Source organism: Rhinolophus sinicus, chromosome 14 (assembly GCF_057876585.1).
Source record: "Rhinolophus sinicus isolate RSI-liver-muscle chromosome 14, RSI-T2T, whole genome shotgun sequence".
Lineage (NCBI taxonomy): Eukaryota > Metazoa > Chordata > Mammalia > Chiroptera > Rhinolophidae > Rhinolophus > Rhinolophus sinicus.
In genome coordinates, this window is record NC_142514.1 from 69,616,013 (window position 1) to 69,904,370 (window position 288,358).

Below are 288,358 nucleotides of genomic sequence, written 5' to 3' on the forward strand. Positions count from 1 at the left end.
GTACTAAGAGTACTAGATATCTACCAACAATTGTCAACATTTTGCCATGTTTGCTTGTCTTTATAGGTTTTTTTTCCCCCAACGCCATTTAAACGTACTTTACAGATGTGACTATTCAACACCAATGTTTTTGAGAATACATTTAAACATTTTTCCTACACAATCACCATATTCTCACACCTAACAAAAAGAACAATTCCCTAATCCCAAAAACATATTTAGTAGCCTATCGCTAAGATTTGATATAGAATAAGTTGAGTTTGGTTATTATGTCTTAATTTAGAGCAGTTTCTCCTTAGATGAGCATTAACACACAATCTGTGACAACAATTTCACTTCTGAGTTTGTTTATAACCAACATAATGCATGTACACTATAACCATGTTCATAACAGCATTATTTGTCATGGTCAAAAGCTGAAAACAACACAAAAGTCCTAGTTGGAATGGATAAATTATGGTATAATTCTACAGTAGAATACTATACAGCAATGAAAATGAACGAACAACATAGGCAATAACATGGCTAAATCTCACAAACAATGTTGATGAAAGATAGATACAACATAATACATAGTAAAACTACCATATGTAAAGTTCAAAAGTAGTCACTAAACTTAATCTATGATGATAGAAGTCATTGCAGGGGTTAGCTTGATGGAGGAGGGAGGGTGTATTGATTGGAACACTCAAAAAGTAGGCTAGCTTTAAATAGAAAACCACAATAAGAGCCAATTTCAGTTGAAACACTCTAGAATATCCCCTTTGTTCTCAATGATTGTGCAAGTTCCAGTTCATATGTGTATAACATGAAAAGAAAAGTGAAATGAGATGGAGTAAATTATAAGATTGGTAATCACCTCCAAGTTAGTTCATTTTAATGCGGGAGTTCCTAATTCTGGCTACCGATCAGCAGCACCAAGGAACCTGAAAAAAGCAAACGAAACTCATTCCCAAGCCCTAACTCTAGAAGTTGGGGCCTGGGCATTGATTGCTGTTTTAAAAATGATCCACACCTCACACCAATTAGGACTGTTACTTTTAAACAAACATAATAAATACCAAGTGTTGTGCAGATCTGGAGAAACGAGCACTATAGACTGTTGGTGGTAATATAAAACAGTGCCGCCACTATGGAAAACAGTATGGGATTCCTCAAAAAATTAAAACTAGAACTACCATGTGATCCAACAATTATGCACTTATGGGGATATAGCCATAAGAATTGAAAGAAAGATCTTAAATATTTATACGTTCATGTTCACAACATTCACAATAGCCAAGAGAAGGACCAAAGTATCCACTGATGAATGTATAAACAAAATATGGCATATATATAGATATATATATGTATATATATCTATATATAAAGTTTTATAAATGAAGGAAGTTTTGACATGTGCTACAATACAGATGAACCTTGAGTGTTATGCTAAGGTAAGTACGGCAGTCACAAAAAGACAAATACTGTATAGTTCCACTTACATGAGACAGCTGAAGTAGTCAAATTTATAGAGACAGCAAATAGAATGTTGGTTGCCAGGGGCTGGGGAGGAGGGAGAATGAGGAGTTTTTTAATAGGTATATAGTTTCAGTTTTGCAAGATGAAAAAGTTCTGGAGATTAGTTTCTCAAAAATATGTGTACTTAACACCACTTAACAATGTTCAGATGGTAAATTTTATGCTATATGTATTTTACCACAATTAAAAGAAGATCTACCATTTGCGACAACATGAATGGATCTTGAGATTATCATGCTAAGCGAAATAAGACAGAAAAAGTCAAGAACCATATGATTTCACCCATGTGGCATATAAAACAAAGTAGCAAACAAAGAAGACAAACAAAAACAAGAGATAAGTAATCACCAGAAGTTAAGGGGGGGGAAGGAAAGGTAGAAGATAATGAAGGGGGTCACATATATGGTAACTGAAGGAGGTTTAAAACTTTGGTGAACACAAGGCAATATATTGGTATATTATAGAAGTGTACACTTGAAACCTATATAATTTTATTAACTAGTGTCACTCAAAAAATTTAATTAATTTTAAAAAAGATCCACAAGTGATTAATACACAGAAAGAGTTGAGAACTAACACTGCTTTAATGCAAACAGATATATTGGTTAAATGTAACACTGACCTCTAAAAATGGATAATTTATTTGATAATCATACTTTTCATTTTACTGACAAACTTGGTAGTACCTTTCCTCTTTTATCCTTAAAACAATAATGCTGTCTAGTTATGTTAGATGCGGTCTTTTTAAAATAACTCATGAAGTTTTAAAGTATTTTATTTTAAGTGTAGTAATATGCACTCAAGAGTAGTATTTTAACACTTGTCATTTTTCTTATAATTGTTTTAAAATCGTTTTATTCAAATTAGCCAGAAAAAGCCTTTGTTTTACCTTTCTCCCTTCATTGAATTAATGATTGTACACTATATACTGATATTACCTTTAACATTCCCTGTTATTTTTTCTAACCAGGAATGTACAGACTTTTCCTAGTAAGACCTATTTGTTTTAGAAAGGCAGAAATACTGTAAAAGATTGAAATAACTTAAATAATCCAAAACTAAGGCGTATAGAATGAAACAACTTTTATTACTCATATAGAAAAGGTTTGTATTTGTTTAAAAATGAATTCACTTATTTGGCTTTTTAAAAATTATTATATACTTTAAAAATATGCTGTCTGTTACTGTTGAATAACACTTTTCAGTTTCTATAGAAACCATTTAAAAAGTACTTTGACGGTAACTCAGTTTGTGTGTGTGTATGTGTTTTTTTTTAGGACATATACTTGTAGAAAACATTAGAATATCCGGATTTGAAGCAGTTAAGAATGTCTCTGCCAAGTAGACAAACAGCTATTGTTAACCCTCCACCACCAGAGTATGTGAACACTAAGAAAAATGGACGATTGACAAATAAACTACAGTATCTACAAAAAGTTGTCCTGAAGGCTTTATGGAAGCATAGCTTTTCCTGGCCTTTTCAGCAGCCTGTGGATGCTGTGAAACTCAAGTTGCCTGTAAGTATGTCTTAAAATTATGTTAGTTAAAAACAGAGAAACAAAACCTTGTAAAATTCTGAAAGAAATAAACTGGTCCTGAATATTATAAAATATATTTAATAAAATATATTTAATAATATTATCAAATATATTTAATATATTTTTTCAATGCCACTGAAGAATGTCCCAATGAGTATTTTTACCTAACCAAAACTCCTTTTTCTGAGCACTGAAATTCTTTTTTTTTTTTTAAGTTTTATAGTTTTACATTTATGTCCATGATCCATTTTGACTTAACTTTTTGTATAAAGTGTCAGGCCTAGGTCATGTTTCATTTGTTTGTTTCTATGGACACCCAATTGCACTACCTTTTTTTTTTTTAATTGGGGAAGGGGAAAAGGACTTTATTGGGGAACTGTGTACTTCCAGGACTTTTTTCCAAGTCAAGTTGTTGTCCTTTCAATCTTAGTTGTGGACAGTACCATTCAGCTTCAAGTTGTTGTCCTTTCAGTCTTAGTTGTGGAGGGCGCAGCTCAGCTCCAGGTCCAGTTGCTGTTGCTAGTTGCAGGGGGCACAGCCCACCATCCCTTGCGGGAGTCGAACCGGCAACCTTGTGGTTGAGAGCCCACTGGCCCATGCGGGAATCGAACCAGCAGTCTTCAGAGTTAAAAGCTCTAAGCCTGAGCCACCGGGCCGGCCCCTGAGCACTGAAATTCTTATTTTAACAGTTTGTAGTAAATTATAGTACATACTGTTCTTGTTAAAGCAGGGTTGTCATGAATATTACCTTCTCCATGAAGTCACTCTTGACACTTCCTGGCAGGCTTAGTTGCATCATGCACAGAATTCAACTTTAGGTCTTAGTTAGGTTAGGCATTTGCAGCCATCTGCTAACAGAATCGCTAAGTAATCTGTAATACAGCTAGCACCCATGGTGCTGGGATTGTACTCTGGATCTGTCAGATTCCACAAATACTAGTTTATTTTTCTTCATGCCCTTCATATTTTAATTTTCCAGAATGGTTTCCATTCTTACATTCTTGTGTTATTCTTTGTTTATTGGCTCTTTTTTCCTCTGAAAAATAATGTCATGGCAATCAACTTTGTTTCTCATTACTAATGGTTTTGGTGTCCAGATTACAGCTTTTTAAAGGTAGTCAATTGTTCTCTCTAGTTACAGGTGTGTAGTTTCTTAAATTTCTCTGTATGCCAATAGTTGTAGTGCATTCATTCTTAATACATTTATAATGTCTTCTTTGAAACCACAGGATTATTATACCATTATAAAAAACCCAATGGATTTAAGTACAATTAAGAAGCGCTTGGAACATAAATATTATGTGCAAGCTTCAGAATGTATAGAAGACTTCAACAAAATGTTCTCAAATTGTTATTTATATAACAAGGTATGTAAGCCTTATGCTATATTTGCTAATTCTTTACTGTTACATATAGGAGATGTGTTTAGACAAGCATGCTGATTTCAGATTTCAAGTCTTAATTTGAAGTATTTTACGTACTTTTAAGGATAATGTTTTTTCATCAGATTTCATAATTTTCATGTCTATTTATTCAATCTATTAGCTATATTTCTACTTGAATAGCTGTAATAACATATTTTAGAAAATGAAATACCAATGATAGTTGTTTGCTGTGAGTAAAGTATTAGTTCAGTGTTCTCTACTGCACTTCTGCCATTTTACTTGTAAGATTATACACTAATCTTGCTTAGATTTTCATGGTATGGATCTCAGCCATAACCTAAGAAACCAAACAAATTATATACTTCTAAACTTCATAATAAGTTGATTTAAAGATCAGACATATTCTCTGTAATATCCCAGTAGTAGTATTTGCACTTGTGTTAATGTATTAGCGTGTATGATAATGTATGTGGACATTTTGAATATAATCTTCACGTTTGCTTTCATCTATAAAATTGGATTTTTGTATTCAATTTTTCCTCCATATAGTATTCCTGTTCCCAGGAATACTACATCCTTTTCAAGCTCTTCTATGATATCTAAACATTTTAAAACATACCGTATTTATTCAAAATCACTTGTGACACTGAACTATAATATAATAGATTTTGATTTGCTCCCAAGATAATTATCAGTGTTACTGTGTGTGTGTGTGTGTGTGTGTGTGTACACTCAGGATGCCAAGTGGACACTTTAGTCAATGTTGCTCAAGCAGTAGTTTGCCATAATCAGAAGTGTCTGGACGCTGATGGTAACCACTTTGAGCTCCTCTTGTAATTGCAGAAGTCAAACGTGACTTGTATTCATCTTTTGTTATTGGTATATATTGAGTTTTACAATTTTAATACAATTTTCCTTTCTTAAATTGTGTGTGCATTTTTTTGGCACCCTTGGTATGTACATATACCGGACATGCCAAAAAAAATGTATACACGTTTTTTTTTAATCTTTTCTTTTCTTTTTTTTTTTTTAATTGGGGAATATTGGGGAACAGTGTGTTTCTCCAGGGTCCATTAGCTCCAAGTCATCGTCCTTCATTCTAGTTGTGGAGGACGGACTTCAGCTACAAGTCCAGTTGCCGTTTGTGGTAATTGAACCAGTAACCTGGTGAGAGCTCATGCTCTAACCAACTGAGCCATCCAGCTGCCCCTCCGGAATCTCATTGTCTTCAGTCTAGTTGTGGAGGGCGCAGCTCACTGGCCCATGTGGGAATCGAACCAGCAGCCCTGTTGTTCAGAGCTTACACTTTAACCAACTGAGCCATCCGGCTGCCCCTGTATACACATTTTAAGAGATGTTATCTTAAAAATTGTATACATTTTTTTTTGGCACCTTCTGTGTGTGTGTGTGTGTGTGTGTGTGTATGTGTGTGTGTGTGTGTGTGTAAATTTAATTTAGAAGTGATAAATATTGTTTAATACATACTATCTAACAGTACTTTGTTATTGCCTTCTACAAGAGCCTGAATTATAGAAACTTGGTATAGCAACCATACTGTATAGACTTACGGTATATTTTACATTTTTTCTAGCCTGGAGATGACATTGTTCTTATGGCACAAGCTCTAGAGAAGTTGTTTAAGCAGAAATTATTTCACATGCCACAAGAAGAGCAAGTTGTGGGTGGTAAGGAAAGAATAAAGAAAGGTAAGCCAGTAAAAGATTTATGTTCTCTTTCTTTCTCTTTCATATATATATATATGAGTGTGTGTGTGTGTGTGTGTGTGTGTGTGTGTGTGTGTGTGTGTATAAATATAATGGCTAGAACTTAATAATAAATCTTCAAGGAGACATCCAGAAGTCTTTCTACATCCTATTCTATTGGTATAAAATGTTGGTTTAAACAGTCTGCTAAAGCTTGAGCACAAGGATAGCTATCATATGAGATAAGGGAAGATTGCATTGATTATGACCTGGGAGCCAGGTTTCTGATAGCGTAGTGCCATTCACATAGTAAGCATCCAAACCCAATAAATCATCACCACTATTACTATTTTTAGTGGATCTTATGTCTGCTATACTAATAAGAGGGTCAAAATTGCCAATGTTCTCTGTAACAAAAGATCCCATATGAATGAAATGTTACCGTCTGACATCTCTTTTTATTAACTCAAAAAAACTTTAGAGGGAAACAGTTTACAGCTAATAATCATAATATTTAAATATGAAATTACAAAATTATTCTGAATTAGTCAAATGGATTTATTGTAGAGGTTAACCAGATTGTCATAGATCAAATGTTGGTTTATCTTTGCTTCACTCAAGCTGTATAACTTTTAAGTTCCTTTATCATTCCATGTTAATTTTCTCACCTATAATGTCAGGGAAAGACTTAGCTTTTGTGGTTGTAAGTATAAAGTATACATTTAAGTGTCTGAGATACAGACTTTTAGTGTGGGGTGATGCAGAGCTTGGTTTTGGGTTTTTTTCCTTTTAAATTTTTCATTCAGTTTATTTAAATTAAAACAAAAAAGCTCACCCATTTGCAATCAGCACTCTGTTTTCTTATCTACGAGCTTCATTTGTTTGTTTGTTTGGTTTTAGATTCCATATATAAGAGAGATCATACAGTATTTGTCTTTCTCTGTCTGATTTATTTCACTTTACATAATGCCCTTAAGGTCCATCCATGTTGTCACATGGCAAGATTTTTTGTGGCTGAATAATATTCCGTTGTATCTATGTGGCACAGTTTCTTTATCCATTCATCTATCACTGGAGACCTAGGTTGTTTCCATATCTTGGCTATTGTAAGTAATGATGCAGTGAATGTGGGGGTGCAGATATCTTTTCAAATTAGTGTTTTCTTTTTCTTTGGATAAATACCCAGAAGTGGAATTGCTGGATCATATGGTAGTTCTATTTTTAATTTTTTGAGAAACCTCCATACTGTTTTCCCTAGTGGTTATACCAATTTACATTCCCACCAACAGTGTACTGTTCCCTTTCCTTCACATTTTCACCAAAACTTGTCTTTTTGATGATAGCCATTGTGACTGGTGTGAGGTGATATCTCATTGTGGTTTTTGATTTGTATTTCTCTGATGATTAGTAATGAGCATCTTTTTATGTACCTGTTGGCCATCTGTATATCTTCTTTGAAAAAATGTCTATTAGATCTCCTGGCCATTTTTTAATCGGATTGTTGATTTTTTGCTATTAAGTTCTGTGAGTTCTTTATATATACCGGGGGTGCCAAAAAATGTATACAAGTGGACACTTTGGTCAACGTTGCTCAAGCAGTAGTTTGCTGTACTCAGAAGTGTCTGGACGCTGATGGTAACCACATTGAGCACCTCTTGTAATTGCAGAAGTCAAATGTGACTTGTATTCATTTTTTGTTATTGGTATATATTGAGTATTAAAATTTTAATACAGTTTTTCTTTCTTAAAATGTGTATGCATTTTTTTTTGGTACCCACTGTATTTCAGATATTAGCCCTTTATCAGATAATATGATTTGCAATTATTTTCTCCCATTCAGTGGCTTGCCTTTAGTCCCCTTCCCCTCAGAAGAGCTTTTTGTTCTAGTTGAGGAAATAGATAAGATTAAGTAATTGTAAGTATTCCTTTTTACACATGTCTGATTTCAAAGAACAACGGTTGGGAGAATATCAAAGCATATAAGGATGTCTGAATCTTTTTGATTCCTAAAATTTAGTTAATGACTAGTAAGAACTCAGTGATTGAGTAATACCAACCCTATCTTAAAATACATCAAATCTATTTGGTTCCTGAGTTTGTTTAGCAAGAATATGGAGAGTCAGGGATACCTATATATTGTATGTCAAATGTGATAAGGGCATCGTAAAAATAAGAATAAGAGAACAAACTAGAGAGTGGTGGGTAGAAAGGGGTTTTTTATATAGGCTGGCTTGAGAAGGTGACATTTGAGTAAAGGCCTGAAGGGAACGATATAGCTATAGTGAACCATGAGGATATGTGCTCCAGGCAGAGCAAATAGTCTGCTTATGCTTAACCAAATTTGAAGACAGCAAGACCAGTAAGTTGGAGTGAAATAAGTGAGGGGGAAGAGTGATAGGAAGTGAGGTTGGAATGAGGGCAGATGTAGTGGGAAGAAGGCTGAGAGATCATGCAGGTGGTTACAAGCCATTGTGAGGACTTTGGCTTTTACTTGGAGAGAAGATTAGTAGTCACTGTGCATTGAGCACAAGTATAATATTTGAATTTTAAAAGTTCACTGTGATTGCTATCTTGAGAATAGATTACAGGATGTAAAAGCCTCTTAGGATGCTCTTGCAATAATCCTGTTGAGAACAGATGATGCCCCGGATCAGGGTAATTACCACTTGTGAGAAGTATGTAGCTGGATTTTGGATAGGAACGTAGAGCCAAAGAGTTTGTTGATAGATTGGATATTACTGAGTTTGAGAGAAAGTGGAATCAAAGATGACTCCAAGGTTTTTGCACTGAGCAGTTAGAAGAATGCAGTTGCCTTGATGGTAGATAGATTTGTGAAATAAACTTCAGAATGATGTGATCCAAATGTCATAGCATTCTCTGGGCACATACAGGGCAGAACATGCACAATTGTTCCTTTGACAGAATCGTCTAAAGGCTATATTGGTGCAGTGATAGACTGTCTGTAACAATATTGAAATCCTTGGATATTTATGCCAAGCATTCTGAAGACCTCACGTAGTACTATATAGTTTGTCTCCAAGAATTTGAAAACAAATTTTGACGTTTTATGAGTTTATTTGAGCCAAACTGACATATGCCAGGGAGCAGGATCTCAAATACCCCTGGGATGTCTGAAATTTTTGCTTATGTTTACAGCTACCTGTCTTTTAGTCTGAATTTAAGTCGGACATCTTTTTGAGTAAAATTGATCAGCCTACCATTACATTAGTAACAGGTTTTGAAGTCTCCCATATACCTAAATTGGTCTAACACTATCAGCAAGTGTGTGGGGAAAGTTTTCAAAGGAGAATGGGAGTCTACCATGTTTATATTGCTCAAAAGCTGAACTAAGTGAATTTAAAATAGACTACTAAGAGAAAAATGTGTTAGTTTTATGTTTTACTCAAATATTGACTCTGATTCACACTTTCTAGGCACCCAACAGAATGTAGCAGTTTCTTCTGTTAAAGAAAAACAGTCCCCTAAAGCATCGGAAAAAGTATTTAAGAGGCAAGTGACTCCCCCTGTATTTCCTGAAACATCTGTTTCTCCTTTAGATATGGCACAAGGTGCTCCACCCAACTCTACCTCACAAACAGTTACCCAGGTAAGTTTACTGTAGCTTTAAAAGATTTCAGTGTAAGTTTGGTTGTTGTGATAGCTGTACCTTTTTAAAGTTGATAATTGGTCTTCAGCATGCAGCAATCAATCCCTTTGTCTGTATACGTTTTGTGAACAGGGACCGAGGATGTGAACCAAATTCTGTAGATTTCTTAGGTAGAATTTGAAGAGGTTTAGTATTTTTGTAGTATTTTTCTTTCTTTTCTTTTTTTTTTTTTTTTTTTTTTTGGTGATGTAACTTCTATTAACTCACAGTTTGGTGGGTTGATAACTGTCTTTAAATTTGTATACCCTAGCTGATTTCAGATATTCGGAAATCGTTTTGGTATAATCATGACTTTTTTTCTGTATTTCATTGGTCTCAAAGGTTTACACAAGATAGTTCTTTGGGGTGTGGGAAGAAAATATTTGAACTATTTATTTTGCCTATGAAAGAGAAATGAACTTATACTAATATTTAGTATATGGAAGACTTGGTGTTAGTAATCCTTTCCTTTCTTTGTTTTTTCCTTTGTTTGTTTTTTTAACCGATAAGGGTAATGATCAAAAAAAGTTTGAAAATCGTTCTGAATGTCACCTTGGTTATAGTTTTTTTGTTGTTGTTGAATTGTTTTGTTTTAGGTTACAAGGGGTGTGAAGAGGAAAGCAGATACAACAACTCCTACAACTTCAGTAGTTAAAGCAAGTGATGAATATTCCCCAGCACTTACAGAAAAAAAATCAGCGAAAATGCCACCTATAAAAGAAACTGTGCTAAAGAATGGTTTGCCAGAGTCTCAGCAAGAAAATAACATTGTACAGAGTATTAACGTAACAGAACAATTAAGGCACTGTAGTGAGATTCTTAAAGAAATGCTTGCAAAGAAACACTTTTCCTATGCCTGGCCCTTTTATAATCCTGTTGATGTTAATGCATTGGGACTCCATAACTACTATGATATTGTGAAAAATCCAATGGATCTTGGAACTATCAAGGTAAATATTGTCTTAATAGGAAAGACTGCTTTTCCTGATTATAAAAGTAATTTGTCCTTGTAAAAAATTTAAAATTCAGAAAATGATAAAGAAGAAAATAAAATCACCAGTAGTCTTACCACCTAGAGTGAATCATGGGTACATTTAAAAATGTATCCTTTTATTTTCTATTCAAACACATCCACGGTTCTTTACCACAATATTGAGTTACAGTATATCTCTCTGTACCCTGAATTTTCACTTACTATATTGTGGACATTTTCTCATTATATTCAGGAATATTTATAATAAATGCATATTTCTAATTCAAAAAATTTTTTGAGGTAAGGCATTTATGTAGCTTCTAACCCTCTCTCCATTTTTTTGTTTTTTTTGCTGGATTGGTAAGTTTTCTTTATTGTTGATTTGGAAGCTTTAAATTATTGGCAACATTTATATTAATTTTAAAGGAAGCTACTAAAAACACAGAACTGTACCATTTACAAAATTATTATCAACCTTCCTCATGAATGACTACTCATTGTACTCTATTATCTAGAAGTTTGGTTCTTTTAAACGGTTTCATTTTTTCGTCATCAATATTTAAGTTTATTAACAGGTTACTAATTATTGTGTTCAACCTTGTTTCTTTCATCTTATTCTTTCCCTCTTGGTTTGTTTTTCCTTTTGCTAAAGTGCAAACTTTTTGTGGCTCATCCCCAAGTACTTATGTGTCTATATTTTGTCTTTATTCTTGAATGATTCTTTGATTATGAAATTCTAGAATGACAGTTATTTTCCCTCAGCATTAGAAAAATATTTCTGGCATCCATTATTGCTGATATGAAATCTGCTGTCAGTCTACTTGTGCCTTTGTAGATAATATGTCTTTATTCTCTCTAGTTGTGCATTTAATTTTATTAATCTTGATTGGAAATTAGCACTTTCAATCTGAAGCTCATGTTTTAAGTTTTGAAAAAACACTTAACCATTTTTCTCTTCAAAACATGCTTTTATACTTTTCCCTGTATATCAACAGATTAAGAGGTCATGAAACATTACCTGCACTAGGTAAACCTGAACTGATTCTTAAAGGATAAATAGGACTTAAGTATAGGACATTCCAGGCAGGGGGAGCAACTTGGAAGACCTTGAGGTGAGGAAAGCATATCCAGAATCATCTATTTAGTCTAACGTGGAACATGGAGAATATGAAGCAGTGATTAGGGGAGGATGAGACTGGAAGGAAACAGGCCTGAATATGAAACACCCTCATTGTAAAGAGGCCAAGAGCTGCCATTAAACATGAGAATTATGTCCTCATATTTGACTCTTAGAATGATATCTCAAGCAGCAATGTGGAGACTGGTTAGGAGGCTATTATAGGATTCCAAGGGTAAGAAGACGGTGACTTTTAATTTAGTGCTCTGAAATCATTCCGAATCACCAGTGATCTGATTGGTAGAACATCATTTCATGTTTTAGTTTTGCATTTCTTTAATTACAAATGAGTGGTCTGGTGTGTTATATTTATTTGTTGGCTTTTTGTATTTGTTTGTGAATTACCCATTAATATACACATATTTTGCCCAGTAGTCTGTAGGATTTTGTTATATGTTTGCTTGTTTTTCTTTTTAGTGTGTCTGCCTAACTGGCTCTTCCACGTCCCCATTCTTCTATCTACTTTATATGCAGCTACCTAAAAATGTAACCTGTGCTGATACTTCTCTTCTGTTCAATTTTTAATGTTTTTTAATTCCCAGGATAATTTTAATATAAATCTTACATTTAGAATGTTAAAGGTTGGTTTAAGTTATCTTTTCACTGTTTTTCTGCAATCAGACTTGTCTATCCAAGATTATCTGGAAATATCCTGTTTTCCTGCTTTTGTGATTTTATTACTGTTCTTTTCCTTACTTTGAATGACTTCTTATCTCTACTTGTCAGAATTTATTGGATTTTTCAAAGTCTAAAAATATGAAACAAATAGAACAGAATTTTAACATTTGTCAGATCTAGACGATGGGTATCTGTTTTGGCATTATCTGTATGTTTGAATTCATAATGTGAACACTTAATATGTGTGCCGAAATAATTATTGAGCTATGTTGTTTATGAGCTCTGTAATTTTTCCTTAATTTAGAGAAAAATGGATAAGCAAGAATATAAGGATGCGTATGACTTTGCTGCAGATGTTAGATTAATGTTCATGAATTGCTACAAATACAATGCTCCAGATCACGAAGTAGTGGCAATGGCCAGAATGCTCCAGGTGACTTGTTACATGTGCTCTGAACCTGCATTTCCTCTGAACACAGTTTAGAAATTTTAGAACTATAACTCAAGAGATAAAGAATAGCCACACTCCCACTTCTCCCCCGTCAAGTAGTAAAACACAATTTATAAATTATACTCTTAAAAATTGGGAAGGGTGTGTCTTTTTTTTTTTTTTTTTTTGAGGTATAGCATCCTTTAGTAGCAAATCTTTTAATAAAGCTGCTTGCATATAGAGGATATTGGAGGAAATATTAGTGAAAAGGGGACAAGTAGATATCCGACATAGGGTTGACTGGATTCCATGACCCACTAAAGGGAAGGCCCGGGTTTTTGAGGCTGAGCCATTGGGAGGTAGTGGAATCATGCACCAACCACAGGGCAGCAAATCCTTGAGAAGGTCCCCTATATAACTTGAGAGGGCTATCTTACGTGGAAAAGGGGAGAAAAGTTGCTAAGATTGGCAGGCAGGGAAGCATGAGTCTTATATGTCTTCTGGTAAATCTTATTTGTAGTTTTATAGAGATATAATTGATATATAACATTGTATAAGTTTAAGATGTACAACAATGATTTGATATATATGTATATTACAAAAGGATTACCATAAGTAAAAATAGAATTGTCAAAATATGACACTAAAATTTACCTTTTGTTAAAGGTGATATTGCTGAGTTAAATAAAGAATGCAGAAAACTGAAACAGTCTTAATTTTCCATTTTAGGGTGTTTTTGTCAAGGAGAGTGCTAACCTATTCTCTTTTCATACGCCACCATTATAGGATGTTTTTGAAATGCATTTTGCAAAGATCCCAGATGAACCTGTTGAGACTATGCCTGTATGTTGCACAGATACCACTAAAACAGTTGGTAGAGAAAGCAGTAGTGAGTCTTCCTCTGAAGGTAATTCTGGTGATTCTGAAGATGAACGAGTCCAGCGCCTTGCAAAGCTTCAGGAGCAGGTAGCTGATTGTATTGATATAAGTTTTTATATTCTTTCTATGAGCTGTTGCTGCTGATCTTTTATAAAATCCTTTTTATAGATTAAAAGCTCTTATATTTAGATCACTTAGCAACTGTAGCTCTATGTATTGGTATATTTGTACTGCTTAATAGTCTTTCCTATCAAAAAAAATCTATTTTAAAATTCTGTTATTTATATTCCTAACCACAATGAGTTGATTAGCATTGAAACGATTTATATGACATAGTTGGAGATAAATATGGATGAGATCTTTGTTTAACATTTGCTACCTTTTGTGATAAAATGTAAACCTGCTCTAAGCTTAGGCCTGAAATATCAAAGATTAAAAACTTAAAACTACCTGAAAATGTTAATTATTCTTGGTCTAGTTTTAGATGAATATTTAAGTTTATGGTTTGAGCACATGATAGTGTTTGTAATTTAATGTATGCCCTTCAAGATAATGAATTTGTGAAATGAAATAAGAACCTGAAGGCAATGTAATATGAAATGAACTTCATGAAGGACACTCTCGACTTTTGAGTGCATCATATTTTTCTAGTGTCTTTAGTTATTTAGAGCCATGATGTTCTTTTCCTTTATCAGCTTAAAGCTGTTCATCAACAACTACAGGTTCTGTCCCAAGTACCTTTTCATAAGCTAAAGAAAAAGAATGAGAAATCTAAAAAGGAAAATAAGAAAGAAAAGTTTAACAGGGATGAAAATCCAAGAATTAAGCAAATGCAATTAAAGTCCAAGAGCAAGTAAGTATCTTTTATGGTGCTTATTAAAACAATAATATTATCTAAAACAGATTTGACTAAATTTAATTTTTGTTATAGTCAGCCAAAGAAGAGGAAACAGGTCGTTGCTGTGAAATCGGAGGATGAAGATAATGTTAAACCTATGAACTATGATGAGAAAAGGCAGTTAAGTTTGGATATAAACAAACTCCCTGGAGATAAACTTGGGAAAGTTGTACATATAATACAATCAAGAGAACCTTCACTGAGAAATTCCAACCCTGATGAAATAGAGATAGACTTTGAAACACTGAAAACAACAACACTGAGAGAACTAGAAAAATATGTTGCTTCGTGTCTAAGAAAAAGACCACTAAAACCTCGTGGTATGTTTTTCTGTATATTAGTAGAAATTAGTCTGGTATTCATTAGTTGTGAGTTATTATACTCACTCTTTTTTGTCCTAAATCACACAGGTAAGAAAATAATGAAGTCCAAAGAAGAACTTCAGTTACAGAAAAAACAGGAGTTGGAAAAACGGTTACTGGATGTCAACAATCAGTTAAATTCCAGAAAACGTCAAGCAAAACGTAGGTGGCAGTTTTCAAATGTTTCTGTGACTTTATTTCTACTGGCATTTTAATGTGGTTCCATATTTTGTAGCTGAGAAAACTCAACCAGCCAAGTCTCTTGGAAGTGGTTCCCGATTGAGTGAAACCAGCAGCAGCAGCAGCTCATCAGAGTCTGAAAGTAGTAGCAGTGATTCAAGTTCTTCAGACAGCAGTGATTCCGAATCAGGTTAGCTGTCCCCTTAGGGGTACCTCTGTTTGTGGGGAAATATTTTCTTGTAATATTGAGACTTACATTTTGAAGAAATGTTTGTTATTTACCCAGAATCTATGGCTTGGACGCCACACTTATTATTTAATTCAATGTTGATGATCTCACTATTTTCCTTAAAAGAGATACTGTGTAAAATAAAACTTCATATTATATGTATGTGACTTGTTGGCTTGTAACGTTAAAAATAATTTTACTAAAGATGGGATAGTCTCTTAATATAATACCAGATCTTAATGCCAGAAAATATCAAATAATACAACGCTGATCTGCTTTTTATAAAATATAAGATTATTTGAGAACATCTTTCACTTCACTCTTCCTGATATAGCAGATCATGCTAATGTTGCAAAGCACCTCCTCTTGTGACAATACATTCTGAATTGAATAATCGTTTTGAATTAAGAGACCAGTCATCCTGGAAGTTGTGTAAAACAGATTTTTTTTCACCTCTGTTTTCTTCACTGTCGAATATTATCTTCCATTTATAGAAAAATGTATTTGAATTCAGATTCTCAGTTATGCTGACATAACATACACCTTGTATAGTTTCTTGTCATCTGTATCAAACTCATTCCTGTTTCTTCGTGCTCTTTCATTGATGGTTATGTAGTTGACAGGTAATCACTGCCCCAAGGACACTGACTTGGTGTGGCATTCCACCAATTTGCCAAAAGGCAAATTCAGAATTTAGAGCACTTTTGTGCCTAAAATTTTACTTTATTTTTAATGAGATGTTTCTTGTTTGTCATGAAATTCAATTGTTGTTTTTTTTAAAAAAAACAACAACACATATCCCGTAGAGAATATTGTTACATCAAGAATTCTTACAGTTTGTAAGACTATCTTTCTTATTTCGGTCTGGTAGTAAGGGTCTGCTGGCTCGTACATTCTGTTTTCACTTTTGGTTCTGTTTAGTTTGCATTTATGTGGTGCTGACTGCTGCATTTTGTTTTTACACTTCTAAAGTATATGGTGGTAAACATTTTTGTTAGAATAAACAGAACTTTTAACTTTATTGGAATTTCTCATTAGAAAAAAATTTTAATTTAGGGCAATTATTATACATTATTTCCCTACATTTGACTTTTAAGCATAAAACAATGCTGGAAAAACTCTAAGTTGCATTTAGTATTTTAAATTGTAATTAGCAGTTGTAATTTCATCTAATAAAGCATTTGTGGCTTAATAAGTTAGAGCACCTTTGTCTTTTATTTGTAGGATAAAACTTATTGAAACTTAATTTGAATTATCTAATTTGTATGACTACTGATCAATAAATGCTTTGAGTATTAGAAGAATAGTACTATATACAAACTGCTTCAATAAAGTACCTTAATTTTAATTAGAATGATCAGTTTCTGATAGAATCTTCCAGTATACTACTTAAAGGAAAGAATGTTTATCATTCACTATGTTTTCTTAAAATGATGTGATATTTATTATATGTTTTCCTAACTTTCAGTCTTGGAATTCTAATTTTAAAATACTGTGTTGAATTTTTATTTTATGACTGACATTCTTGTTTAATGTCATTTTTTTTCAAGTAACGGGCTAATTTCAAAAACATTATTGTTAAAATCCAAGTAGCAAATTTTTGTATTTCAGCCTGCATTACGAAAGTCAGTTTATCTTTATTTTTAATGAGATGTTTCTTGTTTGTCATGAAACATGATATAGTCTGAGTTATCATTTATCTTTGAAATTTTCAGTTTTTTATGAACATTCAAACTGTACTTCATTGGAAAAAACACTATATACATAAGTTATAAATTGTAAACATAATGCCTAACTTAATGAGGAAAAACAATTATATTTTTGCTTAATAAATTAGTAAATGAAGCACTAGGACGTTTGTCCTAAATATTAGCTTCACTTGTACCCATTAAAATACTGTAAGGCTTCATTTCTAGTGTAAGCTAAGAACATTTTTTACTTTCCTGAGAACAACAAAAACCACAAATAAAGGAATTGTAGGTTATGAAAAATAATTGTCAGGCCATATCAATAATAACTGTTGTAAAAATAAGTAAAACATCTACCAATCTACCATTCTTAATTATGCACATGACATTCTCAAGGAGATGACCAATCCCCAAGTCTCAGTTTCAAGGTGTGGGAAAACAAGACTATTTACTGAGAAAATAGAATTTTTGAAAATTAGATACATTAGCAAAAAACTATGTTGCATAAGTAAAAATTAACTGAAAATACAAGATTTTATAGCTTTAAAATTTATTATAATTTTGGTTATCAGGAACAGGGCTCTAAATTAACTTCCCTAAATTTCTTAACATTACTGACTCTTAAGGTTCTTCTTACAGTTATCTTGTATTATAGTTGGTCTCTCTCTGCTGCAATATCGTTCTGTTTAGGTGTACCAAAATGTTTTAAGGGTAACATCTGTGAAAAACACTTAATAGTTATACACAGTGTTAGAGCTGTTTATTCCACATTAATTAAATAATTATCTTCTAGGTATTCTCAGACCTTATTTTTAAAACATGGACTTAATTCTTCTTTGTTAAATAGGATAAATTAGTGGCGGAGCAGTGATTTCCATAGAAAGTTTTATTTACAAAATTAATTATCATTTCAAACAAGATATTAAGTCAGTTCCAAGATAGAGTAGTAAAGAAATCCCGTATCTTTGAAAACTATAAATGAGAAGTTTGTGGGCTAAAAGCAGTACTTAATTGCAAACTTCAGGGTGATCTGATCTTATTTAAATTATATTCCTGACTGACATCAGCATATGCAATTTGTCATGTACAGATAGACAAGTCAAGAAAATTTATTAAACATTGGTATAAATATAAAACTTTTCTAAACTATTTTTCATAACCATCAAAATCTCATTAAATGTCAGATCAAAGATGTAAATGAGGCTTAACAAAATGAATTCCAGATGTGTACATCCTATGTAAGCGAGGCTGTGCTATTATGTACGCATAAGCTATTAAGAGTTTTCTAATGCTCAACAATAGCTATCTTGAGTGATGTAATAGGAATGTAATTATTAGATTTAATCCTGTGACTAATAATATTACTGAGAACAATCAAACAAAGCAGCTCGTTGGTAGTAGTGCTTTTGATTGAAATCTTATAGGAGATAACTTCAGGAACTGTCTAAATGTAAGCTCAGCTACTTGGTTAGTGTGGAATAGAATATTTTTCAGGAATGTTTGTAATTTCATTTGCTAAACAGTAACACACAAAGCAACTCAATGGTTGTGGCATCAATTCTTTATCTGGTAAAGACAAAGTGAATTTGTCACCTCATACTTTATATTTTTTGCTTTTTTTGGTTTTGGTGTAATATTCAGAGAATGGAATTTAAGAATTTCTTTAACAATAGTTTATTAAAATGATTTTTTAGTTATGGGTGAGAGAATAAAAGAAAGAAAACAATTTTTTTTCTTTTTAGTACCACAACCTAGATCTCCTGTAGAAGTGACAAGGATGTGATTTTTTTTTTTTTTTCATACAAGGGGAAATGGCCTAACAGAGTTTGAGTCTAAATGTTTTACCTTTTTAGGGAGAGGATGGTTTACTAATGTAGGAAATACAAAATGACAGTTTTGGAGTAATCTTTGCCTTTCAAGCTAGAAAGTTTAAGAGAAATGATGGAGTTCATCATTTAAATTTTTAAAACTTTTATTAGGTTCTCATCAAAGTGTTTTCAAAGCACCAAAAGGATAAATTCAAGGACTCAGCCTTGATTAAAAATTTGCATATATTGAGGTCCATACTTGAGCCTTGAGGCTTATAAATAGTGATAAATTTTGTCTTGTGTATTGAAAAATTTTCTGTTCAAACTGGATCTTCTTGAATAAACAGGCTGTGTAGAACAGTGTTTGTCGACCTTAGCAGTGTATTAGAAACACTTGTAAAACTTTTAAGTGACCAGATCTGAATCGATTGGAGAAGACGGCAGGAGAGATGTTAACAGTATCTCAAGTGACTCTAATGTGCTGCCATGTTTACGAACCATCAATCTAAGTTTTTTCCTTTTGTTTCCACTTTCTAATTCTAGTTAAAATTACCTTGGTAAAAGGAACAGGCAGTTTATAATCAGTTTGTTCTATATTAAAATAAGCACCAAACAGTTCAATGAAAGTTGTAGAAACATTCTTTAAAGAGACCAATTTTTTTCAGCTCAAAAACAAATTGTTTGATTTTTATCAGAACATGGCTTAGGTAATAAGCTTGTTTGGGCAAATCTTTTCACGTCTCTGGACATGCTTTCTTTTCTATAAAATAAGGTAGCAGAAGGTAGTGACTTCCAATCACTTTTCTATACCCTGCCCTACATAACGGAAGTATGATTTGTTTTTCTTATTTAAAAAGCTTCTGTAATTTTTTTCCTGCTACATATGGCATTACATTCTGGTGTTGAATTTTAGTGTTATATTTGTATTCAACTTGTCTAGTTTTTAAGTCCATATTGGCTTGCTGATAATATTTGGTATCTGGGAGCATTTATCTCAATGCTTTGATAGGTGATGGGTATTAAACAATCCCTTTCATCAAATATATGATTTCAGCTCTCTCTTTTTTATTCTGTGATTTTTGCCTTAGTTTAGATTGAAAACTTTCCAATTAAACTTTTATATTGGGGTTTTGGGGAGATGTGAAAATAAAACACATTACATAATGTGTACAGTATGCATTTATTTAGTAGGTTGTGTATATTATGCAATTTGATCCTCATAAGGTAGGTATGCATGCTATCACAGTTCCCTAGAGAAATTAGTTGACAGTGTATATGTTGTCACTATAGCACTCAATTTCATTTATGTTTGCAAGACTTGGTAGGGCTTCTTTGCTAATTGAAATGTGACCTTAAGCTGGATAGTGAAAAATGTATTTGTTTGCCTTTTAATTCCAAAGACCAGGAACTCATAAACAGAAATATGGAGTTTACTTACTATGTTCCTGTAAAGTCAGTGATGTAAGAGTAGCATGAGAAGCACAGTGCTATGTTTTAGGCTATCTTTACTCAGCTATCTGTAGTCTGCAAGACTTTTATGAGACATACTATATTAGGTGGCTTTGATTTTTTTTTTTTATGATTAAAATTCTTTGATGTCTTTTGCTAGTGTCTTCAGATTTTGAGGCGCTAATTTTTATAATATTTTGGAGCTTTAGTTTTATATGTCAGAAACCCAAGATAATGAATGCCCTTTGGATTTTTTTAGCAGAACACTGATGGTATGTCATATTTTTATTATACTTTAGAGTTTAAATCATAGAATAATGTAGTTTAGGCACATATTTGAATAATTAAGTTAGATGTGAAGATATGTATATATTATGTGATTATATTAATGAAGTCTGTTTTTGTTTAAAGATGAAACCATAATTTTTTCCCCTCTATGTGGAAACTACCTCAATCTTTGCAGTCTGTCCTTTCCCCTTCTCCTTTTACTAACCCTCCAACACTTAAATATACTTAGTGGAGTGACATTAATATGGTTCATGTCATTTTAAATACTTGAATTCTTTAAAGCACGTTATTGAGTGGCATTTAGCTATTTTAACAATGTCCAGCATCAAACATTTTAGGAGAGGAAAGAACAGTAACACATCCAGTGGAAACTGATGGCATATCAGGAAGCAGAAGGTAATTATTAAAATTAGAATGTTTTAAGTTTGAATAAGATTTCGTGTTGACCAGCCTTGATGCCTTGGAGCCTGAAGCAAATAATGCTTAGGGTACTCACGAAAGGTGGCCTGGGGAGATGGGTCAAGGCATCAACTACCAGTTTGGTGCTTTACCACATTGACGTAAGCTTGCGACTGGGGAGGATAGAACAATAATCAATTTTAGGATAAAGAACCTATGAGCACCATGTCTGAGAGATCTTTTGATATGCCTACTCTACTGCCAGTGTCAGCTTTAAAGGTATTTGTAAAGATAAAGGAGTTCACTATAAAACCCATTTGTTGCGATATAGTTGAGGCTCCCAAATAGCTGAGAAGCAACTAGAGTATTAATTAGATGGGATCTTTATTATAATGCTTAGCAAGCAGAGCATTGAAATCAAATAGCTTCACTTGTAATAAAAGACTGTATCCTCTTAGATAAATAACACACCCTTCTCTTATAGCAAATTCTTATTTTAATCAAACACCTTATGATTATATATTTCTGACTACTTCGTAAAGATGATTTTAGTATAATTGGTACTGTTTGTTTAAAATCTCTCTGTTGTGACTTGTTCTCTTTAAAGCATTGCATTTCAAGCTCTTTACTGTGAAGTAACACTTTTTTTTCCTAAATCAAATTGAAATATGTGAGTGGATAGTTATTCCATTATGTAAAGAAAATATCCCTTTTAAAAGCAAGTATCCCTTTGGAAATTCTGACTGATTCAAAGAGGGCAAAAACCTTGTAGCTATAAGATCCTCTTGATTTAAGAGTTTGGTGTTAAAGGCATTTTCTTAATCATCATTTTATTTCTAATGTGAAAAAAATAATTTAGATGTAATTTTAAGCTGGCAAACATTGAAATACTTATTTATATACATTTGCAGAAATGTTATCTAAATTTACTGGAGTAAAACAGAATGATTCTCCTTCTAAAGAGAAAGAGAAGGTAAGTTAATTCTTTATTTTTACCTTAGAATTTAAAAATGATGTAGTATGTTGTAACTCACTGCTATAGCAGTTTTATGTACAGTAGGGTAGAATTTCTCAAAAAAAAGATGGGAGGCAGATGGTAGTTAGGATTTCTAAAGATACAGCTTGTAATTACCAGCTATTTTAGCACATCTATGTTTGATTGATTAGTGTTTGATGTGCTTTGAAAAGGATAGAAATGATTTTATTTTATCTTTTACTAATTCAGGTTGTTATCCTCATAAAACTTTTAATTCTTTGTATCCATCCCAAATAACAAAATTACAGGCATATATTTTTGTTAAATTACAAATTTATTTAACAACATCTAACTAGGTTAGGGGAATACAACATAAATAACATTGTCTTGAAGGAGCTCCAATTTGCAAGAAGAGATAAATGGTTAAGAGATTGTATGATTAGTGCTATAATAATCTATCTTCATAATTTGTTGAAAATGAAAAAGAAATACACACATACTACCTGAAGCAGGGAATGCTTAAAATCATTTTTATATTACAGGGAAAGAGAAGAAGTGGTTACTATATTGACATACAGATGAGGGACTTAATTTTATTTATTTATTTATTTATTTATTTATTTTTATTTTAAACACTTTTTTTTTTTTTTTAATTTGGGGAATATTGCGGAACAGTGTGTTTCTCCAGGGCCCATCAGCTCCAAGTTGTTGTCCTTCAATCTAGTGGTGGAGGGCACAGCTCAGCTCCAAGTCCAGTTGCCATTTCAATCTTTAGTTGTAGCGGGGGCAGCCCACCATCCCATGCGGGAATTGAACCGCCAACCATGTTGTTAAGAGCAAGAGCTCAAGCCTGTCTTGCCATGGTACTAGTAGAATCAGAAAATTATATCAAGTTATGAACGAACTTTGGAAGCATTCTCAATACATAGCATGTAGAATGCTACTTTTGTGATCTGTTCGTGGCCAAAAATTTTTCAGTGTCGCTCACTGAGGAACAGAATGCCCATTTATGATAAAAGAGGGAATATATTTATGGGATCATGAATCAATACAGATGTGTGTGTGTGTGTATGTGTGTGTGTGTGTGTGTGTGTGTATATATATATATATATATATATATATACATACATATATATATATATACATACATATGTATGTTTATATGTATATGTTATGTATACATATATATGTATATATATTTCTTATGTATATATGTATAATATATATGTATACATAAGAAATATATATGTATACATAAGAAATATATATTTCTGTGTTTCAGAAAGTGATTTTTTTGCTGATTTAAACCTCAGCATTTGACTTTAAGCTTTGGGCTTGGATCTACATTATTGTTAGGGTAAACATTCCTACGGCATTAATTTTATTCAAGTTAGCATAAGTATTCAAACACTTCCCTTATCTACTCAGTACTCTAACCCCTTTATTAAACAGAAGAGAAAGACTGTCTTATTCACCTCTACCATCTACAACTCAAAGCTTAGTGTAGTATAAGGTACCTGGGCTTTGGTACCATAACTTTGCTTGCCCCTGAATAGATGTGAGATTTTGATTAAGTTGCTTTCATTATATCTTAAGTCCTATTATAAACTGTAAGTGAGGATAATAATTACACTGAACTCAAAGGATTGTTGTGAAAATTTAAAAAACCGTATAAAGGGCTTAGCCTGGTGCCTTGCACATCATAAGCATTAAATAAATGTTAGCTGTTATAATACAGCTTTTACTTAATAGTTAACTGAGTGCTGAATCAGAATTTTTTGACATTCGTATGGGTTGACCATCATGTGATTTTGACTCCTTCCCCCACTTATGCCTAATTCAGTAAGGAAAAAGGAGTAAAAGTGGATGTGTCTCTAGATTTGGTATAAAAGCTAAGTTTTTATTTTCAGTAGATCACAGGAAAGCATTTGAAAATAAGCAGCACTGTTTAATAATGTGTACGTTTATGTTTACTAATAATAACTAAGATAATAGGCTTTGACTAACTCTACTTATAAGCAATATGATGGCCAAGATATTTAATCTTTCTAAACCTTAGTTTTCTCATCTGTAACATAGAAATACTTATACCGTTTAAGTTTGTGTGACTTAAATAATATATTCAAGGATAGTATTAAATTCCTTTCTCTTGTGTTTCTGTTTTCTTAGTTATATTGTGTAGTTAAAGCTCTGAAAGATAATTTTATTCAACTTTGTCTTAACAGATACAATCTTCTATGCAAGATACAATCTCTTGTTCTACTACCCTTGTTCATCAAACTGTACATTCAAATGGTACTCTACCAAATCACTACCAGTTAGCATTTATTCATCAAGAATTAGAACATTTACAGAGTGTGAAAAACATTTCACCCATACAAATCTTGCCGCGCTCAGGTAAGAAATTAACAAGTAAATGACCGCAATTGGGAAACTGACTTCTAAATCTGTATATGAAAATGCTAAGGTTATCTTCATTGTTATGTATCTAGGATACTGAAAATCATAACTAGTAAATTCATGGTTAAAATAATCACTGAAGCACACTGTTAGAAATTTATACCCAAAGGTACTCTTTATATTTGAATGAAAAATTATATGTACAGTTCTCATGCAACTTTCATGTATGTTATATACATTGACATGTGGGCCATACATTAAAACCTGTCACTGCCAGAGGCCATACTACCAAGTTCTGAGCAGACTTGGGAAATGTTGCTCTAATTTCTATGACACCTATGTCTATATGGGTTGGAAAGGTGGGATGGAATAAGGAAAAGATATTTAGAGATTCCATAGATAGAGGAATAAAGTTATATGCATTAAAAATAGTGTACAGTTAAGGAAACTTGGGCCAGAAATGCTTGTCTAATGGTTCCTATTTACCAAAAATATCTTCCAAATCTGGCTAACTTTTTATATTGTTAAATTCATTTGACTTTATAAATATCTTCTGTTAGTCTTGTCAGAAGTGAAGTTACTGTCTGTCTCAGCATGGTGCTCCTGGGGACACATGGCACAAAGGAGACTTCTGGTAGTGATGAGCCCGCCCTAGGGAGTGCTTGAGACTCTAATACATGGGTGTCCAAACTTTTTTCAACGTTTTTTACCAAGGGCCATATGCGGTAAAATACACAAACAGCCGGGCCACTCACTCGAGGTGAAGTACGTATTGCCTCACCTGGTTTATTTAAGTAAACTAAGTATGTTTTTGGAATTTGCTGCGAGCCAATAAAAAATGGATTGCGGGCTGCAGTTGGCCCGCGGGCCACAGTTTGGGCACCCCTGGTCTAGTGCATTCAGGCCTAACTAGAGGACATGCGGATACTCCTTATCCATGTTTCCTTCCCTCTAGGCTGCTCTCTGGTTTCCAGTTGGCCTTCCAAGGGCAAGGGTTTCTTCAAAGCAGAAGAAATTTCTAAGTTGTTTTACTGAAGCATAGAGTAGGAGGAACAGAGCGGTTTTGATCCTCCTTTTGTTGCTTCCAGTAAAAGCTCCCTACTATTCTGTGTTTGAGTATTCCATTTTGTATTTAACTTGAGTTATAGCTCTTCATTGTGGAGAAGGGAGTGGAGATCAAGAGAGAAAATATCGAAGGCAACACTGGAGGGCATCCCAGGAAGAAGAATAAACAAAGATCCAAAGTGTAAAATATTTATATCCTTTTTTGGAAAAAGATTTTCAAGATACTCAGGAAAATAACTGAAGATGTACTGATTCAAATGGAAATTGCCAGTGCTAAATGTGGGTCTTTTGTGCACAACAAGTACCTTCAAGAGCATAACAAAATCGGATTTTATATTTAGGAAGAGATTGCTGCTTACTATATGGGCGGTGGATTAAGATAAAGATGTTCTGATATAGTTGGGTCAAGCAGGGAAGCTGAGTTCCATAGCCTAAGAAAGAAATTATGAGGACCAAAACTAAAATAGTAGTATAGAAAAGATGTGGATAAATTAGAAAGATATTTTTGTGGCAGAATTGATGGGCTTTGTTAGAATGAATGTCTTAGCAGGGTATTTATTATACAATAGTTGGATTGAAAAAAAGAGGCAGTGCTTATTTTGGACATGTGAGATGCTGCAGAATATATAATTGGAAATATACAACTAGTAATAGGTTAGAACTAACAGGGTATAAAAAGAACTATAATTTAGGAATTACCAGTATGTAGGAGCTACTTCAAGCCATGAGGAGTGAGTGAATGAATGAATGAAAACACCCAGGAGAATGTATAGAGCAGGAAAAGAAAGGTCAAGGACAAAATTCTAGGAAACAAAAACTTCCTCAGTAAAAGTAGAAAAAAAATTAATGAGTTAAAAGATGTAATCAAAGGTAAAAGAAGAAGGAAAATTGGTACAATGGAAATCTAGGAATAGGGGTTTTTAGGAGAAAATCATCAAGAGTATCACATACTACAAAGTATTAAAGTAGGATGAGAAATGAGGAGAGAGGGTTAAAGTTGGGAATGTGAGATTCTTTTTTGCTTTTGCAAAAAGCATTTTTAGTAGCCATTGTAATTGGGGCAGAAGCTATATTGTTGTAAATTGAGAAGTAATGGAATCTGAATATAAACCAGTCTTTCAAAAAGTTTGTTGGTGATTTTTTTTTTTTTTTTTAATTAGACTGGGAGCATTTGTTTTGATTTTGAACCGGAGAGATTTGAACATGTTTGAAGATTGATTAGAAGAACAAGGATAGGGAAAAGTTTCTCTTTTCATTATAGAGAGTTCATAGAAGGATGGTAGGGATAGCCTTGAAGAATAAAGATAATGAAAAACAATAGAAAGAATGCAGTCAAGATAGTCTTGTTTAAGAAAACGTCCTATGAAAAGTCAGGCTTTAAATATCTAAGTCTTCAGTCAGGATCAGTTTATTGTATTACTTCCATTTCTGTTTACATGTGATTGTGAGTAACATAATGTGTAAAGGGAAGGTTTGTATGATCTTGCTAGAGTGGCTGGCTGTTCTGCACTTAGCAAATTTTCCAGAAGCAAAGTAGTTTGCATTTGCCAACTGCAGGTGGCACTATCCCCAAGGGAAACTCAAGTGCATGTAAGCTATAAAATATATATAGAGATTTTTCTTTTCTGGAGTTTAGTCTTGATGGAAATACATTTATTTTGGTTAAACCTTTAAATAATGAAAGTAAGAAAATTTTTGCTAAAGTTTTTAAACAAAAAAATAACTTGACAAAATATTAAAGATTTTAAAAATTGAATTTTTAAGTGTTACCAGTTTTCTTCAAAACCTGTGCCTTTGTCTCTACATGAACTGAAAGATATCTGATTTTCTTCCTTAAAATAACTTAATGTTTTTAGTCACAAAGGATTACTACCTCATCCTTACAACTTAACCTTTCCCAGCTCATAAAAATCTTCTCTTAATCGTATCAAGATTTTGTAAAAAACAAATACTTACACTGTCATATCAATGTGAAGTAGAATGGCAAATGAAAAGGTAAATCAAGGAGTTTGCCATCTAGTAGGAGAAATAAACAACTGGAGTATAAACTAAAAGTAATATGTCCTAAAAAAAAGCAAAAGTGAAATTTTAGGAGGTGAGGAAGGCAGTTACTGATCTCTTTAGCAGACGTGTCTTTTACAGAATAAGTATCATTTGTGCAGATACTGAAGAAAAGTAAGACTTATCTATGTATATCTAGGATTGGAAGGCATTTTGTATGGTGAAAGTAACATGAATAAAGGTATTTAGGCAACCAATCGTTCGATGTGATTAAAGCTTTGGTTGGATAAACAGGAATACAAGGAAATTAATTTGGAAAAGTATACTAGGTTCAGATCATGAAGAACCTTGATATCCAGAGACTTTGGACATAATGGTAATAGTATAGTCAGTAGGGAGCCAATTAAGGTTTTTTTGAGCAAAAGGTGTGCCTCAAGGTAAGTAATCGGCTATTATTATGTAGGTCACTTAGAGGAATGGGGCATAAAGAACAGAAAAGGAGGAGACCAATTAGGCTGTTGCAAAGGTGGGGGGGGGGATGAAGTAAAGTGATGAAAGAAAAAGGGAAAGTTGAAAGAATTACAAGGGTAGAATGAGCAGGTCTACAATAGATGAATATATGTTAAGTTTTAATAACAAAAGGAATATGGCTTTGGTGGCTCAGGATACTAGCCTGATACTGGTCCAGGTTGCTAGACCTGGAACACAGATGTCTGAGGAAAGATGAGTACTGTAGTGTTTTGAGTGCCAGAGGGTCATCATCCACATGAAAATGTTTTTCAGAGTTGGACCCTTGACATACCTCCTCAACTTCTGTGACACTATTCTCTCGACCATCCCATTTCTGGATGTTCCTTACAGATATTTCTTATCTACCTCCCTTTAAAAGTTATAATACATCCTTAAGCACCTTATCTTTTTTACTTTACTCCAGGGCTTTCCAGCCTAGTTCCAAAGCATAGGTTTACTAAGCTAGTGATCCTCTCAGCTCTCAGAGCAATAGGCTTGGAGCCAACTTCCCATTTACTCAGGTGTCCCATACTTTGATCATTTCCTGCTTAACATGACATGTAAAAAGATTGGAAGGCAGTGATCCATACACTCCTCCTGCTTGATCTTGGTGTCTATGACTTCTAGTCTCATTTTTACAACTGAAGCATCCATGCTCCAGGCATGTTTATACAACTCTACTAAACATCTGTTTTTAAACGTCACACAAGCATGTCAAACATAGCACGTCAAAACTGAATTTTCCCCCCTTTAATCCCCATGTTTAAAGCTTTCCTCTTTAATTCTTGATAATAGCACTTGCCCGCACCGACCAAATTAGAGTCAGCAAGCTGAGAGTCATTTAGAGTTTATTTCTCTGGACATATATACTTTCTACTTCATAAATAATAGTTGGCCCCAAACAGAGAAGGAATGTAGTTCTGTACTTATAGCTTTCCGCCCTGTTTTTCCATTCCTTGTTGAACTGAGGAAACAGATACATTGGGCCACGTAGGGACATGTAAATTTAAACTTTATTCTTTCATTCATACATCCTTTGGCAGGGTGTTGTCTCACCCTCCATGCTCACTCCTATCCCTTAATGTCCCCCTCTTCAAGCCTCAACTTCAACTAGTGTAATTTACCCAGAGTATCACTCAAAGGATTGATGGGTGGTAGAAGTTTAAATACAGTATGTAAGTGGCCAGGATTTGTGAGCTTGAGTCAATTAACAAAATTAGCAATTCAGTTTTCATTTATTGCCTGTCTTTTTGCCACTAGTTAGGACTTATAGTCAAAAACTAGAGAAAACTGAAACAAAAATGACCAAATTAAGTTTTATGTATCAGGATGATCTTGGTCAGAAATGACAGAAAACTCAGTCCAAACTGGCTTAGACAATAAGGAATTTTGTTAGCATACATAACTAGTAGTCCCAGGGTAGGTCGGTTGTTGAGGCATGGTTTAACCAAGGTGTAAGCTCTTTTTCTGTAGTTATCTTCACCCATAATAAATGAAATATATGAAACTTAGTTAACAGGATTGCATCTTTCATTCTCTTCACCTGAGAACTAAACCAACCTTTGCATTTCTTACTCCTATCCCCTCAGTAGCTATTATAGGTGTCTGGTGTCTTCTTTTATTCTTTGTATTTTCTATTTTCTATTTGGTCACCAGGATGCATCTTTCCCTGGAGGCCCTACATTGGCTTAGGCCTTCTTTTTCCTAAATGACTGACTGACTGGTAGGAGGGTAGGGTTACAATAATTGGCTTGACCTAATAAAGACCCATCTCTGGAGCTGAGGTTAGTCTGCACACTGGAAGACTGCTATACCATGGGCACAAATAAAACAGATTTTGGTGGGTGAGACACAATCTGGCCGACCAAAAAAAATGGGGGTGGGGGAGGACAAATAAAAGAAAAAGAAATAGAAGAGGTAAATTTCAAGTGAAAAGTATTTATTTTACAGTAGAATGGTTTCTAACTGAAAAATACTGCAAAGTTAAGAAGCATCAAAAAATTAGTCATTCTGTTTCCATAGTTTCTGACCTAGAGGGGGGGAAAAGGCATTCTGGACAAGCAAGATGAAATATCTTTATACTATTCTAAAAATGTGCATTTAGGTGATTCTGAACAACGCTTGAATGACCTAACTGTGATGCATCCGTCTGGTGATGATACAGTGGTGTTAGATTCTGAATGCCAAGTTCCCGTGCAGAAGGTAAGAGTAATATTTTTTTTGTTTTTTCCCACAGCTTTTGAAGGGATTTAAAATATGGAAGTGGCATGCACAAGAGGTATTTTAAGCCCTAACTTGAATGAGATTTTTGGATCTCAAAACCTAATTTTTGCCTATTTATTTTTTTAAAAAATAAAATTTCCCCCCCTCTACCATCTTTTTCCATTATTGTATTTAACTATACATTCTATAATGCTGGTATTTGCCAGCTATTCCCAATGCTTAGCACGTAGTAGGAACTAAAATGTTGAAATGAAAGCTGAAGGTGGAATAGGATTGTGTGGCTTGTTCTCTTCACAACAAACTGTTTCCATTCTTGACATTATTTCCCATCCTTGCTCCCTCACTATCACAGCACATTCACTTTTTGAAAAGAGAGGATCCAGAATTTTGGTGCCAGCAGAGATCTTTGAGAATTAGTCTTTATGAATAAATTGGCTGAGACAGTTCAAGCATCTTGCCCAAATAAGAGCTGGGATTAAAACCAAACATTTCATCAAACTCTCAACCTCTTATCTTTTTACTCAGAAGTCCTAGCTTTGCCGTTCTCTTATTTACTTCCGCCTCAAGAAAAGGCATCCCTTTTTGCTGAGACCAACTCATCTATCTCTGTTCTCAGTTTTTCTTTCATTCAACAGTTTGTGGAGCTCACCTGTCATGTCTATAGTCTCTAGCTATTCCTTTTGTCTTATTTTCCCACTGCCTGTTTATATCTTAAACCAGGGTAGCAATTGTAGCATTATTGACATTTTGGGCTGGATAAGTCTTTGTTGGGGGTAGGCCTGTGCATTGTAGGATGCTTAACAGGAACCCTAACCTCTACCTATTAGATGCTAGTAATACCCTTTCCCCCACCCCATATGACAACCAAAAATGGGTGTTGACACTGTCAGATGTCTTCCCTGTGCAGAGGGGAATCACACCCAGTTGAGAACCAATGCCTTAATTTTACTTATCTTCTATCCACTCTCCTATCCTTGTAAGTTCCCCTATCAGAGGAACCAATGATCTCTAAAATTGCTTACTCTCTCCCCAAAATTTCAAAGGGTGAGAGAGAAACGAGGGTCTTTACTACTTCTCTCTGAACATCCACTATGGAGATTTCAGTTATAGTCTCATGTACACCTCCAGACCTCACCTCCTGTAAGTTTCCATCATTTTTGATGACTCTCAGTCCCCTACAGCCAAGGAGCTGCTAAATTCTTTGGGTTTTACTTTCAAGATGTCTCCTTTTCCACTCCCACTTCATAAAGCAGGCCTTATTGCCTTCCATCTGAGCTCTTTTTCACATTCATACCTGTTCCGACTAACTTGAAACCCTCCTAGGTGTTCTAATTCATACCGCTTTTAACATTATCACATTGTTGCTCTTCATGGATCACTGTGATCAAATTAGTCATCTGTATGAAATCTTCAGTGGGTTCTAACTTCTCTCCAGAATGAAGATTAAACACTGTTACATTATGAACCCAATCTAGCGTTTCAGTCTTAACTATATGCCTTGTAATTCACCGAAACTGAACTACTCATTTCTTCTTAGCTACATCTAGTAATACATTTAATTACGTTCTTTCTTCAATGAGGAATGTTTCCCATCCTCATCTCTGCCTTCCAAAAGTCTTCTTACTTTCTGATACCTGAAAAACTGCCCTGTACTCCAAACCTAACTTAAGAGCTTTTCTGTTTTAGGGTTTGCCAAAATTTGATTCCAATTAAACAAATTTTGGGCACAAAGCCAGAAATCCTCCGTTTATTTCCTATTAAATAGGAAGGATTCTACAGAACAGGTATTACTTATTCTGTTTCAAATCTCTATCTGAAGGTGAGGTTCTTTAACTGACCTGAGTAGTCAAGTGAACTCCGGAATTGGTATTTTAGCCTATTCTGTGGGTAAGAACAAAATAAGTTTTATTGACAACATAATGTAAATAAATACCAATTTGGAAGACTTATTTTGAAAAAAATCATCTTTAGTCTTTCATATTGATTGCATATCAATAATAATGCTTTGGGTATTTTGTTAACTAAAATATACCATTAAGATTTTACTTTACAAAAAACTTTTTAATGTGGTACTGGAAAATTTTAAACTACGTATTTTCTATTGGGCAGCACTCATCTAGACCATGGCATATCTCATTTAAGAACAGTGGTCACAATCAGTTAATTTATTCTAGATAACAAAGAAAGAAAAATAGCTATGTTATTGAGAGCTCAAAAAAATACGGTCATTCTTATGGCATCATCTTACTTTGCCTCTTATTTAATCATTGTACGTTTGCTTTTTTATTTCCCTATAAGATCATACATATCTTCATTACAGTGACAGGTTTATTTATTTTTATATTGTTTGCAGGTTGTCATACCCTTAAAACATGTTTTACATTGAATTGAAATAATTGTCAATCATGTTGTTTTAATTTGGTCTTAGGTGAATAATTGAATTTGGCTTACCTGTTTTTATATTTTCATATTTTTTCTAACTCCAGTAAACTTTAACTTTATAAGCTTAGTAAAATTACATGAAGCCTTTGGAGTTTAATTTGATCTATTACTGTATCAAAAACATTGTTTTCCTTCAAAAATTTGGTTGACATCTGTAGACACAGATTGAATCAAATATTTGTTTTAGGATATAAAGATCAAGAATGCAGACTCTTGGAAAAGTTTAGGCAAACCAGTCAAAACTTCAAGTGTACTTAAATCCTCAGATGAGCTCTTCAACCAATTTAGAAAAGCAGCAATAGAAAAAGAAGTAAAAGCTCGAACACAGGAACTAATACGGAAACATCTGGAACAGAATACCAAGGAACCAAAAGTATTTCAAGAAAATCAGAGGTCTGTAATTTACTGGGTTTAGGAGGCCGTGGGAGAGATCTAGACACATATTTAAAATATATTAAATTTCTGTTTTGTCAAGTAACTATGATTCAGCTATTTAGTAGAACACAGCAAATTATAACTAATAAGAATACATTTTTATTGATAATTTTATTGATAAGTAGTAGTCTGCTTTGGAAAGGACAGAAATAAGTTATTGATTAAGCTATTAAAGATACTAATAAGTTATAAACATCATAATTTTCCAGAAAATGTCTTAATATTGTTTCCATTGTACATATAAGAAGACAGTGGTATACCTTGGTCACAGTTTACCAAAACCTTCTCTTTGTATCAATTGCCCTATGTAAAATTTGACATCAAATACAAAGTTTAAAAATGATATCAAGGCTGGTCCGGTGGCTCAGGCGGTTAAAGCTCCATGCTCCTAACTCCGAAGGCTGCCGGTTCGATTCCCACATGGGCCAGTGGGCTCTAACCACAAGGTTGCCAGTTCAATTCCTCAAGTCCTGCAAGGGATGGTGGGCAGCGCCCCCTGCAACTAAGATTGCACACGGCACCTTGAGCTGAGCTCCCGCATGGCTCAGTTGGTTGGAGCGCATCCTCTCAACCACAAGGTTGCCAGTTCGATTCCTCTACTCCCACAAGGGATGGTGGGCAGTGTCCCCTGCAACTAAAATTGAACACGGCACCTTGAGCTAAGCTGCCGCTGAGCTTCCGGATGGCTCAGTTGGTTGGAGCGTGTCCTCTCAACCACAAGGTTGCTGGTTCGACTCCCACAAGAGATGGTGGGCTGCGCCCCCTGCAACTAGCAAGAGCAACTGGACCTGGAGCTGAGCTGTGCCCTCCACAATTAATACTGAAAGGACAACAACTTGAAGCTGAACAGCACCCTCCACAACTAAGATTGAAAGGACAACGACTTGACTTGGAAAAAAGTCCTGGAAGTACACACTGTTCCCCAATAAAATCTTTTTTAAAAAAAAGATATCATAATATATGAAAAGGGGTATCTAGAACATTGCTTTATATTTGTCATTTAATAACATATCTTTGTAATAACTTTTAAGGAACTTGAAACCTACTGAGCTCTACTGTTTATTTCAGAGACCCTGGCTTCACTCTAGAATCTTTTTCAAATAAGATGCAAAACAAGTGCCTTGGAGAGGAGCAGAAAGAACATCAACAATCATTGGAAGCTCAAGATAAATGTAACCTCTGGCTTCTCAAAGACCGTAATTTAGCAAGGGAGAAAGAGCAAGAGCGGAGGAGGAGAGAAGCAGTAAGTGAATTTTAGTTTACTAAACCTGACAAAGCAAAGATTGTCTTCACATGTTCAAAGATGTATTCAAGGTAGTTTTTCAGTGACAGTGGAATTACCTCTTTAGTGAAGATCAAGTTCTAAAGTCAGGGCCTAAAATAAACTTTTCGTAGTCAAAAGATACATAGTCAAATGACACAAACAGACAAAAGACATCCTGGAGCTACTAGACTACCTGGGTTCAAATCCTGGTTCTGTCATTTACTAGACTTAACTTCTCTGTGCCTGAATTTCTTTATAAAGGGGGAATAATAATGCCTATTGTGAAGATGAAATGAATTCCTATGTATTAATTAAACACATAGGAAAATGCCTGGCACATAGGTAAAGTGATTTATCACTTACTGTTAATTACTCTTGAAAAATTTATAAACCACCTATGAATTGTGGTTAAAAAGATCTGCCATCTGTCCCAGGTCAGTATTTCTTTAGTTGAACACTCGATGAATAAGTTGACATGTATTATGTCAATTATATTTTAATAAGTCTGGAAAGAAAAAAATAAATTGACTTATGTTTAGGAGTCCTAACATACAGAAAATGATGTTTCAAAAACTAGAATTGATTCCTTCTCTTATCCATGGATTATTTAGAAGTGTGTTATTTAAATAGTTACCAAAAATTGGGAAATTTTCTGGCTAGCGAGTGATTTCTAATTGAATTCCATTGTGGTCAGACAACATACAATATCTGTCTTGAATTCTTTTACATTCATTGAGACTTGTTTTATGGCCCAGAGTGTGGTCTATCTTGGTAAATACTCTGAGTGCACTTGAGAAGAATGTGTAGAGTATTAAACAGGCCAAGTTGGTTGATAGTGTTCAAGTTTACTATATTCTTGCTGGTTTTCTGCCTACTTGTTCTATCAAATATTGGCAGAAGGGCATTGGCATCTATGATTATATAATTGTAGACGTCTTTTTATCATTGTAATTCTTTCAGTTTTATTTCATGTATTTTGAAGTTCTGTTATTAAGTGCCTAAACGTTTGGATTGTCATGTCCTCTTGATTAATTGACCCCTTTTCATTAAAAAATGATCTTTATTCCTGGTAATATTTAACCAGAAATATAAACACTTCACTCTTTTTTATCACCACTGTTGGCATGGTGTAAAAATTATTTCCATCCTTTTACTTTAAAATCTGTGTTTGAAAATTGAGCTTCTTGCAGGCAATGTGTAATGAGGTCTTGCCTTTTTAAAAAAATAAAAAATCCAATATCTGCCTTTTATAGGAGTATTTAGACAATTACATTCAAAATGATTATGAAAATGGTTGAGTTTGAATCCATCATCTTGCTATTTCTTTTGTCTCGTTTGTTCTTGTTATCTTTTTTCTTCTTTTCTGCATTCTTTTAGATTAAGTAGTTTTTATGATTCCATTTTATTTTCTTCATTGGTTTATTATCAGTAACTTTGTTATTTTAGTGATTGCGTTAGGGTTTTAGTATATACTTTAGCTTATCACAGTCTTCTTTGAGTTGTTATACCACTTCATGTGTAGTATAATAGCTTTCTAATAATGTACTTCCATTTTTTTCCTTCCCAGCCTTTATGCTATTGTTTAAGCTGTCAAAGTATCTCTAAAAACTTTAATGATAAGAAATTTACCTATGTAGTTACCATTTCCAGTGCTTTTCATTCATTTGTTTAGATCCAGATTTCCAAATGGTATAATTTTCCTTTTCCCCAAAGGACTTCCTTTTAACATTTCTTATAGTGTGAGTCAGCTGGTGGTGGATTCTTTCAGCTTTTGTATATCTGAGAATATCTTTATTTGGCCTTTTAAAAAAATTAATAGACTTTATTTTAGAACATTTTATATTCACGGTAAAACTGAACCAAAAGTACAAAGAGTTCTCACATATTAGTCTCCTCCCCCCATCAACATACAACCTCCCCTGCCATCAATATCCCACATGAGTTAACGAAATCCATGAGCCAACGTTGACACATTATTGCTAACCTTAGTTTATGAAACAAAGTCCATAGTTTACATTAGGGTTCATTCTTTGTGTTGATACATTTTATGGATTTTGACAAATGTATAAAGATACAGTGGCATACACCAACGATTATACTACCATCAGAATAATTTCCCTTTCCTAAAAGCCCCCTGTGTGCCTCCTATTTCTCCAGAACTCCTGCCGACAACTACAAATCTTTTTCACTATCTCCATAGTTATGCCTTTTCTAGAAGGTTGGACACTTGGGATCGTACAACATATAGCCTTTTCAGATTGACTTCTTTCACTTAGTAATTTGTATTTAAGGTTCCTCTATGTCTTTTTGTAGCATGATAGTTCATTTCCTTTCAGTGATGAAAATCCATTGCATGGAGCTACCACAGTTAATCCATTCACCTATTAACAGACATCTTGATTGCTTCCAAGACGCTATAAACTTGCTTGCTTATAACAATTATAATAAAGTTGCTTTGAAGATTGGTATGCAGGTTTTTTGTGGACATGTTTTTAATTTGCCTTCATTTTTTTTTAATTTTTTAAATATTTTGCTGGATATAGGATTGTTAGTTTTTTTCCCCAGTACTTTAAAGGTGTTCTTTCACTGTATTGCTTGCTTTGTTTCCAATGAGAAATTTGATATCTTTATTTCTTTGTATAAATCATGTCTGTCCTCTGGACATGTTTAACAGTTTTATTTATCACTGTTTTTAGCAATTATTTTCTTCATGTTTCTTGTCCTGTGTTGATCATATTGGAGATATACCGTGTTTCCCCAAAAATAAGACCTAGCCAGACAATCAGCTCTAATGCATCTTTTGGAGCAAAAATTAATATAAGACCTGGTCTTATTTTACTATAATGTAAGACCCAGTCTTATATAACATAAGACCGGGCCTTACGTTAATTTTTGCTCCAAAAGACGCATTAGAGCTGATTGTCCAGCTAGATCTTGTTTTCGGGCAAACATGGTAAGCTTGGAAAACTTGCGGGGATTATTTCTTTTATTTTTTTGTGCCCTCTTTTTCTCCTTTCAGTGACTCCAGTTACTCATGGATTAGGCCACTTGAGTTGTCCCACAGCTCAGTGATGCTCTTTTAATTTTTAAATTATTTTTTTCCCTCTGCCTTTCATTTTGGATATGTTCATTAATCTTTTCTTCAATGCCCAATCTGCTGTAGATTCCATCCAGTGTATTTTTTGTCTCAGAAATTATAGTTGTCATCTCCAGAAGCTTGATTTGGACCTTTTTTTATATATTTGTATCTCTATTAAACATTTGAACAAATGGAATACAGTCAAAAAAATTGTTTTAATGGGCTTCTCTACTAATTCTGACACCTGTGTCAGTTCCAAGTTAGTTTCAGTTGATTGATTAGTCTCCTCTTTGTGGATGTTTTTCTGCTTCCTTGCTTATCTAGTAATCATTGATGCCAGATGTTGTGACTTTTACCTTGTTGGGTGCTGGATATTTTTATAATCTTGAGAAAAGACATGTGAATTCCTAGGACATATAGGAGCATTAGTTTGAGAAGAAAAAAGCCATTGGCTTTGGCTGTAGTATTGATTATAATACAAATGAATTTCCTAGGAAAAAGTTTTGTCAGCTTCTTATTTTATAATACTAAGGTAGAAACAAATTTAGCAGTATTATAACATATGGTGGAGCTTACTTTAAAGCAGTGTGGTCTTACAGAACTTTCTACAAAGATAGAAATGTTCTTTATGCAATCAAAAATAACGACTTGTCACATATGGCGATTGAGCGCTCGAAATGAGTCTAATAAATTTTACTTAAGTCTTTCTCTAATGATCTAGGAATTTTCCTGTTGGTACTCAAAAGGGCCTGATTTCAGTCACACGTGATTTCTCAGCAACCTACTTGCCACCTAACAACCCTCCTATGTAACCTGATACAATTTCTAATACCCCAAGCACTTTTCTGGAACTTGACTAGACCCAGAATCCACTGAAACTTGACTAATAATGCCACATCTAGAAGCTTGATAACTATCATTCTTGACAACCTGAACTGTTATGTTGCTACTTACTACTTGACAGATCCATACCCTAAAAATCTGCAGAAACTTAGCAGAGCTCCCAAGAGTTCACTTCATGCCAGTTCCTTTTACCAAGTTGAAGTGTATTGGGTTGGTGCAAAAGTAATTGCAGTTTAAAAAGTTAAAAATAATTGCAAAAACCGCAATTACTTTTGCACCAACTTAATATATTAGGACCACTGAGAAAGGATTATCCAGGTTATGGTGTCAGAGCAGAGAATATTAGTATATAAATCGTGGTATCTGAGGTTAATTGGTGTAGAGAATAACCAGTTACATATCAATAATTATTCCACAAGTGCAGATTTTAATCAGGATAGAAGAGAATTTAAAATAAATTACCTTTAAATAAAAACAAATTTCATTACTTATTCTTGGAATTTTGCAGTATGTTTAGATACTTACAGGAGTATCACATGCTATTTCGAGTAGGACAACACATCCTCTCATATTGGAGGGTCAAAGTAGAATTTTTAGGGAACTATCTGGGCAAGACATTTAGCATCCTAAGAGCTGGCATTAGGAAAGTAGTTTGGGTTAAGACTAAGAATTTATTCTTTTTGTCTCTTAAAGCATATTTAAGAAAATTTTTAAAAATATATTTTTATTTTTCAGTTAACAGTTGACATACAATATTATATTAGTTTCAGGTGTATAACACAGTGATTACACGTTTATATAATTTACGAAGTAATCACCCCAATAAATCCAGTACCCATCTGACAACATACATAATTACAATACTACTGACTATATTCCCCATGATATACTCTAGATCAGTGATTATTTTCTAACTACCAATTTGTACCTCTTTATCCCGTCTCCCACTTCACTCATCCTCACTACCCCACCCTCCAATCCAGCAAAATGCTCTGTGTATCTACGAGTTTGCTTCTGTTTTGCTTGTTTGTTTATTTGGCTTTTTTGGATTCCACATATAAGTAAAATCATATGGTATTTATCTTTGTCTGACTTATTTCTTATAATACCCTTTAGGTTCATCCACGTGTCACAAATGGTAAGATTTCATTTTTTTATGGCTGAATAGTATTCCATTGTATATGTGTACCACATCTTCTTTATCCAGTTGTCTATCGATGGACACTTAGGTCGCCTCCATAGCTTGGCTATTGTAAATTATGCTGCAATGAATATATGGATGCACATGTCCCTTCGAAGTAGTGTTTGGTTTGTTTTTTTTCAGACAAATACCCAGAAGTGGAATTACTGGGTCCTTCTTTGTCTCTTGTTTTAGCCTTTGTTTTAAAGTCTATTTTGGCTGGTATAAGGCTTGCTACCCCAGCTTTTTATTTCGTTTCTATTTTCATGAAATACCTTTTTCCATCCCTTTACTTTCAGTCTGTGTGTGACTGAATTGAATCTGTTGTAGGCAGCATATGTAAGAGTCTTGTTTTCTTATCCATTCACCTATCTTATTTTTTGACTGGAGAATTTAATCCATATACATTGAAAGTAATTGTTGACGGATATGTATTTGTTTTGTTGCCATTTTATTCATATTTTTTATCTTTTTTTTTTCTTCTTAATGAAGTCCCTTTAACATTTCTTGTAATACTGGTTTGGTGGTAATGAACTCCTTTAGCTTTTATTGCTTGGGAAGCTTTTTATCCTGTCCTTCAATTCCAAATGATAGCTTTGCTGAGTAGAGTAATTCAATTCTCTGTTTCATCTAATCTACTATTGATTCCCTCAATGTATTCTTTATTTCAGTTATTGTATTCTTCATTTCTGACTGGTTCTTTTTTATGTTTTCTATCTCCCTTTTTATGTTTTCAATTTTGTTGAAGTTCTTACTAAGATCATTGAGCATCCTTATAACTAGTGTTTTGAATGTGGTTTGAATTCTTCATCTGGTAGATTGCTTGTCTCCATTTTGTTTAGTTCTTTTTCTGGAGCTTTGCTATGTTCTTTTATTTGGGACGGTTCTTTGTGTCTCCATTTTGGCTGCCTCCGTGTTTGTTTCTATGTATTAGGTAGAGCTGTTATGTCTCCTGGTCTTAGTAGAGTGGACTTATGTAGTAGGTGTCCTTTAGGGCCCAATGGTGCAGGCTCCATGGTCACCTGAGTTGGGTGCTCCAGGTGTGTCCCTCGTGTGGGTTGTGTGTGCCCTCCTATTGCAGTTGAGCCTTGGTTGCTGTTTGCACATCAATGAGAGGGATTGAACATCAGGCTGATTGGTTGTGTGGACTGGCTATGACTACAGTAGAGGAGCTGTCGTGCAGGTCTTCACTCTACAGAGCAGGATTTACTTTAGTCAGGTTCTGGCGCCTGCCCAGTCTGCCCTTTGGGTGTATCTTTTGTGGAGGTGATTAGTTGGTGTTCTGGTGTGGTCTAAAGATGGCCACCAGGTGTGTTGGTTCTGCGGCCTCTTGGGGGAGGGGCTCTGCAGGTCAAGATCAACCGCTGCCTGTGCCCTGCCCAGGGCCACTTGGAATGAGCTACAGATTGATCTGCAGATGGTTGCCACTTATGCTGGCCCTGGAGGTGCCGAGGAGAGGCTAAACTGTGAACTGAGGCCAGATACTGCTTGTTTGGGGTCCGCAAACCTTTGAGAGATTTTTGGAAAGATCCACAGCATGAGACAAGAAAGGCCGTTTGCATGGAAAATGCACTGAAAGCAGTGGGCCGACAAGTTGGTGGGCCAGGGTCTCAGGGAGTCACCAGAGTGGGGCAAACAATGTTAGCCAGGTTGATGGAGACTCAGTCTGCACCCTGGGTGAGGGGAGGGTTTAACAAAAGAACAATGGAGCCTGCCAGCACTCCTGCCTGGGAGAAAGCTGGTCCTCTAGCCCTCACCCTGAGGCCAGACAATTCACTTCCTTCCTGTATGTCCCTGGCACCTTTCAAACTGCTTCCCCAGTGCTGGAGCTCAGAGCGAGTAGTGAGTCTGTCAGCGAGTACGTCCATGCTTGGGCCCTTTAAGAGGAGAGCCTGGGACTCCAGCTGCCCTCTGTCTCACTCAGCAACAGTCTCTGCTGATTTTCATGTCCAGAAGTTGTGGGGACTTCTCTTTTGGCCCTGGAGTCCTGGGCTGGGTAGCCTGGTGTGGGGCTGTGACCTATGGCTCCTCAAGAGGGACCTCCACAGCTGAGAAAAACCTCCCAATTTTTAACCACTATGCAGGCGTGGGACCATCCAGTTCTGCATCCCTGATTCTCTTACCAGTGTAAACATGACCTCTTTAGCATATCCTCAGTTGTAGACTTCTGTTCAGCTAGACTTCAGGCGATTCTCAAGGATCGTTGTTTTGTAGTTTAGTTGTAATTTTGATGTGGTCATGAGAGGAAGTAAGCACAGAATTTACCTATTCCACCATCTTAACCGGAACTCTATTTTAAGGACATTTTTGTAGTTTATAAGAGTCACACATAACTTTAATATCCTTTTGGTAGATAAGTTATAATTACAAATCTTTTCCCAGATAGTCAATGAGAACACTGATTCCCATCTGGGCAGTCAACAAACTGGTTGCAAATTGGTGCTTTTAACCTACCACTGGGCTGTTACAGCTCACTGATAAAACAATTTTTTGAACTTTCATAGTTGTTGTCACTTCAGATGCCAGAGAATATCTAACCTATATCACAAGGGCATTTCGAGGAGGTTTCAAAATACAGTAAACATTTATTTCTTTTGTCTTAATTTCTTTACTTTTCTTTAGTTTATTTTTAAATAATTTTTTTTATTTTTCAATGATAGTTGACATAGATTATTACATTAATTTCAGGTGTACAACATAATAGTAATCAGACATTTATACAACTGACAAAGTGATCACCCCAATAAATCTAGTACCCACCTAACACCATCCATAGTTATTACAATATTATTGACTATATTCCCAATGCTATACTTTATATTCCCATGACTGTTTTGTAACTACCAATCTGTACTTAATTTCTTCCCCATTTTCACCTATTCCTCCCAACCCCTCTCCCATCTGGCAACCATCAAAATGTTCTCTGTATCTATATGAGTTTGTTTCTGTTTTGTTTGTTCATATATTTTTGTTTTTTAGATTCCACATATAAGTGAAATTACATGACATTTGTCTTTCTTGGTCTGACTTATTTCACTTAGCACAATATACTTTAGCTTATTTTTAATGATTTCTTAGCATTTAGTAAACAGTATTGTGCTGAGTGTTATACAGGCAGTGTGGTTTGATCTTCATAAATATCTGCATATAAGTAAATTTGGTTAAATAATTTGCCTTAGGCTATACAGTTAGTAAGTGGCAGAATCAAGGAAAGCCCATAGCTTTAACATTACATGTAGTTCTCTCACATAGGTAAGATATTGGTTCATGCAGAAAATAATTTTATGTCTAGCGCTATGTTGGTTACAGAGATACATGAAACAATGTAATCTCAGTTCACCTTCTTATTAATAGCCACTCGGTCAACACACTGAGAGTTTTCTCTTCATTTGGAGAGAAAGGTTAAACTTGTTCTTAGTGGTCTTATAATCTTTAATTTTTATTTATCACATAATACTTTAACAAACATCAGATTAGTATATTAACAGAAATAAAAAAAATTATGTATAAACTCATTATGTTAAATAAGTTGCATTCATATTGTATGTGATCTGTTCCAAATGTTGCATAATCATGTTTATATAGATGTAACGCAGGCATACATTTTTTAAGTAACATTTAAATTTTCTATTCTTTCCTACAGATGGCCGGTACCATTGATATGACTCTGCAAAGTGATATTATGACAATGTTTGAAAACAACTTTGATTAAAACTCAGTTTTTAAATTAACCATCAACTTAAAATGAATGATATAAAAGATAAAATGCATATGGCAAAATTACTGCTTTCAGATACCAAGATACCATCTTATGCTGTATTTTGACTGCTCTAAAACGATTAAACAATTTTCACTTACATTTCTTAACAGGTATATGTTCATTTTTTAAATGGCATAATTTGCAGGAAATTTTATAATATTGGTTCTCTAGAAATTGAATTAATTTCCCAGATGTTATTCATTTTATAAATAATTGTCTGCTATGTATATAGGCCCTGTCTTAGCAATGAAAATCCAAGCGATAGTCCCTTCTTGTTTAAAAATTAATAATATATAAAGGTGTATCAAAAACATAGTTCCTGTTGTGTTTTTAATTTTTAAAACATACTTGTTTGCCTTAAAAAATATTTAGAATCTCTAACAAAATACTTTCGTTTCTTGAGTGTCAGGTTACATATGATTTTCTGCTGGTTTGATATCCGAAATTTATATTGAAGTTTAAAGAAAATATTACCCATGGCTTGCACGATGTTGAATTTGAGGCAAAACAGTAACTAACAATAAATATTAATTAAGTATGTAAGTTTCTATAGGAACTTATACAGCATTTCTTAACATACATATGTGATAGCAATGAATGTTTAAATATTTAGTTAATTATAGTCAGTCTTTTTAAAATTTAAATCTTTAAAATATTTTTGTTTCATTATTCTCAAGTTGTTATTATGTATAAATCACATGTATCAGCTTCATACATTTAAAATTTTTGGACTCTTGAAGTGTAACATAATTCAAGCACTATTCTGATATCAGCTAAGGTAAAAATTCAAAGTGTGTATATATTGAGAGAAAGGAAAAAAGTTTTCTTGACTTCATTTATTTTTATGATAAACATTATTTTTGAAACATCTTTAAACTATCCACCATTTAAAAAACATGATTAACTAGTGGCTAAAATGATGGTGATACCTTTATGAAACATAGCCAGAATTAAAGTGATAGTCATACCTATTCAACTATACCTATTTTTAACGAAGAAATTCATATGTAAATACTAAACAGTATGCATTTTAGAAAGATATATCCGAAATACACAGTGGTTACCTCTAGGCGATGGGATTACAGGTATTGTTTTTTTCATTTTCTTTCCACTTTCAGTATTCTTTTTGATATTGATTATGTAATACTTTTAAGGTCTGTGGGAAATTTTCCACTTTGAAGACAAAGAGTGATAACAGTAAATAAGAATTTACTTCTGTCAAATATACATATTCAATCTTTGAATTGTTTTTAATAAAACTGATCAATCAATGATTTTTATATCTAAAAAAAGAAAGTTCAGCTTTATTAACATCTTTTATATTAAAGAGTAATGGCATTCTTGAGGTTTTTCCTATAAACATTTGGAGCCACCCTTCGAGAGCTATGATTCAGCTATCAGTGTTTAGTTTTAGTTTCACCAACTTAAACTTTAACCTTTGCTCAGTCTATAAGGGGCTCAGCACATTGTAGATGCTCAACAAACTTTTGGTACGTTGGTTGAAGTCAGTTTAGCAGAGAAAAATCAGTTTACAACTGATACTTCCTATATTATGCATTATTGTTATTTTTTTAGTAAAAGATTTGCTTCTCTTAACTTGCGTGGAGTTTATTTCTGTTGACTTCATGCATGAGACATTACTACGTAACTTATTAGCCTCGAACTAAAACCTGGCTTCATGAGGACCCTTTTTCTGTCCTGTCTCTCCTCTCCAACTTCTAAGACTTTTTCATTGTGTTTTCTGGGAGTCATGATCAGTTATCAACAACATTCCCTGTACAACCAATCCTGTTTGCTTGTTTCTTTTTTTGTTCGTTAGTTCTGTAAGTATAGTCATTGGACCACCCACATCAGCATTGCGGGAATGTTTTAGAAACGCAAATTCTCAGATTTCAGACTTACTAACTCAGAAACTCTGGGTATGAGGTCCAACAGTCTATAGTTGAACAAGCCCTCCAAGTGATTTGAATACATGCTACAGTTTGAGAGCCACTGCTCTAACTAAACTCTGGATCTCTCCTGCAGGCTCTCATTTAATGCATGTTTTTTTAAATAATGTTACTAATGTTTTCTTACCTTTGGAGTGCCACTTGCAGACCATTCTTCCTCCTCCCTAAATACCCCAGCTTTATGTTTTTCATGATCATCAGACTATACTACCCATAGTCATTTACCATCCCTAGTTCACTTGTTGTTCCCAGGATTTTAGTCTGTCTCACTGTCACTCTCTAATTGATACTTCTCAGTCTCTTGACCTCTCTGCTAATGATCTTACTGTCTAATCAACCTTAGCTACTGCTGTATCATTACCAATAATTAAAACCCTTCCTTGGTCTCAATTTTAAGGACCCCTGAGTCTTTCACTAGTACCACCTATCTTTTTCTAGAATACTCCCTTGACTTCAGCAATCACTAGACCTCACCAGGACCTATAATACATTAATTCTAATGCCTTTTTACAATTCCTCTCCCTTCATGCCCTCACGTTTCCTTATCTAAAGTGTATAGTACATTAATATTTATCATCATTCCTTTGCACACACTCTCAACTCCATTGTTCCTTTCTTTGTTGCAGTCACTTGGCAAAACTCAAATCCTTAAAATATCTGACTGCCTACTCTGTACCCATGAATCTAATCGGTTAGAGAAAGACATGCAACCATGATAACTTTAAATTCATGAGCATAAACTCAAGTTAGTCTTAATGCTGCGCAGAAATCTTATCACATTTCCATGGTCCATTCACTCTCCCTAGGCAGTCAGTTCTTTTACATCTCTCTTGTGCTCAGACTTGCAACTAATACCACATCCCCCATCATCAATAAATCTATTTCTTTTTCACTAAGATAATAAGCCATCCGAGGAGAACTTCCCCCATCTTCCACTACCGTATCTACAAGCATCACTATTTATATGCTCTGCTCTCTGCTCTATTACTACAGATGAATTATCCATGCTTTCAGTTAAGGCAAATGTCTTACTACTCTTTCTTCCCCAAGGACATTGTTTTAGCAATTCTGGTTTCTGCCATTAATGATCCCTCCACTAGACAGTTATCAGCATAAAAACTCGTTTTTCTAGAGAACGAAACTTGGTTTTCTTCTTTAAATTAGCTCCAGAAATCTTTAGCCCATTAAAAAAATGTTTTCTTTATAAGAATTTAAGATTCATTAAGATACAACTTATCCTCCAAAGTACAATTCAATGGTTTTTAACATAGTCACTCTATGGGAATTCATGATGGTGAAAGATTCAATGCTTTCCCCCTGCATTTGGAAACAAGGCAAGGATGGCCACTCTTATTCAACATAATACTAGAAATTCTAGCCAATGTAATAAAGCAAGAAAAACAAAAATCATACAGATTGGAAATGAATAAAACTGTCTATATTTTTGTTTTGGGTGATTTTTATTTCATTATCCACAATTTCCCAAAATAATGTTAAATAATGGAAGCACTAGACGCCGTTCTTATTTCTAATTCCAAAGTAAATGGCTACAACATTTCACCACAGGCTATGGTTTTTGGGTAACTAATGTTTAAGCAATTTCTGAATTAATTTAGCTTTAAGGAATAAATGCTGAATTTCTCATCAAAATCAAAACTTGCTCTGTGAAAACATAAGATACAGGTTAGGACAAAATATTTACAAACCAAATATCTGACAAATAGCATATACAATACATAAAGAATTCTCAAAACGTTGTCAACATAAAAACTCAAACAATTTAACTAGAAAATAGGCAAAAGACATGAACAACATTTCACCAAAGTAGATATGAAAGCATGTTCACTATCATTAGCTATCAGTGACATGTAAATTTAAACCATGATGAGCGATCACTGCGCACCTATTAGAAAGGTTAAAAAATAGTGACAACACAAAAATGCTGACAAGGATGCAGAGAAATGATCACTCATTGCTGGTTGTAATATAAAATGGTACAACCATTCTAGAAACCAGTTGGCAGTTCTTTATAAACAAAACATTCAAAGCCATATGACCCAGCAATTGTACTCTTGGGCATTTATCCCAGAAAAATGAAAACTTATTTTCACACAAAAACCTGTACACAAATATTCATAGCAACTTTACAAATAAATAGCCCCAAACTGGAAAAAACCCAGATGTCATTCAATAGGTGAATGGTTAAACAAATTGTAGAATATACATACTACGTAATACTAAACAATAAAAAGGAATGGACTATTGATATATGAAATAACTTGAATTTATAGGAAATTATGCTGAGTGAAAGATAATCCCAAAGGTTATATACTATATAATTTCATTTATATAACATTTTTGAAATAACAAAATGATTGGAAACAGAACAGATCAGTGGCTGCCAGGAGTTAGGGACAAAGTGTGGATGTGGTTATAAAAGGGCAACAAGAGCCCGGTGGCTCAGGCAGTTGGAGCGCCGTGCACCTAACCCCAAAGGCCACCAGTTCGATTACCACATGGGCCAAGGATCTGTGCCCTACAACTAGACTGAGAAACAATGGCTGAAAAACGGGGGTGGGGGCAAAAAAAAAAAAAAAAGGCAACAGGAGGGATCCTTGTGGTTATAGAACTGTTCTGTATTCTTGACTTTGTTGATGGGTACACAAAGCCACATATATGACAGTTATAAAGTATAAAGTACACTGGATAAAGTGTACACAGGTTCTCTATTCTCTTATGACTGCATATAAATTTACAATTATCACAGTAAAATTTTCAATACAAAGGTAATACTCAAAACTAAAAAAAAGTTCTGAACTTACTGTGGTTATCATTTTACAATATATACACATATCAAACCATATGCCTAAAACTAATACAATATGTCAATTATATCTCAATTTTTAAAAGTCAGGGAATTCAGGCTTCCATTTGGGATCTAGAAAGCCGGAAAAAGCATTTCTCCCACCATTACAAGTTAAGCTAGTAAATCTTTTTTTAAATTAATCTGAGGGCTGAGATTGCAGGGTAACCAAATAACCTGAAATCTAAAAAAAGACAGGACATAAGCACTGGCTTACCTGAGGCAGATACCACCAAATGCTATGTAATCTGGTAACAACAAATCATGTGAAAGTTGTAACAAATTGCTAAAGGGTGCTAATGGGCTAGCTTGATAATATAGAACCCTTAGGAGCACAAGAGAAATCTGTAACCACTTGCTCTTCTCCACAGACTTCATTAGTACTTACAAGAAAGATTTGGGGGACAGGATGAGGGTTCTGAGAAAGCCATACTCCTGCTACAGCCCTGGAAGAGAACAGCAGCAGACATAGGAAAGGCACAAAGCACCCCCTACCCCCCACCGCCTCCCCTCCTCCATCGTTCTCCCCTATCTTTCCTAAGGAATACAAACCTCAAGCTTCCGGAGCAAGAACAGCAAACCCTATCACCTTTAAACCACTGATGAAGAGCCACTTCAGCTGGGGGAAGGAAACAGAAACAAACCTCCTACTCCTGAGATGGGGGCAGGAAATACATCATGGGTCCAGACCATGAGAGGTACCCTGTCACTGGGGGCAGGGAAAGATCATTGAGAAGGTCCCACCCTGATATCGAAGGACGTAGTCGCCTGCCTGTGAGGCTGAATTAGGACAACAGAAAATGCCCTCTCCCACTGCACTTCCTACCACCAGGGTAATAAGCATTCAGCAACAAGTAAAAGCTGTCAAGAATAGATCCCAGTGGCACACAAGTACATAAAGATGCTCAGCATTAGTCATTAGGGAAATGCAAATTAAAATTTCAATGACACCACTCCACACCTCTTAGAATAGCTACAACTAAAAAGATTTTTTTTTTTGACAATACCAAGTGCTTGCAAGAATATGACCCATCTATAAGTCTCACACATTGCTGATGTGAATTCAAAATTGTACAGCCACTTTGGAAACCAGTTTGGCAGTTTCTCATAAAGTTAAATGCACACTTGCCACGTAACCCAGCAATCCTACTTCTAAGTATTTACCCAAGGGATATGAAAACTGAAGTCACACGAAAAACTTTACATGAATGTTTATAGTGACTTTATTCTTCACCACCCAAACTGAAAAAACCTCAACTGTCCCTTAACTTGAAGAAGGGATAAACAATATGGTACATCCTTTCAGTAGAACACTAATAAGCCCTAAAAATTAGTACATGAATCTCAGATGCATTATGCTAAGTGAAAGAAACCAAAAAATAAAAGGTTACATACTATATGGTTCAATTTAAACAATATTCTTGCAAAGGTAAAGGGCAGGGATAGAGAACAAACTAGGGGTTTCCAGAGGCTCGACTTCAGGACCCGAGAGGCCTACCTGGGCTGGTAACAGCTCTGCACCTAGTTGGAGAATAGCAACTCCTTCAGAAGAGTGTTAGGAAGGAATAAAGTAATAATGTCTGTCGCGTAGTATGAAAATCAATCACTGCCTCCCCTCCCCGCGCCCATGATTCTATGATCCAGAAAAGGGCCCAACAGTTAATTGGGGAAAGAGAGGATTTAAACACTAGTCAAAACAAGAGAAGCGCTTCCTTCCGCGGTGCCTGAGATGGTTTGGGAGTCTCACCTTCATTTCTCTACAGTTAAGCAATTTGGAAAAGGGATTTCACCTTGTGGAGGAAGACCGGGTCTCCACCCTAGTCCTGGGCGGACCTCGCAGAGCTGGGGGTCCGCCCTGCGGCGCTCGGAGCCTGAGCGCAGCGGCTTCGGGGAGCGCAACGTGAGTGCGGGAGCCCGCGGCTGTGACAAGGGACACCTGCCGGGCGCGGCTGCCGGGGGTCCCGCGGGGAGACGCGCGCGGAGCCAGCGACCGCGGACCGGCGGGCGGGCCTGACGCGTCGTGGCGCTCGCTGTCTCGCTCCGGAGCTAGAGTGAGCTCCGCTGCTTGGGTGCCTCCGAAAGGCAGTCGGCCCCGCCACCGCCGCCGCCCGATGGCGCGGCTGCGGGATTGCCTGCCCCGCCTGATGGTCACGATCCGGTCCCTGCTCTTCTGGTCCCTGGTCTACTGCTACTGCGGGCTCTGCGCCTCCATCTACCTGCTCAAACTTTTGTGGAGCATCGGCAAGGGACCCACGCAGACCTTCCGGCGGGTGGCCCGGGAACACCCTCCCGCGTGCTTGAACGACCCCTCTCTGGGTACCCACTGCTACGTGCGGATCAAGGTGAAGGCCGGCGCGGGCCCGGCGATATCGGGAGGGAACGTGACGGCCGTGAGAGCAACGGGCGCGGGGCTGCTCCTTCCCTGACGCCTGGCCCAGCGTCCCCTAGTGTCTCGGGGCTCGCAGGGCGCGCGGCGGGGAAAAGGAAGAGGCCAAGGGGAGGCAAGAGGGGAGAAGAGTGGCGGGAGAGGGGTCGGGACTGTGTGTGTTTATGGTGTGTGTGTGTGGGGGGGAGAGACAGACAGACAGACAGACAGACAGACAGAGACAGAGAGAGACAGAGACAGAGAATATGAATAGGGGAGGTGGGTTATGTGGAGTTTCCGTAATCAGGGTCCTGTTATATTAGTGTCCACTCCTCCACCACAACCCATAATAATTCTGTTCCCTTGCCTACAGTAAAGGGAAGCTGTCTCCTGTCACCTTTTTGCCCTTTAGATAGAGCTCAGGTCGGCTGTAGGGAATTGTTCCTGGTGGAGCACTACTGTCTCAGGACGCTGCCCTTGCCTAAATTTTAGAGATCGAAAGAGTAAATAGAATAAATCATTGGAAATCAAGAGTTCATTCAGATCTGCAGAATGGAGCATTCACAGATGACCTAAGCAGCATGAAACCATAAATGGTGTATGTTTGTGAAGGAAGAGGACTCATGAAGTCAGAGACCAAAGGAATGGAATAAAAACTAAATGTCAACCATGCATGCAAATTCTTTAATTGTCCATGCTTGTCCCAAGCATCCTCACAGCCCATGGATATTCTATTTCCTGAGGCTCCAGGTAGTGAAAGGAATAGCCCGTGGTGATGCACCCTACAGTCTGACTAACAGGCCTTTCAAAACTAGCCTCACATGAGGGGATATCACCAAATGGGGGATTCCTATTAGGAGCTAGATTATCCAGCAACTGGAGTTCAGAAGACCAAGGGGCACGTCTTTCTTACCTTTATTCAGCCTGGAATTGATATGAGAATTAAATAAGTTAATATTTGTAAAAAAAAAAAAAAAAAGCAAAAAACTTAGTGCCTGGCACATAGTAAGTGGAATAAAGTATTTGTTCACTAAATCAAATCAAGTCCCCACAGTATTTCATCTTCCCAGACTCATCACCAATAAAAGAAGTTATTGACTAGGAAGGCATTCTGCAATAGAGTGCAGATTTATTATCTTTATCCAACAAGTGTAAAAATCACCTGGAATTCCTTATAATGCCTTTCTTCTGACTGGCCACCTAAAGAGTTTCTTCAGAGACACAGAACCAAAAAGTGGAGAGAACATTATCCTGGGAGGTCGGACATGATGGGGTTCTAGTCACACCCCTGCTTCCCAACCACCTTTCTGAGCTGTGTTAATGTCTTTGGGCCTCAGTTTCTAAATCTACAAAAACGAGTGGGGGTTGGATCACATGACATTTAAAATTTTTTCACATCTGAACACCCAGTTGCTTGGGTAACTTGATATAAAACCCAGTTTCTGTGCTCAGCTTTTGGTTCTTGGTTTCTTTCCTCACATCTTTCTGAGTTTTTGTTTTTCTTTCTTGCTTTTTTCCTCCACTTTCATCTCTTCAGTTTGCGTTGTATTTGCTGTACACCTGTCTCATTCCCATGCTTTTTATTTCCCTTGAGCAGTCTTGCTTCCACATGTAGAGTGAAGTCCTAAGCAGTTACAGCATTCTGCTGATAGAAATAACTGACATGACATGAGGAGCAGGCGGTGAAGGGAACTGTATATGCAACTCTCAACTTAATAATGTGGGAAGGAGAGAACTAAAAATAAGGAAAGGAGGAGTGAATTATATAACTGATGGCATAACGCTTGATGGACATGCTGAGTAAAGTACATGACTAGGAGGTAAACATGACAGCAATATAAATTCAGATCACTATTATTTACACATCCTGTAGAATTTGAATGAAATGAAATGTGACACTGCAGTAAGATGATAATGACAAATTGTGACATTATTTCAAAAGCTTATAATATATAAATTGACCTTATGAGTGGAAGAGGAGGGGAATGTACTATAAACGGAATGTTGATGAAAGTAAATCCATCAATTTACCCCATTCATAAATCATGGGTTTTTCTTTTTGAAAATTAATAATATGAGTATTTATTTTATTTATTGATATTAAAAATAATGCAAGTGAACTTTTTTAATGAAATGGAAATACTAAATGTATTACTTTCACAATTAGCACAAATCATCACTAAAATTTCATGCCTTCTATTTTCTACTGCAGGATTCAGGGTTAAGATTTCATTATGTTGCTGCTGGAGAAAGAGGCAAACCACTTATGCTGCTGCTTCATGGATTTCCAGAATTCTGGTAAACTTACCAAAAACTTACCAACTTTTTCTTTTGCATTAAAGACTTGGCTTATCAGAGTGTCATACATACAGGGACTTTATTAATAAATGCTTTGAGGATGCTAGTACACTAGGAAGTATCAGACATTGAAGAAAAGAATGGAGGGTAGCAAAACCCATCTGCCTCATCATTTTTCCAGAGCAAAAAGTCTACGGACGCCTCTTCCTGAGAAGATTTTCCCCACATGAAGATTTTTATGCAGTCTGGATTTACCTGCATAAATCAACATCAGTCATTTTCATGTTAAACTTTTATTTTCTTCCATCTGGAGACAATTTAATTAGGTAGTAAACAACCCAGTGCCATTCAAGCATATGTATGTAGGCTCGTTCAGTGGAGTGCTTGACATCATTGGCTCAAAGTAAAATTTAAGTCTGAAGCAGTTGTCAAATCTGCATAAAATAACATGGGCAGTGAATTCTGGCTCAGCCACTTACTTGCTGCTGACCCTGCACCATCATCTACAATAGTCTTGCAAAGTTGTTGTGAGGATAAGAGTCAAAATATGTGAAAGGCCTTTCACATAGACCCTGTGAATGCTCAATCAATGTTCATTTTCTTCCTTCGTTCCCATTCACTCAGTGTGGAGATTAGTGTACCAACACTCATCAGTGCATTTATTAATAAAGCCCCTTTATTCTTAAAATATTAACTGAAGTGTATTAAGGTAATACCTCTTTCAGAGGTAGGTGCATTTTTAAATCAGGACATTGGATGACACAAAACCTTTAAAACTCTAAAGCAGATGAATATGTAACAGTGGGGTTCTAGGTGTTAAGAGCAATAATAAGCGAGAAATTTGGGGAGAGGGCATTGTCCCAGACCTTTAAAAAATAATTTCCTGATTCTGGCCAATGATGGTGATGATAATGATGATGATGACAGTTGACATTTACTATGTGCCAGGTACTCTTCTAAATGTTTTACACATATCATCTCATATAAGCCTCATAGCTACCCTTCAGAAGTTGGCAGTGTCAGAAAGTAAGGCATACTTTGTTCTTGAACTTCAGAGCTGATCGCTGCTGCTTGTCCTCAGTATATAGGAATGATAATGATCTGATAACTAACATGGTCAAATTTTATACCTTATACAAACATTCAAGAGTGTGTTAAAAGTTAGCCAACAATATAAGAATACCTTACCTTAGCATTTTATTTCATTTTTCTAAATAAAATTCATTATCTGAATGAGGGGGTTTGATATTTAACTTTTTAGGAAGAAAATATTTAAAAGTTATTCTTTCTACCACATGCCAACCCCAATATTTGTCTGTGTTCTTTTTCCTTCTGGGACTTCACTTTACATGTGGAGCAATTTACGTGAAGATAAAAATCAACCTGCAACCACTTCAACCACTTGGTAATTGTTTCAAGGAGTCCCAGAAAATAGCGGTGATACCCATTTAATACAGGGCAGCTCTCTGTCACATTTTAAGAAATTACACTTTTGCACATTTGTCACAGCATTGTCCCATTATTTACCTTCATGACAGACCTTTTGCAAAATAGAAATGCCTGGTGATTCTTGCACATGTCCTAGAATCTTCAGTGGATGGAACAGCTTCTGAGGGGTTCAGCCCTGGTCATTGAATGTCAGTCCCATTTGCTTCAGCAAAGTCAAGTTTTGGATTGTCCAAAAGGGATCTGGTCATTCTAAGGAATAGTTTAGTTTTGAAAAAACTCGTAGAGATATTTTCACTCTGAAGATTAGAAAATATATGCAGATCACAGGAACGAGTCCCTTCTATTCACTAAATCTACCATTTGTTACTCCAGCAAGAGACTTACTATAATTTAAAACAAATTATAGCTCAGTTACTCAAGTAGACCATATTGAATTCACTGAACTTTGCTGGTCATTAAGCTACCTGACTGATTGTTCACGGAGATTCCAAAAACAACTTCATGGAGATTGTTAGTAATCAAAAAACCTCTGACTATGTCATACCCAAACGTATGTTGAGGCTTACTTACTTGTCTTTCCTGCCAATCAAATTTTCACTATTATCCATTATGGAATCTAGTCAATTCCATTCAGGTGCTCCATTCAGGAAACAGTCAATTCAAAGCAGAGTCTAGGATAAAGTTGTTTTAATTAAGCCACCTCAAGTCTCTCTCAGGCTTTCTTTTCTCTTTTTTTCCAAAAGCCCCTTCTCTTGCATTTCTCTCTTCTTTAAAAGAAAAAAAAAAAAAAAAAAGAAAAAAAAAAAAACAAACTGCCTGGCCTTTCAGACTAATTTCAATTTACATTATAAATGTAAATATTACTGTTCTATTAATCAAGTTTTGCCTAAATACACATGAAATTATAAGCTTATTTGTAGATCAAGTAGCTCAGAATATTTGACACAATGAAAGCAAAATAATTATAAATTAGCACTGTGTTTAAAAGTGCTTTTTAAATAGAAAATACAAATGTCATGTATTATCTGCATTTATTATCATTACCTGAGAATTGCTGACATTTAATATATACTATTAGATGTTACCCAGAAACAATAAAATCCTGGGCCTTTTTAAAAAACATCCAAATAATATACAAATCTATGAGAACTTTAGCTAAATTAGCCCCAAATAAAGCTGTTTATCAAAGATGATTTTTCTCCCACTCTCTCTCCACTCAATTTGCATCGCTTTTAAAAATATTCTGAGCTGATGCAGGCAATTTCTTTGAGTCGTCCTCACCACCAGCTGTACAGAATGCATTTGTCATTATTCAAGTGCTGAGGCAAGTGACAGCTCTTCATACATACAGCTGTGCAAGAGGCTGATGACTATGGCTTTTTCTCTGTTGTGAAGGGGAGAATGATGTTTTACATGGGAAAATGGCTAGCCCGGGAAACCAGGAGCTGTCCTTACACTAAGAGAAATAACCAGGAAAGAGGTTGGGTTTTCTTTTTTTAAGAAAGAGTTCTCTGCTATTACCAAAAGCTACCAGAAAAAAAAGAATGTGGATGAAAAATAGCTAGTTTTGTTTATAATATTTTCAGGAGTTACTGATTTTGCAGTGTTTCATTCCTGTTTTGGTTTTATTCATGTGAATGACATGCCCATCAGTCTATCGTTGGTGTGATTTCTTTTTCGGCTTAGAATTAAAGTATAAATCAAATATGCTTTATTTATGAACTCCAGAAAGATTGCATTTAAAATTATTCTTTTGCAATTTATCAAGATAACAGTTGCTCTATTTCTTAGAAATGTTTAAGATATTATTTGGTTCCACTCATTGATAACAGCAATAGTTAAATTTATTTGTAAGGCAATTTAAGTTATTAATAAGATAATGAAATATGCAGGTATAATGTTTGTATAGTCTCTAATACAATTTTGAATGTAAAATGTTGCTGGATTGTACACATTATTTTGAAGCAAATTTCTACCTTGAAATCTCTAATTAAATGAATTCTAAATGAAGACACAGACACTTAAGATACTAAAACAATGCACATTTTAATAGAAATTAAATATAAATTCCCCAGCAGGAATTTGGGAACTTTAGTTGCCATTGTCCCAAGATTTGAACTGGGATAGAGTTTTATTGAACAACTGGTACTTCTAGCACTACCATGATTCAGTGCTGTCATTTGTTTGTTTCACTTATTCAACAAATCTCTACTGAGCACCTACATGGTCTAGATATTGTATCAGACAACTCAGGAAGTTCACAATCAAATTGGAATTACCAGACACCAACAAATCATTTTAAAGCACATGCCCAATACACTGAAGAGTGTACGTACAAGTGGGAGAGTATAAAAGCGGGCCCACCCAACCCACCCTCCAGAAGGGAGCCTGGAAGTCTCCTGGAGGAGGATATGCGTAGGGTAAGGAAGAGTTCAGTCGGGCGGCCGGTTGACTGAGTTGGTTAGAGCGCAGTGCTTATAACACCAAGGTCGCTGGTTCGATTCCTACATGGGCCAGTGAACTGGGCCCTCCACAACTAGATTGAAAATAACGACTTGACTTGGAGCTGATGAGTCCTGGAAAAACACACTGTTCCCCAATATCCCCCAATTAAAAATTAAAAAAAAAAAAGAATTTGAATTTATATAAAAAAAGAGTTCAGAGAAAAAAAGTTCAATGAGGGATAAAGATCAGAGATTGTGGGGAGTAGGAGAATGGTTGGGAATGATGTTTCAGACAAAGGGAATCATATGAACAAAGTTATAAAAGCCAAAAACAACACCATGTTTATTCACTACAAGCAGTTTGGCGCCCCAGACAGTGTACCATCGACTTGGGCCTGACTACCTGGGCTTGAGTCCTGGCTCTGCTATTTGCTAATTCTGTGCCCTTTGACACATCGGTTAACCTCTCTGTGCCTCTGTTTCTTCAGCTCTCAAATAAGGATAATAATAATAATACCTAGTTCATAGTATTGCTTTGACAATCAACATTATTATATGTGAAGCACTTAGAATTGCGCCTGGCAGGTAGTAAGAATGAGATCCATGCTAGCTCTTTCTATTATATGGCAAATGACAGAATGTAAAGTAATCAGGTTGCAAGATTGGGCAATAGTCAAATGTTGGAGGTTTTGTCTGCCAGAACAACAAGCGTGGGCTGTTGTTCTGAGTAATAGGAGTCAAGAAAAGATTTTAAGTAGGAAAATTAGATGAGAGAGTTTGTGTTTTTGCTACATCACTATGCTTTTGTAGAAGGTAGAACTGAAAGGAATGAAATGGCACAGACCAATCAATAGGCTGCTGCATTAATGGAGGCCTGGATTAGGTAATGATAGCAGGGATGCACAGACAGGAAAAGTGATTAAATAAATATTTAAGAGGTTAAATCTGCAGAATTTTATTGATTAGGCAAAAGGAATTATGAAGAGGGAAAAGTTGGGCTTTGGTTACAAAGACAAAAAAAAATCAATTCAAAATTTTAAGTAAGGCTAATGAGAAAATAATATCCTATGTGTTGACAGATGGGTGAGTATCTTTAATGAAACAAACTGTGTCACTTGTTTATTACAACCAAGAGACTAGATTAATAAGATTGCTATGGCCTTGTTTAAAAAGACACTTTTTATTATCATTTTCAAATCCATCTTAATTGGTAATGCTTTTGCAGATTTTCACAAATCGTAGATATCCTAGTAATAGAACAAAGATTCTGTATCCATTTATAATTCCAAATATGTGTCTTACATCCTTCCTAATGATGTCTGTTGATGTTAAGTGGTTGATTTGTTTCATTGATCTTATTGCTTTGTGTCATTTCACATTCCAATCCCCCTCTCGCTACTGGTTTATAATCTCAAATCACTGTGTTCACTTGCCTATTGAACTCCAAACATCTTTTCAGACAATGATTTCCCATGTGGCTTGTGTCAGATAATTTTACACTACGTTTCCATGAACAGATGTGCATGCAGATGTGTTTATGCATATTTTGAGTTCTATAATATAGTGAGTCAATTTGAAAAACCTATGTCTTTTTTTGTTTGTCATCCAAAATGATTTTGCTTATTTGAAGAAGAAAATTTCCCAAATCTCTGTATTTCAATTAATTCAGCAATTCCATGATCAAGCACAGGGAGTATACCTGACACAGCAGAGGCCTCTGGGACTTGGCTGTAGCAATATGGCCATTTTAATTGGTCGGTGCCAATACCCTTTTGGTTGTTAAATGTTTAATATCATGCTAGCTTGTACTCATGGTGCAGGATCTTCTCCACAGAAGAATTTTGTTTTGGCAAGCAGAGATTTATTTTAAGAAGCATTAATGGATTACGTCAGTAATAATCTTTTTTTAACCTTTGGACTTGTTCATTTATAAGTAAACTGTTGTTATTTACTAAAAACACTGAGCCCTATTTGACAGTGGAATAAGGTGAATGAAGTCTACTTTTTAAGGAAATAAATTTTCATCTTAGAAATTTTTTCAAGGCATCAAATTGTTCCTCAACACAGAAGCATTTGTAGGTATAGATTCCCTGATAGTTGCAAGCATTATGTAAAAAGCTTAGAAATTGATTTATTAAGTACATATATTGTATATTGGTTATAGTATCTAATATTTTGTAGTTTCTGTAAGTAACTACAGAAATGGCCCTTTGTTACACCCCACTGAAGCTGGTAAAATAATTTTAATGAAGAATGTCAATGCTCCCTTCTCAAATAGGTCTTTAAGTTCCTGCTCATACTCAGCTGTATAACCTTTCTCAAAATAAGGAGTTTCTTACAGTTTTTCACTTAGAAAATCTGTAATGTTACTATTTGTATTAGTTGCTGTGATATTTTTGATGTTTCTTATATGCTGCAGGTATTCCTGGCGTCACCAACTAAGGGAATTTAAATGTGAATATCGAGTTGTAGCACTGGATTTGAGAGGCTATGGAGAAACAGATGCTCCCATTCAGCGAGAGAATTATAAATTGGACTGTCTAATTACAGATATAAAGGACATTTTAGACTCTTTAGGTGGGTTACTTAAAAAAAACACTATTAATTCTTTTTAAGGGACTAATAGTCAACACATTGTGAATTGATAACCTCATTTCTTGGGAGAATGCATTTTCCACCTACCTGAGCTGTCATCTGGATCCTGTCACCATAGTTTCGGGTATGTAGCACGAAATGTTTATACAGGGAATTTAAAATAGTGCATCCAAAATAACTATTCAGTCACCAGCCAAGAATGACTTTCAAAATTTGTTTTTAAAAATAGACCTGATGTTACTATTTATTACTTGCAGAACCAATTATTGGAAATTTGAGTCTTATACTCAGAAAATTGATGTCTTCAGAACCCACACTTAAATATTCATTTAAAAAGGTTATAAGATGCAGAAGTATTTGCATTATCTTTCTTGTATTGACCAGCTAGTGCCACTATAATATTTTGTAACAAACTGCACCAAATCCGATGGCATATAGCCATTGGCATTTATTCCTATACTCGTGGATCTGCAGATCAACTGTAGGTGGGACTCCTCCAGGTTTTTTCCTCAGACTACAAGCCCAGTTGGGACTGGCTTCTCACGGTGAGTTGCGCTGGAGCCCAAGCTAAAGGGGAGTAGCTCCCTGGGTGAAGCTCTTTTCCTGGCAGTGGCAGAAATGGCAAGACGGTAAGCCCAGCTGCACAAACATTTTCAGGTCTTTACTATCATCAGCCCATTAGCGAAATCAAGTCATACGACTGAGCCCAATGTCAAGTTCTGCACGCATCACAAGATCAAAACAATCACACAGCCAAGTCTCACATCAAAGGGACAGCAAAGTATGCTCCTTCTGTGGTAGAGGGGAAGGAAAGAGGGGAGTAAATATTTTTAAACAACAGTCTAATGCACTGCTTCCCTTTTGACTGAAACCCGCTGTTACCATCGATATGTAGCGAGCCAATATAGTGAGAAATTCATGAAACCAAATTAAAGGCCCTTTCTACAATAATCTAAATGATCTAAATAATCTAAATAATGGATTAGGCCATTATTCTTAGAAGAGAAAAAAATGGATGAAGTCTGGGAGTGTCAATGCAGTGTTGTCATTTAGTCTAATTACAATAAAATAGACTCAGAGACACTGATTTCCAATAGCCATATTTCATTCATATTTTGTGGTAATTCAGTCAGACCTAGCCTAAATTTGTCATCATGCAATTTTCTAGGCAAATGAATAATATAAACAAGATCTCTCTGTCTCTGTCTCTGTCTCTGTCTCTGTCTCTGTCTCTCTCTCTCTCTCTCTCTCTCTCTCTCTCTCTCTCTCTCTCTCTCTCTCTGTGTGTGTGTGTGTTTTAGTGTAGTGGTGGGTGATGGTGAAAAATACTTACTTGAAAAAATTAATTTTAAATACTCTAGGAATAAATTACAAATTAATCTTGTCCATCCATACAAAGGAATCCTGTAGGAATCAGTATTTTAACCTAATTTAAATTATCATAATGGTTACATGAAATGAAATGTGTATTAATTGGTGCTATAATTAAAACTTCCCACTAATCCAGTTTGACTTCACAGTTCCAGATTAGTAATGTTTTACCGTGTTGCGTTGTAACATTGACCTTGTAAAGTTAGGGGGCAAATAGATGCTTCTTTGAAATAAAGATTTACCAGTTGCACATAGGACATTGATGATTTTACTGGATCTAGAAATTTCTCAGCATTCAAAAATAACTAAAATAACCTAATTATGTGAAGTCTTCATCATGGTTTCCAGACTCAGGTCCACAGGAAACCAGAGCTGAGCTGAGCTGGCTATATATATATATATATATATATATACATTCATTTGTTCCTGGGAGAGATTCTGAATTTGTAGGTGTAGAGTGGGTCCTGGGCATCTAAATTTTAAAAAAACTACCTAGGTGATTCAGACATATGGATTTTGGGAACACCAAACTCAATATCTGCACAAAATGCATAATAAGGGTAGAATAGTGGAAAGATTGGTTTCAGAAACATGCCTGTTTCATGAGCTAATGATGTACCCACCTGTTCATTTTCAATGATGTCAACATTTATTTCTTGATTACAGGGTATAGCAAATGTGTTCTTATTGGCCATGACTGGGGGGGCATGATTGCTTGGCTAATTGCCATCTGTTATCCCGAAATGGTGATGAAGCTTATTGTTATTAACTTCCCTCATCCAAATGTATTTACAGGTGAGTTTACATTTTCATTAAAGCAGCTTTGCCAATATGACAAGTCACTATTATCACTGACACTTTGGATTAAAAACAGCAAAATTTAATTAACATAACATTTTTAAAATTAAATGACTAAAATATGAAATTAACATGACGATGTCAGATACCTTCGTGTTTAATATTTAGAGTCTAAGAAACTGTAGTTTCATATTTGCTTTCATAATTTTATTTCTTTTTAGAAAACATTTTACTGCTAACTTGGGGATGGATAAAGGGGAAAATGCAGTAACATTACTTTGATGGTAATGAATCTTGAGAGCCTAGAAACAAATTCTCCTCTTGCTGACAGCTTTGGCTATCAGGAATGGCAGCATTTTTTAAAGCAGCAATTCTCAAATTTTTGGTATCAGGACTCCTTTATATCTTAAAAATTATTAAAGACCTGTTGAGTTCTTGTTTATATGGGTTATATCTATAAATATTCACTGTATTAGAAATTAAACATGAGAAAATTTCTTAAAATTTATTTTAAAAATTGTAACTCCAGTAGATGTTAACATAAATAACATTTTAATGAAAACTATATCTTCCACAGCAAAATTTTAGTGAGAATAGTGTCCTTGTTTTACATATTTGCAAATCTCTTTAATTTTTGGCTTAAAAGAAGACAGCTGGAGTCCCAGATCTGCGTCTGCATTCTATCTGTTGCAGTATGTTGCTTGAATTGAAGTATATGAAGAAATGTGGTCTCACACAGATTTGTAATTTGTCGCATCCAGCGCAACACGGGCAGTGAGGGAGTGAGAAGGGGCGGCGTTAAGTTAAGTTTTAAGAAAGAAAGAGACAGAGACTTAATGCAGTTAAATCTCAGAGGGCCAAGGGTCTCATAGTCATTTAAGAACTGGAGCCCCGAATCAGATCGACTGGTGGCTTTTATTGATAATCATACAAGGAAGTAGTATTGTTTTTTACACGGTCTGTGAGACTCATCCATCATATCACAAAAGTGAATCAAACCAATTATCCCTGTCCCCTAGCAGCCAGAGCAGAAAGTCCTATGATGACTTAATTAAGGTATGTACCTTCCTGGGGACAAGTCCCTCATGTTGAAACTGTTCCGTTGAGCTAAGCAGAGAGAGCTGATCTTTATGGCTCTCATGATTTCTCTCACAATCAGGTGAGAGAGGAAAGCCAGAGTCAGCAGTGGCTTTTCCCATGCATGGGGAAGGGAAGGGACGGCAAGGTTCCTTCCCAGATTTTCCAAGACAGCTCATTGGGGGTCCCCACACGGTTTCGCCTGTCTAGGTTGTTCCTCACGTGAGAAATCTTACCCGTCCTTGGCTGCAAACCATCTTTTGGGGACCAGACAGAGAGACATGAGGTGTAAACATCATGGATAAAACAAAGTCCCAGAAAGGCACAGTCTCACAGACTCTTCTTTCAAGAAAAGACACAGTGAACAGTCAGCTAGGCTGCTGTGTGACAACAGTAATTGGAAAAGGGAGGAGTATTTTAATAGCCTTTTCAGATAACTGGATTTTCTTCGTTAATACTATACAAACTCAAAAACTGGTAGTTCCTTAAAGGCTAGTAACAATGTGGAATCTGGTGTCATATTCATGAACCTTTTGTACTCTGTTACGTTAAAATCCATTGGTCTGTCTAACACTGTGAATGGATCTTTTACCCATGTATGATTTTGCATCATCATGCATTAGAAGATATTGGTTGAGTTATGCAGATCTTCCACAATTTGACACATTTCATTATATGATATCAAAGAATCACGTTCATTAATATCACCCTGATTTCAGTTTTAAAAAGCCTTTAAGTATTACAAAGCTGTCAAGCTCACAGTAGCAGATACAAGTTTCCAAAATTCAAATTTTCACTTGAAACCTTCAATTTTATCATTGGCAACAAATACTGTTGATTGTTTTCCCTCAAGTGAAAGGCTCACTTTGTTCATTTTCAAGAGTCTGTCTGCCAAATACTCAGGCCTGACTGATGCTAGTTTGTCAGTCACCTTTCCAAGTTAAAATACTAGTCCATAAAAAAATGCAGCTAATTCAACTTATCAACTCAGTTGCAGAAGGGCTTTTCTTCAAGACAACCATTGCATTTGGGTGTGCAATAGAACTGCTTTACGTGTATTTTCTATTTCATCACAATGTTAAAAAGACATGTACTCAAGGTTGAAATATAATAAAAGTAATAATTTTTGCTATTTCATGAAGGACATTCTTAAGTGAAACTCGCATTTAGTTTTACGAATTTGTTTCTGTCAAGTGTGTGGCAGTGAAGCATTTGACTGCTAGTATTGTTTAGTGTACTGCCTTGATTTGTGCTCATGCAGCAATGGTTTTATCTATCATGGCTTTTGTACCATCAGTGCAAATGTCAACCAAATGAGAAAAGTTAGTAATGTCTTAGTATTGTTATGAAATAGTTTTGACCATCCGGATTCCTTAAAGGGTCTTTGGGATCCCTAGAGGCCCACGTACACTATATTTTGAGAACCTGTGCTATAAAGGGAACTCGTAAAATCTTGAGCCTGATTCAAGATCTCTGAACAATGGCTGGGAACATTTTTATTTGGTTTTTGCCAAAATTATAATTTTGTCCTCTTCAACTACCCTTGCCAAGTTTTCTGAGGTTCAGGTACTGCTACAACTCACAGCAGCCTCTGAGGAACAAAAAATTCAGAACAATGTATTTCTGTGTCTTCCTCAAAATTGAGCGGGTGAGAAAAAAAGGAACAATGACTACTTAAATACTGTATATTATAAGTGTCAGAGTTGAATTTTAGATGCATTTCCAATTGACCTAGCTCTGTTGAGGTAATAGGATGGTAATAGGATTCAGATATCAAAGATACATCATATTTCTCTCAGTTTCATTAGTCAGCAGCAGAAGTCATGCTACATGCTTTTTCAATTGATCAGGACCCTCGAGTAAATGTTGTTTTGGTGGTGCTGCTATATGGACAAACTGTAATTGGTCATTTCAGCAAGAAGATACTTATAATAGTTCTGGAACTATTATCAATAATGGTTTCAACCCTAGTCAGGTCAATATGAGGTCTTCATAGTTTCCCTATAATTGTATTGATATTTTTTAATGCAGGGCTGAAAAAAATCTTGTTCAATGATGACTACAAAAATTATAGCATAACAATGCTCCACTTACCTGAGAATTATAGTTCTAAAAAATGTAGCCATGTTAAATAAATTTACAAAATTAGAAATGAGAAAAAGTATCTCTATAAAGAAAATTTAAAAAGTATTAGGTTGGTGCAAAAGTAGTTGCGGTTTTTGCAATTATTTTTTATCTTTTAAACCGCACTTACTTTTGAATCAACATAATATAACGCACAGTATACAGCAAATATGCACATTTAATATGTATGATTTTATTACTTTCCAGTGTAAAGCTTCAGTGTCTTCCCAAAGCACTTAAAATCCTTATCATTCTGGCCCTACCTGACTAAGGTTCTGTTTTTCTGACTCATTTCATGCCATCTCCCCTTCCTCATTCAGGACACACCAGCCACACTAGCCTTGTTTCTGCTTCTTGTTTTTGTTTTTTTTTTACTTAATCCCACACTGGGCATGTGCATGTACACACACACACACACACACACACACACACACTACCCAGTCTTTTTTTTTTTTTTTTTTTAAGATTTTATTGGGGAAGGGGAACAGGACTTTATTGGGGAACAGTGTGTACTTCCAGGCCTTTTTTCCAAGTCAAGTTGTTGTCCTTTCAATCTTAGTTGTGGAGGATACCGTTCAGCTTCAAGTTGTTGTCCTTTCAGTCTTAGTTGTGGAAGGCGCAGCTCAGCTCCAGGTCCAGTTGCCGTTGCTAGTTGCAGGGGGCACAGCCCCCCATCCCTTGCGGGAGTTGAACCGGCAACCTTGTGGTTGAGAGGACGTGCTTCAGCCGACTGAGCCATCTGGAAGCTCAGCGGCAACTCACCTCAAGGTGCCGTGTTCAATCTTAGTTGCAGGGGGCGCTGCCCACCATCCCTTGCGGGACTCGAGGAATTGAACTGGCAACCTTGTGGTTGAGAGCCCACTGGCCCATGTAGGAATCGATCTGGCAGCCTTCGGAATTAGGAGCATGGAGCTCTAACCACCTGAGCCACCGGGCCGACCCTTGTTTCCGCTTCTTGAATGTGCCAGGCCCAGGATCTACGTTCTGTTCCTGGCTGCTCTTCCTAGATCTTTGCATGGCTAATTTCTTCTTTCCATTCATGACTCAGCCCACACATCGTATCCCCAGAGAAGCCTATTCTGACCACCCCCACTAAATAATAGTCTCTCCACACCACACAACCCTCGCTCTTAATCACATTACCTTGTTTTGTTTTCTTTATAGTATTATTGCTATCAAAATGATCTTTTAAGTATTTGTTACTTATTTATTGTGTACGTTCCTTCTTAATGGGAATCTCTTCTGTCTTGTTCACTGCTAAATCCTCTCACACACAGTAGATATTCAAATATTCATCAAATGAATGAATTTTCTAGATACATACATGAGTGAACTTATAGGAAACACTTTACTTTCTGTTGAGGCCAAATGAATAAGATATTCAAATCAGCCTATAAGGAAAATCTTTTTCATCAGAAAGTTACCTCCCCATATATCCCCAGGAAAAGTGTTAGGTCACTGATAATGACCTTGGAAGAAAGGCAGTGTTGTTTGGGTTTCCTGTTCCTTTCTGAGTCAAGACTTGATAAAGTGGAACTTTCTTTTTATTTAAAGTGCTATGATTTTTCTAAATACCAGAAATATCCATACTAATATGTGAGAACATAGAGATTTTTCCAAAGAGAAACATGCAGAAATCTTTGTTTGTGGGATCATCTCAAAGGTGAAATTGCCTTAAAAAGAAGTTCTTTCAATAGTAAGTAATTTATCCTGCTTGGATAAGATCTAACATGCCATTTTAATTTCAGAATATATTTTGCGACACCCTGCCCAGCTGTTCAAATCCAGCTATTATTACTTCTTCCAAATACCATGGTTCCCAGAATTTATGTTCTCAATAAATGATTTCAAGGTAAGTCAAACATAGTGATGAATGTTAACTAGTACTTACTGTGGTGATCATTTTGCAATGTATACAATATCAAATCATTATGCTGGACACCTGAAACTCATACTAGTGTTATCAGTCAATTTAAAAAAAGACTAGTGCCCAAGAGGATAACAAAATTAGAAACTTAAAAATAAAATAAAGGTAGGCTGAAGCACTAAAAAAAGAAAAGAACAGTCCTGCTTATGTTGTTTTGATTTAAATAATCATTTCTTGTACATCTGTTATGTGCTGTGCACTGACATTTTTCCTATGCAAAAAGAGGAAGTGTTTTCAATTAAAGCCCATTCGTAAGAAAGAAAAATAGACAAATGCTATAAGTCCTCATCTATAGGTTTACTTATTTTTAAAGTCTCTGTATATTTGAGTGTCTGGCTGTTGTTCAATTTTTTTGAGAGCCTGTACCCTATAGGCATACCTCCTTTTAGACAATATCCCATGGGGAGACGAGGGACTATGAATGCCAGGTGAGAGTTTGACAGCAGCAGAAGTGGAAGCCCTTGGAGGTAAACAAAATTCTAAAACAAAGTAAGCATGCAGGTATTGGTGTACCACACACACTGTCACCAGGAGTTATATGTAGTATCTACTTCTTGGAAGTTGATTGAATGCTTCTTGTATGTCCAATATGCTATTAGATATTTAGGAAGGTTAGAAAAAAAAGAAATAATATTATTTTACCTGGAAATATTTCTGCACATATCTCTGACATATAAGGACTTTTTTTTAACCTAACCCCAATGCCATTATGAAACCTACCAAAATGAACAACTCTGTAATATCATTTAATACTCATTTAAATTTCCTTACTGTCTCAACTGTTTTTATGCACTTCATTTGTTTGAATCAGGAACTAAAAAAGGTCCATACATCATATGCAGTTGTTATGGCTTTTTAAATTATAACACTTCCATCTTTTTGTTTTTTAATTTTGAAAAAAAAAACAAAACCCCAGAAAATTAGACTCTATTTAAGATCTTACTTAAATTTTAAATTTTAGTATACTAGATGTTTCCTGCATGGCTTCTCTCCTCAGCCATTGTCCATAGGACTCTGAAAAGCAATAGGAATATGCAGACATAGACTCAAGGGACAGGCTTAACCTCCGATGTTGTGGAAAAGGATTGTGCCTCATGGGGCAGAGTCTTATGCTCCCCTATTCCACCTGGACAGAGCCTGGAAGAATAACCTGCCAGGGGTATCCACAGTGGATTTCTTTCTTTTTTTTTTTTTTTGAAACACCATTTCTTATTGAAGAAATCTGGTCATTTGTCCCAAAGAATGATCTGCACTTTGAGTTTGGCAGACTGCTTCATCGTGGTGTTACTTAACTTGTTCAGCTAACCCTTGTTTTTCCTACTTCATAGAGGCTACTGATCTAGAGGCTTGATCAGGTGTAGTTTTAATTTGACAAGAATGCTTTGTAGGTGGTACTGTTTATTTTCTAATGTATCACATCAGAGAAGCACATAATGTCTGTTTGTCTCAGTTTTAGTAATGCTAACACTGACCAGTGGGCTTACAAATTGTCGGCCTATCCAAAATTTCCTAGCAACCTTTCACCATATCATTTTAGCATACTTTTGATCACTATTGCCTAGGTCCATTAGGGTGTGAAAAATAGTGGTTTTGTAATTCTAGCTTTCTTTCTGCTTTTATTAACTGGAATTCTTTTATAAAGAAGAATTTTCCACATGTACTATTTGGTTATTCTGAAATACAGTTCATACAACAATGGCAAGATAAATGCTTCTTCATTTCTTTTATCAAATAACTTGCCAGAGTGATGAGTTGGTACCTTAGAAACCTCTAAGGATAACAAATGGATGACCAATGAGGGGTTTTTTCCCCCCCATATAATTATGAGCTCATGAAGTTTTTGTTTTAATTTGATGTGTATCAATCAATTACAGTCGTTATTCTTTTTGGTGCCCAAATTATCCCATATTAGGAAAGTGGAAACCACTTCAGTTTGGCTCCTGTGTCCTTTTCACATTAGCCTTTTAGTCAGTGATAGCTTGCTTGCTTAATACCTTAGGTTTATCTTTCATGTCCTGCCCCAGATCTGGAATTTGTCATTTATCAAAGGAACTCTAGCTCCTATTAGTAGGAAATGGTATTTAGAGATCACAGTCTGGGTGTCAACATAATTATTGTTACTGGGTTTTCGTTGCTTCTAGATCTTTCCATTAGACTAGACTTGCAAATATATATATTTTAGTTAGAAAAACAGTCATGAGTTCTTTCTCATATTTTCAAAGCAAATTTAAGACTACAGGGTTTTTACTTAACTTCTATGATTTTATATAAAACATTTATATGGTTTTAAGTCAAAAGTCTAAAACAAAGTACATTCAGAGAGTTGTTGCTTACTTCTGTGTTTCCTCTGTTTCTCTGTCTCCACCTTCTTTCCTACTTACCCAATAGAAAACCATTTGGATTAGTTTTTGTTTCATCTTTTTATTCTTTCTTTTTAAAAATATAAGCAAATGTGTATATATTTGTCTCCCTCTTCTTACATAAAAGATAATATACTATAAATACTGTTTCTCATCTTTGCTTTTTTCATTTAATATATCCTGGAAATCACTTCATTTTAGCATATAGATTATCTTTTCTTGAAGTACCAAGAATACATAATACACCATTGTGTGGCCACACCATAGTTTATTCAACCAATCTCCCACTGAGGGACATTTGATTTGTTTCCAGTCTTTTTTTATTACAAATAATGTTGCAGTTAATCACTTCATGTATATGTCATTTCATATTGTTGCAAGTATGTTTTTGGGTTTGAGGGATCTGCATTTAAAAACAAGAATCTGAATGATTCTGAGGCAGGTGGTTTCGATCCATACTTTGATAAATGCTGGTGTAGAGCATTGTTTTTCAAGTTGTGGGTGAGGACCCATTAATGAATCATGAAATCAATTTACTGGCTTGCAGTTTGAATTTTTAAAAATAAAGTAGAACAGAATTGAATTGAAAATATCAGTACAGACTATAATAACAGTAAGGAATATTTCTTTAAATTTTTGTTGCAGATATATATGTGTGTGTGTGTGTGTGTGTATATATATATATATATATATATATATATATATATATATATATATATATATATATGGTGCCAAAAAATGTAACAAAAACATATACACATTTTAAGAAAGGAAAACTGTATTAAAATTATAATACTCAACATATACCAATAACAAAAGATGAATACAAGTCACATTTGACTTCTGCAATTACAAGAGATGCTCAAAGTGGTTACCATCAGCATCCAGACACTTTTGATTATGGTGAGCTACTGCTTGAGCAACTTGACCAAAGTGTCCACATGTATACAATTTTTTGGCACCCCTGGTGTGTGTGTGTGTGTGTGTGTGTGTGTGTGTACACACCTGCCCATCCCATATATACTGGATCATGATGTAAAGTGTGTTTGTTACTCTGGGTTGTGGTCAAAAAAAGTTCAAAAAACTTTGTGGGGGTGGGCTGGTTATCGGTAAACATATAAACTACTGTTTGCTGGAATATTGGGGAAGGCTTTAGGATAGGGTAGTAGTTGAGCTTGGCCTTGTAGAATGCAAATAGGCACCAAGAAGACAGATGCTTTTCATAAAGTTGAAGTGTGTATGGGGGATTAGAAGGGAATATCATAAGTAAAGAAAGGAAAGCAGAGAAGTATAAAATGTGTTTGTAAACAATGAGGTCTCCAAACTCTAGATTAGAAATAATGAATTGTCAATGCATATTGACCATCTTTCTCTTTCAAAAGCCAAAGATTTAGTTTATTACTAGGTAACTAAAAGTTTTAATTATTCTCTTTTCACTTAAATTAGGCTTTGAAACATCTGTTTACCAGTCACAGTACTGGCATTGGAAGAAAAGGATGTCAATTAACAACAGAAGATCTTGAAGCTTATATTTATGTATTTTCCCAGCCTGGAGCATTAAGTGGTCCAATTAACCATTACCGAAATATCTTCAGGTTAGTATAATTTCTTTTTAGTTAAATAAAATATTCATTCCCTAAAGAGCCAACACTCAATTTTTAATATTAAGTTTATCACTTACTCAACTCAACTAAAATATTTTGATTTAGTAAGTTAAATAATCTTGTTTTATGGAAAATTTCAAACATATGGAAAAGTAAAGAGAATAGTATAATGGATCCCATTATAGTTGTCACTAGTTTTATCCATAACTCTATTCGCTTCATCTCTCCCTTTAGATTATTTGAACACATGTATTTTTTAGTTATATTTTTAACAATCATTTATTCATTCAAGAAATATTTATTAAGCACTTATTGTGTTCTAGGCTATGCCAGCCCTCAGAGTATAATAATGAGCAGAACTAGATAAGGTCCCTGAGCTCACAGAAATTATAGCCAAGTGGGGAAAATAGACATCAAGCAGATATTCACAGTGATCAATATGTGGTTATAAACTAACATAAAGGCTTTGAAGGAAAGAGAGGAGAACTGAAGAAATGATGTTTGAACAAAGAAATAAAAATGAGTTAGGTATTGACAAAGTTGGGGATAGGAGAATTGGCATTCCAGAAAAAAAGCAGCATGTACCATATACCAAAGCTGTGTGGGAAGATGGAGCTGTGTGGGAAGATGTGTGTGGCTTTAAGTAACACAATGAGGGCCAATGTAGCTGGGTAATAGAACATGACAGTGGGAAGAAGAGAATAGAGTGCGAATGGGTCTAAGAACATTGGTCATACAAAGCCAAGTAGACCATATAAGGACTTAAGAGCTATGAATGTGAAGCCAGTGAATGAGAGTTTCAAGCAGAAAAGAGAAATGATCCAATTTATATTTGGATAAATTCACTCATTGTAGAGAATCTACTAGAGAAATGAATGTGGGAAACCAGCAGGTTTAAGATGATGATAGCTTAAACTAATCTGAAAGCAGTGGAGATCGGGAGAGTGGGTTGATTTAAGAGATGTTTAAGAGGTAAAATTGACAGGGGTTGGTGATGGTTGGTTGTGTAGGGGGTTGATAAGAAAGATGTCAAAGATCAAAGATGGCTCCTGGATTCGTGGCATGAACAACTATATGAATAGTCGCACCATTCACTGAAATAGAAAACACTAGAAGAGAACTACTTTTGAGGAGAAGGTCATGAGTTTTATTGATTCTAAACTAGCTGAGTTTGAGGTGGTGCCTTAGATATACAAATAGGTACTTGGATACCAGGGCCTGGAACTCAGAGGAGAGAATCTGGGATGAAGATATATAAACTCTTGGAGTCACTGAAAGACAACTGAGGTTTTCATTTCAGAAGATATTATTGAGGGATAACGTGTAGAGTGAAAGATAAGACATGGAGGTTTGTTTGTTTGGGTTTGGACTCTAGATAGGAAAAAAATAATTTCCCTTGAGACCGCAGCCTGATTGAAAAGGTTTAAGGGCTTTAATTTATGCTACCTCCATAATATTGGAATTCTTGGGGAAAAATACATTTTAACATAACCTTAGGCTGGTAACTATGAAGCCAGGCAGAAACAAAGAAAAAACCTGTCTGGAGGATACATCTCAACTCACACTCACACTGTTCCCACAGATAAAGTCCCCTGAAGATGAGTTCATAATCCAAATTACCCAAAATACCAATCCACCATTAATGAGTCAGAATGTAATTGCAGCAGAACTCGTTATTATTTCAAATAACAGAACTAACAGAGATTATAAAGCATGTTTAAATCATTAAATATATATAAAAAATAAAAAATATGAGAAAAGAATAATATCAAGACAGACTAAAACAAGTGAAAAAGAACCAAAAAAACTTCTAGAAATGAAAAATACAGTTATTGAAATCTAAAATTCATAAGTGAGATAAGTAGTAGATCAAACAAGCTAAGGAGAAACTATGAGTTGGAAGATAGATCTGAAAACAATTACCCAGAAAGTAACTTTGAGAGATAAAGAAGTGAAAATATAAATGACCAGTTATATTTGACATGGAGGATAGAATGATGGATAGATAGATAGATAATTAGAAATCATTCATATAAATACTATTTATGTGCTAAGAATTTTTTCTAGTAAAATAAAATAATAGAAATAGAATGTATTATTTTCAAACTAGTATAGGCGGACAAGAAAACTATCAATTCTAAAAAAGGCAGTAATGAAGAAAAAGGAAGCAAAGCAGACTAAATAGATAGCACAAAATAAGATGACAAAAACAATTTCAATATATCAATATGCACAATAAATATTAATGTATTAAACTTGCCAGTTAAAAAACAGAAACTATCACTTTGGATTTAGTCACAATTAAGGCATAAGGACATAAAAAGGTTGAAAGTGTATGGAAAAAAGTTACAGTGGGTGTTATTTTAAATAAAACAAAATCTCTCAAACTCTTTGAATATAGAATCCACGGGGAGTCATGAGATGATGTGAATAAAGGGAGAAGAGGTAAACCCAAGACTTATATATCTATATCTATCTAGATATATAGATATATCTTTGGTTGATAGATATGTTAATTTAAAAGGTATTTATAGGTAATAATTTATTAAGCAAGGCAATGATTAGAAAGGCAAGCAGACATTGCAGAGGCTACAAGTTACATCTTATAGGCTATAACAACATTGTCTGAAGTCCATATTCTGTTGTTTGTCTTTTACAAATAACACTTGTAAAGACAATTAATATAAGAGAAAATAGAGAGAATGACACATTTTTTATACAAGTCTAAATTTTGGACAGGAGACAAGGAATGGTAATTTCAAAATGTTCTCGGTTTATCCTTTTATCAGAGCTAGCTTTGTGATGCAAAACAGTATGTTTTAAGTAGCTATCAGGAAAGAGGGAAATTATTCTCATCTTGCTGAGGTTCTTCTACTAACACTTTGTTCATTAGAAGGACCTGCATTCCCAAGAGTAATCTCTAGAATCCTGTTAATGAGTATGGAGAGGAAAAAAATAACAAATAAAAAAATAACAGGTCTGTGAAGGTCAAGACTCACAATTTTATATAAAAGCAAAGACAGTTTTTGGCTAGATTGTTGTAAGTTAATTCTAGCTGACTGAAGGTCACATCAGACCTTCTGAAAGCTCAACTGACCTCCCCTCTGACCATTCTTTATGTAGGGTAATCAAGACCAAGTACATCATTAAAAACAGAGTTCTATAATATATAATGACTATAAATAAAGTATAGTACGTTATACTCAGGCATGAAAAATCACCCTCATTTATCACCCAAAGTCTCCCAGGACCATAGCCTCGTCAAAATGTGTAACATGGTTAAAACAATATTTAGGAAGAAATATATGTAGTTTTCCATACTTATATTAGAAAGAAGATTAAAAATTAGTGAGCTAACAGTCCAATTCAAGAAGTTAGAAAAACTATGTAAATAAAAATAAATTAGAAGGAATATAATTTAAGTTAGATAAAAAGCAGAAATTAATACAATTAAAAACAAAGATACAATAGAGAGAATAAAAAAACAAAAGCAGATTCTTTGAAGACTATTAATAGAGATACATTTTTGGCAAGATTGGGCAAAAAGAAAAGGATGCACAAATAAACAATATTAGGAAGCCAAAGATAGACATAACTAGAAACATAACAGACATTAAAATGTAAAATTAAGGTTGACAAATTTGAGAACTTTGACAAAATGGGTAGCTTTTAAGAAAAACATAACAAACATCCAAAATTGACTCAAGAATAATTGGAAAATCTGAATAGACATAGCCATTAAAGAAATTTGTTTATTTCAAGCATAGAGTAGACCTCAGAGAAGCCAGATAAGCCTGAATCTTCTGAAGGGACATTTCTGGGAAATAGACTGTTTCGTTTTACTTAATTGTCCAAGGGGGAAAAAAAGGTATTAAAGGTATTTTACACTGCTTATTTGTACCTGGAGATCTGGCAGGCGCATAAAAAGATATTCTAGGAGTCAGGTCCAAGAGGACAAAAAAACCTTCCAGTAAAAGGGCAAAATACTTACTTTATGGTTCAGTCCATAGCTGTACTTCCATGGGAAACTTTGGGGGATCTGGGAAGTCCTAATTTTGAGAGAATAATGTTATCTCCTGCTTTATAAAATCATCTTTGTAAGTTTCCTTTTCCTTTGCCATTAAACTTGACACCCTCTGTGTTGTTAGTCTTTTTCTGTTAATCATATTATGGTTCCATTATGACAACAATGCAGAAGGGAACTTCTGTGTACCAGAAACCTACAGTAACCTCATACTTTGTGATGAAACACTAAAAGCATTCTCTCTAAAAATAAAGACTAAAGATAAACTTTGCTGCTACAACTGCTTCTGTTCACCACTGTATTGAATGTCTTAGCAGCACATAAATAAGATCAAAAACTGAAAAAATGTATCTACTGGAAAGGGAGTAAACAAAACCATGATAAATCATAGATAATGTGGTTATATGTCTAGAAGGACAGAGGGAATCTGGAGGAAAATTATTAGAAAAAAATAGTTCAACAAAGTTGATGCACATAGGTTCAACATACAAAAATTATGATGTTATAAACCAACAACAGTAAGAAAATATATTTTTAAACCGGATACCCTTACATAGCAACAAAAAATATTAGGTATGTAGTAATGACTCTAACAAAAGATGATCTTTATGGATATCAAAATTTATTGGAAGCAGTAAAGAATACAGGCTTAGGGCAATGGCTATTTATTTACTCAACAGTAGAGAAATATTTTAATTACTACATTTAATATTTAATTACTACAGATTTGCTGGTGTAAACTACTGAAAATCAGCCCTGGCTTATCATATTCATGAATGGAAACTTCAGTATCATAAAGTTCTTGATTTGTCCCAAGTTAATCTATAAATTTAATTTATTTTCAATCAAAACCATAAGAAAGTTTTTCATGAAACTTGACAAGCTGGTTCTAAAATTTGTATGGGAGAGCATAAGGCTGAGAATTCCCAAGGTAGTTTTAAAGAAAAGAATAGGAGAGTAACTAACTCTATTAGATGTTAAGACTTATAATGAAGCTATAAAATAAATAGAATACGGTGTTGAATCTTGGATAGAGAAATTGACTAATGAAACAGAGAAGAAAGCCCAAAAATGGAACCACATGTACGGGAGCTTGGTATGACAAAGAACATTTTAAACCAACAAATACATTTTGTTGGAGCAATTGGATATCCATATAGAATAAAATGAAATTAGATCCCTATCTTTTACCAAACAAAAAGTAAACCTTGGGGAAATAAAAAACCTAAATGTGATGAGCAAAGGTTAAAAATGTCTAGAAGATAATATAAAAGAAAACGTTTATGACCTCAGGTAGGAAAGATTAATAAAACACAACAGCTCAAATTATAAAAAAGACATGAACATGACTACATTAAAATTTAAAAACATCTATATATGAAAAGATATTATAAAATGATGAGGCAACCTCGGGTAGGAAGAAGTTATTCGCAAATCACAACCATGAATTAATAATATTTAGAGTATATAAAGGATGCCTCCAAATCAATAAGAAAAAGGTAGTCCAATCTAAAAATGGGTAAAGGATAATAAAAGGCAATTCACAGAAGAGGATTCTAATGGTCTACAACATGCAAGATGCCCAACCTTACTAGTATTCAGTAGTCAGATATAAAACATATGTTTTACTGCTTATGATAGAAACCTAACATAACAGTGATGTGAAAAAAGATAGTTTACTTCTCTCACAAGTAAAAGTCTAGACTGCTGGGTGGCTGTGCTCCATGAAATCATCAAAGTTGTTATGTGACTCTGGTCAAAGACCAAGGCACTTTCTGTCATGTTATTCTGCCATCCCGAGGATATTGCCCTTGTGTATGTGGTCCAGGATGGTTTACTACCACGTCTGCATTTCAGACAGTGGAAAGTGGGGAAAGGGAAGGTGGAGGGGAGTGGCATACTGGACACTACTGAGAAGTTGCACACATTATTTCTCTTAAGCCAAGTATCCTCACTTTGCTGCAAGAAGCCTGGGAAATAGAGTCAGTCTTTATTCTGGGTGGCCCTTTGTCCATCTAAAAATTGGATTTTCTATCACAATAGTGGAAGGCAGGAAGTGTTGGGAAGCAGTCTCTACCACATGAGGTAAATGAAGCGTATTTCATACTCATTTGATTGGTAAAAAATTAAACTTTTGATAACAAGTTTTGGCAATGATGTGGAGCAAAATGAATTCTTATATCCTGTTTGTGGAGCATACAATTGGTTTGGAAAACAACTTGACAATAGGCTGAAGATGTGCATATTCTCTGAGGAAGCAATTCTGTTTCTGGGAATAGAAACTCTTAAGGAAACTCTTTCGCATGAGCACAAGCGGACATGTACAAGAATGAGTTCAATATTATTTGAATTATCACAAAAATTGGAAAATTTAAAATGTCCATTAACAGGAGAATGGATTAATTATGGTATATTCATATGATGGAATTCTACACAAGAGTGAAAATGAGTGAAGTAGAACTACATATATCATCAATGGATAAATCTTAAAAATATAATGGTAAGGCATGAAAGCAAGTTGTGGAAAGCTATGTGCAATAAAGTTTCAAAAATGCAAAACACCTCTATATATTGTCTACAGAAATATATGTACTGTATTTGCAGAAATCTGACAAATAGCTCCTCTTTTTTCCTGCCCAATTTCTGAACCAGTTGAGAAACCAAACAAGAGTTAACAGATGAAAACCAAAATATCACCTTCATTACTGATAAGGGATAGGTTAAAGGCTATGGCTGAATCTGAGAACTGTAATGGTTCTGCTAACCCCCTACTGCCAGTGCAGAATTTAGAGTAGTTCACCTGTAGGAAAGTTTGCAGAGCAAATTCGACCTCCCCCGCCCCTCTGGTCACTACCCCCCACCAACTAGGTAGAGGAGAGGACGAAGAGTTTACATCTCATACCCTCAGGACATATTATTTGGTATACCCACCTAGCCCAGAACTATGAATAATTGTCACACACCAGGCCAGGGTGGGACACAGACCCAGGAGGGTTTAAAGAAAATCCCTTCTTAAAGAAACCAGAGGAATGGGTAGAGGTATCCTAACACATAGATGTATAGTGAAGGACTAGATTCAACCTAGTCATTACTCCTAAGGCAGTGGTTCTTCCCTCTAGCTTGTGTATGAATCAGCTGGAGGGCTTGTTAAAACACAGAATGCTAGACTGCACCCCTAGATTTTCTGATTCAGTCTGACAGGGATGGAGCCCAAGAACTGGCATTTCTGACAAGTTCACAGTTGGTGCTGATGCTGGTAGTCTGGTGACCACTGACAACCACTGCCTTAGGGTGAGGCGAGGAAAAGAAATTCTATTAAGGAAAGGGAAGCACAAAGATGTAATTATATTTTCAGTGTTTTATTTTCTGAGCTGAGTGGTGGGTACGTGGCTGCTAATATTTTCTATATTATCTTTTTAATCAAAGTAATGAAATAGTTCCACATACAAAAGCAATGTTGGAGTATATAACACTCTGGAAATTGCTGCTTTAATACTTACAAATTAGCCGATTACTCAGAATTTAGAAGAGTAACATGTTAAATTCTGACTAATTTGAAATAGGTATACTAAAATGCATTTTGATAGCTTAAATGATTACCCGTATAAAGCAATGATTGTTACTACTTGTTTCAATTTTGTAGATCTTTCAAATTGTTCCTATACTTTCTAAGATTAATGGTTTTTCATCAGAAATATTTGATCAAGTGTTTCCCAATAAGTTCTTCAGCTTAACATACAAAACCCACTCTCTTAAAATGTTTAGTTTTACTTCATTATTTATTTATTTTTATTGATGTATAATGGAAATATAACATTATATTAGTTTCTGGTGTACAATATAAAGACTCGATATTTTTATATACTGCAAAATGATCACCAAAATACCCCACCTTCCTGAAAAACAATGTAGCAGATGGTGTCAAAAGCTTTAAAAATATTTATACTCTTTACCTCAGGGATTCCCCTTTCAGGTCTCTACCCAAAGAAATTATCTGAAATGCCAACAAAGATTTGGGCACAAAATGCTCATTATAGCATTACTTACAACAAGGACATGTTTTAAGTGATGCTGTGATCTAAATATTTAATTATAAGAGAATAGTCATTTGTGGGTTATTAGTCCACAAAATAGTATCTTTTAGAATTATTTTTGAAAAACTTTATGAAATGAGAACATTCTTAAGTTATAATCTAATATGAAATTTGCATATGTATACTGTGCATATTTACTGTATTATATAGTTTCAAATATGTGCATAGAAAATGACCAAATGATTATCTTTTAATGATGGAGTTATGCATGATTTTATTTTTTATACTTGTCTGTATTTAAGAGAATATACAATAAAATCTTGTTTTAAAAATAATCTTCTTGCAAAAAAAATATACTATCACATAATATTAAAGCTCAGTCCATATATATTTTCTGACTTTCCAGTTTTAATTTTCACATAAAATGCATGAGGTTATCTCACAAATAATTTAAAATATATTTAAACAGTAACACTGTTTAAACTCTCTCTTCATCACAACATTCAGAAATTCTGGTATCCTTTTAAAGCAAATTATTCCTCATAGTGATGAATTTCATATTTAATTTATAGCCTTCATTATAAATTTTGCTAACCTCATCCAATTAAAATATTTATTGGGTTCTTTCTTAAATAGCCTTTTAAATTTTTTATTGTATAGATTGATTGCCTAAAGTAGTATTTCTTAACCATTTTTTCATCATCACCTCCCTAAGGAGCCTTTGTAAACATTTTTTTCCCCTAATTGCCCCTCACCCCATGAAATTTTAATATCTGCTTATGTACTGTATGTATATCCAGGTTTATATATATAAAGAGTAAGATTTTTTTCATTCTCCCAAGAACCAATTTTTACCCCTATGGTGGTGATACTGCCCCCTTTGAGAATGTGTGGCCTAAAGGAACATTATGGAAAAATGTTATTTTCATCTTTCAAAATGAGTCTGAAGCCCACGTGTTTTGTTTTTATAGCTGCCTGCCTCTCAAACATCACCTGGTGGCCACGCCAACACTACTACTGTGGGGAGAGAAAGACGCATTCATGGAGGCTGAGATGGCTGAAGTCACAAAGATCTATGTTAAAAACTATTTCAGGCTAACTATTTTGTCAGAAGCCAGTCATTGGCTTCAGCAAGAACAACCTGACATAGTGAACAAAGTGATATGGACATTTCTAAAAGAAGAAACAAAAAAAAAAGATTGACTTTTCTATATCTTCTGTGAGGGGGTCTGTAGTAAAATGTCTAAATAATATTTTTAAATTGTTCATCAACTTCTTTAAGCTTCATTAGGAAAAATTTGTTTTAACATTCTTTGTCACAAATATCCTCACAAATGGTATTGAAAAATGTCTGAGAATGTGTGAACTTATAATATGATGTTCATTTTCTTATGTTGTGTTTTACACTGCCTTAAAAAGTATACACTTGTACAAAAAAGAAGTGGCTCAGTTTTGATTTCTTCTGTTCTTTACCCTGTTAACATATGGTGCCTTTTACATATGTATATTAAAGATTAGCCATATTAAAAGGCAAGCCTGCAGTGGTATAAATTTTCATTTTATTGTTCAAAAGTTCTTTTTACTATTTTTAACCATTAAAAATTCTATTATCAAATCTCTTGGGTTTATAGTATATTTATTATTTTGAAGGCAAATTTGACTGGATGAATATGCATTCTTAAAACAGGCCATAAATATTACTTAAATGGGAAGGTTAACAAGAGATGATGTGAAGATTCTCATATATATATTTATTAAACATCGCAAAGTAGAGAAGCACATCTATTAAAGCCAGTTACTTAACTGGCTAAATTGGTGAGAGATTTAGAAAAAGGATCAAGATGTCCTTTTGCCCCATTCAATGCAACAATAATTGAATATTGTACTTCCTATGAACACTAGAATCTAAACTCCATAGGGCAGAGGTATTTTTTTTATTGCTTTATTAACTGACATATATCCAGCATCCAGAATTAGAGGCTGGCTCATTATAGGAACTCTAGTATTTGCTTAATGAACAAATAACGTATCTCCCACACTGCTAGACACTATGGGGGAAATAGAAAAGAAAGATGACATGGTAATATGGAACTTTCCCTTAAGAAGCATACACAGAATGCAGTTAAATTAAACATGGGTTCAAGAAGACTAATGAAGATACAAATAAGAGAGGGGAGAGTTACAGAATAGAGAATGATACCAGCACAAGGGACTACTCATTCTCTTGGGTTGCTTTCCTTGGCCAGGGAAACAACCAGTAACGTTGCTAAATCATGGCTCCTTAGAGATTACAACTGTGCTCCCAAGTAAGACAAAGTTACTTGTCTTTGAAACATGTCTAAGAAAAGAATGTTTCCCTCACTAGTTCTGACAGTGACAGAAGAAAGTAGAATGTCCCTGAGAGTTCTCGTCATTGTATCCTAGTAACTTGTATTTACTAATAAAAGCCCCATTTTTTATACACATTATACTTGTGCCTCATAACAGCATTGCAAAGTAGGGAGCACCACCAATTTACAGATGTGAAATGAGGTTGGCCAATGACCAAAGTGTAAGTGTTGGAACCAGGATCTGACCTAGATCCATCTGGTTGGAAAGCCCATAATCTCTGCACTTAGATCACATCCTATTTAACAGGCTCTGGCATCCACACTGACCTCCCTGTTTATTGGTAACCTGGTGTGCTCCAATAACTAGAAAAATCTCTCAGAAACCTTCAATTTGATGTTTAACCCTGAGAAAAGGATTTTAAATTAGCAATCAGCAAACACAGGAATATTCTATATGGCATTTTCAGAGTTGCAAATGCTACAAGGTATAGAGGAGAGCCTGGTTCATGCCAACTTTGATTATGCTTCCCTCTTGATCTGTTCCAAAGGGCAGCAATAAAGGGAAGAGACAGGACTTCACTGACTCTGTGTGTTGATGCAATAAAGTAAGCTTGGATTATTTTAATGAAAACTTGTTACTGACAAAAGTGATTTTAGAGTTTGTGGTTGTTAGTTACGTCAGTTTGGAATGCTGACTGGCTCATGTGGACTATTGTTAAGAATATGAATCAAATATGCCATGGTTAATTCTGGCCTATGATAATGGATGTATTCTAACTTTCAATGGATGTGGAAGAGTGTAACAAATATAAAGGCCCTAGGGTGCCATCAGTTAAACCTCTTAGCATAGAGAGATATTATTATCTCTGTAGAAATCAATTTGTAGGGAGAAAAAATGAATTTGACTTACCAGCTGCCAAAGCATCTCACAGTAAGTAGACTATACTATTAATACTAATGACATTTAAATTAAGAAGTTCTAATTAATATTCATCTACTTAAATTAATATATCCCTTGTAGGTATATAATACATGCTTAATGTAAACGTCAGAAATTGTTATGTGAAGATAATTTATTAAGCATATACGTCAAAAGGAAAAAAGATTGTACTGTTGATATGGCTCTCATTCTCCTGTTACATCATTTACCATTTTTAATTTTTTGGATTTTAAAGGTAATGCATCATTTCCTATTAACCCACAATCGACTGTAAGAATTCTAATTATGTGCGAACAGAAAGAGCACTTGAACATGGGGAAAGGATGCGCTCTGGGGGCCGCCCCCTGATCCAACCCATCCGCAGCATCCTGAGACTTCAACAGTCGACCTCATGTCTCAGCGATCCTCGGACTGGGAGCTGGAGGCGTGTGAGTCGGCCCTCAGCCTGAGAACGAGCAAGTCCTTGTATTCGCCAGCGGTGGCCAACCCCTTCGTGCAGCAGACGCACATCAGCGCGTGGCGCTGGGCCTACATCATCCTCATGGGGACTGTGCTGGTGCCGGTACGGGCGACCTGCATCGCCTTCCTCTTCATCTTCCTCTGGCCGGTGGCTGTGCTTTGCACCATAGGCCGTTCTGCTCACCCAACCAAGCCCGCCAAGAGTTGGAGAAGAAAACTGGCGCAACCAGCTCTCAAATTCTTGTTTCAGGCGACGTTCTTTTCAGCAGGGTTTCTAGTTAAAGTGAAAGGGAAAAAGGCAACCCGCGACGAGGCCCCCATTTTCGTTACGGCACCACACTCCACTTTCTTTGACGCAATCGCCTGTGTTGTGGCTGGGTTACCCTCGGTGGTCTCTGCAAGTCAAAACGCACAGATCCCAGTGGCTGGGAAATTCCTACTGTCAACGCAGCCCGTGCTCGTGACCCGAGAGGACCCTGATTCCAGGAAGACTACTCGGAATGAAATCCTGAAGCGAGTGACATCCAAAAGGAAGTGGCCACAGATCCTGATTTTCCCAGAAGGAGTGTGTACCAATCGCACGTGTCTGGTCACTTTTAAACTAGGGGCCTTCTCTCCCGGTGTTCCTGTGCAGCCAGTGCTGCTCAGGTACCCAAACACCCTGGACACAGTGACCTGGACCTGGCAGGGGTTTACAGGCTTCCAGGCCTGCATGTTGACCCTGAGTCAACTCTTCACCAGGGTAGAAATTGAGTTTATGCCTGTTTACATCCCAAACGATCAAGAAAAAAAAGACCCCATCCTTTTTGCCAATACAGTGAGGATCAACATGGCAAATGCTCTGGGGGTGCCTGTGACAGACCACACTTACGCAGATGGCAGATTGATGATTACTGCAGGTAACCTTCAACTACCCATGGAAACTGGGTTGGTGGAATTTACAAAAATTAGCCAGAAATTGAAGTTAGATTGGGATAACCTTCACCAGCATTTGGATGAGTACGCTGCAATTGCAGTTGCTTCAAAAGGAGGGAAGATAGGAATTGAAGAATTTGCAAATTATTTAAAACTCCCAATTTCAGAGACCCTGAGACAACTTTTTGCCCTTTTTGACAGGAAGAATGACGGCAGCATAGACTTCAGAGAGTATGTGATAGTTCTGACTGTTTTATGTAATCCTGCCAACACTGAAAAGATTCTGCAAATGTCGTTTAAGCTTTTTGATCTTGATGAGGATGGTTTCATAACAGAACAAGAGTTGGCTGCTATACTTCAGGCAGCTTTCGGAGTCCCAGATCTTGATGTTTCCAGACTCTTTCAGGAAATAGCTGGACAGAACTCAGAGATCATTTCATACGAGAACTTTAAGAAATTTGCCTTGAAGCATCCAGAATATGCCAAGTTATTTAATTCATACTTAGATCTCCAGGCAGCCTATATATATGCATTACCACAAGAATAGGTTTAATCTCTGTATTCAGATGTTAAAGTCAGCCCTGAAAATGGTGAAAGCACCTTCCAGGTAGAAACTATGATTGAAATAAAATTTATTCTTTGAGGAAAAACACCATAGTTTTTACTCTAAGTGGCCTGGGCACTTAATTACGATATTTAAAATGTGCTTGAAGAACATATATTTCAATTAGATTTTATACTACCTACTTTTTTCTTTCTTAAGATATTTGTTTGAATATAACCTAACAGTAGAAGAATAAGAGATCTAGTCATAAACCTTGTTCATCCAGCATGGTTCTAGTTAGTCTTCATTTTGCTAAAGTAAAGCCAGAAAAACATTATAGCCCATCACCTCTCCCTCATTTTTGTAGAGAAAATATCTCATTAAGAGCTCCACTGTCAATAAATAATCATTTTTATTCTCTCTCAAAAGGATTTGCTGGATAAATGCCTCTCTAAAAATAGCTCAAATGTTCTTATTTTACAAGACAAAATAAAAATAGCAAGAGGAAGATATAGTGTTGGGAATAGCATTGAAACAGTAATAAATGCTATGGTTGGCCTTTATTATTATTATTTTTAGGTATGAGAGTGATTATTTAGAATGAGAAATCACAATAGACTACAATTTCTGGAAAGCTAATATCACAAACACAGGTTATAAATACAGGAATTTTGGCAAATTCTATTTTGTATGGTTCTCAAAAAGGGAAAATTTATGTTCATAATTGCATGTTCTGCATTACTGAGAATGTTCTTTTCGTTCTGACTAGGCACCAACTGAAGCCTCTACTTACTGTTGTGTACCTCTCTCACTACCCATATACTTCCAGCACCCTTTGCTGTAGGACATCTTCACATAGTGCTGTGTCCTTGGGCTCTATCCCTTCATGACACCATGTGGGATGAATCAGTGAAATATTCCTAGAAGCCATTTCTACACCAGGACATGGAGCAACAACTTATCAAAATGTGGAAGTGATTGTGAACCAATAAAATATACCTTGCTAACCCAAATTAGTGTATCACCAACTTAGTTTCATTGTGGCTAAATCCCAAAAATGCCTGCAGCCCCTCAGTGTCACCAGCTATGAGCAGACATTTGACTCAGAGGATAGAAAGTCTTGATCATTTATGGTCAAAATCTCTTACTTTTGCAAACTTTACAAAAACGTAACCAAAACGTAGACACATTTCTAGGAACCCTAGCAGGGACTTTTAATGGACTTATGCAAGCGGGGCCCCTAAAGCTTAAACTTCATTAGTTTCCTGGTATTTTGAGTAGAAAGAAGATATGAATGGGAGAAAGGTGAACAGATGGGGAAAGCTTAACGAAAGGGAAAGAAAAAGAAATCAAATATTGTTTTGAGATCATTTGCATGCAGTCCTCACTTGAGAAAAGGAGATGGATAAGTGATATTTCATAATCCCCACTATCTTAGTCTGTCCGGGCTGCTACAACAAAAATACCATGACTGGGTGGTCTAAACAAGCAAAATTTATTTCTCACTGTTCTGAAGGCTGGGAAGTTCAAGATCAATGCACTGGCAGATTTGGTATCTGGTGAGAGCCTGCTTCCTGGTGCATAGGTGGCTCTTTTCTGTGTCTTCACCTGGTAAAAGGGGCAAGGGAGCCCTCTCCAGTCACTCATAAGGGCACTAATCCAATTCATGAGGGCCCCACCCTCATGACCTGATCACCTCCCAAAGGCCCCACATCCAAATACTATGACATGGGGGATTAGGTTTCCACATAAGAATTTTGGGGAGACACAAATATTTAGTCTATAGCACCCACCCAGCTTGATATTCCCATGATAATAATGCCTACACATGTAATTAAAATACAGTGATTTTTTAAGATGTACTGGAATGTAGTCATGTAAATAGAGATTTTTCACTTAAAAGTAGCGATCAAGGTATATCTTTATTCAAACAATGGTTCTATTACTCAAACATGTGCTTAACTTTAAAATTGTTTCTAATTAGATAATGAGCTATACAAAATATCAGGGTCATTATTTTACCCTACCTTTTAACTTCCTGTGTGTAATGTAGTTTTATTTAAACCCTTTAATACATAACACTTAAAAAATCTTTTTATTGTAAAACAAATACAGATAAAATCACATGAAACAAATCTGTAGCTAACAACTATTATATAAATAAATAATATATATTAAATAAATATATATATTTTTAAGATGAACACTCTTGTAACTAACAGATCAAGACATAAGATTTGGGGCCAGCCCAGTGGCTCAGGTGGTTGCAGCGGCTGGATTCCCACCTGGGCCAGAGAGCTGCGCCCTCTACAGCTAAGACTGTGAACAACAGCTCTCCCTGGAGCTAGGATGCAGTGCACTGCCAGCTCCTATCAGGAGCAGCCCGGGGAGCACAAGGCTCACAATACCAGCATGGGCCAGGGAGCTGTGTCCTGCACAACTAGACTGAGAAACAATGGCTTGAACTGGAGTGGGGGTGGGGCCAGAAGAAAAGGGTGAAAATAAATAAATAAATCTTTTCCAGTCACCCCACAAGCCCCGCTATACCTTAGTCATAATTACAATCTCCTCCTTCCTCCTAAAGTTACTTTCCTGATTTTTTATATTTTCACTTCCTGTGTTTTTTTACATTTTTATCATTTAAATGTACATACTGATCTGTAAATTGGGCTCATACATAGCAGTACCTGCTTAAATGGTAGTTGTGAGAATTGAGTTCATATAAAGCAGGTAGAGCAGTTTTCTCGCCTAACACCCAATAAATATTAACTATTATATTATCTCTGATACCCTTCTTTTCTACAGGAATAATTAAGAATCAATTATCTAGTTACATTTTTCAGAATTAAGGTGTCTGAATAACTGAGAAGGGCATTATTTGGAGAAATGACTACTTCTTGGCCAATCTTATGATACAATGTCCATATATTTTCCAAGCAATTAGTATTTGTTCGTTACCTGAATGAAGCAGTATGATTGCGCCTTCTTCCTTTGGAGGAAGTATTAAACAAACAAAAAAATCGAAACAAAAAAAAGCCCTAAAAGACTTTTTAAATGAGTCCACTCCAGATATTTTCTTCAGGCCAAAATATTCAAAATTCTGTAACTCATCAATCCACCCACTTCCCTGCTCAAAGGCTCTGCCCCTACAATTTTGTCTCCTCTCTCTCTTCCTCGTCATAAATTTTGTCTTTATATGTAAAGTGTGGTAACATAACCTGGCATCTCTCAACTGAAGTCCAAGAGCAGTTACATGCGCAACTCTAAAGGCTGCGTACATGCTTTGCAGGGGACTCAGGAGTTCTGACTCTGAACGGTTTTATGAAGTTCTCCCCCACTCCTTCACACTCCCAAGTTTTCGTTTTCCTTTTTTTAAAGTAGATTTGATAACTTTTTTTTGTTTAATATTATTTTTTAAATTTTTTTATTGGGGAACATTGTGTTTCTCCAGGACCCATCAGCTCCAAGTTGTCCTTCAATCTAGTTGTGGAGGGCGCAGTTCACTGGACCATGTGGGAACGGAACCCGCAACCCTATTGTTCAGAGCTCCTGCTCTAACCAACTGAGCCATCCGGCCCCCCAAGTGTTCTTGCCCAAAGCAGTTGAGTCAGGGAGTGCGACTCACTGCAGGAAAGGTCTTATGAACCTGTCTTTTCCAGGGGTAAAAAAAAAAAGCACTGACATCCCTGGAAGACAGTGTAGAAAGGCTGCACAGGTTGATTTAAACTGTGCTCTCTAAAACACCTATAAGACGAATGGTTAGCACCAACCAGAAGGTTAACAGGTATACCGAGCAGGAGGAATTGCTTGACCCGGGGGACGGTTGAACCCTGCGCAAGGCGGGGCGGAGTAGGGCCGGCAGAGATAAACAGAACTACGACGCCTGCGCACAGCCTCCTTGGATCACGTGCCAGCGCGGCCTCGGCCTCCGGGGTTTCCCGGGACTGCGGTCCAGCTGCACGTAAGGGACCGTTTAGAAACTGACTGGAGGCGTCAACCTTTTCCCTTAGGGGGAGGACTCGGATAGGGGCCGAGTGCTCGGTCGGGAACGCCCCTTTCTTCCAGGGGCGGGGAGTGGGACAGTGTACTGGGCCTGCGGGGCGCCGCCGTACCTTCGTGGGACATGGCCCGTTGTGGGGAGGGTAGCACGGCCCACGTGGTACTTCTGGGATCCCCCGGAATTTGCAGTAAGGGGTTGCAAAGGAAGGGGCTGTGTGAGCGGCGCCGGCTGAAGGCGATGGTGTCGGAGCAGCTCAGCCAGGATCTGCTCAGGTAGGAGGAGGCGGGAACTCTGGCTGCTTCAGTTCTTCAGGCGCCCACAGCTGCAGAAGCTGTGGCTCCTTCTGGGTGTCTCGATTCCTCCCCAACCTGTTCTCCTCGCCTCAGGCTACTACTGAGGGACGTTCACCGGTCTCCTCACGACAGGGGTTCCCAATCCCTAAATAACCAGTCACGAGCACCTTGGAGACCACGTACCAGGTTCAAAAAGAAAACCAAAATTAATAGTTATGTTCAGCACAGTTTATGCCAGAATACTCTAACACGGGCAAGTTTAGTTCTTTGAAGACGTGTATCTGAGGTTGGGGTGCTTCCAGGTTTCATGGTCCTGAAACGTACACAATTTTTTATAAGCTTAAACAATTTTAAGAAAAAGGATACAATTAGGCAGGGGGAAAATGAATATTTATTTGGAATGAGGAAAAGAGAACAAACTGCTGGAGCCGTGGAGGTCTCTTTCTTCTGAGTTCCCTTTAAACAGTTTAGCAAAAAATGCTTACATAGGAATACTTGTTGATTGCAACCTGGCTTCCCCTCTCCACCTAGAACACACTACAGCTCCCAGTAACTCCCAGCTCCCACAAAGACCCAAACAAATGGAGGGTTGTGAAGCTTAACCCAGGATATAGAGAATCCAGCTAATATTTCCTCTGTGTATAAAGAAAATTAAGCTTACAAATATTCCCTAGCTGATTTCCATTTCCACCAAAACATTGATTCTTGAACTTTAGTGTGCAGCAGAATCACCTGGCGGGCTTGTCAAAACTTAGATTTACTGGATCCCAGCCAGAGTTCTGATTCAGTTGATCTGGGATGGGACCTGAGATTTTCGCATTTCTAGCAAGGTCTGAAGTGATGCTGACACTGCTGGCCTGGGTCCTACTTGAAGAACTGCTAGATTAGAGTATATATAGTTACTACTAATAACTAACAGTGCTGCAGTTTTCTACATTTAAAAGGGTTTTTCTGTCGCTCACACTGACAAGGCAGCAGCTATGAACTGCACTTTATAAAGTAAAAATATTTCCTTTTAATTTGGGCTGTCTACTAGAGATGCTCCTTTGTCTCCACCAATGGGGGATTGCTGTAAAAGATGGAAAAAAGACTGAAGTTGTCCTGTTTCTAGGGTGAATATCTAGGGATGAGGTGAGGTACTCCTCTTCGGTGGCTTTATTCTTCTGGCTGTATTGTGAGCATTAAAGTGTCATGAATTTCAGGAAGATAACACATCTATTTTCTTATATAGAGAAAATGAGGTTCAAAATATAGCAGGTGAACAATTTAATTAATTTATAATTGCATCCTAGCAGCAATTAAGGATAGGACCCTGAACTCCCAAGTTCTTATTACAAGTAAAGAAAAATAGGGGTAGTGTTTTTTAAACTACAAAAAGACTTCACTCAACCACTTTAAATGCTATGCTAAATTAATGTTCTTCAAGCACAGCAATATCATTGATTTATTATAGAAGTATTAATGAAGTAGCCGGCACCTACCATGTACGTAACTCTGTACCAGGTCCTGAAGAATCAAAGATTACTAAGACATGGCTTTGGTGTTTGTGCTTATGCTATAGTGAGAGATAATAGCCAAACAAAAGTAATGGGGACCCAGATAAGTTGGAGAAGGCTTTATAGAGTGACATTTGAGTTACCTCTTAGGGGGTTGATTAAAAATTGATTAGATAGAGATTAGGAAGAGAGAAGTCAGGGTATCTAAACCAGGGGAATGGCTTTTATAAAGGCACAGAGATTTAAAAGAGCTTGATATTCGTTTGGGAAAGCAAGTTGTTTTAGATTCTTCCAAACAGCAAGGAACAGAGACACCTCTGGGTTACTTGAGGTAGTAGGATATATGGGGAAGAGAACAAAAACAGGAAACAGTTTCAGCAGTCAAAATGCCAGATCTGATATACAATTAGAAACTTGCTGGGGATATGACAGCAATTGTACACTAAGACCTTATTGAGAAATGGACAATTGTAGTAAAAATACCTAATACTTATTGCCATCCTACTATTAGCTAGACACTGGGGTGACATGTAATGGTTTGTGTACTCCCCTGTGAGTAACCCATTTAACAGATAAGGAAACTGAGCATTAGCGAAAGGGTGGAATCAGAATAAGAACCTTGGCAGTCTGGCTCCAGAAACATTAAAGTGAGTTGCCCAAGGTCACACGACCAGACTATGACTCCAGTCAGTCTGCCTTCTCTACAGTAGCTATGCAAACTGATTTTCCAGAAACTTTGTTCCTTCATCTCTGATTCTCTCATTACACATTTGTCTTTTGTTACTCTACCTTGGATTTCCTTTGCAATTCTCTAAATTTGCCTATGTTTTAAACCATTTGGAGAGTGTGATCAGTTGGTCCCTGTTTACTATAGGACATCTGTGCTAGAGTTCACTTGTTTAACTACCACATTGGCTGATAAGGTAAACTTGGCTCAGTCTATTGTCCATTCCGATGCAGTTAAGGGCATAGGGTCATGTGATACAAAGCAGGGCCATATATAAATAAATGAATTTTTGGTAACTTTAGTTGGGAGGGGATTGTGGGTATGGCAGGCAATCAAAGTGACAGTAGATGAGGATGAGTAGGTAAAGTAAGACTAGATCACGAAGGCCATCTTTTCTCAGTGAAGAGTTTGGAATATATTCTGGAGGCAGTGGAGAACCATTGGTGTTTTTTAAATAGAGGATTAACATATTTAGATCTTGAATTGAGGAAAGAGGAATTGGAAACAAGGAAACCAGCTAGGAGGTTGGAAAATGTGAAAAGGATTCATGGGTGCAGTTGATGGGCTTGGCGACCAATTACATGTGGAGCAACAGGGAAAGGGAAACATGGAAGGTGGCGCCAAATCTTAGGACATTTGAAAGGGAGGAGTATGGTGAATGTTCAGGAAGCCATATCAAGGAAACAACTGGAAATATGTCTGGAGTTTAGGAGGGAAATTTGAATAGCAGATAGAGATAAAAGGTTGGTGACATCACCAGCACCGAGTTGTCCAAACCACAGATGAGAGAGATCCTAGGTTATTTCTTTCCCTTCACCTTCTACATCCAGTCACCAAGTACTGCCAGTTTTATTACCTAATATATTTTAATTCCGTCCCTATTCTCTGTCACCATTGAGCCTCTCCTGGCCTAAGCCCCTTACATCATTCATCTGTGCTGTGCAGTAGTTTTCTCATCTTCATTCTCATTTTCCCTTAATTCTTCTTCTATACAACTAACAGGTAGTATTTTGAAAAACTAAATTTGCCTATGTTTTAAACCATTTGGTGATTCCCCTTGAACTATAGGGTAAGAGTTAAGCTCTTTGCCTCTTATTTGTCTTTATTCCTACAGCTTCATCTGCCACTTCTCATCTCAGAACTCTCTGCTGGCCTATTTGTAGCTCCACACTCAACGCATATCTTTATAATGAACCTAGAGCCAGGAACTCTTTTCTACCTTGTTTTGCTTCCCTGACCAACTCTTATTCAATCTTTAAAACACCATTTGGTTTCTATGTCCTCTGTAAGGCTTTCTCTTATGTTGGTCTCTGCAAAAATTTACTTATTTGTGCTATTGATCTATCACACTCTAATTTTCAGGCCTAGCCTCCCTGCTATTCTATACACTCCTCGAGGGCAGATACTATGATTTAGTCATCTTTATGTCCGCAGTGCTTAGTACATAGTACATGTTCAGTACGTTTTTAGTGATAACTGGGTTTAATCAGCAGTCAAAAATGCTTTAGGTAGGTTAATACAGTGGTTGGCAGGGAAAGAAGGTGGGCCTTTACATGGCTGAGCCTTTGCTCCAACCTTTCCTTCCTCTAGACCTTACTATTAGATGAGCTAATAACCCCCCATTAATGTTTAAGAGGTCGGAGTCAGATATTTTGTTACTTGTAATGGATACAAGTGGTTTTATAAAATAAAAAGCACTATATTTTCACATTAACGGTTTTTAAACACATTAACTTTTTTTTCATTTAACAAATACTCGTGAGCATCTATTAACAAGGCAGATTCCCTAGTGAAGGTATATGGCTACCAGCTGCAATGCTTCCTTCCTTACTTGGGAAGGAGTGGGGTATGGGGAGAAGGTAGGTGGGAGGGAGGCACAAATTTGTACAATTCGAGTTTTTATTAATGTTTGAGAGATCAATACATAGTTACATAACTTTAAAAATCGCTTAATGAAAGTAACTTATTGATGAAAATATTGACTAAAATGCGTCTGTTTGGTTATTGTTTCCAAGGTTCTCAAAGCTCTGTGCTCTAAAGCATTGATTTTGTTTAGGATAAAATACAATAAAATTTAACAAGCAGATCTTGAGTTCTTTTATATACTGAAGATACACAGTTTTTGCCTTTGGGGAGTTCATTGTCTAGTAGGGAGAAAGACACATAAAAATAATGGTGCCATGACAGGAAGGCTGCAACAGAGGTATGTATACTGAGTGTGAAGGGATCAGAGGAAGGAGCCATTAACTTAGTCTTAGGGGAGTGTGAGTGTCGATGGCAACGCTCTAAGCTTTCACTGTAATGGATATCTTTATCCATTGCTTGTACCTCCTGTAGTGAACTGGTGTGATTGCCAATTATATCCTGCAATACAGAAGACCTCTGAGAATACATACCTTGCTGATGATAATGTTTTAGTAATATGAAGTGTTATGTAGTATTTAGAGAGTAAAAATATACAGTTACCACAGAGATAAAAGTTTATATTATACGGTTTCTGTTATGATGCTGATTTTTGTTCTTCCATCACTTTATGTACGGTACATGTAATCAGTGGGCTTATATACTATGTCTGTACATTAGTAAAGGGATTTGAGTGGGTTTCTCCCATGAGTCCATCATTTTAATAATAGATTAGAACATGGTTAGTTCTATTTGTGGGGGGGGGAATGAAAAGGGCTTAAATGTCACATTCTTGACAGCCAAGGCTGCATTTCAGAGTTGGTATTTAACAATAGTCAGAACAAAGTGCACCAGTTTCTAATCTGTATTGTCTATTGTTATATCTGGTTTGCTGCTGTTGTTAACTGTGTACTTTTTTTGCTTCAGTTTTAGTAAGATTTAAAAAAATCGATTCTTCGTAATAGTCAGCAACCATATTTCTTTTTTTTTTTTCAAAATAAGTCTAAAATAGGAAATCAACAAATAGCAGAAGATAAATTTTATTATTATTATTAGAAGGAATTGAAAAAAGGTATTTTTTCGAAAAAGTAGTCTTAATCTTCTAGTGAAATTACTTTTGTTTTCTCTGTAACTTTTAGATTCTAAGCCAATATTAAACAGTGTTCTTTAGGATGAACTGAGAACAAACTCATTTTTATATTAACTTTTATTTATTTTATGTTATCTCTGTATTTTTTTTAGTTAATGTGTTATTTTTAAAACTTATTTTATAAAAATGGGTGTATTGTATATTTCTGAGCATCACTAAACTATGATTCCTTTTTATTCCTGACAGGCTTCTAAGGGAAGAAATCCATACAGATGTTACTTTCTCTGTAGGTCGTACTTTATTCAAAGCACACAGAGTGGTCCTTTTAGCAAGGGTTCCTGGCTTCTATTTTCATACTGTTGGACAGACATCAAATAATTTAATAAACCATGAGCCTGTTGCTGTGGAGAACTTTGAAGCTTCAGAATTTAGAACATTTTTACAGTAAGTGCTTTTTAAAATCTCTTATAGTTAAATCTAATTATAATTATTTTTAAACGTGTGTATGTTTTTTATTTCATTTATTTTCATATCTGATTTATAACCTACTAAGAAAAATCCATTCATTTAGATTCCAAATTATCTTAGTAATTAGATAGTAGAGGCTAAGTATTAGTATTGGAGTATTAGAGGCCTAGTATTGGAGAAGCCAAGTGCTAACTTGAGACTGATCCTGAGAGAGAAGAAATGAAGGGTGCTCTCTGGTAATTTGAATGAATTATTATTCTATGCTAGAGTTTCTCAGCAGTGGCACTGTTGACATTTCGGGTTAGATAAGTAATTCTTTGTTGTGGGGGCTGTGCTGTGCATTTTAGAATGTTTAGCAGCATCTCTGGCCTCTAGCCTCTACCTGCCAATAGCACTTCCCCTCCCACCCTTCTTAAAGCCTCCTCCCACCCCCAAGGTGTAACAACCAAAATGCCTCCAGACATTGTCAAAAGTCCTCTGGGGGGTAAAATTGCATCCTGTCGAGAACATTGCTGTATATACTGACTTCCATATTGATATGCAAAGCTTTAAATAAGTTATGTATGTTTATAAAAATATGAGATCATAACTTTTTATTTTCATGGCTTGTGTGTGGTCAAAATTTTTGAAAATAGAACTTTCATTGAACTTGTTAGTAGTTTGGGAGACCCATGTATTTGGTAAACTTAGAGAATTGTCATTGGCTAAATAATAGGAGAAACTAGTTTAAATTAGTCTTCATTCTAATTGAATAGAATTCTGTTGTAATGCTTTGCTGTTATCTGCACATACGTGTAATTATTTGACACTCATTTTTGATAAATGTATTCAGGAGGCAAGTATTTTCTAATGTAGTTCCTCAAAAACATATTTCTTTTTTGAATACCTATTTAAATGACTTTAGAGAGGTCTTAAATACTTTAGTTTTTAAGAGCATGGACTCTAGGGCAAGCATGTCTGCTCTAGAGTCCATTTGGGGAGAGCTGTGTGTCTCAAACTTAACCCCTGTATGCCTGGAATTTCCTCAGATATAAAATGCCAGGCATACAATAAGCACCATAAAAATTAACTAAGTTTTTTATGTTTGTGAATTTTGAAGTGTTTATTTGTAATTCATTTCAGTGATTTACTGCCCTCCCATAATTTCTTCCCTTTGTCTAACATATGGAAGTTAGTATTGTTCTAATAATATTTTGGTGGTTTCTGTCCTACCATCCCTCACATACACTTAACTTATTCAGCAGATATTTATTGTGCCCTATTTTGAGTAAGGCCCTGTATGGATGGCTAGGTATACACTGGCTGGTGATTCTTGATTTCAGTGCTTAATGATGGTAAGTGTGGGGAAAGGGAAAAATTCCCCTTTTCCTCTTCTGGTTCTTTCTGCTGGCCAATAATCAAATCAACATGAGGTAGAATGACAAGGGAAGATCAAATTTAATCTCATGCACACGGGAACGCCACACCTGAGAGGATCAGAGATAGAAAGGGGGCTTGAGGTATATAAGACATTCTGAGCTGGGGATGAGGTAATGCACCTTGGGGGCTTCAAAGTATCATTGCAAGATGGTAAGAAGAGCAGACGCTTAGAAAATAGAAGTTTGCCCTGCCCTATAGGTGGGTCAAAAAGATTATAATTTCTTATAATGGCCAAGGCTCCCTAATTCAAGATTTTCTAGGTAGTTAAAGGGAGGGGCAGAGGTTTCACTTGAGCCTGAAGCTAAAATTGTCTTTAGCTAAAATAATCTGCATACCATTGAGGCACATCTTGGGGTGGCTTGGTCTGAACCACCTTGTAAGTAAATGTGGAACTAAGTTATGAAGCCAATACTCGCAATTATGTCATTGTCTAATACTATAAATTTGTCAACTACCAGTTTTTAAAACATCTTTTTATTTTTTTGAAGACCTAACTGGCTTTATTAAGCCATTCGTGAATCAGGAAGTTTCCTATCTAGCAACTAGAAGGGCACTTCAAAAACATCTTTACTGAGATATAATTCACGTATCATAGATATAATTCAGTGTACAATTCAGTGGTTTTGGTATTTCCACAGTTGTGCAACCGCAATTTAATTTTAGAACATTTTCAGCACCCCAAAAAGAAACTGCATACTCATTATCTGACACTCTTCATTTCCTCACCCCGCTGCCCTAGGCAATATTAATCTACTTTCTGTGTTTATGGATTTGCCTTTTCTGGACTTTTCACATAAATGGAATCATACAACTTGTGGTCTTTTATGACTGACTATTTTATTAAGCATAATGTTTTCCAAGTTCATCCATGCTATTCTATGCATCATCTCTTCATTTCTTTTTACTGCCAAATAATATTTCATTGTATGGCTATACCACATTTTGTTTATTCATTAGTTAATGGATATTTGTGTTGTTTCCACTGTTGGGCTGTATGACTAATGCTGCTATGGACATTTCATATGCAAATTTTATGTGAACCTGTGTTTTCATTTCTCTTTGGTATATATATATGGAGGAGTGGAAATGTTGGGTCATATGGTAACTCTGTTTAACTTTTTGAAGAACTGCCAGACTTTTTTTCTGAAGAGGCAATACATTTTACATTTCTACCAGCAGTGTATGAGGGTTTTAGTTTCACCACATCTGCATAACACTCATTATTATCTTCTTTTTTATTATAGCCATCCTAGTGAACAGGAAGTTGTATCTCATTGCGATTTTCATTTGTATTTCCCTCATGGCTGATTTTTATTTGCCTATTTGCTACATCCTTTGTCCATTTTTCTTTTTTTTTTTAATTTTTAAATAATTAAAAAATTTTCAACTACAGTTGACATACAGCGTTATATTAGTTTCAGGTGTACAACATAGTAATTACACATTTATGTAACTTATAAAGTGATCATCCTGATAAATCTAATACCTATCTGACATTTTTTGTTCATTTTTCAATTGGGTTATTTGTCTTTATGTTATCAAGTTATAAGAGTTCTTTATATATTCTGAATATTAGATTCTTATCAGACATATGATTTGCAAACATTACTCCCATTCTAGGAGTTGTCTTTTTGCTTTCTTGATGGTGTCATTTGCAAAACAAAAGTTTCAGATTTTAAAGTAGCCTAGTTTAATCTAATTTGCTCTTGTCACTTATGCTTTTGGTGTATACCATAGATAGATAAGAAACCGTTGTCTAATCCAGGATCACAAAGATTTATTCTTATATTTTCTTCTAAGAATTTTATGGTTCTATGCTTGCTTGCTCCTTCCTTCCCTTCCTTCCTTCCTTCCTTCCTTCCTTCCTTCCTTCCTTCCTTCCTTCCTTCCTTCCTTCCTTCCTTCCTTTCCTTCCCTCCTCCTCCTCCTTCTCCTCTTTCTCCTTCTCCTACTTCTCCTTCCCTTCTCCTTCTTCTTCTTCAGGGTTCATTGAGCCACATGCTAACCAGAAAAGGCCCAGGTTCTGTGGTATAAAGTCTAAATCACCAGCAGCAGCACTAGGTGGAAAAGTCAATATGTCCCTGGTTTTATTCTGTTGGCTCTTACATTTAGGTCTATAATTTGTGTTGAGTTAATTTTTTTTGTATAGTATAAAGAAGAGATCCAATTTCATTCTTTTGTGTGTGGATATCTAGGTATCCCAGTACCATTTTGGGAGACTGTTCTTTCCCCCATTGGATTGCCTGTACGTATTTATTGCAAATCAGTTACCCATTGTTATGGACTCAATTGTTTCACTCCAAAATTCGTATGTTGAAGTCCTAACCCCCAATGTGATTATATTTGGTGGTTGTACCTTTGGGAGATAATTAGATTTAGATAAGGTCATGAGGGTTGGATCCTCACAAGAGGAATAGTGCCCTTATAAAAAAAAAAAAAAAAGAAGAAGAAGAAGCGATACCAGAGAGCTCGCTCGCTCTCTCTCTTCAATGTGAGGACACAGCGGGAAGGGCACAAGCCACGAAGAGAGTTCTCACCAGAACCTGACCATGGTAGCACCCTGATCTTGGACTTCCAGTCTTTAGAACTGTGAGAAATAAATTTACGTTGCTTAAGCCACCAGTCTGTGATATTTTGTTACGGCAGCTTCAGCTAACTAATACACATAAACGTTAGGGTTTATTTCTGGTCTCTTAGTTCTATTCCATTTGTCTCTATGTCTGTCCTTAATGCCAGTGCCAGTTTTCAGTTTGACTTTTATGATACATCAGTTGGATTTTTGTGTTTTTATGTCCTGGAGCCTAGGTGTTTTTTTAGATGCTAGTCCTGTAGCTATTTGCTGACATACTTTTTTGTCTATAATCAAAATCATGTTGACTTTATTATGGAAAATTCTTCTTGGGTGATTAAATTTTAAGTATACTTGTGTGATTTGGCTTATTTTTCTTTATTTTGTGCTCTAACTTGAATGATCTATTTTTCTTTATTTCAGAGTTTCTTATATAAAGCTCCTCTAAGCATAAATGGAAAATTGCCTAACCTGAACTTCCCCTGTGTGTAAGAACAGCATGACATATATAATTTAAATAGATACTTTAAGAGCAATGTAGAAAATCATTATTATTTTCCAGTATAGATCATAGGTTCATCATTGAGTTCCAACTATGAACTTTAAATGTATACTTGTGTTTTTTCTAGTAGATGGTATAGTGGCTTTGTTGTAAGAGCAGGCTCTGTCATCAAGCGAGGTTCACCACTTCTAACTGTATAAACTTGAACTAATACCATTAATTTCCTCACCTGAAAAATGGACATAATAACAATACTTACCTCAAAGTGTTGTTGTGAGGGTTAAATGAGATACTTATAAAGCACTTAGCACAGTGACTTGGCAAGTGTTAAGCACTGAATATATTTTAATAAATGTTATTCATAGTAGTATGACCTATGAAATGGTACATTTCTTCTGCTATTGAGTGTACCTTCATGTGTTCACCAGCCTGGAGGCTCTCTGCACCCCATCCTTTAGAGTTTGTATGGAGGCTTCATTACATAGGCACGATTGATTAAATCATTGACCATTGGTGATTAATTCACCCTTTCCCCTCCCCAGAGGTGGGGGGGGCACTGAAAGTGACAACTCTCTAATCACGTGGTTGGTTCTCCTGGAAACTATCCCCTCCTTAAGGGCTGTCCAAAAATCACCTCATTTAATGTAAACTCCGGTGTGGTTAAAAGGAGCTTGTTATGAATAACAAAATACATCTATTTCATGTTTATCCATCGGGAGCTATTTCAGGAACTGGGAACAAAATTAAGTATTATAACAAAGGCATCCCTATAGTTCTTACATAGGAAATTACAAGGGTTTTAGGAGCTATGTGCTAGGAACAGTGGACAAAGACCAAATACATATTTCTTATCGTAAATCACAATATCACAACACCCTTGTTGAAAATCAGTTGCCTGTAAATGTATGTTCTGGACACTCAATTCTATTCCACTGATGTGTATGTTCACCCTTATGCGAGTACCACACAGTGGTGGTGATTATGGCTTTGTAGGAAACTTAGAATTTGGGAATCCTCCAGCTTTGTTCTTTGTGAGGATTGTTTTGGCTATCTGGGTCCCTTGTATTTCTATTTGAATTTGAGGATTGAACTGTCAATTTCTGCAAAAAAGGCAGCTAGAATTTTAATAGGTATTGCATTGAATCTGTAGATCAGTTCAGAGTATTGCCATCTTAACAATATTAAATCTTCCAATCCATGAACATAGGATGTTTCCATTTAATTGCTTTCCGCATTGTTTTGTAGTTTTCAGCATACAAGCCTTACGTTTTTTTATTAAATATATTCCTAAGTGTTTTATTTTTTTGATCTATATATTATAGATGGAATTACTTTCTAATTTAATTTTGGTTTGTTCATTGCTAGTGTATACAAATACAGTTAATTTTTGCGTATTGACCTTGTATCCTATAACCTTGTAGAACTTAACAGATTTTTTTTTTTTGGTGGATTTTTCTGTATACAGGTTTTGCATCTGTAAATAGAGCTAGCTTTATTTATTCCTTTCCAGTCCAGATGCATTTTATTTTGTTTTCTTGCCTAATTACTCTGGCTAGAACTACTCCAGTTAAATGTTGATTAGACGTGAGAGCAGACATCCTTTCCTTGCTGATCCTAGAAGAAAAGCTTTCAGTCTTTTACTGTTAAGTATGATGTTAGCTATGGTGTTTTAAGATGTCCTTTGTTAGGTTAAGCAATTCCCTTCTATTCCTAGTTTGTTTAGTGTTTTATCATACAGGGTGTTAGATTTTTTTCAAATGCACTTTTTGTGTTTATCAAGATGATCAAGTAGGTTTTGTCCTGTTGATATGGTATCTTAGTCCATTCAGCCTGCTATAATAAAATACCACAGACTAGGTGGCTTATAAACAATAGAAATTTATTTCTCACAATTCAGGAGGCTGGAGGTCTAAGATCAAAGTGGTAGGATTCTGGTGAAGGTCCTCTTCTGGGTTGCAGACTGCTGACTTCTCAGTTTGCCCTCACATGGTGGAAAGAGGCAGGGGATCTATTATTTGGAGCTTCTTTTATAAGGGTACTAAGTCCATTCATGAGGGCTCAACATTTGAATTTTGGAAGGACACAAACATTCAGACCATAGAACATGGTGTATAACATTGATTTTCATATGTTTAACTTCCCTTGAATTCCTGAGATAAACCCCAGTTGGTCATGGTGCATAATACTTTTTATATATTGCTGGATCCAGTTTGCTATTATTTTGTAAAGGATATTTTCATCATTATTAATAAGGAATATTGGTCTATGGTTTATTTTTCCTGTGATTTCTGCATCTGCTTTTGTATCAGGCTAATACTGACCTCACAGAATGAGTTGGAAAGTGCTTTCTTCTATTCTTTGGAAAAGTTTGTGAAGGATTGGTGTTAATTCTTCTTTAAATACTTGGTAGAATTCACCAGTGAAGCCACCTTGTCCTAGGTTTTCCTTCGTGGGACGTTTTTGATTACTAGTTCAATCTCTACTTATTATAGGTCTATGCAGATATTCTGTTTCGTCTTAAGTCAGATTTGGCAGTGCATGTCTTTCTGGGAATTTTTCATTTTATTAGGTTATCTGATTTGTTGGCATTATATATTTTTAACATTAAAAATTTTTACGAGTACTTTTAAAACTTGCTGCTATTTTAGATGGACTTTTATACAGTTATTCCAGATTTAAAAGGTTTTGAAATTATGTAATTATGCTAGATGAAAGATGCCCATTTGGGAAACTAGGTTTTAAGAATCACCATTATTTTTATTAATATTTTATATTTTGTCTTTTAGGATTGTATACTCATCAAACAAAAACATAAAAAACTATGAAGAGGAAATTCTTAGGAAAAAGAGTGGGATACCACAAACAAAACATGACTTCAGTTTTGGAAAGTATACTGACAATGATGGAAGACCATCTATAGAGTTCTTAGGTGAAAAATCACCTGACTGTTCTCTTCTGAAGAATGAAATTCCAGATGTTATCAGCAATCCGGAGGACAGTTTAATTTCTGCTGGTGAGGCATTTTATTTGTGGATTTATATAAATTTTTATAATCATGAAAGTAATTATATTCTGATACAGTTAGAGAAAAACATACTTCAAAAATCAGCTCTGCTGCTCTTTTTATAATAAGTAAATGAAAGTAAATTTTTTATGGATAAATGAAAATAATAGTATGGTCAACTCCCAGTTTTCCCAAATATTTGGAGATGGAGTTATTATGAATAAATACACACGTAATTCACAGTTCTCCTCATAAGCTTCCACATGTCATCATCCTTATTTTGATGTATGCCAATAAAAGCTTTAGTAGACGGTAGTCAGTTGTGTTATAATACAATACATGTATTCCTTAAAAAGCACCATTCAATGAAAATCACCATTACTTGTCATGACACAAAAAAATTACTGAAATTTTGTCATGACACATTTTAAAAAGATAGGCACCCAATAAAAATGGTAGCATAGTTTTACACATGTTAAATGGTTAAGAAATACATAAATACTATAATAAAAACGGCATTTGACCTTGACAGAGACCTTTAGTTTGGTTGTGGAAGTTGGTGTCACAGGGGTTTCAGCTTGTGAATTATTGTGAATTGGTGGAAGGAGGATTTTAAGGATATAAATGTATAGATATAGTAAATACTCTAACAGGAAACTCAAGATCTCTGTATCAGAGAACAAACTGTTTATTACTCACAGAGCATCTTAGCGTCAGTTCCCTGCCCCAATTCCCATGAAGCTATGTGGTGAGGGCCTAATGTTACCCTTCACATGCGGTGGGATTGTACCGTAGGAGACGAACACCTAAGTTGGATTTTATAGGATTCTGGCAGATCTGCCCATCCGCCTAAGCAAAGAGAGAGAGAGACAGAGACAGACAGACAGACGGACCTTTACTTTGGAAGGTAAATAAATCTCTCGTGAGGGGAGGGCAAGGTAGCTTCACTACCCTGGAGTGTAGGGAATGGTTTGGTGGGGGTGGGAAAGAAAGTCTCTAAATGTTCTGGAGCATCACATTATCTCTAGTTACCAAAGCATGTTTGCTGTTTAATCATCCTTTATGCAGATTTTCCAGTGCTCTGCTTAGAAAGGCCAGATCATACAGAAATATAAATGTAGTCTGAGAAAATTGTCTCTCCACAGTTGGTTGAAACCCGTCTAAAATCAGATGGGAATTTGTAACACCGTATATGGATGGGTGTGGGTCATAACATATACAGTGAATTGAGGTTTCTGGTAGATATTTTAGACATTTATGTGTGTTTTGTATAGTCTTACATGGCTCAGTTTAGCTAGTGCAGTTTTCTCCATTGACCTAGTGTTTCTCATGGATGAACTTGCACCTAAGCAAATGAAAATTTCACGTTATGCTCAGATCGTTCCCTAATATATCAATTGTGTTGGATCAAACTTACGTTTTCAAAACAAGTACTATAGCAGAATTGAATGTGTATAAAAGTATCAGTTAACAAAAGGATTTTATTATTGATGGTTAGTGCAACAACAATAACGAAGTGATTTAAGCTCAGTTAGATTCCTCTTACATACATTCACCATACCTAACTATGGTAAATGAATGAATGTCTATTCTAGGCTTGAGATAGATCCATTCATATATTTTATCTCCTTTAGTTTCAGATAACCCTAAGATATAAGTGGTTACAGACTGATTTTATAGATAGGATTCTAAGACTCAGAGAGTATAAGGGGCTTTCCCAAGGTCATACAGATCGAGCAGTTGGCAGAGCTGGTATTTGATACCCATTTTTCCTGCCTCTAGTCTAAAGCTCAGCCGTGGCCCCACTGGAACCCATTTAAGTGGCCAAACAAGTCGAAAGTATAAGTAAAAAGAGCCCTTTTACCCCAGAATCCCCTGCCTCTTAACTTACTTTTTCCATTATTAGTGGAAAATCACCATATTTACCAGTTTAACAGGCACTTGATGTCCACATCTTATTCACGTCTTTGCAGGCTTTCATACTGTCTGTGCCGCACTCCTTGAAACTCCATCTGTCTTCTATGACCCTGTACTCTAGATTTTCCTCTTTGGCCATTCCTCTGTCTCCTTCACTGGCACATCATCTTTCTGCTCTTTAAATAATTGGTATTCTCCAACTTTTTTGAGCTTCATATCCAACCACTGAGTACATGTATCTGTCTAAATGTACCTTAAATCTCAAAATTTAACTTGTTCCACATTGTCCCAATCACCCATCTCTCCCAACCAGCTCTTTTCTTAAGTACTCTATCATTGTGAATGATATCACTGTCTTTCTACTCAGTTATTCTCTTACCCTGTATTCGATTCATGACCATGTCTATTGATTTATATCCCAAATATTCTTAAATACTTTTCTTTTTTATTCTGCCATTTCTTTCTTTCTTTCTTTTTTTTTTAAAGATTTTATTGGGGAAGGGGAACAGGACTTTATTGGGGAACAGTGTGTACTTCCAGGACTTTTTTCCAAGTCAAGTTGTTGTCCTTTCAGTCTTAGTTGTGGAGGGCGCAGCTCAGCTCCAGGTCCAGTTGCAGTTGCTAGTTGCAGGGGGCACAGACCACCATCCCTTGCGGGACTCAAGGAGTTGAACTGGCAACCTTGTGGTTGAGAGCCCACTGGCCCATGTGGGAATTGAACCAGCAGCCTTTGGAGTTAGGAGCATGGAGCTCTAACCGCCTGAGCCACCGGGCCAGCCCCCTCCTGCCATTTCTTTATTTCAGGACTTTGGTATCTTCCTTGAGAATTTGCATCCCAGTTAGTTGCCAAGCCTCTCGTTGTGCCACCTTCCATTTATATAATATAGAACAATGTTTGTTAATTGCAAGTATGATCGTGGCACTCCCTTTATTGAAATTCTTCAGTCATGTCCCATACCCTTGATATAAATCTCAAATTCTTTCCTGTGGTATAAAGGGAGTTTTTGAACTGCCTCCTGCCTAGAACTTTGCTGTCTTCTGTCTTCACAATCTCCTCATACCCCTTGAGCTCTTATCTTAATGAATTGGCATCTCCCCCCAAAGAACTATATTTTGTCACCTCTGTGTTTTTGCACTTTCTGTTTGTTCCTAGAATGCCACTCTAATCATCACATTATTTGAGTATCACCTTTGTGCTAGGTTTGGAGGATTTAAGATGCATAAAACACAGGGTGGCCGGTTAGCTCAGTTGGTTAGAACGTGGTGCTGATAACACCAAGGTTGCTGGTTCGATCCCCGCATGGGCTACTGTGAGCTGCGTCCTTCTTAAAAAAAAAGATTGAATAAAACAGATAGTGTTCCTGTCCTGCAGTCTCATAGGAGATGGGTGGGTTATGTACAAAGTGTGATGAGGGCACAAATAGGATACATGTAGCCTGGATTTAGGCTTCTAGAGAAAGCTATGTGGAGGGAGTGATATTTGAATTGAATCCCCAAAGAAAAAGTAGGAGTTAACCAGGCTAAAGGAACATAAGGGAGTGTTCCAGGCAAAAGAAACAACTTTCCTGGAGACAGAGAGAGCCAGGTACAGAGCAGATTTGGAAAACTGGAAGTGGTTTGTTGTGAGAGTGGGTTGGAGTAGGAGACAGGAACAGTCACAATAAGAGACAAGCAGAAGCCAGAAAATGAAGAGCCTTATATAAAGGATGACCCTATATTTTATTATACAAACTGGGACCCTGTTGAGAGAGTGAAAGGCAAAAAATTATTATTGCTGTTGATAATTAGTTTATGGCAACAGACATCAACTGGGACTGTCCCAAACAAACCAAGACATGTGGTCACCTTACTCATAAATCGCTTTAAGGATTTTGAGTGATACTATTTGTCAGACTTAAAAAATATAAACAGACCAAGTTTAGGGTAGAGTGGAATAGTGACTTAAGGTTGAGGAACATCTTGGGTTTCTGTGATTGTGTTTTTTTCTTCTGGTACCACTCCTGACACCAAATGTGTGTATTTTTTCCCCACATACCAACCAATTCTCCGACACCAACTGAGTATCCAAAAATTCAATTCTGACACTAACTATCCAGAGTTAGCACAGGCCCCACAGATTAAAGACATAGTCCTACAAGACTGTCCCTATGTCAGATGCTAGCCACAAATGGGGTGCCTAGGCTACTGTAGGAGAAGGAAGAGTTCCTTCTACCCTCTTATATTCTGTGGCTAGCCTAAGAATTAAACTGAAATGAGACAGGTAAATGGGAGGAGGAAAGGTTATGATTACGTACTTACTTTTGCATCAGGAGTTTTACAAATAAATGAGCAGATGGCCAGATGATTGAGGCTTATATATCATTTTAGGCTAAACAAAAGAAAAGAGTTTTGAGGTACTGAGTAGTGGAGGCAAATTATGGGATGGTGAGGGGAGAAAATGTATGGTAAATAAGGGTTGTTCTTGTTATGTAGATGAGTCAACTGATGAAAGTAGTTTCTTCCTGGTAAGGAGACATTTTTACAAAGGGAAATTTCCTTTATAAATGTAAATTTTCTTTACAAAATGGAAAATTTATACTTTATTTTGGCAGTTAAGGGGAGGTAAAGAGCTTTTCCTACATTTGCTGGTTCTCGATTGTCTTTAGCTCAAACTACTTATGCCGAAGGGATATGCTTTGGGGTGACATTATGGTCCCTTTACTACTCACACTTGTGCCCGGCAACTACATATTTGAGATTTCCCCTTTAAGGTTTAATAATTTGCTGGAATTGCAGAACTCAGGAAAATGTTTTATTTACATTTATAATATTTGGCTTATTATAAAAGATACAACTCAGGAACAACCAAATGGAAGAGATGCATAGAGTGAGGTATGGGGGTGGGGGAAGGGACAGTATACAGAACAAATGTCCGTTCTCTCTCAGGGTACACCGCCCTGCCAACATGTCAATGTATTGACCGACCCAGTAGCTCTCTGATTCTCATTGTTCAAGAATTTTTGTAACTTAATCTCCAGTCCCCTTTCACTTCCTGCGTGTGTTAGGGATGGAGGGGCCAGTGGGGCTGAAAGTTCTTACTTTCTAATCACATGTTTGGTCTTTCTGGTCGACCAGTCCCCATCATGAGGCTGTCTAGGAGCCCCATCCTGAATCACCTCCTTAGCATAAACTCAGGTGTGGTTGAAAGGGGTTTGTTACTATATTTCACTTCTGGTTTATAAAGACACTCCTATAAAGAAATTCCAAGAGTTTTAGGAGCACTGTGCCAGGAAATAAGGACAAAGACCAAATATATAGCTTTATTATACCACACTGTGATATATTCAAGCTCAGTAGGTTATTTGAATACATAAATGGGACTCATTTATCAAATTTATTTGGTTTTCTTTTGAAAAGTATATTTTCCCACCGTGTCAAAAATCAGACTCTGATCTTTGAATCATCAAAATGGAGACCATTTCTCCTTGGTATCTCCCATTAATTTATGTGCTTTAAGTCTTCTATATGAATATCTAGCAATAGTAGGATCTCTCTTCTTCCCTACCTAATTCTGGTTGCAGTTTTATGTTTTTCCTTCAAAAATCTTTATTATGTAGTATTTGACACATTCATTTACTCAACAAATACTTATTGAGGATCTGCTCTGTCTCAGGCACTGTTCTAGGTTTAAGGGATACTTCAATGACTACAGTGGACTTCCAGCCCTTTTGGAACTTACATTCTAGTTAGAAAAGGTAAGGTGGGATGGAGACAGATAATAAATATAGCAAAGAAGTTAGAAAGTGATATTCTATAATAAAAATAGATCAGAGAAGGGAGGGTTGGGAGTTGAAGGGATTCAGAACAGGCCTCCCCAAGATGTGCCACTTTGGCATGTGCTTTATTTTGAGCTGAAGGCAGTTGAGACCCTACGGGCTCCAGAGAACTTTGAACCTCTCTCTTAAATAATTTAAATAATAATAATAATAATAATAATAATAATAATAATAATAATAATTTAAATTGTGGGCCTTTTCCATAAGAGTTTTTATCAGGAATAACTTTATGACCTATCCCTATGGCAGGGCAAACATCTAAGTACTACATGTCTGTTTTTCTTACCTTCCCATGAATTACTGTTCTCTCTTCTGAAGCTCCAGATACTTTACCTTATTCCTTAGCTCAGGATGTTATTTTAACCTCATTTTACCTTTCTGTCTCAGAACCTCTCATGTGTATGGGGTCTCTGACTCTCATGTATATGGGGTTCCCATACATATGTATGTAATTAAATTTGGTTATTTTCTCTTGTTAATCTGTCTCATGTCGATTTAATTATTAGACCAGCCAAAAGAACCTAGAAGGGTAGAGTAAAATTTTTTCTCCCCAACATAGTGCTAGCAATGGGAGTAGCAATTATAGATGGATGGATGTTCAGGATCAGCCTCATTGAAAAAGTGACATTTAGACAAAATTTGAAAGTAGGAAGAAAATTAGTCAAGTGGATATCTGGGATAAGAACGTTCAAGGCAGAAGAAATGGCAGTGCAAATATCCTAACATGGAAACATAACCTGCCATTTGAAGGAATGAGAAAGACTTTCATGTGGAAATAAGCAAAAGAGTAGGCAGTGAGGTCAGAGAGGTAATGAATGAGGAGCTCGATGTTGTGGGGCCTGATAAGCCTCTGTAAGTCTTTGGCTTTTAATTTAAAAGAAATGGAGAGAGTCATGTGGTTTTGAACTGGGATGGGCCGTGATCTGAATTACATTTTAAAAACACGCTTCTGAATGCTTTGTTAAAAATAGATTGTGGGGGTCAGGAGTGGGAGACCTGTTAGGAAATCCCTGCAGAAGTCCAAATGAGAGGTGATGATGGCTGGGGCTGGGTGGTAGCCGTGGAGATACTCAGTAGTTGTTGGATTCTGGATCTCTTTTGATAGTCGAGCCGGTATTGGCGTTCTGGTTTACAAACAAATACGTGTGTAAGTTGGATTAGTGGGAATCTCTCCATGGCGACCCATCTACTTCAGAGGTTCTGATGAGATTTCCAGGACTGCCTGCGCTGTGGTACTGGATGCTGTTTCTCTTTCCGTACACGTTTTATATTCACTTCCCACAACCTACATTGTGAATCTTTTGAAGCTGAGAGTTTTTTAAGTATTTATTTTCCGTATCTCTCCATACTGTGTATAGTACTAAACTCGTACTATAAGTGCTCTATAAATCCCATTGATTTCAGTTGAATTTCTGTTGGTTCACAGATTGTTCTGGCCATAAATTTAGGAACAGGAAGGAATAAAGTAGTGAAAATACCAAAATGGGAAAATTGTCTAACTTTCTAAGTCAGTTGTTCATGCTGTGGCTTCAATTTTGTTGTATAATTTTGTGATAATATTACCTATATTTAAATGTATATCTGTATTTAAAGGTATAGCTATATTTAAATGTAAGTGGAAATATATATTTCAAAGCAGAAAGTATAGATGATTTTAAAACGTCTTATTTTTAATTTACCACTTAAATATTCCAGTCACAGTTGCTCTCTTTCAGTAGCTAATCAAGGTAACTATGTGGAAAAACCTTTTGTTAATGTTAGAGTATGTATATTTTAAATATTTATAATATTAAAGAAACTATTTTTTAGTCTTGTTTTTCTCTTTTAAAGATATTTATGACTTCGAACCTGCATCTGAATTAGGAGAAGATTTATTGCAACTTTACGTGAAACATTGTTGCCCAGATATTGATATTTATGTTGATGGAAAGAGTTTTAAAACTCACAGGTAAATAGGCATGTGATTGATTTGGTGTCTTGTTTGTGACAGTAAAGTGTAAAAGTGTGGCTGTCTTTTTCTGGCACAGTGGCTTTCAATCTCTGATTCACACAGGCCCCAGGGGTTCCATGATAATGCCTCAGGGGTGTCGGACAGGGGACCGGGTGGCCAGGCAGGCGCACACATGCATACATCTCTACCCAGGCACGTGCTCGTGTTTCAGCCAGAGCAGATCTATGCTTTGCATTGGGCATGAACCTACGATTCCATTAGAAGAAAATATTCTGTTGCCTAAAATAGGTTTGAAAGCCACTGGCACAGAAAATGTAATTAAATGCAGTTTTTAATTTCACAAGCATTATAGTATTGAAAATGATTATTTCTACATGAATAGCATGTATTTTCTCTGAATGCATTTTGGCTCAAAGTCTTTGATTCAAAAATGGGTGATGCTCATGAATAGCATTGATTAGGAGGAGGTTTAATATTTCAATGTACTTTTTAAAAATCATTATTCTGCTTTACAATTGGGTTGCTTAGACATTCCAGGCTTTTAGATTTCAAATTAAAGCCTGCTGCCTATTTTGGTCAGGATCTTTTTTGCAAGTAACTAAAATCAACTTAAAAGAAGAAAAAAGTTTAATAAGAAATACAGATTTTCTGTTGGAATTCAAGGGAAAGAAGTACAGCTGGGCCTCACAATGGACTAGAATTGGATCCAGAAAACTGAGGAACCCAGACAGTTCTCTTCCTTCCCTCTCTGTGTTTCAAATGGAATGTTGATAAGTTAGTCTGGTGCTCCTGAAAAGGAAAACCCAGATATTTGCAATGGCAAGAAGGAGTCTGCAGGGTACAAGGGGCACAGCCTTAAAAATATTAGCAGTTGGTTTAGATTCCAGGAATCCACCAAGCCAAACTGTAGTGGTGTTTGTGCTTTCAGAAATCATACTGGTTTTGCCAGATAATTCACAGCAGTATATTGCTAAACTCTAGGATTGCCAGTTTCAGCCAGACTATTTACCATTCAAAATTTGAACTTTTCACTCTGGGGATATATATTTTAAATTATATGTATACACACATACACATTTTCCTAATTTTTATAAAATCTGCATTATGTATAAGAAAATGCAGAGTGTAATACAGATTTATCAAAGTGTTTTCCATATCATGGTTATATATTTCCCAATTTATTCTGTGTGTGTGTGTGTGTGTGTGTGTGTGTGTGTGTGTGTGTGTATTTCTTTTTAGGGGGTCGAAGGCAGTACAACTTTATTTTTTAAATAATTTTATTTTGTGTCCAGGTTTTTCTGGAAACCATATGGGCATCCTACCAAAGTTCTACATGTAGAGCCCTAAGGCTACTATTGTCACACAGGGAAACAAGACCCTATGACCATTTGCAATATGTCCTCAAATAGTGTCTGTGTTTGGCCTCCCTCTGTGTGCTGCCTGACAATGGACTGTGTTTTAGGAGCTGGATTTAGAATGTTAGGTTGGTATTCTGGGACATCTCTTGCTCCCATTTCTGGTTTATTTTGTCTATCTAGCAACAAAAAAATAAGCTTATAATAACTAGAAAGACAATTTGCTGAGGGTGTGTTTCAAGAAGATCTGGCTTAAGTTTTCCTACTTTGTTGTTAGTGCGCTGATGTGAATCACAATGGCAAATTCTAAATCCCAAGATTACCCTCCTAGTAAACTCGAACATCTCCCTGTTTAGTACATATTAACTTTATTATTCAGTTCAAGGAATATTATGTCAGTAGTTCCAAAAACACATATTCATGTAATGTAGTCTAAAGCCCAACATCAGAAATTGCTGAATTACGTCTTGTTCTAGATAATCAATGTCAGCATTTATCCTAATAGTGCGGCTAAAAATCCATTTGTAATATGGCTGCTTCAATTTTTAAATTATATGTACTCATATGTTGAAAGATGAATGCAAATACTCATAATGACCAGGATTTATGATTAGCATTACCTTCAGTTTAGGTCTCAAATTTTAGAACAGTTTAGTTTGCTAGTTTAGTATGTCCAAATTGGTACGGTAATGAGGTAGTTTCTTCTTTGACTGTCTCGCTTGCATGCTCAAGTTTCTTCCTCAGAAACATCCCTGTTCTTCCAAGATGATCTCTCCAGGTTCCAGTTGCTCTGTCCAATCTTTATCTTGATCCCCAGCCAATGCCTGGAGCCCCTTATACGCTGCAAGACAGTTTTATACCGATCACTTGCTTGTGATGGCAAAATTAAGCCAAAAAAGTTATTTATAACAGAGCAGTTAAGAGTGTGTATGGACCTTGTCTGCCTGGGTTGGAATTCTAGTTTCACCATCTTTGAGCTGTGTGAATTTGGGCAAGACATTTAACCATTCTGCATCAGTGTTCTTATGAAACATCGGGATTATAAAAGTCCCCATCTCACAGGGTGATTGTGAGGACTAAATTACTTATTACATTTAAGCATTTTGAACTGTACCTGGAACATAGTAAGTACTACATAAGTGTTTGCTATCATCATCCAGGTGACAGGCCTTTGATACAAGCTTTTGTGAGATGGTACAACAGCCTGTATGCCCTTTCCTTGTGAGGGGCAAGCAGAGAAATGTGGTTTGAATCACTTGCATTTCTCTTCAACCCAAAGGAGAATGGCATAGCATTATACCTCCAGGGAAAATCACATTTATTATTATTTTTTAATCTACACAGACTTTTCCCTCTCTGAAGCACACTTCACCCCTTCCCATGTTTTTGTTCATGTTTATTCCAGTACTTCTGCTCAAAGGAGAAATAAATAGAACTCTTTATTTGGAGAGAAGGAGGTCATAATAAAAAGAGGACCAATTAGAGTTCGTTGATCCCCTTTGTTATGTTACTGCTTTTCTGAGTATTGCTTCCTGGGACACTACTATACATTATCCTTGTTGTGGACTCTGTAACGTTACTTATCTACCTGAATCTGCTCAATCACCAGGTGAAAATCATCTGGATATTGTACATTTTCTCCCTGCCTGTATTTCCTCCTGTCGTCTGCAGCCTGCCCCTTAGTATCCGCCTGACCCACTCTATTACTGATCTCCCATTTTATAATGTTATTTATCATTTTAGTGTTTTCTGAGAGAAATGGAATGTGACATTTTAAAGATGATTTATTTGTTGCACTTCTGTGTTCCATAGTTAAGATTTCTCTTGTGCTGCTTTGTTGAAAAAGCAGAGCAGTGATTTCTCATTTTAGCTTTGCACATTCCTGATCTGATATCCCTTCCAAATACCTTTCTTTTCAGTGCCTGATATTATACCATTAGACATTCATTCGCTGGGGTAAAACATTGTCAAATCTATCTTAAAATGTAGATTTCTTTGAATATTTAGTAAATCAGCACTGACTCAGAAGGTCAATGTTCTAGTCTTGGCTCTGCCACTAATTAGCTATATATTTTGGGGGTAATCAGCTGAAAGCTTTTTCAGAAGCATGTAGTTTAATAATTTTGAAAATTAATTTGGGGAACGTACAGAGGGATAGTGGATGTGGGGAGGGAGGTTCACACAGTGTAAGGGATATAAATGATAAACGTCTAAGTTTTGCTTTGTCTTGTGCACCTGAAACTAATTAAAAAAAAAAAAAAAGAAGTCAGCCTTTCTGGGTTTAGATTCTGATTCTATCATTTGTGGAATGGTTGGGAAGTTACTTACTCTCTCCAAGTCTGAATTTCTTTATCTATAAAAGGAATAACAATAGTAATTAGACCATAGAATGGCTGTGAGGATTGAATCAGATAATGCACACAAAACACTTAGCACAATACCTGACACATTGTAAGCTTTCAGTAAATGTTAGTTGCTATAAATATGTATTAGATATCTGGAAGGGAGGCACATTGTTGCCTATTCTACCATATTTTATAGTGGGGGTTGGCAAACTATGGCCCAGTGCTAATCAGTGGCCTCTTTTTATATAAAACATGAAAAAACAGGATATACAATAGGAACCTGTATTTTTGTCTGATATTTACTATCTGTCCCTTTACAGGAAAAGTTTGCTGTGGTGTCTTACTATTTTTGCCAGGAAACTTTAATGAAATAATTATAATAAAATTCCAAATTACCATACAATAAAGTGAGTTACTAACATCTTAATACTAATTACTTTATTAGTGATAAGTGGTCAACCCTGTCCACTTGAGAGGTTTAAAGTAATGGTAAATTAGACATAGGTACAATAGAGGGAAAAGAGATGATATTCCTTCGTACCACAGGTTTTTGAGGGAGGTTGCAATGGAGAATCAAAGCAAAAGGCACTGGGTGCATGAAGGGAAACAAACCACCTATAGTAGAAGCTCCTTAGCTGAACTTGACTAAACCTACTCTTTAGATATTCTCTGCAGAATATGCTAACATGTTAGGCAGAATTCTCAAGGCTTAAGAGGCCATTCTCTAGTATACCTACACGTTTCCATTCCTGTTTTTGAGTTTGTGTCTTTCAAGAGTCACTTGAGTTTGTTGCCAAACCTTTTTAATGTCATTTGAATTTATTATTTTGATGGTATAACTTAATGAAATATAAACCGATGATATATGAAGTATGGAAAGAAAGAGTTACTATTCCAGTGAAAACTAAAGTGAATGTTTTGGAAAGATTTAATAAAGGAGAATCACTTTAAAAATTGCTATTGAATTCAGTATAGACGAAACAATATAAAAGTTTGAGGGGAAGTTGTAAAAATCTAAAATGATTTTATATTTCAGATTGCTTCCCAAAAGTTTTAAATTTTTCTTCACTTTAGAGTAGCTTGAACTAGAAATCATAGGCAGCATATATGGATATAGTTTTTGCAAAAAATATGAGTCTCCAATCAACGAACCCATGTTTAAAAAAAGAAAGATTGACCTTGTGATGAAAGATTTGTGAATGATTCCATATTTATTTTAAGTTAGAATAAAATGATTATGATATATACAAATTATTTTAAAAATTCTCTCCTGATTTTTTTTGATCAACCAAGCAACTAATTGTGTTAGATAATAGGGCATCCACTATACTTTACAAATCATTTTTTAACTTAGAAAAGGCTAATCCTATGAAAGCTGTAGTGAATGGATGTCAAAATGGATGTCTCAACAGAAAGCTAATTTTCCTTTTTTAAAGTTTATTTTCTCTAAAATATTTGTGAAGAGGTGGAGTGGGTAATAGTGACAGCTCCAAGAAGTTTGGAGTCACTACTCTGGATTTATCCCTTATTAAATTATGTGGACTAAAAGGGAAAAAATCTTTTTGGAGCAAGAGTATTTTAAAAATTGGTCCTAGTAAAACATTCCTTCTTTAGAGCTTCTCTAATTCAGGCCATTATTCTGCCTGGAGTAGTGAATCTGGTTCAGCTAACATCAGGAAGTACTGAATAGCAATGTACTAAAGCAAGAGCAAGGGGGAAATTAGGGCATCGCAACAGAGCCTTTAGAGCAGCCTTGTCAGTTGAGATTAAATTTAATCAACAGGAGAAAATGGTTTTTGGACTATTGGAAAATGGAAAATCTGGCAAAGATTTTTAATCCACCATGCCATCTACAACATTATTTTTTAAACTGAGGCTTGTATCCTAATTAAATAGGAATGTTTCCTAAGTTTCTGCCTTAAGTTCAGGGTAGTTGTTTAAGCCTCAGATGCTTTTATTCTTACTTGGATGGAAATAGCTTGCATGCTAGTTCAAGTCTTCTGAGAAGTAGACACAAAGATGGGATTATACTTGCAAGAAATGTATTAGGGTAAATGCATGTCGCGTCCAGCACGACGAGGGTTGTGGGGAGCAAGGAGGGCAGCACAGGGTTAAGAAAAGATAGTAGCCTTGAATAGAGTTTAAGTGAGGGGGCCCAGGGAAGGCAGCCTCAAGGTCTGGGCTGTGGGTGCCTAATCGGGCCTACCATTAGTTTTTATTAGTTAGGTGGGGAAGTTAAGGAGATAAAGCTTGTCAATCTCAAGATCTGTGAATCCTATACATCATAATAGGAAACTGATTCAAGCCAATCACCCTTGCCTGCAGGCAGCTGCACTATAAATCTCAACTTCCCCAAGGGACAAAACCTATATGCATATGAATAGATGGAGAGCACACCATTGAATCTCTTCCCCTGCAGGTTGTGGGAAGGAATGCAGCCACAGAGGTTGAGGCTTTCCTTAGCCTGGGGAAGGTGGGGGTCTGTGCCCACCTCTTTGAACATCATGGGTTCTCCTGTTGGTCCCCATTCGACTGTGCCTGTCTTAGGTTGCTTTCCAAGTGGAAAGTCGTACCCATCATTAACTGTCCAGTCATTTTTGAGGCCAAACAGGGAGACATAAGGTGCAAACACAAAGGTGAAGCCAAGTCCCTGAAAGGATCCATCTTACAGACTCTCGTTTCTTTGGGGGCAGGTACAAGGAGACAGGCGGTTAGGCAGCTGCATGGCGACAAGTGCATATAAAAGAACTTGGGAAGGAATCCAGAGATGACTGAGAGAGCAGTTAAACTGCAGTGTTCATTTGACCCTGAGTGAAGGAGAAAGGAAAGGAAGGAAGCTTGGTTAGAAGCATCTTAGACTGCAGTGCAGTTCTGAGGAAAGTTTGACAGGCTGCTGGAAAGTTCCCAAGCCACAGTCATCCATCAGAAAAGGCCCTCTCTCCCAGGAATAGGCCTGCTTTAGTATCCCTGATGTGCTCAGTCACTAGCAGGGAACAGCCAGTGAGAAGGTGGCCTTGGGACCAATGCAGTATAGATTTAAGAGTGATGTAGCTAGGGCCATAGATCAGTTATACAGTTAAAGATCAGAGAGATGCATTCTTGTGACTTGCCACACATGTAAATCATGATATGCTATATATTTATATATCTTTACCATTAGGCATAGTAAATAGATGGAAGGATAGAATTCTAATAGTATTCTTAATTAAGAATTGTGTAATGAGCACTTACTATATGCCAGGTACTATGTTTTGTGCTGAGATTGCGATAAGAAATAAAGAATAAAGTACAGAGGAGCAAATCGATTGTGTATTTTAAAATTCAGCATGATCAGTGTATTAGAAAAGTCAACCATAGACAAAGTTCTGCTAAGAAAGCCAATAAACTATTAACAGTGGTTATGTAGACTGGAATTGAAGTAAACAAGGAGAGGACTTAAAATGTTAACTTTTAAGATTCTGTATTGGAGTTTATTACACGTATAAATTCTTATAATTTAAAAATGTATTTTAAAATTTTAGCTTTCCATGCTTGAGGAAAGAATTGTAGACTGCTTAATATTTTTATCTGTTTATATAGGCTTAATCATACTTTAAGGTGACTATCTTTATCCTCTTTTATAGAAAAATAAAAATTCTATAGCAAATTTACTGAATTAAGTATTTCACTGATATTAGATTGTATTACTTTTTCTCTTCTGTTTACTTTAGCTGTGATTTATGCTTTTTATAATCTCTTAAGGTGGAATCTTAGGTCATTGATTTGAAACCTTTTCCTTTTCTAAGATAAGCATTTAAAAGCTAAAATTTTACCCCTAGGTACTGCTTTAACTGCATTTCATAAATTTTGGTATATTGTATTTTTATTTTCATTGGAGTAAATGTATTTTCTAATTTTCCTTTTGATTTCTTCTTTGACCCATGGATTATTTAGATGTGTGCTAAACTTCCAAATTTTTGAGAATTTTCCAGGGATTTTTCCATAATTGATTTCTGGTGTAATTCCATTGTGGTTAGAGAACATATTCTTTATTAGTTCATTTCAATTTATTGAGACTTGTTTTATGGCTCAGAATATGATCTGTCTTAGTGACTGTTCCACATGTACTTGAAAAGGCTGTGTTTTGGTATACTGGGGTGGAGTGTTCTGTAAATGCCACATTGGTTGATAGTGTTGTTCAAGTCTTCCGTATCTTTAACTGGTTTTTTGTCGACTTGTTCTGTTAATTACTGAGGAGAAGAATTACTTGAAGTCTCTAAGTATAATTGTGAATTTGTCTGTTTCTCCCTTCAGTTCTATCAGTTTTCACTTCATGTGTTTTGAAGGTTTCTTACTTGGTTCACACACATTTAGGATTGTTATTTCCTCTTGATGAATTTACCCCTTTTATATTATGAAATATCACTCTTTACCTCAAGTAATGTTCCTTGTTGTGAAGTCTGCTGTCTGATGTTAATAGAATTACTCCAGCTTTCCTGTTTCACTTTTTTTTAAATTAAGGTGTAAAATTGACATATTAGTTTCAGGTGTACAACACAATGATTTGATATTTGTATATATTGCAAAATAATCACCACAATAAGTCTAGTAATCATCCCACTCCAGCTTTTTTATGGTTAGTGTTTATATGTTATATCTTTTTCCATCGTTTTATTTTTAACTTCTCTATGTCTTTATATTTGAAATGGGTTTAAAATTAATTTATTGTTGACAGGATATAATTGTGCCTTGCTTTTATTATCTGGTCTTACAATCCTTTTAATTGAAGAATTATAGCATTTCTGATAATGTAATTACTGGTATGTTGGGGTTCAAGTCTATCATTTACTGTTAGTTCTTTTTTCTTCTCTTTTTTCTCTTTTCCTTCCTTTCTTTTGTATTAACTGAGTTAATTTTTTTTTTAATTTTAGTTTGTTTTCACTACTGGCATAATAGCTATATTGTGTGAGTGTGTGTGTGTGTGTGTGTGTGTGTGTGTGTTGTGCACGCATATGTGTTAGTTTTGTTTTTTCTAGTGGTTACTCTAGGATTTACAATGTACGTTGTTTCTGATTTTATGTATTTGGGTCCTCTATTTTTCTTGATGAGTCTGGTTAAAGGTTTATCAATCTTGTTTATCTTTCAAAGAAACAGCTCTGAGTTTCATTGATCTTTTGTATTTTTTTTTTAGACTATTTCATTTATTTCCACTCTGATCTTTATTACTTCCTTCCTTCTACTCACTTCGGGCTTTGTTCTTCTTTTTCTAGTTATTTAAGGTATAAAGTTAGATTGTTTATTTGAAGCTTTTCTTGTTTCTTGAGGTAGGCCTGTATTGAATTTCCCTCTTAGAATTGTTTTGGCTGTGTCCCATAGATTTGGGGTCATGTGTTTTCATTAGCATTTGTCTCAGGTATTTTTAATTTCTTCCTTAATCTCATTGTTAACCCATTCCTTGTTTAGTAGCATGTTGTTTAGCCTCCATGTATTTGTATGTTTTTCAGTTTTCTTCTTGTAACTGATTTGTAATTTAATACCATTGTGATTGGAGAAGATGCTTGATATAATTTTAATCTTAAATTTATTGATACATACTTGTTTTGTGGCCTAACATGTAGTCTATCCTAGAAAATGTTTTATGTGCACTTAAAAAGTACATATTCTGCTGCTTTGGAGTAAAACGTTCAAAAAATATTGATTAAATCCATCTGGTCTAATGTGTCATTTAAAGCCACTGTTTTCTTGCTGGCTTTCTGTCTGGATGATCTGTCCATTGGTGTCAATGGAGTGTTAAAGTCACCTACTATGAAGTACTACTGTCAATCTCTCCCTTTATGTTCATCAATATTTGTTTTATATATTTAGGAGCTCCTGTGTTTGGTGTGTAAATGTTTACAAAGTTTATATCCTCTTGTCAGATTGATCCCTTTATCATTATGCAATGTCCTTCTTTGTCTTATTATAGCCTGTTTTAAAGTCTATTTTGTCTGATATAAGTATTGCTACGCCATGCCAGCTTTTTTTCATTTCCATTTGCATGAAATGTCTTTTTCTATCCCTTTACTTTCAGCCTTTGTGTCTTTCAATCTGAAGTGAGTCTCTTGCAGGCAAATATTATGGGTCTTGTTTTCTTATCCATTCAGCCACCCTGTGTCTTTTAATTGAAGCATTTAATCCGTTTACATTAAAAGTAATTATTGGTAAGTATGTAGTGATTACCATTTTATTCATATTTTTTTAATCTTTTTTTTTTCTCAATTGGGGAACACTGGGGAGCAGTGTGCCTTTCCAGGGCCCATCAGCACCAAGTCGTTGTCCTTCAATCTAGTTGTGGAGGGCGCAGCCCAGCTCCAAGTCCAATCGCCGTTCTGAATCTTAGTTGCAGGGGGTGCAGCCCACCATCCCATGCAGGACTCAAACCGGCAACCTTGTTGCCAAGAGTTTGCCCTCTAACCAACTGCGCCATCTGGCCGCCCCAAATCCTCTTCTTAATGAAGTCTCTTATCACTTCTTGTAATAAGGTATGGTGGTGATAAACTCCTTTAGCTTTTTCTTCTCTGGGAAACTCTTTATTTGTTCTTCAATTCTAAATCATAGCTTTGATGGATAGAGTAATCTTGGTTTTCATCACTTTGAATATGCCAGGTTCTCTGTCTTTAACCTTTTGCATTTTAATTATGATGTGTCTTCATGTGGTCCTTTCTGGGTTCATCTTGTTTGAGACTCTTTGCACTTCCTCGACTTGTATGTCTGTTTGCCAGGTTATGGAAGTTTTCAGTCATTATTTCTTCAAATAGGTTTTCAATCTCTTGCTTCTTTCTTCTTCTGGTACCCCTATGATGCAAGTGTTGTTATGCTTAATGTTCTTCCAGAGGTCCCTTAAACTATCTTCATTTTGTAATTCTTTTTGCTTTTCCAATTGGGTGTTTTCCATTACCTTCTCTTCAAAATCTCTTATTTGACCTTCTGCTTCACCTAATCTGCTATTCATTCCATCTAATGTATTCTTCATCTCTGATTGGTTCTTTTTTATAGTTTCTATCTCTTTGTGTAAGTTCTCACCGAGTTCATCTACTCTTCCCTTGTTTTTTCAGAATTCCTTAGTTTTTGCCTAATGTCCTTTTTCTATTCTAAGATTCCCATTCAGGGTACCATATTGCATTTAGTGGTTATGTCGTTTTAAGCTTCTCTTGGCTGTGACAGTTTCTTACACTTACCTTGTTTTTGATGACCTTGACAGTTTGAGGAGTTCTGGGCTAATATTTTGTAAAATGTCCCCCAAATGGAGTTTATCTTATGTTTTTTTCATTTCAATTGATTCTTGTGTCCCTTTGACACCCACACCAAAGAGTGTGTGTGTGTGTGTGTGTGTGTATGTGTAGCATTTTCTTACTTTCTGACACTAAAAAATGCTCTAGTCTCATCTGTCCTTGAACCCTGGTTCCTTTTATTCTAGTGGTATTAGAAACTAATATCTGGACACTGGATGTGCTTGTTGCTATTCTTTTAGTTGACAGAGAAAGGAAATATATGTGTGTAAATTAACCTGCATATATTAACATATCTACAAATATTTCTGTATGAATCCATCTTTCTGTTAAGCTAAACATGATTTCATACTGATGTCTCCAACACTAATTTGTTACAGCATGAATCATCCTAGTCTTACCCCCTTGCTTCTCTATAGTCTTCTACTATAGCAGTGAGAAACCTGGCTTTTGTTAACCAACATCTAGTACTTAATTGTTCAATTCCAGTATTCATGTACAGCAGTTTCAGAATTGTCACTCTGTACTTCCATGGGAAATCATCAACTAGAGTACAGTGGCTTGTGTATAGTTCCTTTGCTTTTATTCTTACAGTTTCTGTTCATTTCCAAAGTTATTTAGGCCAGCACCTTTCTCTCCCCCTCCCTTGAGTGAGGTTATTCTATACATTCACAATGCAGTTAGATTCTTTTTTCACAGTCTGCATTTCATCATGAGATCCCTTGACCTCCTCCTAAGGGTTTTTGTTTTAATTTGTATATAGTAAGTTTCACTTATGCTATAAAGTTCGGTGGATTTTTATAAATGCATATTGTCCTGCATTTACTATTACAGAATTATACAGAATAATTTTAACTAAAAATCTCCTGTAATTGACCTATTCAACTTTTCCCCTTCCCCAGAACTCTGGCAATTTTTTTACTGTCTCCATAGTTTTGCCTATTTCAGAATGTCATATAAATAGAATAATGCAATATGTAGCCTTTGCAGACTGGAGATTTTCACTTAGCAACATACATTTATGATTCATCCATGTTTTTATGTGGCTAATTCCTTTTTAAATGATAGTTCATTCCTTTTTTATCACCGAGTAGTATTTCATTGTAATGAACGTACCATGATTTGTTTATCCTTAGTTTTGGTGATTATGAATAAAGCTGTTATAAACATTTTTTATTATTATTAGTTTCAGCTGTACAAAACAATGTAATAGTTAGACATTTATACCCCTGACTGTTATAAACATTTGAGTGCAAGTTTTTGTGTGGACAAAAGTTTTCAGATCTGTTGGGAGTGTAATTGCTGGATCATATGGTAAGACTATGTTTAGCTTTGTAAGAAACTGCCAAAATGTCTTTCAAAGTTGCTGTATAACTTGCATTTCCACCAGCAACGAATAAGAGTTCCTTTTGGTCCTCATAAGCAATTGATATTGTCAGTTTTGGGATTTTAGTCTTCTATTAATAAGGTGTATACTGGTATTTCATTGTTGTTTTACATTTTATTTCCCTAATGACAAATGATGTTAAGGTTTTTTTCTTTTTTTTTTTTTTAAGGGAAACAGGACTTTATTGGGGAACAGTGTGTACTTACAGGCCTTTTTTCCAAGTCAAGTTGTTGTCCTTTCAGTCTTAGTTGTGGAGGGTGCAGCTCAGCTCCAGGTCCAGTTGCCATTTCTAGTTGCAGGGGGCAGAGCCCACCATCCCTTGTGGGACTCGAGGAATCGAACTGGCAACCTTGTGGTTGAGAGCCCACTGGCCTATGTGGGGATCGAACTGGCAGCCTTCGGAGTTAGGAGCATGGAGCTCTAACCGCTTGAGCCACCAGGCTGGCCCTTTTTTCATATTCTTATTTGCCATTTATAGATGCTTGGGAGTTTTTTGTTCAGATCTTTTGCTCATATAATAATTGGGTTGTTTGTTGTCTTATTGTTGAGCTTTAAGAATTCTTTGCACATTTGGAATGGAAGTTCTTTTTCTAACATGATTTGCAAATACTTTCTCCTAGTTGGTGCCTTGTCTTTTCATTCTCTTAATGGTATCTTTTATAGAGCAAAAATTTTTAATTTTAGTGGAGTCCATCTTACCTTTTTTTTTTCTTTTATGGATTATACTTTTGATGTTGTGTCTAAACTTATCACCAAATCCAAGAACTTAAGTTTCCTTCTAGAAGTTTATGGTTTTGTGTTTTATATTTAGGTCTATGACCCATTTTGAGTTAATTTTATGTGAGGTCTGTAGGTTTATTTTTTTTACATGTGGATGTCCAGTTTTTCCAGCACCATTTATTGAAAAGACTATCCTTTTTCCATTGAAATGCCACTGTGCTTTTGTTAAAACTCAGTTGACTATATTTATGTAGGCCTATTTCTGGCCTTTCTATTCTATTCCATTGATCTCTGTGTCTCCTCTTTCACCAATACATGCTGTCTTGAGTACTGTAACTGTATAGAAACTCTTGGAATCAGTTTGTGTGAATCCTCCAGCTTTGTTCTTCTTTTTCAGTATTTTGCTGGCTATTTTAGGTTTTTTGCCTTCCCATATAAATTTTAAAATCACTTTGTCAGTATCTACAAAATAGCTTTCTAGGACTTTTATTAGAATTGCCTAAATTTTTTTCTTTTTGTTTTGCTGGAATTGCCTAAATTTTAAAATCCTAAATATGCGTTCAATTTTGTCAAATGCTTTACTATATTTTGATGGTCACATGATTTTTTTCCTTTTATTTTGTTGATGTCTAAGTTGCTGGATTTTGAAATGTAAACCTTGGCATTTATGCAATAATTTCAAATTCGTTGTGATGTTTTATTCATTGTATTTATTGCTGGATTCAGTTTGCTAATATTTTATTTAAGATTTTTCCATCTATATTCATGAGAGAGACTGGCTTATAATTTTTTTTTGTAATAGGTCTCAAGGTCATACTGACTTCATAAAATGAGTTGGGAAGTGTTTCTTTTTTTTCTATTTTTTAAATTTATTTATTTAAGTAAGATTGATTTTATCTCTTCCTTAAATGTTACTTTGAAGTCACTGGAAAGTCGTCTTGGCCTGTTCTTTATTGTGTAGGTTTTATTTTCATCCTTTTTTTTATAGTTTAATTTATTGAGTTGGGATTCATATACAATCAAATGTACACAATTAAAAGTCCAATTTGATGAGTTTTGACTAATGTATAAACCTGTATAATACCACCACAATCAAGATATAGAATATCTTGGGAACCTAAAGGGAACCTGAAAAGTTCCCTTGTGCTCATTTGCCATCAGCCCCTCCCCTCTCCATAGCCCCAGGCAAAACCTGAGTTTCATATGCTTATTTGCCATCTGTATATCTTTGGTGAGTTTCCTGTTCATGTATTTTGCCTATTTTTTAATTGGGTTATTTGTTTTCTTATTGTTGTGTGTTTTCTAAATTATAGGTTATTTATAGGTTATTTTAACTGTTCTAAAATTTCATGTAAACGAACTCTTGACATATTGTCTTTGGCTTCTTTTGCTTAGCGTAATGTTTTTGAGCTTTATCTTTGGATATTATATATGTATCAGTATTCCATTCAATTTTTGTTGCTGAGTAGAATTGCATTATATGTATGTACCAGAATTTGTTTATCCATTCTCTTGTTGGTAGACATGGTTGTTTCCAGTATTTAGCTATTATTAATAAAACTAACATGCACATTTGTGTGCAAGTCTTTGCGTGAATATATATTTTCATTTCTTTTGGGTAAATACATAGGAGTGGAATTGCTGGGTTATGTGATAAGTGAATGTTAATTTTTTATGAAATTGACAAACATTTCTCCAAATAGGCTCTGCCATTTTTCACTTCCACCTACATGCTATGAAGAGTTCCAGTTGTTTCTCATCTTTACCACCATTTGATTTTTTGATTTTTTTTTTATATTTATTTTTTAAATTTATTGGGGTGACAATTGTTAGTAAAATTACATAGATTTCAGGTGTACAATTCTGTATTACACCATCTATAAATCCCATTGTGTGTTCACCACCCACAGTCAGTTCTCCTTCCATCACCATATATTTGATCCCCCTTACCCTCATCTCCCACACCACCACTTAATATTATCAGTCTTTTCAATTTTTGCCTAGTAGGTGTGTAGTGGTATCACACTGTGGTATTTATTTACATTCTCTTATCATTAGTAATGTTGAGTATCATCTCATGTGCTTATTGGCCATTTGCAGATCTTATGATGTTTCTATTCAAATCTTTTTTAATAGATTTTAATATGCTTTAAGAGTTTTTTTAAAGCACTCTTACTATCACTTTAGAGTAAGTTTTAAAATCATGTCTTCCAACTTTTTTCTTCTGTTTGATGGTTATTGGGCTATTGTGGGTCCTTTGCAACAGCAAAGGAATGAAGTTATAAATTGCCACTAAAAATACTTGATCAAGATTGTGTGGAATCTAGAAATTAATTTAGGCAGAATGGATGTATTAACAGTTTTGGGTCTTTAAATCCATGAGCACAATTTAGCTCTTTCTTAGGTCTTTTAAAATTTATCTCAACAATGTTTTACAGCTTTTAATATAGAGGTGTTGCACTTTTATTTGTTCCCATGTATTTCACTTTTTTGATACTAGTGTAGAAGAAATTCCTTCATTTTCTAGTTGTTGATTATTATGCTTGATTATCTTTGGGTGATTGCTGGACATTTTACTGAAAATTTATAGAAATAAGTTGACACTCTGGGTGAAGTTATTTTAATGAAGACAGGAATTCCTTTTGCTTCCAGCTAGCTGTTAGACTAAATGCAGATCTCTTTAATCTAGTCAGGGATTGAGCTGATTCAAAGCTGGATTTAATTCTAATAAGGGCTTGTCTATTTCCCATTCATTCTTCTTCCTAGTGTGTAGTCCTTCAGACTCCAACTGTAATCCTGTGGTATCCACGAAAGCCTCCCCTCTTTGATGGACCCCAAATTCCAATTTGTGTGCCTCTAAGCCTGTGAAGATTGCTAAAAGCTATGTTCAGCTTCTTGGCCTCTCAGCTATTGCTTTTGTTTTCAAATTTGGCAATTGCCTCAATGGAAAAAGTTACCTCAAATACCTGATCACCTCTTTTGTCTTCTCTCTTATAGTTTGTCTCAAAAGCTACCACCACAATTGCTTTATGATGCCTTCAAATCATGCTTACAGTGGTACCTTGGGTTTCGAACGTTATCTGTTCCGGAAGACCATTCGAGTTCTGAAACATTCGAAAACCGAGGCACTGTTTCCCCATAGACAGTAAAGCAAAATGGATTAATCCTTTCTAGACCTTTAAAATCAACCCCTAAAACTGCAAATTTAGCATGAATTTTACTATCTAATGATACTATAAATCTATGAAATTTATGGTGTTCGTAAACCGAAAGTTCATCAATGGAGATGTTTGAAAACCGAGGTACCACTGTATTTATTTTTTTAAAGATATGTATATATATATGTACATGTGTATATATATGTGTGTGTGTGTGTGTATATGTGTGTGTGTATGTGTGTATATATATATATATATATATATATATATATATATATATATATATATAAACATAACATAACATGCCCATTTTTTCTAGCTGTTTTTAGTAAGAGGGTTGGTCTTAGACAACCTAGTCAGCCATTGCCAGAAGTGGCTTTCTCTTCTCCCTCTTGCCCTCCATTCTTCCATCCTATCCTCAACTAGAACATAACATTGTTTTCTGTAGTATCTCATTTACTGCTGTATTCCCAGCACATAAATAATGCCTAGCACAGAATAGAAGTCAATAGATATTTGAAGGAACATCTTTTGGTCTTTATTTTTACATTTGTAAGTGATTTATTACTTTCTTACTTAATGGAAATAGTTTCAATTATTATTAGAATTAAAGAGATTTTTTTTTAAGAGAAAAAACTGAAAAGATAAGGACATTAGAATTAATGTTATAATCAAGCGATCAAATTACTTAGGTAAAAATATAGGTTTATAATTTTTATTATAATCTATCAGTGAATACAAACAAGACAAATAGATTATCATGTTTTAAAAGATAAAGATGAAGAGTTTCATGAAAAATTACATTTTGCATAGTATGTAAATCTTTACCTGTGTTTTTTCCCCCCTCTTCCCTTTAGAGCCATTTTAAGTGCCAGATCGAGTTATTTTGCTGCAATGCTGTGTGGCTGTTGGGCTGAAAGCTCTCAAGAGTACATTACTCTTCAAGGGTAAGCATAATTTTTACAAGGCAGCTTGACTGCAAATGATTGCCAATAATACAAAGCACTTTTTATGAATCAGATCTCCCTGTGTGTTCAAGGAAATATTTCTCATGTGGTAAAATTCAACCAAGTGCATTTTCTGAAAATGAGGTAGCAGGGGACATTTAGTAGTAGAGATAGTATATTAGCCATCTTAGACTGCTATAACAAAGTACCACAAAAATTTAAACAACAGAAATTTTATGTTCTCACAGTTCTGCAAGATCAGTATGCCAGCAAGGTTGGTATCTAGTGAGAGGTCTTACCTTGGGTCCCTGGGTTGCAGACAGCTGCTTCTCGCTGTGTGCTCAAATGGCCTTTCTTCAATACATGAGGGTGGGGTGGGGGAGGTGTAAAGAAGGTAAAGAGAGAGAGAGCGCTGGTGTTTCTTCTTATAGGGACACTAATCCTATCACATCTGTGCAGGTCCCCACCTTTATTACCTCATTTAACCTTCATTACTTCCTTAGAAACCCCATCTCCAAATGTAGCCACACTGGGGGTTTAGGGTTCAATACATACTGGGGGTGCCAAAAAATGCATACACATGACTTGTATTCATCTTTTGTTATCAGTATATATTATTACAATTTTGATACAGTTTTTTCCTTTCTTAAAATGTGTACACATTTTGGCACTCTTTGTATATGTGACTTTGGGTGGGTGGGGGAACACAAATACTCAGTCTATAACAGGTAGTTTCTTTTCTCTTTTTTGTCTTTTAAAGAATAAATTGAATAGGTATAGATTTCAACAACCTATGATAATGTAATGGTGAATGTGCACAATTGGTGGCGATTTATACAAACTACCGATACAGTTATTAAGAGTGAACTACTTCCTTAAATGGTGACATGGAACATTTTTTGGTCATAGATGTTCACTGTGAGAATCTGTACAATGTGGGGGGAGGGCTGTCTCTGTAGGAAAATTGCCTGGGAGATCTGACAGAGCCTCTCAACTCTGCGTCATTCTCACCATTGATGTTTCCTTAATTGGGTCAGTCTTGGCCAGAGACTTATGTAGATATGAAACGGTGATGGTGGAAATTCCATAACAGTGGATGCATGGAAAGTACTGATAAATTCTTACCATTTATTTGTCACACAGGCTTATAATCTTGAGCCTTCTAGGTTACAATGATCTGGTTCTCTTTCTAACTAAAACAGATTCCCAAATCCCTCTCATTTTGTAATTTCTCTTTATAAAACAGAATTTTGAAACATTATTTGTAAGAATATATAATGTGTTTTATTTTTTGATATTTTATGCTTTTAATAGAAATGCAACACATATGCAAAATGACCTAACCCCTTTTCTTTCATACCAGGGCCTTTAGAAGGTTACATTTTAATTATACTACCACAGTTTGAATACAGATCACAACATATTTTGCAGTCTGTTTTTTGGGTATAGTGTCAACTACTGCCACTGTTAATGATTTCAGTTATGCATCCATGGAAATCACGTGGATTCCCTTATTTCAGTGTATTTTTTTTAAGAAAAAAGACTAGACTAATGAAAGAATGATAAAGAAAAAATAATGGAGCATATAAAATTGCATATATAAGTATCAAGTTTTTACTTGATATGGCTACTAAAGTAAACTTCCTCTCCAACTGATGTGTCCCCCCCCACATGCATAAAATATTATACATGGAAGGTTTTTCTTTTTTTTTTCAGTCTCCCACTAATATAATATCAAAACGTAACATCAATTGCTTTGGTGATGTTAAAAAAAAAGTAACGTTTGTGTCTAAGTAACTCTGTTGTCTTTTCTTCTGAGTTTCTCTTATTTAAAAATTATTTTTATTGAGATATAATTGACATATATTATTGTGTTAGTTTTAGGTGTGTAATATGACCATATATATGTATATATATATATATATATATATATATATATATATAAATGATTACTACAATAAGTGTAGTTAACATCCATCACCACATATAGTTACAATTTTTTTTCTTGTGATGAGAGCCTTTAAGATCTACTCCTCAGCAACTTTCAAGTATACCATACAATGTTATTAACTATAGTCACCATGCTGTATGTTACATCCCTAGGATTTATTTATTTTAGAACTGGAAGCTTGTACTTTTTGACCACCTTCACCCCTTTAACCCACCCTCTACCCACTGCCTCTGGTGACCAGTGGTTTCTGATTATGGAAGATTTTATATGCCAAGCTAAAAAGTTTGTTATCCTGTGGGTAAAAGGAATGTGTAGATGGATCAGTTGGTGACATTTTATCATCACTGTTGAAAAACAACCTGAAAGTTATATGTATCCTACTGATAAGATCTCCTTTTATGATGAATTTAAAATGATCCCTTGAGTACAGGAAGAAGGATAGTGCCAGCAGAGGCCAGTCTCTCTAAGTATGCCAATGCTAGGGATCATCACTGTGGTGTGATTTTGGAAATTTGTCCAGGGACTAGTTTGACTCAGAATGCAACTTTTTTTGGAATTCCTTGAAAATCATGTGATTTTTTTTGCAGTGAGATAAAGGTCAAAAGAAGTATATGATCATGGGATCTTATGCTACAGCATGGGAAAGTAATTTACAGAGAGTACATGTCTAATTATTTCCTGGAAGAAATTTTATTTCCTTGTATATTTAGTGACAGTTTTTACTACCTGATGCCTATTATTGTATACCTTTGTTACTCTCTCCAAATAGAGTCTATCCTCAGCAGTAATAATAGCTTACAATAATACCGTGTATTTTCTAGACTTCTTCCACATTTACTATGTCCTTTGATTTTTTAAAATCAGTCTTTGAGAGAGCAGGTCTATTCACAATTATAGGTGAATAAAAACAAGATCAGGTAAGTTAAATATCTTCCTGAGGTCACCTGGTTAATATAATAAGTGCTTCTGCTAGTATAAATCATGTTTGATGATTCCTAATTCAGAGTCCAGTCCACCACAGTCACTGAAGACATTAAAAGCTTCCTATTGACATGTGTTCTTGAGTAAGCTAAACAGCCCTCCACTATTTAAATCAGTGACTTTCAACAACAAAAAATAAAACAAAAAATTTTTAACTAAAAAAAATAAACAAAAACAAACAGACAAATAAATAAATCTGTGACTTTTAAACTTAATCCCATAGGACCCTAAAAATCCTGGGAACACATGGTGTGGGATTGGGATCTGAGGGGAAGGCCCTTTGGGAAGAGGCCCCTCTTCAAACAGAGCTGCACTACCTTTATCTGTTTATATTGTTCAAGATGACCTCTGAGTTTAGCTGTAGGAATGAAGGCAATCTGTAATCAGCCATCATGAGCCATCAGATTAAACATTCAAAACACACAGGCTTTTAAAGATGAAGTCTATTTATTAAGAGATCAATAGACAAGAAACGAGTGACGTCAACTACTGGTCTCTACTTTCTTACCTGTAATTTTCCATCTTTGATCATGATGAAGGTAATGGATAAGTAGCTCCTCTTATAATATGGCTTGACTACTGCTGACCAACTTTAATAGCTGTTCAAGGACAAATCAAATAGAAATAACCAAATTTGCCATCACAACAGAAGTGAAGGGAAAATACTGTAAGATGAGTGAGCCATCAATGAGCAGGCTGTCATCTTACACAGTATTTTCCCTTCACTTCTGTTGTGATAAGCAAGGCTCTGCTCCTTACTGGTCTATCTTATCCAAAGCTGCTGTATTAGCAGTGGAGGCTCACTTCTAATTGGCTTATTCACTTTTAATTCTACCACATTGGAGATGAGTTACATATCTTTTTTCTTGCCTGATAAAGCAAGGTTTTCTAACACTAACATGAAAGAAGAAAGTACCTCCTGACAGCTGGGTTTTATCTACATCCTTTATTATTATTATCCACAATATGTTTTTCTTTTTTCTCTTGTATTACATATCAAATTGACTGCCTCAAATTACCACCTAAAATGTAATTAGTATCATGGTATATAAAGCTATATAGAAAGACTAACGGAGATTTAGGAATTTTACTTTAAAAAAATCACATCTTACATGCAAAAAAATGAAATTAGACCACTTTCTTACACCACATATAAGAATAAGCTCAAAATAGATTAAAGACTTAAATGTAAGACCCGAAAGCATAAAACTCCTAAAAGAAAACACTGGCAGTAAACTCTTTAACATTGCTCTTAGTAGTATTTTTTTGGATATGTCTCCTCAGGCAAGGGAAACAAAAGAAAAAAATAAACAAATGGGACTACATCAAACTAAAAAAGTTTTTGCAAAGAAAAGGAAACCATCAACAAAACAAAAAGAGAACCTATTAAATGGGAAAAGATATTCAACAATAATACATCCAATAGGAGGTTAATATCCATAGTATATAAAAAGTCTTATAACTTACCACCAAACCTCCCCCAAACAATCTGATTTAAAAATGAGCAGAGGACCTGATAGACATTTCTCCAAAGAGGACATACAGATGACCAACAGACATGTGGGAAAAAAAGATGCTCAATGTCATTAATCATCAGAGAAATGCAAATTAAAACCACAATGGGATATCACCTCAGACCTGTCAGAATGACAACAATCAATAAATAAACAAACAACAAGTGCTAGCGAGGATGTGGAGAAAAGGGAACCCTCGTACACTGTTGGTGGGATTGCAAACAAGTGCAGCCACTACGGAAAACAGTATGGAGGTTCCTGAAAAAATTAAAAATAGAACTACCATATGACCCAGCAATCCTAAGAATACTTCTTGGGTATTTATCTGAAGAAATCCACAACATTAATTCAAAAAGATATATACATCCCTATGTTCATTACAGCATGATTTACAATAGCCAGGATATGGAAGCAACCGAAGTGTCTATCACTATACGCTGGATAAAGAGGTGGTACATATATACCATGGACTATCACTTGGCCATAAAAAAGAATGGAATCCCACTCCTTGCAATAACATGGATGGACCTACAGGGTATTACGCTGAGTGAAATAAGTCAGACAGAGAAAGACAAATATCATATGATTTTACTTACATGTGAAATCTAAAAATCAAAATAAATGAACAAACAAACAGACTCATAGATACAGAGAACAAACTGATGGTTGCCAGATGGGAGGGGGTTTGGGAGAGCTGGATGAAAAAGGTGAAGGGATCAAGAAATACAAATTGGCAATTACAAACTAATCATGGGGATGTAAAGTACAGCATAGGAAATACAATCAGTAATATAAAATTATGTATGGTGCCAGGTGGATACTAGACTTATTGGGGGGAACACTTTATAAGTTATATAAATGTCTAACCACTATGCTGTACATCTGAAACTAAAATAATGTTGAATGTCAGCTGTAATTGAAAAAAATTTTTTAATTTTTAAAAATTACATATCTTAGGAATTTTTATATTGTAGCAAAGTAATCTACAAAACAAACTCTGTTTTCATATTATATTGTAATCCTGGATAGATGTTTCCATGGGTAGTGTGGAATAGTAGAAGGTTAATGGACTTTGATGTCCTTATAGGCAGTCTTACATCCAGTCCTATCTTGTTATATGACTTTAGGGACATTGCTTACAGTCCCTGAGCTTCCTGAGGTTGTTGAAAAGATCAAATGAGATAAACAAGGAAGGAAGCTGGCATCGTGCTTGGTACATGTTATGTGTTGCTTGATAATATTTGTCTTTTTTTTCTTTCCCTAAATTAGATTATTTTCATTTTCTAGAGAGAAATGGGTTCAAATGAGGGTCATTATCAATACTAGGATAGCGATGCCTACTTTGCTTGATCAGCAGCCTCTTTTGGAACTATGCCACAGTTACATGTCTACAGGATGTTTTCTGCAATAAATTAGAATGAAATCCTGTCTGTCCTTACAGAAAATTATCACAGTGCTTTTAATGAATTGGTAACTAAATGACGTAATGCATGTGATATTTTTTAAGTGGGACGGACTTCAGTAAGTTGAGGTAGGAATAGTAAAGCCTGACAACCCTGGTTCTACCCATACCCCAGAGTTGGGAGTGGAAGGCAATGGTTAGAAGTTCTCCTGTTCTGGTGGAGAAAAGGGAGAATATTTTACATCCTATACTGGAAATTGAACCATAGCCAATATTTCTGTAAAGAAGTTCCACATGTTTCTATTTTATGTAAGTAGGAGTCTTCCAGTGGTGGCTTGGGGCTTTGAAGCATAAAATTGGATTTTCTTATCTCCTTTGGGAGATTCCTGGGACTGCTCTGAACCTTCAGTATGATCTTTTGGAATATAAATCAGATTATATTTCTCTTCTGACTAAAATTCTTCAGTGCCTTCTCATTGCAACTAGAATTAAACCCAACTCTTGACGCTATATGATCTGGCCCCTGGGCTTTTCCCAGAACACCCCACCTAAAGTATTAATACCTACAGCCCAACTCTTGAGTTGCTCTCTTTTATGTTATCCTGTTGTATTGTGTTCATGGCACTTTTCACTATTAAAATTATCTTCTTCATACATTTGTTTACATATTTATTGCCCATGTCCTCCCTCTAGAACGCAAACTTCCTGTATCCTCAAGGTGTAGAATAGAGCCTGTCATTCAATAAATATTGAATGTGAAGGAGTGAACAGATGAACAAATGAATGAATGAGTTACTTTAGCCTACACACATAGGAATTTGAAACTTTAGGAAGCATACGTAAAGAACAGATTTTAGTAGACTAGGCACGTGTTCAATCTCAGATCTTAGAGTTCTGTCCTCTCATACATTTTTCTTTTTTCTAACTCTGAGTATATGTATGTAATTTTCATCTGCAAGCTTTTATTCTAATTCCATTTAAGTGGGAATAGTGCTTTAAATCTTTCCATTTAAGCTATGAACTATTGGAGTAATTTGTTGTTTATCTAGGTCAGTTGATCATGTCTTTATAAACACTTTTAGTAAAAATGCAAATGACTTACAGTAATGAGAGTGCAGTTTAGTAGAACATCTGTCAAGGCAGCAGGAAAACGGTTTCTTGCTGTTTTTGTAGCTCTCATATTAGCTATCATATATACTGGTGTATAGGCTCAAATGTCTAGATTTTGCTATTTATTTTAGTAAAAATACTTTTGTTTTTATTTGGTCATTGTTATCTTTTGCTTAAATATGTCAAGTCTTAAAAGAAACTATTCTTTCAACATTAATGAATAATTTTCATTAACATTGATAAGAATGGCTCTTGATAGAAGATAAGTGTATGGGATAGTATACATCCTAGTAATTTAGAGTTTTGAATCAGCAGAAACCAGTACTTAGCCATAGTAGGGTTCAGTAAATATTTATAAAATTAATTGAAAAGTGTTTATATGTTTTCAACTGAGTGTTCCTCTGAAGGTTAGGGAAGATGCTATAAGTGCCCTAATAAGCCATTCATTAAACATTCATCAAACATTTATTGAGCGTATATTATTTAAGGCCATAAAAATCAAAGCAAACACCTTTCTGAGTTCTACCCTATGGGACTTCATTTCTTTTCTTCTTGCCTTCCTCCTTTTGTTTCATTAGCAGATATTAAATACTATGCTTAACAAACTGGGGGTGGGGTGGGGGGTCTTATCAGCACTGTCCCGACCCTTATTCCATTGCATTGCTCTAGTATTATGTGGGAAACAGAAACTCTTCTCATCCTGGGAGTATTGAATCAATGCTCACACTCTGTTGCTACTACAGATGAAAGGATAGCTAAGATACAAACCCTGCCCTCACAGAACTAAGTCTAAAAGGAGAAACAAATACGTAAACAAAGATATCATAAGTCAATTTGATAAATGTGGTAATGAAAGTATATGTAGCATACTTCTTAAGAGCCCAAGCTTTGGACTCAGTCTGTCTGGATTTAAATTCTAGTGCATCACTAGCCATTTGACCTTGGGCAAGTTACATCAGTTTTTTATCTATAAAATGAAAACTAATAATATCTACTGTTGAGTTGTTATGATTAAATGAGCCAATGGTATTCAAAATGCTTATTAGCTCAGTGACTGGTTCATAATAAGTGCTCAATGGATGCTAGTTACTACTATGTTAACATTCAGTGATTTCTTTTTTTCTTTTTTTTTTTTTTTTTTTTGGCCTAGTGGCATTAAGGAAACAATCAAAGATAATGTGTCTGAAAGATGAAATAAGTAGAGAGGGAGAGCATTTTAAGCCAAGTGAACAGTATGTGCTAAGGTTTGGATGTATAAGGAACTACAAGTAGGTCAGGTATAGGAAATGAGTAGTTCATTACCTTGGAACAGCTGCTAGTGAGGGAGAACCGAGGTCAAATGATAAAGAACATTGTACACCAAGCTAAGGAATTTGGACTTTTTTTCTATGGACTATGGAGAATTGTTGACGGGTTTTCAAAGTGGAGGACTGTATCAGATTTACATTTTAGCAAAGTCACTCTAATAGCAATGTGGGAAATGGAATGCAAGGAGATTATTTCAGGCAGGAAACACGTATGAGAGGATACTGTTATAATACAGATGAGAGAAAATGAGGCTAAACCAGTAAGAGGGGAAATAACAGCCGAGGATGAATTGTAGAAATTTTTGAAGGTATAAATGATGGGATATAATGAAGGAGAGGATTAAGATGAACCTCAGGCTCTGATTTAGGTATCTAGATGATAATCTAGATGCTGTTAGAGTTTTGAGGGGGCCCAATAAGTAATGTACTTTCTTCTTGTTCAGAATAAGACAGAAGAATCAGCAGATGAAGAAAACATTGCCTTTGTTATTGATAAAAAAACTGTTAAAGGAATAAAATGTGCTTTAATGCAAGAGCTGAAATCAACTTGCCTGACTATGTCTCCTCTAAGACAACCCACCTGAAAGTCTGAATTTGGATCGCAGTTGCACTTTTTCTCCATCTCCTATTCCCACTGGTTCAGAGAAGAAAGGAGAAAAGAAATCAAATTACCTCTCGTCTTAAGTTCCTCCTGACCAACGACCAGTGGTGGTGTCCATGAACCAGATAATTCACTCCCCTTAGCATAGAAATAGAGGGTAGGACAGATAAAAGTGAGATTAAAACTTTATCGTGGCTAAAAGTTTATGGGAAAATGGAATGTATCACTGATATCAGTTAAACCTTAATTATTTCTGGATTTGAGTTTAGTTTTCTTTTATATTTCAGTATAAACCATGTAGAAATGAATGTTATGATGCATTTTATATATGGAGGAACTTTGGACTTTCCAGATAAAGCTAACATTGGGTATGTATTACTTTTTAATAATTTTAAATATAAAAGTATTAATGTTTTTTGGCTTCTGCTTTGTTGACATAATGTTTCAAAGTGTCAGTAAAGTGGAAGCTTCACTTTTATTACCCCTTTTGCCATATTTTGTGTGTGTTTGGGAATATCTAAAAACAATAAGTCACTGTATTTAGAAGAAAAGCAATTCACAGTAATAAGATTTTTAAAAGTCTTTATTAGACTTAAATTATGCTAGAAAAACCTATACTTGTGGAAAATAAATGGCAGGTTTTTATAAAATAAGATTGATTGATTGAAACTTTATCAAATTTTGAATAATTATTTTACTACTTTCTTTTTTAACTTTAGGATGTCTCTTTTAAACAGCAAAAGAAAAACATTAAAATTAATTTAAGAACGTAGACATCCTAAAGACCAACCATGATGTGATTCTTAAGTTCTCCATAGTGAAGTGTCATTTAAGCTGCTGAAATCCTATTGGAGAGTGAAATCTACCTTACTCTTCTAATTTTCTGCATGCCCTCTCCTTTTATTGCTATCCTAAAATCAGACAAATGAAAACTGCTCTTTTAATTTTAAATATTTATTGGTTCCTTTAATTACAAACTGAATAAATATGATTTTGGGGATAAAGTATCACGAGTCACAAGGATTAAATACTGAAGATTTCCTCCTGAAAACCTATTTGAATTTCATCATGCCCTCAAGGCTTGTTGGTTTCCTAAGTACCTAACGTGTGTGTGGGTGCTCAGAAGTACTTGTCAAATGAAAGAAGCAGTGGAACCCTTCAGAGTCATTGGATGCTGACTCCAATCTTAGCGTCATTTGTAAGCATTTTCAATATGATAAGCATCAATTAATTGCCTGGACCAAATTTTTATCATACAAATTTGTTGAAGAGTTTTGTAACTTGAACAGCTTTCAAAGCAGTTTCCTGGACTTCAGTGTATGTCTCTGAGAATCTGAGGGGAATTTGATTGAAACGTCTCCAAATTTACTTCTTGTTATTTTCCATTATTCAAATCATGTGACAGTGCTTTCAACTGCTGCCTTATGTCCAGTTTATAATCCATGAAGAGTATCTATTATGTAGGGCAGAAAGTTAGAATTAAAATAATTCAGATTTTTCTTTTTTCTAAAAAGATTGTATATTATCAGGAAATTGTTGTGTATTATGCCTTGGTTTTTAATTTTAATTAATTTATTTGTTTTCAGTTACAGTTGACATTCAATATTATTTTATATTTGTTTCAGGTGTACACCATAGGAGTTAGACATTGATATAATTTATGCAGTGATCCCTGTATGCTGGAGAATTAACACTGTATCTATTTTTATTTTAGTCAGATACTCAATATAGCTGATATGTATGGACTACAAGGATTAAAAGAAGTAGCCATCTATATTTTAAGAAGAGATTATTGTAATTTCTTTCAGAAGGTAATTATTGAGTCTCAGAAATCATTTACCCAGATCTTAAAGTCACCCATTATGACCTACTAGATTTTTAACTCTGATAGTAAATAGTGCTTTGAATCTTAAAAATATTAAGTCATTTTAACTAATGGAAACTTTAGTTGAAAAATAACTCATATGGTGTACTTGTAAAAAACAGAAATTAATTAAGATAATTTTAAGTAAAATACAATTGAAGTGGGGGGTTAATGTATTTATATAGAAGTATCCTCCATAATTCCAAGGTGGAGTATACAGCTGGGATTCAGGGTTTGGAACTAAGAGAAAGGAAATCAGGAACCAAGGTTACCTTCTCTTGTCAAAGTGCATTTATCACAGTGCTTCATTGGTTCTTTTCTTTGAAGTTCTACTCCTTCTTCTACTTCTCTTTATACCGTGTTGCCCCGAAAATAAGACCTAACTGGAAAATAAGAAGCCCTAGCATGATTTTTCAGGATGATATCCCCTGAACATAAGCCTTAATGCGTCTTTTGGAGAAAAAATTAATATAAGACCCGGTCTTATTTTCGGGAAAACACGGTAGCATGTGCTTGGGGTCGTATATATTTCTCTTCTACCTGTCTCCCGAGGTGGAGTATAAATACTAACTTTTAAATTTTAGTTTATGTAAACATTAATTTATGGTCTAAAGAAAGATCCCACGCTATCTATGCATTTGTACAGATGCAATTTAGTATATTGTTCTTAGATTATTTTCCTTATTTATGCTTTTCTACTTTTTCTAAATTTTCTGCAATGATCATGTATTACTTTTATAATCAACAAAAAAGCACAAATCTTAGAAGAATTGTTTACATCAATATTCCCCTCTTATTGGGTACTTGAGGCAACAACATGCATTGTACAAAATGTAATTAGGTAATTTTAATAATTTCAATAACATTTAAATTTATATTTTTGTATTGGGTAGGACTTTTCCTACCTCTCCATAAGCTGTAGCTAAGAAAGCACCCCGTGTACTAAAACAGAACCACTGACAGCTGGGTCCAGCACCACCACCACTACCACCCCCTCAAGGGTTACTGAAAAACAAACTCCTCAGCTACCTTTAATCAACCATTAATTCCAGCCTCTATAAGTAAGGGAGCTAGGAGAAGGAGGGCAGTCTGTGGTGTCCTCAGATTTGTGGAAAGTGAAGAATTCTGGTGAAAGATATTCCTTCTCTCATCTGCTTCCCCCATCTTCTCAGCCAAGTGAAGGGAGAGAAATCCAAGCATATCCCAAATAAAGATTATAGATAGAGGGTATCTGCATTGAGGAGATAATATCTTCTCATCCCCAGAGGGTCATCTACTATATCTGTAAAACCTGGAGCTTCCATTAAAGAAAAAAAGAAAGTGGTGAGAGATTTCTTGGGAGAGCCTGGAATATGCCTCAGAAACCAGTCAGAGTATCCTTGAATGTGCGGATTACTAAAGGAAGGAGGTTTGCTGAGGAAGCCAGTACTAGCCTGGTGATTAGGGACAATACTTACTGTCATAAATAGAAAACATGTGGGGAGTTCACTGCACAGCTGTTACATACGGTACACAGGAAAGGAGGAGGACCTCAGTGGTTCCACGAAGATGAGAGGAGACTGACACGGCCGGATACCACTGTGTCCCACCTAGGGAGTCCCTGTGCATTACGAACCACTAGAAGAGTCTTTATCCATTGAGAGGCTGGGGTGAATCCAGTCTGCCCCTGAAAGAGCCACCACATCAGCAAAGGCCTCCAACATCTGAATTAGAGCAAAGTCAAGGACGTCCGCCTACTACCATGTTAGTCTCTGGTTAGTTACATAAGGTGGCCCTAGCCTCTCCACAGGAGTTAGAACCAGAAAATGGAGAACAGAAACCAGACTATGCTCTAGTCCCTGCTCCATATCTCCCAACTATAAATGTAGTCAGTGATGGGGGAGGGAAAGATTTAAGTCAGATATGAGATAGCTGTTTAAACAGTACTATACTGAATTTCAGTACCAAAAGTAACCAGAAAGAACTGAAATTTGCCTATCATGGCATTAAGGGATGGTCAAAGGGGGAATTTGACACAACATGGTTGATAACACTAGTTGGGAAAAAGAAGTATTATGTTAGTATCTCCTGTGAACTGAGACTTCTCAATAAACCAATTATACCTAATATTTTTAAAATAATCTCTTTTATGGATAGTCTGCACCACTGCCTGTTTTTTAGTATGTTCATGACTATACATGGGTTATATCCAGCTTCTTATATTTCACTTTCAATAATCCACTTAATTTTTAAAACACAAAGGTATACTTGTTGCCTTTAAAACAACAGAATTTCTTTTGTTTTGTTTTGTTTAACAGGACTTTATTGGGGAACAGTGTGTACTTCCAGGGCTTTTTTTTTTTTTTTTCCAAGTCAAGTTGTTTTGTCCTTTCAATCTTAGTTGTGGAGGGTGCCGTTCAGCTTCAAGTTGTTGTCCTTTCAGTCTTAGTTGTGGAGGGCGCAGCTCAGCTCCAGGTCCAGTTGCCGTTTTTCTAGTTGCAGGGGGCAGAGCCCACCATCCCTTGCGGGAGTTGAATCGGCAACCTTGTGGTTGAGAGGACGCGCTCCAACAAACTGAGCCATCTGGGAGCTCAGCGGCAGCTCAGCTCAAGGTACCATGTTCAATCTTAGTTGCAGGGGGCACTGCCCACCATCCCTTGCGGGACTCCAGGAATTGAACTGGCATCCTTGTGGTTGAAAGCCCATTGACCCATGTGGGAATTGAACCAGCAGCCTTTGGATTTAGGAGCACGGAGCTCCAACCACCTGAGCCACCGGGCCGGCCCCAACAGAAAATTTTTAAAAATTATTGATATGATATTTTGTTGAAAACTTTCCCCCCTTATTTTAATATAGTCTGTATTACTGTGGTAACAGATATTTGAGAGAACAATTTCTGTTTTTATTGACCTTATCTTTATTTGCTTTACATGTTTTGATACTATATATTTGTGTAAACATATCTTTAAATATATAATTTTAAGTTCTAGATCTCAGTTATGCAGTTTCTTGGCAGTGACTTAAATATAGTAAATCTTTAATAACATACTCCATAGTAATACAGATTTGGGTATAATGTGATGAGTAAGTGGCCCTGGAACTCCTAGCTGGCTTCAGTCACTTCATTAACTTCACAATCTTGCCTTTACTTGATTTTTGGACTTTATAGGATTATAGTGGGCTTTACATATTTTTTGCCACTGATTTAAAAATATATTTTAGGTAATGATTTAAATATATGTCTTCCCAAATTCTACAAGCAGGTTTTGAAAATAACTAAATATCAGTCATCCTATTTCACAAACACTTGGGAATCAACATTTCCATATAAGGAAAGTTCTCAGAACACTAAAGTTAACCCTTTAAGCCAGGGGTCAGTAAACTTTTTCTATGAAAGACAAGATAGTAGTATTCCAGGCTTTGTGATACAGGTCATGTGGTCTCTATCACAGCTACTCAACCCAGCTGCTGTAGAGCCAAAGTAGCTATAGACGGTATGTAAATGGGACAGTATGGCACTATTCCAATACAACTTTACCCAAAACAGTGGTGGGCTAGATTTGGCCCACAAGGTATAGTTTACCAGTCTCTGCTTTGAGCAGCAAATTATTTTGTATTTTAATAATTTTTGTGGAAATTATTCTTAAGTTACATATGAATTAGTGGACTTTGTTCTAGAGAGCTGGTCATTCTTAAATAAAATTAGACTGCTGGGCTGTTTAACTCCTGTGTTTACTTTTATAATTTTTGAGACTTCTGATGGCTTTTAGGTTGTCAAGTATGTCTATACCAGTGTTCACTTCACTCATAATAGTTTGATACTCTCATCTGAAGTGGGTCAGACAACCCAATTATTTAACTTGATAGAATTATCACTGTATAATCTATATAGAGAATGTCATTTCTGACTTTAGGACAACTTAAAGTACCTCCAGTTATCTAAAAGGAACAACGGAATTATTAATATGCAAAGCAATATACTTATATTAAATTTCTGAAACACTAGTATAACACTTTTAGGAGAAGGGTATTAGAAAAACAAATTAATAGCAATTCATAATTTTAAAAGTTGGAAATCACTGAACTTCCTTATAGAAAGGACTCTGCTGGAGACATTTCTAAAGAAACTTTTGCTCAGGCGGCCGGATGGATCAGTTGGCTAGAGCGCGAGCTCTGAACAACAGAGTCGCCGCTTCGATTCCCACATGGGCCAGTGAGCTGCACCCTCCACAACTAGACTGAAGACAACAAGCTGCCACTGAGTTTCCAGAGAGGAGGCTGGATAGCTCAGTTGGTTAGAGCGTGAGCTCTCAACAACAAGGTTGCTGGTTCAATTCCCGCATAGGTTGGTGGGCTGCGCCCCCTGCAACTAAGATTGAAAACGGTGACTGGACTTGGAGCTGAGCTGTGCTCTCCACAACTAGATTGAAGGACAACGACTGGGAGCTGATCAGCCCTGGAGAAACATACTGTTCCCCAATATTCCCCAATAAAAATTTTTAAAAAAGAAAAAAAAGAGATTTTTGCTCTTCTCAAAGTAGGGGATCTTCAGAAGTATACATTTGGAGACTGTATACACAAATTGGCTGATTGTCGGTCTTTATTAAGTGTGTAAAGCCCAAATCACAATGAATGAATGTGTACAAAGAGAAGTTGAACTCTGTTCACCCTGGTGGGCGATAGATGTGCTAAGAACGTGGTTCCAAAAAACTGAAACTGTGGCATAGGCAACATGTAGCACAGAGGTTTAACACTGAGAGCAATGCGTTTTCACTATTTATATCTACATTTTATTTGTTTGTTGTTTTAGTTCATTACTTCTGTATATGTGCTTTTAAATATATATATATAATTATGATATAATTAAATTCTATCATTTTATCTGAGGTCAGTGCAGCACCTCCCATTGCACGAGTACTTAAAGTTGTATTTATACTTTAGGAAACAGATTAGACCAAATGGTTATATTACAACATTATGTGCTAGAAATTATTGTACCACTTTACTTTTAAAAAAACATTTGAGCTAAATGAAATTAGAATAAAGATGGTGGGCATTCTGGCCGCTAAAAGAGCTCTAGTGCTATTCTACAAAACTAAAAGTTATTAGTGATACTTGGTATTAAAAGAATAACAGACTATTGAATTACACGTATTTATTCTGCAGTTTCAGTACATAAATCAGATCGTCTTTATGAATCAAATACTTTTAGCTTCTATAAATTGAAAAAAAGTAAATGTAGTGTTTTCTATCAATTTTAGCCTGTTCCCAGAAGGTTGGCATCTATTCTAGAATGCCTGATTATTGCTCATTCAGTTGGAGTGGAAAGTCTTTTTGCTGACTGCATGAAGTAAGTGATCTGAAGTAATGCTGATACAATTAATTTAGGGATTTTGTTCTTCCATTCTCCTAATTTTCTGGGAACTTTTAGACTTGGCGTATTTTCTTGGGCATAATGTATGTATGTAGCTTAATGCTTAGCTAGTTGTGACAGTTGAGGAGAAATATTGATATGGATATTACTCAAAATGCTTGTGATCAATTTTTATTTTAGCTCAACCATTGTTACTTACGTTAAAATCCATACACATTAACCCAAAGTGGATTTAAAATATATGTTTGCTGAAAAAGGAGCATACTTAAGTCCATCGTGGAGCTGCTCAGAAAATTAACTGTAAGGGTTAGTCAAAACATAGATATGTACAAATTGAAAATGCAAATATTATTAAATATAATAATGAAAAAATATTTTAATTTTTCTAACTTGGAATTCTTTTATTTTTAACAGGTGGATTGTAAAGCATTTTGCAAGGTTTTGGTCTGAGAGAAGCTTTGCAAATATACCTCCTGAGATTCAGAAAAGTTGTCTTAATATGTTAATTCAGTCCTTAGTAAGTATAATCTGAGTATCCTTGTTTGTGTTTGTCTTCAAAAAGTTTAGTCAGTTTTGTGTAGGTACTTTCTATGTTTTAAATATAAATGTTTTATTTATATTGTAAAAGCAAGATGAGAGAACCAAATCTAGATAACTCAGAACCAATTCTGAGAATCTTTCTTCAAGATTCTGTTCCTTTGTACCAAATTCATTAGGGTTCAATCCGAGAAGCAGAACCACTAGGAGCTATATATTGGCTCATGAACAAAAGGCATATGGTGCCAGGGATGTGTGGGTTATGCATTGGCTCAGCAACATGGACTTCCACTCACTAAGGTGGATTTGGGCCGAACACTGAAACTTCTGTATGGCAACATTCCCCAAGAGGACCAGCTGTCTTCCTGGTGGCAGGTTAATTACATTGGACCACTTCATCATGGAAAAGGCAGTGCTGTGTTCTCAGTGGACTAGGCATTTGCCCTGGGTATGAATTTGCCTTCCTTGCTCCTAGTTTTTCTGCTAAAACCACTATCCACAGACTTACAGCATGCCTTTTCTACCATGGTATTCCAGACAGCATTGCTTTTTACTAAGGAACTCACTTCACAGCAAATGAAGAACAGCAATGGGCCCATGCTCAGTTTCATTGGTCTTACATGTTTTCTGTCATCTTGAAGCAGCTGGCTTGATAGGATGGAGGAATGGCCTTTTGAAAACTCACTCGCAGTGCCAGCTACGTGGCAGTGCCTTCTGGGATTGGAGCGGTACCCTCCAGGAGGCTGTCTATGCTCTAAGTTAGTTTTTGATGTACGAGTATGTTTCTGTTTCTCCCATTACTAGGATTCATGGGTCCAGAAATTAGGAAATAAAGAGTGGCTCCACCTACAATTATTCCTGGTGATCAAATAACAAAATTTTTGCTTCTTGCTTCTGCACTTTAGTTTCTCCTGATCCTAGAGATCTTAGTTCCAAAGAGCGGACTTCTTCCATCTGGGGACACAATTATTCTACTGAATTGAAAGTTGACTGCCTCCTTCTGGCTACTTGGTAAATCAACAAGCTAAGAAAGGGGATTACTGGTTGATTCAGCCCAACTATCAAGGGGAAATCAGGTCGATACTATATAATGTGGGTAATAAGGAGTGCATTTGGAATGCAGTACTTCCATGTCCTACGATTAAAATCAGTGGAAACTAACAACCCAATGTAGGCAGCACTGACAATGGCCCAGATACTTCAGGAATGAAAGTTTGGGCCACGCTACCAGAGAAAGAACTACAAATAGCAGAGGTACTCGCTGAGGGCAAAGGGAATATGGTAAAAAGGGACGTGATAAAAAGGTAGTTATAAACACCAGCTATGACCAAGTGACCAGTTATAGGCATGAGCACTGTAATAGTTATGATATAACATATTCATTTCCCTTTTTTGTATGAATGTTTCTGTACATATTAAACCAAGTATTTTTTCCAGTCTCATTCCCCTACCATCTAATATAAGATATGCTAACAATAGTTAACTTTATATCTCTCTGTTTAAGTTAGGATACCACAGGGGAGTGTGAATCAGTTTGAAGAACAATCACCCAAAGATAAAACGAGAATTTTTTGTCTTCTTTTAAGGAAGGGGTTAGTTGTATAGCAGATAGTTATGTTAGACAGAAGCATGACTTTGTTACTGTCTCCATTTGGAAATTTAGTATGGTTTAAGGAGATGTGTATGGGTGCCAGGTTGACAAGAGGGGGCTTTGTAATGGGTCAGATTGGCTAGAATAAACAATGCTTCCCAGAAATTCTTTCTTTGTATGTTTCTAGTTAGAGTGGCCCTAAAAGACCATTTGGCATGAGATTTGAAGTGTAGAAGCAAAGCAGCAACTTTTTTTTAAACACTAGGAAGATAGGAGCAAGCACTTTTAGCTCCTACATGTTGCTTATTTACTGACTCACCTTGTTGGTGTGGAACAGCAGCCAGGCCTGCAGCTCCTCCACCTTGCGCTGTATCCCCTTTGGCTTCTCTTACCTATTGGGCAGGGATGTGTTGACCTCCGTGATGAAAGGTCCCTCATGAAGGACACCCATTTCATCCAGATTGGAGGCAGTAAGAACAGAAATGGGTCCATTCTTGTGGGTGTCAGCTTGTCCTTGCTTTTCTGTACCTTATGTCCATCTTCCCTTCTTGACTGCCTGCCCTGTGGACTTCAAACTACAGCATCACATACAGAGACTATTTAACCTTCTCCCATAATTGCATAAGGTCAAATCCCTATAACAAATTCCTTTATGTATATAAATGCCTCCTAGTGGTCCTGTTTCTCTGGTTGAACCCTGAATGATACGTCAGATTGGGTCATGTAGAAGATACATCTAAATCTAATGGGGAGAATAAGTAAGCCATCAACTGGTGAGATACCATTGCAAAAAAATCAGTGTAAATCCGTTTATGCTAATGAAGGACTTTGTAGTTTTGTGTTGTTTTTGTACAAGTAGGGAATCAATGCGAGATGGTGAGTGCCTCACTAGGACAGGTGGTCAGGGGACTGGGCCACATCACAGAGAGAGCCAGGAAATGGCAGAGCTAGGTAGGAGCTGAGCACCATGCTTCCTTCAGCAACACCCTGCCTCCAGGATATTCTAGGTTTCCTTTGTGGCCCTGCTTTCCAGCGGAAAGGAGAGAAGGGAGGTGTCTATGATGGCAGTGTCAGCATCCCTTATGGACTGAGGCCAGTAGGTTGGGACAGCCATGCCTGCCAGGGAGCCCGCTGTGTCATCTGCTAGTGACCAGTTCCAAGGACTTTTGTAATTTTGTTGCTTACTATTTTGCATTAGTTTCTTTGGTCAGTGAAGTTCTTCCTTGCTCATCAAGGCAAACAGATGGCCCAGCTATAATTCAGTTCAACAGAGATAAAAACATCATTTACTACTAGTACTTCTACTACTACTACTACTACTACGAGGAGGAGGAGGAGTATTTGGTGGCTTTTTAAGACCTTTACCATTTAAAACATACTTTCTATTTTTTTAAATTTGGTATAAGACAGGTACTTTTATCTCTATTTCACACATGAGAAAAGAGAATCAGAGAGGTAAGTGCTTTATTCAAGTTCACAATGTCAGTAAATGACAAAGCCACGTCTTAAAACCAATTGCTCCCATTCTAAAGATAATATGATAGGAGCTCAACGTGGGCAAAGATTTTTCTTTAAAGAAATGTGAGCCTTGACTTCAAGGAACTCACAGATTGATGGAAGAATTGGCGTTTAACTACCGTGTTTCCCCGAAAATAAGACCTAACCAGAAAATGATTTTTCAGGATGACATCCCCTGAACATAAGCCCTAATGCATCTTTTGGAGCAAAAATTAATATAAGACCCAGTCTTATTTTCGGGGAAACACAGTAAGTAAAAATACAAGTTAGAATATGAGTGCTAACAGCAAGTTCCATGTCAGTCTCATTTACCTTCATAGCCTCAGCCTTAGAACAGTGCCTAGCACTTATCAGGCACGCGGTATTTATTGTCAAGTAAATAAATGAATGAGTAAGTATAATTCGTATTTCAGGTATGTACGTGGGATCACAGAGGTTAAAACAATTGATTCTGATTAGAAGGATGAGAGGTAAATTAAGATGAACCTGAAGATAGAGGACAATTTCAAAATAAAGTACATTAGGGCATTTCTGATAGATTTTTTAAATGTGTCCAGGGTCCTGGAGACTAGGCAGTTCTAATATTCTGCTGTAACTGGAATAAAAACGATAAGTCTGGGGAGAGGCTAAAGCCAGATTGGGAGGAATCTTAATTGAATGTCTTATTAAGAAGTTTTTGGGTTGTTTTTTTTACAAGTGGTTTAGCTGAAAAATAAGCCCTTCATATTATGCCTTTCCTCTCCTATCATATTTTATTTTGATTTTATAGTTCTAATCGGGTCCTTGTAAGTTTGTGAACACTTGTTTTTTTTCCTTTTAAGACAGATAAAAAGATGAACATTAGAAAAGCCAAACACCCACTTTGATCAGTAGTCTCTTGGCATCATGGTGATTATAATGAAAATTTGAAATTTTGTCCTTTTTTGTGGCTATTCAAGTTTTAAGAAACATTAATATATTCCTCATATTTTGTTATATAAATAAAATATACAGAGGGTGCCAAAAAAGTGTATACACAGTTTAAGAAAGAAAAAAACTGTATTAAAACTGTAATACTCAATATATGCCGATAACAAAAGGTGAATACAAGTCATGTGTATATATATTTTTGGCACCCACGGTATTTAGTTTTCGATTAAAAAATAGAATATTTTTGCAAATTAAAATTAGAAATATGTTATCCAAAAAAATGAAAGAAAGAGCAAGCAGTCTTAAGTTGTTTTGAGTTCTAATTCAGTTCAACCACATGTACCATGGTAGTCAATTTACTCCATCAGTGATATGCCCACACTGTCTTATTCTACGGGAGATAAGAAAGTGCTGCGCTGGACTATATTTGAAGATTTTTTAAAAAGTTTTAATGTGTGGGACTTTGAGGTTTTTCTGTTTCTTAGTCATTATGCAGCAGTTCAAGTAAAATGCGGTTGCTCCCTCCTCCCAAGTACAAACCATTGCTTTTGTGAGGAAGGGAGAGCAGGGTGGGGGAATGAGTGGAACAGAGAAAGGTGTTAGAAAAGTTAGGACTTCATAATGTAATTACTTGAATTATTTCAAAACATGATTAAATTTTTCTATTTCAAAATGCTTTGTTTAAGCTCTTTAAAAAGGCAAATTATGAAGTGTTTTTAAATTTAGGAAAGTTAAGACAGTCTAGTTGTGTGGGTGGTCACTACGGTAAAACTAAAGTTGTATATATTTTATGCTATTAGTCCTAAGGCCAAAGGGTAGCTGAAGGCCTATTTGATTAACACTATATCATAAGGATTAAGAAATAGTATGAGTCAAAAAAAAACACAATAGTATGAGTCATTGTGTTTCTTCAATATATGGTGTTAAGACAACCAGGAAGCTAGCTGGAAAAAATTTAAGTCTGATCTATACTTTACATCCTGATATGCCAGGATATATTCCAAATGGATCAAAGGTTTGGATGTAAGAAAAATTACATCATTAAAATACTGCAATAAACTCTGGGAGAATTATTTTATAACCTTGGCAGGGAATAGGGTTACAAAATTCAGAAGCCATAAAAAAATGTCATTACATAAATATGCAAAATTTCTGTATAATAAAAACCAACCATAAGCAAAGTCAAAAGGCAGTTCATATCATACTCATGATTCTATTTTTCGTAATACAGAGTTCCTACAAGTTGATTTAAGAAAAGGAAAGAAACAGCTAAACATAGGATAAGATTAGACAGTTCACAAAGAAAATACAGACATCTCTTAATTTGATGAACAAATTCTCAGCTTCATTTATTTAAGAGAAATGGACATAAAATTGCAGTGTTGGGCCATTTTCTATCTTTTAGACTGAAAAAAATAAGGAAATTTGTACTATGTTAATAAGAGTGTAGGGAAGGGTACAAATTAGCATAACTTTTTCAAACTTTTTTGACTGTGCCCTAAAGTAAGAAATTCTTGTTTTGTAACCCAGTATACTCACACATAGAACCGAAACAAGTTTCACAAAAGAATACTTACTGTTATTACATATGTACTGATAGTTTCTCCCCTCCCCTCCCCTCCCCTCCCCTCCCCTCCCCTCCCCTCCCCTCCCCTCCCCTCCCCTCCCCTCCCCTCCTCTCCTCTCTTCCCTCTCCTGCTCTCCTCTCCTCTCCTCCTCTCCTCTCCTCTCTTTTCTTTTTTCTTTTCCTCTCTCTCTCTCTCTCTCTCTCTCTCTGCTGTTTTGTTTTGTTTTGTAATGCTGATTGCGAATCACTAAAAATACTTCTCTAGGTTGTTAGGAGAGGAATCTACAGTTTGGAAAGCAGTGCTCCATTGAATATACGCTGCCAATGTTTTGGGTACTCCTGCTGCTCCACCTCATATCCTCCTGGCCCATGTGTGTACTCCAACCATTGTTGCAGCATCCAGCTGCACACGAATATCAGCTGACAGCACTTTCCCTCAGCCACATCACATTTTCTCCCTTTCTGCCTGGAGGCTTCACTGCTACTCACACAGGGTACCTGCAGCTCTGCAATTCTGACATCTCTGCAAACCTGGAAGTAAAAGGGAATTAAACCCCCAGGGAACAAATCTTGAGCAATGGGCTATTGGGAGCCAGTGGTTAAATGTTCCCCTGTTCTGTCCCTTGGATGAATAATCAAAGTGCATTCTCTGTGGCTCTTCAGAGGGTCCCCAGCAAGATTGAGCCCTCGTTGCCTAAGACAGTGAATGCTATATCAGTGCTTCTCAAACTTAAATGTATATATAAAACACTTCAGGATCTTGGTTAAATGTAGATTCTAATTCAGTAAGTCAGGAGTGGAGCCTGAGATTCAATATTTCTAACAAGCTTTAGGTGTTGTTGCTACACTCTGTATAGCTAGCAGCTAGAAAACATACCCTTCCGTGGCTTTCCCTCCTTCCCTGTTTCTCTGTCCCAGTGCCTCAGATCCTCTTGGGATCACATCTCAAAATAATCTGCAAAGAAGCCTGTTTCTCAGGCTCAGTTATTAGGCAGAACCCAGCCTTAAGACAAGTAGTATGACCCAGCAATTCTGTTTCTAGGAATTTATCCTATAGATATATTCACATACGTGTGAAATAATGTTATCTACAAGGTTATTACATTATAACAATAGCAAAAAATTGGAAACAACAAATGTAAGAGGACTGGTTGAATGACTTATGGTACATCCATATCATGGGCTGTTACATAGCTGTTAAACAATAACAAGGCTCTTTATATTCTGATAAGAAAAATATTCCAGATGTTTGCTAAGTGTAAAAGGCAAAGTACAGAGAGTACTGTGCATATTAATGCCTCCAGTTGAGTAAAATAGGGGAAAATTACATATATATATATATTTGTATATACATAAAATAACTAGAAAGATACAGAAAATAAATAACATTGATTGGGACAAGGGAAAATGGGTGGTTCGGGACAGAAAGAAGAGGGAAACGTTTCTTAGTAATGTCCTTTGTATATTTTTGACGTTTGACCCATGTATTATGTTAACTATTGAATTAAAATTTCTTGTGTTTGGTCTAAAGGTGTATTACGTTTTCTTCCTTCTTTGAATGTCAAGCTACTCTGACGTTTAAATTAATGTTATATATTCACATCAGTATGAAATAAGATCACATATCACCTATGTTAGCATTTATGTACATATTTTAGTTTTTCAATAGATTACAAACTAAATTATGACAACTATACTCTATATCTGTATTTTGAAAAATATATTACTGTCTGAGCACATAACATATGTATATATGTACTAAACACTTTGTAGATACCTGTCAAGTTTATTTGAATACCCTACATTTGGCTCTACTATCAGAAAAATCCCTATAGTAGAGCAAATTGGGTTTATTGCCTAAAACTCTTAGTAATTGCACCATTACTCAGGAAGTCATCAGTAGAGGAAAGGATGCTGGCACTGAAAAACAGAAAAAGTCAAATTATGGAAAAGTGTGATTTGTTTTTACTCTAGTAAATAAAGCAGAGGAAGTACATGTTTTAAAATAATTCTTGTGTGGCCAGTTAGCTCTTGGTTAGAGTGTGGTGCTAATAACCCCAAGGTTACCAGTTTGATCCCTGCATGGGCCACTGTGAACTGTGCCCTCTTAAAAAAAAAAAAAAAAATTGTTAAGTGGGTACAATTTTTAAAGTCTTGATGTTCAAGAATTAAACTTAATTTAGCTTAGGAATTCACTTATAAACTCTAAGTCTCTGATAATGCTAAAAGATCAGCAATTATTTGAGTGTCGACCATGACCCATTTCTATACTAGACCCCGGGGATACAGTGGTGAGCCAAAATAGGCATGGTTTCGCACTCAATAAACATACAGCCTAGTAAGAGAGACAGATATTAGTCAAATAGTTATGTTTATGATTGAATAATTACAAGTGAATTAAGTGATCTCAAGAAAAGGGACAGGTTCTCTGATGGCATGTGTAAAGGGAATCTGATGTAGGTACAGGAATCAGAAGAAGTGCTTGAGGTGAGATCTGAAAGATACAGGGTGTGCAAAGTTAACATCTTGCAGCCTATGTTAAGGATTTCAGGCTATCATTTCCAGATTTATCAGTTCTCTATTGCCATGTAACAAACCACGCCAAAACTAAGTGGCTTAAAACTACAGTTAATTGTTTCTCACAATTTTGTGGGTTGACTGGGTGATTCTTCTGCTGATCTTGCCTGAACACAGTCCTATGGCTGCTTTCAACTTCTCTAAGTTGGAGGCCGGGCCTCCCACTCCATGTGGTCTTTCTTACCAGGTTTCTGTATGGCCTCGTGTTCTCAGAATTCCAAGAGGGTAAAGAGAAGCGGCAAGGCTTTTTGAGGCCTAGGCTCTGGAATTTGTACAATATCACCATTTGTGCGAGCAAGTGAAAAGGCCAGTCTAGGTACAGGGATGAAAAAATAGATTCCACCTTTTGATGGATAGAGCTACAAAGAATTTGTGACCATGTTTTTCAACCTAATACAATTTATCAGGTAACTATTCAATATAGTTATTTACCAAGCATTGTTTTAAGAACTAGAAATCAAACATAAATAAAATATAGTAATTTATAAGTTGCTATTTTTTTCTTTTCCTTGGAGCCCATGGTAATTGTGTATTGTCATTCCATTTTCCATAGATATCAGTATTTGTGAACATTTTTTCTATGGTATAAAAATGAATCATCATTGAATGATAAAATATAAAAAGAGGAGTCATACCTAATTAGAGGAGGAAAAAAATTACTGGGGAGTATAAGTAATTTTTAGCCTTTCTAAATTTGTAATAAAGAACATGTACTTTATAGTCATAAAAGAATTAAGGCTATGTCAGTGTAGCCATGTAGTTACAAATGATATTTATAAGGACAAAAATTAATTCAGCAGTGAAAATCTCAGGAAAGTCCAGTTTTTCTTTGTAGTTATAACTTTGCTCTCAGGTTTGTTTTAGCTATCTTTTAAAGGTGACTTCTTCCCAATTCAAAGTTTGCCCTTTTGGGTAATTTTGAATGAATGAATAGAATAAATACGTATTACGTGTAAAACTAATGACAAAGATATTAGCTACCTGAAATTGTGTTTTTTTGCAGGAAACATCACATGAAAACAAAAATATTTGATTTGCTTAGAAATTTTTTTATGAGTAGTAATCTAACTTTTTTTCCATATTTTTTTAAATTATAAGAATGATAAGAATGCTGCTTTTCTTCTGATGGAAAGTGACAGGCTAATCATGAGTTTACCCAGAGTGAAGTGGACAGAAGCTGCACTGACTATGGCGTCTCGACTCCAAGAAGAATGTATTGCATTTATTATAGAAAACTTCTCCAAGATCATTCAAAGTGAAAATTTTGCTCTTTTTTTACAGGTACTATGTGTAAAATTATATCCTATATTTAGTTCCATCTTTGTGTTCTGATTATAATTATGCAAGAGTTTTTAAATGCAGGTTGCCTTTGATTAAATTAGGATGGCTTAAATAAATTCCGTAGCAGATGGCATGTTTGCATAGGATTTAGAGCAATGATGGAAAGGATTTTTGGCTCACAAGATAATGAAGGCAGGAGGGGACAGGTTTGCATATCCTGGCAAGTCACAATGTTAACTCTGGCCAACTCTAGCTCTATCAGCATAAGCCATATTTTAGAAACCAAAGTCATAAAAATATTGTTTTGGTCAGTGATACAATTATGGTACATGCAAAATTCTTTGTTTTACTAGGGACCCACTTTGTTTAAATTTAGTAGCTGAATAAAGAACTATTACTTATTTTTACAAGGTTCTGCTTTTAGGACTATTTTGGCTCTTAAGAATGTGTGTGTGTGTGTGTGCATGCAGATATTTTTAACAAAAGGATTATAATTATAATAGTTATTATAATTATATAATTCTAATAATATTATTAACAGAAGAAATAAGATTTTTGGTTGGCTTCATTCAGCCAGTTATGATGCTCTGCTATTATGCCAGACTTCCACATTTTTTACACATTTTACATGTATTCCTATTAAATACCAGTTTCTGTGTTTTGTAGTCACAAGCAATGAGCAGCACAGCTGATCTGTTGGACAAAATTTTAAAAGCAATTGAAGAAAACATTACCACTGAGAATAGTTGCTCTCTTCTTATGGCTCTGGACATGTTACTGAACTCTGACAGTACAAAAGAAATGGTATTGAATGTAATAAAGTTCATTAAAATGGTATAACATTTGAACTGTTTTAAGATTTTAAAATATATGCACATTTTAAATGTTGCTTGGTTCATTGAAACTCTGTAATGAACACCTGGAGGTTGGTTATAGTCTCTACTTTCGTGTATATTTAGAATTTTTTTTTTTATAGTATAAACATTTTTAAATTTAATTTACCTCCAAATGGACTTATTGTAAAAGTTTAGAATTTGGAAGTTTTACTGGCTATTTCTAGACATAGTTTTGTACTTAAAATATTAATTGGTATAGCATAACTCTAGTAATTTCTCCCTGGTCACTACGTTAAATTGCCTAAATATAAAATTTATACAGAATTTTAAACAATTTTTCATCATCAGTATCTTATTTTTATAATAAATTCTTAAATCCTTTTTGTCTTTAAATAATCACTTAAAATAGGATTGACAGGGAAAAAGCAAAATTAAAATATTATTTAAAATACAATTAATCAATGGTAATTGATAAGCTAATTGCAAATTATTGACATTTTGTATTTGTTCAACAAGAATGATAAATAATTTCATCATATTTATTACTATTGCATAGAGTATTTGACCTTGTAATGTCATAGTGGATTTAAAAAGGCTGGGGAAGCTATTCATGTGAAGGCCATTGGTGGTTTAAAATGTTTGGTTGACAGGATAAGATTTAGCTTCACGTTCACTATAAAATTCTGTTGTGAAGAATAAGCCTTCATAAATAACATGTACCCGATGATCTTAAAAACCTTAAGTGATGACATCATTGATTTAGTTTAGGAATAAGTAGATTCGGAAAGGAATAATGACTGGTTGCTATGACAATGTGGCTCTCACCAGCTGCTGATTTGTTGCTTGAACACAGGGTTTTACGTGCAAGATCCAGGCTCTGCGTGATAAGCTGTGGATCTTCCTGGTTCAGTCTTTCTATGCTGTTCGTCACACAGGAAGCTGGAAGCTGATGAGCATAGATGATCAACAGAAAATCCAAGCAGGTATGTTAGCCTTGAGATTTTTTTATTCTTATAATCTTTGTAACAAGAGATATTTTGAGGGGATTCTAATAAGTGGTAGGATTAATGTTTGTTTGCTTCTGTTCAGTAATAGCTTGCTAATTGAAACTAGTGATAGTATGTTTAGGCAGTTTTAATAAATCGTGCTTTTTTTGCTCTTCCTAGAAGATGAAAATAATTTCATATATATATATATGAATCATTTTATATATACGTATAAATTTTTAATCTTACTTTATATTAGAAACAATGTACTAATCAAATTTGCTTAAAAGCATTCTTGTTTTACTTAAAGAGATTAGAAGTGTAAGAAAATGTAATCCACATAGAACAGATTATTAAATATACTTTCTCTCTCTTTTTAAATATATTTTTCCATAAAGCTTTTCCGTCTTTTGCATAAGATACCTTTTCTGGTGGTTTTGCCTAGATTAGATGGCTTTATTTCATAATTGATTTGTTCAGTGATACGGTGTGTGCTATTGCGGAGTGTCCCTCAGGAGCCGCACAGTGGTCTCTGACATTTAATAGGCACCATTTGACACATTAGCATTAAACAAAAGATGTATATTGCTCAGAATATGTGTTTGTTTCAAAAATATTAGAATAAAAATTTGAGGCTATGGAACTAAAAATGGCTTCATGACTATTTTTGGGTTAAAGCAGGTGCCTTACAAAAAATATTGGCAGATTCAGCAAGTGTACTTTTAAACGTTTTAAGTTAAGAGACTATATTTTATGAAGCAAATGTTTTTGTGCTATAGAACATGGAAGCTGTATGTGATATATTCTTGATAGTACATAGACATGTTAAATTCTTTAATGGTTTAGTCAGAATATGATCTGCTCTGTCTTGCATTATGAGCATAAAATAATAGTGTAGCTAGATGTGATTTCAAGAGCACTTTTCAAGGAAATTCCAACAAAATCATGAAACAACAAAAATCATGAGAAGGTCTTTAGAAATCGGAATTTTTTTCCTGTGACCATTTCTGTATTGATTTTTAGATAACAGTTTAATCTTTACTATAAAATCTATACAATGTGAAGAAATAAGGTCAGCTCTCTTCTGATTAGCAGTAAACTTTTTTTCTCCACTTTAGAGGATTACATGGTTAAGTTGGGCCTCAAACAATGTTCTTTATCTTAATTCTTCAAAGTGCTAATTGAAATTACATGTACACACACACACACACACACACACACATATACATATCTAAAACAAGTTATTGGTAATCCAACTAATTGTCAAAAAGAATTTTTCAATCTATTACATCATATCAGTGTAAAAATAATGTCTTTTAAGTGTATTGAATTATAATGCTTCCTGACTTATGGATAATTACTGCATTGGGAAATCCCAGAAAAAGGAGTGATTTTAGGTTGTCTTTGTTATAACATTTCTTATATTCTAGTTTGAGTTACTGACCTCTGGGAGAAATCTTGTATTAATTTCTTCCTGTATATTATTGTGCAAAGTCATTTGCTAACTATAAATCAGTCCTGATTATGCCATTTCTGCTTTGTCTTATATCACAGATCCTATAGAATAGAGATAATAGAGATGCATGGTAGAGTTACAGATAATGTAATGTATTTTACATTAGCTGGTTTAATAAAAATCAGATAATTTTTGGAAATTATGTGTATTTCTTCAAAATATATTTTAAAGCCCATAACCTTCAAAAAGCAAAAATACGTTAGCTAAACTGTATGTATAGCTCTCGTACAATTATTCCTGTACATTTTCCTGATGTCATTCAAATTCTTATTTGAAGAACATAAATGTGAGTTCCCCAGTAATTCCCAATAAACCTAATCTATAAATGAATTTTTATGTAATTCTAAAAATGAGTTTCAGGATTGTTTGTTGTTTCATTTTCAACAGAATCTTATTTTTTTCTCTTTCCTCCTCATGATATACCTGCAAAACCAGAAAATGTTTGTAATTCATTTCAACAGAGTATTTTTATGTTTTTTAGGATAAACATTTTTTCATATGTAAGTTTATAAACTATGACATTTGCTACAATCTGTAATTTTTTGAAATTTAGCAAATTAAATGAAACCAGTTATCTCTAGAATTTTACAGCTTGAGAAAATTTTGGTTTTTATAAATGTATGAATCTTCTCTGTAAGAGTGTACATTTCTCATTAATTTTAATATCATAAAATCTATAGGGACTAGAAAATATGATTGGAAATATGGTTCTTTAAAAAAACTTCTAAAATATAATAGGGAATTTTCTATGTGTACTAGATTGATTTCAGCAATTTTAAAATTATTTTGCATCGAAACAACCTTTGTTTGGTAGGTATACTGTTTTCCCTCTAATTCTGTGTTAATAATAGTACCTCCTATAAAAATAAATTGCTGTTTCTTTTTACAGCTGCATTTGACAAAGGTGATGATCGAAGACTTGGCAAAAAGCCTATATTCAGTAGCTCTCAGGTAAACTTTAAAATTTTTGTACGTCCAATTGAAAAAAGGTGCAAATAATTATAAATTTTATTTTATATTTCAGAATAATTTTTTTAAATCTATTCTTTCATTAATTAAAGTTATTTTTTATTTGCAACGATATGGATTGACCTACAGAACATTATGCTAAGTGAAATAAGTCAGATGGAGAAAGACAAATATCACATGATCTCACTTATATGTGGAATCTAAAGAATAGAATAAATGAATAAACTAATCAGAAAAAAAAGTTATTCTTTTTTTTTTAAAGAATTAACTTTTTTTTTTTTTTAATGGGCAAGGGGAACAGGACTTTATTGGGGAACAGTGTGTACTTCCAGGATTTTTTCCAAGTCAAGTTGTCCTTTCAATCGTAGTTGTGGAGGGTGCAGTTCAGCTCCAGGTCCAGTTCCCGTTGTTAGTTGCAGGGGGCGCAGCCCACCATCCCTTGCGGGAGTCGAGGAGTCGAACCGGCATCCTTGTGGTTGAGAGCCCACTGGCCCATGTGGGAATTGAACCGGCAGCCTTCGGAGTTAGGAGCATGGAGCTCCAACCACCTGAGCCACCAGGCTGGCCCAAAAAGTTATTTCTTAATGGAAATAATTTTGGGTCTTTTTAATCAAGTGAACATTTCATAAATTTTTAAATCTTGACTTTTTGATATCCAGCTGGCATAGGAAGTGTAATGTTGTCCACCTTTTTTATTTCCTTGAAAACCTTTCTGGCAAGTAACATATTGGAGCTATTCCAGTATCTCAGAAATTGTCTAGGATTCTAGACCTAATTCAATATCTATTTTTCTAATTAACCTACTTCTTACAAAAGAAAAATTTCATCGCCCCAGTTTTCTCTATACTAAAATCTTAATTCACGTAATAAATATTTGATGTGCAAAAGGCAATTAGTACCAAGAGTACAGTTGTATTTTACTTTAAAAGTTATTTTGGGTACTATGAGGTATCTAAAGTAGTCAAACTCTTAGAAACAGAAAGTAGAATGGTGGTTGCCAGGGTTTGGAGGGACAAGGAAAAGGTGAATTGTTCAGTGGCTATAAAGTTTCAGTTCTACGAGATGAAAAAGTTCTAGTGATCTGTTGCACAACAAGGGGCACATAGTTAACATTACTATACAGCCCACTTAAAAATGGTTAAGATGGTAAATTTTGTGTTATTGTGTTTTTCACCACATACGTACATTGGTGTATTCATTATAATGTAAAATACTTTTTCTTTTCCAAAAATTTATTAATAATGATCAGAATTCCAAGCTAGCCAACTAATAGATTGTCACTTAATCAATAATATATTTGAAGTGCAAAATTATACTAACATAGTACATGCATTTCAATGATACGGAGACATACATTGAGAGAATGCAAAGAACATACTGCCCTTCCAGAGTGGAATAGGGAATCTTTTCTTCCTCATCAGCGACTAGATAGGAACTCACACAACTCACACAACTCTCACACAACTGAGAGCTCTCAAGACTTGAGGCAGAGATCAAACTCCAATTGTCTTGGGTAAAAAACTGTGGGACACTGGAGCTTTTTGCCAGTAAACTTCCTAGGATTGTTTCCCAAAGTGTGTTCCACAGTACACCAACTCCATCATATATTCCACCTAAGAACATGTAGCGTCAACTGAGTTTGCGAATTGCTACACACCATAGCCTCTCTTAGACTGATGATATACATTAGCACCTTAAAAGCTCTGAGAAACACTACGGTCAAGAACACTTATGAACAATCAAAACCAGGAAATTAACTTTGATACAACACTATTATCTAACCTGCAGACCTTATTTAAATTTGTTAATTGTCCCACTACGGCCTTTTTTTTTGGAAATAAAATCTTACATTGCATTAAAAAAACAAAAACACTTATGACTTCTGTTTTACCCAAAATTTCCCCAAATTTTATAATCACAGAACACCAGTAGATTCCCCCTCAGGCCCTTTTAAGTCAGAATATATAGTTACACTGAAGCTACTCTAGGAAATGACACCTTAGGACATCTTTTTCTGTGTAGGAGTTCCCTCTTATCCCCTGTGGGTTTTCTTTTTTAAGGCCCCACGAATTAGCCTACCTGCCTTCCTTTCCCTTGTTCTGTTATCAACCAGGCTTTTCCTCCTTCCTTGCCTTACAGCAAAATAGAACAAAGTGTCTTTTTTCAGGTTGTCCAAGGCTTTATACTCTTAAACACAATGGAAAATCAGCCCAATATGTTTCCCTCAGAAAGGCAGTGGTATACCGAAATGGGTACTGGACATAGAATCAGAAGAGTTCAAATCTTGACTTCACATTTATTATCTGTAGCATCTGTGTGTCCTAGTTTGCTTATTTATAAAATAGAGTGATAAAATCTAGCAAGATGATTGTGAAAATTAAGTGAAATAGTTTACGTGCAATATCTGGTGTGTAGTAAGTGCTCAATAAGTGTGGAATGAATAAATGTGTTTTCCAAAAAGAGATGTTTTGGAGGTGGGAGGAAGTTAATAAGATAAGACAAAGAAAAGTTTAAGACTGCTAGTACTGAAATACTTAAGGGTAAAAATTATATGATGTCTGGGATTTTCTTCAAAATAAAATATGAAACAAAACTGGCCCAGAGTTGATAATTGTTAAAGCTGGGTAATAGGTACATCGGGATTCATTATACTGTTCTGTCTCCTTTTGATGATGTTTAAATTTTTCTATATTAAAAAGTTAAAAAACAAAACAAAGCAAGACGGAATTGTACTAGAATCAAAAGGATGTCCAAGAATTGCTTTAGAGGGTTATCCTCTTTTTCTTTATTTTTGTCAATAGCATATGGTGCCCATTCTCAGTTGGCCATTTGTATATAGGAAATATATGTGAACTTTGTAGACGTATGTCAGAGACTACCTAGAAATGCATGTAGATTGAATCTTCATCGTGCTGTACTATGTTAATGTGAAATTTCTAAAGGAGGGTAGTTACCCCATGTATTACAGAGATCTCACGCATAGAATGATGCTTTAAAACAGATAGATTCAATTGTAGAATAAATTAAGCAGGATCAGTTTTAAGGGTGGGAAGATGTCCACCTGGTTTTAGGTATTAAAAATAAATATATGGGGCCGGCCTGATGGCTCAGGCGGTTAGAGCTCCATGCTCCTGGCTCCCAAGGCTGCCGGTTCAATTGCCACATGGGCCAGTGGGCTCTCGACAAGGTTGCCGGTTCGATTCCTCAACTCCTGCAAGGAATGGTGGGCTCCGCCCCCTGCAACTAGGATTGAACACGGCACCTTGAGCTGAGCTGCCTCCTGGATGGCTCAGTTGGTTGGAGTACGTCCTCTAAACTGCAAGGTTGCCGGTTCGACTCCCGCAAGGGATGGTGGGCTGCACCCCCAGCAACTAGCAACTGGCAACTGGACCTGGAGCTGAGCTGCGCCCTCCACAATTAAGACTGAAAGGACAACAACTTGAGGCTGAACGGCACCCTCCAAAACTAAAATTGAAAGGACAACAACTTGATTTGGAAAATAAAAGGCCTGGAAGTACACACTGTTCCCCAGTAAAGTTCTGCTCCCCTTCAAAAAAAAAAAATTATATATATATATAATTTTTTTTTAATAAAATAAATATTTTTGAGGTAAGATTTGATCAGAAAACAAAAAGTGAGGACCAAGCCTATTGGAACTTATAAATATTATACAGAATCCTAGAACACCGCCCTGAATAGAACCAGTCTCCACCCTCTGGACATGTATACACTGAGGCCCAGAAATGTTAATGACTTTTTAGATAGCCTAAGTCAGAGGGAAAGCTAGGATAAGAATACTGATTCTTTTATTATCATACCTTGCTTTTCCCTAAACTTAGCCAGGTGATTATTTATTATATATGTATGTATGTATATATATATATGTATGTGGGTATACATACACAGTCACATATATATATATATGTTATTTTTATCTCAGACAAATTTTTAGCGTAAATTAGAAGCTTTCTATATTTAGAAATAATTAGACCCTGAACTGTATATCAATATATGCTCATGTTGGACAACATTCATCACATTTTTTTGCATGCCCAGTATGTGATATGTGATGGGCACAGTGCTAAGGGATACAAAGAAGATGACCCAGGCTCTGCCTCTCACTGCTACAATCTCATACAGCTTTTCAGAGAGGGGGAAGTATTTACATAAAGAATGGCAATATAACCTTACATTTGTATTCTAAAATTTCTCTACCAATTTAAACAATAGTTTGTTCCCTTCCATATCAAGATTGGTTCTGAACAAAATGATGAAACAGGTGCATTTGTCTTCAGTGCCCTTCTGTTTTCCCCTTTTTATCTACTTTACCTACTTTTAGGACCCCTTCTCCTCCACTTCCTCCAGACAACCAATACTGCATTACTATCTTTTTTCCCCTTATATTACTATTTTGTTTCTTTCAAAAACCAAACTTTTCACATGTAATGTGTTATGTGTTATATTTCTCAGGAGTGTTTGTTTGTTTGTTTCTAAATAAGGGCTCCAAGAAGTACACAGTGCTTACCACAGAGGATAAAATTTCTGACATTTGGTGATAAAACTTCTGGTATTTGGGTTGAAAAGAGAATTTTTGGTGAAAATTTTGATGTCCTCCAATTATATCACATAGATAACTACCTTCTTAAAGCAGTAAATCATGAGCTCAGGTCCTAGTTCCACCCCTTGTCAGTATATGATCTTGGGTAAATCACATACCTGCTTTAACCCCCAGTATCCTGCCTAAGAAATCGAGAGAGTAACAGGAGTATCTCATAGGATTGTTCTGAGGATTAAACGAGATGATGAAAAGGGTTTGAGCACAGAATTTGGGAGTAGATCCTCAAAACTATTGTTATTCACTCAAGGCATCCTGACACTTTAGGTATTAATTTTCTATCAAAGCTTCATAAAGTTAAATAATACACCTTTTTAAAAGTATAATCTTTGAATTTTTTTATGCTGTATTTTAGATTTCATTAAGGTAATATGATTAAAGACGCATTGAAAATATTGCTCAAAATGACCAAAGATAATTCAAGTTTTGAGTGGCCTGAAATTATAAGATCAACTTATAATTTGATCTTATAATTTGAAACCCCTTTGGGGAGGGGTTTCCTTTGAAAAACTGGCTTATTAAAATGTACAGTATTATATGTCAAAGACTTTAGTCAAGTTACAAGGTTTGTTTTTTTTCTTTGTAGCAAAGGAGACAAGTTTCTTACTCGAGTATTCTAAAAAACAAATCTTTGAGAGAAAATAACAAGAAAGAGTGTTGGAGTTGTCCCTCTACTAATCAAAAGATGAAATCCGATGGATTAGGAGCATCTGGACATTCATCAAGTACTAATAGAAATGCTATAAGTAAAACTTTGAAGCGTGATGATTTAAAGGAAAAGGATGGTACAAAAACAGTATCTAAGATTACAAAAGAATTAAAATCTGGGGGAAAAAATGTTTCTGGGAAGCCCAAAGCTATAATAAAACCCAAAACAGAAAACAGTGATAATGCAAAGACAGCAAACACGTCACCTGGACAGGTGGAAACATCAGCAACAGCAGCAGCAAATGGACAGAAAAATGCATTAAATGGAAAAGGAGTGAGAAATCAGGAAGGACAGATTGCAGGTGCCAGACCCAAGGTACTCACTGGAAACTTAAGTGTGCAAGCCAGAGCAAAACCTTTGAAGAAAGTGTCAGGAAAAGATTCTCTAGGCCTCGGCATCGCAGGACCATCCAGCAGATCTGTGAATTCAAGTATGGAGTTATTGGTTTCCACTGAATGTCTGGATGAACCCAAAGAAAATGGATCAATAGGAGAAGAGAAGCCATCTGGTCATAAACTGTCCTTTTGTGAATCTCCAGGACAGACAGTGAAAAACAGTGTAGAAAATACGAAAACTTCCACTGTAGGTGGGTTTTAGCACTCTAATTTTTAATAGCTCCTGACAGTTACAGTTCCTAGAAAAAAATGACCTGTCTTTGGACTTTTATGTAGTTTCATACGCAAAAACATAATTATTTACATGTATTCATGCAAACAAAGAAAACACAGTTCTTCCCACGTTAACATTTAATTTTGTTTATAGTGTCTGACCAGTGAATCTATACATAATTGTTACCTATTTATTGATCTATCTAGTAACTCACTTTTTCTTAATTTACAGCAGTAAAATCTCGACCTGTTTCAAAAGTTACCAATGGACCTTCCAATAAAAAAAGCATTCATGAACAAGAAACTAATATGAATAACAGGTAAGTCTTCATTCATGGTTTTACCTATATATTAGCTTTCTGGAAGTTAATTACATATTAACTTCCAAGTAAATATTTTAAAAATGTCTTTTTTGTTAGAAAATTTAATGTATTTGCACAACAATATTTTAAAACTTCTTATTTATTAAAGGAAGTTTATATATATATATATATATATATATATATATATATATATATATATGCAATGCAAACTGATGATTGATGCAAAATTGAAAACAATAATTTATACTTGTGGTACTTTATTATGCATTGCTTTATCATACCTGATCTACAATTTCATAAAACTTAAAGACTTATGAACATATGGTTTTTTATTTTCAGAAAAGATGTATTTTTTTATTTCTTTGAGGAAAAATGTATTTCACGTGTGGATCTTTTAAAAGCTCATGTTTTGGAATTTCAATGTAAAACTGAATGCAAGTCCTTTTTCTTAGTGTGGTAAAGAAGGTCACTAGCAAAGGATCTAGTGATCCAGCACCACAGGCAATTTTAAAGAAAAGAGGGAATAACAATGGATGTGCTGCAGCTCAGCAGAGGACAAAGAATGCCCCATCTAATCTTGCTAAAACTCAAGGTAAACTGAAATAGTCCTGATGTTACTTCCTTGTTTATTTAAATTGAGTAAGCAGAACTCTGATTTGGCACTTGAACAGCAATTAAGCAAGGTATTACATGGTTTCACTCTCCACATTCGTTTCATGCTATAGAGATGAGATTTTATACTTTTGCTTTTTTAGACAAGGATTTTGGGGTGTTGGTTTGGTTTTTTATTGTCTTCGTGATAGAAATAATTAAGGGAGTCACTGGTTTATTTGCATTTCTGGTCCTTTAATACATTATGCCCATGTTTCTTTCAAGTTTCATTGATAACTAGGAATTCCATCTGCAAAACTGTCACTACAGAGTTCTTTAAAAAGCAGTAGTATAGTGTAGAGAGCTGTAATACATACCGTGTTTCCCCAAAATAAGACGTAGCTGAACCATCAGCTCTAATGCGTCTTTTGGAGCAAATATTAATATAAGACCCGGTATTATATTATATTATATTATATTATATTATATTATATTATATTATATTATATTATATTTATTATATTATACCCGGTCTTGTATCATATTAAAATAAGACTGGGTCTTATGTTATATTAAAATAAGACTGGGTCTTATATTAGTTTTTGCTCCAAAAGACGCTTTAGAGCTGATGGTCCGGCTAGGTCTTATTTTGGGGGAAACACAGTAGGAGGAAGAATTTTCCCTCTGGAATCTGTGCTGTGCCTGTTTTTCCATGTTGTAAGAAAGAAAAGAGTACTAATCAGACTGCATACTTTGCTCACATAATAGCTAATTTAAAAAATTAATTTGCTTTGTGCATTAAGAACAGTTTGTAAAATTCTAAAAATAATTTTTGAGCTAAATAATAAATTAACACATTGCGTACGGATCACGAGAATCTTCACGAGGGATTTAAACCCCGCCGTACGCAACGTGTTAATATTGGAAGTAAATAAAAACTAAGGCAGAGAAAAGTCAATTATGTTCTAGTTATAGTTAAAATTAAATATTTAAAAATATTTGGTAATTCTGTTTGACAGTGCTCAATATATGATCTCTAGTACTTTCACCAGTGTAAATAAATAGATTCCCCAAATTAATCCCTTTCCCCTCCAGTTACCAGTTGCAATTTCCACTGTATATCTAAGTTGTTAATCCTAAGGAGTTACAATAGTAATGATTTGGTGATGAGAAATAAATTAGTTTTGTTCATGTCTGAGGAAAAACATTACAGCAATTTCAACATTTCTATTTTACGTTCAACTTGACACCTTTTCAGCTCTGTGGAACAGTCTTTTTATCCCCCCAAAACTTGAAAGGGAAGTCCCTTCCTGCTCTTTTGACACAAGAAAATAAGAATTTTCCACCTCCATATATTTATGCATATCCAATTCTGGCATAAGAATCAAGGCTCTTTACTTGAAGAAGAGAGATACGATTTTACTAAGACTCTGGAATAGTCCCTTTGTATTTGTAACAGAAAAATATTTTCTTTTTAATTTTATCATGCCACTAACTCCTAATCTGTAATTGTCCATTTGATCATAGTGTTACCATTTCATTATTTTATTTATTTTATTTCTTCTAAAGTAATTTAAAGACAAATATTGACTTTCATGCACAAATTGGAAGGTATGTTATATTTTTTAATTTAATTTTCTTAGGATCCCAAGGAGAGTCACCAAATTCAGTAAAATCTTCAGTCTCTTCAAGGCAGTCTGATGGAAATGTGACAAAGTTGGACCACAGTACGACAGATAAACAAACACCTAAGAGAAAAATTGTCAAGCAGGGACATACGACTTTGCCTAAGGTTAATGCAAAAATAGTGGCAATACCTAAAAACCCAAATCAATCTAAGAAAGGTGAAACTTTGAATAATAAAGATTCAAAACAGAAAATGCTTCCTGGACAGATCATATTGAAGACTCAGTCTTCTCAAAGACCTTTAAAAAGTGAAACATCTGTTGTCCAAAAAAGTATACTTCACGATGTATGTGATAATAATAAGGGCAGTGTTACTGAACAGAAACCTCACGAACCTCTAATTAATCTCACAACTGAAATCAGTAGTATGGAAGCGTTCCAGTCATCATGCACACGTGACCTACAAAAGCCATTAAACAATCAAGAAAAAGAGAAATTGGTATTAGAATGCCAAAGCATTTCAAATCTGGATAAATCAATAAAACATGAACTGGAATCAAGACAGATTTGTTCAGATAAAACCGAAACACAATTTTCCAATCACAAAGAAACAGATCATTGCAATACAGCTAAACTGCATTATCATTCTGATGGGAGTAGTAATGTAGATCCAAAATTTTATAGCACCACTGCCCTAAAATCTATGATTTCAAATCCAAATGAAAACTCCTTGAACTCTAACCTAGTTTGTGATTCAGACTCCACAAATGCAGAACAACTCCATTCAGTATCAGATAAAGAAAATCAAGTAGGGAGAAGAGACACAAACAAAAAGTCAAGCATCAAAGGTGTGAAGGACGTTCTACCTTGTGTTCCTGAAAGGACAAACGGTACCTTAAATACCATTCAAGATGACGGAAAATCTAAATTACCTGCGGAACAGACAATCCCTAGTCAGTTGTCTGAGGACTCTGCTATAAATGAAGACAAATATGCCACAGTAGACTCAGATAGTTCCTCCAAGTGTTTTTCGGAGCAAATATCAGGGAAAAATTCTCCTAAAGATATGGAAACAACAGATACTCCAGAAGCTCCATTCACGAGTCAGTGGAATTTGAGTACCAGTGTTCTGCATCAGGGAGAGAGCCCTGAGTCTGACACTGGCAGTGCTACCACATCCTCAGATGACATAAAGCCCAGGTCTGAAGACTATGACGCTGGAGGATCTCAGGATGATGATGGGTCAAATGACAGAGGTATTTCTAAATGTGGCACTATGCTGTGCCATGATTTCCTTGGAAGAAGTAGCAGTGATACCAGTACTCCTGAAGAATTAAAAATATATGACAGTAACTTAAGAATTGAAGTGAAAATGAAAAAGCAAAGTAGTAATGATCTTTTCCAAGTTAATTCAACAAGTGATGATGAGATTCCTAGGAAAAGGCCAGAAAGTTGGTCTCGATCGGCAGTACTCCACCCTAGGGAAAAAGAAAGTACTCTACGAGGCAGTGTCCAGTTTGCTCAGGAAGTAGATCAAGTTTCTTCCTCAGCCGATGAAACAGAAGATGAAAGATCTGAAGCTGAAAATGTTGCAGAGAATTTCTCTACATCTAACTCAGCTCCTCAGCAGTTTCAGGGGATAGTTAATCTAGCTTTTGAAGATGCAACTGAAAATGAAAGTCACGAGTTTTCTGCAACTAAAAAGTTTAAAAGGTCAGTTTTACTTTCAGTTGATGAATGTGAAGAACTGGGATCTGATGAAGGGGAAGTCCATACTCCCTTTCAGCCTTCTATAGATTCTCTTTCACCTTCTGATGTTTTTGATGGCATTTCTCATCAACATCATGGAAGGACCTGCTGCTATTCCAGATACTCACAAGGAAGTGAAGGTAGTGTTTTAGAATGTAAACAAGATAAAGGCAATAGTGTTCAAAAAAATGAAAGCTCTCTCTTGAGTCTTAGTAACATTGACTCTTCAAGAAAAGATAAACAGAGTGCTTCAGCCACAGGAAAAACGTACACAATAGATGTCCTGTCCAAAGGAGGCAGACAGCTTCTCCCAGGAGATAAAAAAGTAAACGGTGGAAGCGATGTAGATAATGACTTTCAACAACGCAGCAATCTATTAGATAGTGATATAAAATCTCAAGAAAGACCATGTCATTTGGAGCTTCATCAAAGAGAACCCAATTCTGACGTACCAAAGAACAGCTCTACAAAATCTCTGGACTCCTATCGGAGTCAACTCCTGCCTCAGGAAGGTCAAGTGAAAGAGAGCCATTCTACAGCTACCGAAAAAGCTAACATTGCTTTATCTGCAGGTAATGTACAGAAATAGAAATGTTAAATCCATATGAAAATTAGTCTATAGAGTTTTAAAGTTGTATGTAGCCCTGAATGCTATATTTTAGTTAGAGTAATTGCTTAAGCAACAGATTCAAATTTTAAATAAAAACTTAAATCTCTTCATAATATTAAAATTAGCTACTCTTTATTGTTCACTTAAAATCCTAGTATATAAAATCAATATCTAGTAAAAATTTTGATTATTTGTTAGAGCTAACTTACGAAGATATTTTACATGAAAGAAGAAAGAGAAAAACTTAGTTTGCTATTCTATTATTTGTTTATGTCTAATTTAACATAGGAATTCTTGACTATTAGAAATTTTATTATATATTGGATATGATTTAAGGACTATGCTAGTATATATCTAAGAGGGCTGTGCAATAACTATAGTAATATGTAACTAAAAGCACTGAACTATTTTAACTAGATTAATTATTACAATTTATATACATTTTACAGAGATTAAGACTTTAAGGATCACTATAATTCTATTCTGAAATTTTCAAGTAAAAAGATAAATTTCCTAAAAGAGATTATATTTAAAAACAATGATAATATATGAAAAAGCCCAGGTTTATTTCATATGTATAGATGATTTCCTGTCTAATTGTTTTATGTGTTTGTCTTCCTTATTATAGTATTTTAAACTAATAACCCACATTTAAAATATGCAATAGTCACTGACTGAGTTGCTGTTGTATATCAGAACTAAGAAAAATACTGATCAATAGTCCCAGTTCAGCAAAATCACAAGAATAGGGAGCTCCTTAAAGTTGTATTTTTTGTTTGTTTGTTTGTCCTTGCTTGCATCCTCCTTGCATGTGCAATATACAAATAAGGCTTTAGATAAAATGTATTTATTCTCCTTTTGGAACTGACTTACCTTAAAAGTCACCATCAAATAACCATGTCTTTTCTTTAAGTTTTTATTGTAGTGAATTAGATATATGTGCACATTCTATGTTTATGTTTAAATAATTTGTTGTTTTCTGTATTACAAGTTTTCAAATTAAAGTATGAAGAATTATTGTTAGTTACCAGTGTTGATTTTGCTGCTAAACATTATTCTTGAGTTTTTTTTAAGCTAGAAAAAGAAATGCCTCAAAAATCTTGTCAATTTTGAATAAATGTCATTTTTCCTATTCTGTGGTTTTTTTTGGACTATAACTGTTATATTGTTCTACAGAACTCTGAGGGGTACCAACATGTGCAATTTTTACATTGTGTAGTATTATGAATTATTTCAGGAGACATAGATGATTGTGACACATTGGCACAAACCTTCATGTATGACCATCGGCCTTCAAAAACCCTCTCTCCAATATATGAGATGGATGTAATAGAAGCATTTGAGCAGAAAGTGGAATCAGAAACACACGTTACAGACATGGATTTTGAAGATGATCAACACTTTGCAAAACAAGATTGGACTCTATTAAAGCAACTGCTCTCTGAACAGGATTCAAACTTAAATATTACAAATTCTGTTCCTGAAGATTTAAATTTAGCACAGTATCTAATTAATCAGACGCTACTTCTAGCACGAGACAGCTCAAAACCTCAGGGTAAAGCACATATTGACACTTTAAACAGATGGAGTGAACTAACCTCTCCACTTGATTCCTCAGCAAGTATCACCATGGCTAGTTTTTCTTCTGAAGATTGTTCACCCCAAGGGGAATGGACAATTCTGGAACTGGAAACTCAGCATTAAGTTTGGAAAATTTTGGAAAATTTTGAACTATGCTACCCCTTTATTTTTTGATGTTTGTATTACATCCAAATGATAATTCTATTAGCCAGAGATAGACTGCCCTTGATATAGAGGGAATCTTTCCAATTTATTGAAGTAAACATAGTTTGTTTATTAATATGATATAAGATGTAGAAAACAAGTTTTTCTAAAATTTCTGAGCATGTTTTATTAATTAGAGAAATTAGAAGACTTATGAGGAAGCTCTTCCTTCAGTTTTCCTTTCCTATCTGATCATTTGTTCACCTATTCAAGAATTTAAAATGTGAATGCACAAGTAGATCTGTACCTTTACTTTTTGCTCTGCATATGGTAACATGGCAATTTAACAATAAAAAACTTATTGTGCTTGTGTCAACTTATGTAGAGTTAATCTGTGAGTAACTTTCAAACCTCTCTCAAAAGCTTTGTAGCGAGTAACTTCTCTAAAATATGTCAGAAGTAAGGAAACTTTATGGTATAGAATTCCTTTTCTAAATGAACAAAGTTTCAAATGATCCATAATAGAATCTGTATATTGAATAACAAAAATCATATTAATGCACATCAGTTGTTATTCTTATAATATAATTATGCTAACATTAGCTACTAACCTGTTACACCATACATTTGCTCTGCCTTTTTAAACTGGAAGCTCAGCAGGGGGGACTCAGTCATTCATACAGTCAAGAAACAGGCATTGGTTCTAGGCACTGAGTTGCAAAATGAGAAAGATTTGATTCCTGCCCCTTCCCCCTCAGAGTTTAGTTTCTAGTGAGGGACAAAACCATATAAGAAAAAGGTTAAAGGTATAATACTGTATAAGAACTTTGTATTTTAGAGCTGGATGGGAATTTAGACATTAATCTAATCCCTTCAAACTCAAAGGAGGACTCTGAAGCCCAGAGGAATTAAAAGATTGCCCAAGGTCCCACAGCTAATTTGTGGGCTGGAATCCAATATTCCTTAATTTCAGTTTGATGTTACTTCTACAATACAGCACACTTCATTTGATTCTTGTAAAACCTGAGAATAAATACATTTAAAGATCATTTGTAGTACAAAGAAGTAATAAACGATAGTATCAGAAATAGCACAAATTCCCAAGACACTGTATTTTTCCCCAAATGTGAAACTGTTTCAAGTGTTACTTTTAATAAAGTACCTCAGAAGTTCAGAAATGTATAATTGAATCATCATTTCTTTCCCAGGATCAAGGTTTTGAAAACTTTCTTCTTAAGCTACTAGACATTAAAAAGCTATTCAATTTCATGTTATATCTGCAAATAGATAATAGGGAAGGCATTTTGCTTAACGAAGGATCCCTTAGGTAATTTCAGAATGTGTGTTTTCTTGTTATGCTCTTTTTGTAAACAACACATCCACCAATCTGCTGTGGGACTCTTTGGGCTTGTTCTTTATCATTCAACAAACATTGAAAAATAATTGCTAACACTTACTTAGCACTTATTATATGTTAGACACTGTGCTAAGTGCTTTAAATATGCGAAATATTTAATGCTCACAACAGTTCTATGAGGATATGTCTTCTTACAATCTTTATTTTACACATGAGAAAACTGATGTAGTGTCCTTACGCTGGATGAGCTGAGCTACCTTGTGAAAGAAACTAAAAGAGAACTAGCACTATACTATTGTTTGATAAGATAACAGCCATATATGGTCAGAGTCATGGGAGCCCAGAGAGAGGAGCTATGAACGAACAGCTTGTCAGGAAGAGGAGATTAGAGAAAGCTGCTTAGAGCAAGCGACTGCTTGTGAATTTTTATATAGAAGGGGCTTAGCGCTGCAATCTAGTGGGATGTGTAGACCAGGGGACTTGTCTTAAGGTGCACTTGTTTGTATAAAAAGTACTTTGCTTTTACTTAGATTGTAAGTCACAGATCAATAAAAATAGAAATGTTTTTAAAAGATGGTTTTATATTAGTTTACATTAGTTTGCAAAAACTAATCATCCATGCTAAAAAAAACCCACAATCTTATATTTTAATTTGGGTTGCTTGGGAAGGATTGATGAAAATTATGGAGAGAGTCTAAAGCCCCTTTAAACCATCCTTTGGAGCAACCAGGTAACATCTGATACTAGCTCTCAAGGATGAAGAGGCATTTGCTTGCTGATTGGGCATTTTAGGCACACTAAGCACACTAAGAATGGTGACCAGGAGGTGTATTAAACATAGGGCTAAAGAGCTAAGAATTGGATTGTGAAAGTTATTAAATACCATGTTTAAATGGTCAAAGCCCTGGATTTGGTAGGCATTATGTCTTTTTCCATTATGCATTCATTTATTTGTTTTTAGCTCTCAGTTGACAATCAGTTGGTTCATTTTTCTTGAGAAAAAACCACCTACAACTCACAATGGGTAGTCATCAAAGTTAGTTTTTTAAGCAGTGAGGTAACATAACTAGGTGTGTTTTAGAAAGATAACTGTCAGTAGGAACGAAGATGGCCTGTTTGTAGAAGCACCCATAGCTCAGAATGCAATTACAATAGTTTTGTCAACCTTAGAAATGGGGAATACAGGAGGAGTTGGTAGCAGAATCATTAGATAGAGATTATAGACTTGGTGGATGATTAGATGATGGGAGAAGATGGAAAGAAAATTTTAAATTGCTATCAAAAAACATTTATTCCACACATATTTGAGGGCTTAATATATTCCCAGAACTATGCTAGTGCTGGGGATTAAACGGTGAATGGCATAGTATCTGTCCTTGAGCATCTCAATTTAGTGAGGGAGAGAGATTGTTAAAAATTACAAAACTGATGTTAAAGCTCTGTATGAAGTGTAATCAGTGGATAAAGGGGAGGAAAATGATGCAATGATACTTGAATAGGCTCCCTCACTATTTTAGGATTAGTAGGAATTCACAAGACAAAGAGGCATACTGTTGGCAGAATAATAAAGAGTTTAGAGGCAGTGGAGAATTCTGGTTGTTCCATATGGCTAGAGAGGACAAGAGACTGGATGGCAACGGTTGAGTCCAGAGTAACTCGATCAGGTTTGCATTTTAGAAAGATCACTCTGGAAGTAGTCTGTAGGATGGAATGGAGCAGGGTGACAAGGCAGGGAGACTCGTGACGAGTGTTACAATAATAAAGGCTTGAACTAGGGCAATGGCTGTAGAGATAGAGAGGAGTGGACATATTTGAGAGATTTAAGACGTGGATTGGAAAAACTTAGTGACTGATGTGGGGATGAAAGGAGGGAGTCCTCTTAAAAGACTCAGGTTTCTCACTGAGGGGTCTGGCTGATTGATGGTGTCAATAACCAAAAATTGAAACAAGTCTAGGAGTGAAGATGAGATTAATTTTAGACATACTGAGTTTGCGATGCCTGTGGGACAAACAAGGGGCTGAGGACAAAATACTGTGGAATAGTCAGAAAAAGAAAAGCCTGAGAAGGAGACGGAAAAGGAAACTTCAGAAGAGAACTAGGAGGCCACAGTGAGGAGGAGTGATGAATGTATAATCTCACTATGAGTCAAAAGGGCAAAGTAAAGCTAAGACATTCTACTTTCACCTATTAAATTGGCAAGGATTTTAAAAGGTTTTTAAGAAATTCAATGTTAGGAAGAGAATGATAAGTTTGAGATCTTCATATGTTGCTGTGGGAGTATAAATTACCTTTCCAGGAAGTAATTAGAGAATCTAGATCAAGAATGCTTATAACTTCATATCCTTAACCTAATTTCTTTCCCCTCTTGGGTTCTACCATTAAGAAATAAGAATCTGAAATAAAGATTTGTCTTCAAAAATGTTTATTAGAAAGCTAGATATATTAGTGGAAATTGAAAACTAAATGTCAACAAGAGAAAGGCTAAATAAATTATGGTACATCTGTATAACACATTATGCAATGATTAAGATCATTTCCAAAATATCTGTTTAACACCAAGGGAAGATACTTTTAAGAAAAAAACAATATGTATTTATAAATATGATACCCGATTTTCTATACTTACAGGTACATCAAAAAAGAGACTGGAAGGAAATATCTAAAAATGTTAATGATGGTTATGGTTAAGTGGTGCTTAGTATTTTTATCTTTTAACATATTTTTCATGTTTACTACAAGGCACAGAAAATAAGTGGGTTGGTGTATTTCTGTTTTGGTAAATAGTAACGGTTAATTGTCAAATAACTGAGATGTCACTTACAGTGCACACCTAGTCCATTGGATTTGGGCATTAGGATTTTATTGGTAGTTTTTGTCAATGATTTTTTGTTTTGTTTTACTTTTTAGAGTAGTAGTAAGGGCAGAAACTAGACTACAGGGGGTTGAAAGGAGAGCAGGAAGTAAAGGAGTAGAACTTATTCTTTCAAGGAGCCTGACTGAAAAGGAGACAGTGGTAGTTTGAAAATACTGTGGTTTTTAAGATAAAAATAAGAAGTTTGAAAATAAGTTGGAAATAGTCAAAGAATCAGCGAGCATCAAGGAAGAGGCAGGGGGAGGCAGGCGCAAGCACAGCGAGTACTAACTGATACCAGGCATGTCAAGGAACTTCAGATGTTGAATATACTTTCAGCACTGAATGCATGTGAGATGCAGTGGAAGATAAAGCTGGGAAAGTGCAGGCAGACCAAAACGTGAGGACTGTGAGCAAGCCATTTAGGCAAACATATTTACAAATATTTTTAATCAAATGTAAACACCATTTTATTAAGATTATTCTAGCTGTATAGTGTGAAAACTATCTTGGAAAGAGAAGAGACTAGAGGAAGGGAGACCTGTAAGGAGGTCATTGCGATTAAAAAAAGAAAATAAAAACAGGCCCAAACTAAGGAAATAATAGCATAGAAATAAGAGGATGGATTCGGGAGATAATTAGGAGGCAGAATGAACAAGATGTGGTTGCCAACTGAGTGTGAAGATGGAGCAAGGGCTAAAGATGATTCCCTCCCCATATTCCAGAATTCTAACAGGTGAAAAACGGAAGGCTGATGGTTCCTGGTTGGAAAAAAGATAATTTTCAATTTGGACATGTCGCATTTAGGATACAATTGAGACAACCAAGGTACACAATATAATGTCTCTCAAAGTTCAGAAATCTACCAAATTATGATCTTTCCACTCCTCACTCCATCTTCTGTTAGTTTCTTTTTTGGAGGGGTGGGGGGTTCACGTTGTAAATTCTTATACCAAGACTACTTTGAATCCAGCTTGGCTATATATGGAAAGTGTACGTTTCTATTATGTTAATATTACACGAGTTACTTTTAGAAAAAAAAACATATTTTCTAAAGTTTTTCAAAAATATAGATTCACTAAGTAATAATAAATTTGAATAGTGGGATTGTTATAAGTAAATAAATGAATATCTACTAACCCATTTTAATTACTCAGGGATAACAAATGAAAACAAATTAGATGTTTGCCAACATTATAAAAATTATTGGAGCTAATCAGACTCAACTAAGCAATTGAAATAAAGTAGAAAAATAATTCCAAGTAGTATTATACTATACAAATTTAAATTATTGGTCAAATTAGATAACTTGCTTGGAATTCAATTTCACTTCCCATTTTGAAAATCGAGTTAAAATTCTGGACAGATTACATTAAATGTCAATCCAAAAGCAGTGTGTGGGATTATTGTGCTTTTCATAATGAGATGAGAAAAATCTAAAAATTACTAGGCAGGAAATGAAAACGTTAGACTGTCATATGTGGCACAAATGCCTGAGCCAATTTATATTACCAAACAGATTTATTTGCAACCTGTCAGTGCCATGCAGCTATTACTGCCATCACAGATTTAACAACCGTAGTTGCTGCTTTTTAATTTTTAATTTCTTTAGAAACAGGATAGAAATCATCTTATAAAATCATTGTTTAGTTCATTCTTCCATAATTTTTTTCTTAAAAGTTACCAATCATCTTAAAATTTATTTGAACATAATATTGACTTAACATGTTAGAAACAACAATTCAGCCAGTAGATTCGAAAGTTAGTAATACTACTAAATGAAGAAAAATATTACAATTACGTTCGCGAACTTGTTGCAACGATATTACTAACCTTTTTTTGACATCAGAGGGATTATTCATTATGAATTTGTACCAACTGGACAAACAGTTAACCAAGAGTACTATTTGGAAGTGCTGAAAAGGCTGTGTGAAAAAGTTAGACGAAAACAACCTGAACTTTTCACCAATAATTGATGGCTCTTGCATCACGACAACACACCAGCTCACATGGCACTGTCTGCGAGGGAGTTTTTAGCCAGTATACAAATAACTGTATTAGAACACTCTCCCTATTCACCTGATCTGGCCCCCAATGACTTCTTTCCTTACCTGAAGATAAAGGAAATACTGAAAGGAAGACATTTTGATGACATTCAGGACACAAGGGTAATACAACAACAGCTCTGATGGCCATTCCAGAAAAAGAGTTCCAAAATTGCTTTAAAGGGTGGACTAGGCACTGGCGTCGGTGCCTAGCTTCCCAAGGGGAGTACTTTGAAGGTGACCGGAGTGATATTCAGCAATGAGGTATGTAGCACTTTTTCTAGGATGAGTTCGCAAACTTAACTGTCCAACCTCATATGTAAGAATTCATAGGGAAAAAATTTTGAATTTTCCCAAGTACTTTTTTTTGAAAGATGTGACACTTACCTAAGTCATCTGTGGGAGTGATGCTTCATTTGTGTATAAAAATAGTCTCATTTTCATGTTTCAGTTCCCCCTTTTTTTCAGTTACCAATATGATTATATCTTTATTAATTTTGATTGATTGTTTACCCTAAGTGAAAAGTTGAAATATATATACTTTCTTTCTTTAATTTATATCCTTAAAACTTTATAAGAGAGAAGTAGAAAAGCAAATTAGAAATCATATTTGCAAGAAATATGACAAAAACTTATAAATATCTCTTTTATATCAATCAGAAGAATGCTAACAACCCAGTAGAAAACTAGGCAAAAATTAAAAACAAAATTAACAAAAGCAGAAATAAAAATGGTCAAAAATACAGTGAATGATAAAATGTTTTATATGCTTATTAGTAAAGAGGTATAAAACACGTTTATTTAATAGATAAAGATAAACAAAATTATGAAACAATGTTGTTTGGAATACAGTGAAATTGGCATTGCTATATCATTGGGTTAAATGTAAACTGGTGCAAACTTTCTGGAAAGCACTTTGGCAATAGGAATAATGTTGCCAACTGAGTGTGAAGACTTGTAGGAGGATGATTCCCTCCCCACATTCCAGAATTTTAACATAACCAAATTCATCATAATAATTAACTTGGTAATCTCACCCTTAGAAATTTAATGAATAATCAGAAATAGTTAAAATTATGCATATATATGTATATAATATTTTTAAAGTCCTGAAATATAGGAATAGATATATGTTATTTATTTTGACATGTTGGGATATTAAGCCACTTGAATAAATATCATGTCTGATAATAATATTCGATGATTTGGAGAATGCTCACAAAATGAAGGAGCTAGGTATTAATGCATATATGTAGTATGATCAATTTGTAATAAAGTGCTGTGATAGTCTGAGTGTCAATTTGGCTAGGTCATAGTACCTAGTGATGAAATCAAACACTAATCTAGGAGTTGCTGTGAAGGTATTTTGTAGATGTATTTAAGCTCTACAATCACTTGACTTTAAGTAAAGGACATTATCCTTGAGAATGTGAGTAGGCCTCATCTAATCAGTTGAAGGCTTTAAGTGTGTAAACTGAGGCTTCCCAGAGAAAAAAATATTCTGCCTCAAAACTGAAGCATCAACTCCTGCCTGAGTTTCCAGACTGCCCTACGAATTTCTGACTTGCCAGCCCCTATAGGCCTACAAGCCAGTGAGTCAATTCCTTAAATCTCATTTAAAAAAAAAAAAAAAAAAAATGTATATATATATATATATATATATATATATATATATATATATACACACCCACACGCACACACACACACACACACACATATATATAAAATATGAGATTTATTTTAGGGAATATATATATATTATATATAATATATATATGAGATCTGATAATTACGTTCACGAACTCATCCTAGAAAAAGTGCTACACACTTCAATCCTGAATATCACTATGGTCACTTTCGAAGGACACTCCTTGGGAAGCTATGTACTAATGCCAGCACCTAGTCCACCCTTCAAAGCAATTTTGGAACTTTTTCTGGGATGGCCATCAGAGCTGTCGTATTACCCTTGATGTCCTGAATGTCATCAACATGTCTTCCTTTCAATATTTCCTTTACCTTTGAATAAAGAAAGAAATCATTGGGGGCCAGATAAGGTGAGTAGGGAGGGTGTTCCAATACAGTTATTTGTTTACTGGCTAAAAACTCCCTCACAGACAGTGCCATGTGAGCTGGTGCATTGTCATGATGCAAGACCTCTTTCGGGACCATCTTTGCACACACCTTTTTCATGCCAAGATTTTCAGTTAAGATTTTCCTGTTTCTCTATCGATGTTTACTTGGTCTGCTACGCTTCTCACAGTCAGCCAATGATTTTGATGCACAATTTGACAAATTTTTGCAATGTTTTTGTCAGTTCTGCTCGTTACTGGCTGCCTTGACCTCTTTTCATCAGTGACCTGTTCTCTCCCCTCAGAAGAATGTTTAATCCATTTGTACACTGCCGTTTTCTTCATGGCATTATCCCCATAAACTTGGACTAACATGTCCCTGATTTCACTTCCACTCTTGCCAAGTTTAACATGTTTGTTGCTCTAATTCAAGCTCAGACATTCTCACGCCAGCACAGAAAACCACGCAACAACAATGAATGCCACTTAGCAAGGCACCGCCACACGTCGACACGAACACAGCTGTGAGACACTGATATATCAAGGTTATGAAACCTTACCAAGCTGTTTGTACAGTGCTGCCAATGTAAGCGCATGGTGGCAAGTTCACGAACTTAATTGTCAGACCTTGTACGTATTTTATTTATATATATGGAGAGAGAGGAGCCAAAAAATATGTGTACACATTTTAAGAAAGTAAAACTGTATTAAAATTGTAATACCAATAAGAAAATATCAGTATATATTGAGTATTACAATTTTAATAGTTTTTTCCTTTCTTAAAACGTGCATATATTTCTGGCACCCTCTGTAAACACACACACACATATATACATACACTACTGGTACTATTTCTCTGGAGAACTCTGACAGATACAATTGCTAATATCCTACCCTAATATCTATTCTCCTTTTTTTTCATAATAGAACCCTGAATTTCATAGCTGGGCACTTGGCTACTCAGATAAGACTACATTTCCTTACCCTTCTTGCAGATAATTGTAACCATGTGATTCGGTTCTGACCAATGAGATCTAAATAAAAGTGTTGAGTGGTACAGTAGTCACCCTTTATCCACCAGGGATATGTTCCAAGACCACCAGTGGGTACTTGAAACCGTGGAGAGTACCAAACCCTATATATTCTGGGATTTTTTTATACATACATACCTATGCTAAAGTTTAATTTATAAGCTAGGCAAGAGATTAACAACAATAACTAATTAAAAAAGAGAACAATTATTTCAATATACTATAATAAAACTTATGTGAATGTGGCATTATTAAGTAAAATAAGGGTTACCCAAACACAAGCACTGTGATACTATGAAAATGGTCAACTGGACAGCTACTAAATGACTAAGAGGTGGGTAGCGTATACAGTGTGTGGATACACTGGAAAAAGGGTTGATTCACAACCTGGGCACAGAATTTCATCACACTATTCAGAATAGTGTGTGATTTAAAACTTTGAATTGTTTATTTCTGGAATTTTCCATTTACTATTTCCAGACTTTGATTGACCATGGGTAACTGAAGCTGCAGAAAAGGGGAGACTACTGTACTTTGTAAAAGTTTCTCTGAAGGGGATGCGCTTTCCTTCTTTTCCCTGTCTAGCTTCCTGGAGCACAAATATGCTCAATCAGCCCTCTTTTATACCATCAGCATGAGGGAAGGGAGAGAGGAAGGCAGAGAGGAAAGCTAGCAGGAAGCTGGATCCCTGAATACCTCATGTACTCTGGACTGTTATTACATGAGGGAAGAGAACTTTGTATGTTAAACATTGAATTTTAAACTACTGTTGATTTGAATTTTCTCTTTCATGCACCCAAACCTAATTCTAATTGATATATGAATAACTAAATAACTAATAATAACTAATAACTAAAAATAAATATACCAACATATTGGTAGTAGTTAGCTTTGGGTGTTGGGATTTGTTGTTGTTGTTATACTATTCTTTCTGTTTTTTGTGTTAAGCCTGTATTAATTGTATAATAAATTTTTCAAGAAAAATAATGGGAATTATTTTTCCTAACAGTTTTTTATCATAATTGTAGATATTGGAATTAAAATATTGTGTCTTGAGAAGACAGATGATAGCCTTTAATACTATCATTAAAATCTCTTGCACACCAAGCAAGTCAAGTGAGTATAAAAGCAGAGAACTAACTAGGAAAGGGACCCATTTATTTCAGTTTTTATTTTCATCAAAGTTATGTATGCATGAAGTTTAAAGAGTGAACTTGTTTTGCAGGCTTTGTAAAAAATGAACAAAATTCAGTTCCCTGCCTGGCTCTACCCACCCAATTCCCATTTCCTAAAGCAGCTACTTTCAAGTCTCTTAACTATTTCTTGTTTACTGCTATTTTTCTAAATAACAGAATCTGTCACAAATTAACTTTTCAGTTTTAGACATTATCTATTGTCATCTCCCTTTAGAAGATGATAATTTGGTTTTCATTCACCAACCCCCATGACCCAACATAATATAATTTTAGTTGTATCCTAATTTAGAGTTATCATAATTATGAAAATACTACTTACTGCTAAGTCAGTAAGTAACATATTACTTTTTCTTCCATTCAGTTTTTTCTCCCTGGCGTTATAGCTGTACTTTTTGTTTGTCTGCTTAGCTTTCTATGTAAATATCATGTATTCATAGTTAAACTCTACCTCAATTATCTAATTATTCTTCCAGTATGTTCAAACGCATCAGGTATTCATTTCAATCTATCTTCCTGAAAATACTTCTCCTGGAGACTTCTAACCTGTTCCAATCTGGATAGTTTATTCTTTAGAAGTGTTGTAATGCTGCGTCCCTAGATCTTCAACATGAAGATTTCTTCACTTCTCTCCTTATTAAACTCCCAGTTGCCTGGGTCCCATATCGTCCTCTGTTTTATAGTCTCATTTTGGAGAGTACTTCCTCCAAAGCGGTGCATGGGTGGCACAATTTTTGAGGGCTTGACAGTCAGAAAACATCTTTATTCTTCCCACACATTTACATGATAGCTTAACTGGATATAACATTTCTGAGTTACAATTTTACCTCCAAATTTTTAATGTTTCCAGTTGTGAGAAGTTGATGCTATTCTGGTTCTTGATTCTTTGTAAGTAGTGTGGAGACATTTAGAATTTCTTCTCTGTCCTCAATGTTGTAAAATACCATGTTTCCCCCCAAAATAAGACCTAACCAGACAATCAGCTGTAGTACGTCTTTTGGAGCAAAAATTAATATAAGACCTGGTCTTATTTTACTATAATATTTTACTATTTACTATTTTACTATTTATAGTAAAATAAGAGTGGGTCTTATATAATATAAGCCCAGGTCTTATATTAATTTTTGCTCCAAAAGACGCATTAGAGCTGATTGTCCGGCTAGGTCTTATTTTCAGGGAAAGAGGGTAGTATGATAATATGTTTAATGTGGATATAATTTAAGCCATTATGTTAAGCATTTGGCAACCCCTTCAGTTTGGAAATTTATGTGCTTCAGTTCTAGAAAGTTTTCTTAAATTATTCCTTTGACAGTTTTTTCCTCCTATATTTTCTCTGCTGTCTTTTTGGAACTTTTGTTATTTAGACATGGACCACTAATACCTCTTTCTTTACATTAATCTCTTTGTGTTTTACTTCTTGGGGAATTGACTTAACTTCATCTTCCAGCCCTTCCATTCAGCTTTTCATTTTTATAATTGCTATTATAGTTTTTATTTTGTTCTTTGACAGTTTCCTTAATAGTATTTTGTTCTTGTTTTTTGGATGTAATGTTTTTCTTGTCTGAGGATATAAAGAAAAATCTTTTTAAGTTTTAAACTCTCTGCACAATGAGTTTCCTCCAATTTACTTTTTTTCTATGTGTTCTGGTTTCTGTTTTTTAGGTTAGAGGCATTCCTTGGCTATTTGCTCATATTTTAGGGACTCAAAAGCTTTTTTGGAAACTATATGTGAGTGAGTGGGGCTTGTTGACAGTGGGCTTCTCTGCAGGGTCATCTGGTTTGGTTCATTTGTTGTGAAACACCTGTGTCAGCATCTTGAGGTCTTTTCACCTGACCTGGCCAGATTCTTCAGAGAATATTCTTTCTATCTCCTGCTTGGAAGAAATGACCTTGAGACCAATATTCTAGGAGGAGATTGTGTGAAGAAGTCTGAGGGTCTCACTCATTTCCAATGTGGAAATGTTCTCTTATCCTCCTGTTTTCGGTAAACTCCATTTCCAACTGCACCTGCAGTGCCCCAGTTGGCACCTCAGGTTACCCCCTCTAGAGAAAGAGCCTCCAGTAATGCTGAGGTGAAGAAGGTGGAGTCACCTGGCTATGAGGAGGGCATCTTGGGTTCTGATTGCTTTTTAAACAGATTTCCTACAATTTTTTTGACTTGTCACATCTCTGGTACAATACATACCTCTGCAACATTCCTAAGCCTTTGGGAGTTCTGGGTTGCTTTTTGACATTTCCCTTTGCTGGGTTAGGTTTTAGCTTTCTTGGATATTAGGTTAATTATTACTCCCTCTCTGGCTGCCAGCTTCTAAAATTTAATTATCATCTCCTCTGCCATTCTCTTTTGTCTTTGTTGGTGCATACTTTTATTTTTCTTTAAATATCTTCAATACCATTTATAAGATTTAAATTTATTAATTTTGTCATTTTGTTTTAGATTTTTATGTTTTATGCTTCTTTCTTGTTTGTGTGTCTTTTTCTCAATAAATCAAATTTTATTTGCTTTTCTCTAGTGTTTACAAAAGTCAATATTATATTTTTAATTCTCCAAACAGCTAATACTATTTTCCCTAAAACATTCAACATACATTTCTCCAATCCACAAGAATCAAATGTGTAATTTCATCTTTTGAGGTTTTCCTATTTAAAATGAGGAATTAGCATACCTCACTCTCCACCACTCTCCTTTGGCCTTATGTCCTTTTCTTACTCCTCTCTCTGATATTATTAAGATATTTTGAATGTTTAGATCCAGATACTCATTCAGAATTTTTACATTGTGTCTTCTCTTTTAAGAGTAATTTGGCTTTTGTTTTAGGCCAGTTCCCCCCAGAAACTGGAGCCTTAGGCAAAGCTTGTGGAACTAATGCTTTTTTGGAAGGTTCAATCCCAGGGAAGCAACGGCGAGGGAAAAAGAAAAGTAAAACAGGGAGCAGGAAAGCAAATACAAAGTGGCAAGTTGCCCTCAGCTTAAGGAGAAAGAGCTAGTTGTTTGGTCACAGGACATCTTTGAAGAGGTCAAAGGAATCTTTGAATCTTGGAACAATCAGTGAGAAGAAGGATAAACTATTCACTCTTCCCTATTTCTTTCCTCTCGTTGCACAAAACGCGCCTCACAGGATTTAACTCCCCCACATTTCCAGATTGTGACATGGGCTCCTACTGGCAGCTACTAGGGAAGCCGGGGCCTCTGTGGATCCCACTGGGCCAATGGAGCTCCCCTTATAGCATGTACGATGGAGCCCATGCCAAAGCTAGCCTTTACCATCCATCTGGGACGGCTGAGCCAGCTGGTGGTGTCGAGAGACAAAATGCAGTTGAAGCAATCAGAATTTATGATTGAAGGAAGGGCAAGAGTCTTTGAGTCTTTGACAGGGTTGCTTGGACAGGGAAGCAGAGCAAGTGCTGAGATCAAGGGGAAAGGGGGTTCAAAAGGATCTGAAGAGGTATATAAATTAGTGCATTAAATGTGTGTTTAACTTGTGTAGCCACATTTATATTTCTTTAGATTTATGTTTTCATTTAGCTTGTTTTAGTGCTTACTGCCAGTCCTTCTTATCTCTTAGTTGACAGAAAAATATAATAGTTTGGAGTAATTCTCTCCTGTAACGTAGTGTGTTGCAACAGAGAAGTCCAAGACTAACATCAGTTTTGTTCTTTCTAGGTAACATCTTTTTTTTCTCCTTGAAAATGTTGCTATTTATTTATTTACTTATTTTATTAGTTTCAGGTGTACAAAACAACATAATGATTAGACATTTATACCCCTCACAAAGTGATAACCCCACCAAGTCTACTACCCCTCTGGCATCATACAGAGCTATTACAAAACTATTGAGTATATTCCCTATGTTGTACTTTACATCCCATGACTATATATATATATATATATATATATATATATATATATATATATATATATATATATATATATATTTGACATTCAGAATTATTTTATATTCGTTTTTGGTGTACAGTGCAGTGGTTAGGCATTTATATGATCTATGAAGTGATCCCTCCGTTAAGTCCAGTACCCATCAGACACCCTGTATAGAATCAACATTATTGATTCTATCTAGGTAACATCTTTTATTTCTTTCATGGATATTTATAGGACTGTAGTCTTCTAATTTAAACATTGTCAGGACATGTCTAGATGCAGGTCTTTGTCATTTATTCTTGCCCCAAACATGGCTATACGAGTATATTTGATTTTCTGCCAATTGTTTTGGTCTCTTCTTCATGATTACCAATTTCTTTCCTCTTTTTTCTTGCCTTTACTTCTATCACCTACCTCTGACTTCCATGTCTTCACCCTGAAGTATCTCAAGCAATCCTCATTGTTTAGTCAATCTTTCTCCAGAATCCAGTCTTTCTTTATTGTCAATGTGGATTTCAATTCTGTGATTGCATCATTTTTGTATCATTCTCGTCCTTCTTTATTTCACTCATAACATTCTACTGACTTTCCATTTCAGCCTGGTCTCTTATATTTCGTCTCACAGTTTATGAGTGCATGTTTCTAGAACATGCATGGATTTTTGGACTCTATTAAGGATGCAGGTAGGCTCCGAAATTTTCTTTTGGGTCCTGCAGTAGCTCATTCTTATGCTTTTCCTTTGAGTCTTTATAATGCTGTTTCCCTTGTTCTGACATATTTATTCATAGGCTCCATGTTGGCATATTTATTCATAGGCTCCATGTTGACTTTTCTTCTTTTTTCACTCATGTTCCTATAAGTAAGAGCCCTCAGACTTACTGTTTATGAACAGACAATGTGCATATTTCTCTTGGTCCTGTTTCCTATGCACTTGTACGTATGTTAGTTCTTATTTCAACTTCCATGTCTACTAGGCATTGACCTCCTGCAGTTTTGCTCTGTTGGCTTTTCCTATCCCATTGTCCGACCATTTGTTACCCTGAAATGATAGCGCACATGAAGAACTACAAAATTCTTAGTGTGCACTGCTCTTAGGTTCATCCTCTCTCAGCCTCTATCTACAGTGCTATATATTGGAACACTGTATTTATCGACATGTAGCCTGCTCCCTTTTCCTGCCCTGATGTTTTCTTGAAGCTCTTCCCTCATTGATGTAGAACAACAGGGGAGGGATAATGAAGGTAAAGGGAGGACGAGGTGATTAATACAACTCTGGCTCCCTCAAAAAGCAACGCATATCTGTTAAAGTGATAACCACAAAATTTCTAGTTGGTGCAGACCCTTGATCTGAGGCAGGGGGCAAAGAGATAGATACCACGTACCTTTTATCCTTTTTCAAACAGTATCTAATTCATATGATAAAATTTGACTAGGCTTTGAAAGGAAGTGGAGGTAGGAATTTCTTTATGTAGTTCAATATGCCTTAAATTTAGGAATTTTTATGTTCTTGGACTTAGTGTTTGCTGGTGTGTTGAGTTTTCTTTCATCTTAGTTGTTTTCACACTATGACTGAGGACTGAAGGCAGTTTTCCTTGCCCAAAACATGAGTCTGTCAAAATAGCTAAACTTTGAGGAATTCACCGTTGAATTACAGCTATGCTCAATAACACATTAAACCAACAGTAACTAAAACACAAGGGATTACCATTGAGAGTCAGCTGAGAACTCTGAGAGACTTAAGTCAAAGAGCACAAACAGGACCAGTGAGGTGGGAGAGTGTAAAAATTTTTTCTTAGTGCCTGAGTAGAGAATTTAATATCTTTTGCTTTGATTATCTAAACCATATACATATACTCAAGCCTATTTGGAAGTAGAAAAGCTTTTGAAGCCAAACAGCCAGTTATTCTAAAAGCATCTTATCGTTTAATTAAATTGAGCACATTTTCAAAACAATAAATTGCTTAAATCCAAACATTTAAAAATAAGGATTTATTTATATGGTCAGGGTTTGAGAATATAGTATACTATACTGTGTCAGTTTTCCATATCAAAGAAACCTGGTGAAAGGCTAATTAGGTGTGTGTGTGTGTGTGTGTGTGTGTGTGTGTGTGTGTGTGTGTGTGTATTTCCTTTTGACAGGTTACAACATCAAGGTCAGAACATCAGGAATGAAGTAGATAACAAAAAGAACATGCAGTGGAGCCTCAAAAGAAAATGCCTGTTCAATATTTGCAACTGACTAAAAGGGAAAAATATTGAAGTACATTCATTATAGCTCTATTAAAGTATTTAAGTCACTAAGTAGATTAGAGGGTTTACTGCTGCTTATGAAACTGAAGCATCTCACAAAAAGCATTAAGTTATTCTTTGCATAGTCTCATAACAGCTTGTCATTCTGCAACTAACATGGAAATATGACATTGCAAGGTTTATAAAGTACATATTTTTTTATTGATTCTATGCTTTCAAGTTGAAGTTTTCATTTTCAATCCAGGAATCAATAATTTATGGAATTAATTTTTCATTATAAATTTCTCACAGCTGCTGCTTTAGGAATGTTCTGACACTAAGCAGGAATGTAAATTGAACATATTTCTGTGCAGGAATTCTAGGGAGTAGCGAATCAAGGTTTAGGCTGTTGTAGAGTTGCCAAATATATTTGTGTATTCAATTTCAATATATTTGATCCGGAATCACGTAGACACCTTTAAAAGCACAATTCAAACAGCTTATTTGTTCTGGTAATGAGTGAATCATGGTAATACATAAGCCTCCTGAATGAAAACTCGTTAGCAGAGTCAGTTTTTAAGATAGTCCAGCAAGTATCTCTCAGACAAATTAGTTAGCCTGGACCCAGCATACCAAAGCTTGAAATGAATTAGTTAAGCCTAAAAGTAACAAGGCTAAGAGTTTAATAAAAATAGAAGATCCCATTGCTACTATTCATCTTATGGCTACTAATATTCAATGAAGTGTGATATGTTATTATTGAGGCACAAACCAGAAGTGGCTTTATATTTGAGGGTGAAAAAAAGCATCAGCTTTTCACTATATTTATTAGTGTTTAGTAGGTACCAGATATTGTTCTAGGTGCTAGAGATTCATCAGACAAAAGTCCCTGCTCCTGTGGAATTTACATTCTAGTGAGAGGAGAAAGATATCACAATAAATGTAAGTACATACATTATATAGTTTGTTAGAAGGTGACAAGTGCTACAAACAAAACGTAGAGCAGGCTAAGAGGGATCAGCAGTGGTTCCAATTTTAAATGAGGAAGCAGGGCTTTATTGGGAAGATGATAGTTGAACTAAGATTTGAGAGTGAACTATGACTAAATCTGGGAGGAGAGCCCTTTAGACAGAAAAGATGGTGCAAAAGTCCTGAGACAGGAGCATGCCTGGTAGGAATGAGACAGGGAGGAGGACCACGTGGCTGGAACAGAGGAAGCAAGTGAGAGAGATAGTAGTAAAAGTTAGATAGGTAATAGGGGAACTGGATCACGTAGGCCCTGGTAGGTCATCATAAGGACTTTAGCTTTAATTTGACTTTTGTTTTAACAGGATTACTCCCGTTGCTTATGTTGAAAAGGGACTTTAGCGGGCAAGGCATAAACAGGGAGACCTGTCAGGAGGCTATTGCAATAATCCAGGTGAAAGTTGATGGTGGCAGATCAGGTAGGTGGTCAGGCTCTGGATATATGTTGAAGGTGCAGGCAATAAGATTTTCTGATGGATGAGATGGGGCTTATAAGAGCTGGGCAAAGTATTTAAATTTTACAAGAGGAAAAGTGTGAGTTATTAACTGAGATGGGGAACACTATGGGTGTTACAGGTTTTCAGGGGGAAACTGGAAGTTCCGTTTTGAACATGTGAAATTTGAGATGTCTGCTAGTGGAAATATTAAATAGACAGCTGCTTATACCAATCTGGAGTTCATGTGAAGGGCTAAGGCTGGAGATAGAAATTTGGGATTTGTCAGCATATGGATTATATCTAAAACCATGAGATCACCAAGAGAGTGAATATAGCCAGAGAAGAAAAGAGATCCAAGAACTGCACTTGGGGTGCTCCCACGAGGTTGGGTATTGAGGAAAAAACACAGGATGTCAAAAAGTATCCAGTGAGGTTAGAGGAAAACCATGAAGGCATGGAAAGCCAAGGGAAAATGTTTCCAATAGGAGGAAGTGATGAATTGCAACAAATGCTGCTGATTAGCCAAGTAAAATTATTACTGAAAATGTCTGCTGGATTTAGCAATGACCTTGACAAGAGCAATTTCTGTGTCATGGTGGAAATGAAAAAGCCTGATTGGAGTAAGTTTAAGAGAGAATGGAAGAAACAGCATTAGAAATAGAAGTTGTAGACAATCCTTTTGAGTTTTACTGTAAAGGTGAACAGAGAAATGGGTTGGTTAGCTGGAGTGGGAAGCAGGAGAAATAACGGCATATTTATTTGCTATTGAGAATGGTCAGTGGAGAGGAGAAATTTGATGTTGTAAGAGACAGGAGAGAATTGTTAGAACTATATTCTAGAATAAACAAGAACAGATGGGATCAGGTGTCCACCTGCAAGGTTGGTCTCATGTAAGAGCATGCACAATTCATCTACTGTAATTGGAGGAAAAGCACACTTTACGTACAAATGACAGTAGATGGATTGATGACCTTGTGGGCTAGGTTCACTTTTGGATGCTTTTATCTCATTTAAGCAATAAGCAAGACCTTCAGCTGAAAGTGAGGATGAGGAAGAGGTGCTGGAAATTTGAAGAGAGGAGAAGTTAGGAAACAGTTATCTAGGAGAGTGGGAGAACGAATGGACTGGCCAGATAATAATACAATTAACAGATAAGGTTAAGGGAATATTTGAATAATAAAAAGAGCACTTTGATTTTATACTGTTACTATTAGTGGAGCAAGAATTGAGCTTAAATTTTAGAAAATGGTGGAAAAACAATTCCAGGCAACTAAATCTAATATGAAAAAAAACCCTTGATTTTTTTTAACCACTTACAGGTTCCGGCAAATTTACTATCTGAGGAACAGGAAATGCAGGGCGGGGCCATGACAGCGGGGTCCGCGGCTGCGCAGAAGCCCAGCGAGTGGAGGAGGCGCTCGGCGGCTAGAGCGGCCGGAGAACACGCCTGGGCCTCTCTGCTCTGCCAGCAGCACGTCTCGTTGCTCGGGGAAGGTTCTGGAAGCTTGGGAGCAACCAAGTTGGCGCCAGGTATGTTTGCAGCCGCCTTGGGGATGATCCTGCCGAGGACCAGACTCTTCACATTCATCATTGTTCGTTCTTCTGCCAATGTGTTTTTCCCTCAGACTTGCCAAGAGCAAATCTTTACCTCAGGATTTGGGCGGGGTGAGGGAGGGTCCTCCCCACACTTTTCTTCCTTTAGGAGTTGTGTTGGAAGAGGTTTCCTTAGATTTTTCATGTGGGGTTATAAACCTGCTTCCTTTCCAGAAGTCTGGTCATCCACCGGGTGAATTTATATTTTATTTGCTTTTGGTGTTGTTCGTAACTCCCCCTCCCCCAGGGAAAAATAAATCTTAAAAAGTAAAGAATGGAAGGGGCCATGAAGATTCTTGCAGGCCAACCTCTCTCGTTTGACAACTGAGGAGACTGAGCGGGGGTGGGGGGCGGGAGGAAGCCATTTACGGGAGATTGTGCGCCGTTCAACTTATTTAAACTTGAAAACTTGGGAAACACAAACAAAACCGTAACAGCCCAGAGTACTACGTAGGGCCCTGGAACTGACAAAGGCTTAAGAAGCCATTGGGTCCAAGCTTTTTATTTTCAGATGAGAGAGCAGGCCTGCTAGAGGGGAAGTGATGTGCTCCAAGTCACACGGCTCTGGGGACGTGGTCTAGGCGCGTTTCCCTAGAGATACTGAGGCAGCCTGGCTGCCTCAGCCCTGTTTTTCCAAATCATTCTTAGTTAACGGTACACTCTTGGGGATCTACTGCCCCCAATTACTTTGTCAATTATTAGTGCACAAAATTACTTAACCTCCCTTAACTGTAGTTAAATTGGTTAAATTTGTTTATAAAACCTACATATAAGAGTGTAAGGATTTAAAAGGCTATATATTATGTGGGTGTATTTTCAGGTGGGTTGTCGTTAGCTAGACAGTGTATTAAGTTGCATAGGGGGAAATAAAAATTGCAGCTCTTCTTCCAGCTAGCTAGTAAGACATTAAAAAACAAATACGTATTTGTTGAGTGTCTGCTGTGCACCAGGTGTTGGAGATATAGTAGTTATTAGATAAAACAGAAGGTGTCCTTGCTCTCATAGAGCTAGTTAACTTGTCATTCATTCATTCATTCATGCAATAAATGAGGAAATTATAGAGCAGCTGGTTTCAACGCAGCGGGAAGAACTTTCTAATTACTGGAGTTGTTCAAAAGGAGAATGAAACCGCCTTAGGAGATATTAACTCACCATCACTGAAAGTGACTTCCATTTGGATCATTTGATTTCTAAATTTTACTTTGAACTAATTTTGTATTCAGTACCATGGAGAATATAAATGTATTTGATGTTTAAAAGCTTGTGATTCAGGGGAAATGAAATATGTTTATAAATAATTTTGTTGGGCCAAATATGGTAATTGCTCAACAGAGGTGTTGTAAGGTGCATTCTGAGGAAGGAGAGGTCTCATTTAGTTTGAGGGGATCAGGGATAGTTTCTTGCAGGAGACAGGTTCTCTACTGGGCCTTGAAGGAGAGGGAAGATTTTTTTAATAGACTTTATTTTTTAGAACAGTCTTAGGTTTAGAGAAAAATTGAGATGATAATACAGTGTATTCCCACATACTCTATACCTAGTTTGCCCTACTAACATCTTACATTACTATGGTACGTTTGTTACAGTTAACGAACTAATATTGCTATATTATTATTAACCAAAGTCCATAGTTTATTCAGATTTCCTTAGTTTTGTTTTTGGGTTTTTTTTTGCCTAATGTTCTTTTTTCTGTTCTAGGATTCCAACCAGTATACAACATTACATTTAATTGCAGTGTTTCCTTAGGTTCCTTTTGGCTGTGACAATTTCTCAGTCCTTCTTTGTTTTGATGACCTTGACAAAATATCCTTGTGGAGTGCCCATTGGATATTTTGTAGGCTACCCTATTATTGAAAGTTTTTTGGAGTATTTCTCATGATGGGACGGGGGTTATGGGTAATTGAAAGGAAGATTACATCATATCAAGAGTACATACTATTGACATGATTTATGTCTATTGATGTTGACTTTGACCACCTGGCTGGAATACTATTTGTCAGGTTTCTCCAACGTTTCTGGAGACGGTGTCAGGAGATTTATCTCTTCTCCCTCATTTATTAATTTATTCAATCATTTATATCAGTATGGACTTACGGATATTTATTTTATACTTTGAATTATAAGATAATAGTATTTTATTTTGCTACTCAGATTTTTCCAGCTTTGGCTATTGGGATCTCTTTCAGTTGGTTCCTCTACTCTTTTGACATACCCCCTCACTGTGTTTTTTTCTTTATTTGTTTTTGTTTTTAATCACTTCCTTACTTTCTGGCACTACAAAATGCCCTAGGCTCATCGTGTGTGTTTCCTGCCCCAATCCTAGAATCAACTGTTCTCCAAGGAGCCATTGTTCCTTTTATTGGAGAATGGTATTAGAAACCAAAGTCTGGCTAGGGGATCATTTCTTTTAGGCCCTTCTCTGCTGACAAAGCAAATAACTAAATGCATGTATACTAATCCATGTATATACACATATCTACAACTATTTCTATATGTATTCATGTGTATCTATATTAAGCTAACAATGAGTTCCTACTGATGTTGCCAACTGTATTCTGCCAGCACATCTAGCCTTGAGAGGTAGGATTAAAAAAAAAGAAGTAAACAAAAGTGTGAGGAATAAAGTAGAAGAACGCTGTTACGAACATTCTTGTACAAGTCTCCTAATACATGTTGCATGTATTTCTTTTGAATATAAACTTAGGAGTGGAATTGCTGGGTTATAGTTTATGTGTATCTTCAACTTAATAAATAATACCTGTCAAGAATTGTGAGAAGTCTGAGATTTTACCCCACTTGCAAGCTAACCTATTAACTGATGCTGGCAGAAGATACAAGATGCCTGAATTAGAAACAGAGTTTTTTTAAAAAATTCAGGCAAAACCAGTAGCCAGAATTTCAGGTTCCTGTTGGTTCCCCTGGCATTCAAATCCCACAGGGGATAGATGTGTGGGAATAGTAGACCTAGATGGATGCGCATACAGTTGGTCATGTTAACAGAGAGGAACACTGAGTGGAAGATTAAACTATGTTCAGTCTATGAAAAGGTATAAATACGGTATAAATATGTAAAAATGCGATATAACAGTTTAAAAATGGCACACCTGTATAGACCATGAATGAAGCTTGTAGGCCTGGGAGTTTCTCTGGGTGAATCAGTGATTGAGTGGGGAGTGAATGTGAAGCCTAGGACATTACTGTACAATACTGCATACTAAGACTACACCAAATTTGTATATATAAAAAAGATACTTCTTCAATAATAACCTTAGCTTATTATAACTTTTTTACTACTCTGTATGAACTTTTTAATTTTTGAAAACTTTTTGACTCTTTTGTAATAACACTTAGCTTGGAACACAAACACATTTTACAGCTCTACAAAAATATTTTCTTTCTTTATAGCCTCATTCTATAAGCTTTTTATGTTTTAAAATTATCTATATACATATATATGTTTTCTTTTACTTGTTAAACTTTTTTGTTAAAAAACTAAGACAAAAACACACTGAAAAAGATGTTCTGAGACCCAGTTTTTAATGTGTGTGTAGGGAGGGGCGGAGGGGATATTTTCTCACATACCACCAAGCAATTCTTAGACCCAATGCCAGCAAGGAGTCTGAGAATTTAACTCAATTCTGACAATATCTACCTGGAGATAGCATCAGAATTCACAGGTTAAGGGTTCAGTCCTGTAAGACTACCCACCTGCCTCCTTTAGATGCCAGTCACAAGCCCAGGCTGTTTTCTGTACTTCTGACCAACTGGTTATAGATCTGAGATTTGATTAATTTGCTAGGGCAGCTCACTCAGAGAAACATGTTACTTACTAGCTCACTGGTTTATTACAAAAGGATATAACTCAGGAACAGCCAGATGAAAGAGATGTATGGGGCAAGTTATGTGGGAAAGGGCGTGGAGCTTTCATGCCCTCTCCAGGTGTGCCACTCTCCCAGCACCTCCAAGTGTTTACCAACCACGAAGCTCTCTGAACGCTGTCCTTTTAAAAGGTTTTTATGGAGGCTTTATTACATAGTCATGGTTGATTACATCATTGGCCATTGGCAATTGATTCAACTTCCAGCACTCCTCAGAGGTTTCGGGGATAGGACTGAAAGTTCCAACCCATCGAATCACATCTTTGGATCTCCTGGTGACCAGCCCCCATCCTTAGATGCTTTCTAAAAAGTCATTTCATTAACATAACAAAAGACACCTGTCTTTATCACTCTCAACACTTAGGAAATTCCAGAAGTTTTAGGAGCTTTATGCTAGAAATGGTATTAACACCAAATATGTATTTTTTATTATAAACCACAGTATCACAAACACACACTAGCCTCAGCCTACGCAGAATCAGGATCATCAATATCACTGTCTTCCATGTCCGTATCTTGTCCCACTGGAAGGTCTTCAAGGGCAACTACACACATGAAGCTGTCCTCTCCTATGATAACAATGCCCTTTTCTGGAATATCTCCTGAAGGACCTGAGGCTCTTCTTGAGGAGATGTCACTCTTCAGAAATACATCCATTGTGGTTTGCTTAATTTTCTTCTTTTTTTTTTTCATCCTGGATTTGCTTGTAAGCAAATAATGAACCGTGAACATTCCTCTCAATGAAAACACTTTCGTGTTGGGGTCCATGTTTTCAAACTTTTTAAGGGGCTTGTTGAGGTCTGTAAAAGCTGCTAAACTCTTCACTGAATTTTCTGGGGGTTCTTCTTTTTCTTCTCTTGCAGGTTCCTTTCCTCTTGCATTTTCTTTAGCTATGTATTCCTGTTCTTACAACTTCTCATTAAGTCAGTTCCTCAGGAACCACCTCTAGGAGCTCAAGTCATTTTCATCCAACACCCAAGCTAAAGTTATTTGCCCTCTCAACCACAGCTTTGTTGATTTTTGCAACCTTTGTGCTATGGCTGCAAGACCATAGGATGGTTATGATGTCACTAGGAGTTTTTCAGCTCCATTATAATGGGTCCACCATCATATATGCAGTCTGTTGTTGACCAAAATGTTATACAGTGTATGACTGTATAATAAAGGTGATGTAAACAAGCCCCCAGACAATGTCATACTCAAAGGTGAAAAACTGAAAGATAAGGAACTGGGTGAAGGAAGGGGGGGTGGGCAGTCTTACAGGTCTGAACCCTTAACCTGTGGATTCTGATGTTATCTCTGGGTAGATAGTGTCAGAATTGGGTTGAATTCTCAGACTCTGCTGGCGCTGGGTCCAAGAATTGCTTGGTGGTATGTGAGAAACTACCCCCGAAACACATACAGATGTTGGAAACTGGGTCTCAGAACACCCCTTCCAGTGATTTTTTGTCTTCGTTTTTTAACAAAAAAGTTTGAAAAGTAAAATAAAAATAAAACGTTTTAAAACATAAAAAGCTTATAGAATGAGGCTATAAAGAAAGAATTTTTATAGAACTGTAAAATGTGTTTGCGTTTTAAGCTAAATGGCCATTTCTATTCAACATAGTATTGGAAGTCCTAGCTAGATCAGTTAGGCAAGACAAAAAAATAAAAGGCATCAAAATGGAAAGTAAAATTGTCCGTATGTGTAGACATGATCTCATATATAGAAAACCCTAAAGACCCCATTAAAAAAAACAACCCCAAAACTTAGAACTAACAAGTTCAGTAAAGTTGCAAGATACAAAATCAACATACCAAAATTAGTTGTATTTCTATATACTAACAATGAGCTATATGAAAAGGAAATTAGAAAAATATCCCATTTACAATAGCATCAAAAAGAATGCTCTCTAGTGATATTTCTTAGCTTAAAGTCTATTTTTTAAATTAATATAGCCACTCCAGCCACTCCTTACTTAAGTAAGGAGATGAAAGACTTGTATACTGAAAACTACAAAACATTGATGAAAGAAATAGAAGACACAAATAAATGGAAAGACATCTTGTGTCCATGGATTGGAGGACAATGTAGTTAACACATCTATATTACCCAAAGTGAGCCCATTCACTTTCACACTGTAGGTGTATATGACCTTTGGAATATTAGCCTCAAAAAATGAGTTGGAAACTGTTCCCTTCTCCTCTATTTTCTGAAATAATTATTTGATAGGATTCACTAGTGAAGCCATCTGGGTCTTGGCTTTTCTTGGTGGGAAGATTTTTAACTACTAATTTGATTTCTTTACTTGTTAATAAACCTATTTAGATTTCTATTTTCTCATTTCTAGTTCTTCACTACCAATACTTTGTGTCTTTCTTAGAAAAGTGTCCATTTCTTCTAAGTAATCAAATCTTGTTGGCACAAAGTTGCTTATAGTATTGCCTTATAATCTTTTTCACTCTGAAAGGTCAGCAAAGATTATCCTTTCAGTCCAGATTTGGTAGTTTATATCCTCTTTTTTTTCTTAGTGTAGTTAAATGTCAATTTTGTTGATCTTTTCAAAGAACCAACTTTTTATTTCATGAATTTTCTGTATTTTTTTCTGTTTATTTCATTGATTTCTGCTTAAATCTTTGTTACTTCTTTTTAATTGCTTTGGGTTTAATTTGTTCTACTAGGGTTTTTTTTAAAAGTGAAGTAAGGTACTAATTGGAGATCCTTCTTCTTTTATAATTTAGTCTTTTAAAGCTATAAATTTCTAAGTACTGCTTTACCTATATCCCATAAATGTTGTGTTTTTGTTTTCATTCAATTCAAAGTATTGTCTAATTTCCATTGTGATTTCTTTGATTCGTGAGTTACATATAAGTGTGTTTTTAATTTCCAAGTATTTGGGAATTTCCCCAATTTTTTTCTTTATATTGATTTTTAATTTAATTCTGTTGTGGTTAGAGGACATAGTTTATATGACTTGTTTCATGTATTTTGGATCTCTGTTAGGTGGATATACATTTTTAATTGTTATATATTTCTGAAGTATTGACCCTTTCATCATTATAAAGTATCTATCTGTCTCTAGTGATATTTCTTAGCTTAAAGTCTATTTTTAAAATTAATATAGCCACTCCAGCTCTCTTATGGTTACTGTTTGCATGGTGTATCTTTTTCTGTTCTATTACTTTATATATATATATATATATATCCTTGAATCTAAAGACAGCATATAGTCAGATTTTGCTTTTACTGGAACATTTCACCCATTCACATTTAATGTAATTATTCAGTAAGAATAATTAAACTGAACAATGGAATACAATAGAGAACTCCAAATTCAAAACAAAAGAATAGAGAACCCAGAAACAGACCTATGCACATTTGGAAACAATGTATGACTAAGGTGGCATTGCAAATGACCAGGGGGAGGAAGAAATACTGAATAATTAGTGTTGGGACAACTAGATAGCTACATTTTTAGTATGTGTGCTGCCGAAGTGAGCACTAGATAGCCATACTTAAAAAAAAATGAAATTGGTTCCCTACTTCAGAATATACAAAAATTCAGTGGATTAAAGACTTAACATTTGAAACGCCAAGCTAAAACTTTAGAAGACAATGGAAGAGAATGAGACTATCTGTGACTTTGAGGTAGGGAAGGATTTCTTGAATAAGAAACAAAAAGCACTAACCATAAATGAAAAGAGTGATAAATTTGACAATATTGAAAATTTAAACTTGAGTTTATCAAATATTACCATAAAGAAGGGGAAAAGACAGGTCCAAACTGGGAGAAAAAACACATAGCTGATAAAAATTGATATCCAGAACATATAACGAAATCCTACAGATGAATGATAAAAAGAAAAAATGTGCACAAATACATAAGCATTTCACAGAAGTGGAAACATGGCTTAAGGGTGTTCAGTCTCAATAAAGAGCAGGAAAGGGCCTATTTAAACCACAATGAAATTCCATTTTATACTACTAGATTTATAGTAATTAGTTTTTACCTTTTTCCTCACCAATCTCGGACATGTATACCTTACACTTTAGTGCACCGAACTTTTTGAAATTCTCTTATTACACCATTTTCTTTTATTATCTGGGTGCCAATGTACAGTACTTGTTGTGTTGTTATTGTTGCCTAGAATGCTCTTCCTTGTCTTAGCGCAGTGGGTCTTCAAGTATGGTTCCCAGACCAGCATCCATGGCATCATTAATGTACTTGTTAAAAACGCAAATATCCTGGCCCTCCTCCTAAACTATCTTTTCAAGGACGTTTATATAGTAAAAACTTTATAAGTTAGAGATAGAATTTCCCTCTAGAGCAGAGGGTAGATTTGCTTGCAACCCATTATAAAAATCCTGTGTTCAGGGTTTCTTTTCTCTGATACAACCCACTGTGTGGGCTATTACCTAGCCTTGTCCCATCACTCTGTGGGAATTGGTCTTGGGGAACTTCCACAAGTAAATGATGATACTCTTATTGCTGTGAGTAAAAAAAACTGTCCTTTCTCTCTAATTCAAGTCTTATGTTTTTTGCTGTATCCATGAAACTTTGGCAGGCAAACTATTTCGCTTTCCAAGAAGGAGAGCTAGGCTAGCTTGTAAGTAGACCTTTCATAGTTCTTGACACAAATCTTTTTTCTTTAAGTTAGTGCTCTGAAATGGAAACCATTGCTTTTAATAATTGTTAATAGGAAGCTTAGTATTGAATAGGCTTACTTTACAAGACAGATACTTTTTCAGTGTCAAATTTTGACTTTCAAATATTCTTTAGAGTGTCTCCATTATCATCGTTTTATTTCTATCTTTAATTTACACATTTATAAAACATTTCTGTGTGTTCTTTTTGTTCTTATTTTTCTCAGATTGTGGCAGCATTAGAAGCTGAGTTGATCCAAAGACAGACAGATGGCTGAAAGTGCTGGAAAAGAAAATATAAAATGGATGACCACCATTATTATTAGCTCATCTCTTAAGGTAAAGAGGCATTTGGGCTACTGATCTTTAAATTAAAAATTAAAAGCAGTAGAGCAATAGTTTTAAAGATCCTTAGCTTGATTGATTATCCAAAGTTGTGTGGATCAGTAATTACATAAGCGAAATGTATTTTAAAGATAAGTTATAAACTTTACTGCATCCATTTTCAACATCCTACTTCTCTAAATATTTGAAGGTTGGAAATTTTCTAAAGTCCTTTTTTTCTCTCTAAGCCTGTTCTTAAGGAATTCCAGAAACAGTATCACATACACACATAAACATTACTTAAGGTTTTTTGAGAGAAAAAGAGAAACAGATCTGTCTAGTCTTAGTGGCATAGGGAGGAGCAGTCAATTTAATTGTCACCTCCTTGGCTTATCTTTCTTCTGACTGCTTTTCCAATTTTGGCACTCAATGGTTTAATGTATGAACTTCTTTTTATTTTTTGAGGATTCGTGAATCTGTGAATTGGTGTCATTTGTCAAGTTCTTATATAGAGGAAATGTTCTTTCCCTGGAGGAGCCAACATTATCAGACATAGCTTTCAAAAATGTAGAGACTATTCTTTTTCATGTGTTTTGTTTGGGGTTACACATGTCTCTGAGTTTCGTCAAATATAAAATTTGCTTTTGTTTCTCATTCTCCTCTCTGCCTTTGTGTACTTTCCAAAGAAAGAAGGGGACACGGTCACTTTTATTCCAATAGTTCCTATTATTTAATAATTTAAATGGTGGTTTATATGCTATTTGTACACATAAATCTTTTTCTTGTGAATTATTGTTTTAGAAAAAATTTTAGAAGTAGAATAATTGGATTGAAAAAAGAGGCATGCACATTTTAAAACTTTTGATATGTATTGTCAAGTTATCTTCCAGAATGTTGTTATTTATACTGCTATCAGCAGTACATACATAAGAGGGTCAACTTACCCTCAAGCTTGCCAATTCTATATATTATCATATGAAAACCTTTACTAGTTTGATAGCTTGTGTTTTATATTTACTTGATGACAAGGGGGAGTAAACATTTTTCATATATATTCATTATTTTAATTTGTTCTATAATTGTATCTTTCCTTTTTTCTATTGGCATAAAAACTAAGTTTTTATTCTTTCGAAATATTAAAAATAATATACATTTGTTATAATATTTATTACAAATTTTCTCAGGTTTTTTGCCTTTCAATATCATTTTATGATGTAGGTTACAAATTATTATTTCTAGTTAATCTTAAGGAATTAAGACATTTGTTTTTATTATATAGCAAATTCAACAGTGTTTTTTCTTTTAAGATTTTTGAAATAGCTTATTTTTATAAAATATTTTATATCTCAGCTTAAATATATGTTACACATATATGTACATGATCACATACAAATCATCATTACAAATCATATAGTCTTGAGTCTGATTCTGTTCTGTTCAATTTGTGTATTAAATATTGAATCATTATCACACTTTTCAATTCATTGTAGTTTTGTGACATATCTTAAAACCTGGTAAGGAATATTCCTTCCATATTATGCTTATGTTTTTTTTAAACATATTTATTCTTCTGGCCAGAAAATCAGCAAACTATGGCCTGTGGCCTGGCCCACGGCCTATTTTTGCCCAGCCAGTGAGTTAAGAATGGTTTTCACATTTTTAAAGGCTTTTTAAAAAAGACAGGTTAAAAAAGAGAAGGAGGGAGGAAGGGAGTTGAATTTTGTGAAATCGCCATTTCTGTGATTTAAAATTTCATGTTGGCACTCTTAATTTTCTAATAAACTCTGTATCAGTTAAGTGCCTGTTTTAATTTCTATTTTTATTTATATTTCCTTCCTTATGAATAGATTTACTAGATAGAGCACTAGTTTTACAGATTATTCATAGATGTTACATATGTAGAAAGAAGTATTGTAATGGCTTTTATTTGTAGTGCTGGTACAAAAAAGTTACAAAAGTTTTTTTACTGCACTACTCTTCAGAGCCTATAATGGATCAAATGCATTGTTATTTCCCCAAAGGAGATGAAACAGTATTTAGTGCTTCTCAATCTTATTTGAATAAGGAACATATTTTAATATCTTATGGGGCTAATATTCCATGACACATACTTTGGAAAATCTAGTCTTAGCTCTTAGTTATTTTGAAAAATTAACTCTTCGACTTACCTATTTTCTCTTGATTCAATACTTTCTCATTTAAAAAAAAAATTTTTTTTTAAAGATTTTATTGGGAAAGGGGAACAAGACTTTTATTGGGGAACAGTGTGTACTTCCAGGACTTTTTTCCAAGTCAAGTTGTCCTTTCAGTCTTAGTTGTGGAGGGTGCTGTTTAGCTTCAAGTTGTTGTCCTTTCAGTCTTAGTTGTGGAGGGTGCAGCTCAGCTCCAGGTCCAGTTGCCGTTGCTAGTTGCAGGGGGCGCAGCCCACCATTCCTTGCGGGAGTTGAGGAATCGAACTGGCAACCTTGTGGTTGAGAGGATGCGCTCCAACCAACTGAGCCATCCGGGAGGCAGCTCAGCTCATGGTGCCGTGTTCAATCTTAGTTGCAGGGGGCGCTGCCCACCATCCCTTGCAGAACTCGAGGAATTGAACTGGCAACCTTGTGGTTGAGAGCCCACTGGCCCATGTGGGAATCGAACCGGCAGCCTTCGGAGTTAGGAACATGGAGCTCTAACCGCCTGAGCCACCGGGCCGGCCCCAATACTTTCTAATTTTATCATTATTTTCTTTTATTATTTTTATCGTAATTTTTTTAGTTGGCTCCCCCGATAAGATAGGATTGAAATTCATTAGCAGGGATACATGGGTCCTCACGATCTGTCAGCAGTTACTCCTGACATTGTCCCCAAATTGACTCATATACACCTTACACACTTACCGTATAAGAATCACTTTCAGGTCTGAATGCCTTTGCCTATGTTATTCTTTCTGTCCATGTTGTTCTCACCTTTGTCTTCTTCCTTCACTTGTCTGCTTAATAAACTGCTTTCCACTGCAAAGATTTGACTCAAATTTTACGAAGCTTTCCTGACTCTTTTGCATCTGTCACATCTTTTTATATAGTTTCTGGTTCTTTGCCAAAATTCTCAACCTTGTCTTTTATCTTCTTGAAAATAGTAAACAGCTATTTTAAGGTATATATCTGACATCTGCACTCTATGTATCCCTTGTGAGTCTACTTCTGTGTCCTGATGTTTCTTTCATTCAACCTTGTCTCTTTGTATGTCTGATTACTTTTTATTGTGTGTTGCAACTTATATTTGAAAAATTGTTTCTAGAAATAATTTGAGGCCTAAAATAGTGTTCTGTTACTCTAGAGAAGTCTTATTCTGCAAGAGACTTAAACCCTGGATGCCAGAGGGTTGCCAGATAAAATACAGGACACTCAAATTTCAGTTTTACATAAACAATGAATTTAGTAAGTATACCCCAAATATTGCATGGGACATACTTATGCTAAAAAATTATGTTTATCTGAAATTCAAATTTAACTGGGTGTTCTGTATTTTTATTTGTTCATCTGGCAACCCAAGCCTTAAGGTGTCTATTGTATGTAATAAATGAACTTATCTCCTATGCATCTAGAATGGTACTAATTGTAGGAGAATTAAGAAAATAGTTACCCAAATCATTTTCTTGGTTGTGTAGTTCAAATGAGGAGACCTGCTTGAGAAAGGTTGCTCTGGGGAGTGCTTCTGTAAGGTGCCAGGGAGCACTAGAAATACAGTATCACTTTAATACAATTTCAGGGATTGAAGTGATTTGAAGGTAAGCTGCAGTCCCCGTGAGAGCTGTTCTACTTTTGTCAAAAGCTCTATTCTGCCTCTCATCTGTCTTTTTCTGAATTGGCAGATGCCCTCGGGGGAAAAAATGGCCTAAATGCTGGTCTGATGTCTTCGAATTTCTGTATAGATCTTGGTCTTGTAAATTTTCACTATTCTGCTAGCTCTCTGATGTATTCATGCAGATTTAAAAAATTGTCCAGCTTTTCCAGTTGCCTTCAGCAGGAGGGTTGGCCTAAATTACTTAGTTTGCCGTCGCTGGAAGCAATGTATAATTTTAAAACAGTAAGAGAAACTCATGGGAAGTGTCATAGTTGAACTCTAGGTCAGGATCTGTTTGAATGGCACAGATCCTGTGCCATTGGGAAGGAAAGGAAGTGTGTATTTTATACCTAATTCCAGCCTGTGTATTTAAAATATACATGATCTGAGAAAAAATATAAAATAAAATAAATATACCTAAGGGATTGTCTACTTGGAGAATAACAAGCTTGAGTTTTTGTCCAATCAGGAAACACTATTAACCGCTTATATTTTAGTGTCTTGGGTACTATGATCTAATTACTTGGTAGAATAGGAAATGAGATGACTTTTGAAATGGTTAGCATTTAAACCAAAAGTTTGGTTGCTGTCTTCATACATGTTTTCTGACTTACCTAAGGCTTAAAACATATTAAAAGTAACTGTAATGTAAACAGATGAACTGGAGAATTGGTGTCTCCTCATGGTATACTGTCTGGTATTTCATGGCTCTGTCAGTCATCTAAGAAACACATCACCACCCACCTCCCAGTTATACGTTAATGCATGTTAGACTCTATCTCCAAGTTGTTTTTTAAAAAGTTTGCATTTGCTCTAGTATTTAGTTTAGTTCTTTAATTCTGTCCTTAATTTCTGTTCCTAAGTAACATAACTAGTACACAACTCATTTCCAAACCTACAGTTGGTGTTTAAGCAGAACTAAAATTTTTTGCTTTTTTTTTTCCCTCCATAGAACGCATGCTTAATGTCTCTTTTGATGATCAAGTCTTTAAGTGGTATAGTTATAAAATAAACTATTAAACTTATTTTATTAGCTTTAATTTAAAAAAACTATTCTAAATGTCTTAAGTTTGTATTTCTGAACTTTTTTTTAAAGAATTGTGAAGTTGCAACTGTCCTAGAAAATCGAAGCCACAAGGTTCGATATTCAGATTCAGTGGAAAATGGATCAATTGTATTTTCTGTTACTGGTACAGTACATTTGCTAATTGCTTTGATTTAAGATTCCTATAAAATATGTGAGTATAAGTTCTAATAATTTGGTAGTTCATTAACCACATAATAAGCTTAAGTATTATCTTCTGGGAGAGGTAAATGTATAAAATTTTGTTACTGCTGTAAAAGCAGTACATATGGCCAATTACAAAATATATCCCTTTTTAAGATTACAATTGTTGAACTAAAGCTGAACCAGTGGAGTCTGGTAGAGGATCGTTAAAAACTACTTGCTTTGGAACTGGTATGAAAATAGAACTAAGCCACCTCTCCAATAATCAATACCTGTATTAAAATATTACCTGTATTAACAAAGAAGTCAACATCACAATATTGGTCAAAATCCACATACATAAACAATATAGGAGAACGTTTTTCATGACTTTGTACAAGAGTTTGCTGAATGTAATATAAACAAATATTAACTAAAAGAATCAAATGGGGGCAGATGTTCCCGAAATCATAATACTGTACGACTGACTCGGGCAAAGTACGGCATGGAGTTAGATTAGGATATGAGAAGGCTGGGGACATGGGAAGGGGGCAGCTCCACTTGTGCTTGGGAAGTGATAGAAGTGGTTAAAAGGGGGAAATGAAGGAATTTATCAGGAGGGTTGCAACTAGATCTGTACTGTAGCAGAGGTTTTGGAAGGCAGGCACTTTCAAAAACTCCTAGAAATACGAGTAGAAGACCTCCAGGCTGAAAGTGGTCCAACCTCAAGCTCATCATTCCTGGCAGAATAGAGAGCCCTCTAGGGAGAAGTAAATATTTTTGGTGAACAACTACCATGTACTTTGACTTTTTATACATTATCTTTAATACTTTCAACAAACTTATCAAAGAATTATTACTCCAATCTTACAGATGAAGCAATTTACGTTCAGAGAGGTTATTTAAATTACCCAAGTTCCTCAATTAGCATATAAACACAATTTCCTTAGATTATGTCTTTTAAAGAACTAATTTTATCATTTTTTACAGAGCTAATTAGATCAAGTTTCCCTTCTGGACCATTCTTATAGGCCTGATACTGTTTCAGAAATCCTAGCTATGTTTACTGAGTGTATTTTATATAAAAGTTTATGGTACAAAGGTTCTCCAAGAAAAAATTGAAGGCTTGCTTAAGACTACCTTTCTTTAGTTGATGTTCAGCATTTAAAAATCGTTGTAACGTGGAAAATTAACTTTTAAGTAAAATTAGGCACTACCTTCATTTGTGGACAATACCTTAGTCTGAAAAAGAAAATGGTTACTGTCCCCAAAACTTTGTTTTCCTTAAGTATTTAGAGTAAGTCATCCTTTTACAGAGCACTTCAAAGAACTACCTGTTATTTTGTTGTGTAAGAATTTTGTTAAGTAATTTCTACTTTTTATGGGTTTGGGCCCTGGACACATAGCTGTTTCGATTTTACTGAGTTTACAAAAATATTTTGATTAGCATGGCAATGGTTTTTTATATTACATTCACCTTTCCTAGGAGTTGCATTTTTATTGATGGATGCTAAAGAATGCTTTATGTCAACTGAAGAAATAGTTCTAGCCAAAATTGAGAAGTTTATTAACATTCACCGAAATAGTTTTTTGGTTCTGTCTGCTGCCCTGCACGGGCCCGAGGAATGGAAACTGATGTTCAGGATTCAGCAGAGGTATGGAAGAATGGACTACAGACTTATTTTTCTTAAATTATAGTGTTTACTTCAGTTCTTAATTCTTTTAGGCAGGTGAGTTATGTTTTCCCAAAAGATAAACTTTGTAAGGTTAACCTGTCATATTTTATATAATGCAGGTTAAATAGCTATTCTGTGAATCAGGGTGACAAGTTTCTAAGTTCATGCTGATTTACGGGATTCTCCTGTAAGAACAAACCAAAAATGAACACTTTTCATTTAAGTTCTGGCTACAGAGCCGTGTCAATTCCTCTATTCAATAAGGCAGAGTATGAATGAATAAATAAAACACAAACAATAAGGATTTGTCTCTTCTTTCCACTTAAGATAACAGATGTATTTAACAGATGTAAGTCATATGATGTATTTAACTTATGAATTGTTTTTTCAGATTCCTGGGTAGTAATTTACGGATACTTCCAGTACACAACACAGTAAATGCTATTAATCTTATGTGCACCATAGCTAAGGTGAGTCACCTGAGGAAAATGACACATACATACACAGTCATACAGTTTAAGGTTCTTGACTTCAAAATGCACACCCTCTGGAGCAACACTGACAAATATTCTGCTTCTGCTCCCTTCAGAGAAGTTGCTATTTTCAGTATGCCACTCTTTCCCAAGCCTGAACTCAGCCTTCATGTCTTCTCTCTTTCTGGTAGCCACTACTAGAGTGACTCATTTTGGGCCAAAAGAGCATTTGGCCATGTATGTACGGTGTTGGCCCTATTGGTTACTTAAATCTTCCTTTAAATTCTAAAGTATAAATATTGGTCATGTTGTAGTCATGAACTGTCAGAGTGCAAACATACTATTTGATAGAATGCTGTCCACCAGTTGTCTCCTTTCTTTTCATGCTTATCATCCTTTGTGAACTGTGCCCCCAACTCGCCTAGGCCGTTAGGTGTTCCTTACTCTTACACTTCGAACAGATCTCCATTAAAGTAGTTCTTAACAGTATTCTACTTTTTGGTATGCATGTTTGAAATTCTTTAAGACGATAGGTATCTGTTAATCTAATAAGTCATACGTAGTATTTAGCACACAGAAGGTGATTGATACTAGTTGAGTAATTGAAAGTTAGGTATTTTTTTATGTGACCCCGTAAAAATACCGTTTCTATAAATGATGTTGCATGTTTGTATCTTCTTCCAGATCACTGCCAAACCACACATAGATAGCATCTGCTGCAGAATGATAACAACTAAGGCATACATCATTGAGCAAAGTCCTGTTTGGAAAACACTTCAAAAGATAAAACTGAGTAGTGATTCATTTAACCCAAATTAGAGTATGAATTATGAATGTTCTTTTGGAAGAATATTAAAATAATTATGTTGAATTATAGTGTTCAAATATATAAAGGTTTTTAAAATTTAAAATAAAATATATACAAAACTGATTATTTTTAGGAGTTTTGAGTAATTCCTTTAATGTTTAGGAAAATTGATACATACATGTAAAACTCAGATGCAATTTCTTAATGATACAAATTAAGTTGGATAGACAAATATTTATTAGGAAATAAAAATACAGAGTTTTCTAATTAGCTCCTTTAGACTAGGAAAAGTCATATATACTTTTCACCTTTTCCACAAGGGCAGCCAATAGTTCTAAAATTAATCTTAGAAGCATTCATACTTAACTGCTGCTTGAGGGGTGGTAATGGGACTTTTCTCCCTAAGACTCCTGAGACAGAGAAAAAGAAGGAAATTAAGAGAAACAGTCAACTGGCCTGAACTCAAAACTTCTCTCTATACTCTCTCACAGTGGTGTGATACCCAGTTTGACACTAGGAATACTAAAATATAACAAAACATCTAACTGGAACATAAAGTCTATCAGTATTTTTATAAATTCACTACAACTACGTGAATAAATAAGGGCAATTCAAGTTATAATTTTATGAAATTATAATACAAAATTACTAATATGTATTGAATTTTAACAGTAGTATTTAGAATACATATATGGGCATTATTTACCATGGAGATAATCTTTTTAAAACCAAAGACTACTACTGATCCATAATGTGCTATTATAGAAACTGATAATTGAGGAAAGCTACATTTATTTTTCTATCAGTAAGTGTTTTATAGAAAAAAAATTTATAAAGGTATTAAATAAATCAGTAGATACAGTATTTTACTAGTTTTTTATTTATTTAAGACAGAGCTTTCACTTTATCCCAGTATTTTCTTCAGAGGTAGACCTTTTTATTTCAATGAGTTCTTCTACCCGAGCCAGAACACTTTCAATCAAATCAAATGTGAAAAGAGCTGAATGCAGGACCTGCAATGCCAAAAAAATTTAGTGTTAAGGCTGCATTTATAACAAAACAAAGCAGAAAAAGAAAAGACTTCAGCTGGATGTAGGTTAGGAAAATTTCAGATCTACCTTAAGCTGCATTTCAGGAGGCATATTAGGGAGGTCTTCTCCACCTACAGTTATAGAACAAAGATCTTTAGACTTCTGGACTTCTGTAAGAGAAGAAAACAAAATTATGTGTTATACTTAACCATTAAAACAACTCTCAGATTTTAATAATAAATTTATAAGCTGCTTTCATCATTCATCTACTTATATCAGGGATTTGTATAAATTAAGTCTTAGTGTTTAATAACTCAGGGTATACTTAAATCAAACTATTAGAAAGTAAAAATATCCAAATTCTCCAACATGTGAACTAATGTTTTTGTAGGTGACTAGCATTATTTTGGATATAAAAATATCCAAATTCTCCAACATGTGAACTAATGTTTTTGTAGGTGACTAGCATTATTTTGGCATATACAGGATGAATGAAAATTTATAAACTTTTTTATTCAGTATATAATTAGAATTATACCCATTACACTAAAAAAGACAAAATTTCTAGTAATGTTTATAGAAATACCACCATGGCTATATGAAAAAGTTCATAAGATTATTATAGAATTGCTGACTTTAAAAAGTAATTTTGGATCTGAGATTCTTTTTCGTAATATGTACAGATTTATTTGAGGGTGGGGTTGAGCGTGGACCAAGTGATACAAAAGGAAGGACAATGATATCCAAACAGAAATACTTATAATACAATTATACTCCTAATTAGGAGTTGAGACTTTAAACCAGAATATGTGTCAGTTTGGTTTAAATCTTTGTTAACCCAATTTCAGTGTTAACTGGCTTATAAATCTAAAAATCATTTTAATTATAAATAAAATGATTTCACTGTCATTGTTCCTTGTTTGCTACAAATCAGACAAGTACAAGATTTAAAAAATGTTATTGTGAATATAAATGGCAGTTTTAAATTTTGACTAATTTTTAGACATAAGCGAAAATGAAACTGCATTATTACCAACCTTGGCTATTTTCTTGGCTATTTTTAATTTCTGCTTCATAATGTGCTTTTGACATATTAAGTCCTGTATGGAGTGGCTTTAAGAAATTATTCTCAATCTTTCCAAGTTCTGTCCATAATCCAGTCTGTTTAGAAGAATTAATGAAAGAATTAGTCATTTGTTTCAACATTTACTGACTGCCTGTTAAACGTGTTTGAGAGTTGGAGAAATGAGAATGAATAAGACATAATCCTTGCCTTTCAAGGTAGAGTTTACTGTTTAATAACGCATTCATTACTACATCGTGTTATTTTATGTGAATACCAATTAAAAAAATATACCACTCAAAACGAAAATGTATTTTGGTCAGTATATTCACTGCTGTGCCATTTAGACAGCTCCTGGTTTTGAGATCTGTGACTTACAAGTTTTATCTATGAGAAAATTATTTGAGGATAATCCACATGGTCTAGGACATTTCTTTCTCTATTAAGCCATCCCCACAATGACTACTTTATATATTCCTTCAATTCATGATCTTTCAATTGATATCCCTGTCACAGATCTAGTTCTAGAGATTCTTTTCCTTCCCTCTTGAAAGAAACTTTTCTAACACAAAGCTGATATGGTCTTTCTTGGTGATAAATGTAGATGGAGATTTTACCTGCCAAAGACAGCTTAGGGTTATTTGGCCATCCATATTAGAGGTTTTTATTCCAAGAGCATTTCTTCATATAGTACTAAAGGAGTGGGGTCATAAAGTCTTTTTATAAAAAGAAAATTCATTGATATTAAGTTTTCAGGTACTCTTTACAAAGGAAAATACCTTAGGTAAAAAAGTTAGGAAACCAATTATCCTTAACTAGAACTGACCATTTGAAAACATTTTGTAATGAACTTATTCTGATCTAAGTATAAGTATTATGACATTTTACATGTAGCGCTCAAAATAAAATCTACACGAGTGTCTATGTTGAATAATTGATAACTTCAGTGACTATCAAACATAACCTTTTAATTTAAATCTGTCCTTTCTCATTACTCGTATAATGCGAGGAAAAGTGGAGTTCTTGGGAGGAACTATCAAAAATCTAAAACCTAAAAATATGCATTTTTTCACTCAGCATCTATGAACTTATCCTAGGGAAGTAACTAAAGATGTATGTTGTAATGATTCCGCTGCAGAGATGTTTACAAAAATAATGCTTAAGGAGTGAAAAACTGGAAGTAATGAAAATATTTCACAATAGATTGGTTAGTAAATTGTGGTTTATCTACACAATGAAAGACTACATAGCCATCAAAATACTGTTTTTCGGAACATATGGTGAGTGGAAAAAAGGTTACAAGCAGTATGATTCCTACAGTGTGATCTCTCTCTCTCTCTCTCTCTCTTTTTAAATATACAGATGTGCTGGCATAAAGCCTAGGGCAAACACTATAATATCAATGATGAATGGTGGGAGTTTGATTGCTTTTCTTTTTGCTGATTTAACCTGATTTTTAAACAATGAACCTATTTTAAGTTGTGTACTTTAAAAAAACATTTTAAATTATGTTTTTAAACTTATATTTCCATAATAAAGTTTTCTTCTCATGGCAAACGTGGGTTATGCAGTAGTGCAGGAGGAACTTCTTCATTGAGCATGTTACTGTACCACATACACCCACTTCTCATTTCTATGTTCATCCCTCTCCAGTTTTTTCTTTACCTTTCTCTATACTTTTTTTTAACCTTCTTTCCCTTTATCTCTAAGTTTATAGGTAGAACCCACTACTACTCCCCAATATCACTGATGGCTTTCAAGGCTACAAAGATTACTAGTGGCCCTCTGCAGATCAAAACACACTCGAACATAAATAAGACTACAGAGAAAACACCCTTTACAAACACCTCATTTTGTCAAATGTAAACATTTTACCACATTCACTTAAAAAAAGTGAAGTATTGAGAGTTGAGAAGAAACATAGGAGTGTTTTTCCTTTATAGCAAATGACTGACAAAATGATTCTTAAATTTATATGGAAAAGGACCTAGAATAGCCAAAAATTTCTGAAGAACAGAGTTGGCATACTCACACTACTTGAGTTCAAGACTTACTATAAAGCTACAGTAATCAAGATAGTACGGTAAAAGAACAGACATAGGTCTCAACAGAACAGAATAGAGTCCAAAAATAGACCCACCATTGTATGGTAAACTGATTTTTGACAAAAGTACCAAGGCAATTCAACAAGTTAAGGATAGGCTTTTCAACACGGTGTTAGAATCAAAACAAAAAACCCTTAATTCATAGTTCACACTATCTAAAAAAAAATTTAATTGAAATGTATCATAGACCTAAATATAAAATCTAAAACCCTAAAACTTTTCTATAAGAAAACCTAGGAGAAAATCTCTGTGGCTTTGGGTTAGGCAAAGATATCTTAGAACCCCAAAAGCATATTATTATATAAAATAATAAAATTGATAAGTCAGACTTTATCAAATTAAAAATTTTTGCTTTTTGGAAGTAAATATTTATAAAACCATACCTAATAAAGGACAGGAAAAGGTTTCCTTTTAAAAAAGTTGTTCTAAGTTGAAAATTTTTTCTTTCACTTTTTCACTTTTACTTATTAATAGAAATTCTTTGAAATCTTATTCCAAAAATGATGATAAACTTAATGTTTTATAGTCACTCTTTGGTATAAATGAACCAAATTTCACCAATTCTCTTCGGCCAACAAGTTTGACCTAATTACTGATACAGGATTTTAAAAAACAAACGTATATTTTATCAAACATTTTTTCTTGAATGTTTTAAATTTCTCCTTTAGAAAGTAATGATTAAAAGTTTATAACAGAGAAATGAGATGTAATAATATATCTAATTTTATTATATTTAGACTATATTCATTAACATTCTACTCATTAATTTCAGGAACATATATTAAAGGGATTACATTTAAGCTTTCCTTCTATAACAATAGTCTTTTGCAATCCACAGACAAGTTTAACATATTGAAATATAAAATCATGTTTCCTCTATAGTTTCAAATTTCATTTCTTAGGCATACCAGAAAATCAGACACGTTAGTTTTGCTACTCAAATATTATCTTTGAAATATGTCAAATGAGATTGCTTTTCAACTAGAAAAAGATGAATATTATTGCTGAGTTCATATGCCCTTCCTAGAACTTTCCATAAGAACAATAAATGAACTTTGATATAACAATGGTCATGCTTAGCTCTGACCAACTGAAAAAAAGTTTCAAGAGTTTGGCTACTCAGTGAACATTTAAAATTAACAAAAAGGTTATTAAAATAATTTGATTGTAGAACTTGACAATTTTACAGACAAGCAGTGAAATTTAGCTTCACAACTACCATGTTTCCCCGAAAATAAGACCTAGCCGGACAATCAGCTCTAATGCGTCTTTTGGAGCAAACATTAATATAAGACTCGGTCTTATTTTATTATAAGACCTGGTATATTATATTATATTATATTATATTATATTATATTATATTAATTATATTATATTAATTATATTATATTATATTATATTATATTATATTATATTATATTATATTATATTATATTATATTATTATATTATATAATAAATATAAAATAAAATACCGGGTCCTATATTAATTTCAGACAGGGTACAGTGCAATAGTGAATTAAGAATGTGAACTCTGGGAGATTGCCCAACTTCACAAACTGGCTGTTCAACTAACTAGCTATGTGACTTTGAGCAACTTATAGTTCACTCACCATGCCTCCATTTCCTCATCTGTAAAATGAAGAAACCAGTAATACTTTTGTAGGAGGATTAAATGCATTAATACATGCTTAAAGCACAATTTGGCATATGGCTCTCAATAAATACATTAACGATTATCATCATCATCATCATCATTATTATATATTAAGGTTCCATATATGGCTATTTTTAGGCTATTATATTTCATTGGCCAATCTATCCAATCTAACCCTCCCTGTGGTAATACCACACTAAATTACTGTGGCTTTGTAATATGATATCTGGCAAGGCAAGTTCCCCTCCACACACCTTGTTCTTCAAAATTGTCTTGGCTATTCTTGACCCTTATCTGCTCCATGTGAAACTTACAATCAACCCATCAAATTCCATTTTAAAAAACCAATTAGTATTTTCATTTGAATTATACTGAATTTTTAAAAACTTTTATTTATTTAAGTGTGTTTTTCCAGAACCCATCAGCTCCAAATCAAGTAGTTGTTTCTATCTAGTTGTGGAGGGCGCAGTTCACAGTGGCCCATGTGGGGATCGAACCAGCAACTTTGTTGTTAAGAGAGAGCACTGCGTTCTAAACAACTGAGCTAACCACCACCCCTATATTTAATTTTTTAATTAATTTGAAAAGAACTGACAACTTTAAGATACCAAGTCTTTCCATCTACATACATAATTAATTCTCTACGTATGCCTTTTTATCTTTCTATAGTGTTATAATTTTCTCCATAAAGTGTTACACACTTGTACATGTTTTCCTAAGTATCTCATATTTTTGTCCAAATTGTAAATGGTAAGTTAGATTTTCTAGCTGACTAAGAATTATCATATTATGTGTTGAACGTATAAAATGTTTTTTCTGTAGCTATTGAGAAGCTCAAGTATTTACTTTAATGTATGAATTACATTAACCTTCCATTACTGGAAATCCAACTTAGTCCTATTACTTAAAAAAAAATTTTTTTGCTAGATTTGGCTTGGTAATATCAGTATCTGTATTCGTAAGTGAGTTAGCCTATATAATCTTCCTTCAGCATACTATTCTCCTCTCTTTCAGTATTAAGGTCATATCTTACTAAATAGACTCCTAACATTAGTTACAACTATGCTTTTTCTAGTTTTCGCAACATTTTATATAAAATTTGAGTATCTATCTGTTTCTTGAAATTATGGTAAAATAATCTGACCTTGTGATGTCTCTTAGATTGTTTATGGCAGTCTTGTTAACTTATACTTTCCCCGAAATTCCATTTCATTGAAGTTTTCAAATTAACTGGTATGTTTTAATGGAATTTTCATACTATTTTTCAATCTGCGCTGTATTTATACTTATACTCCCCTTTTAATTAACATACTGTCTTCATAAATTTTTTATATCAATCTTGCCAGAAACTCGTTAATAATGTCATATTCTTTTCTAATACAAACATTTAAAGCCACTTAGCTACATCCCACAAGTTTTAATATATAGTATTTCATTATCATTCAGTTCTAAATAGTTATTATTCTTTTATCATATATAAATATCTCAAAATATTTTATTCATAATTCATAATATATAGAAGTTCTCAAACTTCACTAAGTTAGATTTCTGTCCTTTACTCAGAGGCTTTCATTGGTAAGATCTGGGGCTGAGCCCGGGCATTTGCATTTATAAATACATTAAAAAAAAAATCCAGGTGATTTTCAGTAAGTTCATACATTGAGAAACAATGATTTAGAACGGCCCTGTCCAATGCCAATGAGGAACTGAATTTTTCTTTTTTAATATAATTTATTTTTTAAATTTATTGGGGTGACAATTGTTAGTAAAATTACATAGATTTCAGGTGTACAATTCTGTATTACATCATCTATAAATCCCATTGTGTGTTCACCACCCAGAGTCAGTTCTCCTTCCATCACCATATATTTGATCCCCCTTACCCTCATCTCCCACCCCCTACCCCCATTACCCTCTGGTAACCACTAAACTATTGTCTGTGTCTATGAGTTTCTGTTTCTCATTTGTTTGTCTTGTTAGGAACTGAATTTTTAATTAAAATTTAAAAAATTAAAATCTAAATAGTCACATGTGGTTACCTTATACTGTACAGGACAGTGCAAATCTAGGAAGTCTTTATTAAGACTTTAGTTGTTTTTAATGGCAATAATTTAATACACAGCCCATAATCATAAAACTTAAAGTAATAAAAACATGTGCTGAAACTAGGCTAAAGAAAATTTGTTGCCCATTATGTTCAGCATAATTCCACAAATCTTTCATATGATGAACAACAGTAATATTTTTAGAAGGATGTAGGAGTGAAAAAGCTATATATAAGACTATTTTCTCTCTTACACTAAAGTTACTGGATCTTTAAAAAAATTACAAAGAAAATCATTTTAAGATTTATTTAATCTCCAATGTCTAGAAAACGTAACTTTTTGAAATGTTCACAAATGCTTACTTTTAATTTTATACCCAAGTAGTCACACTGATGGAGTAGTTTTGAAATCTTTTCAGTTCTAAAGCTTAACTAGACATTTCTGTAGCCTATCTCACAAAAGGAAGACTAGGCAGTTCTACGCTACAATGAAATTTATTGTCAGGACAGGGAACTTGCAAAGGACACAGTCAACCATGCTAATGAAAAAAAAAACAAACAAAAAAAAACAACGAAATGAGTAAGACCCAGTTTTCCCCTTTCTCCTAATCTGTATATGACTTCTTATTTAGGAAGTACTACTGCAGAACTTCTGTCACTTGTAATATTAAGTAACATTTATCACCTGAAGTCATTTGGCTCTGCAAATGACACACAAGGGGTATGTTTTAATCTTGGAGAAAGAAACAATTTAAATGAGAATCCAAAAATATGGATTATATAGAATTATATGTATGTATATATATGCCAGATATTTATAGTTTTTTCCTAAATGAAAAGCATATATGCATACATTACGTAATTCAGTATTTTTAAATTCCTGATACTTTGTGGCTTTTATAATCTCATAATGCTTCCCTTAACCCTATGTTCATTCTATATATTACAATCACAACTTATTTAAGAAAACGAATGGCTAAGCAGGCAGATGAGAAAGGATAGGACAGAAGGTGAGGGAAAAAATTATTATAGGTTATGTTTTAGAATATTATTGTAATTCAAAACTAACTCACATTTAAAGGTACCTACCGAATGAAGAATACTAGGTATAAAAACCAAGTTAATTTTACCAGTAGAGAGGGGGGTTCAAGGTTTAAGAAAAGTTATGTTAAAATCAAGTGTAGGAGAAGGTGCCTATGCAGATAACGAGGCATGAAATAGTAGGGTGAAGAGTAAGTCAGTTGACAGTAGCTTGAAACAGCAGGAAGAGAAATGGATTATTATTCAATTATGAATCACTTTGTATTGAATGGTTCTGTTCTTATTTAATTTCCTTATACACCTTTCTGGTTGCTTTTCAGCTCCTGCTCTGACTATCCTGTCAGCACACTTAACTGCTCAAAAACAGGTACTGATAGGAGTCCTTCTGAATAAAACTACCCACAATTCAGCATCACTAGAGTACCTTTTAGTTTTTCCTTCAACCAAAATTTCTAGAACTCAGAAGCTGTCATTTTTTTATTAACCACAGCAAACAGATTTGCTTCTCATTTATACACACAACCTGTTATAACTGTACTTGGGAGAAATACTTCCAAAATGAACAGGCTCTTAAGTTGCCTGAAAGATATCAGGTTGCCATCTTGGACAGGATTTTTTGCTAATTTCCTTGTATAATTCTTACGGTAACTTGCATGGCAATACTTTGGAATATTTGACCCTTAAGAAAAAATTTTAAAACATTAAATAAGAAAACAATCTTATAAGCTGGTTATAGCTTTTTCTTCACCATATAATGTTCAAACCAAATAAAAGTGAGGCCTTAGCTGTGAATATCGTAGCTGACACTGTATAGTGCTAAACTTCTGTCTTCCCTGTCGAGGCTTCGCCTGTAAGTACTGTGTTTCATACCTGATAAATCTATCAACTTTTAGTCAAGAAGATTCTTTTTCTTGCTGTAAGGCAAATCAGATCATCTCTCAGTATGGCCTTTCCAGATTACTGACAAAGAAAAAACTCATCCCTTAACCTAAGGACACTTTCCTGAAGAAGGGCCTCCACTGATGCTGAATATTACTTGTTATCTTTTCTACTTTTATCAGAGGCTCCTTTAGGAGTCAGGATTTAGTTTGTGATTCAAAGGTTCTGGCCACTAGGTGTGTGTCCTTGTTGCCAGTTAAAGATCCTTTCTGTACCTACATTACTTATGAAAGGTAAAAAGTTAAGAGTACTGACAGCATTATGAAGAATAAATGACATACAGCACCTGGCCACAATAGTGGTTGCCATTGGAGGGGGTAGGAATAGGTGTGGAGTAATGAGTCAGAATTAACTGGGAAGGGAAACAGGCAATTTCTTGTGATAGTAATGTTCTATATTTGATAAGGATTTGGATAATATAGTTCTATGCATTTGTTAAAGCTTGGTCAATGTACACTTAAAATCTGTTTATTTCATTTTATTTAAATTTTAACTCAGAAAAACTATAAACAGATATTAACTCTACTTAATGAAATACAGGCTGAAATACATTTCAGCATGCTGAATGTTTGCAGTTTACCTTGAAATGCATCAAAAAAGTTTAAGAGATTAATGGATGGATACATGATAAAAGTAGAGTAAAATGTTAATGGTAGAATCTTGGGGGTAGGTAAATCAGTGATCACTGTAAAATCCTTTCAACTTGGCTGTATGTTTGAAAAACTTCACAATAAGATGTTAGAAAAGAAAAGCACCCTGGTACAGAGTAAGCACTAGTCAATGACAGCAAATAACTATTTTTGGCTGAAGATGTCAAATCACTGAATCTATTAGATTTAATCAAGAGGGAAGGAAACTGCTACTTTTCTCATAAACTTTTCATTCCAAATATGATTTACTTAAATTAAAAAGAAAAAGCTCTTCAGCATCCTTATATAAAAGTCAATTTCATTTCTTTTATTACTTTCTAAAAAAAGTAACAGGTTAATATCACACGTGATTCAGGTAGTTATAATTAATACAGATGACACATAGGGAAAGTAACTATTAGAATAGAGGATTAAAAAGCAACTGTAATTTTACTGCATGACAAATCCTTCTCAAACAGTTTTCTATTTATTGAATACCTCTAATGATACACTATTAAAAACAAATCCAACTTCCCACACATTATCCAAAACGTGCTGTTAACAGATTCTGTTTAGTGCTGAAAATGCTTGTTATGTCTGTCGAGGGGACATCAAATTGTCAGCATTTTATACATCTCAGACTGAAATCATGACTTAAAGATGGAGGCAACTGAACAGGACACCCAAATTTATGTTGAGCCCCAAAAGGTTAACTTAGGACCTCCAACTTACCTACATAACAGGTCTAAGCAGTGCTTATAGCAAGAGAGCAGAGGTACAACAGAAAAAGGAAAGAGAAGCGGGATGTGGGGTGGTAAGGGCACCTGGGAATTAACTTCAGGTTTCAGGATGATTGTTGGCATTTCTTCCAGCCTTTGTAGCTGGATAAGATGAAATACTGGCTTAAGTAGATATTGATATGAAAATCCAAAACATTCCTTATGCATTTTGAATAGTCAGTTTCTTTTTAAAAAAATTCACTTACTTGATTGTCATTTTCATTATCTTTGATAACCAAATACCTCAATAAATTTAATGAAGCCATTATCCTGTTAATTAAAAATATACAATTTGTTACTTACAGTAGTTTTATAAAGTCAACAGCATGTTAATGAAAAAGTAAGCTAAAATCTAGGAGATATATATATATTTTTTCTTTTTAATTAAAGTTTATTGGGGTGACAATTGTTAGTAAAGTTACATAGATTTCAGATGTACAGTTCTGTAATACATCACCTATATATATCACATTGTATGTTCACGCTAGGGTATATTTTTGTAATTATGTTTACCATTAATATACAGTTGACCCTTGAACAATGTGGGGTTTAGGGGTGCCAAACCCTGCACAGTTCAAAATCTGTGTTAATGTTTTCCCTTTAACATATCTTTTGGAGTAGTAATAACTTATCACTCTGGTTCTCAAAGTTCAAAAATACAACTGTGAAAATTACTTTTTTTTCCTCAAGGAAGCCTTGTTACCTTTAATATTTGAGAGTATCATCTCTTACTTCCTGAATTTTAAGATTCCTTTTATAAATGCTTACAACCATTTCTCAACATCCATTTTAGTATACTGAAAGTGACATTACATGTTCTATGTGAAAAAAAAAATGATGTTCTGGAAAACAAAACAATAAAACCTAAACACATGCTTTTTATAAGTTATACACATGAAATTCTTAGTTTTTAGTCACCAATGCTGTAGTTGCAAATCTCTACAAGCTATACTGGAATGCTGGTCATGCCAAAGGTACAAAATCATACTGTTGGTCACAGTTCTGAAAAGAAGCATTTTTTATTTTGTTTTTACATAGTATCTAATTACTTAAATATGAAAATCTTTATGTAATTTTATGAATTGACCACAGATCATAAAATCACAGGAAAATACTCATACATTTTATTACTTTTTAAGTTCCCTATTTTATTCTCAATTTACTATGTGAATCTTAGTAATGATTACCTCACCTATCTGAATTTTGCAGTAGATCTGTTTCAGCACCCTCTGGGAGAAAGAGTACCAAATCTAGAAGGGAAATCAGCTGTGGTCCTGTAAACCATTTGTTATATGTTCTCTGAAAAGCAAAAGAAAAATTGACAAAGGCTTTAAATAATAGCTTAATAAATTCATGTGTTTTCTAATACCTTGATGCTACAAAAAAAAACTACTATACATTTAAAATATATTTTTTTTAACTTTAATTTCCATTGTATCTTTCACTATTTCCATTTTACTGGAACTAACTCTGCCAGGTTGTGAACACTGGGGCATTCTCTCTCTCTGTTTTCTATATAGAATTACTGAGTATTCACAAACAGATTAGACTCAGTTTCCATTAAGATTTCAAAAGGATATGATGAAACAAAAAGAAGTCATATCATCAGCACAAAGAATATAATTTAAATCTATAGTTAACAAAATTTCAAAATTCAGATTTTTAAAAAAGCAGTAGAAATGAGGAAAAAATACACTCTAATACAAGACAGAAAAAATCCATAGGGCAAAAATCCACATTAATGTATTCCACAAATGAATAAATATATCCTACAAATAAAATAAATTGATAATTGACACCTTAGCTATGGTCTTACCTTTAATGATATGTCAATTTGATTTTTGATATTTTGAATAATAAAGGCCTCCACACCTGAGTGGTTACTTGTATTCAATAAGCACCTTGAAAGCAAAATTACATACATTTGAAATTATTCTGAACTGTATTATAATTAAATGATGCAAGTTTTACAAATTCATATGGGCCATGAGTTATTTCTAAGAATACAAAAACCAGTAAAGACAATTAGCAAGATAATCAACCAATTACAAAGTCACCTATTATGGTTACTGCTCACTAACTAGCAAATTCTATTTTAACTGGATTTTTTCCAACAAGAAATTTCTATCAAACCAAATTTAAATATTTTTATGCATATTGTTGCGATGATTTAACATGGCAAGAATGGGCACTACTATAAAAGCCTAAAAACTCCCCAAATTATTCCCTGTGAAAGGAGACTAGTCTGGTTAAACAAACTTAATTGCAAAAAAGGAAACTCAACATTTCTAGCTTAAGAAAAAAGGGGGATTTCTTGGTAGGATTACAAGTAGATCAGAACAGGAAAGCAGGTATAAGACCTAAGCATCAAATTGAGATTTCATAAACCTGCTCTGACTCTTTCAATAGAAATGAAGAAAAGACAGGATCAAGAGTGCTAGTTCTGGCCAATCCCAAAAAAGGCTTTTTAGCCTTTTTTAACTCATTTTTATTAGCTAGGTGTCAAAAAAATTAAGATCTGCAGGCCAAATGCAGCCTGCTGCCTGTTTTATTGAAACACACCCAGAATCACTACACCCACTAATCACTATAAAGATAATTGAGCAGCTGCAACAGAGACTGGCCCATAAAGCCTATACTTACTATTTGGCCTTTTACAGAAAGCTTGCTCTTTAACTCAGAGAGTTGCTTTTCCCCTTAAACAGCACTATTAATAAGCTCTACTATTAACTTAAAGTGAATAGCCTATCAAAGTTATAACTCCAGAGCCATTAATTTCAACTGTGAATACTGGAGATTATTGACATATGTAAAGTTCTCGCAGTAGTCTTAACAATCTCAGTTTAATCTTTTCAGTCTATTTTAATTTTACAGTATTTCAATTAATTGAATGAAATATATGCTATTATTCATGTAATCTATATGTGCATATAGATGTATCCATAATATTTGATTAACCCTTCTCTATTCATCAGAAATAAGAGAACTTATAATATGAATTCCAAGTAGAGTTGAATTACATGTAAAAACATACTGAAATACTGTAACCTGGAATAATTAAATGGCACTAATTTGTTTTTTTAATCAACCACATACTTTGCAATTAACCATTTCTTGATACCTACCTAAATAATGTATATTTGCCTTGACAATCCAACTTGTTAATATACAGCTGAAGCATAGCTAAACTCTTTTTCCTCTAAAATGGAAGAAATAATATTGTTAAATAAACTGAATAAAGACTAAATTGTTCATTAAAATGGGTTACAATAAGAAATTTAAAAAAACAATTTACATACCAATGTCTCAACTGGGCAAAGTGTCATTATTTTGACTAAGCCCTAGAAATAAAAACAATTTTTAATTCAGATGTTAATAGATTATATTGACTGCAAACAAACAACTACATCATTAATGGTAGATAATAAAAATTCAGAGAAGTGAGGGTAAGAGATTTTAAAATGAAGTAAATTTTTCCCTATGTCTTCATGCCACTATTACATCTATAGGAAGCTAAGTACCGTGTTTCCCCGAAAATAAGATCTATCTAGACCATCAGCTCTAATATGTCTTTTGGAGCAAAAATTAATATAAAGCCTGGTCTTATTTTACTATAAGACCTGGTCTTATAAAATATAATAATATAATATAATATATAATATAATATAATGCTGGGTCTTATTTTACTATAAGACCTAGTAATATAATATGATATAATATAATATAATACCGGGTCTTATATTTTTTTGCTCCAAAAGACGCATTAGAGCTGATGGTCCGGCTAGGTCTTATTTTCGGGGAAACACGGTACAATCCATTTTATAAGTGATATTGAGTGGGGCATTACAAAGTGTACATTTAGAAGTGAATGCTAATTTTCAATTATGCCTAGAGTGGTCAAAAATATCACATGCAGAAATATAAGCCATCGTTAAAATATTCAGGCTTAATACACTGCCATGTTTTTCTATTTAAATAGTGGAAAAACAAATTTCCACATCGACATCCAAGAACCTACTTGACTATGATAACTAACAAACAGTGCTAGGCAAAATATATCATAGGAGGGAAAAACAAAATGTCTTTCTAGTAATGAGTGAATGCACGCCGTGATGAAGTCCTGAGGACTTGAGTTATAATAAAAAAGAGCTTTATTTCCCAAGGTCCCTACAGAAACAAAGTGTTAAAGAAGAAAGTTATGTTTGTCCACTAGATGCTATGCTGTAAACTATGGTAGCCAACTAGCCACATAGAGCTATTAAGTTTAAATTAATTTAAATTAAATTTTAAATTCAGTTCCTTAGTCACACTAGCTACATTTCAAGTGTTCAATGTGGCTAGTGGCTTTCATGCTGTACCGCACAGATAATAAAACACTTTCACCATCACACAAAGTTCTATTGGACAGCATGGGACTAGAGTTTTTCAAAGGATATGGAGAAGAAAGTGGGAGAGGAGTCTGATAAGACCTTTACTTAAGTTCAGAATAGGAAAGAGGTTATTTTTAGGATCAGAATACACATTTCACTTACTTGAGGTACGGTAAGAAAACTCTTGATTTCTAAGTAGTGGTGAAGTAGACTGTTATCTTCTATTCTCAATAAACCATTTTCCAACAGATCCTACAGATTAAAATATATGCAGAGATACATATATGGTGAAGTCAACAGTTATATGTTGACATTACTATGTATTTAAATTACGTTGGGTGCAAACAAATCTTACCAATCCTTTGGAGAAAACAGACTCTTCTGTTCTGGAAGAGAGTATCAGAATTTATTGACATGATTTTCTAAATTGCTTTAGAATGATTCTTCATTTTAGGAAAAATACCAAAAATTCATTTGACCAAAAACTGAAATTTAAAGACTTTAAAAATATGTATCATTAAGGAGAAATTCCGTAAAAGAACTTAGTCAAAATTCTTAATCCATCTTTCATTTATCTTTTAATTTGGCTACTGACATCAAATCTGACCAAAATCAGCCCACTCAGGGCTTATTTCCTGGTATCAATTCAATAGATCTTCAAACAGCAAGTGCTTAGAAATCAATTATACCTCATATAATACTTTGTATTCCAGTTGATTAATCTGTAAAATCTTTTCAATTATTTTTATACAAAAAATAAGTACTTTCCATTTGTGATAATATCTTTTAAAAGTTTTATAATCATTGTTAACAAAATATTTAGGATCTGTGGCAAAAACTATCTCAGGCTCCGGGTTCTTATTCTAACCATGTAAATGTTATGTTTTTGGCTCAATGACTAAACAGCTTGGAAATCTTAAGACTATATCAATACATATTCTCATTGTATGAATATAACAGAAACTAAGTAAAAAGAAATGTAAAATCATTAAGACACACATAATACAGTAAATTTACAGAGTTAGTAACTACTTGTGGAGACCCTTGGAAATTCCTGCCTTGTAGGCCGAGGCTTTGGACATTTGCCATGTTACAAATCTTCCTTCACCTGGGAAGAGATGGGATTGATAAACTGTCACTAGTGTTCCTATAGGATAGTACTGAAGGCTCTGACTGATCTCAAGAGATAAATTAAACATGTTATAAGAAAAGGAAACAAAGCATATAGTTTTGTAAAATTCTTAAATTTTTGTCTGGAAAAATTATGCATGTTACTTTGTAATTTTTTAAAAAGAGAAAGCCTTGCTTCTTAGCATCTCAAGTGAGAAAAGTTGTTGAATGATCAATCAATAATTTAAGTTTTAAAAGGAGGGGTCAAGACACCTTCCTTTTGATGCAGCTCACAGATTGTATCCATGAAACAAAAACAGGGATGAATTGCTTTTATTGACCACCCCTCCTTAAATGGAGGAGGCTACAGTGGGATAGAAGTGTTTTAATTTACTAACTTTTGAAATAAGGGATGAAATCTTAGAAAAAGATGACTTGAAATTCCTTTATAAGACATTATTTTTATATTATCTTGGGTTTAAAATGAGCGATTGTTATAAAACCTTTTTGACTCACTTCTGTCTCTCTCGTGAATATCTGCTTCACTATTTTATAAAATAACCAATTAATTAATTAGGGCATGGCAAAGAGAAGAGTCTCTTATCGTGACAAGGACTTTTTTAGTACTACTATTTAATTCTGAGATGCCATCTAAATGATCTTACCTTTGCAAAAAGACTTCAATATGTCCCATATTAAATTGCAAAAGGTACGATGGGCTAAAATAGAAAAAAATATATACTATATATACTTGTATACACACATGTAATTTTACAAATTTTATATACATACTATTATAGGTTGAATGGTGTACCCCTCAAAAAAGATACTTTGGAATCCTAACCTCCAGTACCTCAGTATATGACCTTATTTGGAGATAGGGTCTTTTTTTGTTTTTAATTGGGGTAGGAATGGGCAGGAGCAGAACAGGAACCCCCCACTCTGTAAGTAATCAAGTTAAAGTGAGGTCATTAGTGTAAGTCCTAATCCACTATGATTGGCGTCCTTATAAAAAAGGGAAACGTGGACAGAGACATGCATAGAGGGAGAGGGCCATATGAACATGAAGGCAGATAGGAGTGATGCATCTACAAGCCAAGGAACATCAAGGGTTGCCAGCAAAGCACCAGAAGCTAGAGGAGAAGCGTGGAATAGATTCTACCTCACAGCCCTCAGAAGAAACCAATTCTGCCCCTGACCTCAGACTTCTAGCCTCCAAAACTGTGAGACAATACATTTCAGTTATTTTAAGCTAACCAGTTTGTGGTACTTGGTTATGGTAGCCCCAAAACTACTGTATTTTGCCATGTATAATGCACTCCCGTGTATAATGCGCACCCACGTTTCAGTAGGCCCAAACTTTCAGGGGAAAAAATTCTTTTGTTTCCATTTTTTAATTCAAATTTTGATATGTTTACATTTAGGTACTTGTTTTTTATACTATAAGGAATTTTAGCATTTATTTTTTAACATATTATGGTACAAGAAATTTTATGTAACAAATAATTACAAAACACAAGAGAAGATACAAGGTACAATAAATTTTATTACCAGCAACAAATTTACGATATTTACCTAGCATAGAAGGCCAAGAACTCTTCGTCCTTGCAACTTTGGCATTAAGTTCAACAAAACCAATTATCGTATTCCAGGGTATTATTTTGCAGATATCGTTACTGATTTCTAGAGTTACACTTTTAAATCATAAGCATAAATAAAAGAATCAAAAACATTTAAATAAATACAGAATTATTACTACCCATGTATAATGTGCATCCTTATTTTTCCCTCATAAATTTGGACAAAAAAGGTGTGTATTATACACAGCAAAATAGGGTAATATACATACCTGAGGCATTTTGGTGGTAGAGTGTTATTAAGAGTATAGGCTCTGGGATTTTTTAGGCAGAACTGTTTGAATTCCACCTATCCCACTAATTAATTGTATGATTTTGGGTGGTATCTTAATTTGTCTAAGCCTGTTCTTTTCATTTGTAAAGTGAGATAATGCTTCACAGGGTTATTATAAAGATTAGACAATGCATATAAAGTGGTTAGCATAGTATTTAATACATGGTGAACATGCCAAGTGGTATCCATTATTGCAATATTTACATACAAATATATCCCATGTATATTCATACATAAACAAACAGATGTATACAAAGAAGTCCACTCAAGGCCTACAAAACAAACACATATTCCTTATTATAGACCTCAAAGTCCCACAGGTGTTGTATTATAAAATTATATATTTATTTTTAAAATAATTTGATAAACTTTATGGGAAAAGAAGGACATGGTCAAACTAATTATGATAGGAAGATTCAACCTAAACAGGGTAGTGATGGAAAGCTTTCCTCAGAAAGTGACATCTATGGATAAAGATGGTTCTAAGCACATGCAAAGGCCCTACAGCAGGAAAGTTCATGACACATTGGAACAAGAAACCAAAGAAGGTCTGTGTCACTAGAGCCTAGTAAACAAGAAAAAAGGTGGTAGGAGGTGAATCAGGACAATCAAGCAAGGACCAGGTCATGCATAAGCCTCAGACTTTATTCTTCGAGCAATAAGAAGCCACTGAAGGGACTTCATTAAGGGACTACTCTTACAAAGTTTCACTTTCTAGTGTGTTGAGAATGAGTTGCATTAAAAGGGATTGATAAATGTCCACTCAGGATTATACCAGTAATCTACTGAAAAGATGGTAATTTAGACTACCCCATGGGTAACTGGCTGGTTCCCTCCCTTATAACCTAGGGTGGTCCCAAATGCTTCAAAACCAAGCCCAGTTTAACATTTTCTGACCCTTGACCCTTATTTCTATCTTAACACCACCTCCTCCCCTTTCTCTACTTGACGACTACTGACTCTAACAGATTACAGGCAGCATAACTTAAAGAGAGCTTTGTTTATACTTAATTCAAAACGTATTAGTACACCAGTAAACATATATTTGGACATTAGATAAATGAGTTTGATGATACTGTTTTTAGAATACATGAATAAACCAAACACTACCTCCTACCTTAAGACCATTGGAAGCTGATCAATACTGATGCCCTGTACAAATACTAGATATGCCAGGGAAGCCATAGAGTCTGCTAATTGTTTGTCTTCTTCTTCCTCAAATTCAAGATAATCCCAAGTCCTCTTTTTCCTTCCATGATTAAAAATCATTTTGGGGAAAGGGTGTCCAATTGCTGATAAAATACCCTGTGAAATGGATAAAAAAGGAAGTTCTAGCAGACAGACGCTAGTGTGTCCCCCGCCCCCGTATTCACATCCTGCATGAGCCCCTCCTTTTGCGTGAGGGTGGAACCTGTGAGGCTTGCTTCTAACCAACAGAATATGTTAAGATGCCTCCCCATTAGATTAGATTATACACAGAGGCAAGGGAATTTTTGCAGATGTGATTAAGGTACCAACAAATTGATTCTGAGTTATTGAGAAGGGAAAATATCCTAGGTGGACCTGACTCAATCAGGTAGGTTTTAAAAGAGGGTCCAGGCCCTCTTTGACAGTCAGAAACTTACCCCTGCTGGCTTTAAAGAACCGTCATGTTATGAGAGGGCCTATGGAGAAGGCTGTGTGGCAAAGAACTACAGGCAGCCTCCATGAGCTGAAAGTGGTCCCAGCCACAGCCAGCAAAAAAATGGGGACCTCAATCCTATTTCAAGGAGATAAATTTTGCCAACAACCTGAAGGAAGTGAATAGGAAGATGAAAAAGTTCCGGAGATGGATGGTGGTAATGGTTGCACAGCAATCTGAATGTACTTAATGCCACTGAACTGTATACTTAAAAATGGTTAAAAGGGTAAATTTTAGGTTGTGCGTATTTTATCACAATTTTTTAAAAAAAGTGCTTCAGGAAAAAAAGGGCAAAAAAGAAAAAAAAAGGGCAAAAAAGAAAAAAAAAGTGCTTCAGAGATATCTGAGAGCAATCCCAAAATGTGAGACATAAAAATATCATGAAATGATAGTTAACAACTCAGGTGAACAGTCCTCAAGGAACAATGCTCCACTGACCACTGTCTGCCTAGAGTGGGCAAGAGGAATACTGGTCAGTGGCAGCGAAGGTTGAGGAAACAGTGCTGATATATCAGGTCATAGGGGCTCTTGTGTCATAAGAGGGAGAAGCATCCTGCATGAGTGGACAGGAATATAGTTTTAACTCTTTTTACTAAGGAGGGAGGGAGGGAGGGAGGGAGGAAGGGAGAGAGGGAGGGAGGGAGGGAGGGAGAGAGAGAGAGAGAGAGAGAGACTCTGGAAATATAAGGTCATTCCTATGCGTCTTATACGATTTCTAAGACTAGTATACGAGAAAGCATCTGACCTTCAGAATCCAATGGAATTGATAGGAGTTTTGGTTCTACCGCATACTAGCTGTGAGACACTGAATGAGCTACTTAACCTCTCTAAAGCGTCAGTTTCCTTATCTAGAAAATGACATAATACCTATGTCAAATATTTATTGAGAAGCTCCACAAAAAAAGTGTAAGAAAGTTAAGCACAAAAACTACTATGTAGAAGTCAAAAGGGAATGAAAAACAACAGCATAATCAGAATGAATAACTTCCACATATTCACTTATTTTTTAAATAAGGGCCTGACATTGTAGGGAATTACAAAGTCAAGTAAAACTTTGCCAGCCTTCAGGGAGTTAAAAATCTGCTGATCCCAGATGGCTCCATTAGTCATTTCAGCACACAAAAGGAAGCATGGAAAATCATCACCAGAGAGTGTTATTCAGCTACCAGACGCTAAATATATACAACTGTACTGATTTTCAAAGCTATCACACAAAAAGTTTATACAGGCTCCAAATCTCTTCTTAATCATGAAGCTCCATTTCTTCATTCAGCCAATGCTATGTGTTTTTTCCCAGAGTAAGGTTAGCGTCTTTAAAAATCATCATATAGGTATGAGACTCTGCAGTTCTGCTCTGGATATCTAGGGTCCACTGTGTTCAAATCAGGGCCTTCACTGTCTGTCCACACACCATCCAGCAGTCTTGCTCAGACCCAGGACGTACCTGCCACTCTACAATTTCTCATGGCAGCCTCTGCCCTATTAGAAACGTTCCTATGCGGCAGCCCTTGGGGCATTCAAGCAGTTCTACACCAAAATACCTTGTGCCAAAGGAGGGATGGCTGAGGCCATCAATCTCAAGCACCCCACTCTTACCTGTACAGAATAGAACACAGAACAGAAAGCACCGCCTCACTTCATCTCCTACCTGATTTCACCTTTCCTTCTTTACTGCTTTGTGCTTCCTCATTGCTGGCTCTTTCTACTTACAATGCTCCTTGCACTGAGATCTTAGGAACTTTCCCCTACACCCCAGCCTCTGTATAGGATGCTTGCTTACTTTATCTTGCTGATTTAATTCAACCTGACTGATTTCTGGTGGGGGCTGCTTTTGTGGGGAAGAGTGCTCTGGGTAAAAGTTTAGGATTATTTTGGTTCCTCCTGCACTTTCAAGGAAAAGCACATTTTTTCTTTGAGGCAGATGCCATAATGCTCTTTATCTGTCCTTATCTCTATTGTATACTGACTTCCTGGTAATTTCCCCACATTCACTGAAGACTGGTGTCTGTTCACAATCTTTACCTCTATCCAACTCGTGCTATAATCCTGGGAAAGTTGGATGTTGGTGTAGATAACTCCTCTACAGGCCTGCCTCATGGTTCTTGATTTCTAAATTCTAGTGACCTTAACTTCTAATCCATTTCAACACCAAATTCCACTCTGATCTCTGTCAGCATTTGGAGCTATTCCATTTGAGATACCTCAAGTCCAACATCTCATTTTCTTACTACAACCTCGTATCCTATCTCTCCTACCAACCTGCTTTTCTCCTCTGATTTCTCTAGTCCTGAGATCTCTTCATTTTTACCTACCCATCTATGCCATCCCAACTCCCCTTTTTTCCCTGTCCAACCAATGCACTATTGGTCATTTGAATTATCTGCACCCTATATTTCCTTTAGCTGCATCTATCCAATAAAATGCCAGCTTTGGAAAGATAGCTATACTCCATCTTCCCTACTACACGCAGGCAGCAGAGTGTAAAAAAATCACACAATACACACTGTTATCACGACAGTGGAGTCTCCACAGCTGAGTGCCCAGCACTAATGATTCATGCTTTCCTGGTCTTCCACCATCTCTTTCCTTTCGCTTCAGTATTACAAATCTCTACCAATTTCCTGAAGCCCCTTATTCAATCCCCATTTCTACCTCCTCCTTCTGAAGAGCTCTCCTTCACCTAGAAATCTGAGGCCAGTGGGTCTGATTCTCCTGAATTATATTCCATTCCTGCTATAAATTTCTCTACGTGCATACCCACTCCTACCTCCTCCTCTCAGGTGGCCTCGAACCTCTGCCAAGCTGTCTGCTTCTCCAGCCACATTTCAGTTATCCCGGAAAATGTTCCTTTTCTCCTCTAATGGTTCCCACCCCTTCAGCCTGTAAACATTCCAAGCCTCCCTATCTCCCTCATTACCTTCCTACCCTAAGCTCATGTCTTCTAGCCTCTCTTCTTCCTTACTCTTCCAAACTCTTTTAAAGAATAGCTTATACTAGTCCTCTCCATTTTCTCATTTTTCATGCACTCCTTTAACCATTCCACTGAGTTTTGTCTCGAACACTCCACTCAAACTGTTCTTCCTAAGATTACCAATGCCATCTTACTTCCTATATCCAATGGATGCTTTTCAACCCCTACTACAGGCTCTCTCTGCTGCATTTAACAGTATCAATCACTTCTTTCTTCCTGAAACTCTACTACCCTGTTTCTGTGATATTTCTACCACCTCTTTGACTCTTCTTCCTTGGTCCCTTTGGTGGGCTCATCTTAAGTGCTGGTACTCTGTAGGGTTCAGTCCTGAGCCTTTTTCTCACATTGATTTACCTCTTTAGGTGGTATCACCCATTCTTACTCAAAATTTCCTCCTTTAAGAACCTGCTCTCTCTGGGTATTAGAAATGTATTAAGAAATTATTGTTAATCTTGTTAGGTGTCATAATGGCATGTGGTTATGTTTTTTAAAAAAGTCCTTACCAATTAGAGAAGCATACTTAAAGACTTATGGATGAAATGAAATATCTATGACTTGCTATAAAATATTTCGGCAGAAAAACAGGGAGCATCAAATAAGACTGGCAAAATGTCAATAATTGTTAAAGCTGGGTGATGGGTACATGAGGGCACATTATACTGTTCTCTCTCCTTTTCTGAATGCTTTAAAAAAATTCCCTAATAAAAAAATATTTTTAAAGCACAAAATTCCCTTGCTCCTTGCTGTATTCTCTATCTCAGTTATTGGTGCCTTCATCTGCCCAGCTACCCAAGCAAAAACCTTATCCATGACTGGACCTTGTAACTATTCTAAATTCAATCAATAACCAGATTTTGTTAATTTTACCTACTATGAAGTTCTCAAATCTGCCCTCTTCTCTTCATCTCCACCCCCCATAATCATAGTCAGGCTCCTCTCATCATTTAACCAAAAAGACGCCTAACGGGTCTCCCTACTTCCAATCTTCTCTCGGTTAAGGACCTCCTCCATTAAAGTGATGAATCCAAAACACAGTTCGATCACATCACTCCCAGGCTTAAAATTCTTTAACTATTTCCAACTTTCATAGCCATCTTCTCAAAATAGGTACATATATCATATAAGGTGGTGTTTATACTGTATTCGGGGGATTATACTGTAGCATTAGCAACAATGAAGAGGCCCCAGACTCTTATGTGCACCTACCCCTCCTTCATCACTCACAGCCTCTTCACTATCTTGAATCTCAGCATTAATCTCATTAAACTAGGTATCTCTGTTTATATCAGTCACCAAATCATCTCTCATCCCCAGAATGTAGTTACCCTAAAATTCTGGCATCTCCTCTTCTAACCTCTTCTCCTATCCCCCCTCAAATTTCAGACACCCTTCAAACGTGGCCTGTGGAACTCAGTCATTAGCAAAATCAATTCCCCTATGGTCTCTTACTTCTTTTGCTCTAAATGAAGTCTGATTCTCCTCTGAAAACAACTGTTTTCTCTGTAACCCTCTCAAAGGGTTGGTATTTTTTCATCCAGATCCAGGCCTGGAAGCAAAATACCTGTTCTCTTTGCTGCTTCTAGACCATTCAACCCACTCCTCTCTAAAATCCCTCTGCTTTAAACTCATTTCATATAAATATACCACTCTACCCCTCTTTGTTGCAGTCATTAACAGACCTCAAGGTCACTCACTAATTGGCTTTCTGACACCACTCTTATCATAATTCTGTGACTTAAATGTACAACCACAGATCCTCTAAGACCCTGGAATCTCAGGTACTCTCACTTTGTCTAGTCCAATGATCTTGGCTTCCACCCTCTCCTTAAAACATTCAGTCCCACGGTCATACTCTGACACTGTTATTAGTAACTGTAACCTTCCCATATTAATTTCAAGCATCCTTTCTTTAACCTCTGATGTTTTCAGCTCACTCCTTATAGTAACCTAATTCCAACAACTTATTAACCACACCAGGACCTACAAGCTAATGATTCCATCATCTTTTCACTCTCACATTTAGTGTGTCCTAACTTCCCTCCTTACTCAGCTTTAATTCCACTGTCCATCATAAGTCATTCCCTGCACACATGCTCAATGCTCCTGCCCCTCCCTTGCTTTGTGGAACTCACAGTTCTCAAAAGCCCAACCTAACCAATTTTCCTCCTACGCTGCACCTGCATTCGTGCAGATGAACATGACTAAAGAAAACCCGCAGCCACAGTTATGGCTCTAATTTGAAATTCATGACTATCAATCTAAGTACATATTTTTCTATATTTAAGAGCAGTTGCCTAATATAGAATCCCAGCACATTTAAAAATACTCTTAATGCATAAAGCCGAGTTGCTTTTAAAATAAAATTTACTTATTTCTGGAGTATTTTGAGAATATTTATCATGAGTTTTAAAATTAGGCTATTCTTTGGCACAGAAATTCCACTTCTAGGAACTTAACAATTAAAGAAATATGCAAAGATTTGGTTAAAGAAGTACTTATCACACACTTAACAGTTAAAAAAAAAAAGGTGAAGTTTGCATAGTAATGAAAATGTTGCAAAAAATCTGTGTTGAACTACCCGGCACTGGTTAAATACATTATGCTAAATCCATACCATGGAATACTATTAAGCCAATGGAAAAATATTCACAGTATGCTAAGAGAAACAAAATAGATTACAAAAGAGTATATAATATTCTTTGAATACATTTATATATATAAATGTTTATTTACTTATGACTATAAAAGCATAAAAAAGTGTGGAACGTACTAATATTTATTTATATTTGGATAATGAAACTATTGCTGTTTATTTTCTTTTTGTTTATCTGCGTTCTACAAAAAATACCTATTGCTTTATTAATGAATGTATCAATTTACATGCCCAGGTGCAGTGCATGAGAAAACAGCAGGGTAACATTTTAGATTACAGCAGATTTTTTATCAGATTAAATGAGCTGTACTCACTATTATTTCAGATGCAAAACACTTTAAAGGATCATTTCCAGCTTCTTCAGACTGCTCAAGGAATTGTGCTGTCAGCAAAGGGCATTTCAAGTTTTTGAAACAACTAAGGTAGAAGAAATGGGTAACTATGAATACAGCACTTTCTAAACATAAAATACCTACTTCTATAAATATATTTAAGTTAGTTTTACATGAAAAATAACATAGCACCAATAAATCAATGGCTTGTCAACTGGAGAGGTCTGATCCTTCTTATTAGTAATGGGGAGAGCATGAGTGAACACCTTGCTGGATTCATGTCTGCACTATACCAGTGGATGCTGAATGTTTGTCTGAGGACCAGTGCTAGTCCATGATATAGTTTTCATTAGTTCAAGAAAAAATTGGGACAATGTAGTAATTTTTTCGTAAAGCTGTTATTTGCTTTATTTAGAAAACCAAACTTTATTCTATGATGAAGCTTTTCTTATTTCTTTAGTTAAAATATCTTTTCTTTCATGAAATAATGGGTTTTATAAATAGTAAAAAAAAAAATTTAACATCCTAACCTGACAGAGTGGAAAGCTAACAGTAGTTTTAGTCTCCAAAATTTTAAAAATAAAATTATTGGTCAATGTAATTCAATAATCTAGTTCAGCACTGTCCGATATAAATATAGTGCAAGCTCCATATACAATTCAAAATTTAGCAGTCACATTAAAAAAGTAGGAAGAAACAAGAGAAATTAATTTTAGTAATTTATCTTATTAACCCAATATAGCTGAAATATTATCATTTCAACATGCTATCAGTATAAAAAATTATTATGGTATCTTAGTATTTTTTTAAGAACAAGTCTTCAAAAATCTAAATGTAATTTACATGTACAGCACATCTTAATTTGGACTAGCCATATGTCAAGTGTTTGAAAGTCATACTGAACAGTGCATAATTAGTTATTATACTATTATACTATAGTACCCCTGAAGTGAATGCTACTGGGTACTCTGCTACTGTTCTTGCAGTAAGTTGGATGTTCAATTCTGTTCTGTGCTTCTGCTTTCACTTTCAACGGGAGAGTAAAAACACAATTCTCCCATAGCAAGACCAAATGCTTTTTCCCCCATTTCTATTCACTTACTCTGATGAGTAATGGCAATTCACAATTGAGTATAAATTAAACAAACAGATTTTTGTTTTGAATTTTAACAAATATCATTGCCCCATTAAGTGCCCATGTTATATCAACTGAACCCCATATTCTTCTAAAATCAAAATTTGAAACTAGATTTATATTTCCATTGCAAACATATAAAACAAAAAAACAAAATAACTGAACTACAATGATAACATTTAGGTACACTGTGAAATGTTCTAAAAATATACTTACAATTTAAGTAATTCATCCTTTAACTTTTCATTTTCCAGTGAGTTCTTTTTGTCACCAATGACTTCTTCCACAAAAGGCTTAGTGAACTCTATTAAGGCCTTGCAACACTGACAAAGGCCGTCGTTATCTGTTTCTATCTGTTCTTTTGAATATGGAACAGGAAGGAGAGATAGCTGGCTCCAAATGGTAGACAATGCTAATCCAACTGAATATGCCTTGTTGCTATGAAGTTTCTGTATCACTAAAACAGAGACCAAGTTGTTACTTGAGGTAGCCTATCAAGCACACTAAACATGGGACAAGAAGTTCAGTTAATATAGAATTAAAACACATTTTTTTCATATTTTAAGAACTCTAAAATCAGGATGACATATCATAGCTTAATTGACAGTGTTTTTTCCTTTCTTAGAGGTGAATAATAAAGCATCTTATAATCATGGCAATTTACAATAGATGCCATGAAATTTTGTTTCGGTATGTTTGCAACGGGTTATATACTTAAGACAGAAACACTTTCTTCCATGTTTTTTGGTTGTTGTGAGTATAAAATAATGTGTTTTATAAACTAAAAGGTACAGTAAAAATGGGAGTTAATATTGTTAGATTTTTCTTTCTAGAAGACTGAATATTTCACATAGTACAAAGCTGCTTGCTGGGCATTCACATTTAAAACAAATCTACTCTGATTTCTGATTTTGGGCCCTTCTAGCAGATTCTGAGTTATATGTAGGTCCTAAATTAAAAAGTAGTCTCTTCCCACGTCCTCCTCGGTTGCTAAGGTCCATTACCTACCAATACTGTTACGGCACTAAGCCATGGAGCCTTTTCTTTCCACACTTGGTTCATTCTTTTAGTAGTACTTTCGTTATTCGCAACCCTAACCTCCTAAGGCCGAGGAGGAGCAATGCCCTGCCTGATACTGTTTTTAACCACGACACAGGACTACCACAATGCTATCAGACTGAGTACTGCAGATACCATGTAGGCAATCTTTTAAATATGTTTATAAGGAAAATTCTAGATATAAGTTGCACATAGGAAGGTTAGACAAAAAGCTATAGGTTAAAACATAGCACACAAAAAACAGAATAACAATCAATAAGATATTCACTGGGCACCCACTTTGAGTGAGCTAGGTATTGTCATTTTTCTATGAGCAGCAGGATTCAAAATGGCATTGCTATCACCAGTTTAAGCAGAGAATTCAATAATTAGCCATAAATTTCACTTTGGTGTAGTGTTGACATTTTGGAGTAACATCAAGGAACTTATACAGATGAAATAAAATAAAAATTTAGATATATCAAAGTACTCATTACCTGTTTGTAATGGCTGAAGTAAAAGAAGAATAATTTGGGATATCTGTTTTCCAGAGGGCTCTTCAATCAGTTCAAGCAAACCCAACAATAATTCCTTTGGATTACATAACTATAAAAATATTCACAATTGAACCTGTTTAATACAAGTTGTATTTAAAGCCACATGATTACTATTTTTAAAAGAAGGCATATACTGAGAAAATATAATTATTTTTTGCTTAACAGTAAAACACCTTATAAAAAATACAATCGCAAAACAATCTGTGATTGTCAAATCATTGTCAAACTAAATAAGGAAGCAAGAAGTCAAAAGTCAAAAAGTCTGTAATGGACAGTTACACTTTAGAGGCTTAAATTCCTGGGTAAAGGAAAAGTTAGAGAAATGGGAAAGGAGAGCCTGATCACCAGAGCTGAGGTGTCCTTTGAGCGTTGCCTGTCTGCTCTGAAGGTTGCCTCGTTCCCCAGAGCTTCCAGCAGATGGACCTTATCTCGCATTGTCAGAGTATTCAGATGAGTGCAGTTTCTTGTCCTTCCTAAACAGGTAAATCTTTGCACTGCCTTTGGAATGGCCATGTTATCACCACACTTAACTTGTTTTTTAAAAAGCCCTCATAGTTAATAACTATGTCGATGGAGCTCCCTCTTTCCAAGTAGGTATTTGTGTTTATTTGCACTAATCTCTAAGTAGATTCTTGTGATGTCATTTTTTTCAAAACTTATCTTTCTTAAACATCATTTTTGACTTACAACTCTATTAACCTTTTACCAAGAGTCCCTTTCAAAAGTTGTTAGTCGCAGCCAATCTACTTCCTATTCCTATTTTCACTGTGATCACTTGCATTCTAGGTTTTTCATATTCTTTTAGGGAACATACCACAGAGGAAAGACCACTGAGATTGATTCTAGTTCTAACGCTTCCAAAAGATCAGTGTGGCTTTGAACTACCTCTCTAAACCTTGAATTCCACATCTATACAATAAGCTACTTATTAAAAACAGAGATTTTTAGGTGTCTCCTTGGAGTTTCTGAATTAGTGGGTCTGAGATGAAGTTAGACAATTCTTATATTCAGAAAATTTGGGGAAACAGAAATGGACTTGCCCATCCAATCAATAAGGTTGGGCCTTTTCTTCAAAGAGTTCCCTCCTGTATTTTCATAAACTAAAAGCTTTCTCACCAAAGACAAGCATTAAACATTAAAGGGAATTATAAAATACTACTGCATATTGTGATAAAAGTTTTGTTAACTTACCTTTGTCAATAAATCAAGCATCAGGAAATATTTTCTTTTATCATCTTCCTTATTATTCCATAAAAGGCATCGAACAACAGGACCAACAAGATTCCAGCCCATATTCTTGACGATGACCTGAATAACATTTTTAGAGTAAAGCAAATACTGCCATCTATGGGACTCTCACAGTGAGCTTTCTTAACTTGGAGGAGCTTAGAATTTCCTCTCAACAGGAAAGATGAAGCAAGTCCTGCAATATCTTACCACCCTGAGCCAATATCTCAGGGTGTCTGCAAACAGATACCAAAATCGTTTTTCATATATTATATTAAAATAGTTTTTTATATTTTCACTGAGGAAAGGCAAATGAGCCTTCACTTTTAATCACGTAAGATGGTCTTTCCCAGGATTTAAATAGTTCCTCTATTTCCAACAAGAGAATTAATTTGCTTACAATGAGCAAATGATTAATTTTCATGGAGAATTTTGCTCCTCTGATTCATAAGAAAATCCAGTCAATGCTCATGAACCTTTTAAAAGTTCCTTGGGGAATCTCAAAATATATTATAATCATGTAACCATGTAAAAGGAGAGGGTGCCATTTCATTAGTTTTCTCTCCCACATACAAGACGCTTCTACGTTCAAAGATATTTCAGAATGTTTACCACACAAATAAAAATTTATCTTTATAATTAGTGATTCACATTCATTAACAAAACCACTGATTTTCAAAACTATCAACAATATATTCCACTTCTCTGGCCTGCATTCTACTTAAACTCATCAATATTTATCAAGCATAAACTATGTCAGGTCCCTAGAATATTCTAGGGGCTAGCAATAAAGCAAGGAACACATCAGTTAAGATCTCTATCCTCATAATTTACATCATAGGTTCATTTGTTAAAAAAAAAAACCACATCTAAGAAGAAGATAAATAGGTACAATACCCACTCCATGACCCCAGTCTTACAAGCTGAGAAAGGTAGAGTATAAGGTATAGCAGAAGAATAGTCACTTCCATCTGGGGAAGGCAAGAGAGATTTCTCAGAAGAGGCAATGGCTAAGCTAAGACGTGTTAGAGAAATAGAGAAGTCTGTTAGACATAGACAGGAGGGAAATACATTCAAGGCTCTGCAACAGCAATGTGTAAAGGTGTACGACTTAACATGTCCTACAGAACTAGCAGCAGAGTATGTTAGGGTACATGAACACATAGTTTACAAAAGAGGAAATACTATTTGTTTACATCTTTGCTCTTTTATTAACTGGTCATTTAGTTCGTCTTATTAATCTGCATGAGCTCCCTATACATTAATATTTACTTAGCTGTATTTATGACAAATAATTATTTGGGTTTTTTGGTTGTCTTTATATTTTACATAGCAAAATATACTGTTTATTTTGTCCCTTTTCTACTGCTTTTATGTCTAAAATGGATTTCCTCCTTTAGATTTATAAACATTCATTTAAATTTTTTTAAAAAAAGGTATTTCACCATGCTTTTTATTCAATAAGATTTATGTTGGAAACGTGGCATAAAATGAAGACTTAAATTTATTTAAAAAAAACAAACAAACAGGAAAACAATTGGGCTTTTAACTTATGGGATCTCTGAACATTCTTTTTGTACTAGTTATTTCTTCTGCCTGGCACACCCTTCTCCCAGACAGTCCCAGAGTTTATACTCCTGCTTCCTTCAAACCTCTGTGCAATTTCACCCAACACAGTCCAACCCCCTAACCATGCTTTATTTTTCTCTACGGTATTTATCACTTTCTAACATACTATGTGATTTATTTATTGTGCATATATCTATCTTCCTTAACATTTAAGATCCATATGCAGAGTGATTTTTGTTCACTGCTATACCTATTTCCAGCATCTAGAGTAGGACCTGTTATAAAATAGGTGTTCCATAAATATAAGTTAAATGATGTCTATTACTTTTAAGCATAACAAATTATCCTCCCTCCAAAGATTTGATATTCTGTTCCATTTTATTCTATTTATGTGTGTGGCTTGGAGTTTAATATTTAGGTCTTTACGAATCAGGAACTTACGTGATGTGGTCAATTTTTTTTCAAATACTAAATATTCCACCATTACTTATTAAATAAGCCTACACTCGCTTTAAAAACTAATTCCTCTGAGACTCTACTTTTTCAACTAAGCACTTCTTTCCCTTTCTACTCTATAAGTTATTCTCTGAGAGTAATTAACTATAAGAGAAATTCCAGATTTGAATAAGATTTTGCATATCTAAGCTGAAAAAAATAATTATGGTAAAATATTTTACAAACATAATCTGTTACAAGGAATCCAGTCATTATGTAAATAGTGAATAGTTATGAGGAAGGCAAATATCGACTATCTCTAAGCTATACTGTTTAGTTTAATCTTAGCAACCTTACAGGGTAAGATTATTATCCCCAATTGACAAATGAGACTGCCGAAGTTTAGAGATTACTGACATGCCCAATGTCCAACAACTAAAATGTAGCACAGCAGGATTTGCATATAAGTCTCTCCAACTCCAAAGCCCGTGCTTTGCCCACTATACCAATGGCTTTCAATGGGGGCAATTTTGATATCTACCAGGACATATTTGGCAATGTCTGGAGACATTTTTGATTGTCATTCCTGGGGGGGAGGATTGCTATAATATCAATAGTGCCAGTGTTGAGAAACCCCACACTATAAGTATCTTAGGACAAACTATTCATATGGCTTTTTTAAAAAAAAAACATTTACATGAAGTAGATTAATAGTAAATCTTGATCAATCTTGATTGTGTCACTGGCAAAAAAAATAAGTTGCAGTCAGTTTTTAAGCATTGTCTTATCAATATCTGAACCTCTGAATTTAGCTGACCATACGTTACAAAGATGATTCTCAAGCTATTAAGACTAAGCCTCACTATTCTTAAATCTACCACAATCACCGAATCTCTAATAGTCATGCGCAAATCTACATCTTTCTTTCTTTTTTTTTTTTAATTTATTGGGGTGACAATTGTTAGTAAAATTACATAGATTTCAGGTGTACAATTCTATATTACGTCATCTATAAATCCCATTGTGTGTTCACCACCCAGAGTCAGTTCTCCTTCCATCACCATATATTTGATCCCCCTTACCCTCCTCTCCCACCCCCCACCCCCCTTACCCTCTGGTAACCACTAAGCTATTGTCTGTGTCTATGAGTTTGTTTCTCATTTGTTTGTCTTGTTCTTTTGTTCAAATCTACATCTTAATCTCCTAGTTCTCTACCGAGCTCCACACTATTTTTCAATTGCTTGCTGCATCTTAAACTCACCATTTCAAGTACACTTATTTGTCCTCCTTTAGGAAACTTCTCTTCTTAGGTAGCCATTTTCTATTTGGGATGTTTCTACCCTCTCAGAGGCTAGAAACCCAGCCATCTTTGATGTCTCCCTCTCTCTCACCCCCACAATCAATGAGTTTCCTCTATTCTACTCTAAACCTTCCATTCAAGTGCTACATTGTGCTCACTGGAGGCAGAGCAGAGTGGATAAAAGTTCTAAAACCGAGCTGCACAGGTCTGAATCCTGGATGCCACATAAAATCTGTTACTCTTGGGCAAGTCACTTATCTTTCAGTGCCTGTTTCCTTATCTACAAAATGAATTTAACAGTAGAACATCATGGGATTCTGGAGAGGCTACATGAGTTAACAGATGTAAAGCACTTAAGGCAGTATCTGACACATAGTAAATACTCAATAAATATTAGCTATTATTAATTTTATTACTAGCTAAAAGTAAGGTACTTTGAAAGGTTATCCTCTGAGAATGCAATTGGAAAAAATCAAGGAGCTAAAGAAAACATTAAATTTACTTTATTTTGGGCTACAAAGGTACCATAAACACACCAAGAACAAATGTATTAAGTAAATGTCCTAATTTTTCTAAAAATATTTTCTTAAATAAAAAAGGGATTGGCCTTTTAAACTACTAAGAGATTTTACAACAATGTGTGATTTAAAAGTTTTAGTAATCTCCCCAACACAATAAAGGTATCCTGGATATAATCACAGACCAGCACGTCTAGATTGTAATAGCAAGAAAGAAAACTTCTGTAGAAACAAATAGCACCATAAATGAAGAAAAAGTGTGTCCTGGGAAAGATGCTCCTCTTCCTTTGTGCAAGCAGTGGAGTCCAAAGATACAAAATTTGGCAGTGTTGCCAACGTGTTTCTGAGAAAAAGCTGTTTCTGAACCTCAAAAGATCCTTTCCCATTGTGGAGAATGATTTATCAGACAATCGTAGCTGGATCATATTGGCCAAGTCATTCAGCTTTCCCGTTCTGATTTTATCTACCCAAAATATTATATACCCAAAATGTTATCTTACTTAATATTTGGTTTTCTATATACATCTGGCTGAAGGAACAGAATGTGCAATCACCAAAAATTGATACCTAGCCTGCCTGATACTTACATTTCTCAAGGTAAATTGGTGACCCAAATGCTACTTGTGATGGTTCAACCAGATGTAATCCCTGCTCTCCTAAAGCACTTTACTTACACTTCAACTATAGCACTTATTTATTCTGCCTCCTTGTTGCTAGTTGTTTACATGTTTGTCTCTTCCACCAGACTGTGAGTACCTTAAAGTATATAGTCCTAATTCCCTTTTTGTTTCCAGTTTCCTCCTGTGGAAATTTAAGTTAGTTGATTCTTAAATGTTTGATGAATAAATGAATGGATGAATAATAGCACATGTGGATATTCTCTTCCAGGTAAAGACTGAAAAGTCTGCACAAAGATTATACTTACCTTATTCTTTTCATTCTGAATAATTTCTAATAGCTGGTCTATGTGCCCTTCATCTATGCATCTTTGTCCGGCTAACTGAAATAGACCAAAATCTTCTTCTTTGAAGTCTTGCTCTTCTAGGATTTGCTGGCAAAACAAACAAACAAAAACCAAACATGTTTAGGCAAATAAAAATTCAATAATGACTTGATTTATTCTCTCTGAAAAAAAGGAAATCTGTTTAAACTGTAGGTAAGTTGCACATAAACATATGTATGAAAATTAGGATTAGCCTAATAAATACTTTAGTGAATGATCTTGAAATCCACTATATCAAAGAAACCTTTAATAAGGATCAAGATTAAAAATTTTAAAGGTTATTTAGAAAAGTATGTCATTTGGAGAAATAACCCAATTGCCTTCCTGCCCTATCACTATTTATACATAGGTCAATAAAAGCAAGGATTATAGAAGATAAATAATTTGAGTGACTACAAATATAATTAAAAATAATCTATGCCATGCTCATATTTTGAAAGATATTTAACTTTACAAAAAGAAAAGTTACTTACACATCTCTTTATTACAGATTGAAGTTCCTCCACAGCCATTCCTCCTTATTTTTCCTAGCTTTGAGACTGAAATGTACTAACATAAAACACACTGTTAACTATCAGAAATATTACATTTAAGTATTAATAAGTGATATTTCATTCTGATGAATTATTAAATACAATAAAAAAAACGTAGTTTTAATGCTGAAATGCTTCTACTGAAAGTAGTCTGTTAACCTAAGAAAAGTTTATTTTAAAAAATCTATTGCATCTTTTCAAGTTTTCTTAAGCACAGCTTTGCTTAAGATACATCTGAAAATAAAAACCTCTAGAGCACCCCCAAAAGGACTGCAAATGTGGACTACACAAAGTGCATTGAAAAGGCAAAGTGTTTCATTTCTGAAAACATTTCCAAAAGGTGGGCCTAAAATCAATTCTAATCAACAGGGAATTTTTTATTTTTTAATGTCCTACTTGACAAAAATTGAAGTCAACACAACTTCAACACAACACAACAAAGTTCAGATACCCTCGAGCCCCTGTGTGACCAGAACATTTCCCTTAAGAGATGAAGTACCCAAAATAATCAATCCAGTCAGTGAGATCAACCGGCGGCGCTCAGGAGAACCCGGTTCCATTCCCGCTGGCCATCGTTTCTCCCAGCTTGAAGGCCCGGCACCAGCTCTGCAGTAAGGGCGCGGGTCGGGGGGTCCTCACCGCAGCGCGCTCCAGGGCGGACAAAACCCCAGCGCGCGTGCGGGCGGCATCCAAGGGAAGCCATTTCTCCTGATTCCTGCTAGTCGTGGCGTTCGGGCCTCACCACTTCGCCAGGCCTAATCGGCCGGCGGCACCGCATCCTCCGCGGCTCAAGGCCCGCCGCGAGCCCCCGCCGTCCGGGACCTCCCGCTGCGTCCACTTACCCGCCAGGACTCTTGGCCCTTTCAGCGTCCTCCTCCACCTCCTCTTCTGGCCGCGTAGGCCGCTCTCCGAGCCCCGCCCTACTCCGGTCGGCCCCGCCCCGCGCTGCGCGAGGGGAGGCGGAGCCTCGGGGGGAAACTCTAGGGTCGGACGCGACAGTCTGACGACGCTCTCCATGGCTGAATCGGTCCGGGAACCCTCCGCCCGCCGCAAGGTCGGGGCCCCGCGCCCCCGCCGAGATGCCGCAGGTAGGCAAAAGGGCCTCTTTCCACGTTTTGACCCCGAGAACCGAGCCCCTACAGGGTTCTAGACTAAGGCACGCAGGGTGCTCCCGAAAAGCTTTCCTGGGGGTGGAGGTCCTCGGGGACGGAGAAGGCCAAGAGCTTCCCACCGCCGTCCTCGCGCCCTCTGGGAAAGACCTTCGGCCGAACCCCCAACTCTTTACACTAACATTCCAAGATTTTCCCCCAAATGGCCTCTGAGGGAAAGGACAGTGGAGTTCCTGGGAGCCTAGAGCTGGAGTCGCCAGAATGGACAAGTGACCAGGGCGGCATCAGCCAGCGGTGTGCGGCTGCCGGTGAACCTACCGTTGGCCCTTCCATTTGTACTGCGGCTTTGGTGCCCCTGTTCTCTGAGGTATTGGAGAATCACCTCCCTTCTTGCCAGGGAGTGAACATTTGAGGGCTGGAGAGAGGCTTCCCCAAAAAGTACCCAGATTTCAGATTTTTCACGAGTGCTTAAGTATGCATCTATGATACAGGAGAAAATTCAATCCCGAAGGAGATACATGTTAACCAGCAAAAATTTGGGAATAATTAATTTACAAAAACAAATTGGATTCCCTTCCCATTTCATTTTAAATGTGTGGAAAAGAAGAAAAGATGGTATACAGTTGATTTGGGCAGGAATCTGTTCTATAACCTAGTGTGTGTAGACTTGACTAACTTTTTTTGTTTGTTTTTTAATTTTAGGTACTAAACAGACAGGTGTCTTGAAACAGCAAGATGCTTCTAAAAGGTATGAAAACTACTTGGACAACCGCATTCACTTAGCTGTTTATCTCATATTAATTGAACCATTTTTAAAAACAATAATGGGTGCTACCTTAGAGAAATTTATTATGAGAAGGGGAAGATCTGGAAAGCCCTATAAATTCTCACAGAGACAGTTATATCCCCCTACTCCATGCTTTAAGAAAACCAGATCAGACATTTTTAGGTTGCTGGTGAAGGTGTATGAGTATCTGTAGAAAGGTGTACATGGGAATAGATGTTCCTGAATTAACCAAGTACTCTTTTTCCACCTCTTTGTATACTCTCTCCTTTTTTTGCTTTATATGTTAGAGACTCCAAGAAGACTTTTCTGTCCCTTGTTTACATCATGTCCATGTTTTCAACAAAAAGTTGTCCTGTATTGTCTCTTGGCTTCTAAAAAGGCAAGGTTTATCTTCAGTCACAAAATGTTTCTAGAGTAGGAGTAGTCTATGAGATGATTAAAAAATACATACCTGTGATACATCATTTTATGAAGTATTGGCTTTGTCTTAATTCATTTATTCTTTCAAAAATATTTACTGAATGTAAGATATATCAGACTTGTATTAGGCCCCAAGGATATGGTTTTGAACAGAATAGACGCAGTTAACTAGTGGAACAGAGAAATACCAATTAAATTATAAAAAACAGATATGTAATTACAAATTGTAGTAAATGCTGTAAAGGAGGAGGAGTAACAGGGGTCCAGGTTAGCTGGAGTTTTGCTGGGCGAGCGGTGGGTTTTCAGGGAAGGACTTTTGAGAAAGGAATAAGCTGAGCCCTGAAGGCTAAGTAGACATTAAACACAGAGTAGTAAGGAGAGACCTATAGCCAGAAGTGGCAGTATGTGTGACAAGAAAGGCATGGTCATTTAAAGAAAGGAGAGATGCCCAGGATGATGTGCCAGCATTCTGAGCAAGTGAAGTAAGGAGGATAGGAAAAGGTTAGAGAGGCAGGATTCCATTCATACAGACCTAGTAGGCCATGGTGAGAAATTTAGATTTTCTAAATGCAAATGGAAAAACTTGAAGTAATAAAGTAATGGAATTTAAGTTTAAAAAGTTTTAAGGTGTTAGGGGAGGTGATCATCTGGGAATGGAGAAATTGGATGAATTTGAGATCTGTTTTGGAAAGTACAGGCATACCTGAGAGGTATTGCGTGTTCAGTCTGGGAGGTATTGTGTGTTCAGTTCCAGACCACCACAGTAGAGTGAGTTTAGTTAATATTGATAATGATGGTAATTTGCAACTTTCTTCAACACTGATCTGACCACAAACCTGAGGAGATTATATTTTATTTTGAGCAGATCATTCAAAATGAAACAATTAGAAATCCATGGGAGTAACTGAATAGTTATTGAGGGAAGTGATCCTTTATAAATTTATTCCAATTGTAAAATACTTCTATATTCAATCCAAGTGAATAGTTTTAAGCTAGAAATTAAAGAACTTTGCAAAAATATAAAATAATTCCACTATTCACACTAAATTTTTTTATTTTAATTTTTATTGGGGAATATTGGGGAACAGTGTGTTTCTCCAGGGCCCATCAGCTCCAAGTCATTGTCCTTCAATCTAGTTGTGGAGGGCGCAGCTCACTGGCCCATGTGGGAATCGAATCAGCAACCCTGTTGTTCAGCGCTCGCACTCTAACCAACTGAGCCATCTGGCCACCCCCACACTAAATTTTTATTTCAAAATGTTAACATGTAATACGTATATTATTATTAAATAAATTAATAAATAAATGGTTTAAAATTTTCTCACTTTTAATCCTAATGTGGTAAATATTAGCAAATATAATGTACATAGGCAAAGCTCTAATTTTAAAAGTACCAGGTCTGCCAGTTAAGTTCACGAACTTGCCACTATGCACTTAACATTGGCAGCATTGTACAAAGAGCTCAGTAAGGTTTCATACCTTAGTAAGGTTTCATACCTTAGTATATCAGTGTCTCACAGCTGTGTTCATGTCGACGTGTGGCGGTGTCTTGCTAAGTGGCATTCATTATTGTTGTTGCATGTTTTTGTGTGCCATCGCGAGAATGTCTGAGCTTCGCGATGTCTGAGCTTGAATTAGAGCAATGAACAAACATTAAATTTCTTGTTAAATTTGGCAAGAGTGGAAGTGAAATCAGGGACATGTTAGTCTAAATTTATGGGATAATGCTATGAAGAAAATGGCAGTGTACAAATGGATTAAATGTTTTTCTGAGGGGAGAGAATGCGTCGCTGATGAAGAGAGGTCACGGCGGCCAGTAACGAGCAGAACTGATGAAAATATTGCAGAAGTTCATCAAATTGTGCATCAAAATTGTCAGGTGACTGAGAAGCATAGCAGACCAAGTAAACATCGATAAAGAAACAGGAAAATCTTAACTGAAAATCTTGGTATGAGAAAGGTGTGTGTAAAAATGGTCCCAAAGGAGCTCACCAATGATCAAAAGCAAAGGAGAGTCGATGTTTGCCAAGACCTTTTGGAGAGGCAAGATGATGCTTTAGGCTGTGTTATCACTGATGATGAAACATGGGTGTACCAATACAACCCTGAAACAAAGCATCAAAGTGCACAATGAAAGTCAGCCAATTCTCCATGACCAAAAAAGTTCTGTCAGTCCAAATCAAGAGTCAAAATGATGTTGCTAACCTTTTTTGATATCACAGGGATTATTCATTCTGAATTTGTACCAACTGGACAAACAGTTAATCAAGTTTACTATTTGGAAGTGCTGAAAAGGTGGCGTGAAAAAGTTAGACGAAAATGACCTGAACTTTTTGCCAACAATCATGGTTCTTGCATCACAACAATGCACCAGCTCACACAACACTGTCTGTGAGGAAGTTTATAGCCAGTAAACAAAAACCTGTATTGGAACACTGTCCCTACTCACCTGATCTGGCCCCCAGTGATTTCTTTCTTTACCTGAAGATAAAAGAAATATTGAAAGAAGACATTTTGATGACATTCAGGACATCAAGGGTAATATGACAACAGCTCTGATGGCCATTCCAGAAAAAGAGTTCCAAAATTGCTTTGAAGGGTGGACTAGGAGCTGGTGTCGGTGCCTAGCTTCCCAAGGGGAGTCCTTCGAAGGTGACTAGTGATATTCAGCTATGAGGTATGTAGCAATTTTTCTAGGATGAGTTCGTGAACTTAATTATCAGATTTTATATAAAGGAATTCTGAGACCAAAAAGTTTGAGAACCACTGCTGTATACCACACTACCTATTCATTTCAGACATCATTTCAGACAAAGGGCAGCTGTGAGACGGCTATCCATAGGAAGCAGCTGTAGGTATCCATTAGTTAAGAGAAGTGTGGCTGTTATTAACTCTTAAATCAGCAATCCTAATGCAGGTTGTGTACTGATCTTAGTATATGACACAGCTTTTATTAGTAGGCAGCAAAATGAGAAAAATTATTATAAAGTTAAATATAGTCAACATAAAGAACTGCCTTTTAGTGTGTTCATGCCTTATACTTCTTTGATATAAGCATGGCCTTTATGGGAGAGCAGGTGTTAGTTACAAATTTATTCTTGTTTTAATGTCCCTATTTGGCAATCCTGTGTCAGTCCTCCAAATTGTTTTTGTAAAACATTGCTCCAGGCAAGGAATTGGCTCGAAGGTTTTAGAAGTCAGTGATGGTAGGGAGAAAAGGTGAGTACATTCTAGGTCCACATATGAGTGCCAAGTCAAGCTGCAAGAGGCCAGCAAAGGTTGTTCTAGTAGGCAAGTAGAAACCAGTGCAGAAAAGGAGGAAATATATCACCAAGATAGTTGGTATCTGTGGTCCTATAGCAGTGATTTTCAACCCTGTTTCACACTATTATCGGGAGAACTTTTAAGAAAACACCAATAACCAGGTCCCATACTCAGAGATTCTGGTTTAGTGTGCCTGCAATGGGACCTGTGCATAGTATCTTTTTTTAAAAATCTCATCAGATGGTTCTAATATACAGCTAGGATTGAGAACCACTGTCCTAGGGCCATTGTTTGATCTGATAGGCTGTGCTTTTTGTGTTCTGTAATGTATGGGGCAAGCAAAGGCTGACAGAGTCCCATTGGTGCCGCAAGGACCCACCCTCCTAGGAAGATTGCTGTTTTCCTAAACCACACAGTCATATCAGTGTAGTTTTTAATAAGACTTTACAATAAAGGAAATAAACACTTCTTGGCAAATACGACTCTGTCCTGTCAAACCAAGCCGTCTGTTAACTTTTGAGATTTGACACAAATTTTCACTTGTAAGAACAGATAAAGTTGTATTTTTCCTCTCTAATCTCTTCTTATTTCTAAGGATTCAGAAGAAAAGCCTCCTTTTTAGGTATACTCAGAACTAGCAGAGTATAAATTTTAACTGGCCAAAAAATTTCACCATATTTTCTTTTCTGTAGGAATTTCTTAAGTTCTTCCTTGTACTCTGAGCTCTGGAAATCAAATAATCTAGTTACTATGGCAGACTTTCTATGTGTACATTGCAACAAGTAGCTTGTTTCCTTTTTGAAAAGTATTGGATCAAAAGTAACAGCATCAAAAAAATATAAATTTAAATAGCAAAATAGTAAATTGTTAGCGTTGTATTTCAAAACAGAAAATTGGCTATGGTAAAATTTATAAGTAGGATAATTTTTAAATTTTAAATAATTCTCTTTTAATTTTAGGAAAGCAGAACTAGAAGAGACTGTGAGAAAGAAGATTGAGTTTGAGAGAAAAGCTCTACATATTGTTGAACAGCTTTTAGAAGAGAATATTACAGAAGAATTCTTAAGGGAGTGTGTATGTGTTGACAAATGATTACTTCTGTAGTATAAGATCTTTAAATCTATGCAACATGAAATTAGCTTGCATTATTGAAATTTTTGAATCTGTTCTTAGTCACCACATGCAGGTAACATGCTATATCATTCATGCATTTTTAAAATAATTATGCATTCTTTGTATAATGATTGTAAATGCGCTAATGGAAAATAACATGCATATTTTACCCCTTAGTTGTAATTGTGTTCTAACCAGTCTGCTAATATCATTTGATTTTCATCATTTGCACTAATGATCCCAGTGTTATTTTCCATATTCTATATGTTGTCCTCTTTTAGTAACAGAAGATTGTTATTTTTGTTAATGTAATTCCATTAACTTGCATAGTTTAAAAACCTGACAGATATTTTTTTTTATGATTTAACATATAACGAGAATTATAATCTGCATTAATTTTTTTGTTTTAATTTTTTTGTTTTAACGGCCTTATTACATTAAAATTTTAAAAGGAAATTTCTATTATATCCTCATAATCCTTAAGGAAAAAGAAATGGAAAATTAAAACTCAGCTTCTATAGCAAAAATAATTCTTAGTGTGGTTCAGATTTTTCTAAACAAGAGGAAAATAAATATGACAATATTTAAATTGATATAGGTAACTGCATCAGAATCTACCTACATGATGACTCTAAAGAAGATAAACAAAACCTGAAATGCTTCATTTGAAACAAGTACCTTGTGTTATTGTCAATAAAAAGTTTTTCAGCCCCTGCACAAACAGAAAACCTTCAAAAATCTTAAGAGTTAAGATTATTTGAACATGAAGATGTCAATGGGAAAAATTTGGTGTTAGCTTGTAACTATCACTTTACCATTCTCCTATAGTTTTTTCAGAAGCTAGAAGATTTTACACAAAAATTTGTTCAGGAGTCACAGTGACACCTTTCATATACTTTGTGTTTTAAGATTGTGCTTTAAAAATAGGTAAAATTATATCATTATTTTATGTGGTTTTTTTGAATAATACTTTTAAAAAAATAAAATATGCTATTAGTATTTTGCTTTGGTAAAGCAATCAGAAAAGCACCATTTCTTCCTCCTGTCCCAGAATTAGTTCATGAACTATGTAAGATGCATAGTCTACTGTGGCAGAAGTTTTTTTGTTGTTCTTTTTAAAATAATTGCTAATTTTTTTGAGTACTTACTATGTATCAAGCACTTTTCAAAGTTCTTTTTCTTCTATGATTCTAACATCAAATCTATGAGCTAGGTACTATTGTTATCCATGTGTTTTCAGATGAGATCTATGGGGCCTAGAGAGCTGATAGATGAGCTTTTTTCCAATAATCTGGGGGGATGCCCCTTTCATTTTATTACAGGGGAAGTTTATCACGCCTGCTCACTACAGCGATGTCGTGGATGAGCGTTCTATTATCAAGCTCTGTGGTTACCCCTTATGTCAAAAGAAGCTAGGAATTGTAAGTAATTTTTTTAAATATAGGCTTTTAATTTTTATATTCAACAAAATACTTTGTAGAAAGAATAAGAAGTGAAACTGTGGTCATAAACTAATGACATGGGTTAGCCAAACATATGATATGGCGATAACTTAATTTTGTAGCATAAGTTCAAGTTTATTACTTGAATTCTTTTGTAAGCCTACTTTCTTTTATTTAGGTACCAAAACAGAAATACAAAATTTCTACCAAAACCAATAAAGTCTATGATATCACTGAAAGAAAGGTAAGTTTAAAGGCTTTTTTCAGTTCGGCAGTTAATTTTTAATATTATACTAAATGAAACTCTAAAAATAAAATCTTTTTAAATAAAAATAAAATGTTTAAAATCTTGCCTTTTAGAAAATAGTCATGTTAAAAGTTTTTCATTTATAAGTATTTCAAACAAGGTGTTTAAAAATCTCTTATGATTTAATTAATACTGGAACATTTGAAAATTAAAAGTGTATATTGGAGCAAATTCAGGCAAGTAAGACATGGAACAAAATAGAGAAGAATAGACTCACCACAAATGTGGGCACTTGGTATATGACAATAGATCAGTGGAGAAAGGATGCATTACCCAATAAATAGTACTGGCACAATTAATTATCTATGTGGAAGAAATGAAAATTGACCTTTATCTCAATGTCTATTCAAAGATCAATTTTAGGTTAATTAAGGACCTAAGTGTAAAAGACAAACCTTTTTAAAGACAGTTTCAGAGAATTATCTTTATAAACTTGGACTAGAGAGAATTTCTGAAATAAGATAGGAAATTATAGACTGTAGGGGAAAAACTGATAAAACTTTCTTAACTTAAAATTTGAAACGTTTGCTCATAAGTTTCCAAAACAAAAGTGAAGACATAAGCTACAAATCAGGAGTTAATATTTCTCATATCTGACTGCAAATTCATAACCAAAATATAGAATTTATAAGAAAAAGACAAACAACCTAATAGAAACATTTTATAGAAGGAGATTGAATGACTAATTAACATATGAAAAGGTGCTCAACCTTACCAGTAATCAGGAAAATAGCAAATAAAAACACATTGTTACGTTCTCAGAGCCCCCAAATTAACAAAATTATAAAAATCTGACAGTATTAGTAACTGTGTACTTCTGGTGAAATAAAGAGTGGTAAAACTTCTTTGAGAAACTGGCATTATTTAGTAAAGTCAAATTTGTACATTCTTTATGAACAAGCCTTTCCATTCTTTGGTATATAGCCTAAGGAAATTCTTGCTCATGTCCACAGGTATATATGTATATGAATGTTCCTAGTTGGATAAACAAAATGTGGTATATACATAGAATGGAATATTATTTAGCCTTTAAAAGGAAAGAAATTCTGACACATGCTACAACATGGATGAAATTTAAAGACATGTTAAATGAAATAAGCAGTACAAAAGGACAAATAATATGATTCCACTTATATGAGGTAACATATAAGTAGTAAAATTAAGTAACATAAGATAGTAAAATTCATGGAGACAGAAAGTAGAATGGTGGTTGTCAGAGGTAGAAATGAGGAGTTATTGTTTAGTCGGTGTAGAGTTTCAGTTTTGCAAGGTAAAGAGAATTCTGCAGAGGGATGGTGGTGATGGTTGCACAACAATGAGAGGTACTTGAGATTTGACCTGTACAGTTAAATATGGTTAAGGTGGTAAATTTTGTGTATTTTACCACAATTTCTTAAATTTTAAAAATCATAAAAAAAAGAAAATTGTTCGTAGTAACATTGTAGTGATAACAAAAAAAACGAACACAATTATCCATAAACAAATAAAGGGTAGTGTACTTAAATGGAATGTAATAGTGTAAATGGATAAACTACAGCTACATAAATGAATCTCAAAAACATAATGTGGAAAAAAGATAAGAATATATAATATGATTCCATTTAGGCAAAGTTTTAAGAGTAAGCAAAACTGAATGATAGATTTCGTAGGGATATGTATATAAGTAGCAAAACTTAAAGGAAAGCAAGGGAATGAGTAACACCTAATTTATGATAATGGCTACCTCTGGGGAATGTGGAAAGTGATGCCATCAGGGAGGGTCACATAGTGGCCATCAAAGGTGCTATACTTTTTTCTTACCTTGGGTGATAGATTCATGGGTTTTCATTTTATTTTTGAACTATATATTTATGTTTTATACTCTCTTCTGTAACTAAGTTGTGTTTCACAATAAGGAAATAAATTGCTAGTTTTAAATTTTTCTTTTCAGTGTTTTTGCAGCAATTTTTGTTATAGAGCATCTAAGTTTTTTGCAGCACAAATTCCTAAAACTCCAGTATGGATTCGAGAAGAAGAAAGGTAATTTAAATCATTATGTGTACATTTGTTCATGTGTTCTAAAAATTTCTTCTTTTTGAGATATGCAGAAAATTGGTCGAGTTTTCTTTGGAATGTTACCATTGTATCCATTTTAATTGTGGGGAAATGGTTATATTTTAAGTATAGCTGTTAAGGATTTTACACTTAAAATCAGAAAATTAATGCATACAAATGTTATTTGTTTGTTGTTTTAGCTTTAATCACAAAACTTGAACTTTGCTTCCTCCTATACCAATTATTTATTTTAATTCTATTAATAGTCCTGCAGTAAGAATGTTAAATTTTTTCGGAAGATACTGGATCTTGGGATCCAACTGAACTCATTTTGTCCTTAGGAAACTGTGTACTATGGTTAAAAAGTTCAGGTTACTAATTCATTCAATCTTTATTAAAAATCAGTATAATATTTTATAATTTAAAGAATCCCAATCGAGAGTCATTTTTAGCCAAAAGCATTTAAGGACAGTCCTGGGATTTTGCCTCTTGGGAAATATTTAAACATTTATAACATTTTAGTAGTTGCTGAATTTGAGAGGAAATGTATTATTGTGGGGCAAATGGAATAATAATATTAAAAAGGTAACAAAAATTATTGTTATATAATTAAACTATATGGTCTAGAAATTCCAAAAACTTAATGAGATAATGTCCCAAGTAATTCATGCTTGATAGAGACTATTATAACACAAGACAGTGTTATTTGTGGTAAAATAGTTAGGATCTATGCTAAATAAAATCAATGACATGAATGTGGTAAGATGCAAGTTCACTAAAGATTTTTGCCTAAACAAAACTCTTAGTCTTATCAGATGTACACGGTAATATGACACTCCCGTAGGTTCCACTAGCATCAGTTGTACTGATGACAGTATCTTCGTTGGCAGACACCTTTATCTGATGGTCCAATCCTCTGTGGTTTAGAATATGTAAAACATACCACTCTATGTCCTTTGTTACTTGAATAAAATATCATGAAGACTAAATTGTTCATCATTTCTCCACCAGCGTGACTTTCTTGGAGGATAAAAGATTGTAGCATTGTCCAAATTGACTGAGAAGCTGAGAGCAGCTATTAAACTCACCTTTTTCTCTTAATATTTCTTTCACCAGAGCTGCCCATTGCCTCCTTCGCCCTGTGTCAGCAGCATATTTCATTTCCCACGTTATCTTCTCTACTTCTTAAATTTAGTCCTCTCGTTTAGCCAATCCTTGGAACTGCTTCAAAACCATTTATCAAACTACGTTTCCTGTGATCTCTGTTTTCTTCAAATATAGTTATTGGTACTTCCTTTAGCTAATTTAAAACAGTTCTTCCCTCTAACCTTTACCTAAAATCTTACTATTCTATGTTCAGAATGCCCACTTTTTCCCTAAAACGTGAAGCTCTGTCACTTTCTATTTGTGATTCTTGAAATTCTACCTTATCTATATGCCCTTCCTTTCCTCACTAAAAAAGAAAGAGGAAAATGGCCTTGGTTTCCCTGAACTAATCAATTTAATTTTCATTCAAAGTGTTTATGTCATATGTGCTTAGTACCTGGCAGGCTGCACACAGTATAAAGCCCAACCTGTAAGTTTAAATTTAAGTCCCAATGGGATGGCAAAACAGATACATGTGAGTAAAACAAATTTGTATTTATTCTAATGGGGACCTGTAATATAAGTTAGCGAGAATAAAGCATTGCATAATGAGAAACTACAAGCACACATGAGAAAATAAACTTGTATGAATGGGTAAGAGTGTTGGAAGTAGATAGTGAGAACATTAGCTCACTTGAAATAAAGGGTATCTTTCGCGAAAAAAATAGAAGATAATGATAGGTAACAAAGGACCATGTTAAATTTGGTATATCCTCAAGTATTGGGGAACCATCGGGTGTTTTTGAACAGAATTTAATCTGGCATTGGTCTACAAAATGAATTCAAGAAGAAGGGATCATAGTTAAAGAGCTGAAAGGGTCCTTAGAGATCTTTTAATCCAACCTCTTTATCAAATTCAGAAAGAGTAAGTGTATTTTTTAAGCTAGTGATAGATTCCAAACCAGGCCTGGATTCATCATATTCCACTTGATTGGAAGTAACCGGTGAGTAATCTATAATATACAACGGTCACATTGTACATAGTGTGACTATAGCCCTTATTTATGTTTAATACTTGTCATTATATAACCATATCAGTATCTTTTATATCTGGATGCATCAGTGTTACCTTAATTTCTAAATTCTTACAGGCAAAGATGTCAATTTATTTAATGAAGCCACTAGAGGTCACTGTGTTTTCACAGAGAATGTTTGACGTTTTTAATGTGTGTTAATGATCAGAATCCTAGAATTCAGTATTCCTTTAAAAAGCTTGTCTAGCTATTGCAAAAATAAGCTCAACAGGAATGTGATATTTTAAAGAAAGCCTTTTCATATATGGTAGGGGATATAACATTCAGAACCAATTTATTTTAAAGGGGAAAAATGGTTTAAATGGAGGCATTTAGTACTTAATGCAGAGATTTTTATTAGCTTAAAAGTGAGTCATAAAAATTACATCCCATTAATTTTAACTGTAGTTATTTTATTAATATTGATTATTTTAGTATTAACTGTGGAATATTTAATAATCATTATTTAAAAATAAGAATAAATATTAAAATCCACTCAAAGAATTAGATATTCTAGTACAATGACTTCCAAAATTTTTGACCACATAGTAAATATTTTACATTATGATCGAACACATACATGTAACTGAAATAAAAGCTTTAAGGAACCTTTCCTTACTACATGAAAAGGCTCTGATATTTTGTACTGTTACTTTTTAAAAATGCTGGTAACCAGCCACTTAATTGGTTGGTGCTGATCTGCAGTTTTCAGAGCACTGTTCTGTTGGATCTAGCTTCGGTGTTTTGTTGTTTTATTATAGGAAAGTCTGTTATCAACACTAAGCCTCAGTTTCCTCATTTGTAAAGTAGAAAGTTACATTTAATCTTAGTTCCCTTTAGTTCTGATCTTTTACAGTTCTAAGTCACTGCTGTTACAGTGAAAGTTTTTACTTATAAAGGTGATTCCTAGATAAGGAAATTTTTTACTTATAAAAGTGATTAAAATTATTAGCATAAGACTAGGGAAATTTATACTTCCTTGTCCTTGTAGGGAAGTCTGTCTCATTTAAGAATATAGAATAAAAGTTACTTAAACAATTTGAACTCTTCAGTTTGTAAAGATGAAGGCTGATAAAAGATTGGATCAAAGTTTTTAAATTATGTAAGAAAACCAGGAATGCTTTATACTATGTCCAGGACTACTTGAAGTTGACGTCTGTAGGGATACCATGATTTTACACACCATTTGAAATAGAATATTGAATTTGACACAGTTGGTGTTTCTTACATTATTGTGAAAGCAAATATAAATTTATTCACCAGGTTCTAAAATACTAAAACCTCTAAAATGTAGTGTCTCTTAAAATTTATAAGACATTGTTTTATACCATAATAAGCTTACTGTCTCATTGGTTAAAAAAAAATTGTATAAATAGATTTAAGAAAGATTTAGACAAATTCATGAATTCTAGCTCCATAATTCTATTGCGGCTTTCAAGTCAGAAAGGGCCTTAGGGTTTTCTAGGCCTTTGTTTTTTTATTAAGATATGAAAAAATATCTGGAGTATCTTTCTGATGTTATGAAGAGCAGCAGTACTTCTCACAAAATGTCTCCTATGCCCTGTCAAAGATAGAACATTGACCTAGATGGCCTGGGTCATGACGCAGTATGATGCTTCTCTTGTTATGAGTTAGAAATTTTTTACCCACTTGGTGGCCAGAAACAGACCACACAGTTTTGTTCCTCTGAGACTGTGCTCATTTAGATAGTCATATAGTAGCATTTTTAAATTCTGTTTGGTTGACTGTAGGTTCTGACAAATCTTTGAAGAAGGGGAGTTTCTTGAGTTGTAACCTAAAAAATCAGGAGTTAAAACTAAGAAGGAAGGACAAATGTTGAGTAGCAAGTTATGATTTAAAAGATCAAATTGGGGTGAATGGTTAATGCTGACAGAGCTAAAAGCGCCATCATGTGGCTCAGAGTAGGGGATTTTCACACATACTTCTCGGCAATAAACATAGTGTAATCTCAGAGGGTGCGGAAGCCAAAAAAACCTCTGCAGAACAACTTCTGTAACCTCTTCCTGAATAACCACCTCTGTTGCTTGGTATACAGAATAAAAACTTTCTGAAACAGGTTTTAACATGTCTCAAATTGTATTTGAAAAATTCCCACTACAGGGGCAATTGGCTATAGCCTGCTGCTTCTGTTGGTTTCTATGTGGTACACGTATTCTAAGTGATACAAACATATACATATACACATACATACATACACACAGGGTTTTTGGGCATGGTGTTTCTACTTTTAGGTTTACTTTGCTAAATTTACAATGATCTAATTTAGACTTTAATGAAACTAATACGAAAACATGAAAAACAAGCTTGATTGTATTCTTTAATATTATTACTTATTTTTGTTCTTTAAATTGAGCTTATCACAATTAAGTTGTGAATTATCTCCAGGGTAACATACTTTGAAAGGAATGGAAGATACTTAGAGCAAAGAGAAATGATACTTTTAACAAAAACTTTTACATTTCATCTAAAAAAGGATAGAAAAAAAAGAGCAACATAACTAGGTGCCTCATTCTGTCTAAAACAGCTCATAGAAAAAACAAACTGAAGTTTTATATTGAATTTTTTATCCAATACCTCATTAAATTTAAATTCAGTTTATTTTAGTGTCAGATACCATTCTCTATTTTACAAATTGGGAATCAGGGAGAGTATGAAGGTCACTCATAAAATATCTAGAAACAGCATTTAGTGCACTTTTCTTAACCTGTAGTCAGAAAATGAAAGGAGAAGAAAATAGTAGCTTGTAAAGTATATTGAGTTTCTATGAGAGGGTGTAAGCAAAGGTAGTATCCTCACAAGTTTTTTTGTTTTTTTCTGGCTTTAGTTAGAGGCAGCATGTTGTAGAAAGAGCTTAGACTTCGAAAGACCTAAATTCAAATCCTAGATTTACTACTTGTTGGCTGTATTGACTTTAGGAAGTCAATTAACCACCAAAGCTTTTTCCTACACTATAAAACGTTACGTAAATTATGAGAGGATTAAATGAAACCACCTAGCAGAAAGTGGGGAGATTAAAAAAGTTCTGGAGATGGATGGTGGTGATAGTTGCAGAACAATGTGAATATACTTAATACCACTAAACTGTACAGTTAAAAATGGTTAAAATGGTAAGTTTTATATATTTTATCACAATTTTAAAAATCCACCTACCATATAGTAGTCACTTATTATACTCTAATTTTCCCCTTTCTTTAGAGATTGAATTTTCTTTTAATGTTTTTCTCAAAAAATATCAAGTTATGTACCTGGAGATTTATTAAATTATCTTGAATTGTATGTATGATTTAGATAGAATGTTTACATTTTGATTACCCCTTGATTCAACCATACTTGGACCTCATTCTTTTTTTGGACCTCATTATGTAGAACTATTCTGCCTCCAAGATCTTGATGAAATAAGAGCTTTCTGTCTCTGACCACAACCTCTATCTCATCTACAGCTATTACTCCTAAGTGTGCTTTGTGACCTCATTTTGACCTCCCGTCTCTACCGAGGCTCTATTCTTCTAGGTTTGCAGACCCTCATTAAACTTGTTTCCTTGAGCTCAACAGTCAGCACGTACAGTATTAACCATCTACCATGTCCACCTTTGCAAGCATCATGCTTTATATCTATGCCTAGGTTGCTGAACATTATTGGGTAAAGTTCTCAAGTAAGACCATTAGCACTTTAGACAAGCTGTCTTATTTAATTCAGTCCTCACAACATGCCTGGGGAAGTTTTGCTACCCATTTTATTGATGATGGAACTGAGGCTCAGGTTAGGTTTAGTGACTCACCCAAGAACACTTGGCTCATATACGAGTATATAGATTTGGGATTTAGACCTAGACTTGGCACCAAATCCTGCTCTCTTACATTCCTTTGGCCCTGTTCCAGTTCATTCTGTCTCCAACAAATGTGTGCTGGGTTTTTTTTTCTTTGTTTCTTACTATCTGATACATTCAGACCTTTTCTCCTTTCCTTAAACTTTGAACCCAACCCCCAACTCATAGTTGATAATTTAACCTACTGCTTAATTGAAATGATTTGAGGGCATCCAACAGAACCTCCTTCAACATTATTTTCATTATATGCTCTCTCATTTCTCTGCCTCCTCGTTGCTGATTTAGTATCCTCTATCTTACTGATTCCGTTCTCCTCTCACCAAGGCTTTGCTTAATGATTTATTCCTATTTGCTTCCTCTTGCAAGCTCTTTCATACTGATTCTTTTCCTCTACTTTAAAAAGGAAAAAAAAAAATCCTGAAAAATATCCATTAAATTGAACAGTCCTATGGTAACTGGTGATGTTTGTTAGCAAGAGCCATTTTAGTAGAGTAATGCCTACAGATTCCAGGAGGAAGAGGGTTGATGGCTGAATAGGAGATAAGGAAATGAAAATGATGAGTGCAGACTATTTATTTATTTATTTTGAGTGCAGACTTTTTAAAAGAAGGCTTACAATGAAAGAGGCAGGGGCTGTATGATTGAAGGACAGAGTTTAATAAAGAGCATAGATTTGCTAAAAGGAAAGAAAAAAAGAGAGGTTTCTGGAATTAAAATACCAGAGTAAAATCTGTAGGATTAGCTTCAAAAGCCCTTATGCACAAACTATCTAATATTTTATAGACCCAGTTGAATCTGAAGCTATTCTTCATTGGCTCAGCAGGAAGTTTTTCTTCTCTAATTTTCTGTGGCAACTGATACGTCTCACCTGGGACTTAACCACATATTCTCTTGATTTATATGATGCAACAGTGTTATTGTTACAAGCCATGCTATTTGGGTTTGATTCCTGGCTTTACCACTTAGAAGCTGTGTGACTTTCCGCAAATTACTTATTTTAGGACTCAGTCTTTTTATCTATTCGTGGGTTGATGGTAGTAGCTACATCATTCTTATGAGGGTTAATATTTGTAAACCTATTAGAACACACATTTTCCTTCTACTAAATTGTAAGGTCTTTACAGATAGGAACCTGTTTGTATTAACATACATAGCATAGTCCATACATATAATAGAATAGCTCATAATTTTATTTTTGAAGGAATTTGTTGAATGATGGAATATACTCTGCATTTGCAGGTTAACCATTTAGTGTAAGAATCCAATTGAGAATCACTGTCTACACATACTTTTTTCCCTACAGGGATACTCAGACCCCTTTTAGGACGAAATGCCAGACAGTGGCATGGTACTAAACCTTGATAATTTTAGGCAGGAAGACTTGGGCGGGGATGTGGGATAGAAAGAGTGAGAGAACTACAAGTGAAAGTGGGAGGAAGTAGTCAACAGGCAATAAAACACTCTATTGTAAACGTTAGCATGTTATTTAGGCCAAAAAAATTCTTAATGGGAGTTATAAATATCCCAGGAGCAGTCGGGGCTAATCACCACCCAAGTAGTGTCTGTTGTTTCCTTTGAGCAACACCAAACCATGGTAGTGACTAGTTTTAGTGAGTGGGGAGAGGTAGAGTAAACAGAATAATTTGGATAATTGAGATAGATATGCCTCAATTTGTAGAGGGCCTAAGAAAGAAGGAAAAAATAGATTACATTTTTACTCCCAGGCAACTCACTACCATTGTCTTATTTTGCCTTTTCCTTCTAAATTTTTTACTATCGGTCTTGGAGAATTTTTGAACTGCAGGGGAGTCTCTAGAGCTGGGATGGCAAATATCGGTTACATCCTGTATGCCTCCTAATGTGTGGTACTGAGGAGTTTAATGGGAAAGCATGCCTTGGTCAGTTAGCAGTGCCTCCCGTAGCTAAGGAGAGGATTGCCAAGAGAGTCTGTTCCCTGCAGTGCCTTCTACGCTTGAGACTGAACAAAAGATGAATGGATTATCTAGGGAGTGGTTATATGATTGATGCTATGATGTTTATATATAAAAATACTTCTAACAGGCATTTGTGACTGGCAGCCTTTAAATGTCGTAACTCAAATGACTTCTGGTTCTATCTGTCCATTTAGCTTGATGTTTTTGTTTGTTTTTAATGTGACAGCAACATTTTTTTTAAATTTGATTGGGGAATATTGGGGAACAGTGTGTTTCTCCAGGGCCCATCAGCTCCAAGTCCTTGTCCTTCAATCTAGTTGAGGGCACAGCTCAGCTCCAAGTCCAGTTGCCATTTTCAATTTTTAGTTGCAGGGGGCGCAGCCCACCATCCCATGTGGGAATTGAACTGGCAACCTTGTTGTTCAGAGCTCTTGCTCTAACCATCTGAGCCATCCAGCTGCCCTAGCTTGACTTTTTTCATCGAAGATTTTTATACTATCATGGCCTTTGTTGCAGCAGCCCTGTTTTGCCCTTTAAATGGGATTTATGCTCAGTGCCTTAGCTTCTCTTTAGTACATTTAGTTCCTTATGTTTACTTTTTTTCTATTAATTGACTTTTTAGAAAAATTTTAGGTTCACAGCAAAATGGGGAGAAAGGTACAGAGATTTCCCATATGCCTCCTACCCCCACATAAATCATAGCCTCCCCATTATCAACACCCCACTAAAATGGTACATTTATTACATTTGATAAGCTTACATCGACACGTCATTTTCATCCAAAGTCCATGGTTTGCATTAGGGTTCAGTCTTGGTGTTATACATTTTTTGGGTTTGGACAAATGTATAATGACTTGCATCCACCATTTACAATACCATGCAGAGTAGTTTTGTAGCCTTCAAAATCCTCTGTGCTCTACCTCCTCATTTCCCACCTCCCTACCCCCTGATTTTTTTACTGTTTCCAGTTTTACTTTTTCCAGAATGTCATATGGTTGGAATCCTACAGTATGTAGCCTTTCAGATTGGCTTCTTAGTAATATGCATTAAAGTTTCCTCCATGTCTTTACATAGCTTGTTATCTCATTTCTTTTTAACACTGAATAATATTCTATTGTCGATGTACCACAGTTTATTCATTCACCTACTGAAGGACATTTTAGTTGCTTCCAAATTTTGGCAGTTGTAAATAGAGCTGCTATAAACATCCATCTGCAGTTTTTTGTGTGGACATAAGTTTTCAACTCTTTTGGGTAACTACCAAGGAGCATAATTTCTGGATTGTATGGTAAGACTATGTTTAGTTTTGTGAGAACTGTCTTCCAAAATGGCTGTACCATTTTGCATTTCCACCAGCAATGAATGAGAGTTCATCCTCACATCCTCACAAGCATTTGATTTCAGTGTTCTGGATTTGGCTATTCTAATAGGTGTGTAGTGGTATCTCATTTTTGTCTTAATTTGTATTTCTTTGATGGCATATCAGAGCATCTTTTCATATGCTTGTTTGCCATCTGTATATCTTCTTTTTTTATGTATATGTATCTTCATAGGTGAGGTATGTGTTAAGGTCTTTGGCCCATTTTTTAATTGAATTGTTTGTTGTTTTATTGTTGCGTTTTTAAGAGTTCTTTGATATTTGGATAACAGTTCTTTATCAGATCTTTTGCAAATATTTTGTCCTCGTCTGTGACTTGTCTTTTTATTGCTAGTATCTTTTGTAGAACAGAACTTTTTAATTTTAAAAAAGTCTAGCTATCAGTGCTTCCTTTCATGCATCATGCCTTTGGTGTCATATCTAAAAAGTCATCTAGGTTTTCTCCTATGTTATCTTCTAGTAGTTTTATACTTTTTCATTTTACACTTTGGTCTGCGACCCATTTGGAGTTAATTTTTATAAAGGGTGTAAGGTGTGTGTCAGGATTCATTTTTTTACTTGTGGATGTCCAGTTGTTCCAGCACCATTTGTTGAAAAGACTATCTTTTCTCCATTGTGTTGCCTTTGCTCCTTTGTGAAAGATCAGTTGATTATATTCATGTGGGTCTATTTCTGGGGCTCTCTATTCTATTCCAATTATCTATTCTTTCTCCAGTACCACACTGTCTTAGTTACTGTAGCTTTATAGTAAGTCTTGAAGCCAGATAGCATCAGTTTTCCGGCTTTGTTCTATTCCTTCAATATTGTGTTAGCTATTCTGGGTCTTTGCCTCTCCATAAAAACTTTATAATCAACTTGTCAATATCCACAGAATAATTTAGTGGGATTATGATTGGATTGCATTGAAGCTACAGATCCAGTTGAGAAGAACTGACATCTTGACAATATTGAGCCTTCCTATCAATGAACATGGAATATCACTCCATTTATTTTTCATTATATATTTACTTTTATTTAATCAGTTTTGTAGTCTTTAGAAGGCACTTTTTCTGAATCACTTCAGAATGTTTTACAGAGTTTTCCTGTCCTCTTGGATTCATTTACTATTGTTCCTTTTTATATTTGGGTTTCTAAGAGCTTTTTCCTCCTCCTCTTTGATATCTGTATGCCCAGCCAATTGTAATTTCTGGTGTTGCATAGCAAAATACAGTTAACTTAAATCACCTGATGTACATAGTTCACATTTATACTACAATACAACTGCTTCCTCAGAAATTAGGGCAAAAAGTCTTATTAATAATATAAAGATGTACAAGAGAATTATAGTGCATAATCTCTGCTCTCAAGGTTTGTAGTCTAGTTAAAAAACCAAAAATAAATATATGAAAAATATGACATTTAGATAATAATTCTAGTATTAGGTCATAGAAGAATACATGATTAATTTAAATTGATGACTTTGGAATTTAGAGAAGGGAGTGATTTATATTAGCAGGCTAGTCGGGGAAGACTGTATTGGGCTCATGGAATTTGAACTTAGTTCTGAAATATGAGTAAATTCTAAATAAGAGAGAGACATTAATCCAGATTTGTTATGGGTGAGTTTCACGATACTTTGTCTCTTAATTTTTTTCTTAAAATCTTTATATGAACTATTTCCTTTTAATTATTTTTCATATCCAATGTAATTATAAACACTTGAAAGTGTTTGACATATCAGTTGCCTTCAGTATTCTATTTCTGTGTTTTTGTCACAGGCATCCTAATTTTCTGCTGCTACAGGAAGGAAACAGGTATGGTTGAATCAGTATCACTTACCTCCTATATATTCATGTTAATAGAAACATTAAGAGTAAACCAAGTGATAGGAGCCCTTGGACTTGCTGTGCTCATGCATTATGTAAGTGCCCATTCTAGTCCACACAAAGAAATATTTGCCTTGTACAGCTTTTTCTTTTGTGATGGTAAGATGATGTGTTTGATCTGTATGATTTATTGTACAGCTGTTTCTACCAAGGAAGTCTAATTGAACCTGTTGAAATATGACACAAACACAGCTTCTATCCGAGATATTGTGCTACTTTGTCAACTAGATTGTACCAATTATATTTGTTGAAAGGTTTTTATACTCTTATTTTTTTGGATTTCAAAACAGTACTATATCAATTATTTAATTATTTGAAAGAGTGTCTAAAACATTAATAGAAATTCTAAGTTGTGTTTTTTTCCTAAACTCTCCTCGTGCTGTTGCTTGCCCAACTATAATCATGTCTCAAAACACATCCTTTTATATCCCAGAATAAATTTCCCTGGTTATTAGTCACTACTGTAGTTACATAGACTGGAGCACCAGTGAGAGATACTTATTTATTGATGTATAGCTGTAATTTATAATTTTCAAAGTCGTATAAAAAACATAATTACCTTTAAATTCCAAGAGAAAGTATGAAATATATGAAAGTTTAATTGTTCTAATTTTTTTGAAATTATACTTACAAGAGTCAAGTCCCATTACTATCTAGGCTAGATTCTAACTAAAAAAATACCTAATACTGAATAAACTTGTCATTGTTTCTCCATTTCAATCCACAACCTTACTTTCAACTTTTTTTTTTCTTTTACAAATCTCTTCCCGCAGCATGCTTCTTTTTTTTTTATTGCTGCATTATTTTATTTTAAAAAATCATTTAAAAAAATTTAATAGCCTTTTTGGGGGAGCATTTTTAGGTTTGCAGAAAAATTGTGTAAAAAGTAGAGAGTTCCCACATACCCTGTCACTACCCTCTGCATATGTGCTTCTTGGCTCAGAATCCGTCTCTCTTTTAAAGTTCTGATACGTGCATTTGCTTGATAGTAACTGCTCACCTATTCCTTTTTATCTCAAGTTTGTATAGACAAAGCTATTCTGCCTTCACTCTTTCATAATTCTTAATGTTTTTAAAACCTAATCTGAAAATTGAAGAACTCTATTCAAAGGGGAAAACTGTTGTCTTTTATTGTTAGCATTATGTTGTAACTCTAGATTTTCAAATACAAGTATCTTTCATCGATAAACATTGATTTGCCAACTTTATTTTCTGCTGTGACTTTCTTGTATGTTTCATTCTGTGTAATTTTCTATATAACTATTACCCAAATTGGAAAATGTTTAAACATCTCTTATCTTTCAAAGCCTAAAGAGTTCCTATTATTTACATATATATGTGTATGTATGTTTACATATATATATATATATTTTTTTTTTTTTTTTTTTTTTTTGGAAACCACTAATGAAGTTTTCAAAAGAAAACCATTTTACCATTTTTAAAAAAGGATATATAAAACAGGCACAGAAATGGAATAGGCCAAAATCAGAATAATTCAGTAGGATGGAATTATCAAGTGTTTTTTTTCCTTTTTGTTGTATCCTTTTAACACTTTTTAAATAATTGGGGAAAAAAGACAAGGAAAGAAGAGAACTATATCAGATAAGTAAGATGTAGAGAAAATATGGAATTAGAGCTTTCTGAAGTGTGTGTGTGTGTGTGTGTGTGTGTGTGTGTACATGCTTATATAAATATAAGCTTGTAAATAAGGCTGTGCCTAGGGAATAAAAATTTCCTTTGGAAATTTTTACCTTGGAAGGTACAAAGTATAAGTACTTTGGGACATTCTGCTTTTCTGTTATAGTTATTTTATTTCTTTCCTTCTACAGTGGCCATTCTGGCGAAGAAGTACAGTTATGCAGTGAGGCCATTAAAACATCAGATATTGACAATCCTGGCGATTTTAAGAAGCAGTATGAATCTAGTTCTTCTAGCACTCATAGTGACAGTAGCAGTGATAATGAGCAAGACTTTGTTTCCTCCATTCTACCAGGAAACAGACCAAATGCAACGGGTGTAAGGCCACAGCTGCACAAAAAAAGCATAATGAAAAAGAAAGCTGGTCAAAAAGCTAACTTCAAGCAAGAAGACAAAGAACATACAGTAATAGAAGTCACTGAGCAGTTAGGCCATTGCAAATTAGATAATCAGGAGAAAGCTGCTGCTTGTGAACTTCCTTTACAGAAAGTAAATACTCAGATTTCTTCAAGTAGTTCTTTGCGAGAAAAATTAGAGGCTTCAGAAATTTGTGAAAATAAATACCATAGTTCAGAGATAACTCTAGTAGGCATAAGTAAGAAAAGTGCCGAGCATTTTAAGAGGAAATTTGCCAAATCAAACCAAGTTTCTAGGTCATCTTCTAGTTCAGTGCAGGTGTGTCCTGAAGTTGCAAAGGCAAGCTTACTTAAAGTTCTGAAGGAAACTTTGATTGAGTGGAAGACAGAAGAAACTTTGAGGTTTTTGTATGGTGAGAATTACGCGTCTGTGTGTCTGAAACTCTCTTCAGCCCCTCTGGTTAAAGAAGAAGAACTTGATGAAGATGACATAAACTCTGACCCAGATAGTCATTCCCCTGCCTTGCAGGAATCTCAGGACAGCTTAGATGAGTCTTTGCCTTTTAGGTCCTCAGATACAGCCACTAAACCACTGCCAAGTTATGAAAACTTGAAAAAAGAAACTGAAACATTAAACCTAAGGATCAGGGAGTTTTATAGAGGACGATATATTTTAAATGAAGAAACCACCAAATCGCAAGACTCAGAAGAGGTATGTCTTCATGATGATGAGTTTTCCATGCTTCTAACGTATGGAATACTCACCATAGAAAATCTTGGAGCAGGAGGAAAAATACTGAAGAGAATTATGAAATTTTTAGAAGGCTTCTTTAGGCAGTCTGTGTTTTGGTTTAAAATGCCATCTCCAGGATTAGCATTACTATTTTTCCAAATAAGTTGAAGTTTGCCCCTGAAAATTTTCATAAATGTGGTACATTTTTCTAATGTAGAAATAGCCTAGAATTGTGGGACAAAGTTTTCTTTAAACCTAGTCCTGCATTTAATATGTAGAACCTCTAGAGAGACTTGCTTTTTTTTTTTTTTTTAAATTGGTATGCTTTCAGATTTCTATATGGGTTGCGTATCTTTGCGTATTTTATTTCCAATGTATGCAGTGGAGTAGACTTACTAGTTGAATGGTAAAGTATTTGTTTGGACATTTGTCAAGCATGTCCATTTAAATGAAAATAATATAGTAAAGAAGACTTATTAGGAAATGATGGACAGGAGACAATGGAAAGAGCATTTTCAGGTAGATCTAGATTTGAATATCTTCTATGGTATTTACTAGCTGTAAGAAAAGTTAGTTACTGGAGTCTGGTTTCTCATCTGTAAATGGGACTGACTGTAAATACTTCCCTTGCTCAGTTGTTACGAGTTTTAAAGAAAATATATACAAAGCGTTTATCACAGTGCCTGACATATAATTGGTACTCAGTCAAGAGGAGGTATTTGTAGAGACTAAATGTATGTCACTGAGATTGAGGGAGATTTTTTAGTATTTCTATTACACATTTTTGGTTGATGTGTAGTTTGGGAAATGAAGTCATTTGGCATGAAGAGGAGTAGGTGATAACTGTTTTTACCACAAAACTTTGTTACTAAAGATTTCTGAGTGAATGTAGTTCTAAATTTAATAACACATTTGGAGATTTAGAAAGAGGGTAAAGTGGAAATATAGTAAAAATTTAGAAGTTTCTTATGTTTCTACAAAATGTTACCTAGCCCAGTACTGTATTTGAAATCACTTCAATTGTATTAATTAGACAGCATCCATAACTTTGATATTTAGCTTAGGGAAACATTGATCTCTGTCAGTCACTTGCGTAAACCTACCTTAGTATATCACTTGTTTTATCATTTTTGCGCCTATAAGCAGTAAGAAGAAAAAATTAATCCCTGAAATTTAACTGTTCCTGTTGCATAACATTTTAAAACCTTTTCATTGAAGTATAACACAAATAGTAAGTGTATACCTCATTGAATTACCACAAATGAACCCAGGCCAAGAAATTTAAGTAAACCAGAGCCCCAGTATGTCTCCTCGTCATTACCTCTTCTTTAGTAATTTCAAGGACTATGTTTTTAAATCTAGGCTCATAATCTTTGTCCTTTATGTAGAGAATTTAGTCCATTTACATTTAATGTCATAATTGATGTATTTAGGTTTAAATCTTCCATCTTGTTGCTTTCTGCATGGTACACTTGTTCTGTGTTCCTCTTTTTCGCTTCTTTGTATCAAATATTATTCCATTTTTTATCCTTTGTTATCTTGTTTGTATACATTCTTTTGCTGATTGTTAAGTGGTTACTCTAAAGATTAAAACCTGAATCTGTGTCTTATTAAAATCTAATGTAAGTTAATACTTTTATTGCTTCCTTGACAATTAGAACTTTAGAATTTTAACTCTATTTGCCCCCTCTTATGTGCTCTTATTGTGTATTGTTGTTCTCTCAAAATTTAAATCTTACATTTTAATCTTTGTGGTAATTCAATGAGGTGTCTGTCTATGGAGTTCTTACTTTTAAGTACTATATTTTTCAGTTGTAGGGTTTTCATTTGATTCTTTTATATAGTTTCCAGTTCGCTGCTGAAATTTGCAGTCTTATTTTTCTTTGATTATATTCAACAGAGTTATTTTAAAGAAAGCTGACCACTTTATTATCAGAATTTCTTGGTAGTTGATTTCTATGGGCTGTTTCAGATTTTGATCATATTGTCTTGTTTTCATATTGTTTTATTATGTGGCAAACATTGTATATTAAAAATTACAGAGATAACTTCAGACCTTGGCTGATGTTATCTTCCTCTCAAATGAATTTATGTTTGCTCCTGGCAGATGATTTGTAGCAGTCCCAAGTCACCTTTATCCAATCAGGAATTAATGATAATTTGAAGTTGGGCTTCACACCCTGTAAGAGCCAGCCTGTTTCCTAATCATTCCTACTCTGTGATCCAAGTTCTGGTCTCAAGCTTGGGGAGGGTTGCTAGTGCCTCTCCCTTGTCCCAAACTCTAATATTTCTTTTTTTTTTTCTTTTTAAAGATTTTATTGGGGAAGGGGAACAGGACTTTATTGGGGAACAGTGTGTACTTCCAGGCTTTTTTTCCAAGTCAAGTTGTTGTCCTTTCAGTCTTAGTTGTAGAGGGCGCAGCTCAGCTCCAGGTCCAGTTGCTGTTGCTAGTTGCAGGGGGCACAGCCCACCATCCCTTGTGGGAGTCGAACCGGCAACCTTGTGGTTGGGAGGACGCATTCCAACCAACTGAGCCATCCGGGAGCTCAGCGGCAGCTCAGTTTTAATTGCAGGGGGCGGAGCCCACCATCCCTTGCGGGACTCAAGGAATTGAACTGTCAACCTTGTGGTTGAGAGCCCGCACTCCAACCAAATGAGCCATCCGGGAGGCAGCTCAGCTCAAGGTGCCGTGTTGAATCTTAATTGCAGGGGGCAGAGCCCACCATCCCTTGCAGGACTCAAGGAGTCGAACCGGCAACCTTGTGGTTGAGAGCCCACTGGCCCATGTGGGAATCGAACCGGCATACTTCGGAGTTAGGAGCATGGAGCTCTAACCACCTGAGCCACCGGGCTGGTCCCCAAACTCTAATATTTCCTAGAAAAGCAGTGCTCAGGTTCTCAGTATCTACGTTACCTCGTCTGAAATTAGTCAGTGCCCTCTCTGGAATTACCTTCTCCAGAATCTAAGGCCATAATTCTTTACTACCTTGTTAGCTCTCTAATGCTTTCAAACATATGTGGGTTTTTTCCCAACTTTTTCAGTTCTCAACAAGAGGGGTGGTTTAAATTGTCTGCCATTTCTGGAAGTGGAATTCCCCATAATATATTTATAGTATTTGCTAATTTTAATCTTTTAATTTCCTACATTTACATATCATTTTGTAGTCTACAAAGTCATTTTGTATACATGTTCTCATTTAATAAAGAAGGTATTCATATCCCTTTTATACAGATGAGAAAACACTCTCAAAAGAGGGCAGATGAGTCAAGCTAGTTCACATCAGCCTAATGACTGAACTGATACTCAAATTTAAATCTTCTAATTCTCAAGTCTAGTTTTTATTCTGCCATACCACAGGTGTAAACTTTTGTATTTTAATGTTAATTGTTCTTATCAAAGAAAGAATGTAAATTCATGATTTTGTTTTGCTTTGTTTAAAACTGATTTCAGCATGATCCCACCTTTCCACTGATAGATTCAAGTTCTCAGAATCAGATTAGAAAACGCATCGTACTTGAAAAATTGAGTAAAGTGTAAGTATGTAATTGTCATTCCATTTTTACAATATTTTTCATTAACTTTGTATTTGTGGGTTCATAATTTATAGGTATTCTTGAGTTTTAAACAGTTTGAAAAATACTGTGAAAAGTTTACATGGAATTCTTTACTTGAAAAATTTAGATTTTTAAGATATCCTACCAAGGAAATATTGAAATTGAGTTTTGTGTACAAGACACAGAGGTACATAATAAAGAGGAAGGTTGAGATTATGGGGGTAGAAAACCAGACTACCTCACTTCCACTTAATAATCCAGTGAAGTCAGGGAAAAAATATCAAAGCTAGACCCATTTAAATACTGATTTGTGGTAAGTGTGTCACATCGGTTTCATATGTGAATTACACATCATAAAATTTTTAACGGTCTATTAACTCACTCTGTACATATTCATAGAACCATTTCTCACTCAGCAACTTGAGTTTTTTGTTCAACTCAACTTTGCACTTTAGTTTTAAGCTTCCCGTGGTAGAAATTACAGTTCTTGTAATTAGCCCAGTCATAAATGACATATGAAAATTGCAATCTTGGTTTCTTTTTCTTTCAAAAGAAGCTTAAAAATCTTTTTTCCAGCGGTGTGTGAGCTGCCTTGAACTTTCAACCTGCATTTCTTTCTTTAGCAGAAAACATGGAAAAGTGTTTTTAGTCATTGTTTAAGGTGTTGTTCATATGGAGAGGCCTTCGTTTTGTAGTAGTTCAAAAATAAGAAAAACATTTTTTGGAAGCCATAATATTTTGAGCAGCTTACTCCTCTTAAGTTTTACATTTTTAAATAAATCTTTAAATTAATATTTATTGAGTGCCTGTTATGTATTACGCTCTTCATATATAGTAAATCTACTATTGGTTTTACCTTTTATACATATAGTCCTCATATTTGTACATTTGTTTCTGTTAAATATTAGGTTAGAAAACAGTCCCCATCTGTATGATTCGTAGGACAGGAAGATATCAATCCTTGACTTTAATTACCTAGGTTTTGAAAGTGGGGGTAGTATGTAATCAGCAGATAGGGATTTACCTGAAAATAGTTTTCTAGAATTTTTAGCTAATAAAAGTACCCAATTTTAAATTTAAGACTACATAGACATGTCATTGAAGGAATTCTGTGCCTTCTGGGTTTTGGCTGTAACAGAAGATACCAAAAGGACCCCGGCTAGAAATTACTGATATTAATGGAAGAACTGAATTTGAGAAGTGGAATAACTTAAAAAGAAGCAGAAAGAACACTGAAGACAAAATCATTGTGGTGATATAGGGGTTTTTTAGTTGGTTAGTTGTTTATGAAAGCCATTGAGTTTTTCTCATAAAAGTTAAAGCAGTTTGGTTTCTGATTGGAACAAACCAATTGTAAAAGAACATTTTGTAGATAATTGAAGAAAATGAAATGTGTACGGGGTATGAGATATTAAGGAATTATTGTTAATTTGGTTAGGTATGATAATTTTATTGTGGTTATATAAGAAAATACCCTTGTATTTAGAGATCCCTAAGGAAATATTTAGGGGTAAGTGACATAATGTCAGGGATTTATTTTAAAATATTACTTCAAAAAAAAAGGAAGGAAGAAAAAAATGAAGCATATTTAAGAAAACATTGGGAGGTTGAATCAGAATAGATGTATGAGATTATTGCTGTTCTCTATTTTGGAACATGTTTGAAACTTTCATAAGTTTTAAAAAAGAAAAGCAATACGTGATTATTGCAGAAGATTTAGGCAATACAAAATAGTATAAAGAAATAATTGAAAATCACCTGTAATCCCACAACTCAACAATAACTACAATTAATATTTTGATGTTTATCCTTGAACTATATGTGATACATATGGTGTATATGTATTCATTCCCTTTGGTTTCCTCTGGAAGGACTGAAACTTATTTGTATGTACTATGTATTATATACAATAGCATTATATAATGTTTTTATAAAAATGGGGTAATACTACATATGCATTTTTCACTTAACATCATGAATATCTTTCCACAAAAAAAAAATATATTCACATTATCATTTTAAAAGTTCTATTATGTTCCATTATATGGGTATATCATAATTTATTTAACCAACCCCCTACTGATGAATATTCGTTTCTATTTTTTCACTACTAAAAACATCCTTGCAACAGGCATCTTTTTTATGTTTATCTGATGATTTCTGTAGGATAAATTTTTTCATAGTAAAACTATTGGATCGAAGAGTAAACACATTCAGAATGTTAATATAATTGTCAACTTGTTCTCTAGAAATGAACCAAAATTTTTACTCCCACCATAAGCATTTAATAAGGAGACATATGCCACACTCCCCAATTTGACCATTTCGGGGCAGCTCCTCTGGTCTTGTGTTCTTTCCATTTGGTCTAATCTTTGAAAGTAAAGAGGTAGGAAAAAACTAGAGATAAGAATATAGATAGCAGCAAAATAATATTTTTATATTTCAGTGCCTTTGTAACATAGACTACACAGTAGAGTGTGTGGTTATTATGTAATATTTCCTTATGACTTCTCTCCAGTCATAATCTAGCTTAACTGTCTCCATCTAAGTGCCATTTGTTATCTATGGAAAATCCAGACTTAGGCAAGACCAAAAAATGTATCTGTATAATTAAATTATATTTTAAAAGATATAATTTTTTATTTTCAGATTGCCTGGACTTTTGGGGCCTCTTCAGATTACGTTAGGAGATATTTACACACAACTTAAAAATCTTGTCCGAACTTTCAGGTTGGTGTTAATATTATGGTTTTCTTTCCCAGTTATTTTGACTTTAATGTGATTGCCTTGAAGAATCCATAGGTAGACTAAAGCATGAAGAAAGTGACTTACTTTCAGTGTCGATGTAAATGCCGTGTTCTGTTTTCTCCCCCACTAAACATTACTTCTGTCTTTTGTTAAGTGCAATCCCTTGTTTATTCAAGCCTTGATATATTTAGCTTTGGGGAGTTTATTTAAAGAATAGCCTAAAACCAAGAAGGAAAATGATATTGAGACAGGAAGGTAGTCAGCCAGGAGCAGCTTGGATCTTAGTGAATTAGTAACTCTGTATCAGATGACCAGCACTGGGCCAGGCACCGTGGGCAATACAGAAGAAGCAGTATGCCCACCGTTGAGGAAGAACTCTCCTGTGAGAAGATAAGGTGAATACAGTGAACAGTATACAACAGTGGTAATTTAATATTGAAGTATGTGGAACAGGTTTGAAATGATAAGTACAAAGAAAGGAAAAATAGAGAATATCGATTGAAGTAGAGCAGTTGGGATTTTTCTAAAACTATCAAGGTAAAAATATTCAACCAGGCAAAGACTAGATTCTCTACCAAGAAGCATAGGAATAGGCCTCTAAATACTTATTAAGAGAGAGGTATACCAAATATTAATATTTGCCTATGGCTAAAGCCAGACAGCGCCAACAAGGACTAAACTTCTAGGGTAGAAGAATAATTTCATCCACAAAATTATCATTATGGTTTTGTTGCCAAGAGTAGTAGTAAGGTGTTAAAAAGTTTAAAATTATAGTACAGGAACAATTTCTTGGCACTGTCAGCTATTAGATTTCTCTTGCAGTCACTGCGCTGTATATTGGTAATACCAACTAGATATTAACTACAACCAGCACATTTAAAAACATCACTAACCTTTTTTGTGTGTGTCACAGAGTAGTTGAGGAAAACATTTTTCACTAAGTTATTTACAAGAAGGAACTAGGATTCATACTTTAAGCAAATCTCAAAAATTCTTCATCTTCAGATTCTGAAAAGAATCATGTATAACCCTTTATGTTTAAATATTTAGCCTTCATAGACTCGAGACTATAGGAGTTGTCTTAAGACCGTCCTGTACAGTCTTTGTTGTGAAGTTTGACTAAACAAAATATGTTTGGGGTACCTCAGATTTCTCTAATGGTTTTGTCCTAACATTTTTTATTATTTAATAAGAGATTATATTTGGATTATTGCACATCTGTTGTTTACATAATTTAGATATTTTTTCAATTCATGATATTTTGAGGTGACATTTTTTAAATTCATCATCACAAGATGTGAAGAATTCCCCAATAGGAGTTTTTCCTTGAAAGACTTACAACTTAAATGGCATTAGCTAAAATGTAAATACCGCTCTCAAAGTTTATTTTCTTTAATGTTATAAATGCTAATACATAATACACTTCTGCAAAGACTGAATTATGAAATTAATCATTATTCTTACATTATTTGAATTTTTATAAATATTTTTCTCTAAGATAATGTTCTTGAGAAAGTAATCTATTTAATAAATTCAATAGTTAGTATTAACTGTCAATCTTTTTTTCTAAATAGGAAATTTTTACTATTTACTAAATTTTATGTATTTTATACATAAAATTAAGTTTTCACAAACATAATTACTGTAGCATATTATTATTCTAATGACTGATAAAATAAACACATAAAGACATTTTCACTTCATTTCATCTAGAATGTTTATATTTGGAAGTACATGTTCAGGTAATAACAGTAAATCTGAATGACATGATTGTTCTAATTACTGAGATTGTTACAATCATTAGATATCATGGAAGCTATGCAATCATAAGATCATTGATCACACACAAGTTTAAGAATGCCAGAAGTGATGCTCAGATTGGCGTACGCCTTTGGAAGACTGACTAAATGCTTTGCCAGAAAGAGAGTTTGGGCCAATTACCAAGACCAAAGTTGAACTCTGCATTCCTATTAGTGATGAAGAGAGAGACACTTGATTTTTTTTTCAGGTGTTCTCTCTCATACAATCACAGAATCACGCATCCAAAAGAAAAAAAAAGTATTTTTCAACTGTCTACATTGATGAAACAGTTTGAATAGATATATATAATGTGGAAGCACTGAAGTTTAGGGTTTGTTAAGGAGTTTTCAGGAAGTGAATATCATATTAACAGAAAGGTTAGTTGAGGGAAGATGAAGACCAGGTGCTGCCTTGTTTCTCTGATTTTTAAAGAACTTCCCATACAGTTGCAGACAGTGTTCCTTTAATCATTCTGAGCAAACTGGTAAAGTCACTGAAGACATCCAGAAGAGAGATTAATATAAGACCTTTAATCTTGAACTACAAATATGAATTTTGTACTTCATTTTTTTATTCCACTCATTTAGAATAGATTAACAATTTAATTTACTTTGACTATATTTTCTATAGATATAATTGGATATCTTTTATTTTTTTAAAACTATTCTGAGGTTCTCAGCACTTATTATTGGAAAGAAGTATTAGGCTATAACTAACTGTAAGATTGCCCCATTATTACTTTTGTATGCCCTCGGAATTTAGGTATTCCAGGTTGGAAACCACTGTCTAGGCTATTTTTTTTTTTTTTTTTTTTTTTGGTTTTTGGCTAATAATGTTTGGTCCATGTCAGTACATACAGTCATTACAGTACTCACTGTGTGCCAGGTTGTACTTGGTACTTTACATATATTATCTCATTTAATATCAAAAAACAATGGGATTATCCTTATTTTACAGATGAGGGATGCGAGATTAAGTAAACTCTCAAATCACACAACTATTATAGTAGTTGGGTTTAGACCCTAAGTATAAGTCAAGAGTATAGATCTTAAGTGTTCTTACCATAAAAAAGAAAAAGAAAATCATAACTATGTAACATGATGGATATGTTAATTAACTTGACTGTAGTGATCATTTCACAAAATAATATGTATATCAAAATATCAAGGTGTACACCTTAAATATATGCAGTTACTATGTGTCAGTTATACCTCAGTAAAACTGAAGAAAATCTACCATTTGTTGTCTCAGTAGTCATTAGTATCAAAGATGTAAAAAAAAAAATATGTCATTTTAGTTATCAACCTCTTTAGACCCCAACTAAGAACTCAACTTAAGAGGATTCTCTTACCCATGAAACTGAAAGCCTCTGTGATACCTAAGGAAGCCAAAACAAGAGACAGTGTTCGTCAGTCCTGTAAGAAGTAGTTAACAGATTACAGATACAAGGAGACTTTCAAATATCATTTTCCTTTTATATTTATAAACTGTTATTTTGTCACCTTTTTCTATCATTCCTATTGTGTAAGACCTTTCCAGTTACTTTCTGCCTTATTTAAATTAAAGTAAAATAAAACCTAGATGAAACCATATGCTGTCTGGGATTTGCTTCAAAATTATTCAGGTTAGGGTGATATTGAATATGGATTGTATAGCTAAAGCATGATTGGCCAGGAGTTGATAATTGTCAAAGTTCTGATGAGTACATGGGAGTATATTCTATATTCTCTCTACTTTTATATATGTTTTAAATTTAATAGAAAGTTTGAGGAAAGTAAGCTCCAAAATTACGCATTATTGTGATGTAGGGGATGTTATAAAAACCATGATGTTAATTTATTTTTGAAATCCTTACTCTTCAGTACCTGCAGGTCAAAGTCTATGTAGCTTTAATAAAAATTGCTTAAATTGGCTTTGCTGCTTTTTAGAAAAATACCGATTATGTAAAGTACAGAATGACCTCTGGTAAGATAACTCAGTTGGGTCTTCACATGCTAGCAGGACAACTTCAATAAGTATGTGACTGTTTGTAGGCTAGGGCTTCTAAGCAAGCATGAAAAAATGCCATATTGAGGATAGTGACTAGTGTTGAGAGAGCTTTTCAGTCAACACTGACCGTGGAAAAGTTGACATAAATAACCATGTCCTTCTCTTTGAAATAATAATCAATATTCGGAACTTGTAGAACAGTGATTCTCAAGCCAATTTTGCATCAGAATTACCTGGGGATTTAGTTTAACAACTACAGATGCCTGGCTCCACCCCCAGAGATTGAGTTTCATTTGGTTAGGGTTGGGCCCAGACATTAATATTTTTTAAAAGCCCCCCAGGTGATTCTTATGTGCAGCCAGAGTTGAAAGCCTGTTAGAACTTAAACACAAAGTAGCTTTTCAGCTCTTTGAAGAATCTTTCCCCAGTGAACAGAGCTGTCCTTTCCACTGAATTGCATCACAATCACTTATCCGGGATGTTACGTTGACTTTCTTGTCATAGAAGTTCCATCAGAAGTTGCTTGGTAATGATTTCACTCTCCTCAGTGTTGAATCAAGATACTTTTCGAAATCTGATTTGAATTAAAATTATATTTTGACACAAAAGCCCTTTTTAAATTTCATCAGTGATGAATCAAGGCATTTTTTTCTGTATTTCATTTCTAATTGTATTTTGAAACTACTTTTTAAATGCTTTCTATCAAATATTTCTATTTTCATTTTTTAATTGCCACTCAAGACAATAGTAAATATATTCATTCAGCATCTGTGCTTCAAATTATTTTGACTCAGCAAAAGGCAAATATGAGAGCAAGTACAATTTTGCTAGTCTGCCACTAGAAGTACTTTGAAGTGAAAGCAAAGATTTTGTTGTTTTCCCCAGTGCCTGAAACAGTAGTATAGCTAAAGCAGGCACATAATACATTTTTGCTGAATGAGTAAATGAATTCATGAAATCTTAAATTTGTCTTAACTTTGAAGGATTTGACTAAACTAGAAAAAGAAATTCTACTTAACCATATTTGCCTTTTTTTCCCTTACATGCTTATCATCCTTTAAATTTTTTTGGTTATGTGCTAGATATTGTTTTAGTTGCTATAGACAAAGTGAACGAAACAGAATTCCTTCTTTCAGGGAACTATTCTCATAGAGACAATATGTAAGTTTTAAAATACAGTATATGTATTATTATTATTATGTGGTGATATGCCCTTTCCCGTTTTCCAGTTCATTCTCCTCCTTTTCTCCCCATAAGCAGGGAAAGGGGATGGTACTGAGGAGGGAGAAAGTTGTGATTTTAAATAGGCTGATCAGGGAAGACCTCACTGAGAAGATACCATGTGTATAAAGATCTAAAAGTTGGTGAGGGAGCCAGCCATGCTGCTTTCTGTGAAAATAGACAGGGAACAGCAGGTGTAAAGGCTCTGGAGTCAGAGTAGGCCTGATGAAGTCACAGAACATTAAGATATTGGTGAGGCTGGAGAAGTGAGCAGAGGCAAAGGTACAAAGATGCATGGTCAGAGAAACACAGGGCAGGGAGTGGGTACGGTACAGATTATATAGGCCTTGTAGCCATGGTCCTTTTACTTTTGCGCTAAGATGGAGAGGAATTGGTGGATTCTGAACAGAGGAGTGACATGATCTCACATACGTTTTTAACAGCATCACTCTGGCTGATGACTTGAGAATTATAATAGATGGGCAGAGGCAGGAAGAACATTTAGGATGCTGTTTTGGTAATCTAGGCAAGAAATGTGGACGAAGGTAAAAGCAGTGGAGGTAATAAGAAGTAATCAGATTCTCTTTTGAAGATAGAAACATCAAGATTTGATGACTGGTTGGACATGGGACAGGTAGACAGTCAAGGTTAACCGCTGATTTTTGGCCTGAGCAACTGGATTCTGGAAGAAGTGGATAGCCATTTAACTGAGATGGAGCTATCTGCAGGAGGATCCGTTTGTGATGGGGATGATGAGGCGCTCAATTTTCACTCGACTGAGTTTTGGAATGGCTATTACACATTCAAGTGGAAATGTCAGGTAAACCATCAGATATAGAAGTCTGGAATTTATGAAAGAGGTCCAGGCTAGAGACAATAAATTTGAGAGTTGTCAACACATAGTTATCTATATTTAAAGCTATGAGATTGGATGACATCACGAGTGAATGAACATGTGTAGAGGAGATGAGAGACTGAAGGGCAAAGGCTCTGGCGCAATCCAAAATAAAAATGTCTGAGAAGGGATGCCAGTGAGAGGGTGAGAAATCAGGCAAGTGGCAACCAGGTGAAAGAAGTGTTCCTGAGGAGAAGGGAGTGATCAACTGTGTGTGTCAAATGCTGCTGATAGCTTAAGATGAGAACTGAGAAATTTCTGTTGAATTAGGCAACAGAGACATCTTTTGTACTTTTGTAAGGTAGGTAGTAAGTACTGTTGTTCCTCTTTTACTAAATTAAAACACACACACACAGTTTTATAGCCGTTGAATATGTCCAAAGTAAAACTCTAAGTGACAGATCTGAGTACTGAACCCGTGTCTCTCAAACTTTAACCTATATTGTACTTCCTTTTTGTATCATCTAGACTTATAAAAATTTTGTAAAAAATTGTATCTACAGAAAAAAATCAGATTAACAAAGATACACATGTTCTCCACTCAGAATTAATAGATTTTAATATTTTGTAATATTTAATTCAGATGTGCTTTTTGAGTTAATTCATTCATTTAGAAAAAATTAATGCCTGCTGTCAGGCACTTGTTCTGGGTACTTGACGATAAATAGGTGAAGAACACAAAGATTCCTGCCCTCAGGGAAGACAAATAATAAACAATAATTACATATTAGAATGTGATAAGTGGTACAGGAAAAAAAGAAAAATATATAGAGGGTAAGCAAGTCAGAAATTCGGGCCTGGGAAGTGGAGAGAAGTTTTCACTTTTTACTAGGATTGTCCAGATGGGGCTTTAATGCAAAGGGGGGAAAGATAGTTTCTGGCAGATGGAATACCAATGTGAAAGTCCCCTTTGTTCCATTTCCTAATCTAGTCTTTCCTCCCCAGAAGCAACCAATACGTGAATTTGATGTGTATTTTTCTAGTCTTTGTTTTTATACTGTTACTACATTTTATATGCCCATAAATAATACTGAGAATTGTCTGTTCTTGATTTATATAAAAATGTGATACTGTACTTGTCTTTCAAAGTATATGTAAGTCTAATTTATTCATTTTGACAGTTATTTAACATTCTTTAAAAGTGCCGCAATTTATTGTTTCCTTATTACAAGCATTGTTGCACTATCTTCATGCACGTTTCATTATACATCAGTGATTCTCTATTCATCTTTTCATCTACCCTACCATCCCCCTTACCCCCTACTCACCACCCCTGGCAACCACTGATCTTTTTACTATCTTCATAGTTTTACCTTTTCAAGAATGCCATATTGTTGGAATCATACAGTATGTAGCCTTTTTAGGCTGGCTACTTTCACTTTAGTAATATGCATATAAGGTACCCCCATGTCTTTTTGTGGTGTGATAGTTCATTTCTTTTACAGCTGAATAATAATCCATTGTCTGGATATACCACAGTTTATTTATTCATTCACCTACTGAAGGACATCTTGGTCGCTTCCAAGTTTTGGCAATTATAAATACAGCTGCTATAAACATTTGTGTGCAGGTTTTTCTGAGGACATACGTTTTTTATTCTTTGGGTAAATACCAAGGAGCATGATTGCTGGATTGTATGGTAGGAGTATGTTTAGTTTTGTGAAAAACTGCCAAACTGTCTTCCAAAGTGACTGTACCCTTTTGCATTCCCACGAGCAATGAATGAGAGTTCCTGTTGTTCCATTTCCTTGGTAGCACTTGGTTTTGTCAGTGGTCAGGATTTGGGCCATTCTATTGTAATAGGTGTATAGTGGTACCTCATTGTTTTAAATTGCGTTTCTCTGATGATATATAATGTGGAGCATCTTTTCATATGCTTATTTCTCATTTGTTTATCTTTGTTGAGATAGCTATTAAGGTGTTTGGCCCATTTTTCAAATTAGCCTGTTAGTTTTCCTGTTAAATTTTAAAAAGTCCTTTGTATATTTTGTATAACAGCCCTTTATCAGATATTGGTTGTTTTTTCTTATTAATTGATACCATTTTTTTATTTAGAGTAATTTTTCTAAATGCTTTCTGATTACAATGTATTTTGTTGTCATCAACTACTAAGTGGTAGAATTTACTACTGATTTTTTACAATTTTTTTTTTAACTTTTTAAATTTATTTTAAGTATTTCTCCAGGACCCATCATCTCCAAGTCAAGTAGTTGTTTCAGTCTAGTTGTGGAGGGCGCAGCTCTCAGTGGCCCATGTGGGGATCGAAACGGCAGCCTTGTTAAGAGCACCGCACTCCACCCAACTGAGCTAACCAGCAACCCCACTACTGATTTTTTAAAAAACTTACGTTTTCTTTATAAAAACCTAGTCTTAAATTTTATTAAAATCTCATTTCTGTAAATTATGTATTATGGCATTCCTTAATTCCCTGCTGCCAACCTAGCACTAGATAGAAAGGTGCAAAAGATAAAACTAAAATCAGAAATTGCTTACCTTGTTAGCTTTAATAAAATGTTTGATTAAGGGAAAACATAGAGCATATGGTTACAGTGAGATGTGTACATGGGTGTATTTTAATAAACCAATTTTGTTTCCAATATTATTCCTATATTTTCATTTTTTCTAATAGTAGTAGTGTTACAAATATATGAAAAAGGGGCTGGAGCACTTTTGAGATGGTCATTATCAGATAATGAATATCAAATCACATTATTATACTCTCCTATCAAATATAACAATAAAATGTAGTGCTCTTTGACACATCATGTCATAAATGACTTTTCTAAAAATAGAAAGTTTATGTATTTAAATGTAACAATCCTTTGGTAAATTTTATCTTAACTATCTTCCAGATTAACAAATAGAAATATTATACACAAGCCTGCAGAATGGACTTTAATTGCTGTGGTGTTGCTGTCATTGTAAGTACTCTTTCAGATTTTAACTCTACTAAATATGAAGAATTTTGATTAGGAAAAGACAAACTTGTTGATTGATTTTGTAAACATCCTTGGAAAATGTTGTACCTCTATTTTGTGCCTTATTTTTCTTAACTTTATGACAAAATAACTTATGTAAAGTGATATACTATATGTTCATAAGCTGTAATTATTCTCTTTATATTTTCTATCGTTTCTTCTGAGGGCCTTTTTCTTTGCAAATATTACTTATCTTTTGAAAGAGAACAACATCCCCAGGTGGGATATATAGTATAGTCATTTAATTTCGCTTTTAACAGTACATTTTATTAATATTGAAAGGGCTTCATTATTTTAAATCTGTATTTTTACCAACATACCTAATATTATTTCATTTTTCTTCAACATATTGTATCATTAATAGCATCAGAAAAGTTTTTATCTTCCAATTGATGTAAATCTTTAAAATCAAACAGATTTAAAGGAACTAAAGTAGATACTACACAAGCATAAATAAAACATTTAATACTCATTCACCTTTTAAGAAATCACTAGTGGTTTCTAAGGATGTTTTCAATAGAATTAAAACCATCTAGTAAGCGTAGTGTTTTTCAGCTTGAATTGCAGAAGTCTTCTTTTGAAGACCATTCACTACTGTATTACTGTTGCTACTTGGCTTTTTAAGTCATTGAAGCCCATGGGACATTGAATACATACGTACTGGACACTCACAGGTCAAGAAGTGTCATGAGCCAACCTCATAGCATCTCCAGCCCTGCTTTATCTTTCTTTGATATTACTTTAGTTTGACATGTTATTTTGGATTTACTGTCCCAAGGAAGGCTGTGCTGGGAGGTATTAAAGTAGGCTTCAGTGAACTAGCATTTATGTTACCCAACCAGATACAACTCACATGATTCATTAAATCAGAACACAGAAAATAACTTTACTTGAATGCCCTGATGTAAATTTTTTATCAATCTTAAGAACCAATCTTTTATCATTTCTACTATTCAGTGTTCCAGTTGAATTGGTTATTTGTGAAACAGATCTATTAATTTTTTAGAAAGTTCTTCCCATTTTATGAAATTCGTAAATATTTTGGTCACTGGCGCAAAAAAAAAAATCAGTATCTCTGCTCACCCACCATATCCTATGCCTGCTAATAAACCCTCATAGATAACTGTTTAACTGTACTTCTGCAATTCATTGTACTAGAGAGGAAGTAACTTTTTTGGTTGATAAGTCAGAGGCCTAGGCCCAGCAGTAATCTCAGAATCTCGCTTTCTAAGCCAGTAACTGGAAGTATTATCTTAATGAGCAGCTGCTTACTGATGACACATGTTAGGCCCTACTTTTTTTAGTATCAAACATGTGCCACATTTTCTTCCAAATGTATAGCAAGAAACAAAAAAGTATGGAAAATGAAATAATAAAGGCTACCATAAAATGTCATGTGATATTTCCATAAATATACAAACCTCTGGTGTTTGGTTTTAATGGAGGCACCCATGTGGCACAAAATACTGAAAGCATTGCTAGTCCTTTTAGGCACTGTTTGACTTCCCTAACTTTGGATGTAGTGTAGGGAACCTCTTATTGAAAGGTCAGTGACCCATAAAAATAGTAACTTAATTCAAGAACCAAACTGCACATATCTTAGGTGTATTGCTTGTTTCACATTGTGCAATCAGGCTTGAGGTTGTAGCAGTAAATACTGTTTCCTTTTGTCATTTGCCCTGACTCCTTTCATTATCCCTAACCCCTACAGCTAGATCTACCCATCCTTCTCCTAGTCCTTGGTCTTCTTTTATCTCTAGACAGTTAAAATCCTTTCCAGTTAGTGCCCTTTTGGCTTTTTAAAAAATTCTGGGTCACTGTAGACACCAAGTCAGCTGGTACTTCCTTGGTTTTGCCTTTCAAATCTTGTTTTCTTACAATTCTAACTTTTGCCATAGGCCTTCCTTATAAGTTGTCATTGATCCTTTCCATTCTGCATTTGCACATTCTGTGTCTTCACTAGCTGACTCTCCTTACTCTTTGGTCATCAGACTTTCTGTCTCCTACCCCCATATTATTTTATTTCTTATTTCCTCTTTTCTCAGAAAGTCCCCGTTGGCTTTTCTGCCCCCTTCCTCCACCCCCTAGGGAATCCGTGGCTCAACTGATAGCCCCTTTCGTTCTCAGCTATATCCTTTTATCACCCTTTTAGAGTAAATATTACTATATGAGATGGGGATAAAATTAAAATGCATATCCACCAGGTTAAAACTAATTCAATTGACTTCTGTAAAATATAATTATACTTTATATTTGCAATCCTCTTTCCTCCCACTTGCAGTTCACAATTACTTTTTAGAGTCATTAGGGAAAGAAAAAAGCAGGCATGATGGCCAGCATTGGATAAAGAATCTTAAACACAGTGAAAAAAATATGGAGATTTTAGATACCCAAAGAGAACACAGAAAGGAGATAATATACTCATATGTATTTGTGGAGCAGTAACCCAACCATTCAGCCTTTTAATTTATTGCCTCTGAGATTGAACATAGGCATACATGGGATTATCTCTTTTTAAAAAATAATTACCTTATGATACAGAAAACCTTTGCATCTACTATCAAATTTCCAATGGAATTTTTTTAGTCATTACTTGTAGACATTTCTGGAATTTATTTTTAAAAATGAACTTCTTAAAAGTCTTTATAGAAGATCTGTTGTAGATCCCATGTATAGCTAGGAAAAAGATTCTGAACGGCAGTTTTAGTCACTGAATATGAATATCATAAGATAATATCCAGTACTATGACAGTAGTAACATTCTTCATATATGAATATAACAAAGTTTTGTTATTACTGGCATTTGTTTAATACGTGAAAGCTGTTTGCAAAATTCCTCATGAGAACTTAGGAAAGGATACATATACACATATATAATTTTATTATATATTATTAGTATGTTGCTATACTGGTTCAAGTCTTTAACTCTTGTTAGAGGGGGGAGAAAAATCAACATTTTGAGCAAAACATGATAGTCCAGAAGAAAGAAAGCTGGATCTTGAAATTTCACATCTGTATTTTTTAAAGTAAATAAGGTGTTTGTGTAGCAAATCATCTTTTCCTGGTAACTTCCCTTGTACTTTCAAAGATGTATTAACATTAAAAAAAATTTGAACCAAAACATAATTTCAGTGTATACTGATGAGAAAGTTATAGCCATATAATCTCAGAAATTAATTCATCAAATCGAATGGGTACATTTGATCTTTGCACACTCAATGAAATGCATCTATATATGAAAATACATCGTGACCCATTCCCACTTCACTTAAATTTCTCACTACTTCCATAGGACTTGAATGGCCAGTGTGACTGCAACATTTTTTGACATTTATACTATGTATTCAGACCCTAAATACCAGGAGCACAGGGAAAAAGATCTTTTAAAAGTAGAGCGTAAGCAGTATACATTTATTTAACAGTGAAGGAATTAATGTCTCTTTAGTTCTATCATTTTTATTTAATAAATGCTATAATTAACAAAGATTCTCAAAAACTCTTTATACGTAGGACACCTATAACAGTGATTATTGACCGAGGTTTTTTAATAATTGATTAGAAATGCAATAAACTAACCTAGTTATTGGTGTTATTGCTTAAGCACTTGGTTATAGTAATTATATATCTTTTGAGCTTTATCAGACTTTATTTTTACATACTGTATGTTGAAATATTACAAAGTTTAATCTGATTTTCCCACATAAATAATGCTCTACTAAGATATTAGGCTTTCACTGTCTTGATGCATGGTTTTTCATAAAAATGTGTATAAATATATATAGATAGTCTGCTATAAATATTTTAGTACCTATGTATTTTATTGTGTAAAGCTCATTAATGTATTTATATATTTTGATGTGTTTATATACCAAATTAGAAAGGTTAATAATTCCATAAAATACATTAAAGTGCATTTTATGATACTTCCTCATAGTATATCATATATTTGTTCTTATAGTTCTCATAATTTTCATCTCACCCTTAATTTAGCAAAATAAAAACTAAAGAATCATTTGTTATCATTCTTCACTGCATTTCGAATAGTTTCTTTGAAAAAATGTTGACTGGTATTTTTAGAAAATTTTATAGCCATGAGACACCTCCCTCAGCTTAGTCCCTTTTCTTCTCTTCCTTTTCCCTTTGCTCTTAAGTCTTTCCTGTCTTTTTTGACCTTTATCATTATACTTGAGCCTGTAACCCAGAGGGGACTGCAGATGATGACGGACCTACATCTGAACAATGTAGGGAAAGGTCCAGACCAAGGCTAGCAGCCAAAGAGAAGCCATACAGAAGGTATGGAGAAGCAGGTTAGCTGAGCCTGGCTTTCTTCATGTGCGGCCTACATACCAGAAAAGAATCAGTTTCCTCTAAGATTTCTTGAGTTTAAAATGTAACTTTTCACCCAAGTTTAACAGGGAACCTTTGTAAGTAAGCTACTGTTTTATGTTATGATCTATGGTTAATTATAGGTAGGAGTCAAATGTCTCTTAGTGGGTAGCCAGGGAGAGAGGTATGTATGTATCCCATGGGAATGATTTGGTTATCTAATGAAGGAGATGAATACTTACTTTGTATTACTTAGAAAGAATAGAGGGTAAAGAGTGACTGTGGTAGTCTGACATGGATGCATGCTAGTCCTAGTTTTATGCTCTTGATGTTCTCTAATGGAAAGCTTTCGAAATCATCTCCAAAAATGTCTGCTTTCATTGTATTTATCTGAACTGTTTGTTTCCAGTGAACTGTGGCCCACTTCCTAGGCAGAGACTGCAATAGTTTATTCCCCCTAAAACATTTGAGAATTCCCGTCGTTCAGGGAGTAGCATGTAAGTCCTGGGAAATAGTATTTAAACAAGCTCAACTTAACCATGATCACTAAGCAAAAGCCTTCACTGGACATGGGCAGCCACTTTAGGTAACCATCATACAGCGAGACACTCCTTAGAACCACTTCCCTGGGGTACCAGGCATGAATGGAAAGATGTGACTAAGGCTTTTTGCATCAACATATTGTTTTTCATAGCCCACCCATCACTAATTTCCTTAGAGAAATGTGTGAGCACACAATGAAAAATGAAGAGATGGTTCCTTAGAGATTAATTGGTTCTCAGAAGTATTCCAAAGCCTTTCTTTTAACATTTCCAGTTTAGCTCTGAATATTTGAGACCATAATAGAACATGATTGAAATAATTTTTTATAATGTTTCCTTATAATTATGAAATTTTTTATATTTAAGTGAATTTTTTTATTGAGGTAAAATTCATTATAACAAAATTCACCATCTTAAAGTGTACAATTCACTTTTATTTATTATATTCACTATATTACACAAATGTCACCCCTAATTCCAGAACATTTTCCTTACCCCAAAAAGAAACCTTATATCTATTAATTTAGTCCTAGTTTCCCTTTCCTCCATCCCCTGGCAACCAATAATCTACTTTCTGTGTCTGTGAATTTACCAGTTCTGAATATTTCATATAGACGGAATCATATAATATATGATGTTTTGTATTTGGCTTCTTTCTCTTGACATGATGTTTTCAAGGTTCATTCATGTTACATGCAGCATGTAACAGTACTTCGTTCCTTTTCATGGCTTAGTAATATTCCATTTTATGATAATACGACATTGTGTTTTTCATTCATCAGTTGATGGTTATTTGGGTTATTTCAACTTTTTGACTATCACAAACATTTGTGTACAAGCTTTTGTGTGAGCATATGTTTTCAGTTCTCTGGAGTATATACCTAGGAGTGGAATTACTGGATTATGTGGTAACTCTGTGTTTAACCTTTTAAGGAACTGCTAGACTGTTTTCCACAGTGGCTGCACTGCTTTAAATTTCTACTGGCAATGTCTGAAAGCTCTATAGATTGAACTTTAAAGCTCATCTCTTCTTGCCTCATACCCAGTAATCATTTTAGAGGCTTATATTTGTAGTTTTGTCAATTTAAATATGCCTGTTCTAATTGATTTTAGACCTTCATGAACTTGAAATATCAATTTCTTATGTTCAAGGAATTTCTACTACATATGCAAAATGAGTACCTGTTGAGCTCCCCTCCACTGAAAAAAAGATCATAGTGTTGAATGTGAAACCATATAAATTAAATGTCTGAGCCATAACTAGTGGTATTTATTTTGGATTCTGCTATATCCATAAAATTCCTTGTTTTGTTTTTGTTCTTTTGCTTGTATAAATCTTGGATTTATCTTTATCACAGTACCTTTGTCACTATTTAAGTATTTACCTATTTACTGAGGATTAAACAATAATTAGATTATTTCCAACCTCCCTATAATCATTGTTGGGAATTTATATTTTATATATATATATATATATATATATATATATATATATATATAATATTTTTAATTGAAGTAACTTTACCCTCAGGCAGCAGGGCTATGTGGGAATCCAGATATTTTCTAAAGAAAAAATAATACTTGTTTAATTTTTAACCAAAGCCTGCTTTCTACAGTGATTACCCCCGCCCCAGCCCCCCTCAGCATTCCCCATATTTGAGGCAGTCTTATAATGTTAGTTTTTTTAATCCATAAGTATCTGAGAATCCCCAGCCTCTGGCCACAATGCACATTTAAGTCACCAAGGATTCTCAGCAAAAAAATGTGTTCTCCATCTTCTCCATCCCAGGCAGCAACAGTGGTGATAGTGGTGACGGTAAGTAGCAAGTAGCACTTGGCCTTGAAGTCACAGCCTCCACTTGAGTCAGACTCCATATCTACCAATAACATCTTCACATCCTGACTGAGCTCACAGAGAGGACAGGGCCAGGGAGGCAAGGGAGCCTGAGGCCTACAGGCTGTTGTCCCCAGCGTCAGGGTTCTGCACTGGAAGCCTGTGATAATCATTGTCTGTGAACACCACTGGCTGGTTCTGGTTCAATCTTAGAGCACTGAAAAAAGTTGGAGCTGCTACTCTGGGAGAATTGTTACATAGCAACAATTTGACAAAAAAGCTTTTCAGCACTCATCTACAAAGCTGCTCTGTAGATCTGTCACAAACAGGATTTAGATATAAAGTTTTAAAGTCACTACAGCCCAGCCCTTTAAACAAACTTATGTGTAATACATCACTACAAAGTAAGTTACAGAGAACGTGTTTCTTTTGAATTAGAAATATCAGTGGAAAGCATCCCTGCTTCCTTATTAATAGGTAATCCTAAAGCATTAAATGCAAACATTATCAGGGCATAAACCATCTGTTATAAGAAAAACATTATATTTTATTTGGCTATCATAGTCTTTTATAATCAAAGTTTTTATCTCAATTTTCCAGATAGTTCTGAAATAGAAACTCCATAATGACATACTTCTTCATGGTATGTTCTTGTCAACTTTCTTTATTTTTCTTAGAAGTCCTTAATAGTAATAGCCTCACATGCCTCTTGGTTTTCAAATTTGGGGACTTTAGCTTTGTGCCTAGGATAAAATTAAATGCAATTTAACTTTATGTAAATAATTTTTATCAAGCTTAATATTTTTATTAAA

The 288,358-nt window shown here is 35.0% G+C and overlaps 7 protein-coding genes, 1 non-coding gene and 1 pseudogene across 13 annotated transcripts in view; 6 read left to right on the forward strand and 3 right to left on the reverse strand.

Annotated features, from left to right (window-relative positions):
- The first annotated feature begins 2,849 nt into the window (after nucleotides 1-2,849).
- On the forward strand, nucleotides 2,850-43,804 carry BRDT (bromodomain testis associated). The gene is made up of 17 exons (XM_019752343.3): nucleotides 2,850-3,038; nucleotides 4,289-4,426; nucleotides 6,036-6,150; nucleotides 9,582-9,754; nucleotides 10,390-10,743; nucleotides 12,866-12,994; nucleotides 13,778-13,957; nucleotides 14,566-14,723; nucleotides 14,802-15,088; nucleotides 15,179-15,292; nucleotides 15,366-15,500; nucleotides 22,083-22,144; nucleotides 24,373-24,544; nucleotides 30,228-30,325; nucleotides 32,976-33,181; nucleotides 34,292-34,466; nucleotides 43,233-43,804. The coding sequence occupies exons 1-17, from the start codon at nucleotides 2,850-2,852 to the stop codon at nucleotides 43,299-43,301; spliced, it is 2,754 nt and encodes a 917-aa protein (XP_019607902.3). The 3' UTR covers nucleotides 43,302-43,804.
- Nucleotides 13,673-13,769, reverse strand: LOC141572595 (U6atac minor spliceosomal RNA; annotated as a pseudogene).
- Nucleotides 43,805-49,545: 5,741 nt separating the features above from the next.
- Nucleotides 49,546-80,240, forward strand: EPHX4 (epoxide hydrolase 4). The gene is made up of 7 exons (XM_019752392.3): nucleotides 49,546-50,503; nucleotides 52,739-52,824; nucleotides 59,137-59,294; nucleotides 61,350-61,478; nucleotides 66,431-66,534; nucleotides 70,416-70,564; nucleotides 79,603-80,240. The coding sequence occupies exons 1-7, from the start codon at nucleotides 50,273-50,275 to the stop codon at nucleotides 79,832-79,834; spliced, it is 1,089 nt and encodes a 362-aa protein (XP_019607951.2). The 5' UTR covers nucleotides 49,546-50,272; the 3' UTR covers nucleotides 79,835-80,240.
- LOC141572528 (small nucleolar RNA SNORA73 family) lies at nucleotides 67,577-67,781 on the reverse strand. Its single transcript, XR_012497853.1, has one exon. It is a non-coding gene; the product is annotated as a small nucleolar RNA SNORA73 family (small nucleolar RNA).
- A 1,770-nt stretch (nucleotides 80,241-82,010) lies between the features above and the next one.
- On the forward strand, nucleotides 82,011-84,714 carry LOC109458550 (lysophosphatidylcholine acyltransferase 2B-like). Its single transcript, XM_019752335.3, has one exon. The coding sequence runs from the start codon at nucleotides 82,293-82,295 to the stop codon at nucleotides 83,820-83,822; it is 1,530 nt and encodes a 509-aa protein (XP_019607894.3). The 5' UTR covers nucleotides 82,011-82,292; the 3' UTR covers nucleotides 83,823-84,714.
- A 3,095-nt stretch (nucleotides 84,715-87,809) lies between these two features.
- BTBD8 (BTB domain containing 8) lies at nucleotides 87,810-169,437 on the forward strand. Its single transcript, XM_019753054.3, has 18 exons — nucleotides 87,810-88,091; nucleotides 93,574-93,771; nucleotides 101,072-101,298; nucleotides 108,852-108,969; nucleotides 126,042-126,131; nucleotides 135,285-135,365; nucleotides 136,712-136,808; nucleotides 142,102-142,190; nucleotides 142,629-142,731; nucleotides 152,012-152,194; nucleotides 152,861-152,998; nucleotides 153,884-154,013; nucleotides 156,422-156,483; nucleotides 161,703-162,411; nucleotides 162,666-162,753; nucleotides 163,209-163,348; nucleotides 164,991-167,294; nucleotides 168,570-169,437. Exons 1-18 carry the CDS (start codon nucleotides 87,943-87,945, stop codon nucleotides 169,034-169,036), a joined length of 5,373 nt encoding a protein of 1,790 aa, XP_019608613.3. The 5' UTR covers nucleotides 87,810-87,942; the 3' UTR covers nucleotides 169,037-169,437.
- An 18,866-nt stretch (nucleotides 169,438-188,303) lies between these two features.
- C14H1orf146 (chromosome 14 C1orf146 homolog) lies at nucleotides 188,304-206,181 on the forward strand. Its single transcript, XM_019753039.3, has 6 exons — nucleotides 188,304-188,706; nucleotides 197,496-197,607; nucleotides 202,514-202,607; nucleotides 204,111-204,279; nucleotides 204,692-204,770; nucleotides 205,458-206,181. The coding sequence occupies exons 2-6, from the start codon at nucleotides 197,539-197,541 to the stop codon at nucleotides 205,590-205,592; spliced, it is 546 nt and encodes a 181-aa protein (XP_019608598.1). The 5' UTR covers nucleotides 188,304-188,706; nucleotides 197,496-197,538; the 3' UTR covers nucleotides 205,593-206,181.
- Nucleotides 206,182-206,438: 257 nt separating this feature from the next.
- GLMN (glomulin, FKBP associated protein) lies at nucleotides 206,439-242,134 on the reverse strand. Of its 2 annotated transcripts, none has more exons than XM_019752979.3 (19): nucleotides 242,054-242,134; nucleotides 241,152-241,227; nucleotides 240,601-240,726; nucleotides 235,818-235,934; nucleotides 234,567-234,675; nucleotides 233,248-233,488; nucleotides 231,879-231,981; nucleotides 225,377-225,564; nucleotides 223,014-223,067; nucleotides 221,594-221,624; nucleotides 221,401-221,490; nucleotides 220,168-220,209; nucleotides 219,994-220,067; nucleotides 218,685-218,769; nucleotides 218,061-218,167; nucleotides 217,075-217,138; nucleotides 207,650-207,773; nucleotides 206,700-206,782; nucleotides 206,439-206,594 (listed from the first exon to the last, which is right to left on the reverse strand). In XM_019752979.3, exons 2-19 carry the CDS (start codon nucleotides 241,188-241,190, stop codon nucleotides 206,481-206,483), a joined length of 1,791 nt encoding a protein of 596 aa, XP_019608538.2. In that variant the 5' UTR covers nucleotides 241,191-241,227; nucleotides 242,054-242,134; the 3' UTR covers nucleotides 206,439-206,480. The 2 variants fall into 2 exon arrangements, with proteins under 2 accessions (XP_019608538.2, XP_019608548.2); XM_019752989.3 differs by having other exon boundaries at nucleotides 241,711-242,128.
- Nucleotides 242,135-242,154: 20 nt separating this feature from the next.
- RPAP2 (RNA polymerase II associated protein 2) overlaps nucleotides 242,155-288,358 on the forward strand; it is a 95,299-nt gene continuing 49,095 nt past the window's right edge. For 4 of the 5 annotated variants that reach the window (XR_016018662.1, XM_074335131.2, XM_019752892.3 and 1 more), the window contains exons 1-11: nucleotides 242,155-242,299; nucleotides 243,023-243,068; nucleotides 247,751-247,865; nucleotides 249,227-249,325; nucleotides 249,525-249,590; nucleotides 251,584-251,672; nucleotides 262,764-262,799; nucleotides 264,701-265,637; nucleotides 269,110-269,192; nucleotides 271,863-271,943; nucleotides 280,719-280,787. Coding sequence is in view for 4 of the 5 variants with exons in the window: in XM_074335131.2 (XP_074191232.2) it covers nucleotides 242,227-242,299; nucleotides 243,023-243,068; nucleotides 247,751-247,865; nucleotides 249,227-249,325; nucleotides 249,525-249,590; nucleotides 251,584-251,672; nucleotides 262,764-262,799; nucleotides 264,701-265,637; nucleotides 269,110-269,192; nucleotides 271,863-271,943; nucleotides 280,719-280,787 (1,694 nt within the window). In the remaining variant the exon portion in view is untranslated. Of the gene's footprint in view, nucleotides 242,300-243,022; nucleotides 243,069-245,301; nucleotides 246,205-247,750; nucleotides 247,866-249,226; nucleotides 249,326-249,524; nucleotides 249,591-251,583; nucleotides 251,673-262,763; nucleotides 262,800-264,700; nucleotides 265,638-269,109; nucleotides 269,193-271,862; nucleotides 271,944-280,718; nucleotides 280,788-288,358 lie in introns of those variants that run through there. The other variant, XM_088791320.1, reaches the window with a different exon arrangement.

What these genes read in the sequence shown, in the direction of transcription:
- BRDT (XM_019752343.3), top strand. Translation starts at nt 2,850, where the DNA reads ATGTCTCTGCCAAGTAGACAAACAGCTATTGTTAACCCTCCACCACCA. An exon ending in TTGCAAAGCTTCAGGAGCAG is followed by an intron (nt 13,958 to 14,565) that starts GTAGCTGATTGT and finishes TTCCTTTATCAG; the next exon opens with CTTAAAGCTGTTCATCAACA. An exon ending in ACAAATCTTGCCGCGCTCAG is followed by an intron (nt 24,545 to 30,227) that starts GTAAGAAATTAA and finishes ATGTGCATTTAG; the next exon opens with GTGATTCTGAACAACGCTTG.
- EPHX4 (XM_019752392.3), top strand. Translation starts at nt 50,273, where the DNA reads ATGGCGCGGCTGCGGGATTGCCTGCCCCGCCTGATGGTCACGATCCGG. An exon ending in CATGGATTTCCAGAATTCTG is followed by an intron (nt 52,825 to 59,136) that starts GTAAACTTACCA and finishes TATATGCTGCAG; the next exon opens with GTATTCCTGGCGTCACCAAC. An exon ending in TCTCAATAAATGATTTCAAG is followed by an intron (nt 66,535 to 70,415) that starts GTAAGTCAAACA and finishes CACTTAAATTAG; the next exon opens with GCTTTGAAACATCTGTTTAC.
- LOC109458550 (XM_019752335.3), top strand. Translation starts at nt 82,293, where the DNA reads ATGTCTCAGCGATCCTCGGACTGGGAGCTGGAGGCGTGTGAGTCGGCC.
- BTBD8 (XM_019753054.3), top strand. Translation starts at nt 87,943, where the DNA reads ATGGCCCGTTGTGGGGAGGGTAGCACGGCCCACGTGGTACTTCTGGGA. An exon ending in AAGAGTTTTAAAACTCACAG is followed by an intron (nt 108,970 to 126,041) that starts GTAAATAGGCAT and finishes TCTTCCCTTTAG; the next exon opens with AGCCATTTTAAGTGCCAGAT. An exon ending in CTGACAGTACAAAAGAAATG is followed by an intron (nt 152,999 to 153,883) that starts GTATTGAATGTA and finishes GCTTGAACACAG; the next exon opens with GGTTTTACGTGCAAGATCCA.
- C14H1orf146 (XM_019753039.3), top strand. Translation starts at nt 197,539, where the DNA reads ATGGCTGAAAGTGCTGGAAAAGAAAATATAAAATGGATGACCACCATT. An exon ending in TTATTAGCTCATCTCTTAAG is followed by an intron (nt 197,608 to 202,513) that starts GTAAAGAGGCAT and finishes TTTTTTTTAAAG; the next exon opens with AATTGTGAAGTTGCAACTGT. An exon ending in ATGTTCAGGATTCAGCAGAG is followed by an intron (nt 204,280 to 204,691) that starts GTATGGAAGAAT and finishes TTGTTTTTTCAG; the next exon opens with ATTCCTGGGTAGTAATTTAC.
- GLMN (XM_019752979.3), bottom strand. Translation starts at nt 241,190, where the DNA reads ATGGCTGTGGAGGAACTTCAATCTGTAATAAAGAGATGT. An exon ending in AAATTGACATATCATTAAAG is followed by an intron (nt 218,168 to 218,684) that starts GTAAGACCATAG and finishes TTTGCTTTTCAG; the next exon opens with AGAACATATAACAAATGGTT. An exon ending in TAGCCAAGAAAATAGCCAAG is followed by an intron (nt 206,783 to 207,649) that starts GTTGGTAATAAT and finishes CTTCTCTTACAG; the next exon opens with AAGTCCAGAAGTCTAAAGAT.